The 288,358-nt window shown below is 48.0% G+C and overlaps 2 protein-coding genes across 4 annotated transcripts; one reads left to right on the top strand and one right to left on the bottom strand.

Annotated features, from left to right (window-relative positions):
• Positions 1-46,329: 46,329 nt before the first annotated feature.
• STS (steroid sulfatase) lies at positions 46,330-209,644 on the bottom strand. Of its 3 annotated transcripts, none has more exons than XM_024987847.2 (11): positions 209,354-209,644; positions 193,219-193,391; positions 133,720-133,860; positions 130,597-130,718; positions 130,370-130,492; positions 123,849-124,272; positions 114,408-114,544; positions 85,523-85,660; positions 72,648-72,807; positions 58,194-58,315; positions 46,330-46,934 (listed from the first exon to the last, which is right to left on the bottom strand). In XM_024987847.2, the coding sequence occupies exons 2-11, from the start codon at positions 193,233-193,235 to the stop codon at positions 46,561-46,563; spliced, it is 1,758 nt and encodes a 585-aa protein (XP_024843615.2). In that variant the 5' UTR covers positions 193,236-193,391; positions 209,354-209,644; the 3' UTR covers positions 46,330-46,560.
• On the top strand, positions 208,891-275,947 carry PUDP (pseudouridine 5'-phosphatase). The gene is given in 4 exon segments (NM_001046595.2): positions 208,891-208,981; positions 240,455-240,673; positions 256,928-257,157; positions 274,479-275,947. Coding segments are annotated over 4 exon segments (696 nt in total). The 5' UTR covers positions 208,891-208,911; the 3' UTR covers positions 274,656-275,947.
• The last annotated feature ends 12,411 nt before the right edge of the window (positions 275,948-288,358 follow it).

The raw sequence follows: 288,358 nt of genomic DNA, 5'->3' as shown, positions 1-288,358 counted from the left end.
ACATCAACAAACAGCATGCAAACCCCCAGCTGGCTTGAAGCATGGTTATTGCATTTGTAAAGGGTGTTGGTTTGTTCCAGAGTCTTCCAAGAGGGCCTGGAGAAAGACTGCCTCTCAATTTTAAACCGAGAAAAAGAATTTTGCATTGATTAGAACATACACCTTTAATAAGTACCTAAAATGGATTTCATTGACTCTGTGCATGCCCAAGATAACAGAATGATTAAATGCAAATAAATCACAGGAGAAATACAGAAAATATACAAAAAATGAATTCCTTGATCTACTCTTCCAACTACTATTTCTTTTATTTCACTTTTTTATTCTTTCTCTTTGTATTACCTCCATCAGTTCAGTTCAGTTGCTCAGTCCGGTCTGACTCTTTGCGACCCCATGGACTGCAGCACACCAGGCCTCCCTATCCATCACCATCTCCCGGAGCTTGCTCAAATTCATGTCCATCGAGTCGATGATGCCATCCAACCATCTCATCCTCTATCGCCCCCTTCTCCTCCCGCCTTCAGTCTTTCCCAGCATCAGGGTCTTTTCCAATGAGTTGGCTCTTTGCATCAGGAGGTCACAGTACTGGAGCTTCAGCTTCAGCATCAGACCTTCCAATGAATATTACCTTCTTATTTCTTATTAATGAAAGACAGAGCCCCCGTTCAAGAAACAAGTAATTCCTCTCTTTCTTGGTCTTGTCTGCCATTTCCAGCAACGTGGATGGACCTAGAGCTTGTCATATTGAGTGAAGGAAGAGAGAGAAGGACAAATACCATATGATATTGCTTAAATGTGGAACATTAAAAAATGGCAGAAATGAACCTATTGACCTAACAGAAACTGTGTTACAGGCGTAGAAAACAAACTTATGGGTACTGGGGAATAAGAGGGGAGAGGGAAAAATTGGAAGATGGGGATTGACATACACACATTTGTGGCTGAATGTGCTCAGTCACGTCTGACTCTTTGTGACCCCATGGACTATACAGTCCATGGAATTCTCCAGGCCAGAATACTGGAGTGGGTAGCTGTTCCCTTCTCCAGGGGATCTTCCCAACCCAGGGATCGAACTCAGGGCTCCCGCACTGCGGGCGGATTCTTTACCAGCTGAGCCGCCAGGGAAGCCCTATCTCAGATTGTCATACTGAGTGACGTAAGACAAATGTCATAAGACACAGCTTACATGTTGAATCTAAAAAAAATCCTACAAATGAACTTATTTACAAAACAGAAATAGACCGATAGACATAGAAAACAAACTTGTGTGTACTGGGGGGGTAAAGAGGGGAGGGATAAATTGGGAGCTTGGGATTGACACACACACACTACTACATATAAACCAGGTAACTAATGGGGACCTACTGCACAGCACAGGGAACTCGACTCCATACCGTGTAACGGCGTAAATGGGAAAACATCCAGAAAAGAGTGGATAGATGTCTACGTGTCACTGATGCACATTGCTGTACCCCTGAAACTAACAACATTATAAATCAACTATACTCCCCAGTGGAAAAAAGCTTTACAAAAATGCTTTCAGAGTGCCAGTCACTGGCCTCTGAGTTGGTTCAGACTCCTCTGTGTTTTCACTGTGAGGGGATACAGCCTGAAGAATGAAGTACCACCTGGAGGCATACAGCCCAATTCAGAGCATCCACGGGGTTCTGCATGGATTCTGAAGACTGCAGTCCAGTTTTCTGCTAGAGCTACATCCTGGCTCTGCTCGTGAGGACTTCAAAGATTAGGGGTACATGAAGCAACCAAAAATGTCCCAGGCACGTGTGGACTGGTAAGTGTCCAAGAGGAAGAACCATGCAACATTCTCAGCTAGAGCATCTGTGCTTCGGTATAAACCTTGGAATAAAAATGGAGAATGTGAGCAAATGCCCTCACAGTCCACATCTGACCTATATACCACACCGGCTGCTGTAGCAGATGGCTTTAGGAAGTCTATCAAGTGGTGTCTCGGATGGTAAAGAATCTGCCTGCAATCTAGAGACCTGGGTTCGATCCCTGGGTCATGAAGATCCCCTGGAGGAGGGCATGGCAACTCACTCCAGTATTCTTGCCTGGAGAATCCCACGGACAGAGGAGTCTGGTGGGCTACAGTCCATGGGGGTCGCAAAGCCCACTATTAAGGATACTCACATTGAAAGGCTAAATGTTCCAGAATGAAAAGATTTTGCATGTTGCCCTCTGGATCGAAGGATCCATTCTACAAAAAGATGCACACCCATGGCTGATTCATGTGTATGGCAAAAACCACCACAATATTGTAAAGTAATTGGGCTTCCCTGGTGGCTCAGAGGTTAAAGCGTCTGCCTCCAATGTGGGAGACCCGGGTTTGATCCCTGGGTCAGGAAGATCCCCTGGAGAAGGAAATGGTAGCCCACTGTAGTATTCTTGCCTGGAGAATCCCATGGACGGAGAAGCCTGGTAGACTACAGTCCATGGGGTCGCAAAGAGTCGTAAAGTAATTAGCCTCCAATTAAAATTTTTTTAAAAAGATACTGAGAAGGTACACGTGGAGTGGATACTGGGAGAAACACGACACGGAGTAGACAGCTGAGAAGAGATTATTGTACGTCTCCAGAAGAAAAGGATAATCATGACTGACTGAGGGTGTCACCTGCCTCAGACCCTGTGTCCTGCAGGTGGAAGTTCTGATGTTGGCAGGTGTCAATTACTGTGACCTTGCCGGGGAGGTCAAGGTCATCAGAAGATTCTTCAGATCTTGCGAGAAAGATTTGAAGAGATGAAGCCACGTGCCCAGGGTCACACAGGCAGCGTAGGAACAACCAAGAATTTGAACCAAAGACTGTGAACGGAGCTCGGGTCTCGGTCATGCCAACTTTGGGGGCCACGTGTCTTAGATCACGTGGTGCTGCTGGGCAGTGGGGGTGGTGGTGAGAGACGGAAGACCACGTGGTGTGACACTGTCTACCTTCCCCCCAGAAAACTCCACGTACCCTGCTTCCTAGTTCCTATTTTCTCAGGAAGGCGGAGAGGCAACACGGGCCTGTTCTAGCCAAGCAGAAATGGAGGGATGAGGAGGAAAAATGAAACTCTTGGCAATACCAGCCTCCGAGCAGAAGGGATGGCTAGCACCCTGTGAGGGACAGCGTGAGGTCGTGAGGAATCGGGGTGCCTTTTACCTCTCCAAGGCTGACATACCTGGATGGATGAATAAGCTAACCTAAAGAGCAAAGCTTCCCCCACAGCTCAAGCGGTAAAGAATCCCGCCTGCAATGCAGGAGACCCGGGTTCGATCCCTGGGTGAGGAAGATCCCCTGGAGAAGGAAATGGTAACCCACTTAAGACATCTTGCCTGGAGAAACCCATGGACCGAGGAGCCTGGCGGGCTACAGTCCATGGGGTCGCAAGAGTTGGGCTTAGCAACTAAACCACTACCATCAAAGAACACAGAGGTGCAAGCGCATCGAGGAAGCTCTGAAGCTGAGGTGAGGACTTGAGCGCACCGCAAGCTACAAGGACACTCTACCAGGATACTAAATATCATAATTTTTTTGGAGGGCAAAAATCTCCTAATTGACCCCTGTTGCTGCTGGTGTTCAGTCGCTCAGTCGAGTCTGATGTTGTAGTGATTTCGGATCCCAAGGTGAATCTGACCCCATGGACTACAGCACATTAGGCTTCCCTGTCCTTTACCAGCTCCTGGAGTTTGATCAAGCTCATGTCCATCGAGTCGGTGATGCCATCCAACCAACTCATCCTCTGTCATCCCCTTCTCCTCCTGCCTTCAATCTTTCCCAGCATCAGGGTCTTTTCTAATGAGTGAGCTCTTTGCATCAAGTGGCCAGAGTATTGCAGCTCCAGCATCGGTCCTTCCAATGAGTAATCAGGGTTTATTTTCTTTAGGATTTACTGGTTGCATCTCCTTGTTGTCCAAGGGACCCTCAGGAGTCTTCTCCAGAAGCACAATTCAAAAGTATCAATTCTTCAGCGTTCAGCCCTATTTATGGCCCAACTCTGACATCCATCCATGACTACTGGGAAAAACACAGCTTTGATTAGACGGACCTTTGTCAGCAAAGTTGTGTCTCTGCTTTTTAATACACTATCCAGGTTTGTCATAGCTTTCTTTCCAAGGAGTAACCATCTTTTAATTTCATGGCTGTAGTCACTGTCTGCAGTGACTTTGGAGCCCATGAAAATCAAGTCTGTCATTGTTTCCACTTTTTCCCCTTTTATTTGCCATGAAGTGATGGGACTGGATGCCATGATCTTAGTTGTTTGAATGTTGAATTTTAAGCCAGATTTTTCTCTGTCTTAAAATTCCCTCCCCATATTATCTCATGAACAAGCTTTTGCCCTGGATGTTTACTTCCATAACTTCCTGGGATATGACTTTGACATATCATCAATTACATAAATTTATGCTGGAAAAAATAGACACTCTACCCATTGTCTCCAAAGAAAAGACCGACAACTTCGGATCTTCGTGTCTTACGCACCTTTTCAAATCATTTTCTCCTCTGGAAGATTAGAGTTGAAAACTGACACTTATGCTAACTATAAATATGTAAAACAGGCTTATTTTAATACTGGCTACAGAGTAGGGTTCAGAGATTGGATAGGAAATACACATATCTTCAAATACAAGCCTAACAGTCTACTGGAAATATTAAAGCAAGCTATTTTTTCTATCCCCCCTTAGTTCACGAGGGTGAACTGTCCAGTAAGAACAGTGGATTCGATGACTTTGGAAGAAGGCATACACCCCCAGGGCAAAGATCTCAGCACTTGATTTGGGTTGCAAAGTGGACGTGTTTCAGTCTTCAGAGACACTCTTGTTTTGCACGCTAGGCGCTGAGAGCGAAGGAGAAGCCTTTCTAAGTTCAAAACATTTTTCACAAAGGATGAAATAGAGCTGTAGGTGTCAGGAGCAGGAACTACAGAAGAAAGGAGAGAGAGGTCGGTGCGTGTGGTGTGGAAGTCAGAGAGTCGAGATGTGGGTGTGTTGACTCCTCTAAGACCTTTGTTTAAAGATTTTTTTTTTTAATGTGGACCATTTTTTAAATTGTTGTTGAATTTGTTATGAGGCTGCTTCTATCATACAGTTTGGGTTTTTATGACCCTGCAGCTTGTGGGACCTTAGTTCCCCGACCAGGGATCAAACCCTCATCCCCGACATGGGACGGTGGAGTCTTAACCACTGGAACACCAGGGAAGAATCTCTAAGGCCTTGAGGAGCAGAGAAGAGACTGCTGAAGCTGGGACAGACGTCCAAGGCAGAGGCAGTCACAGTGGAGGGCGACGGCGGGCTGGCTAGGGCTCACAAAGTGAACACCACCCGAGAAATTGGTCCAGAGAAATCCCCCAGACCTCCAAGGGCTCTGAGTGCCCATATATATCACACTTTGCTCCAGTGAGTCAGCGATTCCTTCTTGGAAGGAAGCTCAATGTGGCTTGTTGCTATGATCAGCTATTCCTTTGCCCTTGGCGGGGGTCAGGGGGAGTTATTCCATGCTGGAGGACGGCAGAACAGAACACCCCAAACAAGCAAGAGAAGTGAAACAGGTGGCAACGAGGCAACAAGAGTGTTGGCCAAGGTGGGGGCTCCATGAGCAGCTCCATGGGGTGGGTGCATCCCAGAAGCCTTTTCTTTTTCCTCCCAGCATCACTGGATGTGGGACTCTGGACAATAAGACAAGGCCACACAGAAAATAATGAAGGGGACTCCCCCTCACTCACCCAGACACCTTAAATGTAGTGTGAATTTTTGGGGGGCCAGATTTCGTGGCATGTAGGACTTAGTCCCCTGACCAGGGCTTGAACCTGCACCTCTTGCATTGGAAGCGGGGAGTCTTAATTGCCGGACCACCAGGGAAGTCCCTAGTGTGAAGTGTGTTGACACAGTTCTGCGGTTGGCCCGAAAGTCTGCGGTTCTTGCAAGACGCTCTCCTTCAACTTTCAGGGGTTGTTTTGTGACTCACCCAACAGGTTGAATCCCGAACCAAAGAGACTCAGAGAACCATAGCACCTACCCAGATGACTGACAAGGTGGCCACGACTCTCTCCTCTGTTTGACTGTTTCTGTGAACTTCTCACAAGACAGCCTTGATGCCAATTCATCTGCCAACCTTACACAAATGCTTAGCCCTGATTTCCTTAAGTCTAATCCCTACGTTGACTACAAGGAGATCAAAGCAATCCATCCTAAAGGAAATCAACCCTGAATATTCACTAGAAGGACTGATGCTGAAGCTGAAACTCCAATCCTTTGGCCATCTGATTCGAAGAGCTGACTCACTGGAAAAGACCCTGATGCTGGGAAAGATTGAGGGCAGGAGGAGAAGGGGACGACAGAGGATGAGATGGTGGGATGGCATCACTGACTCGATGGACATGAGTTTGAGTAAACTCCAGGAGTTGGTGATGGACAGGGAGGCCTGGTGTGCTGCAGTCCATGGGGTCGCAAAGAGTCAGACATGACTTACAGACTGAAGGCACAGTCATATATGTTTGATGATTTTGTAAGTGAGAAAAAGATGGATATGTTGCTGACAGCTGAGCACAAAGAAATTTGAAGTATCCAGTTAGATTCCAGCTTTCTGAGGACATCAGGCTGTATTTTCAGAGCTGGCAGTTGGTGACACTGAATGCGAGCATGTCAACAGTCACCAGGAGTGCCTGCAAAAGTTACAGTCTTTCTATGTATCAACCATGCGTCCATCCACAGGATACAAGAAACATGTTAATAAGCTCATGGATATACGTATGATAGACTCAATAGTGAAGTGAAAGTCACTCAGTCATGTCAGACTCTTTGTGACCCATAGACTATACAGTCCATGGGATTCTCCAGGCCAGAATACTGGAGTGGGTAGCCTTTCCCTTCTCCAGGGGATCTTCCCAACTCAGGGATTGAACCCAGGTCTTCCTCATTGCAGGCGGATTCTTTCTCAGCCGCGCCACCAGGGAAGCCCAAGAATACTGGAGTGGGTAGCCTTTCCCTTCTCCAGATGATCTTCGCAACCCAAGGATCGAACCAGGGTCTCCTGCCCTGCAGGCGGATTCTCTACCAACTGAGCCATCAGGGACAGACTTAATAAGAGAACAATAATAACAATGAATGGTATTCACATATGATTATCCACATGCTGATGACATTTCTGGAATCAGTCAACATGAGTGCTTTTTCTGGCCCTCCCCTAAGGCTTGTGCGATCTTAGTTCACTGACTAGGGATTTAACCCGTGTCCCTTGCAGCGGACGCACGGAGTCTTAACCCCCTGGACCACTGGGGAAGTCCCTTAGCATGGGTCCTTAATGTACCAAGAATGTTAGCTGCACGATGAATCTCCCAGTGCCTATCTTTGCCCTCAATCTCCTTGCTCATCAACAATTTGAACCTCAGGCAAAACAGACTGGTTTGGTTTATATGACAGCACAAGAGCACAGAGGAGGACTCTGACAGTGTGACACATAATATATCCCAGATTCTGCAAGGACAATATCTGGATGACCATGGAGGATATCCTGCCTGATAGTAGTATTTAGAAAATGCATATAGGAATATGGGCTTCCCAGGTGGCTCAGTGGTAAAGAATCTGCTTGCCACTGTAGGAGACCTGGGTTCAATCCCTGGGTCAGGAAGATCCCCTGGAGGAGGAAATGGCAACCCACTCCAATATTCTTGCCTGGAGAATCCCACAGACAGAGGAGCCTGGCGAGCTATATAGTTCATGGGGCCGCGAAGAGCTGGACATGACTGAGCAACTGAATCATACATAGGAATATAGGAATCATATGCACTCTTTCCAAGGTCACTGCCAAGTCTGGATTTTGTACTAACACAGTAATACATGCCGTGCCTATGCATAAATCTTTCATGAGCAATAAGTTCTCAGAATATACTGAACTTACCTGGCAGTTGTCTGCAGCTGTGTTCATAGGAATGCAGAATGCCAAGGTCAAGACTCTCATTACCACTTTTATTCACTTCAGACATATTTATTCAGCATCTATGCAATAATGCCTTCACATAACAGCTGCCTGTTAGTGTGAAGGATCGATTCCTCTTTGCCTTCACTATTTTTTTGACATGATCTAATGGACACAGGTCTTCTGAGGTGGCTCAGATGGTGAAGAATCTGTTTGCAATGTAGGAGACCCACGTTTGATCCCTGGGTCGGGGAGATCCCCGGGAGGAGGAAATGGCAACCCACTCCAGTATTCCTGCCTGGAAAATTCCATGCACAGAGCAGCCTGGAGGGCTCCCATCCCTGGGGTCCCAAAGAGTCGGACATGACTGAGCACCAGTACCATCACCACCACCAATGGACACAGTCTTTTCCTATTTGCAAAGAAATCCCGGACCTTACCTTCTGAAAAATCTGAGAGCCCTGGCATAGGAAAAACACCCTGTCATGAAAAGACATGGTTAAAAGACCCACTTATAAAGAAGGAAAAAGCCACCAGGCAGATTGTACATAAGTGGCACCTCCATCATTCCATGAAAACTAGGTTACCGAGTCTAACTATTTGACACATATTTATTCCAATTAATTTCAATTAGGCAAAACAAGTGTCAATGGGTATGCAGACATTCGCTTCCCAGGCAGCTTGTCTGAGATCATTGGACATGATATTTACGCATCATTATTAGTACAACTGGTAGACCATGAATCAGTCCTTCCAGCAATTGGTGCCATTGGGTAGAAGTTATGTGGTGACAACCCTTAAATTGAATCTCCATTAAGGATTCCAATCAATCTTGACGAGCACATGAGTTCTTCCACTCCCCCCCTCCCTTTTTTTTTGGTTAAGTAAATTAATAATGCATAAGAATTACGGAAACCAACTGAAGCAGCCTCTTTTTCATCTCTTTTTTTTTGGAGGGGGGGGCATGCTGTACAGAGGCCGGGCAAGGAGGGGCCAGGACTTTTGCAGAAGATGTTAAGTCATGAATATTCAAGGCAGAGTCCCTGAAGAATCACCCAAACGTGGCACATCTATCTCGCAACCTGAGATCTACACAGTTGCCCATGAAGGAATGACAACTCTTCTTCTGAGGTCTGCAGACCCTGCAAGCCGTGGAGAGTTATACAAGAGGAGATCAGACCCATAGGGTCTTTTTCCAGGAAGAGGCTATTAAGAAGAAAAGTTCGTCAAGACCTTCCATATGTCTAGGCCTGGATGGAAGCCCGTGACAGGGTGAGCAGATGGGGTCAGATTAGACTTGTGCAGGGGACTGAGGAGAAGTCCCTGAGGGCACGCTTGGTCAATGAAATTCCCCTAGGAATGTTTTTTTGCGGGAAAGAGGTAAGTCATGGGGACAACTGCATTTCTAAGAAATGTCATTTCTCAGCAGTGACAGAGGAAAATGCTTGTGTGAGAATACAGCATATGTCTCAGGCCACACAACAGGTACACTTACAGAGAACTTTGTATGCACAAAACATCATACATAGATTTATTTTTTTTTCTAACAACACTCCTGAGTGGTACATTCTTTTTCACACTCATAGGTCTTCTCTAGGGGCTCAGACAGTCAAGAATGCCTGCAGTGTGGGAAACCCTGGGTCGATCCCTGGGTGGGGAAGATCCCCTGGAGAAAGGAATGGTAACCCCAGCATTCTTGACTGGAGAATCCCCATGGACAGAGGAGCTGGGTGGGCTACAGTCCATGGGGTCGCAGAGTCAGACACGACTGAGCAACTAAAACACACACACACACACACACACATACACACACACACAAACCCATTGCTTTTCAGATTCTTTTTCCATACAGGTTATCGCAGAATACATGAGTACGATTCCCTGTGGAGGACTGTAGGTCCTCGCTGGTTACCTATTTTATGCATAGTGCTGTGTGCATGTAGACCCCAAACTTGTCGTTAATCCCTCCCCACCACATTTCCTCATTGGTAACTGTAAGTTTGTTGTTTTGCAATCTTGAGTCTGTTTCTGTTTTGTAAATAAGTTTATTTACATCGTTTTAAAAATTAGATTCCAGAACAGCTGAGCCAGCAGCCCTATGTAAAAAAAAAGACAAACAACCTGATCAAAAAAATGAGCAATCTCAATAGACATTTGTCCACAGAAGACGTACAGATGGCCAACAGGCACATGAACGGATGCTCCACATCGCTGGTTACCAGAGAAAGGCAAGTGGAAACCACAATGAGGGACCCCTAACCTCACGTCGGTTAGAATGGCCATCATCAAAAAGTCTACAAAGACACTGGCTACAGAAGGTGTGGAGAAAAGGGAACCTTCCTACACGGTTAGAAAAGAAAGAAAGTGAAGTCGCTCAGTCGTGTGTGACTCTTTGAGACCCCATGGACTGTAGTCCACCAGGCTCCTTCGTCCATGGAATTTTCCAGGCAACACTACTGGAGTGGGTTGCCATTTCCTTCTCCAGAGGATCTTCCCGACCCAGGGATCGAACCTGTGTTTCTTGTGTCTCCTGCACTGGCAAGTGGATTTGTTACCACTGTGCCACCTTGGAATCCCTCCAAATAACCCAGCTGTAAATGTTTTATCCCCATTTCCCAGAAGAAGTAACTGAGGCTTGGAAAGCTGGCAGGGGGTGTCTCCCTTCATCACCATCACAGCTTCGTTACCAGAACCCCGAAACTCTTCCATCTCTGCTAGGATGTCAAGTCAGGTCTTCATCACAGAAAAGGAGCACAGGGAGCATGCGACAAATTAGGTCTTAGACAGATGTGGAGTTAATAGCACCCGGGATAGAAAATGGTCCCTAATAAGGAATTCACACAAATCTCCAACCCACATTATGCAAAACAAGCTTTAAGACGGGAATGTGGCATGGCCATGAACATTTAGGAAGAGAACTACATTTTAAGAGCGCATCCCAATGCAAACTGGATTGATGAAAGGGCAATTATAAAACACTTGCTTTTAGAGGTACACTGTTATTCAATCTTCATTTTAACATCTATTTCTCTCTCTCTAGTACTGCTTTTATTTACAATTGCTAGTGTTGCCTGTGACATTTATCTCTATGAGCTTTTCGAGGTGCGTTTCAGGAGAAGGGAATTAAAAGATTGTTTCCATTTGTTTCCCTTTCCAATCCACTCTTTTCTTATTACAAACACAAGGACAGCTGTATCCTCCATGGGGTTTATACGCTTAACAGCATCTTTATTTTCTTTACAGTTTCTTTAGGTGGTACATATTTCTTGATCTTTATTTAACAAAGATCTTTGCAGTATTTACTCTTGCAAAGTCTCCCATGGACAGAGGAGGCTGGCAGGTTACAGTCCATGCGGTAAAAAAAAAAGAGTCGGACACAACCGAGCGACTAACACTTTCACTTTCAAATGAGTAAAAGCTACAAGCAAATAAATAAACTATTTATTACTAATTAAATTAAAAACAATAAGAACACCACCACCCAAAACTCAGAAGGCGCTGAAGACCTAAGTTTGGCTGATACAGAAATAGCCAGGAACAAGTTTCGTAGCTAAGAAGTTTTGCTTTGTTTTGGCGTTCAGAGAAGTGACTGGAGACCAAGGCAATGATGAATCTAGAGTTTTAGCTGCAGAGCTGATGGGAGAGAACGCAGGTTCCGAGCCAAGTCCATGCTAACTTTCGTGATCTTGCCAAGCATCACTCAAGGATGCTGTCTCCTGCATTCCCATGTAGGGGTTTGCAGCATGGACCTCACACCCCTTGGAGTCTGGGAAACATTTCACAAGGTCCCTGAGAACACATCCACCTTCATCGTAATAGGGAACTGTCATGCACCATTTCCACCTTGTTTGCAGTTGTACCGAAGGTGCCAAAAGTTGGGAAAACTGTTGGCAACTTAGCAGGCATCAAGGCACTGAATGCAAAGTGTAGTAATATTCATCACCACCATGCTCTGGGATATAAGAATGTCAGTTTCATTTCAGAATGTTGTGTATTTTTGTGATGTTTATTTATTTGATTGCACTGGGTCTTAGAGGCAGCAAGCAGAATCTTCTATCTTCATTGCAGCTAGCAGACCTTTAGTGGAGGCATGTGGGAGCTAGTTCCCTGACCAGGGATTGAACCTGAGGCCCCCTGCATTGGAAGCTCGGAATCTCACCCAGTGGACTGACAGGGAATTCATTCCCTACAATACTTCAGATGAAGTGGTAACATAGCTGATTTTCTTAAATATCTAGAGCCAACCAGTCCATTGTAAAGGAGATCAGCCCTGGGATTTCTTTGGAAGGAATGATGCTAAAGCTGAAACTCCAGGACTTTGGCCACCTCACACGAAGAGTTGACTCATTGGAAAAGACTCTGATGCTGGGAGGGATTGGGGGCAAGAGGAGAAAGGGACGACAGAGGATGAGATGGCTAGATGGCATCACCGACTCGATGGACAGAGTCTGAGTGAACTCTGGGAGATGATGATGGACAGGGAGGCCTGGTGTGCTGTGATTCATAGGGTGGCAAAGAGTCGGACACGACTGAGTGACTGAACTGAACTGAACTGAGGTGTCTTTGGGCTATCCTGCATGAAGAAATGGGATGTATATGTAAAGCTCTTCCCTTTCCCAATGAAGTTCAATGTTTGTCTCTGGGGCGGGGAGTGGGGGGAAGTGGGCCACTGTTTGAGAAACAAGGAAAAACAGTAGCTCCCATTTTTACTTGATACAGTGACTGAGAGACCATTTATGGCCATTCAGACCTGGGTATGTGGCAGATACTTCCTCGAAATTGAACAAAGTGAATCTGTCACTTCATGGAAAACAATTGGGAGTATTTGTTGCCAGTGACAAATTCAAGATTGCAGGAAAAACAAAATTAGAATTTCAGACGTCTTACATCTGCCCCTACGAACTCGATGGGCTCCCAACACTTAAATAATTCATTCCTGAGTTGGAGATGGACAGGGAGGCCTGGCGTGCTGCAGTCCATGGGGTCGCAAAGACTTGGACACGACTGAGCAACTGAACTGCACTGAACTGAATAACGTCGGCGGTGATGTTAATAAGTGTGAGGTTTCTGTCAGTGCTGTTATTGTCTTTGTTCTTATTTTGCCTTCCCCGTTCATACACTGGGAAGAAGAAAACCTCCAGGCTGCAGCTTCGTCCTTGGGAAGGAACAAACAAAAAGTTGGGGAGGAACTCAGTTTTCCAACACACATATCAGCGGAATGCTTTCCCAGTCAAACCTCGAGATGACATCTCAGCCCTGGTTGGCACGTGAATCGTAGCTTCATGAGAAATCACGCTTGGATCGCGTAAATGACCCGATGCCTGGGTTCCTGACCCATGGTGACTGTGAGATGATGAGTGTGTCTCATTCCAAGCCCTTTGGGTTGTGGTTTGTTGTCATTCAACAAGTACACAATGGATACAATGAGTGTGCGGGCATTTCTGCTTCGACGTAAGTCACAGTCAGTATCAACGTGAGTAGCTCTTAGGAAGATTTACCCGTCGTCACGTGGTTTGCTTGCTTCAGTCACGTCCTACCCCATGGACTGTAGCCCCCCAGGCCCCTCTGTCCATGGGATTCTCCAGGCAAGAACACTGGAGTGGGTTGCCATGCCCTCCTCCAGGGCATCTTCCCGACCCAGGGATCAAACAAACCCAGGTCTCCTGAACTGGCAAACGGACTGTTTACCACTGAGCCAGCTGGGAAGCCTTACCTGTCATGGTTTGTATTAACTGATGCCTTTATTATTTTAATTTTTAAAAAGCAGCTCTTTATTTTTTTTTTTTAACATTTATTTTATCTCCCCATGCTGGGGCTCAGTTTTTCCACATAGCAACTTTATTGGCACGATGCGAACTCTTGGGTGTGTCCTATGAGATCTATTACCTAACCAGGGATTGAACCCAGGGGCCCCGCATTGGCAGCTCAGAGTCTGAGCCACTGAACCACCTGGAGGTTCCCTAACTGATGATATATTATAATTGCTCATGATCTGGACCTCAAAGCGTCTCAGACACAGCAAGGATTTAACAAAACTTGCAGCAAATTGTTGGGACAACATCCTCATTTTAATTCACCAACATGCATAAGGCGTTCCGTTAGATTCCACAAATGAATATCAAGGGGATCGGGGTGTGGTCTCAGAGCTCCTCTAATTCATCACCGGTGGCGGGAGGCAGACTTGTAAATAAGCTTCTATAATTAAATATTCCACAGAGTACAGTGCTGCACAAAAAGGACATTTGCAAACACTACATCGCAGTTATACCTTGAAGGAAGCCACAAAGCTAATGCCACTTTGCAGGGACAGGCTCTGCATTCTGAAAAATGACTAGGGCTTTTTGTCATAAGTCAAATGCCACCCGCCCCTCCTCCTCCGAGAAGTCCACACCCTGATCCCTTGTACTGATAAATATGTCAAGTTACGGCTTCCTTGGTGGCTCAGCTGGTAAGGAATCCACCTGCAATGCAGGAGACCTGGGTTCCATCCCTGGGTCAGGAAGATCCTCCCCTGGAGAAGGGAAGGGCTACCCACTCCAGTATTCTGGCCTGGAGAATTCCATCGAATGTATAGCCCGTGGGGTCGCAAAGAGTCAGACACTACTGAGTGACTCTCACTCACACGATGGTTACGTAACTAACATTACGGACCTTCAGATATGGAGATACTCCTGCATTACATAGGCTGACCCAATCCCACCTTTTTCTAGCTCAAAAGTGGGAGAGACATGGCAGAAGCCAGAGAGATGAGAAGCGTGGGAAGGACTCAGGGTCTGGCTGTTGGTTTGAAAACAGAGGGGGCTACATGGCAAGGCACACGCAGAGGGCTATGAGAAGCTCAGAAGGGCGCGGCTGCTGGCCCACAGTCAGCAAGGAAATGGGGAACTCAGTCCTACAGCCAGAAGGAGCCAAATTCTGCCAGTCACCAGGAAGGGGTTTCTTCCTCTGAGTCTCCAGATCAGATCTCTGGCCATCCATAACCGTGAGTTTAGTCTTACGGAACGCAGAGCAAAAAAATCAAAGACACATCATAAACTTCTGACATACATTCCTGGGAGAAAAGAAACATGTGATGTTTGAAGCTGCTACATTTGTCTTCATTGTTTTATGACAGGATCAGAAAACTGATCAAACTGGTTAATCCTAAAGGAAGTCAACCCTGAATATCCATTGGAAGGACTGATGCTGATGCTGAAGCTGAAGCTCCAATCCTTTGGCCACTTGATGTGAAGAACAGACTCATTGGAAAAGACCCTGATGCTGGGAAACACTGAAGGTGGGAGGAGAAGGGGAAGACAGAGGATGAGATGGTTGCATGGCATCACCCACTCGATGGGCGTGAATTTGAGTAAACTCTGGGCGTTGGTGATGGACAGGGAGGCCTGGCGTGCTGCAGTCCATGGGGTCGCAAGGAGTCGGATACGACTTACTGATTGAACAGCTACAACGAAAAACGGATAGACTTCAGTGGCGGGGGTGCAGGGGTGGGGCGGAGAAAATGCCCTCAAAACAGCGGTATCTGTTAGCATGAGCCAAGATGTGTGCCTGTGACCAAGGAGAGGAAATGGCAACTTATCTGATGTGGCCAGATCATAAATATAGAGAGAAGAGGAAACACAGACAGGAAGATAAGGGTCAGGAATGCATATCAAGAAAGCAAGTCCCGGGATTTGTCTGCAGGATAGATGAGAGAAGAGAATATGTAGGAAGGATGATCAATCAGAAATAACCTAGATAAGCCACAACAAGACCCGAAACGAAGAGAATGGCATCTGGAATCAATAAAAGTGTACCCATGCAAGGTCAGTTCTGTTCAGTTCAGTTGCTTAGTTGTGACTCTGCACACCAGGCTTCCCTGTCCATCAGCAACTTCTGGAGCTTGCTCAAACTCATGTCCATCATGTTGGTGATGCCATCCAACCATCTCATCTCAACAGTATGAAACAGTATGAAAAGACAAAAATGTATGACCCATGCAACAGACACTTCCACAGTGGAGTCAACACAAGTTGATACAGTTTAAACAAGTTGTTCAAGTTAATACAAATTAAATGTAGAGAAAACAACTTGTATATTTTGAGATGAAAGTAATCAGAAGATGGTCATGCAGTTACCCATGAGTAAGAGGTGGTCTGGGGCTTCCCAGGTGGCTTTGTGGTCACGCAGGAGATGTGGGTTTGATCACTGGCTCAGGAAGATCCCCTGGAGGAGGAAACAGGAACTTCCACTGCAGTCTTGTCTGGGAAATCCTGTGGACAGAGAAGCTTGGAGGGCTACACTCCACAGCAGGTCACAGAAGAGTCGGACACAACTTAGCCAGTAAACAAGAGAAGACTTGGGTGGATGTAATTTTTTTCTTTCCCCTCAGGGAATGGGGAGGTTAATTCATTCTGTTTGGGATGTGTCCGGTTGAAGCTGTGTAGCAATTTACAACACCGATTGCAACTTTGGGTCAGAGTAAGAGCTCCTGGCTGTGGTGGAGGCTGGGGGTAGGGGGGAGGTTGGGAATTATTTCTAAGAGGAAGTAGATAACAGCCAGGAGTGCACATAAGAGACGAGAAAGCTCAAGGGGAAAATCTCCACACTTATCAGATAGGAAGGAGGGTGGTAGGGGACTTCTAAGTGACTCAGTGGTAAAGAATCCGCCTGCAATGCAAGAGACCCAGGTTCTATCCCTGGGTCGGAAAGATCTCCTGCAGAAGGGAACGGCTACCCACTCCAGTATGCTTGTCTGGAGAATCCCATGGACAGAGTAGCCTGGCAGGCTTTATTTTTTGCAGAGAGTCAGACACAACTGAGCGACGGAGGCTATTACTTTCATCAAGACAGAAGAAGGTGCAAGGGCACAGAGAAGATTCGAGATGAGCAATGCCAAGCTAAAGGGGCATCAGTCATAGAAGCTCCGAGTGCTCAGTTCGGTAAGAGTCAGAGGGAATGGGGCCAAGGGCTGGAGACGTCAACACAGAGGCCACGTTGTGAACGTGGGGGATGGAAGAGATTGTTGTGCAGAAGAGACGCAAGGTCTTCTGGAGGGCGGGCCAAAGGTGCGGGGGTATTCATAGATTCTAAAGAGTGCAGGGCATGCGATCCAGAGGCTGCAACCACTTTTCTGTACTCCTGTGTGTGTGTCTTAATCACAGCAGGTCACAACCGTCTGAGGGGACCTGGGTACAGGGCCACATGACCGGGAGCCGTGGACTTGTAAAAGCAGGTGTGCTACCCGGCCTTTGGGGCGAGACTTTGTTCTCTGCAACAGTGCAAGACGAGGGAGGGATGGGGAGAGACAGAGAGTGAGAGGGAGGTTGCCACGGAAGGATGCAGCCGTATGGAGTAAGAAAATGAGTTAAGGACTTCCCTGGGGGCTCAGTGGTAAAGACCACCAATTCAGGAGGCACCGGTTCAACCCCTGATCTGAGAAGATCCCACGACTAAACCCGTGAAAGTGAAAGTCCCTCAGTCAGGACTCTTTGCAACCCCATGGACTATACAGTCCATGGAATTCTCCAGGCCAGAACACTGGAGTGGGTAGCCTTTCCCTTCTCCAGGGGATCTTGCCAACCCAGGGATTGAACCCAGGTCTCCTGCATTGCAGGCAGATTCTTTACCAGCTGAGCCACCATGGAAGCCCAAGAATACCGGAGTGGGTAGCCTATCCCTCCTCCAGGGGATCTTCCCGACCCAGAGATCGAACCCATGTATGCCACAAGTAATGAGCCTGCACCCTGGAGACTGGGAACCTCAACTAGTGAGCTCACGCAACACAAATACTGAAGCCCGAGTGGACTAGAACCTCTGCTCGGCAACAAAGGGAGGCCGCCACAATGAGAAGCCCACCCACTGCAACTAGAGAGCAGCCCCCACCCACTGCTGGCAAAGATCCATCTAGGCAAAGCTATGGTTTTTCCAGCAGTCCTGTATGGAAGTCAGAGTTGGACCATAAAGAACACTGAGCACTGAAGAATTGATGCTTTTGAACTGTGGTGTTGGAGAAGACTCCTGAGAGTCCCTTGGACTGCAAGGAGATCCAACCAGTCCATCCTAAAGGACATCAGTCCTGAATATTCATTGGAAGGACTGATGCTGAAGCTGAAGCTCCAATACTTTGGCCACCTGATGAGAAGAGCTGATTCATGGGGAAGGACCCCAATGCTGGGAAAGATTGATGAGGGAGGAGAAGGGGACAGACAGAGGATGAGTCGGTTGGATGGCATCACTGACTCGATGGAATGAGTTTGAGTAAACTCCAGGAGTCGGTGATGAACAGGGAGGCCTGGTGTGCTGCAGTCCATGGGGTTGCAGAGTCGGACGTGACTGAGCAGCTGGACTAAAGTGTCTGTAATTTCATAGCTGCAGTCACTGTCTGTGGTGATTTTGGAGCTCAAGAAACTAAAGTCTGCCGCTGTTTCCATTTTTTCAGCATTTCTTCGCCATGAACTGATGGGACTGGATGCCATGATCTTAGTTTTCTGAATGCTGAGTTTTATGCCAGCTGGTTCCTATGAAACCCATCGTGCACAACGCCATCAGGCATGGGACTGAAAATCATTTCCACTCCCCACTGTCTCATCCTTTATTTGATCATGGAGTGTTTGATACACTGCCTCAGAGGCAATAAGAAGAAGCAAAGAACAGTTGTCTTTCTTCCAAGATACATGGGTCGGGACAGATGTCGTATCTCAAGAAAGAAACCTGTTTGCTGCATCTGCTACAGCCTGCATTCATTTACAATCCTGACGTGATTGAAGTCTGCCTGGTTACACGACACTCAAGCCTCTCACAAAGATGCTCAGCGCAGAGGGGAGTTGGGGAAGGGCAGGGAACACACAGGCGCCTCCAGCTTTGCAGAAGAGTCATGTTAGCTCCTTTCTTCAAACCTCCCAAGGCTCCTGTCACCTTAAAAAAAATGCAGAACATGAGAAGTGCGAGTTAAGTTTTCTTTGGGGCAAATGAGAAGTGCAGCCCGTGAGACAGCTCCTCAGATAACTCTGCAAGACTGCTCCATAGAGGCAGGGGGAGGGTCAGTATGGATGTGATTTTGGTGGAGAGGGTATACATGCCAATCAAACACCTAATTTTTTGTAGAAAAATGTTTGCTAGTCATGAGGAGCAGTCATCACCACGAAGGACTTGAGCGCTTTTCTAGATATAAGGAGATGCAAGAATTTGGCTCATCAAGTCTGCTCCTGAAAATATCTAGCTCTCTGAAGACCTGTCCCGCCAGTCTTTCCCAGAGCACAGGTGCCTCCTGTGTGCGGTCCACCCTGAGCTCCTTTTAGGGGTGTTAAAGGTCAGCAGCTGCAGCTGCACCTGTTGTAAGCCTTGTAGAGGTCCATGGCAAGTGCCCATGGCGAGCGCCAGTGTGTAGAGGACACGAGCTTCCTCAGCCATAGCACTGAATTTCAGCCCTCGTAATTCACACACACAAAAGCATCCTCAAACACATACAGACACACATATGTACATGAAGGCATGAATTCAGACACACACAGGTATACACACACATCAGCCCACAGTCATGAAAACATTAAAGGGCTTCCAGTGGCTAGAAATAAAAGAATACTTCACCCTCCCTTCCCTGACGCTCTTTCAACCTTCTGCCTACAATTTTGTCACTGCGTCGTTCTCCGCTGAAAACAGCCGCCCTCAGATGAAGTACTTTCCCCCTCATCTGTAAGTAGACACGATAATTACTCTTCCACGGATACCATACGAGACTGAAATGGCAATGGAAATGAGATTGGTGACAAGTTGGAAGGCAGGTCATTAGGGAGGGTAGCAGAGGCCGCCGATGGCACCAATATCTATTCTGCACTCCATTCATAATTACAGACTTATGACCTGAGCACAGACCTACTCTGCTAAAGACTACATTTCCCAAAATCCTCTCTAAAGACTACATTTCCCAGAATCTTTCCTAAAGACTACATTTCCCAGAATCCTTGGTGGCTTAGTTTGCTCATGTGACTGTGTCCCAGCCAATAAGAAATGAAAGGGAAACATACAAATTGCAAAAGGAGCTCTTGAGTCATCTTGGAAAACAGCATTGAGGGATGATTTAAAAAACAACAATAACAACAAAGGGAACTTCCCTGGTGATCAAATGGCTAAGAGTCCTCGCTCTGCATTCAGGGGGCTTAGGTTTGACCCCTTGTAAGGCAAAACTAGATCCCACATGCTAGAATTAAATTATAAAAAGGAACAAACAAACAAACAAAAAAAACAGGATGGAAGGAGTTTGAACCCCCGAAAAAAATCTTAACAGAAAGCCACCCCCAAACCAGTGACATTCAATAGTGTGGAAATTCACATTTAATTTGAGTCTCTGTTGCTAAAGAAATCAGTCCTGAATGTTCACCGGGAGGAGTGATGCTGAAGCTGAAAGTCCAATCCTTTGGCCACGTGATGCAAAGAAGTGTCTCACTGGAAAAGACGCTGATGCTGGGAAAGATTGAAGGCGGGAGGAGAAGGGGACAACAGAGGATGAGATGGTTGGATGGCATCCCCGACTCAATGGACATGAGTCTGAGCAAGCTCCGGGAGTTGGTGATGGACAGGGAAGCCTGGCGTGTTGCGGTCCATGGGGTCGCAAAGAGGTGGACGCGACTGAGCAACTGAACTGAACTATTAGTGCAAAAGCCTTTATTCCAACGGATAACTGCAGCAGTCAGAGCTCAGACAAATGGTGAAGCAGCCAGTTCACTGTGAGCTTTGCCTCCCTTCTCAGGATTCATCTCTTTTCTCCTGGTTCTTCTCTCCTCCCAGCCCCTAGCCCCACACCGCAGCGTCTCAGGCTGTCTGTCCTGGCGTTGATGGCTATCCCTGGCTCGTCTAGGGCAGGTGAGGAAAGTCATGGGGGGCAGGTGAGGAAAGTCATGGGGGGCAGGTGAGGAAAGTCATGGGGGGCAGGTGAGGAAAGTCATGGAGGGGCTTGAGCCCCATCAAAAGATCAGCCGGTCTAAGAGAGAGGTCTGTCTTGGCCCTGGGGTGTTTCTGGATAGTTCCTCTTCATCTTCATCTCCTCTCGTGAAGCCTCCAAGTGTCACCTTCAGTGGAGTTCCATCTACTGTCACTCGCCTAAGTGTTAAACACCTCTGGGCTAATCTCTGAGAAAAGAGACCCCGTCAAGTGATGGTTCTGACTCCTGGGTGAGATGAGGAAGCAGGGTTGGCATCAGTCAGTTTGACCTCAGAGCCACTCAGATGCAATCCTTCCACGCTGCTCTGTCTCAGAAAAATCCGTCCTTTAGACCCTGGAGAGGGCTGTGGTGGTCCCAGTCACCCACTCCACACATTCCTACTCCAGGTCTCCCTCTGCAGTTTCATTAATTCATGGGATGATTTTATTTTACCACATTATTTACCAGAGACCTCTTAATACAACTTTTGTTAGCGGAATGTTATTGACAGGGGATGTATCAATACATTTTCAGGGAGTGATACAATTAACATCACCGTGCGAAGTTGTTGAAGGTTAAAATTGACCAAGGTTCCATTATACAATGTATGACTGTCATTATCATTCACGCTTTGCTCAGTTAGGTTTTTGTTTCAACCTTCTGTATATTATAAATGCAAAATTTTCTAAAGCGACGCACTGTGAAATTTTGAATAAAGAAGAATTTTTTTCTGGTGAATTTTAATGCAGATGAACTTTCTCACTGAGTGGCATACATACTAGTGTCTCAGAAGATGATAGGTCTTAGGAATATGGCTCTGGTTCAGACAATGTAGATATTAGACCAACAAAAAGACAAAAGACCTTAGTGATTGATTCTGATAAAGACAGTGAATGTGAAACTCACACTGCTGGAGAATGCTCCTTTGCTTCTACAGAAGCATGGCTTGAAGACAACATTTCATGAAAATTAGACTTTACAGGTGCGTCAGGTGTAACTACTGAAGGTAATAACCCGCAAAATGTTAGTGAAATAACAATTTGTTTTGGGCTGGTCAAAACAAAGATCACCGGCCACAGGCAACAGTTTCTGCAAAAAATCCTCTGGTCAGTAATGAGTGGAGTCGGGGCAGGTGACACAGGAATAGAAATCTGAAGATACTGCACCAGTGACCTGGTTCCACCAACCACAGACACACGTCGGGTTCAGGGAACACTCAGGCAGACATAACTTACAAGTAGTATGTGGATACACTGGGCATAGCAAATGGATCTGGTTTCGGGACTCAGCCCCTTCTCTCATATTGACAGATAGCAAGCAGTAGGTAGCAACACTTTCTTTGCAGGACTTAAGTATATCCACTGGCCTAGATGGTAAAGAATCTGCCTGCAGTGTGGCAGACGTGGGTTTTGATCCCTGGGTTGTGAAGATCCCCTGGAGAAGGAAACGGCAATCTACTCCAGTATTCCTGCCTGGAGAATCCCAAGGACAGAGGAGCCTGGTGAGCTACAGTCATGGGGTTGTGAAGAGTTGGACACGACTGAGCAACTAACACTGCATGGATCCTTCTTGGCTGCCCTGCGCCTTGCTGTGTACCCTCCAAGCCTTATTCCGTGGCCATCTGAGATGTTTCTGGAAATTATATCTTTTAATACGGACATTGTATGTATTATTGTGAACTAAGTATCCTCCTTACTACTGACATTGGTTTCTGAAATACAGATTTTCTGAATTTGCGATCACCTTGGAGCAGGTGACGACTCCTTTCTCTCAAAACTTTTCCGGCTAAAATACGTACTATCAAACGTTTGTTCACACAGCTTATTGGAATGTGACATGGCCCCCAGAGGCCACTAACACGATTGTTGATGCAAACTGAAATGGAGTCTCTGAAATAAGATGACAGAAACTCAGTCATGCAGTGTTTGGCCAGATCACCCAGAATGTTCCGGTTGTTTCTTAAAAAATTAAAAATTTCCCTTGTACTCTCAATAAAATAAGAATTCGGGAGCTCCCTGATGGTCCTGGGCTTTCCAGCTGGTGCAAGTGGTAAAGAATCCACCTGCCAATACAGGGGACCAAGGAGATATGTGTTTGATCCCTGGGTCGGGAAGATCCCCTGGAGGAGGGCATAGCTACCCACTCCAGGATTCTTGCCTGGAGAAGCCCATGGACAGAGGAGACTGGTGGGCTACAGTCCATGGGGTCGCACAGAGTTGGACACGACTGAGCATCTGAGAGCACAGTAGTGGTCAGAACTCTGTGATTTCACTGCCGAGGGTGTAGGTTCGATTCCTGGGTGGGGAACTAAGATCCCGCAAGCCACACGGCACAGTCAAAAATAAATAAAAACGCACAGCTGATAGCAAGTTTATTTTGAAAATGAGAACATAATGTAAAAAGTTCTATAGTGAACTCACAGACACCCTGACAATCTGTAGATTACAATCCAGAAGTAGTTCTGCAGTGTATATGCAAAATGTTTACAACTGTCCTGGATTCCACGGTCAGAAGCATCTTTTCTTCTCCCTTGTCTTCTACACCTTGTCAAGCACTAAGTGCTATCCACTTCATCTCCTAAAGAACTCTTGAATCTGTCTAGTTCTCACATTCTCCAGGACTACACAAGACTCTGATCTCTGCATTGCACTAAGAATGATCTATTAAGTGAGATCAGCCCTGTCCTCTGATTTAATGAAATTAAGATGCTTGCTCCTTAGAAGAAAAGCTATAAGCAACCTAGACAGCATATTAAAAAGAAGAGACATTACTTTGCCAACAAAGGTCTGTCTAGTCAAGGCTATGGTTTTTCCAGTAATCACATATGGATGTGAGAGAGTTGGTCTATAAAGAAAGCTGAGTGCTGAAGAATGGATGCTTTTGAACTGTGGTGTTGGAGAAGACTATTTAGAGTCTCCTGGACTGCAAGGAGATCCAACTAGTCCATCCCAAAGGAAATCAGTCCTGAATATTCATTGGAAGGACTGATGTTGAAGCTGAAACTCCAATACTTTGGCCAATACTGATGCGAAGAGCTGACTCATTTGAAAAGACTCTGATGCTGGGAAAGATTGAGGGCAGGAGGAGAAGGGGACAACAGGGGATGAGATGGTTGGATGGCATCACCGACTCGATGGACATGAGTTTGAGTAAGCTCCGGGAGTTGGTGATGGACAGGCAGGCCTGGCGTGCTGTAGTCCACGGGGTCACAAAGAGTCGGACACGACGGAGTGACTGAACTGAACTGAACTGATGGCTTCCCAGTGACTTTAGACCACAGGACACCCTTTCAGTGAGACTGCCCACACAGTTATCCCTGCCTGTCATCTGCCTCCAGCCCCATTTCCCCCTTCTTTTTTCAACTATTCTCATGAACTTGACATGCTCTGTGATGGTGAATTTTATGAATCAGTTTGCCTGAGCATTGAGGTGCCCAGATACTTAGCTAAACACTGTTTTCAGGGTGTTGGTGAGGTGTTTTCCAGATGAGGTCCATATTTGATTCCCCTCAGAGTAAAGCAGATTGCTCTCCCAGTCCGGCTGGGTCTCATCCAATCAGTTAAAGGACAGAACAGAACAAAAAGCAGAGAAGAACTTGACCTGCAACGGCTGGTTTAAAGACAGAGGAGCCCATGCAACAGTAAGGGCATTAATTCTGCAAATAACCACTGAACGTGGAAGATGAGCTCAAAGCCCAGGTGAGAATGGTCAGTCCCAGATGGTACACTGGTTCCAGGCTGTGAGACACATAGCAGAGAACCCAGCTGTGCTGGACATTGGCTTGTGGAACTGTGACTCAACACATGGGTTTTGGTGTCGGCTGCTAAGCTGGTGGCGATTCATTGCCCGGCCACGGAAAATTATCTGGGGAACAAGTAGACTTTCTTGCCACCTGCTTCAGCCAACGAAATGTGAACAGAAATGGCCGTTACAGGCAAAGATGCGAAGAATAGCACGTGTTTCCTCTTGTCCTTCTGGGTTCTTCTGTTCTCTGCCCTGCTAGCCTGGGTCCTGTTGCATGGCATGGAGCAGAACCATGTCAGATGACCCACAGACCAATGAACAGGAGAACAAATGAGTATTCAAATGAGTATTCCTATGCCATTGCATACGACTGGCTTGTTACATGGCAGTATCATAGACATAGCTGACCAATACATGGTCCCTGCCGAGACAAAGTCCATGAGAATTGGGACAGAGTTGACCTATTTCTCTGAAGCTCTACTCCTGTGGTTCTCCGATATATGGTATTAAACAGAACTCGCATCAAAGAGCTGAGGTCCAAAACTTCCAACAACAGCTTCAAAACTGTCTGAAGAAACGGTTCAAACGAGAAATTGATGAGTGTATGAAAATAAACCCATTCAAGTAAAGGTCTGTCCTGAATCAGAGCCACTGAATGCCACACACTGAAAGTATGTAGGTTATCAATGCAAATAAAGCGCATCATACGTGTCTAAGAAATGTTACTTTTCTAAGTTGCCAAAGTTATGAAGTTTGTTCATTAACCATCTATATTAAGTCTAGTCCTGTGGTATTTCAGGCAGTTCGAGAAGGCAGTAAAACCAGGCATTCAATTCTAGATGCTAGAATCAGCACGTTAGCTCAGACGAATGCTTCTTAGAAAATCTACATCTTCTTCAAAACAACAAGCCTTAGGAAATCTGTTTCATGTCTTCTCTCCCTCAAGTGCAGAAACTGCTCAGACCAAAAAGGAATAATTAAACAATCAATTTGATTGAAGGGTAGAAGAAACATACAAATTGTTTTGCCAGTTTTTAAGGCTTTAATTCTATGACTAAAGTTTAATTATCATTCACAAATCCCCAAGTCTCTGAGATTTTAGATAACTGAAAGTTGAATGCATGATATACAGCTTTTGGAATGACTTTAATTAGGCCAAGGCCTTCTTCCTATTATTATCTTCAGATATGACTTTAGCTATTTTAAGCCTATTTTAAGCAAAAAAAACCCACAAACAAACATTTTTTGTTCTGTGGCTCCAGCATTTTTATTTCCAGAGTTAGCTAGGTTTGCATTTTTATTTTTTATTGCTAAAAATATAAATTCCCAAATACACCAATGTATCATTTGGAGTCTAGAACCCAGGATAAGTTTAGAAACTGCTATTATAGGATATTCCATGAGATATTTATTTCAAAGTAACACAAAGAAAAATTTATTTTAAAAAACTGTCCACTAAGGGAAGAAGTGGATAAAAGTGTATATGACACAATCATTTCACTGAGATTTCTAGGTTAATGAAAAATTGCATATGCTGATATAAAAATTCAGTTCACTATGATTCTTATGGGACAATTCATTATTTTCAATTGCACTCATCTCACACGCTAGTAAAGTAATGCTCAAAATTCTCCAAGCCAGGCTTCAGCAATATGTGAACTTTGAACTTCTGGTTTTAGAAAAGGCAGAGGAACCAGAGATCAAATTGCCAACATCCTCTGGATCATGGAAAAAGCAAGAGAGTTCCAGAAAAACATCTATTTCTGCTTTATTGACTATGCCAAAGCCTTTGACTCTGTGGATCACAACAAACTGTGGAAAATTCTGAAAGAGATGGGAATACCAGACCACCTGACCTGCCTCTTGATAAATCTGTATGCAGGTCAGGAAGCAACAGTTGGAACTGGACATGGAACAACAGACTGGTTCCAAATAGGAAAAGGAGTACATCAAGGCTGTGTATTGTCACCTTGCTTATTTAACTTATATGCAGAGAACACCATGAGAAATGCTGGGCTGGAAGAAGCACAAGCTGGAATTAAGATTGCCGGGAGAAATATCAATAACCTCAGATATGCAGATGACACCACCCTTATGGCAGAAAGTGAAGAGGAACTAAAAAGCCTCTTGATGAAGGTGAAAGAGGAGAGTGAAAAAGTTGGCTTAAAACTCAACATTCAGAAAACAAAGATCATGGCATCTGGTCCCATCACTTCATGGGAAATAGATGGGGAAACAGTGGAAACAGTGTCAGACCTTATTTTTTGGGGGCTCCAAAATCACTGCAGATGGTGACTGCAGCCATGAAATTAAGATGCTTACTCCTTGGAAGCAAAGTTATGACAAACCTAGATAGCATATTGAAAAGCAGAGCCATTACTTTGCCGACAAGGGTCCATCTAGTCAAGGCTGTGGTTTTTCCTGTGGTCATGTATGGATGTGAGAGTTGGACTGTGAAGAAGGCTGAGTGCCAAAGAATTGATGCTTTTGAACTGTGGTTTTGGAGAAGACTCTTGAGAGTCCCTTGGACTGCAAGGAGATCCAACCAGTCCATTCTGAAGATCAGCCCTGGGATTTCTTTGGAAGGAGTGATGCTAAAGCTGAAACTCCAGTACTTTGGCCACCTCACGCGAAGAGTTGACTCATTGGAAAAGACTCTGATGCTGGGAGGGATTGGGGGCAAGAGGAGAAGGGGACGACAGAGGATGAGATGGCTGGATGGCATCACTGACTTGATGGACATGAGTCTGAGTGAACTCCGGGAGTTGGTGATGGACAGGGAAGCCTGGCGTGCTGTGATTCATGGGGTCGCAAAGAGTCAGACACGACTGAGTGACTGAACTGAACTGAATTTATTTTTTAAAGATTTTTTTTTTTTAACGTGGGCCATTTTTAACGTCTCTATCAATTTGTTAGAGTATTTCTCCTGCTTTACGTTTTGGCCAAGAGGCGTGTGGGCTCTGAGTTCCCTGACCAGGGATCGAACCTGCACCTGCTGGGTTGGAAGGCAAAGTCCCAAACACTGGACCATCAGGGAAGTCTTAAGACAGCCATTTTTACACAGGTAGTTTGAAACCACTCTAAATGGTAACCGAGCTGAAGGGGAATCTCTCAATAGTTTATTCACTTTGTGGATGCCTCCGATGACAAGAGGGTATGATAAGGTGTCCTGCTTGGAAAAATAATGCTTTCACCTTGACTCTTTAAGAATTTTTCCAGATTGCTCTGCAAAAACCATTGCGTCGCATGAAGGAGGCATAAAGAGGTTCTGACAAAGACTCACATCGGGTGGGGAAGGGACAAAGAGTCACAGAATGCAGTGAACATGACTGAAGGGGGCAAATTTTCTTTCAAAGGGAACAGATGTAACCATGAGCTGGGCTGGGCGGTAAAGAATTCATCTGCAATGCAGGAGATGTAGGTTTCGCCCCCTGGGTCGGGAAGATTCCCTGGAGGAGAGCATAGCAACCCACTCCAGTATTCTTGCATGGGAAATCCCACGGACAGAGGAGCCTAGCGGGCTACAGCCCATGGGGTCGGGAAGAGACCTCCTGCACGCTTCAGTGACTGAACAAGAACAACACACATTTAAGGTTCCTGCATGTGTCTTTCCTTGACTTGACAGTTCATTTCTTTTTAGCACTTTTTAGCACCAGTGTCTGGACGGACCACAGTTTATTTATCCACTGACCTACTGAAGGACACCTTGGTGGCTTCCATGTTTGGGCAGTTAGGAATACTGCAGCTGTAAACATCGGTGTGCAGGCCTTGGTGTGCATGCAAGTTTCCAACTCCTTTGGGACCACTGTGTTTTAATCGCCTGTACATCATGAGCAGAGGAGGAAGAATGGACAGGGAGGACTGGTCTTGGATGAAATGGTCCAGAGACCTTGGAAGGCATAAACTTGCCAGGGTCCAGAGTCAATGAAACATTCCTGCGAAGGTTTTAGACATCATTCTGTTCACGTGACATGCAAATTCTAGATGTCCATCCTAAATAAGATCAGTCCTGAATATTCATTGGAAGGACTGATGCTGAAGCTGAAACTCCAATACTTTGGCCACCTGATGGAAAGAGCTGACTCACTGAAAAGACCCTGATGCTGGGAAAGATTGAAGGCAGGAGGAGAAGGAGATGACAGAGGATGAGATGGTTGGATGGCATCACCGACTCGATGGACATGAGTCTCAGTAAGCTCCACAAGATGCTGAAGGACAGGGAAACCTGGCGTGCTGCAGTCCACGGGGTCACAAAGAGTCGAACACGACTGAGCGACTGAACAACAAAGAGACGTAGATGTGAATAAAAAGTGGTCCTTCCCCCAAGGAGCTGACGGTCTAAAACACATCTCAGATCCACCTATACACACAAGATACCAGAGCAGTGGTTATGAGGTAAAATAGGGAAGCGCTATGCTTCCTAAAAAGGAGATGATTCTAAGATCAATAGTGGCTCATGGATTTGCGGATAACAGTCAGTGGATGGAGAAGGGGGAATGCAAGGCATGAAGAGTAGCTGGAACATAGCTGGTTTGTTCATTGCTGCTGCTGCTGCTAAGTCGCTTCAGTCGTGTCCGACTCTGTGCGACCCCATAGACGGCAGCCCACCAGGCTCCCCCGTCCCTGGGATTCTCCAGGCAAGAATCCTGGAGTGGCTGTGACATAAATCACAGCAAGATCCTCTATGACCCACCTCCCAGAGTAATGTATTTCCATTACTTCCATTAAAGCAAAATAAACAAATGGGACCTAGTTACACTTAAAAGCTTTTGCACGATGAAGGAAACTATAAGCAAGGTGAAAAGACAGCCTTCAGAATGAGAGAAAATAATAGCAAATGAAGCAACTGACAGAGAATTCATCTCCAAAATATACAAGCAACTCCTGCAGCTCAATTCCAGAAAAATAAGCAACCCAATCAAAAAATGGGCCAAAGATCTAAACAGATATTTCTCCAAAGAAGACATAGAGACGGCTAACAAACACACAAGAAGTTGCTCAACATCTCTCATTATCAGAGAAATGCAAATCAAAACCACAGTGAGGTATCGTCTCATGCCGGTCAGAATGGCTGCTATCCAAAAATCTACAAGCAATAAATGCTGGAGAGGGTGTGGAGAAAAGGGCACCCTCTTACACTGTTGGTGGGAATGCAAACTAGTACAGCCACTATGGAGAACTGTGCGGAGATTCCTTAAAAACCTGGAAATAGAACTGCCGTATGACCCAGCAATCCCACTGCTGGGCATACACACCGAGGAAACCAGAATTGAAAGAGACATGTGTACCCCAATGTTCATTGCAGCAGTGTTTACAATAGCTAGGACATGGAAGCAATCTAGATGTCCACCAGCAAATGAATGGATAAGAAAGCCGTGTTACATATACACAATGAAATATTACTCAGCCGTTAAAAAGAATGCATTTGAGTCAGTTCTAATGAGGTGGATGAAACTAGAGCCTATTATACAGAGTGAAGTAAGTCAGAAAGAAAAACAGCAATACAGTATATTAACACATATATATGGAATGTAGAAAGATGGTAACAATGACCCTATATGCAAGACAGCAGAAGAGACACAGATGTAAAGAACAGATTTTTGGACTCTGTGGGAGAGGGAGAGGGTGGGATGATTTGAGAGAATAGCATTGAAACATGTGTATTACCATATGTGAAACAGATCGCCAGTCCAGGTTCAATGCCTGAGACAGGGTGCTCAGGGCCGGTGCACTGGGATGACCCTGAGGGATGGGATGGGGAGAGAGGTGGGAGGGGGGTGCAGGATGGGGGACACATGTACACCCATGGCTGACTCATGTCAATGTATGGCAACAACCACCACAATATTGTAAAGTAATTGGACTCCAATTATAATAAATAAATTAATTTTTAAAATACGTAATTGGATCACACACACACACACAAATAATGGAGTGGGTTGCCACTTCCTCCTCCGGGGATCTTCCCAACCCAGGGATTGAACCTGTGATGCCTCTTCTATCTCCTGCATTGGGAAACGGATTCTTCCCCACCTGGGAAGCCCCATCTTTGTAACAATAGTTGGTTCCATGTCATATCCTTTAATAGACATGAAACCACTTTGATCTTCGCCTTTTTTTTTTTTATGACTGTCACTTTTTTCTCTTACCAAAAGGTTTCCAATGCTCACCCACGATGTCGCATGTTTCAGCTCTTTATTCCCTCCTGGAGAAGGCTTTCTGCACTGAGCAGGCTCCAAGTCAGGTCAAAAACAGACAAATAAACCGTCCTTTAGGAATGAGGATTTGCTCAAGGCCGGGCTGATCTTTCCTTCTGCTCCCTGCTAGGGAAGCTGGGGACTGCTATTTTTCCAGATTGCAGAATGATGGATTGTCCTCGCCAAGTTACAATGCTCCTGAGTCCAGTGTTTTTACTGAGATCCAACCATTTTGCTTGAACAAATGCTCCTGGATTGCGGCAAGCCTTTGGTTAATTTCCAGATCCACGCTGAAGTTATTTCTGACGACTTTTTCCAGCTGTCTCACTGATTTTACGGCGAAGCGAAATTATGCTGGTCCTTACTTTGCCATTTTCACCGCTGTCAACTTGATTTCTTTCATTGAGAAAACTTTATGAAATAGATGGTAACACTGGCCACAGGCGTTCCCTCCATTGTACACATGTCCTGTTCTGATGTCAATCTGTCATTACTCCCTGTGACCGCTGAAATCAACCTTCTGCCTCCGGGTTTGGCCATGGAACTTGTTTTCAGTGGAAAGTAGTATACACACACCCACACAGACTTGAAACATATCTGTACCTGGGGTTGCCCTCGCCTCAGCTCAGTTCAGTTCAGTTCAGTCGCTCAGTTGTGTCCGACTCTTTGTGACCCTAAGAACTGCAGCACACCAGGCCTCCCTGTCCATCACCAACTCCCGGAGTCTACCCAAACCCATGTCCATCGAGTCAGTGATGCCATCCAACCATCTCATCCTCTGTCATCCCCTTCTCCTCCTGCCCTCAATCTTTCCCAGCATCAAAGTCTTTTCAAATGAGTCAGCTCTTCACATCAGGTGGCCAAAGTATTGGAGTTTCAGCTTCAGCATCAGTCCTTCCAATGAACACCCAGGACTGATCTCCTTTAGGATGGACTGGTTGGATCTCCTTGCAGTCCAAGGGACTCTCAAGAGTCTTCTCCAACACCACAGTTGAAAAGCATCAATTATTCAGTGCTCAGCCTTCTTTATGGTCCAACTCTCACATCCATACATGACCACTGGAAAAACCATAGCCTTGACTAGACGGACCTTTGTTAGCAAAGTAATGTCTTTGCTTTTTAATATGCTATCTAGGTTGGTCATAACTTTCCTTCCAAGGACTAAGCGTCTTTTAATTTCATGACTGCAATCACCATCTGTAGTGATTTTGTAGCCCAGAAAAATAAAGTCTGACACTGTTTCCACTGTTCCCCCATCTATTTCCCATGAAGTGATGGGACTGGATGCCACGATCTTAGTTTTCTGAATGTGGAGCTTTAAGCCAACTTTTTCATTCTCTTCTTTCACTTTCATCATGTTGAAACCACTGGGTTGGACAAGGCTTGAGGACAAGCTTGGACCAGCCTCCTCCCTGGAGAATGAGGGGGCCACATGGAGAGGGGAACCCCGAGGTTCCCACCGTCACAGGTGAAGTCATAGTAAGCCAGTCACCTCATACAGATGCCAGAGCCAAGATCCGCATAGACAGCTCCTCACAGGAAATAGCCACCCAGGACAGCCTGAACGTCAAGGTCAGGGGCTAAATAAATGGGTACTGCGTGAAGCCAGTAAGTTCTGTGATGCTGTGACACACACAGAGAACCTTGATACTTTATGTCTATGCATCATCTTCCCTCTTTACCCCTGTGAAAATAAACACCTACACACCAGAGGAAAAAAATGTAACCATTCAGGCAGATGATCTTGCAACATTAAAAGTTACGTTCTGATCCAGGCATGACCATGGGAACTTCTAAAAAATCCTAACTACAACTGTATCTGAAGATGGTGACGATGCCTGAAGCTTGGTGGTAAGGTCACGGAGGGGTCAGTATTACAGTCCTTCTATCTCCGTGTTTGTTTGCAATTTTCCACCCTACAATGCTTTAAAAAAAAAAAAATGTTAGCAACTGCCTTGCACTCTTTGCATCCTGTGTTTCCACTTGGAATAACATCGATGAGACTGAATTTTAAAATGTCAGTGTTCACCTAGTTCCTCTCTCAAGAAACATGTTACACTATTTCATTCTAAGCTTTCCTTTCACATTTCTGCAGTTTCAAAGGCCAGATTGAAAGCATTTTCCTGTCAACATGAACCCCCTGCAATCCCATGCAAATTATAAATAAATGATCCTTAGTAATATCACATGTAAAAAAAAATTAAAAGGCACAGTCTGCTCTAAGTTCGTGTCACATTTTGTGCTTGATGGCAATGTCTTGCTTTTCTAACACCTAAGATACTGGCTGGAAAGATTGAGGGCAGGAGGAGAAGGGGATCACAGAGAATGAGATGGTTGGATGGCATCACCGACTCAACAGATATGAATTTGAGCAAGCTCCGGGAGTTGGTGATGGACAGGGAAGCCTGGCGTGCTGCTGCGGTCCATGGGGTCGCAAAGACTCAGACACGACTGAGCCAGTGAACAACAAGATATTGGCAACTAAAGTGGACCACATGGTAATCAGAGGGTTGAGTTCTACTTGGAAAGAACCCTCTATTTCTCTGCCAAGATAAGAGAAAATGTAGGGCAATGTGATTAACTCCCCACATTGGCAAATCCATATTTTATGGTTCAGGAAAATATTCTTCTACCAACCAGGAAATGGTTTGGGGTACTATTTCAGTTTGCATTTGTCCTTATAAACTACAATTAAAACAGCAGGAAAGATACATCAGAATGGGTTTTAATGTGGTCCTGCCGAAAACACTTTCTAATTAGGTAATTTTCTCTTATTAGAAGAATTAAAATGCATTCTCCGAAATTGTGTTTGATCATAATGGTGCCTTAAAATTCAGCAACCACGGTCACAATCTTCCATTCTCAGGCACTGGAGTGACTTACATCATGAAAATTGAATTATTTTATGTTGGAATTCAGTCTTCAAAATTAGTGATTTAGAGTCCCATTCGTTCACTTGGTCAAAAGCTTTTTCTTCCATGAAAATGAAAGTCACTCAGTCAAGTCTGACTCTTTGCAACCCCATGGGCTGTATAGACTGTATCGTCCATGGGATTCTCCAGGCCAGAATACTGGGGTGGGTAGACTTTCCCTTCTCCAAGGGATCTTCCCAGCCCAGGGATCAAACCCAGGTCTCCCACATTGCAGGCAGATTCTTTACCAGCTGAGCCACCAGGGAAGCCCAAGACTACTGGAGCAGGTTGCTATTCCCTTCTCCAGGGGATCTTCCCGACACAGGGATTGAACCCGCCTCTCCCCCATTGTAGGCAGATTCTTTACCACCTGAGCCATCAGGGAAGGCCAACACAGCCTCCAGGGCTGCTACCAAGCCCAGTTTTGTCACGGCCATCAATTTCTAGGAAGGGCAGCTTGCCATCCAGCTGTTAGGACTCCTGCTTGCGGTGGCCAGATTCTCAAAAGAGAATCCAAGGGCCCTGTCACTTCCTAGAACAAATCACCACATCTTCAGAAGGGATTTCTGGCATTTCTAGGAAACTTCCAGGCCGTGGGGAAGCATAGAGGCCATCTTCTGCAGAGACGTATGTATTTTTAGAGCATGGTAAATGATGATCTGACGCTGGATCCCTTAGATGTATGAGACACTGAGGGGTGAAGGTCAGAGATTCAGGCTCCTCTGTCTGCCCCGGCGTGATATAGTTGTGTGGGTAGGAGCATTCATCAAGCGCTTTCTCATGCATCCTCTAGGGTCAGCGAAGACAGACGACTACGGGGTAATTGCCATGCTGCGACCCGTGGCAACTTTGGTTCTCCGACCTCTAGTTTATCATCTTTTAAGAGAAACGCGCCATAAACAGAAGTGGGGACGATTAAGCTTTGCTTCAACGTCCAACATTGATCTTCCTCTCCCTCTCCCACCGGAAGACATTAAATCGAGGTCTCGTTTCTGCTTGGCCGTTCTCTTCCAATTGTCATCCTTGCCGAATTTAAGCAAATATACACAGGCAGGACCATTTTTAGTCCCAGAATACCTCTAACATTGCTGTGATGGAAACTGCACAATACGGCTTTAAATATTTTTTTTTCCTAACACGAGTTGCCCTTTAAAACATCACCATGGGAAAACGATACCACTAGATTTTTTTTTTTTTTTGCACCAGAATTCACTGAACAGTCTTGGGCTGAAAGTAAAAAGGACAGATAATACAAAGGATAAAAGGTCAGAAGGGGGTTTACTGGCATTTAAGCTCATAATGGTAGGATGCAAATAAATATCACTGTTTTGACTGTGTGTTCTTTTTACTTTCAACACAGTGTCAAAAAAATTTAACATACAATTAAAGAAGGTTAAACATTGTGAACACATTGAAAAGGGCACGCAATGTAGGGTTTGTTGTTATCATTAAAGCAGAGACACTGAACTTGTACAACCCTTGCTAAGTTTCCATGTGATGTAACATGTTACCCAGTGATTTATTCATTTTTTTTTACCTCCAAGATGTGCATGCAGGAAAGGTTAGGACATGTGTACATTTCTGAAGATACAGTCAACCTAAATGTTAATTTTTGTGTTTTTTAAAAATGTGTTTGTTTGGTCCTCCTGGCACAAAGCCATTATTGTTTTTCTTCTCCTCTGACAACCTAAAATATCTTTCTAAGTGTGCATCAGTTCAGTCAGTTCAGTCACTCAGTCGTGCCCAACTCTTTGTGACCCCATGAGTTGCAGCACGCCAGGCCTCCCTGTCCATCACCAACTCCCAGAGTTCACTCAAACTCATCCATCGAGTCAGTGATGCCATCCAGCCATCTCATCCTCTGTCGTCCCCTTCTCTTCCTGCCCCCAATCCCTCCCAGCATCAGTCTTTTCCAATGAGTCAACTCTTCGCATGAGGTGGCCAAAGTACTGGAGTTTCAGCTTTAGCATCATTCCTTCCAAAGAACACCAAGGGCTGATCTCCTTTAGAATGGACTGGTTGGATCTCCTTGCAGTCCAAGGGACTCTCAAGAGTCTTCTCCAACACCACAGTTCAAAAGCATCAATTCTTCGGCGCTCAGCCTTCTTCACAGTCCAACTCTCACATCCATACATGACTACTGGAAAAACCATAGCCTTGACTAGACAGACCTTTGTTGGCAAAGTAATGTCTCTGCCTTTGAATATGCTATCTAGGTTGGTCATAACTTTCCTTCCAAGGAGTAAGCATCTTTTAATTTCATGGCTGCAGTCACCATCTGCAGTGATTTTGGAGCCCCAAAATATAAAGTCTGACACTGTTTCCACTGTTTCCCCATCTATTTGCCATGACATGATGGGACCAGATGCCACGATCTTCGTTTTCTGAATGCTAAGCATGCATAAGCCTCAACTATTCCAGTGTCCAAAGTGTCCCAAGATTCCTTAGGACATAATCTCTAAGGGGGAAAAAATGAGAGATGAAATGTTTGGCAAAATTTAATCATTATTCCTTTGCAGAAAAAGAGAGGTGACATAAGTCAGTCAAAAGAACATGCTTAAAGAGGCAGTGATGACATTTAAATCCTGGGCAACTCAAGGAACAAAAGGATTATTCCTGGCTCACCCTAGGCGGGCTTCCCTGGTAGCTCAGATGGTAGGAAACACTCCTGCCAATGCAGGAGACCTCGGTTAGAGCCCTGGGTCAGGAAGATCCCCTGGAGAAGGAAACAGCAACCCACAGCAGCATTCTTGCCTGGAGAATCCCATGTGGACAGAGGAGCCTGGAGGGCTACAGTCTACAGGGTTGCAAAGAGTCGGACACAAGTGAGCGACTAACACTTTCACCCAGAGGCCCAACCTCTATCTGAGATGCTGGAAATTTCTCTCCTAGCAACAGGCCCTGCAGCTCCCAACTAACAAGGGACATTTCTCCCAACACACAAGGTCACTATATCTGAGGACCACGGATCAAGCCACAGGTCTTTAGAAATCAACACACTGCTGGCTGTATCACAATCAATGCACACACACAAAACCACGTGCCTATTTCCTTGGAGGCAATAAACCAGCTCCACCAATCTGATCTCCGTTTTAATGAGCAGGACTGTCACGCCATTATCTTCACTCCAGAAGTGCCCCAGGTCCATATGCTAGCTCATGGATTCGATGCTTCGGTTGAGTTCACACAGTGCTCTCCTGTCCTCATTGTCAGGCCAATCAAAATAACAAGTTCCATCAATGACTTACATATCTTGCCCTCTCTACATCACAATCTATCCAAGGCTGCCATGTATGGTGGATCAGGTTGCGCACTGAACAAACAGAGGATCCAACGCTTCCTATGGTGGAGTGTGCATATCATCCCCGGAGTTGTGCAGTAGGCAGCAGACAGAGTCACACATGGAGACTGAAAATCCATCCATTTACTTTTTTAAACGAAAACATCATGGTGTAAATCTGAGCATGAAGCATATTTACATCCTGTTTTTTGTATGTTTCCTCATCTGTAACAAGAGAATCATAACATCTGATAGAGATGTGCATGTGTGCATGCTAAGTCTTCAGTCGTGTCCGACTCTTTGTGATCCCATGGACTGTAGCCCACCAGGCTCCTCTGTCCATGGGATTCTCCAGGCAAGAATACTGGAGTGGGTTGCCATGCCCTTCTCCAGGGGATGTTCTTGAACCCGGGATCAAACTCGTGTCTCCTGAATTGCATTCTTTACCACCAGCACCAGCTGGGAAGCCCCTGATAGAGAGGTAGTGAAGATTCCAAGTCCATGAACCCACAGAAGCACTCGGAGTCAGGCCTGGGATGAAGGAGTCAAACCAAACATTATTCCACAGGCCAGCCTATCAGAGCAACGTGTAGGCCCTGGGACCTTTTCCCACTTCACCTTCAGGGCGACGAAATATGCTGCAGAAACTCACTTATCTCTGCTTCTGATGGTACAGCTGGGAACACGTCTCCCTGATACAAGCTCTAACGGATGAGCTGTCTGATGACTCTCTCTCAGCAGTCTCCGACCCGACGCTTTTGATGCAACGCCCCGAGTGCCCTTTTCGGAATTATCTGAAACTCTTAACTTCTCCCAACCTTTTCATATGGCACTTGTCACGTTTGCTGAGAGGCACTACAGGAAGCTGCTTTCCAGTCTGGCTGCAAAAAACGCTCCTCAGATTTTAACACGGAACTGATGCTCTGCGTAAACGGAATGTTTTCGATGCTGACTTTTAAAGGGACGCTCAGGAAACAGGCATCTCGTGGTTTAATTGGATATATTAAACACAAGCTACACTATTTCAAAGGTTGCTGAAAGGAGTTGTAAAAACATTACATTATCTTTTGATCTTTTTTTCCTAAGGACAAAATCTGATCAACAAAAACTAAAAATATGACAGTCACTGGACTCTTTCACATAGGCACGGGACATATTTCTGAAGGTATTTCAAAAGTGATAAGGTTTGCAGGGCATTAAAAAAACAATATTCCCCGCAGGATACCTGGTCCTGCCCAAAACTTGCATCGGACATCTGGTCCAGAAGACATCTGGTCCACACCAAAAAGTTCTTGAAATTCGGTCCTATCGAAAATGACCACAAGCAGGTGTGGCCCACGCCAAACGATTTTGGACGGGATGAAGTATCAAGGACCTTTTGCTGTGGACTGAGAAGTCTCCATGGGCATTTTGAAAAGGGCTGAATATAACCAAACATCTAGAACCTTTTTGAGGGCTGCCCTGGTGGTCCAGCGGTTAAGAATTCACCTGCCAGTTTGCAGGGGACACAGGTTCAATCCTTGGTCCAGGAAGATCCCACATCCCGGGTAGCAGCTAAGCCCGTGGGCCGCAACGGCTGAAGTCCGTGTGCACCTACAGCTTGTGTTCCACAATGAGAGAAGTCACTGCAATGAGAAGCTTCCGCGCCACAACGAGGGAGTACCTCCCCCAACCTTTGCAACCAGAGCAAGGCTGCAGGCAGCCATGAGGACCCTGCACAGCCAAAAACAAAAGAAGAAAATTTAAAAAGAGACTTCGGATACGAATCAAATGTCTTAAGAACACTTTGGAGAGGGCCAAATCTGAATATTTTGCTAACTAGAATATTTTATTAAAAAAATGACTGAGTCCCTTTGGTTCACCCGAAACTATCACAGCATTGTCAATTGGCTACACCTCAATGCTGCTGCTGCTGCTGCTACGTCGCTTCAGTCGTGTCCGACTCTGTGCGACCCCATAGACGGCAGCCCACCAGGCTCCCCCGTCCCTGGGATTCTCCAGGCAAGAACACTGGAGTGGGTTGCCATGTCCCTCTCCAATGCATTAAAGTGAAGAGTGAAAGTGAAGTCGCTCAGCTGTGTCCGACTCTTAGCGACCTCATGGACTGCAGCCTACCAGGCTCCTCCATCTATGGGATTTTCCAGGCAAGAGTACTGGAGTGGGGTGCCATTGGCTTCTCCGATATGATCCTATGCATTCTCCCAAACCCACTGCTGCTGCTCCTGCTAAGTCCCTTCAGTCGTGTCCGACTCTATGTAACCCCATAGACGGCAGCCCACCAGGTTCCCCCGTCCCTGGGATTCTCCAGGCAAGAACACTGGAGTGGGTTGCCATGTCCTTCTCCAATGTATGAAAGTGAAGAGTGAAAGTGAAGTAGCTCAGTCATGTCCGACTCTTCGTGACCGCATGACACCTCAATATAAAGTTTTTTAAAAAAGCTTTTTAAAAATGCATTCATTACGGAGTAGGAAATGGCAAACCCACTCCAGTATTCTGCCTGGAAAATTCCATGGACATAGGAGCTTGGCAGGCTAGGGTCCATGGGGTCACAAAAAATTGGACACACCTGAGCAACTGAGACACACACCCAAGGGGAATTAAAGGATATTTGACAAGAGATGGGACACCACTCTGAAGTAAAATGAATCTTTAAAAATATATATACTCATTAGAAGATTTGGTATTAGAAATAACATCTCTCCTAGGCATAGATAATATCTTTTGAAATCTGCTATCTTCCTGTAATCAATGAAGCAAAATGTCATATTCCACCATGAGAAAGACTCTCAATGTTTAATTAATCATCAACTTGTCAGTTGTGTCAAGAATCCATCTGTGTTTCTCACTCACTGAGACGGCAGTTGCAGAATCAGTTCTCCATTCTGGGCCATAGGCAGGTGGTGGTAACGCATAGTACATTTTAACGTTTCTCTTTCCCACCTTCTTTGGGGTCGCAAAGAGTGAGACACGACTGAGCGACTGAACTGAACTCCCACCTTCTAAGGGTTGAAGGCCTTTAAAGAATTAAGCCATATTCCATATATCCTTGTCTGTTCATCTGTCAGTGACATTAAAGATCCTGTCTACATCAGCTCATACTGTGACTAATGTTGCAATGAGCATGCTTGTGCAGGTATCTCTTTGAGATCCTGATTTCAATTTTGGGGCAAAATACCCCAGGAGGGAGAAGGCTGGATCATATGGTAGTATGATTTTTAATGTCTTGAGGAGCCTCCATAATGTTTTCGGGGCGGGGGTCTTACCTGGTGGCTCAGCGGTAAAGAATCCACCTACAATTCAGGAGATGCAGGAGACTCGAGTTCCATCCCTGGGTCAGGATCAGGAGATCCAGGAGACTCAGATTCAATCCCAGGGTTGGAAAGATCCCCTGGAGGAGGGCACAGCAACCCACTCCAGTATGCTCACCTGGAGAATCCCACGGACAGAGGAGCCTGGCGGGCTACAGTCCATGGGGTTGCAGAGTTGGACAGGACTGAGCGACTGAACTGAAGGGGTTGGAGGGGTGAGGAGAAGGGGGATTTTTTATCAACAAAGTTTCAGTTATGCAGAAGGAATAGATCTCCTGTACAACTCTGTGCCTGCGGTTAAGAAGATTGTATCCTCTCCTGCAAAATCTAGGAGGGCAGGTCTCATGTTGAGCGCTGTTCCCATCATAAAGTCAAAATTAAAAATAAAAATTCGTGCATAGGCTTCTATTCAAAGCAACACCAGTAAATTGGGAAAAAACACCTTTTTGCAATCCAAGACACTCTCATAAGAGTGTCAGGTTTTTGTAATATGGCTGTGCAGGCAAGCTTAGTCGCTCAGTCGTGACCAAGTCTCTGTGACCCCATGGACGGTAGCCCGCCGGGCTCCTCCGGCCATGGGATTCTCCAGGCAAGAATGCTGGAGCGGGTTGCCATGCCCTCCTCCAGGATGTCTTCCCAACCCAGGGATCAAACCCAGATCTGCTGCATTGCAGGCAGATTCTTTACCAGCTGTGCCACCAGGGAAGCCAAGCTAGTGTATTAGTTGAGATAAGTAACTCCAGCTGCTGTTACACTGACAACCTCCAAATCTCAGTGTCTTCAAAATAAAAAGACTAGGTCTTTAAAAATATATCTACTTGTTTATTTGGCTGCATTGGGTCCTAGTGACAGCATGCCGGGTCTTCTGTCTTCATTGTGGCGATTCTTGATTGTTTATCTGTGGCATGCGGGATTCTAGTTCCCAGACCAGGGATCAAACCCAGGACCTCTGCCCTGGGAACTCGAAGACTTGGCCATTGGCCCACCCGGGAAGTCCCCAGAAAAGAGTAGATCTTGTTCTGGTCTCAGTCTTCTGTCTCTCAGGGAAACCGTGGTTTCTCTGGAGCTGCCCCAGGTGGTGACTCAGGAGATCCAGGCTATTTTACCACCATCATCGAATCACCTCCCGCTTAGGACCATCTCAGAGTCCTTACCTGGATGCTCTGCATTGAGTAGCTATAAATAGAGCACACTGTGGGAAACGTGCTGGCTGGGCCTGAGTGCCTCAGTGGCCCTGAAGATAAAAGAAAGTGGAGAAAATCTACCGCGATGACACCGTACATGAGACAGTTTCTGCTTCACATGCAGTTACAGAGGGGTCCTGCCCACCCAAGCAAATGCCATATCTTGGTGTGAGACTGAGTCTTGCACCTGTGTTACATTTAGACGACATCAATCTCAATAGGCAACTCAAAGTTCATATTCATAAAAATGTATTCATTGGAAATTTTTTTTATTATGAAATCAATCAAAACCATGGACTGAATATATCCTTGGTATCATGGAGATGGCTACAAAGGAGTTACGTGGAAAAAAAAACAATTATAATACAACTGGTTATAATTTATTTCTGTAACATACAACTGTGTGCATGTGTGATTGTCTGTGAAAGTGAAAGAAAGTGAAAGTTAAGTTGCTCAGTCGTGTCCAACTCTCTGTGCGACCCCATGGACTGTCGCCCACCAGACTCCTCCATCCATCCGTGGGATTTTCCAGGCAAGAGTACTGGAGTGGGTTGCCATTTCCTTCTCCAGGGGGATCTTCCCAACCCAGGGATCGAACCCAGGTCTCCCGCATTGTAGGCAGACGCTCTTACCGTCTGAGCCACCATGGAAGCCCAGTGATTGTGTGTATAAAGTCTTAAAGATATACTCAAAAATAGCTCTGGTATTTTCTGCTTGATGATCAGGTTAAAAGTGATTCTTTCTCTTTTCTTGTGTGTATGCTGTATTTTTCTACCATTATATTTTTTGGTAATAAAAAAACACTTGCAGATAAATATAAGCAAGGGTGTAAAGATAGCTAACACTTTTTCAGGACTTATAACACGCCAGTCACTTTCTAACTATGATCCCATTGAATTTACTACAAGCCTTTCATTGGAAATTGACCAACAGCTGTAGCAACACACAAGCGTGACATGGCCTTGGAACCCAAGAGATGGCCAGGGCGTCTAATCACGAAAGTCAGGGGCTACCTTATTTATTATTTCTCATCCATCTGTGTACTCCCCACCCCTCCCTGGAGCCTCTGACACTCTGTAAAGATTTACCAAACTGATACCCCATTCCGCATTACTTAACATCATACCCCAAACATAGTAAACACCCCTCCAGGCTCCTCTGTCCACGGGATTCTCCAGGCAAGAACACTGGAGTGGGTTGCCGTCCCCTTTTCCAGCGGATCTTCCCAACCCCAGGAGGAACGCATGTCTCCCACACTGTAGGCAGACTCTTGACTGACTAAACACTCCACACACTTGCTGAATTAAGCCCCATGAAAAACGAAGCAGGAGAGAATTTTTAATTGCCAGGGAAAGGTTTATTTTCATTTCAAGTTGACATGACAGTGAGGTTCTGGGAAACCTTCATAGATGCGATCACGTCACAGATCCCATTGTTCAGACATGTGACAAATACGTTGCCTGTTTCTTCCATGGATGCCCTTCAGGGCCACCTGCCATCTGCTCCCCTTCCTGAAACCTTCATCACCTCTGATACATAGGTCGCAATTGGGCTTTTCAGGAAATGTTAACGATGTTGTCAAATCGTGCCTGTCACTAGGTCACTGTTAGCTTAAGCTTTTAACGTCTGTGAAATGCTAGAAATATAACAATTTTTTTTCCCCGAAAGAATGTGTTTAAAGCTTCAAAACCCACAAAGAATAGGACATACAAGAGACCACACCAGTGGGAATTCAAATTTCCTGTTGTGCATTCCAAGCCAAACTTTCAGGTGGTAAGTGGTAATTACGATTATTACAAAGAAACCTGATTTTCAAATACACTGAAACATAATGGAGATCTAAGTTATTTTGAAGCAAACACTTAAAAGCTCATTGTGAGTCTAGAGGTAAATGTATCCTTTGTTGGCTGTTAACCTGTGTACAGATTAAACAATCAATGCTATACAAAGCTGTGCATTAACAACATCTGCAACAGTCCTTCCACTGATTTCAACCTCAAACACAATGTTCTGACATCATAAAATGTCTTATAAAATCCATGTGCATTGAGTGTGTCCAACTCTGAGCAAATATGGTCATCTTTTAACACATTAGTTGGTAACAGCAGCTTTAGATAGGTTTTGCATGATAACAGCAATAATTTGAACACACTAGTAACATGCTCGGAGAAGGCAATGGCACCCCACTCCAGTACTCTTGCCTGGAAAATCCCATGGATGGAGGAGCCTGGTAGGCTGCAGTCCATGGAGTCGAGAAGAGTCGGACACGACTGAGCGACTTCACTTTCACTTTCTACGTTCATGCATTGGAGAAGGAAATGGCAACCCACTCCAGTGTTCTTGCCTGGAGAATCCCAGGGACGGGGGAGCCTGGTTGGCTGCCGTCTATGGGGTCGCACAGAGTCGAACACGACTGAAGCAACTTAGCCAGCAGCAGCAGCAGTAACATGCTCATGCGTTCTTTCATGAGAGTATTTCTTAAAACAACACGACATGCTTTTGGCAAATTTCTGGAATGAGAAATCCGAATTAAGAAAAAGAATCCTGCTTGCTTTCCAACTCTGAACCATTCCCAGGGAGGTGGAAGGAATTGTCTTTTTTTTTAAGACAAAGAAAGATTTGCAATCTGAAATAACAGACTCCTCGTTATCCCCCTCATTAGAACTCACTGAAATGCATTCCTTTTTTACAGGTGAGTAATATTCCACTGTCCATATGTACCAAGTGAAGTAAGTCAGAAAGAGAAAGACAAATGTTGTATATTAACACATTTATACGGAACTTAGAAAGATGGTATCGACGATCCTACATGCAGGGCAGCGAAGGAGACACGGATGTAAAGAACAGACTTTTGGGCTCTGTGGGAGGAGGGGAGGGTGGGATGATTTGAGAGCACAGCATTGAAACATGTACATTACCATATGTGAAATAGGTGACCAGGGCAAGTTCGATGCATGAAGCTGGGTACTCAAAGCCAGTGCCCTGGGACAACCCCGAGAGATGGAGTGGGGAGGGAGGTGGGGGGGCGGTTCAGGATGGGGGGACACACGGTCACCCGTGGCCGATTCATGTGGATGTATGGCAAAGACGACCACAGTATGGTGACGTCATTATGCTCCAAATGAAATAAATTAATAAATTAAAAAAAATTCTGAAATAGCAGACCGTAAGGAGGAGCTTGGAGAAGGCAATGGCACCCCACTCCAGTACTCCTGCCTGGAAAATCCCAAGGATGGAGGAGCCTGGTAGGCTGCAGTCCATGGGGTCGCACAGAGTCGGACACGACTGAAGCGACTTAGCAGCAGCAGCAGCAGCAAGGAGGAGCTCGGGAGATGCTGTCAGAGCTTAGACGTTGTTCAGCGGGGACAAAGACCAGAAGGCAGAGACCACTGTCAGAGAGCCCAAGACACGCTTACCCACATTTTTCTCCAAAGTGTCTGGACGGCAGGGTCCATGCACCTGGGGGTGGGGGGGGTGGGGGGCGGGGCAGAGTAGACCACTGACCTCCACTCCCGTCGGATCAAGAAAACTCCTGAGCCAAGAGCAGATAGATGCTCAGACATGTTTGCTACAGAGATGAAAGAGAGGCAGCGGGACCACAGCTCCCGTGTACAGATGAGTGAATGAATCCTCACCATGTTGCTGGAGAACGTATAGTGTCTGAAGGTCACCTAGGTATTCTCCACTCAGGGGAACTCTTTGCCCAGAAGGGGCTGGTGGTCTGGACTTGGGAACTCTATCCAGCTGTGCCCTGTCTCCCAGTCTCCTCCGTGACCCCGTTAGGCCTCATCCCTGCATTCCTGAGGTCGCAGGAAATGGGATTCAAACGAAAGTGTGCATGTCACGACCAACACGAGGCACAGATACTGCTTACCCGCAGGGTCAGGCCAACAAAATACAAGGACGGGCATGAACCACCATTCTCTCGTCATGAAATTCGGCATCGAGATGTAATGGGTATGGGTCGTGGACTGCTTATGTCTGATTGCTCGTGTCTTTGTGGGTATGGGTCGTTGATTGGTTATGTCTGATGGCTCATGTCTTCATGGCTATGGGTCATGGACTGCTTATGCCTGATTGCTAGTGTCTTCTTGGATATGGGTCTCGGACTGGTTATGTCTGATGGCTTGTGTCTTTGTGGGTATGGGTCGTGAACTGCTCTGATGGCCTGTGTTTCCCCCACCCCATACCCCCCTGCTCCTGTGAAATAGCATACATTTCACATGCCAGTAATTCTGAATCTGTTAGAGGGGATTTCTTGGACTGCAGAATCTATGAAGTTGGATTTTTAGTTCAGAAACACCGTTCACCCAAGGGACAGCAGAAGCCAAAACAGCGTGCTACAAATGACGGGCTGGAAACACACAGACCGGAGAGGTGTGTCTCAGCTTCGACATTCGCTGAGAGAGCTCACCAAAAGGCGGTCGCACAAAACACATCTGCGAGCCTCTGTTGCTTCTTTTTGAACAGTGATGAGCTTCTAAATATTGCAAGCTTCTCAAAGAAAGACACATATCCATGTACAAACACGGATAGCGTGAAGAGTGATTCATACGTATTTGCAAATAATACTGACAGTAATCGCCTTTTAGAAACCAGAAGATGGCAACTTAACCATCATCCGTGATTGGGCAAGATGCTCTTTTACGCAGGGTAAAAAAAGTGGCATGTGTTAGATTTCAGTAAACACTTAACATTTGATTCACTCTCGTGCGATGCTCTCTAGGGGAAATCCTGGTGGCTGGTGCATCAAGTCAGCGACGCCTTCAGCCGTGGATCACGCTGTCTGAGAGGTCAGCAGCTCACCTGTGCCCCTTCCTGCCCTCCACCACACAGATGTTGGACACTCATTGCCCAGTCATCCATCCACGTGAACAATTGGCCTCGGAAGACGATGTAAGTAACGTCTGTGTCTCTGTTTATTTCAAAGTTGATTCCCGCCCCGGGGGGGAAAGGTGTGTGTGTGTGTGTGTGTGTGGAAGGGGGTCTTGGCAGAGTCTCCAGGTGCGTGGGGAGGAGGGAGGAGGCCAGGGCTGCCTTCCCCCAGGGTCGATCCTGGGCGTTCACCCTAATGCTGCCAGCTGGGCGCTCCTCCTACCCCCATGCACCCCCAGACGCTGCCCATAACGGCTAAGGGCTGTGTCTCCCATCCTGGTCCTCCCGGTCACACTGGCAGGAAAGCCCCAGTGATGAGCAGCACAGCTGCAGCCACGGCTTCCACATCAGGTTCCCCAGGGACAGCTGGTTGGGGACGTCCTGAAGGGTCCGGGCGTGGCGGGCTGCCGCCTCCTGCATGGCCTCCAGGATCTCCCAGAACCGCGGCTCCGATGTCGGGGTTAACGGGTTTCTCTCCCGGGGGTCTCTGGAAATCTCAAACAGCAGGGGCGGGTCGTGGTAGGTGACATACTGCCCGTAACAGAAACACACGTGCGTGTCAAAGCATCCGTTGGCGCCCTCCGGGGAGAACTTGGGGGTGAAGAAAAAGGCTTTCCAGATGGACGTGCCTGTGGTGGGACAAGCAGAGAAGCGGGTGTGGTGGGAACAGGGTCGTCATAGTCACCCCCAAAGAGAGCGTGCATGGAAAACCACCCTCTGGGTGCTTCAAGAAGGCAGAGACTCAGTTATGGATGGACTGGATTTATCACACTTAAGGCTCAAAAAAGAGTAAGCATCATAGCTAAAAAGAAAAAGCAAGAAAACATGAGTTGTTATCTAACTGCCAAGGAGGAAAAGACAAAGCTGATTATGCAATAGCTGTTATAATGCAAAAACTGGAAAAAAAAAAAACTGATTTATTTTTTTGGACCTCGCCTCTAGGGGGAGCCCGAAAGCTGAAACTGCTGAAGCTGTGGGCCCAGGAGCCCACAATGAGAGAGGCCCCCGCGATGACAAGCCACAACTACAGAAAGGAGCCACACACACACACACACACACAGCAACAAAGACCCAGGGCATCCAGAAATAAATAAAATAAAAAAAGCTTAAAAAATGCAAGTGTTGTGTTCCATTTGTTGCTGTTGTTCAGTCGCTTGGGTGTGTCTGACTCTTTGCAACCCCATGGACTGCAGCACGCCAGGCCTCCCTGTCCATCACCAACTCCTAGAGCTTGCTCAAACTCATGTCCCTTGAGTCAGTGATGCCATCCAACCATCTCATCCTCTGGCACCCCTTCTCCTCCTGCCCTCAATCTTTCCCAGCATCAGGGTCTCTTCCAATGACTAAATAGCCAATATTAAAATTTTAGAAAAAAAAAAAATTGATTTACAAACAAATGTGAAAGATTGTTTTACTGTTTATCTTACGATGCTATGACTTTCTGAGAGCTGGCTCTGATAGAGGTCTAGAGACTGCATCCTGGGTAGAAAAAGGTGGCAGATGAAAACAGAGTTGACGTGTATAAACCAAGTGAAATTAGGTTCAGGCTGAAAATGTCCTTTTCCGCTTTATACTTCCAGCTTTTCTATAGAAAACCATAGAGACCGTCCCCCTAGAAAGCATCGCACACCTACTTAATTCACTCTGATCATCTGTTTGTGTCATGGAAACGCTGGTTTTGTAATTGCACATACCGAGTGCTCACCCACGATCTAAATGCAAAATGAATTAATTGACAACACAAGACAATTACCACGGGTGTCCACATTCTCCCCAAAAAGCCCCTGACCCCAAACAAGTATATTCGAGTGCGAGTAAGGGTAAATATTCCCTGGAGGAGGGCATGGCAACCCACTCCAGTATTCTCACCTGGAGAATCCCATGGACAGACGAGCCTGGTGGACTACGGTCCATGGGGTCACACAAAATTGGACATGACTGAGCGACTGAGCGTGCACACACGCAGGTTTAAGGACCAGTCAGTAAATAAACCTTAAGCATTCTTACAGGGAGCAGACACGCAGCTCAGACAAGTGTAGAACTAAGAATTAATTTTTCTGAAGATTTGTTTGGTATGCCATCGAGGTGTCTGCCTTTATAGCACCCAATCTGGATTTTTAAAACCTTTTTATAAAACGATACATTGTGTATTCTCTGCATAATTTGTTTACACCACTTTGGGTTTGCTCAAATGCATTTTATTGCATGTGCCAGGCTCCTCTGTCCTCGGAATTTTCCAGGCAAGAATATAGTGGAGCAGGTTGCCATGCCCTCCTCCAGGGGATCTTCCTGACCCAGTGACTGAACCTGCATCCCTTGAGTCTCCTGCATTGGCAGGAAGGTTCTTTACCACTGTGCCACCTGGGAAGGCCTAGGTTTATAGGATATGAAGCCTTAGCTCAGGGTCTGTTCTGTTGTTCACCAGGAAACCAAGAATCGACACTGTCAAAGGTGTCATTTCAATGAAAGGAGGTACCCTGCATTTCTACTATGTCTGTTTAATCCTATGTTTCAAATTTATTTTGAGGACGTATTTCACCTGGGATTTCTCCATATACTACTAAAAATCTTTTGAGTTAAAAAACTTTTTTGTTTATTGTTAAAATTCCAGTGCACTCTGAAAAAGGTTGTTTTCTGTCTCTGTCACAGATAAATATTTTGACCACCACGGAATCTTAAACTCAGCTACAATTGAGATTCAATGACCAGAGGAAGGAATTATTAAACTTTACAGTGAGAATGCAGGGAAACTACAGGCAGCATTTTTTTCAAAAACAAAACTACATAGTGATGGGAACAATAATTTGACTTCAGTTTAAATGATGCTTTAAAGTTTAAGAGAAAGTGAAAGTCACTCAGTCGTGTCTGACTCTTTGCGACCCCATGGATCATATACAGTCTATGGAATTCTCCAGGCCAGAACACTGGAGTGGGTCGCCTTTCCCTTCTCCAGGGGATCTTCCCAACCCAGGGGTCAAAGCCAGGTCTCCCGCATTGCAGGCGGATTCCTTACCAGCTGAGCCACCAGGGAAGCTCAAAATTTAAGAGAGTTACAGCTAAACCGAAAAGATGTCAGTGACTTATTACAGTTGCAGGAGGGCTTTGTCACTGTCATATGAAGTGCTACGGAGTTCACTATTTACCTCTGAAACATTTTTATGTAGAATCACAGCTTAACAGGGGGCTTCCCTGGAAGCTCAGATGGTAAAGAATCTGCTTGCAGTGAGGGAGACCTGGGTTCGATCCCTGGGTGGGGAAGATCCCTTGGAGAAGGAAATGGCAACCCACTCCAGTATTCTTGGCTGGAGAATCCCATGGACAGAGGAGCCTGGCGGGCTACAGTCTGCAGGGTCGCAAAGCGTCAGACACGACAGGAGTGACTAACACTTTCACAGGTTAAAAAAAAAAGTGACTCACTTTCTTTTCATTCACAAGAAAAGAAAGCTTCCAGTCCTTTGACAAAGTGGCAAATAGAATTTAATCGAGAACAGCCTGACTCCTGAGCTGGACCCCGAATTCAACCCTTTCCAAGCTTCAGATAAGCGACGGTGCCCTGAGATTCGCTGGGGCTCTGAGGGGCGTGTGAAGCCCAGGACAGGTACCACTGTTGTGATCTTGATAGCTTTCAGGGACTTGGCCACAAGAAAGGGTTCTGAGGTCCCCTGGCAGACAAGCCTCGAGAATGAGCACTCGGGGGCCCCAAGAACAAACAGGGGGACGATGCAAAGCCCACTGGGCTGTCCACAGAGGCATCAGAAGAACATTCTGCAGATAAAAGATGCTTAATCCCTCCCAACACATGCCAGTCTGCTTTGCAAATCACATCCCCCTTTATGCAAGGATTCTTGTGGGTCTAGACCCATGACAAGCCTCCTAGGGATACATCCCTTATTCTGAGCTTGAAATGGTGTCTTGTCTTGGTGGCTCATTGAGTACAATCTGCTTGAACTCTCCCGCCCCCTCTATTGGCTCTGACAGGGTGGGTTCCAACCCTAGCTATGCTATCTCCTAGCTGTGGGATGCTGGGCATGGCTGTTAACCTCTCAGGCTCTCGTCTCCTTTTCTGATTTGCTGTTGTGTAGCTGCTCAGTTGTGTCCAACTCTTTTGCGACCCCACTGACTGTAGACCGCCAGGCTCCTCTGTCCATGGAATTCTCCAGCCAAGGATACGGGAGTGGGTTGCCATTCCCTTCTCTAGTGGATCTTCCCCGACCCAGGGATCGAACCCAGGTCTCCTGCATTGCAGGCAGACTCTTTACCTTCTGAGCCACCAGGGGAGCCCGCCTTTGAATGTAAAGCTGCCAGCAGTCTAAGACGAGGCCACTGCTTTCCAGCTGTTCTTCAACCTGTTGCCACTGCAATACAAGTCTTAAGACACTTTTCCTCATCCCCGCCATCTTCAGGATTCTTCAAGAACATGAACAACAAAATTTAAAGGGCTTCCACACACCGACTCTTAATTTATCACTCAGATTTTGATGGCCCTTGATGAATGTGGTTTAACTGCTTGTCTTGGCAAGATTAATTCTGTATGCATGGGGGACTCCGTGTATATATCATAACAACCAAATATAGTCATTTGGGGGTTTTTGGTCTTAGCAGCATTTCCCACCACAAACTGCCACCTTGGGGTGCTTCGAGAGGTATTGCAGGGACTTCCCTGGTGGCTCAGTGGTAAAGAGTGCACCTGCCAAGGCCGGGGACACAGGTTGGATCCCTGATTTGTGAAGATTCCCTCGTGCCTTGGGGCAACCAAGGCTGGTAGCCTCAACTTCTGAGGCCACGTGCTGTAGCTAGTGACGCTCACACACCCAAGAGCCTGTGCTCCACGAGATAAAAGCAGGCACCAAAACAAGACAGTAGCCCGCACAGCAACGAAGACCCAGCACGGACAAAAATAAAGAAAATAAAATTATCTTTTTTAAAAAGAAAAACAAGAAGCATTTCAAAGACTGCTCTGTTTCCCCCTGCTCTGAGCCACCCATACCGTCCCCTGGGACCCTCAGCTGACCCCCCTCAGTAATCTTGATGTCATCTACCGAACGTGTTACAGGGAAGGGCGGATTTCGGTTCCTCCTTGGATCTGTTTCTTTGCCTTTAACCATTGCTCTTCATCGCTTTGATTATTCTAATCATTCATTGGAAGGACTGTTGCTGAAGTTGAAGCTCCAACACCTAAAGTGAAGAGCCAACTCATTGGAAAAGACTCTGATGCTGAGAAAAACTGAGGGCAAAGGAGAAGGGGGCGACAGAGGATGAGATGGTTGGATGGCATCACCGACTCGATGGACATGAGTCTGAGCAAACTCCGGGAGCTGGTGGTGGACAGGGAGACCTGGCGTGATGCAGTCCATGGGGTCGCAAAGAGTCAGACACAACTCAGCTGCAGCAGTTACTTTATAGACTTATGTTTATCTTCTCAAAACTCTGTACCAAAATACCACAGCCAAAAACATCTACCAGTCTTTCAAGACACATTTGACCATAAAATCCAGTTGCCATTACATTGACTTTATACTAACATGGATACCTAAGTCAAAACTCAAAGCCACACTTTTTGAATACATGCTGAACAGGAAATTTAAGCTCAAAATTCCCATCATCACGTAACCAAAGTTATCCGTGTTCTAATAATGCTTTTGTGAGTTCTCCTAAAATGTAATGGCAATAATGATCTCAGATGATGATAAACTTAAGCCGCTCAATGTGCTGAGACAACTAAATTACAGAATCATTAGAATTATAGAATTATTTAATTATAGAGAAGACACTGTACATAAAAGCTGAAAGGGATTCATGTTTTAAGAGAGTAGACAGCGTTCTGGCTCTAATGTTTTGGAAAAAATGAGTTTTTAACAAGTCTGGAATTGTAAGTTAGTGAAAGTGTCAGTAGCTCAGTCGTGTCCGACTCTTTGCGACCCCGTGGACTGTAGCCCGCCAGGTTCCTCTGACCGTGGGATTTTCCAGGCAAGAATACTAGAGCCGGTTGCTATTTCCTTCTCCAGGGGGATCTTTCTGACCCAGGGGTCGAACCCGGGTCTCCCGCATCACAGGCAGGTTCTTTACTGTCTGAGCCACCAGGGAAGCCTATGTACGTGATCATTTTTAAAACCAGTGCTCACTCTTAGGGAAAAAAATAAATGAAGACTTCTCATCACCTCAATGTGCTGAGACAACCAAGTTACAGAATCATTAAAATTACAGAATTGTTCAATTATTATAGAGAAGACACTGTATATAAAAGCCAAAAGGGATTCATATTTTAAGAGTAGAAACAGCATTCTGGCCCCAATACTCAATGATTATGGAGAATACATTGTATATAAAAGCTGAAAGGGATTCATGTTTTAAAAGAGTAGAAACAGCATTCTGGCTGTAATATTTTGGAAAAAATGAGTATTTAACAAGTCTGGAATTGTAATAGGTAGTAAAAGCATCAATTGCTCAGTCATGTCCAATTCTTTGTGACCCCATGGACTGTATGCAGCCCACCAGGCTCCTCTGTCCATGGGATTCTCCAGGCAAGAACACTGGAGTGGGTTGCCATTCCCTTCTCCAGGGGGGTCTTCCCGACCCAGGAATAGAACCTGGGTCTCCTGCTTTATAGGTGGATTCTTCACTGTCTGAGCCACCAGGGAAATCTACGCATCTAACCTCATCAAGACAAACACGAGTTGGATCTCCCCAATGCTGCCACTCCATTCTAGTAGACAGGTACCAGTGTCCTGCTGGAAAGCTCTAGCTTCTCTGAGCGAGGAACACGGTCGACATCTGCTGTGTCTGCCAGTTGCCATGGTATAGACGCTCCCCACAAGGCTGACTTCCAGGTAGGAATGTGTTCCCCACAAGCTGCTGAGATTCCTCAGCTGTCAGGAGCTGGCTCTGACTCACTGCTGCCCTGGCGCTACATTTACAAACCCTGAGCCTAAATGTCTCTCTTCTTTTCTAACCAAGTATCTGGAGTTCAAGATACTTTGGCGCTCAAGGTGGCAATACCATTGCCTTTAAGAATTATGGAAAGCGTCCCCCAGGTGGTGATGACCACAGTCTCCTATGAGCATAGATCTCAGATGATCCAAGCCCATCTCTTCTAAACAGTAGTAGTTCAACGTCTGTGAATTGTCCACAGTCTCCTACCAACTTAGATCTGAGATGATCCAAGTGATGTCCTCCAACTAGACTGCTTTAAGTTCTATGCTGACCCACAGTCTCCTGCCGATATAGATCCAGAAGCGAAAACAGAGCGGGACCTTAAGGTCCTCAGCTCGCCTTTTGTCTGTGAAAAGCCTTGAGCCAAAGAATACGTTTAGTCAGAGTTCAAGCAAATTCAAGGAAAGCTCAAAGGCTTTGTGGAGAAGGGAATGGCAACCCACTCTAGGATTCTTGCTTGGAGAATCTCATGCACAGAGGAGCTTGGAGGGCTGCAGTCCATGGAGTTTCAAAGAGTCGGACATGACTGAGTGACTTCACTGTCACTTTTCACTTTCATGCATTGGAGAAGGAAATGACAATCCACTCCAGTGTTCTTGCCTGGAGAATCCCAGCGATGAGGGAGCCTGGTGGGCTACAGTCCATGGGGTTGCAAAGAGTCGGACACGACTGCAGTGACTTAGCACCAAAGGTATATAGATAATTCTCTGAGCCAGGTCTCACGAGCCGCTTTATAAATAGTGAAACCCCCACCAGGGGGAAGACGTTAACTCCATGACAGCCAGACCGTAGCCATGATCTAAGCTGCCCTAATTCCCAGAACTGGCCTCAAAGAAATGGAAACCAATCAACCCTGGGACTGAAGAGACCGCTCTGCTCCGCTAAGTCATCTCAGTCCTATCTGACCCTTGGCGACGCCATGGACTGCAGCCCTCCAAACTTCTCTGTCGCTGGAATTCTCCAGGCAAGAATCCTGGAGTGGGTTGCCATACCCTCCTCCAGGGGATTGTCCCCGTCTAAGGATCGTGTCCTGCATCGGCAGGTGGGTTCCTTACCGCTAGCACCACTGGCGGTAGTGAGACTGAAAGTTGAACTGTACCTAAAAGAATCAAGATGATCCTGATCAGACCACTGACAATCAGTTCAAGATGACCGTCAGGGCTGACTGTGCTGTTTCTGCAAGGAACCTCTCTCCCTCTGTCTATAAAAGCTTTCACATTCTGACTGTCAGGGAGTCAGCCTTTGGACAGATGTCCTCCCGCCAACTGCCCCCGGCTGAGAGCATCCCAAATAAAGCAAACTCTTCCTTCCCACCACCCTGCCCTCTCCAGCAGCCAGACTCCACTTTCGATTACGAGAAGATCTAAGCCATCTCTTCCAGCTAGTACTCATGCAGTACTAGTAATCCATTCATGTAGTGCTAGTAATCTAAATGCAGGGCCGCCTCTTCCAACTAGGACTCATGCAGGAGTAGTAATCCTCACGGGCAAGGGACACCTCCTGAAACAACTCTGCATTCCCAGGGGTGTGCCCAGCCTGCAGCTCCCCCGTGACCTAAGAGGCAAGCAACTCCCGGGCAGAGAACTCAGTATGTTTTGCTCACCGACAGGTGTCCAGTCCAGCAGGTGCCACACAGTAGATGCTCAATAAATACGTGTAGAACAAATGAGCAGACAAAGATACTGAGCAAACAGCTGCAGGGAGCCACGAGGGACAGCCACAGTGGCCACCACTGTGCCTGAGTTTCAGGGCACGATCTCCAAAGGAGACAAGATGACTAATTAAGAAAGAGAAACCCATGGTTTCCTCAGACCCGTTGACTAGATGGATGATTCCGGCATTGAAAGACTGTCATTTTCCCTCCTCTGTCGCTCGCTCGAGGCAGAAGATGGCAATGAGCTGCTTAAGAGGAAATGTCCTTGTGTCTGTCTCAGCAGCAAATTTGATCCCTGGGCCTGCTGCCTCTCAGCATCTGGGTCTGCTTTTTCTCACTCACCCCTATTTTCTGCCCCTTCCTGTTTATTTCTCCACATAACTGTTTCCCCAGCCCCTGATCCAATATGTTCCTTCCGGCCCCTGTAAGTGGAGGCGGCTGGCTTTACTTAAATGCTATTCGGCAAGTTTCAGGACGTCTTTAAACAGCCAAGAGCCCCAGAAACTTGGTTCTTTCAGGCTCAGGATAAAAGGAAGCGGGAACGTGGACACACTGCTACGTTTAAGACGCATAACCGACAAGGACCTACTGTATAGCACGGACAACTCTGCTCAGTATTACGCAGCAAGCTACACGGGAAAAGCACGTGAAAAGGAACAGATGCGTGTATGTGTATCACTAAATCACGGCGCTGTATACAGGAAACTGAGGTAACACTGTTCCTCAAGTATATGTCAATATAAAATAAAAAGCTAAAAAAATACAGATGGGGAGGACCACATGTCTCCTTTATGAGACGGCTCAGATTTAAAAGAGATGGTTGGATGGCATCACCGACTCAATGGACATGAGTTTGAGGAAACTCCAAGAGATGGTGATGGACAGGGAGGCCTGGCGTGCTGCAGTCCATGGGGTCGCAAAGAGCTGGACACAAGTGAGTGACTGAACTGAAATGACTCAGATTTAAATGCTGCCAGCTGTTTACTCACCAAGTCACATCCGACTCTTTGCGACCACATGGACTGCAGCTCACCAGGCTCCTCTGTCCGTGGGATTTCCCAGGCAAGAATATTGGAGTGGGTTGCCATTTTTCCTCCCCCCAAAATGCTGCCAATTAACCTGAAAAAACAGACAGCATGCTACGGATGTTAGGAGTGATGGACACGTGGATGAGATAGGTAAATAGGGTCCTTCCAAGCCTAGAATTGTGAGCGCGTGATTTTGCTACATTCATCTTCCGGAAGTTATCAGAAGGAAGTCATACAGATTTAAAATGTAAAATCTTCCAGAAGTTATCTCAGGGCACTCTTCCAGATTTAAAGTATAAAATTTCCAAGGGTAAACCTGGTCTGATTTCTGTGGACAAAGGAAGGATCACAATCTTCCACTTGAAAAATAACGGAGCAGCTGCTCTTTAAATGCTGTCTTGGGTAACTCGGCTGGGTGACGAGGATGGGGCCAGGAATGCACTGAAATCCATTATGAGCATCCCCTGAATTTAAGAATGAGCCACCAGCTGGTGGCGTGGTGACCAGATGCTCTGGGAGAATCTCACCTCTGGGAGCAGAACCCAGAACATGCTACAGAAAAGGAGAGCTTCATTCCCTCTCTCAAGAGGTAACTGAGAGTCTAACATCAGCGTCGATCTCTAAGATATACAGTAGGGGTATAATAGGTGCTGGGTTCCCACAGACGCCTAGGCATCTCAGTGATGTGATGGTGTTGGTTCAGTCGCTCAGTCGTGTCCGACTCTTTGTGACCCCATGGACTGCAGCACGCCAGGCCTCCCTGTCCATCACCAATTCCTGGAGTCTACCCAAATTCATGTCCATTGAGTCAGTGATGCCATACAACCATTTCATCCTCTGTCGTCCCCTTCTCCTCCCGCCTTCAATCTTTCCCAGCATCAGGGTCTTTTCTAAAGAGTCAGTTCTTTGCATCACATGTCCAAAGTATTGGAGCTTCAGCTTCAGCATCAGTCCTTCCAATGACTCTTCAGGACCGATTCCGTTTAGGATGGACTGGTTGGATCTCCTTGTACTGTAATTTAACATTTACATTATGAAAACCAGATGTGGGACTATCGCTACACGTATGATAATCACTTGATTCCACTTGGTCCTTTAGGCTCGTTAGACATGCAGCCGTTGGGCTGTCTGTGGTGGTTCGGTGGTTAAGAATCTGCCTGTCCATGCAGGAGATGCAGGTTTCATCCCTGGTCCAGGAAGATCCCACTTGCCGTGGAACAACTGAACCTGTGTGCCTCAACTACTGAACCTGTGCTCAAGAGCCAAGGAGCCACAATTATTGAGCCCAGGGGCCGCAACCACTGAAGCCTGAGTGCCCTACAGCTGGTGCCCTGCAACAAGAGAACCCAGGGCAATCAGAAGCCTGCGAACTGTGAGCAGAGAGCGGCCCCTGCTCGCCGAAACTACAGAAAGCCTCCGCAAAGCCACAGAGACCCAGTGCAACCAAAAACACATACCTGAATAAAGAAAAATTTTCAATAAAAGGAAATGCACTTTTATATCTGCTGTCGGCAGACCCAGAGTATGAGTACATCTTGTCACTGACACAGACGTAAAATACACTGGGTCTGCGAACCACGATGACATCAACACATCAGAGCATTGTCTTAAACATCTACGGCCAGCAGACACACACAGAGAATCTGTGACCAACCAGACGGACAGATCGCTGGGTGACGACCCGCCACCTTTGAGGCTCAGGGTACAAGGTCAGGTAGACATCTGAAAGCCACCCAGTACCAATGCAAAGCTAGAAGACCGCAGGCAGGGGAGATGGCATTTGAGGGGCATCGCGGGAGGTGGGTAAGCATTAACCAGGAAGGAAAAGAAAGTCGTTCGAAGCAGAGGGAACCGCAAACAGAGACCAACCACGCCAGAGCAGAGGGACTCTTGGGCAGAAACTCAGATGGAAGGTGGGACCAGGAGATGCAGCTGGGTGGCTGGTGGAGCGGGAAGGAAGTAGCTTCAGAACCTGCCGACCACCTGGCACGTCCTCTGCCTCCCCAGGAGGAAGGAGCCAGCAAGCACTGGCATAGAGCTGGGCGACTGCCCTGGTCTGCCGAGACAACTGGGGTAACCAGCAGGCTCAAGAGAAGAGAGTAGGAACAGGAGGAAGGAGAAATCAAACCCAGCTTCTTTGAGGGGGGGAAGGAGGCATCTCGCGAGAGCAATGCCCGCTTGCGGTTTTATTCTCTTCTCCTGCCCCTCCCTGATGGCACGCAGCCCTCAAAGCGAGGTGGGGAAAGATACACAAGAGGAGAGACGCGTCTACTCACTGTTGGGTGGGTGCCAGCGCACGGCGTTCAGGTAGGAGTTGCAGTAGTGGAAGAGAAACTCGTGCTCCGATCGCTGGGTCCGCATCTGAAGCAAGGGCATCAGGTCCCGACCGTCGATGACCCTGGGGGATGAAGCAGGTGGGACGTCAGGTGGCCATGTCTGCCAGGGGGCTCAGACACCCTGGCTTGTCTGAGTTATCCTTCAGTACACGAAGGCGTGATGGGGCTACAAGGTGGTCGTTCAGCAAGGAATGCTGACTGACCATCACCGGGCACTGTATGCCACGTAGGGAGGCAGGTCCACTCTGCTCACACATGAACTCATTTCATCCTCAAAGCGAGAGTGTGAGTTGGGACCGTGATACGGAGACATGGAGTGATTCGCCCAATGTCATCAGTGTCACACGTCCGTGGGGTGGACCCACTCATGGGCATATACCCCAGAAAAAAAAAAAAACCCTAATTCAAAAAGACACAGACACTCCAGTGTTCACCACAGCCCTATTTACAGCAGCCAGGACATGCAAGCAACCCAGATGTCCACCGACAGATGAACTGATAAAGACGATGTGCCGCATGTATACCGCAGAATACTACTCAGCCATGAAAAAGAACAAAGCTGCCTCATTTATAGAGATGTGGACGGACCCAGCGTCTGTCATACACAGTGAAGTAAGTCACAAAGAGGGAAACAAATACTGTCTATGAAGGCAGACATATGGAATCGAGAAGGATGGTGCTGATGAACCCATTTGCAAAGCAGAAACAGAGGTGCAGAACTAGAGAACCGACTTGGGGACACAGGAGGGGAAGAAGGGGGTGGGATGACCTTCTGCTGGTTCTGCACCCACTTTTCTGCTTATTGCCTTGGCAGCTTTATTCACAAACTCCAGATCTGTTGAAAACAAGAATCTCTGACAATCTGCCTTTAAGAAAAAGATAACATATATAGTAGCATGGGGCCACTTAGACTGGATACACTTCAATGAAAACAAAGTTCTAAGTCCCAACGAAGCGATTTGCAAATGATGATGATGATGATATCAAATGCCCCGAGGATAGAAATATACTTGGACACATTTACATACCACACACACATGTGGCAGGCATGTTTATGCTCTCAAAGGTAAGCATATCTCTTCAGTGGTTATACCAAAAGGCGGAAGTTTCCAGATGGCAAGGGATAACTGTAATACAACGAGTGATGAGCAAAATAAGACTGTTTGGAGGTTTGTCGTTTAGTCGCTAGGTCGTGTCCGACTCTTTGCGACCCCATGAAATGCAGCCCACCAGGCTCCTCTGTCCATGGGATCTCCCAGGCAACAATACCAGAGTGGGTTTCCACTTCCTACTCCAGGGGATCTTCCCGACCCAGGTCTCAAACCTATGTCTCCTGCACTGGCTGGCAGATTCTTTACCACTGAGCCATGTGGGAAGTCCCTTTTGGAGGTTAAGTAAAGGAAAAAAAAAAAAAAAAAAAGTCTAAACTTTTGTTTTGAGTGAAACATACATTAACACCCACTGGAGAAATTGAAGGCATTGACGCTCTGAGGCCACTGCCTCTGAGACCTGGGGCAGAAAGACACTGGCAAAGAGTGAGATTGTTGAATTTGAGGGTTTTCTTTCTCTGATTAAAAACACTCCCAAGACAAACATCATAATGATAATGCTTATATGTGGAATCTAAAAAAAAAAAAAAAAAAAAAAGGCGTAAATGAACTTACCTACAAAGCAGAAACAGAGTCACAAATGTAGAAAACAAATCTATAGCTACCAAAGAGGGGAAACGGGGGAGGGATCCATTGGAAGCCTAGTATTGACGATACACAGTACCATATACCAAAGTGAAAGAGAGTGAAAGTCGCTCAGTCGTCTTTGGCTCTTTGCGACTCTATAGTCCGTGGAATTCCCCAGGCCAGAATACTGGAGTCGGTAGCCTTTCCCTTCTCCGGGGGCTCTTCCTGACCCAGGGATCGAACCCAGGTCTCCCACATTGCAGACAGATTTTTTACCAGCTGAGCCACCAGTGAAGCCCAAGAACACTGGAGTGATTAGCCTATCCCTTCTCCAGCGGATCTTCCCCACTCAGGAATCGAACCGGGGTCTCCTGCATTGCAGGTAGATTCTTAACCAACTGAGCTACCAGGAAAGCCATATATTAAACAGATACTAATAAGGACCTACGGTATAGCACAGGGGACTCTACTCAGTACCCTGTAATAATCTATATGGGAAAAGAATCTGAAAAAGAATAGATCATACTGATGACTCCATGGTAATGAATCCGCCTGAAATGCAGGAGACATGGGAGACTCGGGTTTGATCCCTGGGTCCGAGGATCCCCTGGAGGAGGAAACGGCAACCCACTCCAACATTCCTGCCTTGGAAAATCCCATGGACAGAGGAGCTTGGCGGGCTGTAGTCCATGGGGTCGCAAAGAGTCGGACAGGACTGAAGCGACTGAGCACACAGCACATGTATAAACGAACCACTTTGCTGCACAGCAGAAAACTAACACCACACTGTAAATGAACTACATTCCAACTAAAGCTTAAAAAAAAAGAGAAAAACCCCAACACTCTATGTCCATCCTTTCCTACTATGAGAAACTGGAACTTAAAAAAAAATTTATTTATTTTAATTGGAGGCTAATTACTTTACCATATTGTGGTGGATTTTGCCATACGTTGACATGAATCAGCCACAGGTGGACACGTGTCCATCATCCTAAGCCCCCCTCCCACCTCCCTCCCCATCTCATTCCTCAGCGTTGTCCCAGAGCACCAGCTTTGAGTGCCCTGCTTCATGCATCGAAGTCATTGGGCATGCATGCCCAATCATGCATTGCCCTAGTCATCTATTTCACATATGGTAATATACATGTTTCAATGCTTTTCTCTCAGATCATCCCACCCTCGCCTTCTCCCACTGAATCCAAAAGTCTGTTCTTTACATCTGTGTCTCTCTAGCTGCCTTGCATAGCGGGTCATCCTTACTTGCTCATATAATTCGGGTGAGCACTCTTGAGAGGCCCGATGTCCCTCAGACTTTTCTTCCTTTCTTTCTTTTTTTGGTGGTGCCTTTTGGTGTCACTAAAACCCTCATAAAGTAATTACAGCCTTGCTGCTGAGTGCCTGTCTGGCACCCACCCTGCATGATCCGCCACGCTCTCTGCCAAAGTCCACAGAACTGAAAATACTCCATTACCGCTAAGTTAAAAATAAGAACAAAAGAGAATTGGCTCGCTTTCAAAGCCTGCTTGCTATTTGCCACGAGAGGAACAGGGTAGACGGACAATTCTATCGAAAAGCAGTGTGTGCTCTGAATACCCTTTCTATGCTGAAATGGCAGGTATTGTGAAATTTCCACAAAGATTCAGTCCTTAAGACCGAAAGCGAAAGTGGCTCAGTCGTGCCTGACTCTTTTCGACCCCGTGGACTGTATCCATGGGATTCTCCAGGCCAGAACCCTGGAGTGGGTGGCTGTTCCCTTCTCCAGGGGATCTTCCCAACCCAGGGATCGAACCCAGGTCTCCCGAGTTGCAGGCGGATTCTTTACCAGCTGAGTCATTGTGGAAGCCCATGCTTAAGACTATGAGATCCTAAAGAGGTGGAAATGAAGCAAGGGATGAGGAGAAAGGAGCAGAGAGGAGGATTGGAGCATGAAAAATACTGGGCTAAGAATTCTGAGGTTGAGATGGACCCCAGCTCCCTCTATCACGTTTTTGTCCACGTGGAGGTAAGGCCTTTCCATGAAGGTTCAAGACTGGCAACGGATCTCCTTTTCCCCCAATCAATCTCTCTTTTTCATTTTTCATTACCTCGCTTTTTCATTTTATTCTCTTACAAAAATTTTTTATTTTTATATTGCAGTATAGTCAGTGAACAATGCTGTGATAGTTTGCAGGTGAATACTGAAGGCACTCAGCCACACGTGTACATGTATCCCTTCTCCCCCAAACTCCCCTCCCATCCAGGCCGCCATGTGACATCAAGCAGAGTTCCCTGTGCTGTCCAGCAGGTCCTTGCTGGTTCTCCATGTTAAATACAGCAGTGTGTTCATGTCTGTCCCAAACTCCCTGACTATCCCTTCCCCCATCCTTCCCCCTGGTGACCATAAGGTTATTATAGAGTATTGAGCAGAGTTCCCTGTGCTGTCCAGCAGGTCCTTGCTGGTTCTCCATGTTAAATACAGCAGTGTGTTCATGTCCATCCCAGACTCCCTAACTGTCCCTTCCCCCATCCTTCCCCCTGGTGACCATAAGGTTATTACAGAGTATTGAGCAGAGTTCCCTGTGCTGTCCAGCAGGTCCTTGCTGGTTCTCCATGTTAAATACAGCAGTGTGTCCATGTCCATCCCAGACTCCCTAACTGTCCCTTCCCTCAGGCACCCATAAGCTATGTCTGTGAATCTGTTTCCGTTTTGTTAAAGAAATTCATTTGTGTCATTTCTTTCTATAATACATTCCACATATAAGGCATGCCATGCGATATTTCTCCTTCTCTGTCTGACTTGGCTCACTCAGTATGAGCATCTCTAGGTTCCACCCATGCGGACCTAGAGATAATAATAAAGAATAAACAGCATTATTCCACCTCTGTTTTTGGAAGCTTTGTTTCGTTGTATGCCCACAAAACTCAGCACTTAACAACACAGGAATCAGAACCATTTTCTTAAGATCAGTATCTCATGACTAAACTGGGCCTTGATCCTACAAAGGGGGACTTAATGATAAAAGAAATCTCCAAGTCTCAGAAACTTCCTTTCTTACTTCCAAGCAAAAGATTTAAGTCTTTTTTTTTTTAAGGAGAGAAGCAATGTCTGTTTTGCAACCTTCTTTTTCCTTGCAATGCAGAGAGAGGTCTCATTTTTAATATTTTTTTATATCCTGCATCTAACGTGCTCTTTCCTGGAAGCAGTAATAAATCACGCGGTGATGGAAACCACCGCTGAACAGTGCTGCAGAAATATGGCTTGTCAAAAAAAGGCTCATTTCTGCCATGAAAAATGGGAAGTGATTCTACTGAGCTAAACTTTTAAACAGTGTCTGAGGTATCAAAACAGTTGGGATGGCTGGAATGGAAATGTTCCTACAACATCACATTTTGTGGCAGAGTGGCCCGTACACTCTCAAAATCACACACAGCATCGCAACTCTATTCAGTTCAGTTCAGTCACTCAGTCATCTGACTCTTTGTGACCTCATGGACTGCAGCACGCCAGGCCTCACTGTCCATCAGCAACTCCCAGAGTTTACCCAAACTCAGGTCCATTGAATCGGTGAGGCCATTCAACCATCTCATCCTCTGTCATCCCCTTCTCCTCCTGCCTTTAATCTTTCCCAGCATCAGGGGGTCTTTTAAAATGAGTCAGTTCGTCGCATCAGGTGGCCAAAGTATTGGAGTCAGCTTCAGCATCAGTCCTTCCAATGAATATTCAGGATTGATTTCCTTTAGGATGGACTGGTTGGATCTCCTTGCAGTCCAAGAGTCTTCTCCAACACCACAGTTCAAAAGCATCAATTGGAGTAAGGCTTTGGTGTAGTCAATAAAGCAGAAATAGATGTTTTTCTGGAACTCTCTTGCTTTTATGGGGATCCAACGGATGTTGGCAATTTGATTTCTGGTTCCTCTGCCTTTTCTAAATCCAGCTTGAACATTTGGAAGTTCATGGTTCACATACTATTGAAGTCTTGCTTGGAGAATTTGAGCATCACTTTACTAGCGTGGGAGATGAGTGCAATTGTGCAGTGGTTTGAGCGTTCTTTGGCATTGTCTTTCTTTGGGATTGGAATGAAACTGACCTTTTCCAGTCCTGTGACCACTGCTGAGTTTTCCAAATTTGCTGGCATATTGAGTGCAGCACTTTCACAGCATCATCTTTCAGGATTTGAAATAGCTCAACTGGAATTCCATCATCTCCACTAGCCTTGTTCATAGTGATGCTTCCTAAGGCCCACTTGACTTCACATTCCAGAATGTCTGGCTCTAGATGAGTGATCACACCATTGTGGTTATCTGGGTCATGAAGATTTTTTTTGTATAGTTCTTCTGTGTATTGTTACCACCTCTTCTTAATATCTTCTGTTTCTGTTAGGTCCATACCATTTCTGTCCTTTATTGAGCCCATTTTTGCATGAAATGCTCCCTTGGTATCTCTAATTTTCTTAAAGAAATCTCTAGTCATTCCCATTCTATTGTTTTCCTCTATTTTTTTCTTCATTGATCATTGAAGAAGGCTTTCTTATCTCTTCTTGCTATTCTTTGGAACTCTGCATTCAGATGGATATATCTCTTCTTTTCTCCTTTGCCTTTAGCTTCTCTTCTTTTCTCAGTTATTTTTGTAAGGCGTCATCAGACTACCACTTTGTCTTTTTTGCATTTCCTTTTCTGGGGGATGGTCTTGATCCCCGCCTCCTGTACAATGTCACGAACGCCCGTCCATAGTTCTCTACAGGAATTGTCTGGACTTCTCTGTCAACGAACTCAAGCTTTCATAGCATGTTTGCAGGACAGCCGCGGCTACAAACTTGGATGTGTTCTTTCCTGGCATCTGCTCACTTTTATGAAAAATGTGCTCATCTGAGATTGTGTCCCGGGTGGCTCAGACGGTAAAGCATCTGCCTACAATGCGGGAGACCCGGGTTTGATCCCTGGGTCAGGAAGATCCCCTGGAGAAGGAAATGGCAACCCACTCCAGGACTCTTGCCTGGAAAATTCCACGAAGGAGCATGGTAGGCTAGAGTCCATGGGGTCGCAAAGAGTCAGACACAACTGAGCGATTTCACTTTCACTTTCACTAACTTGGAAAGTGAGTTGGTTCTCCCCCTGGGGTCCTGACCCCTGACAACCACGAGGATATTAACAGTTTAATATCAAGGAGTGTCACGGCCAAGTTTCAGGTCCAATTTAATAGCCTGGGGGGACTGTCTCTTTCTTTAACATTAAATTGATTAATTTTGGGGTGCTGTGCCGGATCTTCCTTGCTGCACGGGTTTTCCTGAGTTGGGGGCTCCTCTCTAGCTACAGTACGGGGGCTTCTCATCACGGGGGCTTCTCTTGCAGTGGAGCACGGTATCTAGGGCCTGGATGCTTCCCCAGTGGTCGTGCTCAGGCTGAGTTGCTCTGTGCCAGGCAGGATCTTCCCAAACCAGAGACTGAACCCATGTCCCCTGCATTTGCAGACAGATTCTTTTTTTTAAAAAAAAATGTATCTGTTTTAACTGGAGGATATTTACTTTGCAATATTGTAATGTACAATATTGTCACCTTACAATATTGTGACGGTTTTCCCCATACATCCACATGAATCAGCCACAGGTACACAGGCGTCACCCCCATCCTGAACGACCCCCCAACCACCTACCTCCCCACCATATTCCTCCAGGTTGTCCCAGGGCACCAGCTTTGAGTGCCCTGCTTCATGCATGAACTTGCACTGATGATCTGTTTCACATATAGTAATACACATGTTTCAATGCTGGTCTCTCAAATCATGCCACCCTCGCCTTCTCCCATGGAGTCTAGAAGTCTGTTCTTTACATCTGTGTCTCTTTTGCTGCTCTGTACATAGGATCGTTGGTACCATCTATCTGGACTCCATATTAATAGATAGTATTTGTCTTTCTTTTTCTGACTCACTTCACTCTGTGTCATAGGCTCCAGGTTCATCCACCTCATTAGAATGGACTCAAATGTACCCTTTTCCATAGTTGAGTAATATTCCATCATGTATACCTACCGCAACTTCCTTACCCGTTCATCTGCCTATGGACACCTAGGTTGGCAGATGGAGTCTTCACTACGGAGCCACCAGGGAAGCCTGGGTGACTTTCATGTAATTGAAAAGGGTAAGTTTGGGGAAATTTTCAGGGGGACAGTGATGTCATTCCCCATGAATGCTCTGTCTCTCTCTGCTCTGAAACCAGGGAATCATCTACCTGGGGATGTTCCCACGACCTGCCTTTGCATGGTTCAGCCTGAGAAGGATTTGGTTATCCTAACAGAAGGGGAAGCTTTGGGGGACTGACAAAGAGGTTAACTTGGGGGCACACTATGAGTTACCTGTTGCCAGATTGCAAACAAAGTGATTCTTTTTTTTCAGTGTAGAATAGGAAAGGAAACATTTGTAGGAGAAAGCACATAGATCTTTGACGAAGTAAAGCAACTCCTAAGTGCCCAGAAAGTCACTTGCATCATGAAAGCAACGTCTCTGCTCGTAAACATTCGACACTCTGATATATATGAACAGAAAGCAAGCTCATTCACAAGGAGTTTCATGCACATGAAGAACTGCAACTCTTATTCTGCAAAACGGAGCTGAACTAGGTACCGCTCATTCAACTGTTTCATTTGCAGGGCTCAAGGAGATCCAAGCAGTCCACTCTAAAGGAGATCAGTCCTGGGTGTTCTTTGGAAGGACTGATGCTAAAGCTGAAACTCCAGTACTTTGGCCACCTCATGCGAAGAGCTGACTCATTGGAAAAGACTCTGATGTTGTGAGGGATTGGGGGCAGGAGGAGAAGGGGATGACAGAGGATGAGATGGCTGGATGGCATCACCGACTCGATGGACGTGAGTTTGAGTGAACTCCGGGAGTTGGTGATGGATAGGGAGGCCTGGCGTGCTGCAATTCATGGGGTCGCAAAGAGTTGGACATGACTGAGCAACTGAACTGAACTGATGGAAGAAGTTTTGTGTGGTCACCCAGATACATATCAGCAAAAAAAAAATTTTTTTAATCTTGTTTTGCTGTTGCTGCTGGCCATAACTCATGGCTGGCAGGATCTCAGTTGCCTTATCAGGGACTGAACCTGGTCATGGCAGTGAAAACCGGGAGTCCTAACCACCAAGCCATCAGGGTCCTCCCCAACATCAGCCCAACTTACTGGGAGAACTAAGTCACCCCCCCTGCCTTCATGACACATAAGTGATGTCAAACATTTGGATTTCTTTCCCAAACTTGAAAAAAAAAAGAAAGAAATAGAATTCTAATTACAGAATGTGTGTGTCTGTGTTAGTCGCTCAGTTGTGTTCAACTCTGTAACCCTATGGACTGTAGCCTGCCAGGCTCCTCTGTTCATGGGATTCTCCAGGCAAGAACACTGGAGTGAGTTGTCATTTCCTTCTTCAGGGCATCTTCCCGACCCAGGGATTGAACTTGGGTCTCCTGCACTGTAGGGAAGAGGAGACCTAAATATTTCACGACTACAGAGTGACTCTGGAGAACTGTGAACCTGTCCTTCCGTCCTAGCACTGTGATCTGTGGCCAGAATTGAGGTGTCTTCCAAAGGTGCAGCCACCTATGGCATGCTGAACTCTGTATTACCACAAGGAAAGAACATACGCTCACGATGCTAATATTCTGTGTGCTTGCAAAGATGAGGCCAACAGAAAGGTTTTCACTTTATTGCTTTGCTATATTTAGGTAGTATATTTCTGTGGCTTATGCGTGTTTTCTTTTTTGGAAATTTTTATTGGAGTCTAGTTGTTTTACAGTGTGGTGTACACCACAGCAAAGGGAATCAGCTGCATGTATGAAAAAGTGAAACTTAGTCACTCATTCGTGTCTGACTCTTTACGGCCCCCCAGGGACTGTAGCCCACCAGGCTCCTCTGTCCATGGGATTCTCCAGGCAAGAATACTGGAGTGGGTTGCCATTTCCTTCGCCAGGGGATCTTCCCGACCCAGGGATCAAACCCGGGTCTCCTGAATTTCAGGCAGCCGCTAGGGAAGCCTAGCTTTATGTACATCCCCTCTTTTTTGGATTTCCTTCCCACTTAGGTCAGCAAAGAGCATCGAGTAGAGATCCCTGCAGTATACAGTGGGGCCCCCTTAGTTACCCATTTTATACATGGCATCAATAGTGTAGGGGTTGCCCAGGTGGTTCAGTGGTAAGGCATCCACCTGCCAATGCTGGTTGATCCCTGAGTCAGGAAGATCCCCTGGAGGAGGAAGTGGCAACCCACTCCAGTATTCTTGCCTGGAGACTCCCATGGACAGAGGAGCCTGGTGGGCTACACGACTGAGCAACTGAATACACATGCATGGATAAATAGAATATTATCCAGCTGTCATTACTGAAAAGTTGCAATAAGGTTTTCCTTATAATGACATTTTCCATGAAAGGGCAATAATAAGCCTCTGAGCAGAATTCTCAACCTCAGCATTACTGACATATTGGGTTGGATCACTCCTTCTCATGGGTGGGGAGGGGGGACTATCTCCCGGGGTCGTCCCCCAAACTGTGGGCTGTTGAGGGGTCATCTCTGGCCTCCACCCATGAGATCCCAGCAGCATCGTGAGTCCCGAAAATCAAAAATGTCTCCAGACATTGCTAAACCACCCCTGGGAGGAACAGTCACCCCAGGTGAAAACTATCCCTTTAAATGATCAAAGTCACCAGGGCAGACACACAAGGGTATTTTCCGGACCTGGTTGCTAACATTATCTAAATAGAACACTGAGAACTCATTTTATTCCCATGAGTGACATGGAAGCAGATTTTTTGTTTTCTTTGCGGCCTCTAGCATGACAATGACATCTAAGAGGGACCTCCACTCAGACACAGTATCACTGGGTTGAGTAAGACCATCAGCGATGGTGCATAGGAAGAACCTTCAATATTCAGAAAGGGCTCTACTGAAGATACCTGCTCACACAGAAAAGACTTGGGTCTGATTACCAGAGGTGGGGGCTGGCTTCCTCCATCAATGGACACATGTGAGAAAACCAGGTTGACCTGCATCACCCTCAGGCTGGGGTGGGAAGGAGGTGCCTGCAGTGAGATTTCCCTTTAAGAATCTCCCTCTTTGCCTCTGAACTTCTGCCTTCCCTGGCCTCTTCCCAGTGAGATGGAAAACCTTTTAAAGATGCTCTGAGAGCCCGAGGAATGTCCCTGGTGGTAAAATGGTTAAGAATCCACCTTGCAATGCAGGGGATACAGGTTCGATCCCCAGTTGGAAAACTAAGATCCCATATGCCTTTGAGCAAATAAGCCTGCATGCCACAATTAGAATCTGCAGGTCACAATTGGAGAGTCTGCATGCTGCACCAGAAGATTCCAGAAGACACAGTGGAGATCCTGAGGGCCCCAACTACAACCCAATGTGGCCAAAAAAAAAAACACTATGAGAGAAAAGAGCAGTGATGATATGATATCCTGAGCCAAGAATTGATGCTTTTGAACTGTGGTGCCAGAGAAGACTTGAGAGTCCCTTGAACTGCAAGGAGATCCAACCAGTCCATCCTAAAGGAAATCAATCCTGAATATTCACTGGAAGGACTGATGCTGAAGCTGAAACGCCAATCATTTGGCCACATGATGGAAAGAGCTGACTCACTGGAAAACACTCTGATGCTGGGAAAGATTGAAGGAAGGAGGAGAAGGGGAAGACAGAGGATGAGATGGTTGGATGGCATCACCGGCTCAATGGACATGAGTTTGAGTAAACTCCCGGAGTTGGTGATGGACAGGGAAGCCTGGCGTGCTGCAGTCCATGTGGTCGCAGAGTCAGACAGGACTTAGCGGCTGAACAATAACACCAATCTGAACTGTCTGTGTGCAGTCTTCCCAATACTATTCACATTTATACCAAGGGAAAGAACCAGGGCTAAAGAGCAGATAAAAGAAGCACGGAGACTTCTGATTGTCTACAAGAAAAAACGTTTGGGACTTTTCTGGTGGTACAGTGGTTAAGACTCCACGCTTCCACTGCAGGGGGCCACAGGTTCCATCCCTGGATGGGGAACTAAAAATCCCTCACGCTGCATAGAGTGAAGAAATACATAAAATAAAATCTCTTAAAAAAAAAAAGAAGAGACTTTTGATGAGTTCCCATTGCCGAGTTTTCCATCATTAGAGGAAAGGCAGATTAGTGTGACTGGAGGGTAAGATCTTTGAAGCCCCCCTTCAGCCTTCAAAGTGATGCCCCTCTAACCCCCGATGGAGATTGAATGCGGGAGTTGCAATAACTCTTTTTCCCTATGGTGGATGAAGCACAAGAGACAAGTATTCACGCCTCTCCACTCTGCACTTGCCAGCCTCTGATGCTTTCCATCTTCACATCAACCCATTCAAGGGCGTACAAGGCTGAACCCATCTGCAGGAGAAGAAACCAAGGCCCAGGAAGTTCGGGGCTTTGGCAGCTGTTAAAACAGCCAAGATGCGAAGCCCTGCATGCAGTTCGGCTCCAGGATCTCTGTTCTTCTCCGGAGCACCAGCTGCTCTCCAGGTGTGGTTCAGAGACCCACAGGGATTCCCTGAGATCTATCAGGAGGTCTATGAGCTGAAACGATCTCCATGGTGATTCAAAACGCTCTTTGATCTCTCGCATCACCTGTCCTTCACAAGTTCATTGCGCGGGCCTCTCCCCAGCTGCTCCTTCATCCCTCTGCCAGCCGACTCAATGCTTGCTTGGGCGCTCTTGCGTTTAAAGACTCTGATTTGAAGATCTGATCACTAATATGGCAAACACAGATGGATCCCACCCACAGAAGCAGAGCACCTTTGGATTCCCCGATCAGTGAAGTGTTTGTGAGGGTCTTGAGACCGGAACTCCATGAAAACAATTAATCAGCATGTCTCACTTAGAACTCTGCAGATGGGTCATAACACATAAGAAGGGCTACACTCTATAATTTCACCTTTCTCATTTGTGTGTGGGTGTGTGTGTGTGTGTGTGGTGTGTGGGCACACTTCTGGCAGAAGGTATACCCAATGTAGAAATTTGGGGAAAAAAGGTAAGAATGAACCAAGCTTGCACGCGAAGGAGCTGAGCAAACCTCCACCTGGACTGAGCTCTGGCAGAGCTGTTGTTTTTGTCCCTGTTTTCCGGTCTCTGCTGGGTTCCTGCGGCAGCTGAATTTAAACCAGATTTGTGGCCCGTGTGCCTCCATCGCCTGCCACCTGACTAAGGAAAACAATTAATCAGCACGCCTCACTCAGAACTCTTTGGATGGGTCATAACACTTAAGCAGAAACTGTTGGCAATGTCATCGGAAGTTGTATTTAAATGCAAGAGAAAGAAGTTTCATTTAGAACCTGCTAGATGAAGACATGCTGGGGAAACAGGCCTGATGGAGCAGCCAGCTGTCTTTCTCGGCGCTCCTGCAGCAAAGAGCTGCTGGGTGGGGTTGGGAGGAGGTGTTTGTGATGAGAGGAGGGGGGTTACTCTGTTCAGCTGCCCTGCTGCAAGCCAATGAGACAGAGAGAGACAGAGGGGGAGAAAATCCACCGAATGCCAAAAGAGGGAGGCTCAGCTAAAGACTGCAATCCCATTCCTGGGCATGTACCATACAGTCCATGGGATTCTCCAGGCCAGAATACCGGTGTGGGTAGCTGTTCCCTTCTCCAGGGCAATCTTCCTAACTCAGGGATTGAACCCAGGTCTCCTGCATTGCAGGCAGATTCTTTACCAGCTGAGCCACCAGGGAAGCCCATCGCAATTGTAAAAGACACATGTACTCCAGTGTTCACTGCAGCATTATTTACAACAGCCAGGACATGGAAGCAACCCAGCTGTCCATCAACAGGTGAATGGATAAAGAAGTGGGACATGTATACGATGGAATATTACTCAGCCATGAAAAAGAACAAAATTGGATCTTTCCTAGAGACGTGGATGGACCCAGAGACCAGAAGAAATTAAGTCAGCTGATACGAATACCAGATATTGATGCATATACAGAATCCAGAAAAATGGTAGAGATGAACCCATTTGCAGGGAAGGGATACAGACGACGATGTAGAAAATAGACTTTGGACACAGAAGGGGGAGGAGATGATGAGATGACTCAAGAGAGCAGTGCTAACATATGTACACGACCCTGTGTAAAACAGACAGCAAGTGGGAAGCTGGTCTATAGCACCGGGAGCTCAGCTCGGGGCTCTTTGATGACCTAGAGGGGAGGGATATGGGGTGGGAGGGAAGCTCAAGAGGGAGGGGGTATATGTCCCCTTATACCCGATTCACACTGTGGTACCGCGGAAACCAACACAACATCATAAAGCAATTATTCCCCTATTAAAAAAATGCAGATCCAACACGATAGGGAAATACATTTTGAACTAAAGAACACAACACAAAACAAAGAAATGGAGCATCCATCCCCGTCAGGTCTCGGACTTTGTTTTCCCTGGGATTAGCGGATGGACAGAGCCCTGCTTGCCCACCAGAGCCATCAGGAAAGCCCAAGACGACTGGAGTGGGTAGCCTATCCCCTTCTCCAGGGGATCTTCCCGACCCAGGAATCAAACCGGGGTCTCCTGCATTGCAGGCAGATTCTTTACCAACTGAGCCATCAGGGAAGCCCCTTAACCCACCAGTTATCTTCCAGAACTGGGCATGGATGACCAATCCAGTTGCAGGCAGCCTGCCACGGAGCAGGTGAACCAGAGCTCCCTTGCCTGCACAACCTGAGTGAGAGCATCCCAGGGAGCTGGGAGTCACGGTACCTGTCTTGCGGCAGAGGAGACCCCGCGAGTTTGGCCACCGTGGGAAAGATGTCCATGTTGCTGGTGGGCTCATCAATCTCCAGGCCGGCCTGGATCACTCCCGGCCACCGGACGATGCCGGGAACCCGGATGCCTCCTTCCCAGTTGTTGGCTTTTCCCCCTGGAACGCAGAAGGAGAGGTGTCAAGGAGATGTGTCTTTCCAGCACTCGCCAGCAGTACCCTCTTCAACAGTCGACCTGGGGTGGCCAGTCTGCAAGAACTAAGTGCTTTGACGACAGGGATGGGACGAGAATCTCCTAGTACCTGTGGCTTCCCTGGGGCTCGAGTGGGAGAGAACCTGCCCCCCAAAGCAGGAGACACGGGTTCCATCGCTGGTCTGGGAAGATCCCACATGCCTCAGAGTAACTAAGGCTGTGAGCCACAAGTATTGAGCCTGTGCATAAAGCTCGGGGGCCGGAATGACTGAGGCCACGAGCTGCAGCTACTGATGTCCGAGTGTCCTAGAGCCCGTGCTCCATGAAGGGAGAAGCCACTGCAATGAAAAGTCTGAGCACGGCCACGAGAGAGCAGCCCGCAGTCTGCACAGCCAGAGAAACGCCCGGGTACCCATGAAGACCCAGCACAGCCAAAAATAAAGGGAATCATTAAAAAATGCATCATGCCTGTTGCGATGAAAAATACATACAATATATAGAGTTATATATGATGATAACAATATGCAATATATATAATATATAATTGTATACTGGAAACATATAAAGTTATCTATAATTATAATATATAAATTACATGTTCGATATATATTTATATATAAATTATAAAACGTATAGTTATATATAATTATAATATAGTTATATATATATTTATAATATAGTTATATATATAACATATAAAGCCATATATATTTATAATATATAACATTATATACAATTTATATGTAAATTATAAAGTATAAAAAGTTACCTATAATTATAATATATAAATTATGTATTTAATATATTCATATATATAAATTATAGCATATATAGTTATATAATTATAATATAGTTTTATATATAAAAATAGTCATATATAATTATAATATATAACATATACAATTTATATGTAAATTATAAATTATATAAAATTATCTATAATTATAATATATAAATTCTGTTCAATATATATTTATATATAAATTATAAAATATATAGTTATATAATTACAATATAGTTTTATATATAGTCATATATAATTATATAACATTATATATAATTTATATATAAATTATAAAGTATATAAAGTTATCTATAATTATAATATTAATTTATATATTTAATGTATATTCATATATATTATAACATATATAGTTATATATATTTTTAATTATTATATAATATATTATATATAAAGTCATATACAATTTTAACATTCAGTTCAGTTCAGTCGCTCAGTCATGTCCAACTCTTTGTGACCCCATGGACTGCAGCATGCCAGGCCTCCCTGTCCATCACCAACTCCTGGAGTGTACTCAAACTCATGGCCATAGAATCGGTGATGCCATCCAACCATCTCATCCTCTGTCGTCCCCTTCTCCCCTGGCCTTCAGTCTTTCCCAGCATCAGGGTCTTTTCCAATGAGTAGGCTCTTCACATCAGGTGGCCAAAGTATTGGAGTTTCAGCTTCAGCATCAGTCCTTCCAATGAATATTCAGGAGTGATCTCCTTTAGGATGGACTGGTTGGATCTCCTTGTAGTCCAAGGGACTCTCAAGAGTCTACTCCAACACCACAGTTCAAAAGCACCAATTTTTAGGCTCCTGCATTGCAGGCAGACGCTTTACCCTATGAGCCACCAGGGAGCATTCTTAGGCTAGTATACATAATACATATAAAATATAACATACTATATATAATATATATAATAATATATAATGCATGATAACATATGTTTTGAATATACACACACATACACACACACACACACACACACACACACACACATATATATAGGCCGAAAAGTTTGTTCAAGTTCTCCATATGATGTCATGGAAAACTCAAACTTCCAGTGAAGTTGCTCAGTGGTGTCCCACTCTTTGCGATCCCCTGGGCTGTAGCCTACTAGGCTCCTCCATCCATGGAATTTGCCAGGCAAGAGCTCTGGAGAGGGTGGCCATTTCCTTCTCCAGGGTATCTTCCCAGCCCAGGGATCGAATCCAGGTCTCCGGCAAACTTTTCAGCCAACCCAGTATATATGGCATGGTGACTACATGCATGACACGTGGCCAGCACTGCACGGTGGATATGAGTGATGACTGTAACCAGGGATGCTGAAATCTTGCAGCAACCAAGACTGACCAAAAAAAAAAAGACTGACAACAATGACTCTGAAGTCACGGGGTTCCAATTCCATTTCTTTTTTTTCCACTGGTGGAAGGCAGGATAATGTTGACCCTGTGTGCTGCATGTTTGGTCACCCAGTCGTGTCCAACTCTTTGCAACCCTATGGGCTGTAGCCCCCCAGGCTCCTCTGCCCATGGAATTCTCCAGGCAAGAATACTGGAGGGAGTTGCCATTTCCTCCTCCCGGGGATCTTGGAGGCCCAGGGATCGAACTTGTGTCTCCTGCATTGGCAGATGGATTCTTTAATATTAGCTCCTCCTGGGAAGCCCAGTGGAGCCCCCATATGTCCCCAAATGGAATCCGGGGAAATGGCGCCTTATACGACAAAAGGAGAGTTTATTCTGGGCTCTGTGAGTGGGCTGAATACAATCATGAGGGTCTTTCTAAGGGAAAGAGAGAGGCAGGGGCGTTGGTGTCAGAGCTGCAGTGAGACAGGTTTCAGGATGCTACGTCAGGAGAAAGCCAAGAGATGCAGCTGGTCTCTGGCCACTGGGAGAGGCAAGAAAGTAGGCATTTCCGAGAGACTTCATGAAGGAACGTGGCTCTGCCAACACCCTGATTTCAACCCTCGTGGGCTCATTCTGGACATCGGACCTGCAGAGCCATAAGATCATCCACTTGGGTTGCTCAGAGGCACCAAAGCAGTGGCGATTTGTCAAGGCAGACCCAGGGAATGAAAATACGGGTTCCGTGCCCGTGGGCGCACAGATCAACTGTGCCATGCTGTGTGTTACAAACAGGGAAGATGTGAGTATTCTATGGGACTGGGACCTCCGGCCTGGAAGGCAGGAGGGCAGCAACAGCGGCATTTTCATCACAGTTAGAGTTAGCCACTCAGTCCACTCTTTGTGACCCCATGGGCTGTAGCCCACCAGGCTCCTCTGTCCATGGGATTCTCCAGGCAAGGATACTGGAGTGGGTTGTCATTTCCTTCTCCAGGGGGATCTTCCCCACCCAGGGGTCGAACCTGGGTTGTCCTCATTGGAGGCAGATGCTTTAACACTAGTACTACCTGGGAAGTGATTCAAAAGTAACTAAGCAGAGCATGAAAGGGCTAACAGGAGGGGCTGCAGGGAGGAGGTAGGACAGGGTCAGAATGTCCACAAAAGATGCTCGGCAAGGCCTCCCGCTCACGGACCCTGGGGAAGGCAGACCGGAACACGGAAGCCTTGGGCTCAGAGAGGCCAGGGCTACTGGGTCCCTCTGGCAGAGAACACGGGGATGGATGGAAAAACAGACACGCTGCTCCCCCCGCCCAGAGCAGTGCCCCTTTTAAAACATGCTGTGCAGAACTGGAGGCCAAGAACAAGCCCAGACGATGCCTCTTGCCTGGAGGAGCACCGGCTCTAAATAAACAGCCTTTGAGTTGGCTAGGGAAGAAGAAAGATGGTTCGCAGGGCAAGGCGGGAGGGTTGTAAGGAAGATACATGAAACAAAAGAGGTGAAGGAGGCTGGATTCATTTTTTTCTGAAAACGCCTGAACAGAGAAAAGAGCACGGTCTGAATTTAAAACCCTGGTTGAGTCACTGTCAAATTTGCACGTTTAACATCCTGCTGGTACTCGGTCCTGATGGGGAATCACAAAGGGATGAGGACTGAGTCCATCTTCCTGCAAAATTCCTCCACCATTCACTCTGAGACTCTTGTTAGCAGCTGTCTTGTTAAGAGCTGTCTCCAAACCAGCCTTCCATTTCTGTCTCTGTCGAATCCTTCCACACGGCAGGTCAAATGCCTCTGAGTGGCAGGAGCATATGCTTGTCCGTCTTTTGCCTCATCTGGGCACAGACTTGTATGAAATTATCCATTTGTCATTTTGTTGCTCCTCTTAGGCATCTCCCTGCCTAGATAACACTGATTCCCGGGGTTGGTGTGAACCCGAAGGAAGCAGAGGCTTCCCTGGTGGCTCAGCGCTAAAGAACGCACCTGTCAATGCCTCTCAAGAGTGCTCACCCAAGCTGCAGCTCCAGGGTCTCCATTTCTCCCAGTAGGAGGGGACAGGCATAGAGCATTGGGTATTTAAAAAAAAAATTGTTATTGGAGGGTGGTTCATTTCTGATTCACAGCAAAGTGATTTGTTTATACACACGTATCTACTGTTTTTCAGATTCTTTGCCCACTTAGGGTATTACCGAGTACTGAGTCGAGTTCCTGTCCTATACAGGAAGTCCTTATTGGTATCTCTTTTATATATAGCAGTGTGTACGTGGGGTTTCCCAGGTGGCGCTAGTGGTCAGGAACACGCCTGCCAGTGCAGGAGACTTAAGAGCTTCAGGTTTGATCCCTGGGTCCAGAAGATCCCCAGGAGGAGGGTTCGATCCATGGGTCAGGAAGATCTCCTGGAGGAGGGCATGGCAACCCACTCCAGTGTTCTTGCCTGGAGAATCCCGTGGACAGAGGAGGCTGGTGGGCTACAGTCTACGGGGGTCACAACTTAACAACTAAAGAACAAGAAGGAAACCCGGGACAAATGTAACTAGCCCAAGCGTCATCTCAACCAAGAGACTCTAGCTTCCATTCTCCTCCTCGATGTGTTCATTCAAGAGATTAAAAGGCCGCCAGACAGAGATGGGACAGGGCGCAAAACTGCCCAGCTTCGATCGAAGTATGATCCACCGCCAAACAGGGCAAAAATAAACAACAGTTGTCTGCTCGCGCCCCTGAGGAAGAGGAGAGGTGAACAACTGCAGAACACCCTTAAAATAACTGACCTGGTTTGAAAAGTTGAAGGTGACGCTTGAAACAAGACATCAAACAGCAAAATTATCTGAGCCCAGGGCTGACACGTGTTCTCTCTCAAGACCCCGGTGGGGGGCGGGGGCGGGGCGGGGTTGAGGGGGGAAGGCACTATTTCACGAACTGTCAGTGCTTTGCCCAAGTTCTCAGAAGCTCAGAAACAGCAGGGCCAGACTCCAGCAAATGAGGATAGCTTTATTTCAGGAAATCCTGATCTAGCAAATCAGCCATCAGACCGCATCTGGCTCAACTGCCATAGTCTGCAGCTGCTGCTGCTAAGTCGCTCCAGTCGTGTCTGACTCTGTGCGACCCCATAGACGGCAGCCCACCAGGCTCCCCCGTCCCTGGGATTCTCCAGGCAAGAACACTGGAGTGGGTTGCCATGTCCTTCTCCAATGCATGAAAGTGAAAAGTGAAAGTGAAGTCACTCAGTTGTGTCCGACTCTTAGTGACCCCATGGACTGCAGCCCACCAGGCTCCTCCATCCATGGGATTTTCCTGGCAAGAGTACTGGAGTGGGGTGCCATTGCCTTCTCCCATAGTCTGCAGAGCACTGCTCTTTTTTTTTTTTTTTTTTAATAATTGGAATATAGTTGATTTACAATGTTATATTCATTTCAGGCATACGACAAAGTGATTCATCTATACATAATCCAGTATAAGCATTATACTTGCAATCTTTACAAAGATCAGCCCTGAATCTACATGTTAGATCTTATTTCCTATGATCTTCTTGGAAGCCTGACATGCTCGTTGACCCTGACTATCTTCACTGCTCCTGTGTGCTAAGTCACTGCAGTTGTGTCTGACTCCTTGCGACCCCAAGCACTGTAGCCCACAAGGCTCCTCTACCCATGGGATTCTCCAGGCAAGAATACTGGAGAGGACTGCCATTTAGGATCTTCCTGACCCAAGGACTGAACTCACGTTGATGTTCAGTCTCTAAGTTGGGTCCATCTCTGCGATCCCATGGACTGCAGCATGCCAGGCTCCCCTGTCCTTTACTATCTCCTGGGGCTTGCTCAAATTCATGTTCATTGAGTCAGTGATGGCATCCAACCATCTCACCCTCTGTCATGCCCTTTCTCCTCTTGCCCTCAATCTTTCCCAGCATCAGGGCGCTTCCCAATGAGTTGGCTCTTTGCATCAGGTGGCCAAAGTCTTGGCGCTTCAGCTTCAGCATCGGTCCTTCCAATGAGTACTCAGGATTGATTTCCTTTAGGACTGACTGGTTTGATCTCCTTGCAGTCCAAGTGGGCCTCGGGAAAGTCATATGAACAAAGCTAGCGGACGTGATGGAATTCCAGCAGAACTGGACTATTTCTCAGCATCCATTTCTACAGACCACGTTCTTCCCTGGACCGTCTTCTCTCCTGGTTATCTCTCATTTCCCTGTCACTCTCTTTGTTGGCCCTGTTGTTTTCTTTGTTGGATCATCTACCATCTCACCTTCTATATTTAACACATCTTCTTATTTCAAATGACCCCATACACCTCTTCAGACAGTAACCCAATATGGGTCTCTGCTCAGGAGTCCCAATTCCTCAAGGAAACCTCTACCTACCCAATCACACCAGCCACAAACCATAATGATGGTTTGATGGTTGATGATGCTTGATGTCTTCTTCTTCCTCAAACCCCATATCCAATCCGTTGCCACTACCAATGGATTTTTTCCAACACAATCACACTCTTCCATTGCTTTCTTCACTGAGTTAAACCATTGATCTTTTGGGTTCCCTGGTATCTCAGTTGGTAAAGAATCCGCCTGCAACACGGGAGACCTGGGTTCGATCCCTGGGTTGGGAAGATTCCCCTGGAGAAGGGAAAGGCTACCCACTCCAGTATTCTTGGGCTTCCCTGGTGGCTCAGCTGGTAGAGAATCTGCCTGCAATGTGGGAGACCTGGATTTGATCCCTGGGTTGGGAAGATCCCCTGGAGAAGGGAAAGGCTACCCACTCCAGTATTCTGGCCTGGAGAATTCCGTGGACATAGTTCACGGGGTCTCAAAGAGTCGGATGTGACGGAGCGACATTCACTTTCATTGATCCGTGAAACCCAGGCTCAAATGTTTTTTTCCATTTACATATTGACTCAAAAATCACTCCTTTTAAAATATTTATTTACTTATTTGTTTGACCACACCAGATCTTAGTTGCAGCATGTAACCTCTTTAGTTTTGACATGTGGGGTCTAGTTCTCTGACCAGGGATTGAACCCGAACCCCCTGCATTGGGAGCTCAGAGGCTTAGCCAGTAGACCAGCAGGGAAGTCCCTGAAAAACCATGTCCTACAACAGGTCAGGCACTGTTCTCGGTTCTGGGGATACAGGTGATGCGGGTACAATGAGTCTGCCGACAGCAGTCTTGCACTCGGGCGGTTACGTAACAGTCAACCCTGCCCTCACTAAGGGCACTTAGGAGACACTCTGCACGCACAGCCTTTTAAATCATTGTGACAATGCTCTACGACGTTCCTACAAGGACAATCCTATCATTCCGGTTCTAAAGACAGGGAACCAAGTCTCTGCCCAGGAGGCCTAATTCCTCAAGGACTTAAGCCTCTATCCACCCAATCAGACCAGCCAAAAGCATGAGATGTTTTGTATTATTCCTCAATTCATCCTTATCGTCACTCCTTCAGCGTTTCCTTATACCAGATTTGGGTGATATTCTTAACCTCCAATTTTAACTACTACCCAAATGGAAATAACTGCATACATACATATATATACGTATATACATGTGTGTGTATATATATACACATACACACATTTATTTTGTTTTTTTTTTCCATCCATTCATCTATCTATATCTATCCATCCATTTATATTTATCTACCCATTCATCGATCTATATCTACCTATCCATATGTATCTATCTATTATCTATCTATATCTACACATCCATCTATATCTGTCTATCCATCCATCCATCTATATCTGTCTATCCATCCATCCACCTATATATATGCATTCATCCATCCATCTCTATCCATCTATGCATCCATATGTATCTATTTATCTATCTACGCACCCATCCATCCCCATCTAATCATTCTATAGGATGCATTAATGGGGATGTAGGATACCTCTCCTCAGTTACATCACACAATAGCTCTTGTTCACAATTTCATCTCCAGCAACACTGAGCTGCCTTTTCGCTCCCCAGAAGCATCTCATTTCTGCCTGGAATGAACTTTCCACCTCTCCTCCCTGCCAGCCAACACTTTCACACATCAGCCTGCAAAAGGCCAACATCTCCTGGGAGGTTCTCTCAGTTCCCAGGTTGGGAGAGCAACCTCCGCTGGTCCCTTCTCAGAGGTTCCTGTCTAGTTTGTAATCTGACACCATGTCCTTTGAGCTCCATCTCAACAGAAGACTATGAGTTCCTAGCGGTCAGAGACCCTGTATTCATTGCCACGATGCCTTAGAAGCTGCCCCGTGCCTGCCATACAGTGTAGACTCAATAAATGCACGCTTGTCACTGGAACTGAACCAAAGGATTGAACTGCTAAGCGGGGATAACATATGACCTTCTTTCAAAGAGGAAAAGCCCAGTGAACTCCTAGTACACAAGTCCCGCCAGTAGAGGGACCGGCCAGCACTGCCCACTCTCAGGAAGCTGATGAAACTATTTGCCAAAATCTGAAGGGGGCTTCCCTGCTGGCTCAGGCAGTAAAGACTCCACCTGCAATGCAGGAAACCCAGGTTCGATTCCTGGGTGGGGAAGATCCCCTGGAGGAGGAAATAGCAACCCACTCCAGTATTCTTGCCTGGAGAATCCCACAGGCGGAGGAGCCTGGAGGGCTACAGTCCATGGACTGAATGATGAACCTAAATGTAACCACCTCCCAATAAACTACCAGAGCTTCTTGCTCTTATTTTTTTTTTTCCCCCAATGAAAGTATCCATTGCTCTGAAAGCTGTGGGACTCTATGAGGCAAGGAGAAGCCAGACTCAGAAGCAATCTGGACTCCAGCCCATCAGCTCCTTATGAAATGTGTACTTCAAGGACCAGCAACTGCAGGACCGTCCATCCAGGACTCAGGAAATTTGGCAAGCCTCCTTTCTTGCACATACAGGAAAAACATGATTTTCAGCCCCCACCCCTGCCAACCAATGCTTCTGCAGACGTTATCTACACACAAGGTTAATTTATCCACTCCACTGGCATTTATTACCTGCCTTTAAATTTATCCAATCCACTTGCATTTATTACCTGCCTTTAGGCAGAGTAGAAGGGAGGTGGGGATTGACAAGGGAGCCGCCTGCTGGGTGACCTTGACTTTGGAGAGGAACAAAACTGAAGCCAGAGCCAGGAATACAATGCTCTCAATCCAAGACCTTGGGGAATTTTCAACTATGAGGAAGAGAGTGGAAACACTCAACTCTAAAAGAATCTTAGGTTATTCTGGTCCCAGCTAAGGGAGGGTATTTTAAGGAAAAGGTGAAAATGACTTTACAAATACTATGTGTTGGGGAGGGTGGGAAGTAAAGGGAACCCTTCTGCACTGTTGGTTGGAATATAAGTTGGGGCAGCACTGTGGAAAACAGCATTCAGTTCAGATCAATTCAGTCACTCAGTTGTGTCTGACTGTTTGACACCCCACCGACTGCAGCACGCCAGGCCTCCCTGTCCATCACCAACTCCTGGAGCTTGCTCAAACTCATGCCCATTGACTCGGTGATGCCATCCAATGATCTGTCGACCCCTTCTCCTCCCGCCTTGGAGGTTCCTTAAATAACTAAAAATAGATCTATCCTAGCATCCAGCAAGCCAACTCCTGGGCAAACATCCAGAGAAAACTAAAGATATATGTAACGAGAGGTGAGTGGATAAACAAAATGAGGTACATATATACAATGGAATATCACTCAGCCATAAAAAAGAATGACATGATGCCATTTGCACCAACTTGGATCAACCTAGAGATGATCATATTAAGTGAAGTGAAAAAAATGCATTTGAGTCAGCCCTAATGAGGTAGATGAACCTAGAGCCTATTGGATGCAGAGAAGAAAGTCAGAAACAAAAAGACAAGTATATTAACATATATAAACAGAATCAATTGCACTCCTCTCACACGTTAGTAAAGGAATGCTCAAAATTCTCCAAGCCAGGCTTCAGCAACATGTGAACCGTGAAATTCCAGATGTTTAAGCTGGTTTAGAAAAGGCAGAGGAACCAGAGATCAAATTGCCAACATCTGCTGGATCATTGAAAAAGCAAGACAGTTCCAGAAAAACATCTATTTCTGCTTTATTGACTATGCCAAAGCCTTTGACTGTGTGGATCACAATAAACTGTGGAAAATTCTGAAAGAGATGGGAATACCAGACCACCTGACCTGCCTGTTGAGAAAGCTGTATGCAGGTCAGGAAGCAACAGTTAGAACTGGACATGGAACAACAGACTGGTTCCAAATAAGAAAAGGAGTATGTCAAGGCTGTATACTGTCACCTGCTTATTTAACTTTTATGCAGAGTACATCATGAGAAACGCTGGGCTGGAAGAAGCACAAGCTGGAATCAAGACTGCAGAGAGAAATATCAATAACCTCAGATATGCAGATGACACCACCCTTATGGCAGAAAGTGAAGAGGAACTCAAAAGCCTCTTGATGAAAGTGAAAGAGGAGAGTGAAAAAGTTGGCTTAAAGCTCCACATTCAGAAAAGTAAGATCATGGCATCTGGTCCCATCACTTCATGGAAAACAGATGAGGAAACAGTGGAAACGGTGTCAGACTTTATTTTTCTGGGCTCCAAAATCACTGCAGATGGTGACTGCAACCATGAAATTAAAAGACACTCACTCCTTGGAAGGAAAGTTATGACCAGCCTAGACAGCATATTAAAAAGCAGAGACATTACTTTGTCAACAAAGGTCCGTCTAGTCAAGGCTATGGTTTTTCCAGTGGTCATGTATGGATGTGAGAGTTGGACCATAAAGAACACCGAGCACCGAAGAATTGATGATTTGAACTGTGGTGTTGGAGAAGACTCTTGAGAGTACCTTGGATTGCCAGGAGATCCAACTAGTCCATCCTAAAGGAGATCAGTCCTGGGTGTTCATTGGAAGGACTGATGCTGAAGCTGAAACTCCAGTACTTTGGCCACCTCAGCAAAGAGCTGACTCATTTGAAAAGACCCTGATGCTGGGAAAGATTGAAGGCGGGAGGAGAAGGGGACGACAGAGGATGAGATGGCTGGATGGCATCACTGACTCGATGGACGTGAGTCTGAGTGAACTCCGGGAGTTGGTGATGGACAGGGAGGCGTGGCGTGCTGCGGTTCCTGGGGTGGCAGAGAGTCGGACACGACTGAGCGAGTGAACGGAACTGGATGGAATCTAGCAAGATGGGACTGATGAACCCATGTGCAGAGCCGCAATGGGGGACAGACGTGGACACAGCGGGCTAAGGAGAGGGTGGGACGATTTGCGAGAACAGCATAGAAACATGTACACTACCGTGTTTAAAATAGTTGGGAACTTGCTGTATGACTTACGGAGCTCAACCCAGGGGTCCGTGACAACCGAGAGGGGTGGGATGGGGTCGGGGGGAGGTTCAAGAGGGAGGGGACGTCTGTATACCTGTGGCCGACTCACGCTGATGCAGGGCAGAAACCGACACTGTATGGTAAAGCAATTATCCTCCAGATAAAAACAAAACAGGGAGCAGCTGTGAGCATGCTTTGCAGATTGGATGAAAACTGCAAGCCCGCAGGCATCTCTCAGACCTTTGACCCTCTCTTTCTGACCCAGCCTCACCATACTCTTGTGTTTCTGAAGACTCAGCTATCATCACGAAATCCCACTACAGCCTCCTCCTTCTCTGCTCCATCCGGCTTTCTCAGAGTCCTCAGCTGGGGGTCCTCTGTCCCCAAACTGGGGCTCCATCCCAACGTGTATGTGAGTTTCGTAAATAATGTATCACCTGCTCGCCCCTTCTATTACTGTGATTTATGTCCACATCGCAGCAACAGCCGCTAAGCCGCTTTGGAACCTAAAGGACCCTCTTCGGGGGAACGAATGGATGGTGGGGATGTGCTGTGGGGTGGGGCGGCTAGCACATGACATTCAGTCTGTGAATGCATCTCAAGAGACGCTACCATCTATCAAATAACAAAACCAACTTTCTGAACACAGCCCATAACCTCATGGAAATAGGGAAAAAGCACCTCATCTTCTTATATAGGAATACAAGCTTCCAGCTTCTCGCCACTTGAAAATAAGAGTAAATACAGGAGGGCTGGCTGAATCATTTTACTAAAGAGTTCCTGGAGGGCTTTGCTGGTGGTCCAGGGACTAAGAAAGTGTGATGCCAAAGCAAGGGGCCCAGGTTTGATTCCTGGTCAGAGCAATAGACCCCACATGCCACATCTAAGAGATCACGTGAAAAAGTGAAAGCGTTGGTCACTCAGTCGTGTCCAACTCTTTGCGACCCCTTGGACTGTAGCCCGCCAAGCTCCTCTGCCCGTGGGATTTCTCCAGGCAAGAATACAGGGGTGGGTTGCCATTTCCACCTCCAGGGGATCTTCCCCACCCAAGAATCGAATCCGCATCTCCTGTGCCTCCAGTTTGGCAGATGGATTCTTTACCACTGAGCCACCTGGGGAGCCCAAATACATAAATAAATATGCATATGAAAAAAAAAGAACATGACTAAGGTCCTCCGAGGTCCGGAAGAAGGGAGCGAGGGCTGAGCCGGGGGGCCCAGCGCTGATGCCACAGGCACTGCCCACCGAACACATTTCTTACCTTTGTAGATACCGTTACTGCCTCCTTGAACTTCCCCTTTGACGGTCACCTCCTCTACGTGAGCTCCTTGGTCGGAGGAGAAGTACACCAGGGTGTTATTAGCCAGTTTCAGCTCGTCGAGGACATCCAAGATCTGCCCTGAAGGGGAGGAAACACTCAAGGTTAAAAAAGCACAATCTTTACAACAGAAACAGAGGTGATTTGCCCTTGTGCACTCGTCTGGGAATTGGTGATGCTGAGGAGACAGTCTTATACCCTGAGCCCTCTCGCCCACGCAGATTCTAATCCGTGATGCTCCATAATCAGAAGGACCCACAGTGGCTGGGCACTCGGCAGAGACAAGGAGAAAGGTTAGTCATGGAATTAAGTCTCATCTGTAAGTATCATTTGAACCTCTAGGCATCGTGGGGCAATCCTCCAGGGAGGCTCGATAAACATTCTAGAAGAACCAGGCTCACACACTATGAGCCCTTTGGAGGAAGATGCTAGCAGAGGGAAGATTGTTGCAACCATCAGCTGGCCTTGGTCTTGAGGTCATAAAAACGTCTACTAGATGCCATCAATATGTGTTAATATACGATCTTTGTTTTTCTCCTTTGAACTTACTTCACTCTGTATGAAAGACTCTAGGTGGATCCACATCACTACGAATGACCCAATCTTGTTCCCTTTTATGGCTGAGTAATATTCCACTGTGTATATGTAGCACGACTTCTTAATCCATTTGCCTAGAGGAGTCAGATGAGGGGGTAGGGAGGAGGTTCAAGAGGCAGGGGATATATACATATATACCTACAGCTCACATGTTGTACAGCATAAACTAACTCATCATTGTAAAGCAATTATTCTCCAGCTAAAGAAAAGGAAGTCTACTAGCTTTCCTCACTGTCTGGTAAAAAACTAAACCATCAGGTCTCCTCTTATATGACGAAACATCTCTATAAATACTTTTTGATGAAGGCCCTTTCTAATAGTTACCATAGATACCCAGGTCTAAAACTGCCCGTCATGAAAAATCTATTTTCCTCACATTTTCCTTTTCTTTGTCCTCATCTTTTTTCCCCCAAACTGCATGTTCTAGACTAACCCTAACATATTGTTGTTTAGTCGCTAAGCGGTGTCTGACTCTTTGTGATCCTGTGGACTGTAGCCCACCAGGCTCCTCTGTCCATGGGATTCTCCAGGCAAGAATACTGGAGTGGGTTGCCCTTCCCTTCTGCACAGGATCTTCCCCACCTGGGGATCATACCCGGGTCTCCTGCATTACAGGCAGATCCTCTACTGTCTGAGCCACCAGGGAAGCCTAGGAAGTGGCAGACAACAAATAAAGAGTGAAGTCTGATAACAAAACCCAGACTCTCAAAGCCAGCACAGCTTAGCAGATGAACAGACCCATGGATGGCATGGTATGACAGCTTATCTCTTCATCACATTCGTCCAGGAAGATGGGAAGCGAGTACAAAGCATGATGACCCTACATCAGACCTGACTTCATCAATTGGTAAAGGTGGGCCCAGGACATGTGGCGCTTGACTGCACTTTTCTCCCTTTATAGCTCAAATTTTTCATAAGGAAAAAAAAATTACAGAAGCAAGCTGAAGATGGAAGAATGGGCTGAAATACAGCCTCTCTGATTAGGAAGCTCTCATCTGGGCTTCCCTCATAAGTCAGTTGGTAAAGAATCCACCTGCAGTGTGGGAGACGTGGGTTCCATCTGCCTGTAGTGTGGGAGACGTGGGTTCCATCCCTGCATTGGGAAGATCCTCTGGAGAAGGGAAAGGCTACCCATTCAGGTATTCTGGCCTAGAGAATCCCATGGACTGTATAGTCCATGGGGTCACAGAGTCGGACACAACTGAGCAACGTTCACTCAACTCACTCATCTGCTCTCAAATCAGAAGAAAATGATGGTCAGACTAGAGGCATCTAATTTATAATTCCCACAGAGATCCCTTATAGTCCCATGGTGCTGGCTTCATTTGGCCAGTGCAGGCAGTTAGTTATACTGTGAGGTATTAAAGGGCCTGAGCTGGTTTTCTGAGGTCTGCTAAGAGCTTTAAATGCTTCTCAAGTGGCTCAGCCGAAAAGAATCTGCCTGCCTATGTAGGAGATGCAGGTTTGATCCTTGAGTTGGGAATATTCTCTGGAGAAGGAAACTTCAACCCACTCCAGTGTTCTGGCCTGGGAGAATCCCACAGAGGAGCCTGGCTGACTGCAGTCCATGGGGTCGCAAAGAGTTGGACAGGACTTAGGAACTAAACAGCAGGCACAAAGAGTATTTAGACCTCATCTCTGCCTCTTCCATTTGCACCCAACAAGCTTACAAGAAAGCCTACGGGCTCCTTCCCTCAGTGCCCACGTGGGGTTCAAACTGTACCAGCTCCTACCTACACGCAGGAACCCACATCTAGGAGTCAGCTTCTATCTCCCACAACGGCTTATTTGTCTCCTTTTCCCCATCTCCTGAAAGCCATCTTCACAGCGGCCCAGCAGCTACCCTGCTCTGTCCAGAAAGTCTCATCACCTGGGAGTTACAACCCTTTCTGTATCGTCTTGGTGTGGCTCAAGGATCGCTCATCTCGACGGGGGACCCACGTTTTGGGGTGAGGTCAGTGTAGGATAATCACAACGGGAACTCTACAAGCACACCGGGCATCCTTGGCAGCAGAAGTAACAACTGAGGAGGCTGCCCTGGTGGTCCAGGGGCTAAGGGCCGCAGTGGTGAAGAATCCGCCTGCAAGGCAGGAGATGCAGGTTCCATCCCTGCGTCGGGAAGATCCCCTGGAGGAAGGGAATGGCAACCCACTGCAGGATTCTGGCCTGGAGAGTCCCCACGGACAGAGGAGCCTGGCGGGCTGCAGTCCATGGGGTCTCAAAGCAGTCGGACACGACTGAGCGACTAAACCACCACAACCCAGGGGCCGACACTCCACGCTCCCAATGCAGGGGGCCCGGGTTCCATCCCTGATGAGGGAACTGGAGCCCACCGGCTGCAACCCAGAGTTCAGAGGTCACAACTGGAGACCCCCACATGCCACGGTGAACATCAGCCATCCTGTGTGATCTCACATGCGACAACTAAGATCCTACTCAGCCAAATAAATAAATATTAAATTAAAAAAAGGCAATAACCAAATATGGGTAATTGGTCAAATAAATAAATGTTTAAAAAAAGACAAAATAAAAAAATTAAAAATAAAATAAAGATTAAAAAATAAAATAAAAAAGGCAATAACTGAATATTGGTAATCAGCCAAATAAATAAATATTTTTAAAAGACAATAACTGAATATGGGTAATCGGCCAAATAAATATTTTTAAAAAAAGACAAAATAAAAAAAAATTAAAAATAAAATAAAGATTAAAAAATATAAAAAAGACAATAAACTGAATATTGGTAATTGGCCAAATAAATATGTGTAAGCCTATCCAGCAGACAGATCACATACCCCATGGAGTCAGGCCCTCCACCCCGGGGGCTGCACCCTGACTGATTTTGTCCAAAAAGAGGGCATAAAAAGCTACAGGGTCCACCCTCTGTGGAGGTGGCAGACATGATTTCCAATGCAAAAGCAACATCCGCTTCATCTGTCACCAGACATATTCTTGCTATCTGATTGCAACGCCACAGGCTAGAGGACGCTCAGTCTCTCTCAGCGCTTCATTCCGTACGATAAACATTCCTGGAAGCCTCGCCGTGGAGATGAACGTCGTCCTCAGGATCAGGGGATAAGACGCGCAGGACTGTTTCAGCGAGTTGTCTCCCGTGATCAATCATCACCAGCCAGACATTTATTGGGCTGTGCTTTGATTCAGCTCCACAAACCACCTGTGCACGCAGGATTGGGGTAATTGGACTCTGACACTAATTTAAGGCTTATCACTTTGCGAATGGTAATTAGTTTAATGAGTTGGCACAGGAAGGAGCAACAAGGCAGAGATACAACCCCCACGTACACTCTGACGGAGAAGGAAATGGCAACACGCTCCAGTACTCTTGCCTGGAGAATCCCGTGGACAGAGGAGCCTGGAGGGCTGCTGTCCATAGGGGTCGCACAGAGTCGGAAGCGACTTAGTATGCATGCACTGGAGAAGGAAATGGCAACCCACTCCAGTGTTCTTGCCTGGAGAATCCTAGGGACAGGGGAGCCTGCTGGGCTGCCGTCCATGGGGCGCACAGAGTCGGACACGGCTGAAGCGACGGAGCCGCAACAGCATACACTCTGAAGGAAGAAGGCCCCTTTGGGGGCCTTCCCTGGTGGCTCGTTGGGAAAGAACCTGCTGGTCAAGGCCTTTGATCCCTGGTCTGGGATCAAACTTGGGTTTGATCCCTGGTCCGGGAAGATCCCGCATGCCGAGGGGCAACGACGACCATGTGCCACAATACTGAGCCCGCGCCCTAAAGCCCTGGAGCTGAACTCTTGGAGCCCATGCAACCTACAGCCCATACTCCAAAACGAGAGAAGCCCCCGCAATGAGAGCCCATGCAACCTACAGCCCATACTCCAAAACGAGAGAAGCCCCCGCAATGAGAGCCCATGCAACCTACAGCCCATATTCCAAAACGAGAGAAGCCCCTGCAATGAGAGCCCATGCAACCTACAGCCCATACTCCAAAACGAGAGAAGCCCCTGCAATGAGAAGCCCACACCCCACAACTCGAGAGCAGCCCCCTCTCCCTGCGACTAGAGAAAAGCCCGTGCAGCGACGAAGACCCAGCCCAGTCAAAAATAAAAGGAAAGAACTGCAAAGAGAACATGTGAAAAAAATCTACAAAAAACCCCCACGAACGTCCCTTGCATGCACATAAAAATTTCTAAGTATTAACCAAACAACACAGATCAGGGCTTCACTTCCCTGTGCTGTAATTGGTATTTGCAAAAGGCCATACAACCATGCACCTCTGTTTCAAACGAAAGTATTTTTGAATATACATATATAGAAGTAGCTTAGTATAAAGAAAAATGCTATGAAGAAATATCTTTTTGAAAAATGCGGCTTCTGTGGCAACTTCTACGAAAACAACACAAATATTTAGAGCTTGTTTATTTATAGTTGCCAAAACCTTGGAAGTAACCAAGGTGTCTTTCAGCACCTTGGTAGATGAATGGATAAACTAACTGGGGTCTAGCCACTCAATGTGATGTTATTCACCGATACAAGGAAATGAGTTATCAAGCCATGAAGAGGCATGGAAGAAACTTAAATGCATATGACTATCACAGGAGACCTGGGTTCCATCCCTGGGTCGGAAAGATCTCCTGGAGAAGGAAATAGCAACCCACTGCAGTATTCCTGCCTGGAGAATCCCATGGACAGAGGAGCCTGGTGGGCTACAGTCCGTGGAGTCACAAAGAGTCAGAAACACCTGAGTGGCTAAACAACACACACACACACACAGACGTGAAACAAGCCAATCTGAAAAGGCTGCATACAGCATGATTCAACTCTGTGACACGCCGGAAGACGCAAAACCATGCAGACAGTAAAAAGATCAGTGCTCCTGAGGGGCTGGGGATCAGGGAGGGACGAACAGGGAGGGCAAGTATTGTATTCAGTTGAGTTCAGTCGCTCAGTCGTGTCTGACTCTTTGCCATCCCATGAACTGCAGCACACCAGGGCTCCCTGTCCATCAGCAACTCCCGGAGTCCACCCAAACCCATATCCATCGAGTCAATGATGCCATCCAACCATCTCATCCTCTGTCATCCCCTTCTCCTCCAGCCCTCAAACTTTCCCAGCATCAGGTCTTTTCCAATGAGTCAGCTCTTCGCATCAGGTGGCCAAAGGATTGGAGTCTCAGCTTCAACATCAGTCCTTCCAATGAACACCCAGGACTGATCTCCTTTAGGATAGACTGGTTGGATCTCCTTGCAGTCCAAGGGACTCTCAAGAGTCTTCTCCAACACCACAGTTCAAAAGCATCAATTCTTCAGCAGTAAGCTTTCTTTATGGTCCAACTCTCGCTTCCATACATGACTACTGGGAAAACCATAGCCTTGACTAGATGGACCTTTGCTGGCAAAGTGATGTCTCTGCTTTTGAATATGCTATCTAGGTTGGTCATAACTTTCCTTCCAAGGAGTAAGCGTCTTTTAATTTCATGGCTGCAAGTATTGTGAATGATACTGTAATGATTACACATTTGCCCCAACCCATGCAAAGAGTTGACTCATTGGAAAAGACCGTGATGCCGGGAAAGATCAAAGGCAGGAGGAGAAGGGGACGACAGAGGATGAGATGGCTGGATGGCATCACCGACTCAATGGACATGAGTTTGAGCAAACTCCAGGAGTTGGTGATGGACAGGGAGGCCTGGAGTGCTACAGTCCATGGGGTCAAAAAGAGCTGGACACGACTGAAGTGACTGAACAACAACAAAAATAAAAGGCACAAATTCAGTAGTGAACTGTAATGACAACTATGCATTTTAACTGATGTTAATGGGGTCACAAAGAGTCGGACAGGACTGAGCGACTAAACTAAACCGAATGTATCAATATTGGTTCATCAAAAGCAACACACATACTGTGCTGCTGCTGTTGCTGCTGCTGCTAAGTCGCTTCAGTCGTGTCCGACTCTGTGCGACCCCACAGACGGCAGCCCACCAGGCTCCTCCGTCCCTGGGATTCTCCAGGCAAGAACACTGGAGTGGGTTGCCATTCCCTTCTCCAATGCATGAAAGTGAAAAGTGAGAGTCAAGTCGCAAGGTCATCTGATGTTTGGACTTTTGCCTTCCAAGGCCAGGGGGTGTGGGTTCAATCCCTTGTCGGGGAGCTGAGATTCTACAAAAAGACAAATGAACAAAAAAAAAGGCAGAAGCAATAGCATAAGAAATTCAATAAGGACTTTAGAAATGGTCCACATAAAAAAAAAAAAGACAGAGAGAGAGAGAATACAGCAAATCGTGTGCAGAAGAAATGAATATAGAAAAATTCTCTGTACTTTCTGCTCTGTTTTCCTGTAAACTTAAAACTGCTATACAAAGAAAAATAGTCTACTGCAAACTGCAGTCCAGGGGTTAGGACTTTATGTTTTCACTGCTGAGGGACCAGGTTTGATCGCTTCCTGGAGAAAGAAATGGCAACCCACTCCAGAATTTCATGGACAGGGGAGCCTGGCAGGCTACAGCCCGTGGGGTCGCAAAGAGTCGGGCACGACTGAGTGAGTAACACTCGGGGAACTGGGATCTTGCAAGCTGCTTGGCTTGTTTTTTAAAAAAAAAAGACACAATATTACAACGAGCAAACATTTCTTTAAATCGTCTGCTAATTTTTAAAAGATGCCTTTCAAATGCCCTGTCGGTTCCCACACATCGTCATACTGCATTCAACTCGTGTTGACAAAAAGCCACTGAAAAAGGGATAAAAACCAGAGCGTGCAGAGTGCTGGGGATGGCGGATGTTTGATCCCAGATCCCCCTGGTTGATCACTGCCTTTCCTCAAGGCAGCTACATGCCCCCGTGACAGTTTTCCCTGCAGGCTGTTTTCAAACCCAGACGACCCAGCAGCCACACTCACTACACAGAATCCTTCTACTAAAATATATGTCACATCTTCCCTCATCTTCACACTCCTCCCTAGATATCTCCTCCAAATTCCAATATTTTCAAACGACCATGATAAGATACTTCCTTTGCCCCCATCCATTCCTTCGATCCATCGCCTAGAGTGATAAGTTGATCATTTTCATTAAAAGGACATTATACCACTGGGCTGGGATTAAGAATCCCAGAGAATCTAGCTGATGCTCCCACGCATGGATACCTGAAAAAGCATCATATTTCTGATTCTCTTTCAGTTCTTTTTCTCCCTGAGAGAGGCACCCTCGTATCTCATCCTATTTGGGTCTTAAACGCCAGAATCTCATCCGAAAAGCCCATTAGCCGTTAGATGTTTCATGACACTGATCCTATAAAGGTCTAACATATTTCTTGTCTAAAAAAATTCTGCAGCGAAATCTCCTGTGGGAACAAACACCGCTGTATTATTCTTGCTTTCAGACCCACATGCTGCAAGTCAGAGGTCCGCAAATATTATCTTTCAGAGGTTCTCAAGGTATAATGACGCCCATTTATATCGGATGATAGTTCTGAATTACCGGTGGAGGGCTGCAGGATAGTGTATAAATGAAATGTTTTATTTCCAAAGCTTCCCCACATTCTTCCCGAAAATGAAACAAATACAGAAAACAAGCCATTTTCGAGAGCACTTTGTTATCTAACCGGAGACAGCAAAGATTGAGTGTATCGGAGGTGGGGGAGGGAGGGAAATGAGGGCTCGCTGACGAGGGTTCGGTCATTTTAAAGCAGAAATCTGGGAGGTGTGAAAATGACGGTCCCTTCCTCCCACAAGTGTGGACGCAGGTTGAAAGAAGCCCGCGTTCTGGAGAATTTGTCCCTTCCACTGATTCCTGCCACAGGCAACAGTGATAACACGTGCCACTGTGATGGACAAAGTGAGAGAGAAGGTTTTCCAGCCCTCAGCCGGAATCCTAGGTCTTGCCTGAGACGGAGTTGCCGTCATGGAGAAATTGACTGTCCAGGGTCTGGCTCCCAGGTCCCAAGTCCTGGGTCCCTGGTTCGCTCACTGCGGTTCTTGACCTCCGAGTGGGTGCACGCGTCCTAAGTCGCTTCAGTCGTGTCCGACTCTGTGACCCTATGGGCTGCAGCCCTCCAGACTCCTCTGTCCATGGGATTCTCCAGGCAGGAACACTGGAGTGGGTGGCCGTGGCCTCCTCCGGGGATCTTCCCGACCCAGGGACTGAACCCAGGGTCTTCCTGCATTGGCAGGTGGGTTCTTTACCCCTAGCGCCCCCCGGGAAGCCCGTCTAAGTTGGAGGTCATAACATATAACGGTAGAGGGTTACCATGACTGATGACAGAGATCTGCATCGCAAACTCTTAGCCCTGGATCATGAGTACTAACGCAGCTTAGCTCTTCTTAAAGCGGAGTTAAAACTCAGAGTTAAACTATCAGCTTGCCTGACAGCAAAACTACCACGAGGCACTACCTCCCACAGGTCACAATGGCCATCATTAAAACGTCTACAAATGTTAGAGGGGTTGTGGAGAAACGGGAACCCGCCAACACTGCTGGCGTGAATGTACGTTGGTCCAGAACAGTATGGAGGTTCCTTTAAAAACTAAAAATAGAGCTTCCGTATGATCCTGCAATCACACGCCTGGGCACATATCCAGAGAAAACCATAATTCAAAAAACATACATGCACCGCAATGCTCACAGCAGCAATATTTACAATAACCAAGACTTGGAAGTAACCTACACATCCAGGGAGAGAGGAATGGACAAAGAAGACGAGCCACATATACAAAGTGGAATATTACTCAGCCATAAAAAAAGAACGGAATAATGCCACCTGCAGCAACATGAAAGGACCTCGAGCTTGTGATACTGAGTGAAGTTAAAGAGAGAAAGACAGACATCCTATGATATCGCTTTACATGGAATCCAAAAAATGATACAAATGAATTCATTCGTAAAACAGACACAGACACAGAAAACCCACTTGTAGCTAGCAAAGGGTTGGGAGAAGGGATAAATCATGGATTTGAAATTCAAAGATACACACTACTTTACATAGAGCAGATAAACCACAAGGACCCACTGTATAGCACAGGGAGCTATATTCAATACCTTGTAACAATCTGTAACAGAAAAGAATCTGAAGAAGTTGTGTGTGTCTATATAAAACTGAATCACTTTGCTGTATACCCGAAACATTGTAAATCAACAATACTTCAATAACAAAAATTTTTTAATCAAGTTGTCTAAGGGAGGACTTGCTATTTCAGCAAATCTGGCTTTTCTCTTGTTTCCTATAAGGTAGGTTGCTGCTGCTGCTGCTGCTAAGTCGCTTCAGTCGTGTCCAACTCTGTGTGACCCCATAGACGGCAGCCCATAGGCTCCCCCATCCCTGGGATTCTGCAGGCAAGAACACTGGAGTGGGTTGCCGTTTCCTTCTCCAATGCATGAAAGTGAAAAGTGAAAGGGAAGTCGCTCAGTCGTGTCCGACTCTTAGCGACCCCATGGACTGCAGCCTACCAGGCTCCTCGGTCCATGGGATTTTCCAGGCAAGAGTTACTGGAGTGGGGTGCCATTGCCTTCTCCAATAAGGTAGGTGGATTCAGGCAAAATATGGAAACAAAAACGCTGTGATGTCGCTATTCAGCTGTCTGGAAACACTGAGCTCATAAGGAAAGGGAATATCTCCTGAAGCAGACACACACCATGCATGAATAATTAAGAAAGAATTTCCACCTACTCAGTGTAATTCAGGGAACACAGGAAATGCTGAAAGATTCGCCTAAAAGCATTTCAGTAAGTCCTTCCTGTGATCAACAGGTCAACGATGGAACGCAAATGTTCCCAAAGAGGGTAGGATCTGAAGATAAACGAGAGAGCGTGTATTAATAAGTGTAGCAACCGGTGGTGGCCACGACTGTCTGAGGGGCTTGGGGAAACAGTAGGTGGTATTTCAGGGAGCAAGCTTCAGCCTGTGTTCTGATGCGCCCCTGCATCAGCTACCGGGAGAGACAAATTATGCTGTCGTTGAGCCTACAAAGGCAATTCTTTGTTAGCTTACGTGGGGTTAGGAGCATAGCCAACATGGTCATATTTGTCAACGTACTGACATTGTGCGCCTGCTTAGCTGCACCCAATGCTTTGCAGCTAGCCTTGTAGGCCACCAGGCTCCTCTGTCCATCGTCCAGGCAAGAAGACTGGAGTTTGGGTTGCCAATTTCTCCCCCAGGGGATCTTCCTGACCCAGGGATCCAACCATTGTCTTCTGCATTGGCCAGGCAGACTTTTTACCCCTGGGCTACCTGGGAAGATCTTTATGCTGTCGTTGTTCAGTCGCTCAGTCGTGTCCAACTCTTTGCGACCCTGTGGACTGCAGCACGCCAGGCCTCCCTGTCCATCACCAACTCCAGGAGCTTGCTCAAACTCATGTCCATCGAGTCAGTGATACCATCCAACCATGTCATCCTCTGTCATCCCCTTCTCCTGCCTTCAATCTTTCCCAGCACCAGGGTCTTTTCAAATGGGTCAGTTCTTCACATCAGGTGGCCAAAGGATCAGAGTTTCACCTTCAGCATCTATCCTTCAGGGTCGGTTGCCTTTATGATTGACTGGTCTCATCTCCTTGCAGTCCAAGGCACTGGCAATAGTCTTCTCCAGCAGCACAATTTGAAGGCATCAATTCTTTGGCACTCAGCCTTTTTTACGGTCCAGCTCTCACATCCGTACACGACTACTGGAAAGACCATAGCTGTGACTAGACGGACCTTTGTTGGCAACATAATGTCTCTACTTTTTAACACGCTTCCTAGGTTGGTCATAGCTTTGACTAAATACAATAAATAATTAGGATGATCAGGGTAACTAAGAAGCATGAAGCTGCGAGATGGAAATGTTGTTTTCTCCGAACGATCCTTTCCTGACGTGGCTTCACTTCACGTCACTTCTCGGGTTCCTTCCTGTCTGAGTCCACACTGTCTCCAGGAAATCCATCCTTATTCTGCGTTGCCCCGGTTGCTATGATTACACGGTGATTTCCAATCTTAAGCCCATCTCTGCCCTCATCGCAGCTCTACTGTGAGATGGATTCCCTCCGCCAGCATGTGTTCCCCACCACTTGGGATGCTTCCGAGGCTCTGATAACCATCTTCTCCAATTAACAAGAAATTCTGTTTTTCCACCCCCCTCACCTCCCCAGGGTGTTGCATGGGATGGAAATGATTTCAATAACTCCAACCAGTCCTCATTCTCAGCGAGCACAGCTGTGCTTTCGCGCGTGTGCACAACAGCAGTGTCACTGAGTGTGGTCAGTGGCATCGCACGTGTGCGTCTGCAGGGGGAAATCAGAGTCAATACGCCCGCGGGTCAGAGGAAGGCTCTGCGGTCAGTGTCTGTGGTCGTTGCCTCCCCAGGAGGATAAGCATCACAGAGGACTGGCTCACCTGGGCAGCGGTCGCTCAGACAGCAGCAGTCGTTTTAAAGGGCAGCTCTCGCAGGAAACACAGGTCTCCCCGCTCTTGATGCAGCTATACCTCTGTATCTGCTGGTCTTCACTGGGTTGCAGAGAAGAAAGCCTGCATCTCGTTTGCTCTGTGCAAACGGCCACCAGTTGAACTTGCCAGGGGGGTTTGTCCAGGGTTTGTGATGGAGACTGACATTGCCCACTGGTCCAGGGGGCACTTTCTATGGTCCAAGCCAGTGCAGAGCTCTAGAAAGGGGTCGGCCAGAACTTCTCCAGCGATGGAAGAGATGACCGTTACACTTCCCACCTGAGCTGGGCTGTGAGCAGTGCATGTCCATAGGCGATGGACAGTGAATGACCAAGGAAACCAAGCTCTTCAGAAGGCTCTTTTTTTATGATGTCCTTCACACCATCCCTATTCATCTTCTTTTCAATCTTTAAACTGTTCTATTTTGCATTGTTGTTCAGTCGCTAAGTTGTGTCCAACTCTTTGAAACCCCCTGGACTGCAGCATGCCAGGCTTTCCTGTCCTTCACTATCTTCCAGAGTTTGCTCAAACTCATGTTTGCTAAGTCGGTGATGCCATCCAACCACCTCATCCTCAGCTGTCCCCTTCTCCTCCTGCCCTCAATCTTTCCCAGAATCAGGGTCTTTTCCAATGAGTCAGCTCTTCACATCAGGTGGCCAAAGTATTGGAGCATTTGGGGCATAGTCAGTTAACAATGTTGTGACAGATTCAGGTGGACAGCAAAGGGACTCAACAATATAATATATACATGTATCCATTCTCCCCTAAACCCTCCTTTCATCCAGGTTGCCACATAACATTGATCTACTCATTTTTTAATCTCAGGACTAGATTTTTTTTTTCCTTTGGCATTGGATTGGACCATATATAAAGCTGAGGATGTAAAATGGAAAGTGATGCTTCTGTTTGCAGACACCTTTACATTATTCACAGATTCAACTCCTCCTCACCATTCAAATTAAAACCTGGACATGCTGGGCCTTTCTTGGTGGTCCAGTGGCTAAGATACCACACTCCCAATGCAGGGGGTCTAGGTTCGATTCCTGGTCAGGGAACTAGATCGTACATGCCACAAATAAGACTTTGCACGCCACAACCAAAGACCCTGTGTGCTACCAAAGAGTTTGCATGCCACAACCAAAGACCCGGTATATTACAACTGACGTGGTGCTGCTGCTGCTGCTGCTAAGTCGCTTCAGTCGTGTCCAGCTCTGTGCAACCCCATAGACGGCAGCCCACCAGGCTCCCCCGTCCCTGGGATTCTCCAGGCAAGAATACTAGAGTGGATTGCCATCTCATTCTCCAATGCATGAAAGTGAAAAGTGAAAGTGAAGTCGCTCAGTCGTGTCCGACTCTTCGCTACCCCATGGACTGCAGCCTATCAGGCTCCTCCGTCCATGGGATTTTCCAGGCAAGAGTACTGGAGTGGGGTGCCATGGCCTTCTCCAAAGACGTGGTGCAGTCAAATAAATAAATACGTATTAAAAAAGAAAAGTGGATACATTGACTACCACCCCACCAAGCTCCTCTCTTATGTCCAAGTGACCTCCAGCTTGCTGCCTGCAGTTCCTGAAATGTCCATCTAACTCTGGGGTGACATGCTGACTTCATGGGGAGAGCTCAAACTCTTAGAAGCAATTCAGTTCCGTCCCTAAGATCCTGAACACCAAAGCCACAGGCAGAAGGGCTCTGTGGGGAATGTGAAGTCCAGAGTGAACACTTCAAATAGAAGATGAAAGAGCGACAGTGATGTCAAAACCCACAAGATGGTCCAAATACTTGTCTCCTTTTCCATCACGGACTTTTTTTTTTTTTCTCATCCATGACTTTTCTACTCAATATCATGTGGGTGTATGTACATTTTAAGCAAACATGCTTCACCCATCTGTGAAAGGGAGAGCAATAATAATAGCAATAGTAATAATAAAAATAATAATAGCAGCAGCATTTACTGAGCACTTGTTGCATAGCTGGCACTGTGCTGAGTGTTCTAAGTATGTGACTTCATTTCATCTGATTAATTCAACTCGTTCGAGCAGGTGTTAACACATCACATAGGAGGATTTTTTTTTACGTCTTTACTGAATTTGTTACACTGTTGCTTCTGTCTGACAGATTGGTTTTTTGGCCTGTGTGATCCTAGCTCTCTGACCAGGGATTGAACCCAACCTGGGGCATTGGAAGGCAAAAATCTTAACCACTGAAACCCCCCCAGGGGAAGTCCACATGCATGGGAATTATTGCTTTTGACTTTTTGACCGGCGCTAATTGACTCATTGGAAAAGACTCTGATGCTGGGAGGGATTGGGGGCAGGAGGAGAAGGGGACAACAGAGGATGAGATGGCTGGATGGCATCACTGACTCGATGGACATGAGTCTGAGTGAACTCCGGGAGTTGGTGATGGACAGTGAGGCCTGGTGTGCTGCGGTTCATGGGGTCACAAAGAGTCGGATACGACTGAGAGACTGAACTGAACTGAACTGAACTGAATTGGGTGTCACGACTTGAAAGCAACAAGTATCCAAATCTGCTCCTCACCCCTAATTTTGAGCTCACCTTTCAAATATAGACACTGGTCCTCCGTGGAATACCGTTTAAACATTGCTTTAACTCCATCTCTCAAATCCTAACTTATCTTTTCTTGCTATGCCTAGATATATTTAATTAGCAAATTAAATGTGCTAATCGGAAGAGGCTGAGGGAGAAGCCAGTGTTGTACAAAACACCCCTGAGATACCCAACATGCACACCCTATTGTTTTCTGCATCTGTTTAATTTTTTCTTTTTCTTTTTTTAGTTGGAGGATAAGTGCTTTACAGTATTGTTGTATAGGTTTCCACTACACAACAAAGTGAATGAGCCATATGTAAACATATCCCCCCTCCCTTGTTAGGCTCCCCTGGACGCCCCCAGCCCAACTCTCCAGGTCATCACAGAGCGGCGAGTGGAGCTCCCGGCGCCATACGGCTGCTTCCAACCAGCTCCCTGTCTTACGCAGGGTCGTGTACAGATGTGAGGGCTACTCTCTCGATCGTCCCACCCTCTCCTTCCCCCGCCACATCCGCATGTATGTTTCCTTCACCTCTTGTCTCTGTTCCTGCCCTGGAAAGAGGTTCATCAGTATCATTTTCCTAAATTCCACACACGTGTGTGTCAGTTAACATACACCATTTGCTCTTCTCTTGCTGACTTCTTTCACTCTGTACGACGGACTCTAGGTCCATCCACAGCCCTACAATGGACTCAAATCCTTTCCTTTCCACGCCTGAGTAATATTCCACTCTCTACACGTACCACAACTTTTTTATCCATTCATCTGTCCATGGACATTGAGGTCACCTCCATGTCCTGGATACTGCAAAGAATACATCTCTAGAGGGTGTGAGACAAAGTCAAGAATGCAGGGATGGATGAACTCCTAGGATACAGGAGCTGGAGGGAAATTGTTGGAGGCCATTGGTCCAAAGCATCTTGTCTTATAGATAAGCCGCAGCTGGGGAGGAGACACGTCTACTTTCTCAATTAACTCAACAAACTAGAAACCTTTTCTGGCTACAGAGAAGCAGTTCAGCCTAGTGGCACCTGGGCAGTCTCACACAAGTCACTGAGCCTCTCCAAACTTCACTTCCTCACCCACAAGGATGATAAAAATCTCTTACAACACCATTGTGAGGCCACCACTAAACTATCCATGTGAGACGTTAGATAACTGACTGCTGCTGCTGCTACTAAGTCGCTTCAGTCATGTCCGACTCTGTTCGACCCCATAGACGGCAACCCACCAGGCTCCCCCGTCCCTTGGATTCTCCAGGCAAGAACACTGGAGTGGGTTGCCCTTTCCTTCTCCAATACATGAAAGTGAAAAGTGAAAGTGAAGTCACTCAGTTGTGTCTGACTCTCAGCGACCCCATGGACTACAGCCTACCAGGCTCCTCCGTCCATGGGATTTGCAAGGCAAGAGTACTGGAGTGGGCTGCCATTGCAAGTGACTAGCATATACCAATTTTAGATTTTAGCCATTGTGAGTCAATAAACATTTACTATTCTTGTTGTGATAGCTGTTGTGGTTCTGGAGCCAGAAATTTTATTAATCCTGTTTGACTCAATTGGGCAGCTTGATTCCTCAATAATTTATGGTGTTATCTTCTTTAGGGAAATGATTTTGTGGAAGAGTGTGAAAACATACTCATTTTAATTTGAGATGTAAACTCAAGGTAAAATAATATCCATCCTGGGCTCAAGAACATAAAAATTAAGCTTTGGGCTTTGAAAAAAAAATGGTAATACAATTACAGAGTTTATGAAACCCAGAGGTTAACGATTTATAGGATAAATTAATTTGGAGAATGAAAATCAATATTCTACATAGTGAATTTCTAACTACACCTTATGGCCAAAAGTCTGGATTAACAGACTTCAACTGCTCCTGTCCCAGGGCTCTCTTCCCATCCTAACTGCCTGACTCTTCACTGTCTGCATGTCTAATCTGAGGCTGCAAAAACGGAATCTTTCTGCAGAAGATTACTATTTTGTCACAAATACTGGAAACTCACACAGGAAGCAAAGATAACTTGAAAACATATATAAATTTTGTATATAAAACTTATGTTTTAGATATATATATATTATGTAATATGTATATGTGCTTGCTTGCATGCATGCTAAGTCGCTTCATTGGATGCTTTTGAACTGTGGTGCTAGAGAAGACTCTTGAGAGTCCCTCGGACTGCAAGGAGATCCAACCAGTCCATTCTAAACGAGATCAGTCCTGAATATTCATTGGAAGGACTGATGCTGAAGCCGAAACTCCAATACTTTGGCCACCTGATGGGAAGAGCTGACTCATTTGAAAAGACCCTGATGCTGGGAAAGATTGACGGCAGGAGGAGAAGGGGACAACAGAGGGTGAGATGGTTGGATGACATCACCAACTCGATGGACATGAGTTTGGGTGGATTCCGGGAGTTGGTGATGGACAGGGAGGCCTGGTGTGGGGTTGCAAAGAGTTGGACATGACTAAGCGACTGAACTGAACTAATATGTGCTATATATATACACACACACACATACATATATATGTATATACATAAATGTAAGCAGATACATTTTGCTACCCTATCTTTTGATTTTCTGATATCCTAATTTATATGAAGCTTTCCAGATGTGCACACCTCACAGACATATAAAATCAAGAATAGATTAATAGACAAAAATTGCACTTTGGCAGACAAAGATTCATTTGCAAGAGCAAAGCACTGAAAATGAATGCCATTGATACACATGGCCAAGAGGCACATGAAAAGATGCTCAACATCACCAATTATTAGAGAAGCACAGATCAAAACTCTTAACGACGTATCACCTCACCTTGGTCGGAATGGCCACCATCAAGAAGTCCACAAATAATAAATGCTAGAGACAGTGTGGAGCAGAGAACGCTGCTACCCTGCTGGTGGGAGTGTAAATTGGTACAGTCACTATGGAGAACAATATGGTTGTTCCTTAAAGAACTTAAAGTACAGCTACTGCTTGACCCAGCAATCCCACTCCTGGGGGGATATATCCAGAGAAAACCAGAATCTGAAAAGATACATACTCCCCAGTGGTCATTTCTGTTTGCTTGTTCAGTGGCTCCATCGTGTCCGACTCTTTGCGACCCCATGGACTGTAGCCCGCCAGGCTCCTCTGTCCCTGGAATTTTCTAGACAAGAAGCAGTGTTTACAATAGCTAGGACATGTGTGCTAAGTCACTTCAGTCATGTCCACTCTGTGCAACCCTATGGACTGTAGACCCGCCCAGGGCTCCTCTGTCCATAGGATTCTCCAGGCAAGAATACTGGAGCGGGTTGTCACACCCTCCTCCAGGGGATCTTCCCGACCCAGGAATCAAACCCACGTCTCCCGTGTCTCTTGCATTGGCAGGCAGGTTCTTTACCACTAGCTGGGACATGGAAGCTACCCAAATGTCCATCGACAGCTGAGCGGACAAAGAAGAGGTGCTGCATATATACACAGCAGGATGTCACTCGGCCATAAAAAAAAAAAAAAAAGACTGAAACAATGCCATTTGCAGCAACATGGATGGCCCTAGAGATTCTCACACTAAGTCAGACAGAGAATGACAAATATCATATGATATCACTTATATGTGAGGTCAAACAAAGACAAATATCGTATGATATCACTTCTACATGAAGTCTACAAAAAAGGACACAAATGAACATATCTAGGACACAGCAACAGACTCACTGAAACAGAGAACAGACTTCTGGTTGCCAAGGGGGAGGAGGGTCAGCGGGAGGAATGGGCTGGGAGTTTGGGGTTGGAAGAGGCCAACTATTTTATATAAGACAGATAAACAAGAAGGCCCTAGTGTACAACATAGGGAATTGTACTCAGTATCCTGTGACAAACCATAATGGGAAAAGACACGAAAAAGAATATACATACGCAACTATCAGCGCATCAATTTGCTGTATAGCAGAAATAACCCAACACTGTAAATCAACCACACTTCAATAAAAAAATAAATCAGAAAAGAGACAAATAAAATGTACGGAGAAGGACTTTATGGAAATAGGTTCCCAGATGACCCAGCTTGGCCCATTCTTCTACTGCTTGGGAGCAAAGAAAATGTCTTAGAGAGTCAGTCCCCTGTAAAGAGACTTTCCTTCCCAAACGCATGATTTGTAGTTCTGTGCGTGCACGCTCAGGCACACACACACACACAGGTGAGTGTGCATTCTACCCTGGAGTCACCACCACCCACAATACCTCTGTTGGTCACAACTGCATATATACGGCCCTGCTCACAGGTTCCCTTTCCTTCAACCCAATCGAGGGGACCACCCCCTCCTTGATCAGCGATGCCTGACGCAGCCTCACTCCTGAGTGCACTCCTGAGTGCAAACTCCTGTTTTGTTTTGTTTTTTTGCACACAAGCATTCCCGTGTGGGGTGAGGCATCAAAGAGCAGAAGCATCTACTCTATTGGCACCCAGAGGCACTCCCTCTATTCCAAAGTTGACAGCAATGCCCTTTCTAGAACTCTCCTCTCTACCCACTGCCTCCCCCCAACCCCCTGCACCCGGCCCCTGCCTTAATTACAAAGCAACACCAAGCAAAACCCAAAGGCCACGTTCTTGAGACGAGGCATAATGACTTTTCTCAAAGTCAGCGCTCGAAGCTTACGAGATCGTCAGAGACGCTTATTTCTTGTAGCTTTCTCTCTTCCAAGCACCCGGCTTATTTACTTGCTGAAAATCAGATGCATAAATGCATAAATAAGGTGGTTGTTACCAATGAGATTTGGCAGGCTGGCAACAGGGTGTCGACAGAGGTCGGTGACGGGCAATTCTGCTTTCAAATGATCAAATTTAAAAGGCGTAAAATGCCGTAATGCTGTCATTTTCGCTCTCTTCTGGCTATTGTCTTACTTCCGAGTGGGGAAAAAAAAAATATTATGACAGCAGTGTTCCTTCTCTAACGGTTTTGCGTGAACTGGAAACGTGAATGTGCTGCCCAAATCACAGTCAGTCATGGCCGACTCCAGAAGAGCGTGCAGTTGAATGCCACTGACCGTTCGTTTTAAAATTGAAGTAACCGATAAAATCGGCAAACGTCTCCTTAGAGTCGACGGGTGGGTCTGATGTTAGTGACCTTAATGAATGGAATTTTGTGTAAAGTGCAGCAAGTACTCGACGAACTCCAGAAACAACAGAGTTTTATTTCGTTTGAGTTTTCTGCTCCACTCGTATCTGGGGTACCTGATGGACAAGATCCATTTTGGATGGAGAAGGGGTTTGTTTATGGGAGTAAGCTACTTGAAGACCTCACCTCTCTTTTCTTCTACTGCTTGGGAGCAAATAAAGTGACTTACACAGTCTTCTGTAAAGAGACTTTGCTCCCAAATGCTTCCATGCTAACTGAAGGGTATAAAGTCAGGGGCTCCTCTGGCGGTCCAGTGGTCAAGACTCTCTGCACTTCCAGTGCCAGGGGTACGGGTTCACAGTCTGGTTGGAGAACTAAGATCCCACATGCCGTGAGGTGTGATCAGAAATGGTTGTTGTTCAGTAACTCAGTCGTCTCCGACTCTTTTCTACCCCATGGACTGCATCACGCCAGGCTTCCCTGTCCTTGTCTATCTGAGCGGGCACATATATGCGTGTGGGTATGTGTGTCTGGGTGTGCATGTACAACTGAGTCACTTTGCTTTATAGCAGAAATTAACACAACATTGTAAATCGGCTATGTGGTGGTTTAGTGACTAAGTTGTGTCCGACTCTTGCAACTTCATAGACTGTATGTAGCCTGCCAGGTTCCTCTGTCCATGGGATTCTCCGGGCAAGTACACTGGAGTGGGCTGCCATTTCCTTCCACTTCAATAAAATTAAAATAAATAAAGGTATCCTCCAGTAACAATATCCCATTTATTATTTTTCAGAAGCCTTGCATTTCGAAATCTCGCAATAAGCTCTCCCAAATGTCCTAACGGCACATTTTCTTAAGTTTCTTTTGGCACACGTCCTGAAGCTTAGTCTCTGTGTTTGGAAACGGGGCAGGTGATCTTTCTTTAATCCCGTCTTTTTATTCGATATATTTGACAGCCGTGGAAAGAAAATTGGACGTAGGTGGGTCTGTATTACTCATTTTGTTACAGGGCACAGGTTGTCATCGCTTCCTAAATGTTTTCTTAAAATTCTGAAACCTCATTATGTTATCTCGCAATTCGAGTAAACAGTGGTCTGTAATGGAAAACAGGTCCATCTCTCTCCTGTCTAGATCTGCTTGAATAAAAAGCCTGCTCATTAGGGCAGAGGTTTCTGTAATGCTAGACCCTGTCAAAAGTGCCCGCGAGGATGCTTTCTGCAGCCTCCGTTTCTTGATTATCTGGGTAACCAGAGATTTCGGCGATTGCACCAGAGGTCATGTTCTATCTGTCGTAGAGCTAAGCTGCCATCCCGAGCATATATCCAAGATTGGATACTTTGGAATCAATTGGTGCATTTTCTTAAAAAAAAAAAAAAAAAATCAGTTTCCACTTTGGGTATTTAGAATCCCAGGGAACTTATTGAATTAAAAGCAAATTTTTACAAACTCAGGCTTTTAAAAGCTGTGTTACTAAGGATACCCTGGAAGAGAAACATCGCAAAAGGACAAGTGTAAACACGTACCTCTCTCTCTTCCCCCCAGAGCACTTAAAAGTCTTTCGAAAATTCCAAAAGGGAATTTTTCAATAAAGGAAACCGCCAGTGAGAAAATGAGGTCCAATTTGTTGCTTGAGTTGAGTTTTAATGACCGTGTCGTTGATGGCTCGAGAGTCGGAACAGTGTTTGCTGAATCTTTAAAATACATTTTGTAAGCTAATCTTAGAGGTATGATTAGCAGAGGAGAACTCGTGAAAAATTCAGCAGCCGCTGTAGTCCCTTACTACAGGAGGATGGGGCTTGTGAAATGCTCTGACCCCACTTGATAAATAATAGATTTTTTTTTTTTGGTTGTTTAATTTTTTATTTTTTTATTTTTTTATTTTTCCTTTAACTAATGGACTTATATTTTGTAGATCATGTAATGATATGGCTGGAAGCATCTGTGATGGGTAGAAAAATTTCTCTCAGTATTTTTTTTTTTTCATTCAATAACTGGGTATTTTATTTTTATTTTTATTTTTATTTTTTTTTTGACAGCTTTAATTTTTCAGCACTTTATTTATTTTTTTTTTGATAAATTTAACGCCTTTTATTGCCATACCTCATTTTACTGTGCTTTGCTTTAGTGAGCTTTATAGATACATGTTTTTTTTTTTTTTTTTCCTTGTTAATTTTCTGTTTAGTTGATCTATCCATAAGTGTGAGTGGGGTATTAAAGTCTCCCACTATTATTGTGTTATTGTTAATTTCTCCTTTCATACTTGTTAGGATTTGTCTTACATACTGCGGTGCTCCCATGTTGGGTGGATATATATTTATAATTGTTATATCTTCTTCTTGGATTGATCCTTTGATCATTATGTAGTGACCTTCTTTGTCTCTTTTCACAGCCTTTGTTTTAAAGTCTAATTTATCTGATACGAGTATTGTGACTCCTGCTTTCTTTTGGTCCCAATTTGCATGGAAAATCTTTTTCCAGCCCTTCACTTTCAATCTGTATGTGTCCCCTGTTTTGAGGTGGGTCTCATGTAGACAACATATGTAGGGGTCTTGTTTTTGTATCCATTCAGCCAGTCTTTGTCTTTTGGTTGGGGCATTCAACCCATTTACGTTTAAGGTAATTACTGATAAGTATGATCCCGTTGCCATTTACTTTATTGTTTTGGGTTCGAGTTTATACACCACTTTTGTGTTTCCTGTCTAGAGAATATCCTTTAGTATTTGTTGGAGAGCTGGTTTGGTGGTGCAGAATTCTCTCAGCTTTTGCTTGTCTGAAAAGCTTTTGATTTCTCCTTCATACTTGAATGAGATCCTTGCTGGGTACAATAATCTGGGCTGTAGGTTATTTTCTTTCATCATTTTAAGTGTGTCTTGCCATTCCCTCCTGGCTTGAAGAGTTTCTATTGAAAGATCAGCTGTTATCCTTATGGGAATTCCCTTGTGTGTTATTTGTTGTTTTTCCCTTGCTGCTTTTAATATTTGTTCTTTGTGTTTGATCTTTGTTAATTTGATTAATATGTGTCTTGGGGTGTTTCTCCTTGGGTTTATCCTGTTTGGGACTCTCTGGGTTTCTTGGACTTGGGTGATTATTTCCTTCCCCATTTTAGGGAAGTTTTCAACTATTATCTCCTCAAGTATTTTCTCATGGTCTTTCTTTTTGTCTTCTTCTGGAACCCCTATGATTCGAATGTTGTAGCGTTTAATATTGTCCTGGAGGTCTCTGAGATTGTCCTCATTTCTTTTAATTCATTTTTCTTTTATCCTCTCTGATTCATTTATTTCTACCATTCTATCTTCTAATTCACTAATCCTATCTTCTGCCTCTGTTATTCTACTATTTGTTGGCTCCAGAGTGTTTTTAACTTCATTTATTGCATTATTCATTATATATTGACTCTTTTTTATTTCTTCTAGGTCCTTGTTAAACCTTTCTTGCATCTTCTCAATCCTTGTCTCCAGGCTATTTATCTGTGATTCCATTTTAGTTTCAAGATTTTGGATCAATTTCACTATCATTATTTGGAATTCTTTATCAGGTAGATTCCCTATCTCTTCCTCTTTTGTTTGGTTTGGTGGGCATTTATCCTGTTCCTTTATCTGCTGGGTATTCCTCTGTCTCTTCATCTTGTTTAAATTGCTGAGTTTGGGAGTCCTTTCTGTATTCTGGCAGTTTGTGGAGTTCTCTTTATTGTGGCGTTTCCTCGCTGTGTGTAGGTATGTAGAGGTGGCTTGTCAAGGTTTCCTGGTTAGGGAAGCTTGTGTCAGTGTTCTGGTGGGTGGAGCTGTATTTAATTTTTTAAAAATGAAAGAAAACTGACCTCTTTAGAAATCAACCTGTGCGTGCATGCTAAGTCACTTCAGTCGTGTCCAACTCTTTGCGACCCCATGGACTGTAGCCCGCCGGGCTCCCCTGTCCATGTGATTCTGTATGCAAGAGTACTGGAGTGGGTTTCCATGCCCTTCTCCAGGGTACCTTCCCAACCCAGGGATCCAATCCGTGTCTCTTACGTCTCCTGCATTGTCAGGCGGGTTCTTTACCAGTAGTGCCACCTGGGAAGCCCTCGGAATCAACACCATAACTTTCAAAAAAAAGATGCCTTCTTTCAGTATAAACTATCATGCACAAAGTAAGTTATAAAGATGTATATCGTACATCATGGGGAATGTATGAAATAGTTTATAATAACTATAAGTGGAATATAAGCTTTCAAACTGTGAATGATGATTACCTGGTACACTTGTAACTGATATTGTATATCAACTACATTTCAATACAAAATTAAATTAAAAATTTAAAAAAAAATAATAGAGTTACCCTCTTTCACCCATCTCAGCAACATTTTATCCACTTGTTCCTCCCCCAAGACTTTGCTGCTGGGGAGTTCATTGAGGTTGAAAATCAGACTTGGTTGAAAATCAGACCACAACGGCCCAAAGGCTTCCTCAGAAAGAGCGTGTCCTGCTGAAACACTGAGGCAGGCCACTGGCCACATATGGGGACTCATCCCTTTCTAAAAGCTCTCCAAACTCATCTGCGCCTCCTTCCAGACATTCATTCATTCCTCCTTCCTCTGCATTATTTTGAAATCACTTGGAGGAATCTTAACTCCCTTGCTGCTGTTTCCTAGTGGCTCAGTCATGTCTAGCTCTTTGCGGCCCCATGGACTGCACTATACCAGGCCTCCCTGTCCATCACCAACTCCCGGAATCCACCCAAACTCATGTCTATTGAGTCGGTGATGCCATCCAACCATTTCATCCTCTGTCATCCCCTTCTCCTCCCACCTTCAATCTTTCCCAGCATCAGGGTCTTTTCAGGTGAGTCAGCTCTTCACATCAGGTGGCCAAAGTATTAGAGTTTCAGCTTCAGCATCAGTCCTTCCAATGAATATTCAGGACTGATTTCCTTTAGGATGGACTGGTTGGATCTCCTTGAAGTCCAAGGGACCCTCAAGAGTCTTCACCTCATTTCGAAAGCATCGAATCTTCCATGCTCAGCCTTCTTTATGGTCCAACTCTCACATCTGTATGTGACTATTGGAAAAACCACAGCTTAAGACTGTACAGACCTTAACTCCCTTAGGAACCCTTACATTCCCTTAAGCCAAGGTCTTATATATTCGGCACACAATGGCATGTATTAAAGGTGATGACCCTTTCCCTGTGACTTGCTGTGGACTGCACACTATTCTGATGGAAAGGGAACACCACCCTGACCGTTGACATCACAAAGGGAGGGGACATATGTGAAGGCAAGACCAGGTGCAGGGCACGCCCTTTGCAGGCAGTGAGTGTGATCAGTACAACACTGCCCACCTCTCAAACTGCACAGCGGTGTTAGGGTTTCAGGATTTCGGCCACCCCTGTGGACTTTTACTGCCAGCTGTCTCACGTGTGGGCTTCCCCAGGGGCTTAGCGGTACAGGATCCACCTGCTTTAAGAGATGTGGGTTCCATCTCTGGGTCAGGAAGATCCGCTGGAGGAGGGCATGGCAGTCCACTCCAGGATTCTTGCCTGGAGAACCCCATGGACAGAGGAGCCTGGCGGGGCTACAGTCCATGGGGTCGCAAAGAGTCCGACAAAGACTTAGCAACTACACAGCAACACCAACCCGTGGCGTAGACTTACACCATATCTCTGCGGTCCGTCCTTTCTCGGTCATAACAAGAATACAAGCAACAGTGAGCACACAGCTGCGAATCAAGCCGTCCAAGCTCCACAACGCGGGGTGAGATTGGCCATGGCGGACAGTTAAATAAGAAAGGATCTTTTATGAATATGCTTTTACGGGTATGGAGAAACCCGCAGTGGGCAAAGCTGTGCTGTACAGTTATGCTGTCTCCATACATTTAGAAAGAAGACGCCCTAAACCTTAGAGCATTTTAGAGTCTAAAAGACAGAGCTACGGCCTGTCTGCCTGACGGATTCTAGCTCAGTCTCCCATGGTGCTTGAGGTATTTCTTTTGAGCTAATACCTCCGTGTCATTTTATTACACTTTTACCCAGAGTCCCCTTCTCGGTGACACAGAAAGGGTCTTCCTGGAAAGAAGCCATATTCTTCAAAATGCTCATAGGTATTGAGTTAGTAAAACAACAGAAACATCCTAAGCCATGAATGTAATGGCTTAAAGGGAGAATTTTATTTTGGGCAAAAAAAAAAAAAAGGAAAAACACAACCACCTATTAATATGATGCCGGGGTCTACTGAGATCACAAAGATTCCAAAAAATGCTCCGTTTTACTCATGAGGGGTGAGTAGCAGAAACACATTGGAAGTTAGATTTGTTTTTAATCAGTGAGGGTAGGAAGCTGTGCTGATCTAATTAAATAAAATGTAATCAATACGTGTGATGATACTGGCAAAAGCCTGCTTGCCAGCCAAGACACGTCAGAGAGCTGGATACAAAACTGGTTACATTAATATACAACCCTCATTAGAACATTCTACGGATTCACACTGTGGAGGACTATTCTATTGATTTACACTACTAAGGTGTGGAAAATGTAAGCTAATTTACACGCAACATTTTAAGAAGCAGAAATGAAAGACGGCGGGCTTGTACGAGCTGTATGCCAAAGCCCTGAGTATAATGAATCCCTCTTACTGATCTCATTAGGCGGAATGTTCTGGCCGCCTTTGTTTTTCCTATAGTACGTGTTCATCATTTGACTGACTTGTGTGGCATTATAGAGAAGGTTAGAAGGAAACTCAGAGGTTGCTTCACCTGAACTCATCAGTCACAGAGATTTAAGACATCTGTCGAGTTCACGCAGATAGGGAAACAGCTAGCAGCTAGAACAGGGCCGCAGTCACCTTGTCCAAAAGACGATGCTCCTCCCAAGGTTTAAATGAAATGAAACAAAAGTTGTTCTTATCATTGCCACGGTCGGTGACCCTCGTCACGTTCAATGTGCTCTTAACACAAACCGGCAAAGAAAACTCTACGGCCACGTTCAAGGATCTCCTAAACACCTTGCTGAGAAAAATGCTGAATTCGGGGAACCGCAAGGAAAGGAAGTACGAGAGAAGGGGCAAAAGGGGAAAAAAAAAAAAAAAAGGAAACATGACAAAAATCTTGAGCAACCTGTTGACAGTGCCGTTGACTCACTTTTGTCCAATTTTGTGCGGAAGGAGCCAACAACCTTAGCACCAGAGACATCACTGGAGCACACAGGAACTGAATGGGAAGTTCAGATTTTTCAATCCCTCTGTTTTACCCACACACTCTGGCTTCCCCTGCACTCTGCAGAAAAAAACCCTGAGGCTGAGAAGCCGTGTAAGAGACAGCGCAGGTGTGCACACTCACTTGTGTCCCTGGTTGTCTCCAACTCTGCAACCCTTTGGACTGCAGCCCACCAGGCTCCTCTGCCCGTGGGATTTCCCAGGCAAGAATACTGGGTGGGTTGCCATTTCCCCCTTCAGGAGATCTTCCCACTCCAGGGGGATCAAACACGTCTCCCATGTCTCCCTGCACTGCAGGCAGATGCTTCACCCGCTGAGCCATCAGGAAAGTCCTAAGAGAAAGCGCAGTCACCATGATTTCACGTCGATGTGCAATGCACAGCTTACAAAGTAACACCTCAGGGACTTCCCTGGTGGTGCAGTGGTAGAGAATCTGCCTTCCGATGCAGGGGACGCGCAGGTCTCAGTCCCCGCTTGGGGAATTAAGATCGCACACGCCGAGGAGCATCTGAGGCCGCCCACCGCAACTACTGAGTCCCCACATCCACAACTAGAAAATCCACGCATTCCAACAACAAGAAAAAATCCCGGATGACACACAGAAAAAAATCCCAGATGGTAGAGCTGAGATCGCAATTGTCACAAGCGAGACCCGCCGCCGCCAAGTGAAATACACATTAAAAAATATCTTCTAGAAAGGAAAAAAATTCACCAAGAAGTCTTTGGGTTCCTCCAAAAAACATGCCACGTCTCTCAGGAAATAGGGTAACCCGCTTAGGGAGGAGGGACGCAGAGAGCAAGGGAACCCCCGCCATCCTCGCAGACGCAGCAAGAAGCACAGAAGCTGGAGGAGAAGGAGACAGTGGGCGTTAACAGGATGCACAAAGGAAGAAGACCTCAAGGTTACTGCAGCGAGACTGTCCCCAGCTGTACCCGCCTTGCAAGTCTTCTGTCTCCCAAACCTGCCCTGTACCCAACTGCGCTAGAGACAAGGGGCTGCTCAGATTCAGCTGCTAAAACAGTCAGTGGTGGGAATCCCCTGGCGGTCCAGGGATTAAGAATCCACCTTCCTGTGCAGGGGACTCGGGTTCAATCCCTGGCCGGGAATTAAGATGCCGCCTGCCACGGGGCAACGAAGCGGGCATGCAGCAGCTGCTGACCCCAAGGTTACTGAAGGCACCCCAATGAGAAGCCCGAGACCCTCAGTTAGGGAGTAGCCCTCATTCGCCCCAACTAGAGAAAGCCCACGCACAGCAGTGAGAACCCAGAGCAGCCAAAAATTAAAATAAATACATAAAGAGAGCATAACGGGAGGAAAGAATAAAGGCTTGACTCTTTTTCCTTCATTCATCTCTTTGATCACCAGCCCACAGACCCAGACTCCCATCAGTAACCTCAACCGCACCTGCGGTTCCGATGCTTCTTATATGCTGCTTACCTGTTGTTTGATCCCTGAGTTGGGAAGATCGCCTGTAGGAGGAAATGGCAACCCACTCCAGTATTCTTGCCTGGGGAATCCCATGGGCAGAGGAGCCTGGCGGGCTACAGTCCACGGGGTCACAAAGAGTCAGACACGACTGAGCGACTAACCCTTTCACTTTTACCCACCACGCTCAGCGTTTGTCTGGTGACTTTTCCTTGGAACACAAACAAAAACAAACACACACACAAAAAAAACAAGCACGTGCTGCCTCTGATGGTGTCAGACACACAGGCAGAAACTCAGAAGAAATAAGCTAGGAGTCAGGAAAAGTCACAGCCACTTCTGAAGTTCAGACTGAACACTGTTGTTGCTTAGTCACTAAGTCATGCCTGACTCTTTGTGACTCCATGGACTGTAGCCCGCCAGGCTTCTGTCCGTGCGATTCTCTAGGCAAGAACTCTGGAGCGGCTTGCCGTTCCCTTCTCCAGGGGATCTTCCCCACCCAGCGATCAAACCTGCGCCTCTTGCATTGGCAGGCAGATTCTTAACCACAGAGCCACCTGGGAAGCCCACAGACCGAAGATACAGGGATACGTACCGACGCTCCAATCCATCTCCTCAGCGGCATCCCCGTAGGAGCCGTGTTGACTTTTGCCGGCAAAGTCCTTCGAAGAGAAGAGAGCCGTGTGCATGTGCAGGAAAGACAGGACAAGCAGGAAAGGGGTCTCGGCATTCCTAAAAAAAAAAAGAAAAAGCCAAGGGCAAAATAAGCATGTTGGATGCCGTTGTTGTTGCTGTTTAATTCTGAGAGTGAAAACACTTATTCCCTTGGTTAAAAAAAAAAAAGAAGAAGAAGAGAAATATCCATCTTGCAAAAATATCAAACTGTGAGGATTTCCCCAATTGGTTAAAAAAAAAAAAGAAGGGGAATATCCAACCTGCAGAAATAAAATCAAACTGAGGATTTCCCCCCTTGGTTAAAAAAAGAAGAAAAAGAGAAATATCTAGCTTGCAAAAATAAAATCAAACCGTGAAGATTTCCCCCCTGGGAATAGAGATGTCATCAGTGGAGCCCTGGGAATGTAGGCTGGACAGATTGGTCATTCTGCCCTGCTCACATCCTTGGGTGTGACAGACAGCTTGCTCTTTTGGAGGAAAGAAGATCCCCTGGACAAGCGAAACGGCAACCCGCTCCAGTATTTTTGCCTGGAGAATCCCATGGACAGTGAAGCCTGGCGGGCTACAGTCCATTGGGTTGCAAGAGTCGGACACCACTGAGCGACTAAATCACCCACTCCAGTATTCTGGCCTGGAGAATTCCATGGACTGTAGAGTCCATGGGGCTACAAAGAGTCGGACATGACTGACCAACCTGCACTTTCTCTTAGGAACCTAGGCTCAGCTGTCCTTCCAGAGAGATGGCAGGAAAAGACCCTCACAGTCCCATCTCTCTTCCTCTCTACGACCTTGAAAACTAAAGGAGCACTTGAGCGAGCCGGCAGGAGGGAGATCTCCCCATAACAGCTTCACTCCATTTTTTTTTTTTATTAGCTAAAGCACTTCAGTAAACAACTCTTTTGAAAATTTACTGCTGTCCAGCCTTGCAGGCTGTGTGAAGAGAGAGAACTTTTCGGCTGCTACACGCCTTCTCTCTATTTGTTACAAATACAGAAGGCGGCTCTCTGCACCTTGCCAGCAACCCATGATCATGCCAATCTCAGAATCACAAAGATTTACATCCTGTCCTCCCCTGGGAGTGAGATCCAGGCAGGAAGACAGCTACAGTGTAATTCTTCTCCTGCCTGTCAAGAAGGTCTTGCATAGTACATTCCTCTTCTAAGAAAGAAAGAGTCAATCACGTCCGACTCTTTGCAACCTCATGGACTATAGCCCACCAGGCTCCTCTGTCCATGGGATTCTCCAGGCAAGAATGATGGAGCAGGTTGCCATTTCCTCCTCCAGGGGATCTTCCCAACCCAGGGATCAAACTCATGTCTCCTGCACTGCAGGCAGATTCCTTACCCACTAAGTCATCCAGTTGAAATTTGTTGTGATAGTCACTAAGTCATGTCAGACTCTTTCAACCCCAAGGACTGTAACCCATCAGGCTCCTCTGTCCTTGGGATGCTCCAGGCAAGAATACTGGAGTGGGTTGCCATTCCCTTCTCCAGGGGATATTCCTGACCCGGGGATTGAACCTGGGTCTCCCTCATTGCAGGCAGTTTCTTTACCGTCTGAGCCACCAGGCAGAGCCTCTTCTTCTGAGAATCTGAGTTTTCCCTGAGCGTTCCCATTTGCATCAGCATCGGGAATAACTGGAATGCAAATATAGATGTCTATGGATGGCTTCCGAAGGCCCTTGGAAGCTGGCAATCAGACTAAGGTATAAACCAAGAGATGGTGAAGGACAGGGAAGCCTGGCGTGCTGCGGCCCATGGGGTTGCAAAGAGTCAGACACAACCGAGCGCCTGAACCACAACCATAAACCAGACAGCGGTAACAACATCCAGCCAGCCAAAGTGCAGGTGACCAACACTCTGCACTCGCAGATGGACACGTCCGGGTGTTCATTTCATCCACCGAAGCCTCTCGCAACTACTCTGCCCACATGGCACCAGGCACTCAGAATATAAAGCCAGGATGGACCAAGCCCTGCCATCCAGCCACCCAGAGTTCAGAGGAGACCATTCAGAGTTGCCTGGTCTGAGCTGCTTAAAGTGCTGTGACCGAATGTATCAGAGGATGGATACAGATGAGGAGCGTGAGCGGCGGTCAGAACCCTCTCCTGGAGACAGCGTGCAAAGTTCCTGCCGTACGTCAGTGTGTGTGACTGCTTTCCACAACTGTGTCAGAGTCTAAGCCACTATCCCTCCAGCCACACTGTTCAGACACCGAAGTGGACGACGGTGGAGACATAACCCGAGCTCTTAAAAGCATGACTTCTATGGCACATTGCCCCAGGCTCTTCATTCGAACACACTTCAGAATACACTTTAAATTTTTTAAAATATTTTTTTTTGATGTGGATAACTTTAAAGTCTTTATTGACTTTGCTACAAAATTGCTTCTGTTTTATGTTGTGTTTCTTTTTTTTTTTGGTCACGACGCATGTGGGATCTGACCTCCCTGACCAGGGATCAAACCCCACACCCCTTGGCTTGGAAGGCAAAGTCTTAACCACTGGACCACTGGAAAAGTGTTGAGTTTTTAAAACCAAAAAATTATCTATATAGATTTTTACACTGACTGAAAGATATCACTAATGGGGCTTCCCAGTGGCATAGTGGTAAAGAATCGGCCTGCAATGCAGGAGACCTGGGTTTGATCCCTGGGTCAGGAAGATGCCCTGGAGGAGGGCATGGTAACCCACTCCAGTATTCTTGCCTGGAGAATCCCACGGACACAGGAGCCTGGTGGGCTACAGTCCAGGGGGTCACAGAGTCAGACACAACTGAGCTTTCTGGGAGACCCTAAAAGGACACTTTTATGAAACACAAGACATATCTGGAAATGAGCTTCAGTGAAAATGGTTAGTATGCATTTTACTTCTCATTATATACTTTAAAGATATATATATAATCAATGAAAATGGTTAGTATGTATCTTACTTCTGATTATATATATATATATATATACACACATCTTTAAAGTATATAGCAAGAAGTAAAATATATACTAACCGTTTTCACTGAAGCTCATTTTTGGATATGTATTGTGTTTCATAAAACATATATATAAAGAGATGATATATAGATATTTCTGCTGCTGCTGCTAAGTCGCTTCAGTCGTGTCCGACTTTGTGCGACCCCACAGACGGCAGCCCACAGGCCGCCCCATCCCTGGGATTCTCCAGGCAAGAACACTGGAGTGGGCTGCCATTTCCTTCTCCAATGCATGAAAGTGGAAAGTGAAAGTGAAGTTGCTCAGTCGTGTCCAACTCTTCGCAACGCCATGGACTGCAGCCTACCAGGCTCCTCCATCCATGGGATTTTCCAGGCAAGAGTACTGGAGTGGGGTGCCATCGCCTTCATATATCTGAGATATTTATATGTCGGAGATTTTTGTCTCTCTGACAGATGATTTATGTGTTTCCATATATAGATATCGGAGAAGGCAATGGCAACCCACTCCAGTACTCTTGCCTGGAAAATCCCATGGACGGAGGGGCCTGGTGGGCTGCAGTCCATGGGGTCGCTAGGAGTGGGACACGACTGAGCGACTTCACTTAATTTTTTGACTTTCATGCATTGGAGAAGGAAATGGCAACCCACTCCAGTATTCTTGCCTGGAGAATCCCAGGGACGGGGGAGCCTGATGGACTGCCGTCTATGGGGTGGCACAGAGTCGGACACGACTGAAGCGACTTAGCAGCAGCAGCAGCATATATAGATATCTGTGCTATGCTGTGCTAGGTTGCTTCAGTCCAACTCTTTGCAACCCCATGGACTGTAGCCCACCGGGCTCCTCTGTCCATGGGATTCTCCAGGCAAGAATACTGGAGTGGGTTGCCATGCCCCCCTCCAGGGGATCTTCCCAACCCAGGGATCAAACCTGCAAACTCTTCCGTCTCTTGCACTGGTGGGCAGGTTCTTTACCACTAGCGCCCTCTGGGAAGCCCTAAGGACTGGACTATAGACATGAGCTTATCTAAGAATTCCCAGGCGTGTTCCCCTTTGGAGGAGTGGAACCTGCCCTCATACATTTGGAGCAAGGCTGTTGAACTCCCTAACCTTCTTCCAGATAATCCACACTCAGACCTGGTTGGAAAGTCTGCAGTCAGTGCAGAAGCAGAGAAGGCATCAAGCTTGTTACAGTCTACTCGGGAGGGCCCTCAGAGAGTTAGAGGTGGGCTTTCATCCACTATATACTGTGTGCTTGTGGGGCTTTGGAGATCGCTCTCAACTTCTGAGCCCCAGATTCCTCCACAAGAAGACACCTGAACCCTCATCTCCCAGGGTCCTTCTGTACCATGTAAGAGGTGAGGGTGGGGCAACTCCCCTGGTGGTGCAGTGACTAACACTGCATTTCCAATGCGGCGGGCCTGGGTTTGATCCCTGGCAGAGAACTATATCCTACACGCTGCAACTAAGAGTTTGCATGACTCCACTAAAGATCCAAATGCCCCAATACAGATCGAAGATGCTACATGCCTCAACTAAGACCTGGTTCAGCCAAAAGAAAAAAAGAGGTAATGGGTATGAAATGTGCCCAAGAATATGTGTATATGCATAGTAAGTGATGTGTAACTAACCCGTATCTGTTAAAACCTGAACATGCCCCTAGGTGGGCACCCAACCTGGATCTGTTTTATAAAGTGTGGGACAGAGTCATGACCAGGGAGAAGACTGAAGGACCCTTCTTCAGGGCACAAAAGGAGAGTTAAAGATCTCTAAGAAATCTACAAGTCATTCCTGCCTATCAAAGCAGCGAGGATTGCTTGTTAATTATAGTGTTCTGGGCTTCCCTGGTGGCTCAGTGGTAGAGAATCCACTTGCCAATGCAGGAGACAAAAGAGTTAGGAGGTTTGACTGAGTTTGATCCCTGGGTCAGGAAGAGCCCCCAGAGAAGGAAACGGCTAACCCACTCCAGTACTCCTCAGTACTTCCGCCCTGAATCTACATCCCATGAAGGTGGTGTTGTTCAGTTGCAAAGTCATATCCTATCATTTGCAACCTCAGGTACTGCAGCCCACCACACTCCTCTGCCCATAGGATTCTCCAGGCAAGAATACTGGAGTGGGTTCCCATTTCCTTCTCCAGGGGATCTTCCCCACCCAGGGATTGAACCCATGTCTCCTACATAGGCAGGCAGATTCTTTACCACTGAGCCAACAAAGAAGCCCCATAACGGTGTTAAGAGCTGCCTACATTTGTCAGGATATTCTGGTCAAAGAGATAACACATTTATGTGCCTTCAGACCCTTTAAAAAACTTTTTATAAATGTGGCGGTGTCCCCAGTCATTATGGTTCTCTGGTGCCATATTGAGGCGATTCTGTCAAGATCCTTAAGTACAGCAATTCAGCAACTCAGATATCTTCTCTAACAGAGAGAACTATGTTACCCAAAAAATGGTTTTACCTAGGTGCTTCTTTTTTAATGCAATAATAACTTTTATTGGCAAATATCTTTACTAGACTTATTATGGGCATTGTTTCGTAATGTATTTAAATGGCAAATCACCATGTTGTATACCTGAAATTTAGTGTAAGGTTGTACATCAACTATATTTCAAAATTAACTTTAAAAGTTTTTAATGAGTACAGCTCAGAGAGAAAAAATTAATTAAAAAAACACAGGAGAAAGCAGCTAATCTAGATGCTTTTTAAATCTTCCAGTCTTCAGATAACACATGTGAGAAGCTCCTTACGAAGGGCGCTGTGGCAAATAGGTGGTAGCATTTTCACTAATATTGACCACTAAGTATCGCTCCAACACGGGCAACAGGCATTTACTGGGTTGCCCAAAAGGTTCATTTGGGTTTTTTCCTTAAGACGTCACTTTACAGTCCATGGGATTCTCCCGGCCAGAATACTGGAGTGGGTAGCCTTTCCCTCCTCCAGGGGATCTTCCCAACCCAGGGATTGAACCCAGGTCTCCCGCGTTGCAGGCAGATTCTTTAACCAGCTGAGCCATGAAGGAAGCCCAAGAATACTGGAGTGGGTAGCCTCTCCCTTCTCCAGGGGATCTTCCTGACCCAGGAATCGAACCGGGGTCTCCTGCATTGCAGGTGGATTCTTTACCAACTGAGCTATCAGGGAAGCCTAAGATGTCACAGAAAACTCCAAATGAACTTTTTGGCCAACCTGATGCATTGGAATCATCCCTTTGAAGACAAACCCATTAAAAATAACTCAGCAACCACAACCACCAATTATGGTATTGCTGCTGCTGCTGCTGCTAAGTCGCTTCAGTTGTGTCCGACTCTGTGCAACCCCATAGATGGCAGCCCACCAGGCTCCCCCGTCCCTGGGATTCTCCAGGCTAGAATATCCTAAACATCTAGCTCTGAAAGAAAATTGCAGAAACCTCAGTAAAATCAAGATAAACTGGTTGGACAGACAAGTATTAGAGAAATGCAAATTCAATCTGCAATGAGGTACTAGCTGACGCCAGTCAGAACAGCCAGCATCAGAAAGTCTACAAATAGGGACTTCCCTGGTGGTCTAGTGGTTAAGACTCTGTGCTTCCAATGCAGGAGGTGTGGGTTCAATCCCCGGTCGGGAAAGTTACATCCCACGTGCCATGCAGCATGGCAAAAAAATTAGACAAACAAAAAGTCTACAAATAATAAATGCAGGAGAGGGTGTGGAGAAAGGCAACCCTCCTACACTGTTGGTGGGAATGTGAATTTGTGCAGCCACTATGGAGAACAATATGGAAATTCCTTTAAAAATATTAAAAATAAAACTATCACATGATCCAGAAATCCCACTCCTGGGCATGGTTTTCTGGACAAACCCATCATTAGAAAAGATATATACACCTTAATATTTATAGCAGTGCTATTTAAAAAAGCAAAGATATGGAAATGAGGTAAATGTTCACCAACAGAGGAATTGGTAAAGAATACGAAAGACTAAAATAATGCCATTTCTTTTAGTAGAAAAATGGATGGAGCTAGAGATGATCAAACTTAGTGAAGTTAAGTTAGACAGAGAAAGACAAATACCATATGATATCACTTGTGAAATCTAAAAAAAAACCAGTGCAAGCGAACTTATTTGCAGAACAGAAGTAGCCTGACGGACATAGAAAACAAATGTATGGTTGGTTACCAAAGGGGAAAGTGGAGGGGGAAAGAATTAGGAGTTTGGGATTAACAGATACACACACTACTATATATGAAACAGATAATCAACAAGGACCCACTGCCCACAGCACAGGGAATTATATCCAATTATAATAAACCTAGACAGAGGATGAGATGGGTGGATGGCATCACTGACTCGATGCACGTGAGTCTGAGTGAACTGCGGGAGTTGGTGATGGACAGGGAGGCCTGGCGTGCTGGGATTCATGGGGTTGCAGAGTCGGACACGACTGAGCGACTGCAGTGACTGACTGACTGATAAGGGAAAAGAATCTGGAAAGTATTATCTATCTATATGTTACAGACAAAACTGAATCACTCTGCCATACCCCTGAAACTAACACAACATTGTGAATCAATGCTACTTCAATTTAAAAATAAATAAAAATTTAAAAGTTTAAAAAGATAAACTGTCTGAGGTTGAATACCCTCAGGCTAATCAAATGTTTTTTGATTCCCCTCTCAAGATCAAACGCTGAGGAATCCATTAGAATTCCTTCTAATCGTATGAATATTCACATATCATAGAGTTTCAATCATCTGGGTCAAAATACCACCAGCTGCAACAGACCGACTTGCCCTGGAAGTTGAGTGTCATTCCTGAACCCTGTCATTTTATAAGGAGCAGGGTATCATTCATCTCCTCCCGGCAGGTTTCGGAGAGATTCTGGGGAGTGGAGACGGACATAAGAAGGTTTCTCTGTTTCAGTAATTTTTTGAGCACAAGTCTGCTGTATTTTGGCTGAAATGTGTAGGTCTGACATCCACAGAATACCACTCTACTTCAGAATGGACTTTCTCTTATTTATAAAACAGTGTAAGGTTAACCCAGGAGGTTAACCTCAATAGTGTAAGGTTATACTTAAACTACTACTACTTAAAACTGTACGGTTATACTTAGTGTAAGGTTACGCTTATTAAGTGTAACTAAATAGTGTGAGGTTAACTCCTTCCCAGGAGGTAATAAGAGCTTCGTCTGCCATGCAGACTGGCACTCCTTGCTGAGTCACGATGTCAACTGAGTGTCACGACCAGATCATTTTTTGAGAAAATGAAAACGGAATCAGGTAGAAAGCATCAGAAGCAATCCCTCTGAGAAGTAATTCCTTTCGGGAAAGGTTTGTTTCAGCTAAACATCTGTGTGTGACCTCTTACCGGATGATGGTGTAAAGCGCACGTCTTCCAAAGTTCAAAAGCTTTTGCTGCTTTCTAGAAAAACGTAGCAAGAGGGTCACAAAGAGTTCGACGTGTGTGTTAGTTACTCAGTCATGTCCAACTCTTTGAGACTCTGTGGACTGTAGCCTGCCAGGCTCCTCTGTCCATGGGCTTCTTCAGGCAGGAATACTGGAGTGGGTGGCCATGCCCTCCTCCAGGGGAATCTTCCCCCAAAGAGTTGGACACTACTGAGCAACTAACACTTCCACTTTCTTTTTCAAGCAGCCTAACAAGAGGAGAAACCCGCAGAGGGCCTTCCCTGGAGGTCCAGTGGTTAATAACTTGCCTGAAGTTACTTAGCACACACAGACAGGAGCATTGGGAACACATCCCAGGTGGCTCAACGGTAAAGAATCCACCCACCAATGCAGGAGACCCAGGTTAGACCCCTGGGTCGGGAAGATCTCCTGGAGACGGGAATGGCGATCCACTCCAGTATTCTTGTCTGGAGAATCCCATGGAGAGAGGAGCCTGGTGGGCTACAGTCTGTGGTGTTGCAGAGTCGAACACAACTGAGCACACACACACACTCATTTGCACAGGATGGGGGGCACCTGGCAAAGTAACTCTGGGAGGAGGGAGCCCACAGCATTGCAATTCCCAAGCCCCGCTTAGATCAGTTCAATTCAGTTGCGTCCGACTCTTTGCGACCCCATGGACTGCAGCATGCCAGGCCTCCCTGTCCACCACCAACTCCCCGGAATTTACTCAAACTCATGTCCATGGAGTCGATGATGCCATCTGAGCATCTCATCTTCTGTCATGCCCTTCTCCTCCCGCCTTCTATCTTGCCCAGCATCAGCGTCTCTTCCTCTTGCTTCCAACACACAGCTCTGCAAAGCACGCCATCTCATTTCCACGTGCATCCTTTGGAGACATGCCCCCAAGCACAGGAGTTTGGAAACGTGGCTTGCCGAGCACCCCGGTCCCCACTCCCCCCACCTCTGCCCAGATCCCCGAGATGGCACCGTCCGCGCATCCCAGGCACCGTCGGGCCGGGAGAGGTGACCCACCGACGTAAGAAGTGGGCGGCGTCCGCCGTGAGCCTCTGCGTGAGGTTGTCGTAGGACATGGGCTGCTGCGTGATGTCACGGTTCCGCATCAGGAAGCAGTTGAGCGGCCGAAAGTAGTGCAGAAAGCCGAGCAGGAGGCCGAGTAATAGGGTGGCCAGAAGGAAGAGGAAAAGGAAAGCGCAGGGGGGCGCCCGGAAGAGCCCCAGCCACTTGAGAACGACCAGGGTCAGCAGGGCCAGGGCGATGAGCTGCATGGGCAGCAACACCAGCAGCCGGAAGGCCGCGGTGAACACACTGCCCTCGCCCAGCTTGCAGTCCCGCATGTTGGTCAGGGGCAGCCCGTGGAAGTAGTCGAAGCCGTGGCTGGTCGGGTGGTGACAGAAGTCGCCGGGGTCGTGGCAGCTGATGCCCAGGTGCCACTTGCCTAAGGGGGCAGACCACAGGGGCAGTGAGTTTAGAGCCAGTGGAAACCGCCCCCCACCCCGCCCCGCCCCGGCCCTGGTGCCCAGCTCAGCTTTGGATGCCTGTGAGCTGACACCCCGTAGGGCCTGTCTGCTCGATCATCCAGATACATCTATTCGATCCCGTTCACCTCCTTTTCCCTAAACGATCTAGGGTAGGAACTACTCATGCCACCAGGAAACAATAGGCGATTTGAGGACTGGAAAAAAAAAAAAAGCCCCAAGACCAGCACTTTGCATCCTTCATGTTGCTGAGTCGTTAAGCCGTGTCCGACTCTTTGCGACCCCGTGGACCGTAGCCCACCAGGCTCCTCTGTCCATGGGATTCTCCAGGCAAGGATACTGGAGCGGGATGTCATTTCCTTCTCCAGGGGATCTTCCCAACCCAGGGACGGAACCTGCGTGTCTTAAATCTCCTGCACTGGCAGGCGGATTATTTTACCACTGATTATTTTATCCTACACTTTATAGGCAGGAGAAAAAAACTACAGAAGAAAACAGCAGTGTTTTTCTGGGACAGGTGTTTTTTTTTTTTTTTTTAATATTCTCTTTTCTTTTTTTTTGACATGCTGTTTACTCCCTAAGTCATGTCCAGCTCTTTGCAACCCCAGGGACTGTAGCCCACCAGGCTCCTCTATCCATGGGATTCTCCAGGCAAGAATACCAGAGTGGGTTGCCGTGCCTTCTTCCAGGGGATCTTCCTGACCCAGGGATCAAACCCACATCTCTTATGTCTCCTGCTCTGGCAGGTGGGTTCTTCTCAGTGAGAAGCCTGTTTTGGACACGGACCACTTTCAAAGTCTTTACTGATTACAATACTGCTTCGGTTTTAGTATTTTGGCCATGAGGTCTATAGGATCTTGGCTCCCCAACCAGGGTTTGAAGCCACACCCTCTGCATTGGAAGGAGAAATTTTAACCACGGGACAACCAGGGACATCCCACAGGTGCTTTTTTTAAAGACATTTCCTTAAAAGGAAAGTCTTAGAACCAACTTGATTTTCTCCCTTGAAAGTTAACAGTGGAAATGAATCCTTACATAAAAATGACCCCCGAGGCATGAGGAAATCGCACTCATACGTCAATAATTATTTTAAACACCTCTAAGATGGGACGGTCATGTTGGAGAGGTCTGACAGAATGTGGTCCACTGAAGAAGAGAATGGCAAACCACGTCAGTATTCTTGCCTTGAGAACCCCATGAACAGTATGAAAAGGCAAAATGATAGGATACTGAAAGGGGAACTCCCCGGGTCGGTAGGTGCCCAATATGCTACTGGAGATCAGTGGAGAAATAACTCCAGAAAGAATGAACAGATGGAGCCAAAGCAAAAAGAATACCCAGCTGTGGATGTGACTGGTGATAGAAGCAAGGTCCGATGCTGTAAAGAGCAGTATTGCATAGGAACCTGGAATGTCAGGTCCATGAATCAAGGCAAATTGGAAGTGGTCAAACAGGAGATGGCAAGAGTGAATGTCGACATTCTAGGAATCAGCGAACTGAAATGGACTGGAATGGGTGAATTTAACTCAGATGACCATTATATCTACTACTGCGGGCAGGAATCCCTTAGAAGAAACGGAGTAGCCATCATGGTCAACAAAAGAGTCTGAAATGCAGTACTTGGATGCAATCTCGAAAACGACAGAATGATCTCTGTTTATTTCCAAGGCAAACCATTCAATATCACGGTAATCCAAGCCTATGCCCCAACCGGTAATGCTGAAGAAGCTGAAGTTGAACGGTTCTATGAAGACCTACAAGACCTTTTAGAACTAACACCCAAAAAAGATGTTCTTTTCATTATAGGGGACTGGAATGCAAAAGTAGGAAGTCAAGAAACACCTGGAGTAACAGGCAAATTTGGCCTTGGAATACGAAATGAAGCAGCGTAAAGGCTAATAGAGTTTTGCCAAGAGAACACACTGGTCATAAGAAACACTCCTTTCCAATAACACAAGAGAAGACTCTACACATGGACATCACCAGATGGTCAACACTGAAATCAGATTGATTATATTCTTTGCAGCCAAAGATGGAGAAGCTCTATATAGTCAGCAAAAATAAGACCAGGAGCTGACCATGGTTCAGATCATGAACCCCTTATTGCCAAATTCAGACTTAAATTGAAGAAAGTAGGGAAAACCACTAGACCATTCAGGTATGACCTAAATCAAATCCCTTATGATTATACAGTGGAAGTAAGAAATAGATTTACGGGACTAGATCTGATAGACAGAGTGCCTGATGAACCATGGATGGAGGTTCGTGACATTGTACAGGAGACAGGGATCAAGACCATCCCCATGGAAAAGAAATGCCAAAAAAGCAAAACGGCTGTCTGCGGAGGCCTTCCAAATAGCTGTGAAAAGAAAAGAAATGAAAAGCAAAGGAGAAAAGGAAAGATATAAACATCTGAATGCAGAGTTCCAAAGAATAGCACGGAGAGATAAGAAAGCCTTCCTCAACGATCAATGCAAAGAAATAAGAGGAAAACAACAGAATGGGAAAGACTAGAGATCTCTTCAAGAAAATTAGAGATACCAAGGGAACATTTCATGCAAAGATGGCCTCGATAAAGGACAGAAATGGTATGGACCTAACAGAAGCAGAAGATATTAAGAAGAGATGGCAAAAATACACAGAAGAACTGTACAAAAAAGATCTTCACGACCAAGATAATCATGATGGTGTCATCAGTCACCTAAAGCCAGACATCCTGGAATGTGAAGTCAAGTGGGCCTTAGGAAGCATCACTACGAACAAAGCTAGTGGAGGTGATGGAATTCCAGTTGAGCTATTTCAAATCCTGAAAGATGATGCTGTGAAAGCACTGCACTCAATATGCCAGCAAATTTGGAGAACTCAGCAGTGGCCACAGGACTGGAAAAGGTCAGTTTTCATTCCAATCCCAAAGAAAGACAATGCCAAAGAATGCTCAAACTACCACACAATTGCACTCATCTCACACACCAGTAAAGTAATGCTCAAAATTCTCCAAGCCAGGCTTCAGCAATATGTGAACCGTGAACTTCCAGATGTTCAAGCTGGTTTTAGAAAAGGCAGAAGAACCAGAGATCAAACTGCCAGCATCTGCTGGATCATGGAAAAGGGAAGAAAGTTCCAGAAAAACATCTATTTCTGCTTTATTGATGATGCCAAAGCCTTTGACTGTGTGGATCACAATAAACTGTGGAAAATTCTGAAAGAGATGGGAATCCCAGACCACCTGACCTGCCTCTTGAGAAACCTATATGCAGGTCAGGAAGCAACAGTTAGAACTGGACATGGAACATCAGACTGGTTCCAAATAGGAAAAGGAGTCTGTCAAGGCTGTATATTGTCACCCTGCTTGTTTAACTTATATGCAGAGCACATCATGAGAAACGCTGGGCTGGAAGCAGCACAAGCTGGAATCAAGATTGCCGGGAAAAATATCAATAACCTCAGATATGCAGATGACACCACCCTTATGGCAGAAAGTGCAGAGGAACTAAAAAGTCTCTTGATGAAAATGAAAGAAGAGAATGAAAAAGTTGGCTTAAAGCTCAACATTCAGAAAACGAAGATCATGGCTTCTGGTCCCATCACTTCATGGGAAATAGATGGGGAAGTGGTGGAAACAGTGTCAGACTTTATTTTTGGGGGCTCCAAAATCACTGCAGATGGTGACTACAGCCATGAAATTAAAAGACGTTTACTCCTTGGAAGGAAAGTTATGACCAGCCTAGACAGCATATTGAAAAGCAAAGACATTACTTTGCCAACAAAGGCCTGTCTAGTCAAGGCTATGGTTTTTCCAGCAGTCATGTATGGATGTGAGAGTTGGACTATGAAGAAAGCTGAGTGCCGAAGAATTGATGCTTTTGAACTGTGGTGTTGGAGGAGACTCTTGAGAGTCCCTTGGACTGCAAGGAGATCCAACCAGTCCATCCTAAAGGAGATCAATCCCAGGTATTCATTGGAAGGACTGATGCTGAAGCTGAAACTCTAGTACTTTGGCCTCCGGATGTGAAGAGCTGACTCATTGGAAAAGACCCTAATGCTGGGAAGGATTGGGGGCAGGAGAAGAAGGGGATGACAGAGGATGAGATGGTTGGATGGCATCACCGACTCAATGGACATGAGTTTGAGTGAACTCCAGGAGTTGGTGATGGACAGGGAGGCCTGGTGTCCTGTGATTCATGGGGTTGCAAAGAGTCGGACACAACTGAGTGATTGAACTGAACTGAACTGAAACATTTCTTATAAAATGTGAAGTGCATTAGTGAATTAGTGAGCGCCTCACACAAGAGAAAAAGTGATGGTGGTTTTATGACCAGATGTGGGAAGGAAGAGAAGGGTTGTTTTGCTCCCATGAGATTTTCCATGATTCTTCTGATGACCTACATAGACCCAAGCTCATCAAGGGAAAGGGGAGAAGGGTTCATTTCCTATCAAGGGAATAAAATCAATGGGCATGTCAAATGAGAAACATTCAGATGCAATTTTATTACTGCCATGTAAGATGAAAATCTTTATCAATAGTATGGTGTGTGTGTGTGCGTGTGTGTGTGGTGGTGTTTGCTGTGTGTGTGCACAACTATGCATTTTTCTGTTATCTACCATATATTTCAACTTTCTGCCTCTGTGTCTCATCCATCCAACATCCACTCATTCAGCATCCTCCATTCATTCACGTATCCAATCACTCACCCACTGACCCACTCACCCCTTCATCCAGCCAGTCAGCATCCACTATTCATCCACCCACCCATCTATGGATTCATTGTTCATCCATCCATCTGATATCCATCATCCACCTACCATCCATCCATCATCCATCCACCCACCATCCATCCATCCAGCATCCACCACCCATCTACCATCCACCCACCATCCATTATCCACTATCCATCTACCATCCATCCATCATCCATCCATTATCCATCTGCCTTCTATCATCCATCATCCATCCACCCACCATCCATCCATCCGTCTATCCAATATCCACCATCCATCCATAATCCATCTACCATCCATCCATCCGTCCATCAATCTATCCAGTATCCACCATCTGTCTACCATCCATCCATCATCCATCTACCTTCTCCCATCCAGCATCCATTCATCCACCATCCATCCATCAGCAACTACCATTCATCCAGTAGCCATCATCCATGTACCATCCATCCACCATCCACCCACCCACCATCCACCCATCCAGTATCCACCATCCATCTACCATCTACCATCCACCCATCATCCATCCATCATCTATCATCCATCCACCTACCATCCATCCAGTATCCACCATCCATCTACCATCCACCCACCATCCATTATCCATCCATCCATCCACTATCCATTCATCAGCATCCACCATTCATCCATTTATCTAGTATCCATCATCCACCTAGAATCCATCCATTATGTATCCATCCACCATCCACCCAGCATCCATCCATCTCTCCAGTATCCACCATCTACCTACCATCCATCCACCATTCACCCATCCATCCAGTAGCCACCATCCACCCACCATCCATCCATCCAGTACCACCCATCCAGTATTCGCCAGTCACCTCCCATCCATCCATCGTCCATCCACCTCTCCATCCATCCAGTATCCACCATCCACCTGCCATCCATCTATCCACCATCCATCTACCATCTACCCAGCATCCATCCATCCATCCAGCATGCACAGTTCATCCATCAGCCATTCACCCATCATCCATCTCATCTACTGAGCTACCTCTCCCTGTCTCTATCACCTGACTCAACTATCTTTCCATCTATCCATTTGTCCGTCTGTCAGTCCATCTGTGTGTCTATCATTATCTACCTATCACCCATCCATCCATCCATCGACACACATACACACAGATACATAAATAAGGAGACCACCCACACATTCAAACACTGCATACAGATGCCTGCTGTTTTGATTTAGAGTTGGAATTGTTTCTTCCCTTTCTACAGCTGTGCAAGTTCTATCAGCCATGTCACCCTAAAGATGGCTGCGGTCACGCCCTCCCCACTCTCCCAACCACCCCGCCCAGATCCTCAGTCCCATACCTATCAGAGCTGTGGAATAGCCTTGATCCTTCAGAAGCTTGGCGAACGTAATCTCACTGGGGGGCAGTCCTCCAGAAGAGGCCGAGAAGAGGAAAACTCCCACTTGGGACTGAGATGCCATTCCTGAGCAATGTGAAATCCACCATGAAGACGGGGAGGACCATTATGGCTGGGAGGAGGACGAGGAGCGTGGTGCTGGAGCCAGCGGTGAGGGGGGAGGGCATTACCTGAGCGGACAGGGTACCGGCCGGTCATGAAGGCCGCCCTGCTGGGCGTGCAGAGGGGTGATGCTGCCAGGTGCTGCGTGAGCTTCACACCCCCTCTGGCCAGGCGGTCGATATTGGGAGTCCTGGAACAGAGACTCGTGGGTCATTCATCATGATCTTAAGAAAGCTTCTTTGTGGGCTTTGTACAGTGAGTCGCTTCTCAGTAACCCAGGGAAATAGAGCCATGTGTCTTGGTGGGAAGGGGACGACAGAGGATGAGATGGTTGGATGGCATCACCGACTGGATGGACATCAGTTTGAGCCAATTCTGGGATACGGTGATGGACAGGGAAGCCTGGCATGCTGCTGTTCGTGGGGTCACAGAGAGTCGGACATGGCTGAGTGACTGAACCACAAGACGTGGGGGGAAGGAGTGAAGGAAAGGGAGCGGACACAGCACCATGGCTCTGAGTAAGGACAAAACCACACTGAGGGCTCCACGATCGAGGTCAGCCCTCTCTGGGGGACCTCACTTGCCCAGGGCTCTGAGCTTCTGGTTTAGGAGGGAGAAGACGAGTCCTGAGAATGGGCTGCTGGGACCACGGGGATGGAGATGTTTCAAGGTCTCTCTCCTTCTCACCTGTCCCTGCCAGTCGCCTCCGTATGCCCCCAAACGGGAAAGCTCTGGGGGCAGCCTGACTCTCCTCTTCCCAACCACAGCCAAAGAGAGGCTCTGAAGGAGTTGTCATCAGGCTCTGCCTGGTGGCTCAGACGGGAAAGAATCTGCCTGCAAGGCGGGAGACCTGGGTTCGATCCCTGGGTCGGGAAGATCCCCTGGAGAAAAAGGACATGGCAACCCACTCCAGTCTTCTTGGCTGGAGAATCCCATGGACAGAGGATCCTGGCGGGCTACAGTCCAGGGGGTCACAAACAGCTGGACACGACCGAGCGACTGACACTTTCACTTTTCCAGGGACAAGGGGGTGACGGGACCCCCAGGAGCAAGGAAGCAAGGGCTCCAGGTGCATCTACCAGGGAACTACCCGGGGTTCACAGAGTCCAGGGCAAAGCTGGAAACAGGTCAGGCCGTGAGTCACTCACACCCTCTGTGGACTCCAGGGTTTTCCCACTGAAGCGATGCTCACGGAGGGGTTCACTGCGAGGATGGCGCTCTGTGCAGGACAAGCCATTCTGTGGCCTTTTCTCCAGGAAGGTCGTGGCCCCGTCACCTCGGAAAATCACGCCAGACGTCCCCGGCATGGGGAGGGGGAGTTCTCACAGGTCTGGGGCCACTCTGAGTGGTTATCTCCTATCCTTTTAAAGAAGCCCTGGTCCCTGCCACTCTGCCCATCTTTTAGACTTCGGTCCTGACCATACATGGGACCCCCTGCGGCCTTCCCGTCCTGTGGGAGGAGCCTGCTCCACCTCTGGATGTCTTTCTATCCCCCATCTCAGCAGCTTCCATCACAGCATAAAAGCACGATGTGATTAACTGCACTCCCTTCCTGGCCTGTGAGATGGGACATGTTATCTGGTTCACAGCGGCCCCACCGTCCGTGGTTCAGTGCCCAGAGGCCAATCAGGTAACAGTGAAAGTGAAAGTCGCTCAAGTCGTATCCAACTCTGTGACCTCCATAGACTGTACAGTCCATGCGATTGTCCAGGCCAGAATCCTGGAGTGGGCAGCCATTCCCTTCTCCAGGGGATCTTCCCAACCCAGGGATGGAACCCAGGTCTCCCGCATTGCAGGCGGATTCTTTACCAGCTGAGCACCCAGGGAAATCCAGCAATACTGGAGTGGATAGCCTATCCCTTCTCCATCGGATCTTCCCGACCCAGGAGTCGAACCGGGGTCTCCTGCATTGCAGGCAGATTCTTTCCCAGCTGAGTTATCAGGGCAGCCCATGGAATAGCGCATACCTCAGTGGGCAAGATGGTTGTACTGCCCTGTGGTCTCAAACTCCTCTCCCGTTTATTACCTTACTTTATCCATTTAATTGTCAACATTTCCACTTGGCTTTGGCCTTATGTTACAAGATGCTGAGAATACTGAAATTGTATGTGTGATTAGTGCCTACATTGGCTACTGAGAAATCTATTTGGGGGTGTGATATTATAAAATGAAGCATGTCGTTCAGAAAGAGCTGGGTTGGGGAGAGGGATAAATTAGGAATTTGGGATTAGCAGACATACACTCTAAAACAGATAAATAACAAGGAGGTCCTGTATAGTATCGGGAACTATATTCAATATCTTGTAACAAACAATAATGGAAAAGAATTAGAAAACAGAATATACACATATATACAGAAGATATGTATGTGTGTGTCTATATGAGCTTCTCAGGTGGTGCTAGTGGTAAAGAACCTGCCTGCAATACAGGACACGTTAAGAGATAAGGGTTCAGTTCCTGGGTCAAGAAGATCCCCTGGAGGAGGAAATGGCAACCCACTCCAGTAATCTTGCCTGGGAAATCCCATGGACAGAGGAGCCTGGCGGGTTACAGTCCATGGGGTCGTAAAGACTCTGACATGGTTGAAGCCAGTTAGCACACAGCACACGAATGTGTGTATATATACATGCTAAAACAATATTGTAGATCAACTGTACTTCAATGAAAAGAAAAAGAATTGGATGCTAATATGGGGATCAAGATAGATTTAGGGTATTACTATGAATTTATTATTATAAATTCTTACTGTATAGCCCTTTTCTTCCTTTTGATAATTAGCAGACAGTGAACTTTAAAGACTTGATTGCAATTTTTTAAATTAAGACTCCTTAGTGGAATCAGTGCCTATTACATTAATAAATTTTAGGAATATCACGTCTGGTAGCATATCTAATATGAACTGTTGTTGTTCAGTCGTTAAGCTGTGTCCGACTCTTCCGGACGGTAAGAGAATTCCCTACAAGGGTGAAGAAGATGAAGCTCCTGCTTTTCGTGACCTCAGAACACCGTGGTTCACGTGGCTCGAGGGCAGTCTTGGTTTTCAGTGTCTACACAGAGCCACACGTGGCGTGCAGCTGGAGGGGAGCATGGGCTTTGCACGTCTCCCGGTGGCCTGTGTTCCATGAACGCCCGCAGCCTGTCACAGGGCGGCCAGCCTGTGGAGGGGTCCCTGTGTTGACCCATCACCGCACCTGAGTGTCTTGTTGCCATAGCAACCGGGGTCCCCGATGCCAAGGTCGTCAGCCATCAGCAGGACGAAGTTGGGCTTTGATGCCGCCCAGCTCTGGGTCTCGCAGAGGAACAGCAACAGAAGCAGAAGGGTCATCATGTCCCTGCAAAGAGCGAGGGCAAGAGAGTCGTGAAGGATGCTGGCGGGAGGGACCGTTCTCCTTGTCTGGGATCCTCCCTTCTCCCCCTCCCCTTAGGAGAAAGGGTACTGTCCACCCACCCGCCCCGGGTGGGACGGGATCCAAATCAACTCAGACGACACGTGCGTGCTAAGTCGCTTCAGTCGTATCCGACTCTCTGCAACCCCATGGACTGCAGCCCACCAGCCTCCTCTGTCCGTGGGATTCCCCAGGGAAGAATACTGGAGCGGGTTGCCATGCCCTCCTCCAGGGGATTTTCTCCGACACACGGACTGAACCCCAGTTTCTTGCGTCTCCTGCTTTGGAGCCACCTGAGAAGCCTGAGACATAACGTAGAAAGAACCACATCCTCTCTGCCCTGTGTTTGTTTCTACAACAAACAAACATTTCTTTCTCCCTGCACAGCGCTGATCTCTCCTTTCTACTTCAAACCAAAACACAGGCTCTGTCTGGAAAAATGAAAACACAGTCATCTCTTCTTCAAAAATGAAAACAATCATCTCTTTAAGGCAGGCTCTGTCGTCAGCTAAACGTTCTCTACTCTGCCCTGGAAAAACTACAGAAAAACAGGCATTTCAGGATAATCCAGTTGTCGATGTCAACCCCTTTCTAAAATTAGCCGTGACTGTCACCTGTGCGGGCAGTAGCTTTTAAAAGGGAAACCTGTAGACATGGGAGTGTTGCAAACCTTTCCAAGCTCAAGGAAGACAAGGTTGCTCCAGCACTGGGTGCTAAGTTCAGTTCAGTTCATTCCAGTCGCTCAGTCGTGTCCGTGTCTTTGTGACCCCATGAACCGCAGCACACCAGGCCTCCCTGTCTATCACCAATTCCTGGAGTCCACCCAAACCCATGTCCATCACGTCGGTGATGCCATGCAACCATCTCATCCTCTGTCCTCCCCTTCTCCTCCTGCCTTCAACCTTTCCCAGCATCAGGGTCTTTTCCAATCAGTCAGTTCTTTGCATCAGGTGGCCAAAGGATTGGAGTTACAGCTTCAACATCAGTCCTTCCAATGAACACCCAAGACTGACCTCCTTTAGGATGGACTGGTTGGATCTCCTTGCAGTCCAAGGGACTCTCAAGAGTCTTCTCCAACACCACAGTTCAAAAGCATCCATTCTTTGGCGCTCAGCTTTCTCTATAGTCCAACTCTCATATCCATACATCACCACTGGAAAAACCATAGCCTTGACTAGACAGACCTTTGTTGGCAGAGTAATGTCTCTGCTTTTTAATATGATGCCTAGGTTGGTCATAACTTTCCTTCCAAGGAGTAAGTGTCTTTTAATTTCATGGCTGCAGTCACCATCTGCAGTGATTTTGGAGCCCAGAAAAATAAAGTCAGCTACTGTTTCCACGGTTTCCGCATCTATTTTCCAGGAAGTGATGGGACCAGATGCCATGATCTTCGTTTTCTGAATGTTGAGCTTTAACATTCGGAGCTAAGGGTACTAAGAGGTGGCAGCAAGCACAGCGGAGGGGTGAGTTCATCACACCCCACAGCAAAAGACCCCACATGCCACGGCTAAGACCCTGGCACCATCAAATAAATACATAAATATAAAAACTTTAAAGGAACTGTGTCTCTAACTTCTGTATACATATTTCATAAAATATACAAATGAGAGCTTGGAAGCAATTCTGTAAGCCTGCCCGCCTCACTTTGAGCATCTCTCACTCTATCTTTATGACTCGGTCACCTTAAAAACGACGAATGTTCTACCTAGATGGCCATCGAGAGATGAATGGATAAAGAAGTTGTGGTACATATATGTGGTGGAATACTACTCAGCCGTGAAAAGGGACTCATTTGAGTCAGTTCTCATGAGGTGGATGAACCTAGAGCCGGTTAGACAGAGTAAAGTGAGTCAGAGAGAGAAAGACAAACACCATATATTAAGGCATATATAAGGAACGTAGAAGATGGTGCTGATGAACCTATTTGCAGGATAGCAGTGGAGATGCGGACCCAGAGAACAGACTTGTAGACGCACTGAAGAGCAAGCAGAGGGTTGGAGGAACAGAGAGAACAGCGCTGACACATAGACATTATCACACGTAAAACAGACAGCCAGTGGGAATTTGCCGTGTGATGCAGGAAGCTCTCTGACAACCTAGAGGGGTGGCATGGGCTGGGAGGTTCAAAAGGGAGGGGATGTGTGCATCCCTATGGCTGATTCACGTGGATGTATTGTAGAAACCAACACAATATTGCAAAGCGATTATCCTCCAATTAAAACTAAATTAATAAAAAAAATAATGTCTGAAATTTTACCTTGGTAGTCACTTACAATCCCACTGCACGAAAATTATTATCATAATAACCAGAACTTACTTTTCACCCACAAACATGGAGTAGAACAGGTGTTCCTAAAGATGTTTCAAACTCTTAAAGGACTTAGTTGATAAAAGTACTTAAAATGAAATACAAGGGCTCTAAAATATTAAGAGTATATAGCACATTCATTTCTGAAAAAAATAGCAAACGCTCCTCCCTGAAAAAATTATTTTTCTGAACAACCTTCGTTTGGCAAAGAAGAAAAACAAAATTTTTTTTGAGAACGTTGCTATTTCTAAAACAGAATTATTCTGCAGCAGAGAGACAAAAGAACATTTTCATAACTAGCGGTGTAATTACATTGAATCTGTTCATTATAAGAAAATTAACACTGCTCTGATTTAATGGAAAACTTTACCACGGCAACCAACAAGTTTCAGATCTATTTGCCAGGTGCAGAAAAGGTTTCCTGGAAACAAAGAAAAACCTACATCGCAAACCATATTTTGTTTAGAAGTGATGCTGTTTTGTTCAATTTGAGCCATGTATCATCAATGATATTTCCTCAAGTGTCATCTACATAGATGAACTCTTTTAAAGTCAATAAGAAATACTGTCTGACATTGGAGCAGCAAAAATCCCATCTGAATACGTGGTCTTCTTAAAAGCTGTGGTTTTTCCAGTAGTCATGCGTGGATGTGAGAGTTGGACCATAAAGGAGGCTGAGCGCCAAAGAATTGATGCTTTTGAGCTGTGGTGTTGGAGAAGAGTCTTGAGAGCCTCTTGGACTGCAAGGAGATCCAACCAGTCCATCCTAAGGGTAATTGGTCCTGAATATTCACTGGAAGGACTGATGCTGAAACTGAAGCTCCAACACTTTAGCCACCCGATGTGAAGAGCTGACTCATCGGAGAAGACCCTGATGCTGGGAAAGATTGAGGGCGGGAGGAGAAGGGGACGACGGAGGATGAGATGGTTGGATGACATCACCAACTCAATGGACCTGAGTTTGAGCAAGCTCCAGGAGTTGGTGACGGACAGAGAAGCTTGGTGTGCTGCGGTCCATGGGGTCGCAAAGAGTCGGACACGACTGAGCAATCGAACAACAACAAATTGGTGGAATCTTAATTTAAAAAAAAAGATACAAATGGGCTTATTCGCTTAGATTTCTAACATTCAGTATGAAGGAATGGGCCAACATTTATAGGCTACTTGGAGAGAATGAAAATGCATGAGGAGAAAACAACAGAATATGAAGCATAAGCTTTGTAGCAGAAGAGAAAGGGAGGGATTTGGAAAAGGCTTGACATTCTTTTTTAAGGTTTTTTTTAAAAATTTGGACCACTGTTAAAGTCATGTGGGATAAATGCTCCCTGACCAGGAATCAAATCTGCACCCCTTGCAGTGGAAGGTGAAGTCTTAACCACTGGATCACCAGGAGAAGGCCGGTGATATTCTTCTTTCCATCCTGATATTATCATCTGTGCTGTAAATACCAGAAGGCCTCTGGGAACAACCTAAAGGCTTCACCACGAGGGTGAGAACTGTGTGGCGCAGGCCACGTTTGAGAAGAGAAAGAGGAACATCATTTGACCTATTAGCATTGGGGCTTCTCGGGCGGCTCATCGGTAAAGAACCTACCTGCCAATGCAGGAGACATGGGAGACCTGGGTTCGATCCCTGGGTCTGGAAGATCCCCTGGAGAGGGCATGGCAACCCACTCCAGGATTCTTGCCTGGAGAATCCCACGGATGGAGAAGCCCTGGCAGGCTACAGTCCATGGGGCTGCCAAGAGTCAGACATGACTGAGCACGCCCAGGATCGGGGCCAAGCTTAATGGCTGTAACAACCAGAGTAGGGTCACGAGCCAAAGACTGCTCCAAACAAGTAGGATGTGTGCTAAGTGCAGGGCCAGCTGCCACTCCCAACCCCACACTCCAGCAAAGCCAGCGAACCCCTCCACACTGGAGCCATTTCAAACAAATGATCCTGAGCCCGGCCATCCGTCCAGGCAGGATGGGGGTGCCCCCCTCCCCAGCCCTCACACAATCACTGATGTTCTTTTCGAGATTATAAGCAAGTGCAGAGAACACTTACTATAAGTAGATATAAGCAAGTGCAGAGAACACTTACTATAAGCAGAAGGCAAAGGCCTTTTTTAAAAAAAGACTTTGGTAGTTAAGATAGTGGTGCAGCTGAGAGGCACGGCCTAACCACAGTCAGGATATTCTCCCAGGTATAAAATCCAGCCAGAGAAAGTTGTTGTCATTTACTTGCTCAGTCGTGTCCAGCTCTATGCGACCCCATGGACTGTAGCCCGCCAGGCTCTTCTGTCCATGGGATTCTCCAGGCAAGAATCCTGGAGTGGGTTGCCATTTCCTCCTCCATGGGATCTTCCCGACCCAGGCATCAAACTCACATCTCGTCCACTGCAGGCAGGTTCTTTACCACTGAGGCCTCGGGAAAGCCCAGCCAAACTTAACTAGGTTGAACCTGTCCAAAGTGATGGAACAACCACATCCTTGATTGTAAGTCTGCACAGAATCCTCCTTGCGGCGTGTGGGAACTGTGAGCTGGCCTGACATCCACAACTACACACCTGGATCCTCAAGCAAACAAGCCTGTGTGTTCGGATGTCTGCACAGCCATCCCTGGCTCAGAAGGTAAAGAATCTGCCTGCAATGTGGGAGATCTGGGTTCACTCCCTGGGTGGGGAAGATCCCCTGGAGGAGGAAATGGCAACCCACTCCAGTATTCTTGCCTAAAGAATCCCATGGACAGAGGAGCCTGGTGGGCTACGGTCCAAGGGGCTGCAAAGAGTCAGACACGACTGCAGTGACTTAGCAGGCACTCAGTCTTCTCCAGTCCTCTGCTTGTCACTGCTAACTGAGTTTGCTCATGTCATGGAAATGTTTGAGGACCCCACCAAGAGAAACCGCACATGTCTGCAGAGGTGATTTGAGAGCAGGGTGGTAGCTGTCATTTTTCGGAATAAAAACACAACTCCTGAATAATGCAGAAAAATCAATCAGCAACTCTTAAAAATGTGCTTCCTTTTCGTGAGGGAACAGGTGTCATTTTTAATAAAAATGTTAAGCTATGAAAATGGATTACAGGAAAAGAAAATGAATTCGCTTGCCAAAGCCACGCGGATGAATTATCCTCTCTGATAACTCAATACGTCTGCGTCGTAGATCAGATAATAAGTACATTCACAACATTTTTCAGCCTAACTCTGGTTAGTTCTTCAACTTAGAATTGATATTCTACTCAACAGAGGGACATCCTTGCCTTTTCTTTAGTGCTCCTGGATTCTACCCGTCTGTATTTACTTGCAGTGGAAAATAAAAGCTTGAATAGCTGATAAATGGGACAAGATGCTTTAATCACCGTATTAGGGTAAAACATTTGCAATAGCCGTTTTTTATTAAAATGATAGACGAGGACTTCCTTGGTGCTCCAGCAGTTAAGAATCTGCCTTCCAGGGGCTTCCTGGGTGGCTAGGTGGTAAGGAATCTGACTGCCCAGGCAGGGGACACGGGCTCAATCCTTGGTCTGGGAGGATCCCACTTGGCTCGGGGCAACTAAGCCCGTGTGCCCCAGCTACTGTAGCCAACACGCCCTAGAGCCGATGCTGGGCCCCAAGAGACGCCACGACAGCGAGAAGCCCGATCAACACAAGGAAGAGTGGACCCTGCTCACCAGAGCTAGAGAAAGCCCACACACAGCAGTGACAACTCGGTGCGGCCAAATCCAAAATCAGTCCAGTTCAGCCGCTCAGTCGTGTCTGACTCTTTGGGACCCCATGGACTGCAGCACACCAGGCCTCCCTGTCCATCACCAGCTCCCAGAGCTTGCTCAAACTCATGTCCATTGAGCCGGTGATGGCATCCAACCATCTCATCCTCCGTCGTCCCCTTCTCCTCCCACCTTCAATCTTTCCCAGCATCAGGGTCTTTTCCAGTGAGTCAGCTCTTTGCATCAGGTGGCCAAAGTATTGGAGTTTCCGCTTCAGCATCAGTCCTTCCAGTGAACACCCAGGACCGATCTCCTTTAGGAGGGACTGGTTGGATCTCCTTGCAGTCCAAGGTCTCCCGAGTTGCAGTCAGATTCTTTACCATCTGAGCTGCCAGGGCGCTCACCAAGAATGCTGTAGTGGGTTGCCATTTCCTTCTCCAGCTTTCTTTATAGTTCAACTCTCGCATCCATACATGACTACTGGAAGAACAATAGCTTTGACTAGACGGACCTTTGTTGGCCTTCTCCAACACCACAGTCCCAAAGCATCAATTCTTCCCCACCCAGGGATCGAAGCAGGGATGAAGCTAGTGACTCCTTGCTGGGGTCCAGCCCCAGTGGACCCAGGGAAAGGCAAGTTAGAGAGCCCTTTCTCCCCTGTGATCAATCATCTGAGTCATTTGGCCTCTTGGATCTATTTCCTTTGAGATGCCCTCACCCCATCTTCCCACCACTCTGCTGACTTGTCTAACATAGGATGTGTTCCCACAGTTTCTGTTTTGTTCTCCAAATGTATGTTTTGTGAAGCATCCTTGATTTTGTAGCTGACTGGTTGTTTGATGGTTGGTTGGTTGACTATTTTTTTTTTAGTCTTTTTATTCCAGTTCTTTCTGCTGCAGATGCCCTTCAAAGGCATTCTGGTTCTTAGCTCTCCTCTTCCAGGGCATCTTTCCCCCCAGTCACTGGGTCTTAGCTGAAATATGCAGGATCATTACTTGCATCATGTGGGCTCTAGTTCCCAGACCAGGGATTGAACCAGGGTCCCCTGCATTGGGAGCAGAGTCTTAGCCATTGAACCACCAGGGAAGTTCCCGGTTACAAGTCTTGCTTCTAACTTTACATTTGCTGTTAGGCTATGACACCCGTTGGCTTATGTGACATTGCTGATGGCCCATCTTTTAAAAAATTTTTATTTATTTTGAAATTAAAAGACGCTTGCTCCTTGGAAGGAAAGCTATGATCCACCTAGACAGCATCTTAAAAAGCAGAAACATTACTTTGGGTTGGGAAGATCCCCTAGAGAAGGGCATGACCACCCATTCCAGTATTCTGGCCTGGAGAATTCCATAGACTGTATAGTCCATGGGGTCGCAAAGAGTCAGACACGACTTAGCGACTTTCACTTTCCCCAGTGTTCTTGCCTGGAGAATCCCACGGACAGAGGAGCATGGTGGGCTACAGTCCCTGGGGTCGCAGAGAGTCGGACACGACTGAGCGACTAAACGACAGCAGGAAACACGACATAGGTTCAGAAGTCGAGGGCACGTATCTCCATATGGAACAGACTACTGCAGGTCCAAAATGGTAAATGAGAACAGACCTTTCACGGAATCTTTGGACCCTTAATGTCAACTATACATCCCAAGCACATGGTGAATGGTGGGGACAATGGTAAACATATATATACTCAGTCGTGTCCAACTCAGAGACCTCGTGGACTGTAGTTCGCCCGGCTCCTCCGTCCATGGGATTCTCCAGGCAAGAATACTCGAGTGGGTTGCCATTTCCTTCTCCAGGGGACCTTCCCACCCAGGGATTGAGTCCACATCTCCTGAGTCCCCTGTGTTGCAGGCTGATTCTTTGCCCACTGAACCATCCGGGAAGCCAAAACGATAAATCAGTTCACTCAGTTCAGTCACTCAGTCGTGTCCGACTCTTTGTGACTCCATGGACTGCAGCACACCAGGCCTCCCTGTCCATCACCAACTCCCGGAGTCTACCCAAACTCTACGTCCATCGAGTCAGTGATGCCATCCAACCGTCTCATCCTCGTGATAGATAAGTATCTGCTATTCTAGACCAATGTGAAGTCAGAGGTATTAAACCCAAAGAGGGATCTTTAAAAAGAAGCTATTCCATAAATGGTAAACTGGGGGGCAAATTTGAAAGACAAAAGAAAGTCCAGCCTCTCCACATTTTATTTTATTTACAGTGCTATGTTAGTTTCTCTCTACAATGAAGTGAATCAGCCACATGTATACATATGTCCGTTCCCTCTTGCCCCTCTCCCATCCTCCCATCCAGCCCTCGAGGTCATCACAGAGCAGCCCGGTGCTATACAGAGGCTTCCCACTAGCTGTCTATTTTACACACGGTCATGTATATATGTCAGTGTTACTCTTTCAATTCATCCCACCCTCTCCACCCGCTGTGTCCACGAGTCCATTCGATGTCTGCATCTCTATTCTTTTCCTGCAAATAGGTTCAGCTGTAGCACTGTTTTCGACTCTACACATGCGTGTTAATATAAAAATGTTTGCTTTTCTCCTTCTTAGTTCTGAGGTCTATGCTATTTTTAAAATATTTATTTATTTTAATTGGAGACTAATTACAATATTGTAGTGGGTTTTGCCATACATTGACATGAAGCAAAACCCACAAGTAACTCATGAAACGGCATCTACTCGTGATTATAAATGTACGTTAGCTTATGCATTTGATCAACACCCCACCCCGAATATCAGACTTTAGCGATAAATAAACTTGAAAGATTACTAGAAGCAATGGGCTCTCCATTAATCTGATATGAAATATTACACAGTTAAATTCACTCAGCAAAAGCCGTCATGCTCTGGAAACAAACTAGCAGGAAAAAAAAAAAATCAAAGAACTAGAGACTTATGTATAGTTAATAAAAATTTCAAATTCTAAGAAACAACACATGTTTTAAGTTATGAAAGCTGGGGATTAGGAAAACATAAAATGAATTCATAAATTTCCATTATGCTTTCAAATCCAGAGGGGATTTTAATAAAAATAGAGAAACAAAGCACTGTAGCGAAAAGCAATATAGAGATGCTATTAAAGTTGATACATAGTAATACAATGGTATAGGTTAAAATAGTATTATACCAACTGCTCATTGGCAATAGATTATATAATTCTAAAACCTGAATACTGTACTCCTAAAATTATAAAAATCTAACTACAGACATTTTATTGCTACCAAGGCCTTCCAACCTTTTACAGAGAAAAGGAAAGAATTACAGGCTGTTGTATACATTATTTTCTGATTTCAAATAGGACATTTTAAACCTGAAATGGTATCGTAGACTATCTTACCATACAATTCACCTCTAAAATGCAGATTTTAACATGTACTTCATATGGGGAAAAAATAATAATAAGCAGAACCCCCGACATGCAGTATAAATATTGGAACTGCAAGAGCTGCACCTCAGTAACTGTCAGTGAAAAAACTAATGAAATAGATGCAGTGGAAATGGCACAAAATTCCAGTTACTTAGTTTAAAATTGTGCTTCATTCTTTACAGAAAAAAAAAGCACTTGCTTGTGCCAGGTGGCTCTGTTCCTCTCCAGAATCCCAGGTAGCCGAGTGGGAGGTAATGTTTAACAAGTATGGAGTTTCATCATATCTGGCCAACAGGAAGGTTGAGAAATCCCAGATCAGAGGTAAAGATCATTGCTTACAGTGTGTAAGTTAGAGATCAAATCAATCGGGAAGGAAACTTTTTTTTAAAAAACAGTCCTCTTAAGAAATCTGTATGCAGGTCAGTAAGCAACAGTTAGAACTGGACATGGAACAACAGACTGGTTCCAAATAGGAAAAGGAGTACATCAAGGCTGTATATTGTCACCCTGCTTATTTAACTTCTATGCAGAGTACATCATGAGAAACGCTGGACTGGAAGAAGCACAAGCTGGAATCAAGATTGCCGGGAGAAATATCAATAACCTGAGATATGCAGATGACACCACCCTTATGGCAGAAAGTGAAGAGGAACTAAAAAGCCTCTCAATGAAAGTGAAAGTGGAGAGTGAAAAAGTTGGCCTAAAGCTCAACATTCAGAAAACTAAGATCATGGCATCCAGTCCCAACACTTCATGGGAAATAGATGGGGAAACAGTGGAACAGTGTCAGACTTTATTTTTTTGGGCTCCAAAATCACTGCAGATGGTGACTGCAGCCATGAAATTAAAAGACGCTTACTCCTTGGAAGGAAAGTTATGTCCAACCTAGATAGCATATTCAAAAGCAGAGACATTACTTTGCTAACAAAGGTCCGTCTAGTCAAGGCTATGGTTTTTCCTGTGGTCATGTATGGATGTGAGAGTTGGACTGTGAAGAAGGCTGAGCGCCGAAGAATTGATGCTTTTGAACTGTGGTGTTGGAGAAGACTCTTGAGAGTCCCCTGGACTGCAAGGAGATCCAACCAGTCCATTCTGAAGATCAGCCCTGGCTGTTCTTTGGAAGGAATGATGCTAAAGCTGAAACTCCAGTACTTTGGCCACCTCATGTGAAGAGTTGACTCACTGGAAAAGATTCTGATGCTGGGAGGGATTGGGGGCAGGAAGAGAAGGGGACGACAGAGGATGAGATGGCTGGATGGCATCACTGACTCAATGGAGGTGAGTCTGAGTGAACTCCGGGAGTTGGTGATGGACAGGGAGGCCTGGCGTGCTGCGATTCATGGGGTCGCAAAGAGTCAGACACGACTGAGCGACTGAACTGAACTGAACTGAACCTTCTTAGTTAATTAAAACCCAAAGAATATCATTTAATGGCAGGATTGATATAGTGGAGAAGGAAATGGCAACACAATCCAGTATTCTTGCCTGGAAAAGTCTCATGGACGGATAAGCCTGGTAGGCTATAATCCATGGGGTCACAAAGAGTTGGACACACCTGAGCGATTTCACTGTCTCTCACTTAATACAGCAGAGAAACCTTTTTTTTCCCCCTCATCTATGTATTAAACAAACAAAAAAAAAACTTTATTTCTTTGACTGCACCAGATCTCCATCGCAGCATGCGTTATCTTTAGGTGTGGCAGGTAGGGTCTTAGTTCCTTGACTGGGGATTGAACCCAAGACCCCTGCATTGGAAGCACAGAGTCTTAGTCACCAGACCACCAGGGAAGTCCCAGGGTAAGATCTTGAAGCTGGGACTCAGGGCAAGGGTCTCAACAATAATTCAACACTTACTTACTCGTCTATAAGGCACCCTACATTGCTGGAACACCGTGAGTGAGAGTTGTATGTTTCCTATGCTTATGGTGGTGGTTTAGTCGCTCACTTGTGTCTGACTCTTTTGCGACTCCATAGACTATACAGTCTATGGGATTCTCCAGGCCAGAATACTGGAGTGAGTGGCAAGTTTCCTTCTCCAGGGGATCTTCCCAACCCAGGGATCAAACCCAGGTCTCCCCTATTGCAGGCGGATTCTTTATCAGCCGAGCCACCAGGGAAGCCCTCCTCTGCTTATAGAGCTTGCAAAATGAAAGCGAAAGTGTCAGTCACTCAGTCATGTCCGACTCTTTCTGACCCCATGGACTGTAGCCCGCCAGGCTCCTCTGTCCATGGGATTCTCCAGGCAAGAATACTGGAGTGAGTAGCCGTTCCCTTCTCCAGGGGATCCTCCCGACCCAGGGATCAAACCTGGGTCTCGCACTTTTTGAGTAGATGCTTTACCATCTGAGCCACCAAGGAAGCCCCATATAGAGCTTGCAAAGCATTTGCAAAAAACACACAGGATTTAAGTCAATGCTGGACAATGACTACATCGACGTTGATATGAAACTGTCAATGGGACCAGCATGCATGCACTGTGGTGTGGGCATTACTGGCCCGAGGCCCGGGGCAAGGAGAAGCTGGCTGGTGCTCACAGGAGGATGCTAACATGGCTGGTAGGGGGGATTTCGTAAGATAAGAAGAAAGCAAGGGTGAGCCACATGCTAGAAGGGCCTGACGGGGAACTCCAACTGGAGCTCTGTGACAGCCTGCGTGGGTGGGGTAAGTGTGGGCGGTTGGAGGGAGGTTCAAGAGGGAGCGACCCCATGGACTATACAGTCCATGGAATTCTCCAGGCCAGAATACTGGAGTGGGTAGCCTTTCCCTTCTCCAGGGGATCTGCCCAACCCAGGGATCAAACCCAAGTCTCCAGCACTGCAAGCGGATTCTTTACCAGCTGAACTACAAGGGAAGCCCAGGAATACTGGAGTGGGTAGCCTATCCCTTCTCCAGGGGATCTTCCCGACCCAGGAATCGAACCGGGGTCTCCTGCCTTGCAAGTGGATTCTTTATGAACTGAGCCACAAGGGAAGCCCAAGAATACTGGAGTGGGCAGCCTGTCTCTTCTCCAGGGAATCTTCCTGACCCTGGAATCGAACCAGGGTCTCATGCACGGCAAGCAGCTTCTTTACCAACTGAGCTATCAGGGAAGTCATGACATATGTACATTTATGGGTAATTCATGTTGATGTATGGCAGAAGTCAAACCAATACTGCAAAGCAATTATTCATCAATTCAAATAAACATTAAAAAAAATATATGGCGGGTGGGAATGGGCCTGAGGAACATGGAGGGTGCTGGGAGCTGGATCATAGAGACTGTTCCAGCCATGGTTCTGGAATTCCACCTGCCTTCCGAGGGAAAGGCATTTGGAGAGCTCTAACAGGGCCAGTTAAGGACAGGGAGCCCTGGCGTGCTGCAGTCCACGGGGTCGCAAAGAGTCGGACACTACTGAGAGACCGAATAACAAACAGGGCCGGGGTAGGATCAGAGCTGGGTCCGGAGAAAGTTCCCCTGCCAGGGTGCTGGGGAAGGTAACGATGGATGTAGACAGGTCACTGGAGGCCACACTCGTGAGATGAAGCCGGCTCAGCCCCGGGCGTGACCGGTCCAGATGGAGAGACAAGTGACAGTCAAGAAGGTGACCCAGGGGCTGTGGGAGTTTTTCTTTTTTTACATTAGAGTGTTGTTGCTGTTGTTGTTCAGCCATCAAGTCGTGTCCGACTCTTTGCGACCCCATGGACTGCAGCATTCGAGGCCTCCCTGTCCATCACCAACTCCTGAGAGCTTGCTCAAACTCATATGTCTATCGAGTCGGTGATGCCATCCAACCATCTCATCCTCTGTCGTCCCCTTCCGGAGTGATGCTGAAGGCGAAGCTCCAACGCTTGGGCCCCCTGTGCGAACAGCCGACACGAGAGAGCTTTGTGTCTAAACGCAATTTCTTCCGAGATAATCCCTGTGGCTTGACAGGCATGCCACTAAAGAAATCTCAGCTACGACGCAGGGGAGGTCACAGACAAGAGTTCACTTGTCTCTATGTAAATAACCGAGCGGGCGTCAGCCTCATGGCTTACACGACAAACAGGTGGAGAAATCAGGAGGCACTGTTTATGTTTTATTGTCTTCATCATCTTTAGAGCCACAGGGATCTGGTTTCGCCAAGGACCACCCACCACCATGCTGCAGACTGATGGCCTGAAAGAGGACCTGAACACCATGGCCAGCACAGGCTCCCCAGAGGCAGGGGAAGGAGGATATACAACATCGACTTCTTATGATTGGTCCTCGGTAAAATTTTAAAAACCAAAGAAATCGGTGGAGCAAAACCACCTGTTCAAACAGGAGCAATAAAATAAAACTTCATATGCATTTTCCCCCAAAAAAACCTTTAACACATTTTTTTTCAACTCTACAAAATAGTTGAAAACAAACATGGGTAGAGTCCTCCACGTAGGATGGCTAAGTTTAAGTGTTGCCACAGTTGGTTGCTTGCTTTCTGTGTCCATGTGTACACGTGCATGTATGCATACATCATACACATCGGGAAATGGCAACCCACTCCTGTATTCTTGCCTGCAAAACCCCATGGACAGAGAAGCCTGGCGGGCTACAGTCCATGGGGTCCCAGAGTCGGACGTGACTGAGTGACTGACCACATGCATACATCATATAGTTTTTCCGCATCACAAGATGTTAAAAGGATAGGGCTTCCCTGGTGGCTCAGTTGGTAAAGAATCTGCCTGCAATGCAGGAGACCTGGGTTCGATCTCCTGGTTGGGAAGATTCCCTGGAGAAGGGAACTGCTACAGGGCTTCCCTGGTGGCTCAGTTGGTAAAGGATCCGCCTGCAACGCAGGAGCCCATGGTTCAATTCCTGGGTTGGGAGATCCCCTGGAGAAGGGATAGGCTACCCACTCCAGTATTCTTGAGCTTCCCTTGTGGTTCAGCTGGTAAAGAATCCACCTGAAGTGAGGGAGACCTGGCTTTGATCCCTGGGTTGGGAAGATCTCCAGGAGAAGGGAAAGGCTACCCACTCCAGTATTCTGCCTGAAGAATCCCATGGACTGTATAGTCCATGGGGTCGCAGAGTTGGACACAACTGAGCGACTTTCACTTTCAAGGCGTGCATTTGTATTTGTGTGCCATCATGTTTCAGAGTGAGCTGCGTACAAAGCAGCACTTTGCCCCCTAAGTATTTTGGTCTGGGTCTCCTAGAGCAGGAGTCCCCAACGCCAGGCCATGGAGCTATCGCGCTCTGCAACCAGTTAGGAAGCAGGCCTCAGAGCAGGAGGTGAACGGCAGGTGAGTGTGCCAAGCTTCATCTGTATTCACAGCCGCTCCCCACTGTTCACTGAGGCCAGAGTTCCACCTCAGGACAGATCACCAGTAAACTTAGGTTCTCAAAGGAGCACAACGCATTTTGGGTGTGACCGTCTTCCATCACCCCCGACGGGACCGCCTAGCTGCAGGAAAACAGGCTCAGGGTTCCCACGGATTCTCCATTATGCTGAGTTGGATCATTATTGCATTATGTATCACGATGTAATAATAATGGAAATAAAGGGTACAATAAACGTAATGGCCTTGAATCGTCCCCAAACCATCCCTTACGCTGTGCCCGTGGGAAAAATCTGTCTTCCATGAAACCAGTTCCCAGTGTCAAAAAGCTTGGGGACCGTTGTCTTATTAAAATAAGGATAGCTTCTCCCCTACCACAATACGATAAAAACTGTTCAGAGTAGCACTGATTCCATCAACAAACCTACACAATCCCCAAATATGTGTACCACTTGGATCTTCTTTTACCAATCCAGGAGCCGTCCGAGACTCGGATATCATTATGCTTCTGGATCCTTTTGAGATCTGGAATGGTCCTCCAAGTCCTGACCTTTCTTGGGTTTTTTTGTGACATTGACTTTCAGGGGGAAGAATTCACATCAGCTGTCTTAGACGATGCAGTACATTCTGAGTTACCTGCTTAGTTCTTCTGAGCAGATTCAGGTTGAACCTTTTTGGCAGAGATATTATACCATTTTTTTTAACTAATTTTTAAAAAATGATTTCTTTATTTTATTGGCCGTGCAGGGTCTTCGTTGCAGGGTTTTGTCTACTTGTGGCAAGCGGGGCCTACTCTCTAGTTTCGAGGTGCAGGCTTCTCATCGGGCTTCCCTGGTGGCTCAGTTGGTGAAGAATCTGTTTGCAATGTAGGAGATCTGGGTTCGATCCCTGGGTTGGGAAGATCTCCTGGAGGAGGGCCTGGCAGCCCACTGCAGTATTCTTGCCTGGAGAATCCCCATGGACAGAGGAGCCTGGCAGGCTACAGTCCGCGAGGTTGCAGAGAGTTGGGCACAACTCTCGGAGCACAACTCTGCGGCTGAGCACAGCTCGGCACAGCCTGTTCATTGCACCAGCTTCTCTTGTTATGGACCTCGGGCTCTAGGGCATCCCGGCTTCAGCAGTCACGGCACGTGGGCTCCAGAGCAGACTCTCAGTAGCTGTGGAGCACAGGGCTGTGCTGCTCTGAGCCATGTGGGATCTTCTTGGACCAGGATCCAACCCTTGTCTCTGGAATGGGCACGTGGATCGTTTACCACTGAGCCACCAGGGAAGCCCTACACCAGTTGCTCAGGCCCGGGATATGGAGACAGGTTATGGAAGCAACCTAGATGTCCATCAGCAGACGAATGGATAAGAAAGCTGTGGTACATATACACAATGGAATATTACTCAGCTATTAAAAAGGACACATTTGAGTAAGTTCTAATGAGGTGGATGAAACCGGAGGCTATTACACAGAGTGACGTAAGCCAGAAAGAAAAACACCAATACAGTATACTAATGCATATATATGGAATTTACAAAGATGGTAACGATAACCCTGTATGCGAGACAGCAAAAGAGACAGAGTCTTTTGGACTCTGTGGGAGAAGGCAAGGGTGGGATTATTTGAGAGAATAGCATTGAAACATGTATATTATCATATGTGAAACAGATCACTAGTCCAGGTTCGATGCATGAGACAGGGTGCTCAGGGCTGGTGCCCCGAGATGACCCAGAGTGATGGGATGGGGAGGGAGGTGGGAGGGGGTGTTCAGGATGGGGAACACATGTACACCCATGTCAATGTATGGCAAAACCCACTACAATATTGAAAAGTCATTAGCCTCCAACTAAAATAAATAAGTTTAAAAAAAAAAGAGGGCTGTGATAACAAAGTGTCCCACTCTTGGGGGTCTCTTGGTTAGGAGGACAGCCTCCAGATTGCTCTATTTTATGTTGCACTGTCCCTCTTAATGGATCTTCTCCATCATTTTTTCTGAGACGCACAATACAGTCACCATACTTTTTTTTTTTTGGTTGGGATTATCTTGACACCCAAATGTGCCTATGATCATGGGTATTTGCTGCCATCTCAAATATCCTCATTAAGGATTTACAGTCCACTTGAGGAACCTTTTCATCATCTTCAAAGGATTAAAGAGAAGAAAGGGAAAAACGACTTGACTATCCCACCAGATAGTTAGGCAGAGTAAGCAACAGACAGGTCGGGTCAAATAAAATGACATCGCATTAAAAGAAAATGTTTTTCCTTTTTTTTTAGTTCATAAGAAAACTTTAATGTCTCCAATAAATCTTTTTTTTGGGGGGGGATGGAAATAAATTAGAAAGAGGAGAGACAAGATCAAAGTATTTCCTTGATTATTATCAAAGTCTTCATCCACTTAAAGGAAAGGGATGTTTTTATATATAAGAACCACAAACTCTGGATTTTGAAGTACATTGAAACACCTGGTAAGGGGACTTCCCCGGAGGTGGGGGAGTCCAATTTTTAAGACCCTTTGCTTCCCTTGTAGGGCATGCGGGTTCGATCTCTGGTCAAGGAACTAAGATCCCACGTACTCTGCGGCATGGCCAAAGAAAATCCCCCTCAACGATGCCTTTATGTTGTTAAGTTATAATGGATATTGTTATTAGGTATTTAGGAAGAGGTATTTTAATCCCCACTGAAAGATTCTCACTTTGCATCAGAACATTCAAAAAGGATAATGCATTGTCATATTAATTTATCATGAATTAATCATGAGTCTTTTTTCAGCTGCACATTTTTAATTAGCTACCAACTCTGTGAAATTTTTTTCCCCAAGCTCTGCTAGCTGCGTCCAAAGAATGTCAATCTCCTTCTAGACTAAAACAATAAAAAAAAACAAAGCAAAAAATTTCTCAGAGCATTTCCTTGCAAAATGTACTGCTGTTTTCCAGAGGAATAAAAATAAAACTCTTACTTAGCAGGTGCTTAAGGCTTTGAAAGCTGGGTCAGAAATCAAAGCCGGCTCCCACATTAACAAAACATTGAGAAAATAAAGTATCCCTTAAAAAAATCCCCCAAAAGTTGGTTTCTCAAAGGGGAAAGGAACCCAAGATCCTTTTAAAGAACAAATTACAGAAATCACAATAGAAAATGAATCTGTTAAGCCGCTCAGCGTTAAGAAGAAACGCAAGCCCAGACTTGAAGCCTCTGGGGATGTTTCCTCTACGACCAGAAAACCTCTGCTTCGGGGCTTTAGATTTAATACAAAAAAAAAAAAAATTCCTAAAAGATCATTGTCTTTTTCTACTCTTTAATTTGGATTCTAACTCTAATCCTCAAAGTAAAATACCAGTGACTATTTTAGGAAGAAAAAAGATTTAGTCTCCTGTTGCATGGATAAGTTTCTCCACTTGGTGGTCCTGACATTGGAGGCTGGGGGAACAAGTGCCTGTGGGCTGTCTGTGCATTTCCAGAAGGGTGACCAGCATTTCTGCTTCCACCACACTGACTCCAGGAGCCGAGCTCCTCCACACTTAGGAAACCCAAAATACCCCCCAGTTCAGTTCAGTTCGGTCACTCAGTTGTGTCAGACTCCGCGACCTTATGGACCGCAGCATGCCAGGCCTCCCTGTCCATCACCATCTCCCGGAGTTTACCCAAACTCATGTCCATCGAGTCTGTGATGCCATCCAACCATTTCATCCTCTGCTGTCCCCTTCTCCTCCTGCCCTCAATCTTTCCCAGCATCAGGGTCTTTTCCAATGAGTCAGCTCTTCACATCAGGTGGCCAAAGCATTGGAGTCTTAGCTTCAACATCAGTCCTTCCAATGAACACTCAAGACTGATCTCCTTTAGGATGGACTGGTTGGACCTCCGTGCTATCCAAGGGACTCTCAAGAGTCTTTTCCAGCACCATAGTTCAAAAGCATTAATTCTTCAAATATATCCCCCAGACGTTGCCAAATTCCCTCTGGAAGACAGAATTGCCTTCCAGGGAGAAGGGCTTGCCATCAGTAACCTCAGAGTCCCAAGCTGCATTCGGAGGACAGTTACATCTGTCTGTGGGCTTCCCAGATGGCCCTAGTGGGAAAGAACCCGGCTGCCAATACAGGAGACATAAGAGACACGGGTTTGATCCCTGAGTCGGGGAGATCCCCTGGAGGAGGAGAACATGGCAACCCACTCCAGTATTCTTGCCTGGAGGCTCCCATGCACAGAGGAGCCTGGCAGGCTACAGTCCACGGGGTCGAATAGAGTCAGACACGACTAAAGAGACTTAACATGCACGCACCTCCATCTGTCTGCAACCCACCATCTCGGCTGGCAGGACCATCCAGGTATGGACCCTACTTCTCCCAAACAAAGCGCATCCTTTACACTTCATAACTGCCCTGTGCACTTCCACTGTATAGAGGAAACCCCGGGCACAGGAAGGTAAATCCACTCTCTGAGACCAGGAGGTCAGCGGGGGGCAGGGGTGGGGCTGGCATTCAAAGCCTTGACTCTGCATTGTACCACCTCTGGAAGCCTTCGGGGACCACTGTGAACCGTATCTTCTCTGACAGCATGTCCTTGCCCGTTGCCGGGATCTGTTGTTAATGGAGGTCAGTGAACGCTCCCTAGCACCACCCTGATATCACAATATCAGAGCATCACGAAGATGCAGCCTTTAAAACTTTCCTGGAGGTCGAGTGGTCAAGAACCCACCTGCCAAGGCAGGGTATGCGGGTTCGATTCCTCACCCGGGAAGAGTCCACATGCCTCGGAGCAACTAAGCCAACGGTTCAGGCGCTAAGCCAGGTCTGACTCTTTGTGACCCCGTGGACTGTAACCCACCAGGCTCCTCCGTCTCATGGGATTCTCCAGGCAAGAATACTGGAGTGGGTTGTCATTTCCTCCTCCAGGGGATCCTCCCGGATGCAAGGATCCAACCCATGTTGCCTGCAGTGGCAGGCAGATTCTTTGCCATTATCGCCAGCTGGGAAGACCAGTGTTATTTTTTTTATTTTAATTTTAAAAATTTGGGAGCTGGGGTATCGCACGTGCCATGCACGATCCTAGTTCCCGGACCAGGGATCGAACCTGTGTCCCGGGCATCGGAAGTGTGGATCCTTAACCAGGGAACCACCAGGGAAGTCCCACGAAACACCACTACCCACGTGACTCAGACAACAGAGCCGGAGCATGGTGTGAAAAGGCGGTGACATTTTCAGAGTGAAAACATCCCTACACGCACGTCTCGTGCTCACACTGACAACAGTTTCAGACGGTCTTGGGTGCTTGTCCTCAGGATGTTACGTCACCGAGACGAGCATGCGCAAGGAGGGAGAACGTGGAGTGCCTGTCTCAGCAGACAGAAACGGGGTGTGCCGCGCTTATCCCGTGCAGCCATCCAAAAGGAGAAGAATCAGATACCGAGTGAGCACATTCTGAGACAGTTTCGCGAAACGCGCTCTTTCTGGCCTCGGGGTAGCCTCCTGCTGCCTGTTGCTTCTTTTCACGCTCTGCCCAACTCCTACTCATCCGCAGGAGTCAGCTGAGGGGCCACCTCCTCAGGGAAGCCCCCCGTGATTTACACAGTCTAAAGCAGTTGCCCGGCGGTTGATGAATCCTGGCACTGCTCCCTGTCCTCCCCAGAGCAACTGTCACTGTTTGCCATTGTCTGTTTGGTTTTGTTTTATGTGGTTATCCTGTCCTTTGCATAGCCTCAAAGGGTCAAGAGGGTAGGAACATTTGTTTCTCATAGCAAGTTCTCTACAAATATTTTCCCAGTAGAGCTGGGCTCACAGACCAAGGCAAATGGGACTATGTCCCTGTCTGGGTTTGGAGCCAACTAAGGTTTTCATATTTTTAAACGGTTGAAAAAAGAACATTTTGGGGGACACATGAAAAGAATGTGAAATTCATATTTCCAGGTCAATAAGCAAAGTCAAAAAATACTGCAACACTGATTCACTTATCATCTGTCTGCCCCATGCTATGAAGTCCAAGCTGAGCACTTGTGACAAAGATTGCTTGGCATGAAAAGCTGAAAATATTTCACTATCTGGCTGTCTATACGAAAAGTTTTCCAGTCTCTGGTCTAGAAGCCCCACATGAAATGAACTCAAAGAAAGTCAAATGAATGGTTTTGAACATACTATAGAATATACATGTGTGTGTGTGTGCGTGCGTGTGTACGGTAAGTTCCTTTAGTCGTGTCCAACTCTTTGAGACCCCGTGGACTGTAGCCCACCAGGCTCCTCTGTCCATGGGATTCTCCAGGCAAGAATAGTGGAGTGGGCTGCCATTTACTTCCCCAGGGGATCTTTCCCACCCAGGGATGGAACCCATGTCTCCTGTGTCTCCTGCACTGCAGAAGAATTCTTTACCCACTGAACTACCTGGGAATCCCACATACACACACACACACAGAGACACACACACTACACACACTTGTATACACACACACACACATATATGCATATATACACATATTCCAATCTATATACATATACATTTGGCTTCCCTGGTGGCTCAGTGGGTAATGAATCTGCCTGCAATGCAGGACACTTGGGTTCGATCCCAGGGTTGGGAAGCTCCTCTGGAGAAGGAAATGGCTACCCACTCCAGAATTCTTGCCTGGAAAATCCCATGGACAGAGGAGTCTGGCAGGCTATAGTCCATGGGGTCGTAAGAGTTGTACACAACTTAGCAACTAAAGTACCACCATACATATGCACATACATGTGATATACATGCACACACACACATATATATATATATACACATGCTGCTGCTAAGTCACTTCAGTCGTGTCCGACTCTGTGCGACCCCATAGACGGCAGCCCACCAGGCTCTGCCGTCCCTGGGATTCTCCAGGCAAGAACACTGGAGTGGGTTGACATTTCCTTCTCCAATGCAGGAAAGTGAAAAGTGAAAGGGAAGTCGCTCAGTCGTGTCCGACTCTTAGCAACCCCATGGACTGCAGCCCACCAGGCTCCTCCGCCCATGGGATTTTCCAGGCAAGAGTACTGGAGTGGGTTGCCATTGCCTTCTCCATATATACACATATCATATATATATATATATGATATATTTGTTGTACACCTGAAACTAAAGTGAAAATCGCTACGTTGTGTCCAGCTCTTTGTGATCCTATGGACTATACAGTCCATGGAATTCTCCAGGCCAGAATCCTAGAGTGGATAACCTTTCCCTTCTCCAGGGGATCTCCCCAACCCAGGGATCGAGCACAGGTCTCCCGCTTTGCAGGCGGCTTCTTTATCAGCCGAGCCATTGTAAATCAATCATACTGCATTATAAAAAGTAAAACTTTAAAAATATTTAAAATAAAATGATTTTCTTCTTTCATTTAAAAAGCAAAGCATGGGAGTAGTGTGATGTCAGCGTTGACCCTTCACCTCCGCCAGGCAAGGTCACCTCTCCTGACCCTTCACCCTCACACTATCTCCCCAGATTAAGATCATAAGGACGTGAATTGGAACAACTGGGTGACTCCCCTTGGGAGCCAGCAAAGATCCACTTCATCACAATCCTGTCTCATGGCCACACCTGTTATTTACAGAAAACAGATTTAGGAGATGGGCATGGAAGCCCTCTGACCAGTTTATCTGCCACTTTATGAAGAGGAACAAAAAAGAACAAACACGTCTAAAGGGAGTAGGTCACCACACCTTTATGAAGAGGAATGAACACATCTAAAGGGATTACGTCACAATGCCTTCCAGGGCCACCAGGAACCAGACCAGGAGAGGGAAAAGACAAAACGGAAGCCAAACAGCCCACACTCAGAGGGCACTTTGCAGAATAACAGCGGGATATTCTGAGCCACAGTGATTTTGCCCCACGTGGGTCAGTAGACAATGCCTAGAGGCATTTCTGAAACTCAGACATGGAGCGGGAGGCTACTGTTGGCCCCCAGAGGGGAGAGGGCACAGATGTTGCTAAATATCTCATGAAGCACAGGACAATTGACGCCATGACCATCCCCATCCCCTGCCACAACGAACGAGGTGTTCTCACTCATCGGCAGTCCCAAGGTTGAAAAACTGCATCAGACGATTGGTCTGGTAATCGTTTAACCGGCTCTGATGCTAGAGACTGGCAGACAAAAAAAAAAAAAAAAGGATTGGAAGAGGGTCATACCTAGTTTGTTCAAACAATGACGCACAGCCAGTGATAACTGAGACTTCACCTGTGTGTACACACTCAGTCACGTCCGACTCTTTTGACCCCGTGAACTGCAGCTCGCAGGTTCCTCTGTCCATGGGATTCTCCAGGCAAGCATACTGAAGTGGGTTGCTGTTTCCTCCTCCAGGGGATTCTTCCCCACCCAGGGATCAAACTCAGGTCTCCTGCATTGGCAGGTGGCTTCTTTACCACTGAGCCGCCCGGGAAGCTCCTACAGGTATGTGTACTGGTGTTTTACTTATTCTGAATTGCTACATTTCACGTTTTCCTTAGAGACAGGAAGTACCCAGGGTGCTGACATCCTCACACAATTTAATTCACTAGTATACAAATCCACTATAACTATTACAGCACTTGCCTTCATGTAACCCACAGGGAGAGATATTCATACATTTTTCTGCAGGAATATTAACACCTTTGACTACTGACTGCTGCCCGCACCTGCTGGTGGGGGGTGGGGTTTGTCCTAGGAGATCTCGAAAACACACGTGTTGGCTTTGTAAAATATGCATAACTCAATTCCAGAGTACCACTGATTCCGAGCACTTCAGGTAAGAAACTCTGTATCAATCAATAGTCAGTGTGTGTGGAGAGCTTGTGTTACCCAGGACTATGAAAATCCTGGGCGTTTAATCAGAGCCAGGGCCAAGTTGTCATTATGTATCAACATCCAGAATTGACAAATTAGATAGCTGTCCCTTCCAAAGCAAAAACCACTGGTGTTTCCCCGGTTTTCCACAGCAGAGACTCAGTTATGTGGCTGAGAGGTTGGGTCAATTTTCAAATCCACAATCGAAAATACTATGATTTCAGTTCATGCATGAGTGTTCAGTTGCTCAGTAGTGTCTGCCTCTTTGCGATCCCATGGACTGGAGCACTAGCCAGGCTCCTCTGTCCATGGGATTCTCCAGGCAACAATACTGGAGTGGGTTGCCATTCCCTTCTCCAGAGGATCTTCCCAACCCAGGGATTGAGCCCGCATCTCCTGCATTAGCAGGCGGATTCTTTATCAATGTGCCATCTGGGAGGCCCTATCAATGTCCAATATAATCATCTATAAATCCTTCAACTATTGAATCTATGATCATCATCTGTAAAGTCTTCAATTATTGAATGTATCATCATCTGCATACCCTTCAATTACTGAGTTTATGCATATCTGTAAGCCTTCAATGATTGAGTCTATGACCATTTGTAACGCTTCAGTTATTGACATCATCATCGTCTTATAAATCCTGAAATTATTAGCTGTATCATCACCTAAACCCTTCAAGTATTGAATCTATCGTCATCTGTAAACCCATCTCATCAGAGGATGAGATGGTTGGATGGCATCACCGACTCAGTGGACATGAGTTTGAGTAAATCCCTGGAGTTGGTGACTGACAGGGAGGCCTGTAACTGTGCTGCAGTCCACGAGGTTACAAAGAATCAGACAGGACTGAGTCATGAACTGAACTGAACTGAACTGTAAACCCTTCAATTATTTAATCTTTGCTCATTTGTTCAGCTCAGTTCAGTTTCTCAGTTGTGTCTGACTCTTTGCAACCCCAAAGACTGCAGCACCCCAGGCCTCCCTGTCCATCACCAACTCCTAGAGCTTGCTCAAACTCATGTCCATTGATTTGGAGATGCCATCCAACCATCTCATCCTCTGAGGTCCCCTTCTCCTCCTGTCCTCAATCCTTCCCAGCATCAGGATCTTTTCCAAAGAGTTGGCTCTTCATATCAGGTGGCCAAAGTATTGGAGCTTCAGCTTCAGCATCAGTCCTTCCAATGAATATTTAGGACTGATTTCCTTTAGGATTGACTGGCTGGATCTCCTTGCAGTCCAAGGGACTCTCAAGAGTCTTCTCCAACACCACAGTTCAAAAGCATCAATTCTTCAGTGCTCAGTCTTATTTACGGTCCAACTCTCACATCCATTTATGACTACTGGAAAAAACTAAAGCTTTGACTGGACGGACCTTTGTCGGCAAAGTAATGTCTCTGCTTTTTAATATGCTATGTAGGTTGGTCATAGCTTTTCTTCCAAGGAGCAAGTGTCTTTTAATTTCATGACTGCAATCAACATCTGCAATGATTTTGGAGCCCAAGAAAATAAAGTCTCTCACTGTTTCCATTGTTTCCCCATCTATTTGCCATAAGGTTATAGGACGGGATGCCATGATCTTTGTTTTTTGAATGTTGAGTTTTAAGCCAGATTTTTCACTCTCCTCTTTCACTTTCATCAAGAGGTCCTTCAATTACTGAATCTATGATCAATTATGCAGGGTGTACAGATGATCATTCTTTCATATCAAATTTAAGTGGGGGGAAAATTATGACAAAAAGTTGGGTACATCCATAGGAAACAAAATCAAAGTATAAACTATAACCTTTGGTTCAAAAGTGATTCCTGCAACACCAAGTCATAGGACAAAAGTACTTCATCTCAGCCATGACGACATTTCTGAAACTTCCTTGGACTTGCAAGCCCAGCAGTAACTCACTAAACAGCCTGTATCTTCCATGATGCTGGAGTGTGCTCGCGTTTTGCTGGGTGTCTGATGGTGATAGTCAGGTGGCAGGCTGGGGACTCCACCATGGCCGATGGCCAGTGGTCAGAGACCTGCATCCTTGCACAGCGGTGGAGTCTACAGACTCCCTTCCTTGTTCAAGGCACACCCTCGGGGTGTTTGCATCCACAGCTCACGGAAGGTCACCTTCCCAGATGGCTCCACAAAATAGCACCTCTTACATCCGTCCCCCCTCAACCGTCCTTGGCCTGACCTCACCTACTCACTGGTGTTTTCACCACCAGTGATGGAGCTCAGCTGCCTCTTGGGACCTGGCAGTTGGCCAACCAGTCTTCAGAGTCACTATTTTATGCTAAACAGGAAAACTTATTGAGTTCCTGAATATGGACAGAATCTTCCAAGCTGTATCAGACAAACACCACTTCTGTTTCCATCTAGTCAGAGCTGTGGTTTTTCCAGCAGTCATGTATGGATGTGAGAATTGGACTGTAAAGAAAGCTGAGTGCTGAAGAATGGATGCTTTTGAACTGTGGTGTTGGAGGAGACTCTTGAGAGCCCCTTGGACTGCAAGGAGATCCAACCAGTCCATCCTAAAGGAAATCAGTCCTGAATGTTCATTGGAAGGACTGATGCTGAAGCTGAAACTCCAGTACTTTGGCTACGTGATGCAAAGAGCTGACTCATGGAAAAGACCCTGATGCTGGGAAAGACTGAAGGAGGGAGAAGGGGACGACAGAGGATGAGATGGCTGGATGGCATCACCGACTCAATGGACATGAGTTAGAGTAAACTCTGGGAGTTGGTGATGGACGGGGAGGCCTGGAGTGCTGCAGTCCATGGGGTTGCAGAGAGTCGGATACAACTGAGTGACTGAACTGACTGACAGTGCCAGATGTCACTAGGAGTAAAGAACCCGCCTGTCAATGAAGGAGATGTAGAGATACCCGGTTGGATCCCTGGGTTGGGAAGATCCCCTGGAGAAGGGAATGGCAATCAATTCAGTATTCTTGCCTGGAGAATCCCATGCACAGAGGAGCCTGGCGGGCTACAGTCCATGGGGGTCACAAAGAGTTGGACGTGACTGACTTGACGAAGCACACACATCACATCAGGCTCCATCAGTTACCAGGGAAACCAGGTTCCTCAGCTGAACAACCATTGCCCTTTTATAAAGTAGCAGGTGGAGACATTCTGGCCAAAGGGGGGAGGGGTGGGGCACATCCAATCATGTGAGTAGCATGGACACAAAGCATGTCCAGCAGGGAACATGCAGACAGCAAGAGAACAGCCATGCTGAGTGGCCTGGTGGTGCATGCAGGTAAGTGGCACCCAACTCTTGAGAATAATCTGTCAACCTTGGAATGTCGATTTAAAAATGTGATTTAGAGGCAGACTAATAATTACTTGGTTTCACTGTAAAGGTATTAATCTAGGATAGTGGGGGAATTTATGGAGTGTGCCAGCTACCCTAGATTAATAATTTTACATTGAAAGCAACTGAAAAATGACCTAACACTCAATCAGGAAAGACCGAGGGCAGGAGGAGACGGGGACGACAGAGGATGAGATGGTTGGATGGCATCACCGACTCGATGGACATGAGTTTGAGCAAACTCTGGGAGATGGTGAAGCACAGGGAGGCCTGGTGCACTGCAGTCCATGGAGTCGTAAAGGGTTGGACATGAGCAAGCGACTGAAGTGAACTGATGACTTAAAATCCAAAGAGCTCAGTTTATAGGTGAGAGCACGGATGCCCGTGAAGGGTGAGTGCCTGACCCAGCGTCACCCAGGAAGCCAGCTGACACCATGTAAAATCTGAGGTCTCCAGACCCTAGTTCTGGGTCATCCATATGGCATTATTTGCCTCTATACAGGGTGAACATTGTTACCTGTTGACAAGCAGTCAACCTCAGCCGCCAAGGGCAACTTATGTCAGGGGCCTGTGTTTGCCAGGAGGTGACTTTAACAAGACTGCAAGATAACCTTTCTGGGTGTTTCATCTAGGGCACGTCTAAGCATTAAAGGGAGTGAGTTGAGTCAAGTCTGTCAACATCCATTGGTTAGCCAATTGGTTTGCTTGTTTGGGTAGAGTTTTCACAGGCCAAGTTTCCTGCTAGAATCCCATGAACAGAGGAGCCTGGCAGGCTACAGTCCATGGGGTCCCAAAGAGGTGGACTGAAGTGATTTAGCTAGCACGCACGCATGCACGCACTCATGAGATGAGCAGCTGTGAATCTACAGATTTGATGGGGGTGGGTGGTGGTGGGTGGATCTGAAATAGTGGGAACCACAAAGGAGTCTTAGTTTGTGTTAGTAAATCTCTTGCAACCCCATGGACCCATCAGGCTCCAGTCAGTGTCCATGGGATTTCCCCAAGCAAGAATACTGGAGTGGGTTGCCCTTTCCTCCTCCAGGGGATCTTCCTCACCCCAGGATCGAACCCAAGTCTCTTGTGTCTCCTGCATGGGCAGGTGGATTCTATACCCCTATCGCCACCTGGGGTTCCCTTGTTAGTAAATCAAACAGCACGCACTGCCAAAGACAGCTCAGGCTGTAAGGAAATCCTTTGCCATGGATCAAGCGAGCATTTCCACGTGATGGTCTCAAAGAAAGTCATCACCACCATTCGGTGCATAAAGTGCACAGATGCATAAATCCAGGTGGGGCAGCCAAAGCATCCGCTGTGATAAGCTTTGGAACTTTGAAAAGACAGATGCTGTTTTAGTGGGTTTTTACCTTCCTAGGTATTAGGTCTGAGGCAGTGGGTCTGCTATCCTCTCAAAGTGCACAGAAAATGCCTGGGTAGACTTGGAAACTAGAGCCCCATGCTTTTTTTTTTTTGGCTGTACCAAATGGCATCCACTTGCAATGCGGGAGACCCGGGTTCTATCCCTGGGTCAGGACGATCCCCTGGAGAATGCAGTGGCAACCCACTCCGGTACCCTTGCCTAGAAAACCCCATGGATGGAGGAGCCTGGTGGGCTACAGTCCACGGGGTGCCAAAGAGTCGGACACGACTGAGCGACCTCACTTTCACCTGAAGTCTTTGGATGAGTTTGTTTGGGCTTTTTGGTCTTCCTGACACGACGTTTCTCTGCCACTTGCCCAGCCTCCCAAACATTCCCTTTCAAACTTTGGCGTCATTTTTTTTTTTTTTTTTCCCTACACTGACTTTCTACTCTCTCCCTTCCCCACTGGGATCTTTAAGGATTTGTGATTGTCAGGGCAGACATTCATGTCTGAGTCCATTCTAACGCTTGAGTCATTTCTTTCTCACAGTCCCTGGCCAGGAGATAAAATCTATCTTTATCTGAACAACTCTAAACCTCAGGGCACATGTTGATCACTATTTCACATGTTTAAAAGAGTCAGGTCACTTCCTCCCGAGAATGTCTATCACTTCGCTTCACCAACCAATTCTTCCTAGTTTATCACGGTCAATTTCCAGAGTAATATTTTTATCTGCTCGATGAAGTCTCCAGAAAGAAGAGATGTTTATCAGATACTAAGCTTTCAGCTGGGCAAGACCTCCAGCAGATGTCCATGAGCTAAATTTTCAGATCACCAAAGTTCACTATTCATAGTCTGGACCCAGCCTGGGTACCTACTGTATATTTCCAAATTACATCACTTCACCTTTTCTCTCTTTCGAAAATCCTTACCAAATAATGACTTCCCTGGAGACTTGGGTTCAATCCCTGGGCTGGGAAGATCCCCTGGAGAAGGAAACGGCAACCCACTCCAGTATTCTTGCCTGGAGAATCCCACGGACAGAGGAGCCTGGCGGGCTATAGTTCCTTGGGGTCGCAAAGAGTTGGATACGACTGAGCGACTAACACTTCCACTTTGATCAAATAATACCCAAGCATGCTTCTATGTGCAGATTTAAAGTTTCAGTCTTTATTAAGAACCACACAAAGTGAGTGTGAGGTCACTCAGTCATGTCCAACTCTTTGCAACCGCATGGACTGTAGCCTACCAGGCTCTTCTGTCCGTGGGATTCTCCAGGCAAGAATACTGGAGTGGGTTACCATTTCCTTCTCCAGGGGATCTTCCTGACCCAGGGATCAAATCTGGATCTCCTGCATTGGAGGCAGACGCTTTAACCTCCGAGCCACCAGGGAAGCCCAAGAACCACACAAGCTGCCCATATTAAAGCAGCTCCCTTAATCCTATTATTAGCTGTGTCTGTTGAAATAATCATACAGGTATTCAAACAGACAGTGAAAGTGAAAGTCACTCAGTCGTGTACAACTCTTTGCGAACCCATGGACTGTAGCCCGCCAGGCTCCTCTGTCCATGGGGTTCTCCAGGCAAGAATACTGGAGTCGGTAGATGTTCCCTTCTCCAGGGGATCTTCCCAACTCTGGGGTCCAACCCAGGTCTACTCCACTGCAGGCAGATTCTTTCCCATCAGAGCCACCAGGGAAATTCTGATGACAACAGTCTGAGAACACCAGCAACGATCATCTGGTTGACAAATAACGGTTTCCCTGGTGGCTCAGATGGCTTGCATACCTCTCACTTTTTTAATAAGGGAAATGGGTCTTGAGGACTTAAGTCCAGGAAAGCGTTCTATAAACCTTTCCTTTGGAAATGAGCATGATTCAGTTCAGTTCAATCGCTCAGTTGTGTCAGACTCTTTGCCACCCTATGAACTGCAGCACTCACATCCATGGAGTCGGTGATGCCATCCAACCATCTCATCCTCTGTCGTCCCCTGTTCCTCCTGCCCCCAATCCCTCCCAGCATCACAGTCTTTTCCAATGAGTCAACTCTTCGAATGAGGTGGCCAAAGTATTGGAGCTTCAGCTTTAACATCAGTCCTTCCAAAGACCACCCAGGACTGATCCCCTTTAGAATGGACTGGTTGGATCACCTTGCAGTCCAAGGGACTCTCAGGAGTCTTCTCCAATACCACAGTTCAAAAGCATCATTTCTTCGGTGCTTAATGAGCATAATTAGAACTAGCAATTTGGAGAAGACGTTGAAAATGGCAGAAGAGGGGTCAGGTGATTTAGTGTGAAGGCAAGCATTCCAAACAGTGAGGGGGCAGGAGGGTTGACAGGACTCAAAGGTTTTATTTCCTCACGCCCGAGCGATTAGTTCTGGGACCTCATAACACAAGAATTATAAGGTCATGTTGTAGAGTGATATAATCTGATGACTGTCAGCATGGGATGACTCTCATCACGGAGGATGACAAGAAATACGACGAAACGGAGGAAAATACGACTTTTTAAAAACAAACTCAGGCAAAGGGTGGCAGCGGGGATTTAAAGAAATGGGCGTTAAAGGATCTCGCTGGGGTGATGAAAAGCTTCTAAAACTGACTGATGTGATAAATAGAATGTGATCATAGCATGACTTGGTAATTTAATAAAACCCACTGAATGGTAGAAGTGGTTGAATTTCACAATATGTAACGTGAAAAGTGAGTCATTCAGTCATGGCTGACTCTTTGCGACCCCATGGACTGTAGCCTGCCAGACTCCTCTGTCCATGGGAGTCTCCAGGCAAGAATACTGGAATGGGTCGCCATGCCCTGCCCCAGGGGATCTTCGTTGACCCACGGATCGAAGACCCCTGGGTCTCTCGAATTGCAAGCAGATTCTTTACCATCTGAGCCATTGAGGAAGCCCTCATAATATGTTAAATATCCCTTGAAAAAGTTGTAAACACATATTACATCATTTAAAGAAAAATGATACAGATTGAATTAAAATATATATAAATATATATATATATATATGTAAACTTTGAACAGAGTGTCCTCGTGTGCCAGTGTAAATTGAATAAGGTGGTTGCACTTTCACACACTTCATCATTTTTCTCTTTTTCGTGCGTGTGTGCTAAGTCGCTTCTGTTGTGTCCAACTCTGGGTGATCACATGGACTGTAGCCCGCCAGACTCCTCTGTCCATGGGAGTCCCCAGGCAAGAATCCTGGAGTGGGTTGCCATTTCCTCCTGTAAGGGATCTTCCGAACCCAGGGACTGAACCTCCATCTCTTATGGCTCCTGCATTGGCAGGTGGGTTCTTTACCTCTAGTGCCACCTGGGAATCACTTCTCTCTTTCTGCTAAACATGTGGGTGTGAGTCAGGTGTGTCCTGATGCTCCCCGTGGGGACACGGCCACTCGGGCGGACCTTCCGCAGTGTCTGCCCCATCAGGATGGGGAATGAACATGCTTGAGAGAAGCCAAGGTCTCCGGAAAGGTCAGTAATGCATGGGCAGAAACGTCAGAGAGTAAAGCAAACGGGCTTTGACTCAAGGAGTAAACTAACAGGATTCAGTGCGGGGGAATGTCCCAGCTCAGGGGCTCAGGGCCACCTTCCCCGATGACTGGGCTCGTGGAGGCCTTGGAGAGTTTGCACATGGTGTGGGCACAGTGGCTCAATGGCACATGGATTTCCAGAGTGCAAGCACAGGGCTTTTCACTGCCCCTGTCTTAAACGAGTACCCGATACTCTCTTTATGGATAGTCCAAAGTCATGATTTTTAGTAAGCTCTCCAAAGACAGCAGTATCTTCAAGATTGAAAGTGAAAGTGAAAGTGGCTCATTCCTGTCTGACTCTGTTCGACCCTACAGACAATATAGTCCATGGGATTGTCCAGGCCAGAATCCTGGAGTGGGTAGCCTTTCCCTTCTCCAGGGCATCTTCCCAACCCAGGGGCTGAACCCAGGTCTCCTGCGTTGCAGGCGGATTCTTTACCATCTGAGCCACCAGGGAAGCCCATCTTCAAGAGTATTTCCATGGACTCACGCAAGTCTTTAAATCAAAGCAGGTTTTTATTACTGAAACCCTGCCAAGCGTAGATGCTAATTCTTTCCACTCGAATTTACTTAAATTCAATGATTAGGAAAGCTCCAGGACTGCAAGGAGATCCAACCAGTCCATTCTGAAGGAGATCAGCCCTGGGATTTCTTTGGAAGGACTGATGCTGAAGCTGAAACTCCAATACTTTGGCCTCCTCATGCAAAGAGTTGACTCATTGGAAAAGACCCTGATGCTGGGGAGGGATTGGGGGCAGGAGGAGAAGGGGATGACAGAGGATGAGATGGCTGGATGGCATCACCGACTCAATGGACGTGAGTCTGAGTGAACTCTGGGAGTTGGTGATGGACAGGGAGGCCTGGCGTGCTGCGATTCATGGGGTCACAAAGAGTCAGACAGGACTGAGTGACTGAACTAAACTGAACTGAATGACTCAATAGGTAAAGAATCCACGTGCAATGCAGGAGATGTGGGTTCGTTCCCTGGGGTGGGAAGATCCCCAGGACAAGGAAATGGCAACCCACTCCCAGTATTGTGGCCTGGAGAATCCTATGGACAGAGGAGCCTGGCGGGCTATACTTCATGCAGTCAAAAAGAGTTGGACATGACTGAGCACACACACACACATATACACACATCATATGGTTTGTGGAAGGTGGATGCAGAGTCGTACTGGTAAACATGTTTTTATGAATGCAGCAATGGCATGTCTGCTTTGGTTTTCAACTGCATGGAAAGAAATTCATTTCCAGAATGTTTATTCTTCCAACAGCCTAGGAAGAAGCCACAGTGTGCATCTTCTGCAAGAAAAGCAGAAGTGCTTTCTACAAGAGCTGCTGATGAAGCTGAGAATGCAATGAATTTTGTGCTTCAGGCAAGATTCTCCTGGGACGGCACTGATGCCTTAGGGGACTACAGGTTTGGTGAAGAGGGAAATCGTAATTCTTATTGAGAAATATAGGCAAGTCTGTGAATACACGTAACTGTGGGCAGCATCCTGAGCAAACTGATAAATAACCAACTGTCATGTTCGTGCATGCGTGTGTGCTCAGTCACTCAAGTCGTGTCCAAGTCTTTCCGACCCCATGGACTGTAGCCCAGCAGGCTCCTCTCTCCATGGGATTCTCCAGGCAAGAATACTGGAGTGGGTTGCCATGCCTTCCTCCACGGGATCTTCCAACTCAGGGATTGAACCTGCATCTCCTGTGTCCCCTGCATTGCAAGAGGATTCTTTTCCACTGAGCCACCTCGGAAGCCCTGTTGCATTCAAAGGAAAATGTAAAAGGACCACAGATATGTTTCAGAATATCTCTGACACATAGTTATCACAGATTTAAATGGACTTGCCCCTCCAATTTAGCTCACCAACTGAACCAAGAAAAAATAATCGAAGTATAATGTCATGTTTTGAACTGTGGTGTTGGAGAAGACTCTTGAGAGTCCCTTGGACTGCAAGGAGATCCAACTAGTCCACTCTGAAGGAGATCAGCCCTGGGATTTCTTTGGAGGGAATGATGCTAAAGCTGAAACTCCAGTACTTTGGCCACTTCATGCAAAGAGTGGACTCATTGGAAAAGACTCTGATGCTGGGAGGGATTGAGGGCAGGAGGAGAAGGGGATGACAGAGGATGAGATGGCTGGATGCATCACCGACTCGATGGACCGTGAGTCTGAGTGAACTCCGGGAGTTGGTGATGGACAGGGAGGCCTGGCGTGCTGTGATTCATGGGGTCGCAAAGAGTCGGACACGACTGAGCAACTGACCTGAACTGAACTGATAATGTTATGCATAAGGTTCGTTCAGCTTAAAAGATGCAAAAGCAAAGAAATCATAGGAACAGCTGTCCCATTTGAAAACTCTGGTGGCAGCGTGGCTGGGAATGTTTGCAATTTCTTTAACTCTTATGTTTACTTATTTTTTAAATTGGAGTAAAGTTGCTGTACAGTGCTGTGTTAGTTTCTGCTGCTTAACACCATGGATCACCTACATGAATACATATATGCCTCCCTCTTGAGCCTCAGTCACCAGCTCCCACTGAAATTCCTGAATTTTTAAAAGGCCGCCCAAAGTCCCCATATGGATTCCTCCAATGGCTCTAATGCGATATGGAATGAGGTACGGCGTATATTCCACACACATTGTACCCGGGAGGCTTCGTTTCCTTAGCTAGAAGCCCTCTTTTCACTGAAAATTATATGTAAGTAGTCACCCAGCCTCTTTCCGCATATTATGTTTGATAAAATCCGTAACCTTGTAATTTGTCCACTGGATGCAAGTGTATTTATTGAGGGTAGAAATAAGAGTTGGAAGAGAGATGGAAATTACTGCAGTCAACCCAAAGATAAAGGGTCCTGATGTAACTGGAATTTGAATTATTTGAATAATTTGAATATTCATAAGGTGATAGGGCTTTGCTGACAAAGGTCCCTGTAGTCAAAGCTATGGTTTTTTCAGGAGTCATGTACGGATGGGAGAGTTGGACCATAAAGAAGACTGACCACCGAAGAACTGATGCTTTTGAACCCTGGTGTTGGAGAAGACTCTTGAGAGTCTCTTGGACTGCAAGGAGATCCAACCAGTCCATCCTAAAGGAGATCAAGACTGAATGCTCATTGGAAGGACTGATACTGAACCTCCAATACTTTGGCCACGTGATACAAAGAGCCGACTCATTGGAAAAGACCCTGATGCTGGGCAAGATTGGAGGTGGGAGGAGAAAGGGATGACAGAGGATGAGATGGTTGGATGGCAACACCAACTCGATGGACATGAGTTTGAGTGAACTCCAGGAGTTGGTGATGGACAGGGAGGCCTGGGGTGCTGCGATTCATGGGGTCGCAAAGAGTCAGACACGACTGAGCAACTGAACTGAACTGAACTGGAGAAGGGAGGTGACAGAGGATGAGATGGTTGGATGGCATCACCAACTCAATGGACATGAGTTTGAGTAAATTCCGGGAGATGGTGATGGACACAGCAGCCTGGCATGCTTTGGTCCATGTGGTTGCAAAGAGTTGCACACGACTGAGCGACTGAACTATGACAACAAAAGTTCCACCTTCTGGACTTCAAAACCTTCAACTGTGTCCCTAGACCAAGGCCAGCTGGGATGGGAGCGACACAGTGTGGGGTGGAGGGCAGTGAGAGGCCTGTGACCTGTGCTGGAGATCAGGCAGGTGGCCGGAGGGTCCCAGGAGACCTGTTTGCTCCTGGCTCCATGGTGCATTTCAAGGTCAGAAGCAGACTCTGCTCTAGGACTCACTCCCGGGATCGCCACCCCCATCCAGAACATCGGCAGCTCTGCTCAACAACGACTCCCAATCAGGAGTCACCCCAAGGGATTTTTTTTCAGGCCTGTCTGCAGCTGGCAGGACAGGTCTGATGGCCTGTCTGGACCCATGGGCCTGCCCAAGATTGACTGATTTCTGGGGTCCTTACACCCGAGCCTTGGCGGTTCCGCCTTTCCCAACAGGCTGCAGGGCAGACAGAAACCAGTCTTCCAGAGGCTCCTGATCCAAACAGAGGCTTGGCCAAGCCCCCTCTCCTGGGGACAAGGCATTTCCCTGAATCCAAGTTCTGACCGGAGATGCTGTCATTTTGCGTCTCAGGGATGCTCAGCCTAATCAGCGAGAACCCTTCAACAGGAAAACCTCAACAACGAACAGAGATTGAAAACCTGAAACTTGGACTGGAGGGGCCTCCCTGGCAGTCCAGGGGTGAAGATTTTGCCTTCCCGTATGACTCAGGGTCTCTGGGACAACCTAGAGGGGTGGGATGGGGAGGGGGGTGGGAGGGGCGTTCAAGAGGGAGGGGACATTGTGTATAGGTCTCACTGATTCATGCTGATGTTTGGCAGAAAGCAACAAAAGTCTCTAAAGCAATTATCCTTCAATTAAAAACATACATACATTTACAATTAAAAAAAATAAAGTAAAAAGATGTTGCCTTTCAATGGGAGTGGGTGATTCAGTCCCAGGATGGAGAGCTAAGATCCCACCTGTTTCACAGACCAAAAAAAAATAAATAAATAAAGCAGAAAGAGTGTTGTAACAAACCCCATAAAGACTTAAAGACAACAACAGCAACTTGAGATGGGAAACGGCACAGCTGCTGCTGATGCTTCGTCGCTTCAGTCGTGTCCGACTCTGTGCGACCCCATGGAAGGCAGCCCACCAGGCTACCCCGTCCCTGGGATTCTCCTGGCAAGAACACTGGAGCAGGTTGCCATTTCGTTCGGGAAGACCTTAAAAAGCAAGGAATTCGGGGAGAGAAGGCAGACGCAACAGGCCACCTATCGCGTGTGATTCCTCGTACAGAAAATGTCCAAAATGAGGATGTGGCACACGTGTACACCCGTGGCTGATTCAAGTCAATGTATGGCAAAAAAACAACTACAGTACTGTAAAGTCACTAGCCTCCAATTAAAATAAATTAAATAAAAAAAGAAAAAAGAAAACATGTCCAAAATGAGTGAATCCCTGGACCCAGAAAGGAGACAAGGGGTACAGGATAAAAAAAGGGTAACTCAAACCAGGGTTCTGTGACCACCTAGAGGCGTGGGAAAGGCTTGGAGGTGGGCGAGAGGGGATGCGTGTATATCGATGACGGATTCGGGTTGATGTATGGCAGAGACCAGCACAACATTGTCAAGCAGTTATCCTTCAATTAAAAAATAATACATTTAGAACAAAGGGAAAGCAGACTGAGTGGGGGATGACTCCTAGAGGGCATGGGGTTTCGGGAGGGGATATTGAAAACATTCTAGAACTAGACAGAGGTGAGAATGGCACCCCACTCCAGTACTCTTGCCTGGAAAATTCCATGGACGGAGGAGCCTGGTGGGCCGCAGTTCATGGGGTCGCTAGAGTCGGACACGACTGAGCGACTTCACTTTCACTTTTCACTTTCATGCATTGGAGAAGGAAATGGCAACCCACTCCAGTGTTCTTGTCTGGAGAATCCCAGGGACAGGGAAGCCCGGTGGGCTGCCATCTATGGGGTCCCACAGAGTCAGACAGGACTGAATTGACTTAGCAGCAGCAGCAGCAGCAGCAATGTAACAAACTGGTTCAGAATTAAGATGCTCTAGAATGGCTCTCTGCTTTAGTCCCTGGTTGAGGAACTGAAATCCCTCAAACTGCGCCTTGTGCTCAAAAAAATATTTTTTTTAATCAGTTTATTTATTTTAATTGGAGGCTACTTACTTTACAATATTGTAGCAGTTTTTGCTATACATTGACATGAATCAGCCATGGGTGTACATGTGTTCCCTATCCTGAACCCCTTTTCCACCTCCCTCCCCATCCCATATTTTTTTTTTAATAAAAAGGTTCATTGTATGTTAGGTGAATTTCACCCCAGGCTTTTGATACAAATAATTTAACAAAGAAACACATGGGGCTTCCCCGGTGGCTCCATGGTAAAGAATCTGCCTGCCAATGCAGGAGACACGGGTTCGATCCCTGGTCCGGGAGCATCCCACATGAGTCCACACGCCACAGCTATTGAAGATCACACACCCTCAAGCCTGCACTCCACAACAAGATAAGCCACTGCACTGAGAAGCCTGAGCTCCAAAACCCGAGAGGAGCCCTGGGTCTCTGCAACAAAGAAAAGCCTGTGAAACAGCCAAGTGCAGCACAGCCGGAAATTATAATTAAGTAGATGAAGAAATATAAGAAACATCAAACTGAAGTTTAAAGAAAAAAAAAATACCACCAAGCTTTCTAATACCACGAGTATGATGTTACATCCTCGAATGGAGATTTGTGCCAATGGCAAACCCCCACTGGGAGTGCTCACAGGACAGGAGGAGGTCACAGCTGGTGATGATCTGAACCCACCAGCTTAGCCTAGGGATCACAGATTCGGGTGCAGGGAATCTTCTGATAAGCACAGAAGGATCGGACCACTCAGGGGACAGTGCAGTGAGAATTTCTGATCAATAAGAGAACAGTTTCGGCTGTAAGACCTGGCTGGACTGAACTTGATGTGGGGAGGGGGGTGGGGTGTGCCCAAGGCTGACCAGGTAGCCAGGCTCATGGTGGAAGGAGACTGCTGGGGTCTCCTGGGTTTTGGGAGACATGGTCATTTTGTCCACAGAGACCTCATTAAGCCTGCCTGTTGTTCACTCGCTAGGTCATGTCTGGCTCTTTGCGACCCCATGGACTGCAGCGTGCCAGGCCTCCCTCTCTATCACCAACTCCCGAAGTTTACTCAAACTCATGTCCATTGAGTCGGTGATGCCATCCAACCGTCCCATTCTCTGTCATCCCCTTCTCTTCCCACCTTCAATCTTTCCCAGCATCAGCGTCTTTTCAAATGAGTCAGTTCTTCACATCAGGTGACCAAAGTATTGGAGTTTCAGCTTCAGCATCAGTCCTTCCAATGAACACCCAGGACTGATCTCCTTTAGGATGGACTGGTGGGATCTCCTTGCAGTCCAAGGGACTCTCAAGAGTCTCCTCGAACACCACACTTTGAAAGCATCTGGTCTTTCCTGCTTATCTCCTCTCTCTTCAGAGTGGCCACCCCAGCACCACACATGTTTATGAATAAGATGAAGACAGAGCTTCACTGAGTAAGAGGAGACTCTGGTGTAACACAATGGAATCTTCAATTATTTATTGGATTTCTCATTCCTTTATCAACATCAAATGTAAGTAAACAATGCTAAAATGAGCTAGTCGACTCTGAAGCTGAAGCTCCAATACTTCCGCCACCTGATGCAAAGAACTGAGTCATTGGAGAAGACCCCAATGCTGTCAAAGATTGAAGGCGGGAGGAGAAGGGGACAACAGAGGATGAGATGGTTGGATGGCATCACCAACTCAATGCACATGAGTTTGAGTAAACTCTGGGAGATGGTGAAGGACAGGGAGGCCTGGCGTGCTGCAGTCCATGGGGTCGCAAAGAGTCGGACATGACCAAACAACTGAACAATGACATCATTCATTTTTGCTATACATCCCTTTCTCCAAAAGACCGTGTGTAAGTAGGCTCTTGGGTTCTCAGCACGCATCTTGTAAATCCTACTGAGGTTTCCCAGGTCCTCCCAGAAAAAGGAAGTCCTTTGTAGGCAGGATTCTAAGATGACCTCTCTGGCTTCCACCTCCTGGTACCCAAACCTTTGTATGATTCTCTCCTCTTGAGTATGTGCACATGAGCGGGGGTACCTTAGATGTGCTTCTAACCAGTAGGGCATGGAAAAAGTGAAGGGATGTGACTGAGGTCCCCTAGTCAATTGTCTTTGTATGACTCAAAGAGGAGATTGCTGGGGGTGGGCCTGGCCTCATCAGTGGAGCCCGTGGAAACAGACTCCAAGCCTCAGAAGAGGTGCTGGTCTGCTGGCTTTCATGGGATAGTCATGGTGTGGAACCCCTGCAGGGATGGTTGATCCTTAGGAGTGAGGAGCCCATAGCCACAGGTAACTGGATTCTGCCAACATGCTGAGCGAACTCGGAAGGGAATCCCAAGCTTCAGATGGACACAAATCCCAGCCACCGTTTTGCAAACTTGTAAAGGACTGTGAGCAGAGAAGCCAGCTAAGTCGTGTACCAATGCCTGAACTGCAGACTTGTAGATAGCCAGTGGATATTGTTCTAAGCCATTAAATTTAATGTGGTCACTGGATGGATAACTATTAAAACACACACCCACTCGCAAATGTACGTAAAATGGTAATAACACGATTCCATTTAACCGGGATGCAAAGCCAGCAATTCACAGACATAGTGGCCGCCTCCATCAGCAATCACACATAGCTGCTGTTTTAGTCGCTGAGTTATGTCCGACTCTTTGTGACCCCATGGGCTGTAACCTGCCAGGGTCCTCCATCCATGGGATTCTCCAGGCAAGAGTACTGGAGTGGGTTGCCATTCCCTCCTCCGAGGGGTCTTCCCTACCCAGGGATCGAACCTTCATCTCCTGCATTTCAGGCAGTAGCGATGAGTCAAGTCAAGTGGACTTACGATGAATTCTCTGCTTATATTTCAAACAAGCATGCCTGCCTCCCCCCAACCCCAGGACTCCTCCTTTGACTCTGTAACCCTCCCTCTCACCCCCTGGAAATAAAAAAAAATCCCTTTCTGGCTGTGAGCGAGGGAGACCACAGAGTTTTGGTCACTTGCAACCAAAAACCGTCTGTGTGTGTGGCCACAGCAGCTCTCGACACGCGTGACTTCCACCTCCTTGATCGCTGAACTCATCACCTGCACTCACTGGCAGTCAGAAGTTGCTGGAATCCCGTGCGTGTTGCCGAGCATACTGAGTCTGCCTTAGGATATGTACATTACATGATGTGACCCGGAACGCCCAAGAAGACGAATGGTTTTCAACACCCCTTTGGATGAGTCAACCATGGGACATGTGTCAAGACAGTGGAGTGGAAAAACTCTTGGCCCCAACACTCTCTACAGAATATACTTTTGGGTTTTTTCTTATTGTTCTCAGCGCTAAAACAGGATCCTGGGCTTCCCTGGTGGCTCAGTGGTAAAGAATCCAACTGCCAGTGCAGGAGGATTCAGTCCTTGGGTGGGGATGATCCCCTGGAGGAGGAAATGGCAACCCACTCCAGTCTTCTTGCCTGGAGAATCCCATGGACAGAGCAGCCTGGCGGGCTGCAGTCCATGGGGTGGCAAAGAGTCAGACTCAACTGAGTGACTGAAAACAACACCAGGTATAGGGTTGAACACACAGGACAACCTCCCACCTAGAACAAGGACTGTCAAGTCCCAGTGACTTTGTTTTCCAGAGGACACAGGGTGCGGTGTGGACATGTTTCTGGTTGTCACAGCTGTGGGCGTTGCTCCTGGCATCCAGTGGGTAGATGCCAGGGATGCAAATGAATATCCCACAATGCACTGTGTGCCAAGAATGATACGGGCCCAGGCGTCATCCATGCCAAGGTTGGAGAATCCTACTCTCGGGCCAACCCTTTGTCTTACTAATTCTTAAAGGCTTTTTCTTGACCAGCAGTCGTCAACAAGGGGTGACTCCGCAGCCCTTTCCCAACGCCCCACCCACGGAGACAGTGGTGATATCCAGAGTCATTGTGGTTGTCACAAGAGGGCTTATGCCCTTAGCACCTCCTGGAAGGTGTCCAAGGATGAGACGAAACATCCGACAATGCGCAAGACCCATTCCACGACAAAGAACTCCCCAGCCCCACAGGTCAACTGCACTCAGGCTGGACAGAGGCAGACAAGCTCACCAAAGGACAACTGTTCTTTCTTTTTAATGATCCAAAAAACGGCACTTTTCCTGATGGAATCACATAACTGGCCTTTCTAAGGTCGGGACAGGCCTTTCGGTTTGAATATCAGCTTGGGCCCTTATGACCCCTCAGTCTATTTGAGTAAAGAATGCTCTGCCTTTAAGGAGTACACTTTGGGGGCAGGGGTCAGAAGCTGTTCACGTCTGGGCACAGGGTTCAAGGGCGACAGCTGTTCTCCCCAGTTTTTCTGGCCACATTTAGTTTTCTGAGCATTTTCACCTTATCACAAAGCTTAGGGACTACAGAAAAGTCACGAGGTTGTACGCAGTAAAAGCGGCTTCTAAGTGTATATAGGAGCATAGGAGGGCACAGTAAGTGAGAAAAAGCCCACCTAGCACAAACACCATCTGATGTTCATAGTCACCACGGGCTAAAAGGGACCTGCCGGCACTTGCAATTCCTGGTCCACAGTCCCGAAATGCCCAGGTGGGTTTCAGAACTCAGAACTGTTTGGATTTGACAAGGTCACGGCTCTTATTAAAAAAAAAGTAAAAACTAATTTGTTAAAATGATTCAAAGAATCCCGCCCCCCTTCAGAGCCGAACTGTCTTCAGGACAGTTTATGGCAATCATAACACTGAGAGTAGTTTTCCACAATGAAGCATTCATCTTCACACCATTAACACCATTTAACAACAAGGAAAGGCTGTAACTGGGTGAGAAGATCCTGACCGAACATTATGGTGATCATTTCAGAATAGATACAGTATATCAAATCCTTATGCTGTACATCAGAACCGTATACAATGTTAGAGGTCAATGATACGTGAGTCAAACTGAAATTATCTATCTAAATTGTCATTTCATAAAGACAGCATATATATGTAAATATAGACATATATTTATTCACCATTGCCTTCATATAACCTGGAGAAGGAGATGGCAACCCACTCCAGCAATCTTGCCTGGGGAATTCCACGGACAGAGGAACCTGGCAGGCTACAGTTCATGGGGTTGCCAAGAGTCAGGCATGACTGAGCATCTATGACTCACTCACCTTCATATATAGAGATATATTAAATCTATATATGTATATATTGACCATTACCTTCACATAGAGAAATGCAACGTATCTATAGATGTATACTTTCCTGGTGGCTCAGATGGTAAAGAATGTGTCTGCAATGCAAGAGACCCAGGTTCAGTCGCTGGGTCGGGAAGATCCCCTGGAGAAGGGAATGGCAACCCACTCCAGTATTCTTGCCTGGAGAATCCCATGGACAGAGGACCTGGCAGGCTACAGTCTGTGGGGTAGCAAAGAGTTGGACACAACTGAGCGACTAATGCTACTTATTATTTAGAATTGTATATTCACCATTACCTTCCTATACACAGATTATCTATATATATATATATATATTCACCATTATCTTCATATATAAATAGATATAATGTATCCATATACGTATATATTCACCACTACCTTCATATATATAGATATATCTATATATATTCACCATTACCTTCACATATATAGAGATGTAATGCATCTATATATATATATATATTCACCAGTACCTTTATATACATGCTATGCTATGCTAAGTCACTTCAGTCATGTCCGACTCTGTGCGACCCCATAGACGGCAGCCCACCAGGCTCCCCCGTCCCTGGGATTCTCCAGGCAAGAACACTGGAGTGGGTTGCCATTTCCTTCTCCAATGCAGGAAAGTGAAAAGCGAAAGGGAAGTCGCTCAGTCGTGTCCGACTCTTAGTGACCCCATGGACTGCAGCCCACCAGGCTCCTCCATCCATGGGATTTTCCAGGCAAGAGTACTGGAGTGGGGTGCCATTGCCTTCTCTGTTTATATACATAAATATATCTATATACTATATATAGTCACCATTACCATCACATATATAGATATAATGTATCTATATATGTATATATTCACCATTACCATCAAATATAGATACAATATATCTATATACTATATATATTCACAATTACCATTACATATATAGATGTAATGTATCTATATATGTATATATTCACCATTACCATGACATATATAGATAAAATATATCTATTTATTCACTATTAACTTTAGATATACAGATACAATATATCTTCAAATATATCACGTAATCCACATACTTTTTTATTTTTGGCCATACCACACAGCTTGTGGGATCTCTGATCCCCAACCAGGGAACTGGGGGAACACTTGCCCCCCTACAGTGCAAGTGGGCAGTCTTAACCACCGGCCTACCAGGGAAGTCTCAGCGTATAACTTCAGTGAAGTTTTGGACTACACCCCGCCATCACACATATTAATAGTTCTGCAGTCATAAACACAAGGGCTCTTGGCACTCTCTCAGGTAAAGAAAGAGTACTCAGCGCGACATCAGTTTCACATTCCTGGATTCAGATCTAGCGTTGCTGCCAAAGAAGCTGTCAAAACACTGGGCTTCCTAGTCTTTGCCTTTTCTGCCTGATTACAGACAAAGGGCTGGAAATGGGAGAGCAGGGCTTGGAGAGAAGAAGGTGAAGAAGGCAGGTGCTGGCCAGGCCCGCCTATGCTGAAGAGCATCCTGGCCAGTCCCGAGAACTGATGCAAATCCAGGCTTTCCTTCTCTGTGACGGAGGTGGCAGGCAGGGGCCCAAGAAACCCTGGCCCAGTGACTCAGCTAGGGCAAGCCGGGACAGCCTCCAGCACAAACAATGAGCTTCCAGGGAACCTGGAGAAGTCCTGCGAACAACACGCCAGGGCCGTCTTCCCGCTTGTATCATATACCCTGGGTGCTACTTCCTGTCTCCAGTTCAGAAGGTCTAAAGAGGGGATGCCGTGCCTCCCCGAGAAGGCTTCAGCAGTGTCTGGAGATAATTATCGGACCGGGGCGGAGGTATTCAATGCTGTCTCTAAGTGGGAGGTTCTAAATATCTAACAGGGCACAGGACACCCCCATATCAAAGGGACATGTGGCCCCAAACATCATCAGTGCTCACGCTGACGACCCCTGCTCTCCCCCGAAGCTCTGCCTGACGCATTTCAGTGTTTTATGAAGAAGAGTTGATGTACAATGCTGTGTTGATTTCAGGAGTATTGCATAGTGATCCAGGGTTCTTGCAGATTACTTTCTGCTATAGGTTATTACAATGGCCCATTTAATAACCTATAATAGGTTATTATAATGGCCATAATTCCCTGTGCTATACAGTAAATCCTTGTTGTTTATCTATTTCATATATAGTAGTGTGTCTCCACAAATTCTATATCCCTAATTTGAAATTCTATACCCCTAATTTGTCCCTGCCTATGTCTCTCTCCCCTTTATTTGCTAACTCACCTCAGTCATGTCCAACTCTTTTCTACCCTATGGATAGTAGGCTGCCGGTCTCCCCTGTCCACAGGGATTCTCCAGTCAAGAATCCTGGAGTAGGTTGCCGTGCCCTGCTCCAGGGGGTTTTCCCAACCCATGTCTTTTATGTCTCCTGCATTGGCAGGCGGGTCCTTTACCACTAGCTTCCTTGGTGGCTCAGCTGGTGAAGAAGCTGCCCGCAATGCGGGAGACCCAGGTTCCATCCCTGGGTTGGGAAGATCCTCTGGAGAAGGAAACGGCCACCCGCTCCAGTCTTCTTCCTTGGAGAATTCCATGAACAGGGGAGCCTGGCGGGCTACAGTCCACGGGGTCACAAAGAGTCGGACACGACTGAGCGACTCACACAACAACACGTCTCTCTCCCCTTGAGTAACAGTTTGTGATGTGTCTATTTCTGTTTTGTATACATGTTCATTTGTATTATTTTCAAGATGCCACATACAAGCGATATACAGTATTTGTCTTTCTCTGACTTATCACTAAAGAGTAAGACCCTCTAGGTCCATCCATGCTTTTGCAAATGGCAACATTTTACTCTCTATTTATGCCTGAGTAATATTCTGTTGGGTATATGGACCTCATATTCTTAATCTAATTGTCTGTTGGTGGGCACTGGGGGTTGCTTCCACGTTTTGGGTATTGCAAATAGTGCCTGATGAAGCTGAACCTCCAATCCTTTGGCCACCTGATGTAAAGAACTGACTCATTGGAAAAGACCCTGATGCTGGGAAAGATTGAAGGCGGGAGGAGAAGGGGATGACAGAGGATGAGATGGCTGGATGGCATCACCGATTCAATACACACGAGTCTGAGTTACTGTAAAGGAGAGCCCCCAGCCCCCGGCCAAACTCTCCATCCTTCTGTAGGCAAGAAAACCCCTCTCCTGGAAACACAAAGAGGAACACTGACTCTGGGAACCATCTGGTGTGACCTGGGGGCTTTCAACCAGAGTTGAGAGTCAATGGGACTTCCCTGGTGGTCTGGTGGCTAAGACTCCATGCTCCCAAAGCAGGGGACCCAGGTTCCTCCCTGGTCAAGGGAACTAGATTCCACGTGCCACGACTAAAGATCCTGCATGCTGCAACTGAGCCCCAACGAAGCCAAATACGTAAATAAGAATGTTCAATAAAAAAAAAAAAAAAAAAAGGAAAACAGCAAATCCAGCTGCTGCTCTAGCTGAGCCCAGCGCTGCGTCCTTCCCGGTCCTTCCTGTTCTCGACGAGTGTTGAATGACCACTGACCTCAGCTCTTGCAGTCTTTTACCAGGTTTTTTGTTTTCTGTCTTGGACAATCTCAGAGGTGAGGCTGCACCTGTGTTTCATCATCACTCCCTCTTTTATTACCTGGATCCCGGGGTGCCAGGTGAGAGCTTGCTGAGTCAGTGACCGAGTTTTTCAGGGCTAACACCCAAACAAGGCAGGCAGTTTAAGCAGAAGACAGGAGCCCGACAAAACGGCGGAGGTGGTGACGGGGTCTTGAGAACACGGCTTGCAGTTTTTACCCGCAAGCTTTTTTTTATTTATTATTTTATTTTTAAGATCTTTTTTTTGGATGTGGACCATTTTAAAGTCTTTACTGAATTTGTTTTTTTTTTTTTTTTTTTTTTTTGCCGAGAGGCCTATGGGAACTTAGTTCCCTGACCAGGGATCTAACCTTCAGCCCCCTGAACTGGAAGGTGAACTCTTAACCATCGGATCACCAGGGAAGTCCCTACTCACCATCTTTAAAATTTTTTTAAATTTATTTTTTATTAAAAAAAAATTCTACCAGTTTATTGCTTCCAACCCATCTCCCTCCACCCTCGTGCATTCATGCTCGGGCATGTAACCCCATGGACTGCAGCCCTCCAGGCTCCTCTGTTCATGGACTTTTCCAGGCAGGAATACTGGAGTGGGGTTGCCATTTCCTTCTCCGATTTATTTTTCATTGGAAGATAACTGGTTTACGATGTTGTGTTGGTTTCTGCCACATATCAACATGAATCAGTCACAGGTATACATGTGTCCCCTCCCTCTTGAACCTCCCTCCCACCTCCCACCCCATCCCATCCCTCGAGGTCAGCCCAGACCACCAGGCTTGAGTTCCCAGCACCATACACCAATTCCCACTGGGTACCTATTTTCCACTTGGTAGTGTATGAGTTTCAGCACACCTCTCTCCATCTGTCCATCCTATTCCTTTCCAGAGACCACAGTCTATTCTCCATTGGTGCTATGCAAATAGGGTCATCAGTACCATCTTTCTAGGTTCCATATATGTGTGCTATTATTTGCTTTTTCTCCTTCTGACTTACTTCACTCTGTATAACAGGCTCTAGGTTCATCTACCTCATCACAATTGACTCAAATGTGCTCCTTTTCATGGCTGAGTAATATTCTGCTGTGCATGTGTACCACGATTTGTTTACCCACCCATCTGTCGATGGGCATCTAGGTTGCTTCTATGTCCTAGCTACTGTGAATTCCCTGGTGGCTCAGACGGTAAAGCGTCCGCCTAGACCCAGGTTTGATCCCTGGGTGGGGAAGATCCCCTGGAGAAGGAAATAGCAACCCACCCCAGTACTCTTGCCTGGAAAATCCCATGGATGGAGGAGCCTGGTGGGATACAGTCCATGGGGTCGCAAAGAGTCAGACACGACTGAGCAACTTCACTTCTTCTTCCTAGCTACTGTAAACAGTGTTTTCAGAAACACTGCCTACCCATAATCTTTTAAAGACAGTTTCTGGAGAAGGAAATGGCAACCCAAAGTCCACGGGGTGGGAAAGAATAGGACACGACTGACAAAAAAATAAGAAAAGAAAGAGGAAAAAAACAGAGAGAGAAAAACAATAAAGACAGTTTCATTCAACCTTTTAAGGGATACCTGACAGATACTGTTTACCCTTTAAATACAAATAGAGGGACACATTTTTCTCTCTCTCTTCTTTTATGTCTGGAAGCTTTTACACTTCTGAGTCCTGATAGCATCAGTTGTTACACTTACAATCTCATTATAAATGAATATGGGGCAATATCTCAGTTGGCAAATAGGAATGTCCCTGCAAACACCAATTCACAGGAATAATCTCTCGGGTATCCTCATGTGGTTAGTGAACACACACAGTGCCGATGGCAAATAACCATGACACAGAGGAATCTTTCCAGAAAACAGCCTCACCATTTTTAGTGACATCATCTTAGATGACAATCATTTCTATCAGTGCCTCCAATTCAGTGTGCAAGGGACAGCAGAAAGGAAAAAAACTGGGGTAGACAGAAAATATGTGACCCTCAGATAAGAAGAAGAGCAAGCAAGAAGTGGACATCTTAATTCATTCTGATTATTTGCTGATAAGAGAAACATGAAGCCTCAGGTTGAATGGGGTTTACATGCATTTCTTAGCCTCTATCGCTGGGAGAAAAAAATCACATATTTTGTTGGTTCATAATAAGTAGGTTAGGTGTGGCATTCACTGCAAAGGATACATTGTCCCAAATGCTGATTTTCTGTACTTGATAGACATGCACAGAATAAAATGGTTGATTTCTGAACTGCAAATGCATTCCCGGTTTAACCCAGCTCCTTTATAAAGACAGACGACACAGCCAAACCCTGGAATAATAAACAGCACAGCCAAAAACACACCCATTGCAGCCACAAAGAACCCAAGACACAACTGTCCTGAGGACGCATTGATCGATGTGCAAGCCTCTCAGTTAGGAAACGTGGTTCTTTGCCATTTTTCAGGACACAGATTCAAGTGGTTCATGACAGACTTATCCATATATTTAAGAAAGAAAACACAGATGCAAAGTGGAAAAAAAAACGGCGGGGGTGGGGAGGAGAAAATAGTGGACCTGCTATTCATTCTGCCTCCAAATTGTTTTGGAAAAAGCAAGCAGTTGCTTTTCCAAAGCAAGCTGAGAATGACATCAGTCTTTCACAGAAGCCGTTTCAGGGCACATGCGTCTTATTCATATTCCTTGTATCGAACTCAGAAGCAATGGTTCTGATATTATGGTTGGCAAGGCTAATTGCTTACATTTCTGTCTTGAGACAAGCTATAGCAGAAAATGCACCTCTCTGCTCACTTCCTCTTAAGAGTTCCTCCTCTCCACTACTCTTTTTTTTTTTAAACTTTAAAAAATTATTTATTTGTCCATGCCAAAAGATACGTGGACTATTAGTTCCCTGACCAGGGATTGAACTCACTCCCCTTGCCTTGGAAGCACGGAATCTCAACCACTGAACCACCAGGACGTCCCATCACTATTCCTTTTACCAAACTCGTGTTTTGGGCTTTCATCCAGAAAGACCAAAAGACTATCTGGCAATTGATTCCCTCTCGTACGAGACCTCCTTGTTTCAGAGCAAACGAACAAATGACTACATATCAGATAAACGGCTGTGTGTGGCTTTGCAGGTTTGGCCAAAAGCTAACAGTCTTTTCTTTGCACGGTAACGCTTTCTTTTTCTGCATGGTTCAGAAATCTCTGTCTCAGCCTTCGGCCACCTGATGCAAAGAGCCGACTCACTGAAAAAGACCCTGATGCTGGGAAAGATTGAGGGCAAAAGGAGAAGGGGGCGGCAGAGGACGAGATGGTTAGCATCACCGACTCGGCGGACAAGAGCTTGAGCAAACTCCGGGAGTCAGTAGAAGACAGAGGAGCCTGGTGTGCTGCCGTCCACGGGTCACAAAGAGTCAGAGACAATTTAGCAACCGAACAACAACACCGAGCCCTTCAACTTAATCAAGTCGTGACTTGTAGGCTATCTCACTATCCTATAAAAGGAACAAAACAGGAACCTGTAGACGCCGCCCTTTGAAGCTCTGTGCTAAAGTTCCTATTGCCAGGAGCCGTTTACTATCATTTATCTGAATCCCTTGGCAGTAGAAGGGGAAAAAAAAAAAAAATGAATGCAACTCACCAAGCCATTCACGGTGAAACAGACAAGGTGCCCGGACTTGATCGCAGGACCTCACACAGCTTCTCCGACTGACCACACAGGATGACACCCTGGGCCCTCTGCCTGCCTGGCTTCTGAAGAGTCACTGCACGGCCCCGGGGCAGTTATAGGGAACCATCACCCGGTTGTAAAGTCATCCCTGGACAACCGGTGAATCTCTCATAAAAAAGTTACCTAGGGCCCACGCCTGCATCTCTCCACATGTCTGTCCCTGACTGCTGAGTGCCTCATGCATAAATCAGAAGGGGAGCTGGGCTTGCTGACCTCAATTGTTATGCCACGGGGGAGGAAGGAATCAAAGGGACATGACGGTCATCTCGGAGGACGTTTAGGCAGAGCACTTCGGAGGTGCGCTAGGGCTGGCCCATGGCCGACAGGCACACCGGGGTGTGAGTGGGGAAGGGGCGTGTGGAAAGGCAGGGGGGTGGGGGCACGTGCGGGGACCACTGATCACACGGTGGTCCCCAGTGGGGGGGCGGTGACGGGTGAGGGCGGGCACACCGCATGCTCTGAGCACAGTGTGCAGGAAACCATTCCCGCCTCCCTGCCCATCGCCCCCACAAGCTGCACACAGAGCCCCGAGGAATGCATTTCTCACCGCCACTCTGGGCGAGGACGCTGAGCCAGGTCACCCACCCGCCCACCCCCCCAGTCTCGTGGGCAGGGTGCAAAACAGCAGAGAGGAAGTGAGCCGGGGATGCCCCTGCCCACACGTCTGGGGGACGTCTCTACCCATCAAAGGATAACTCGCCCCTGTGACTCTCTGAGGGCTTCCCTGGTGGCTCAGGGGTAAAGAACCTGCCTGCCAGTGCTGGAGATGCCAGAGACTCAGGTTGCCTCCCTGGGTGGGGAAGATCCCCTGGAGGAGGGCATGGCAACCCACTCCAGTATTCCTGCCTGGAGAGTCCCACGGACAGAGAAGCCTGGCGGGCTGCAGCCCATGGGGTCGCAAAGAGTCAGACACGACTGAAGCAACTTAGCACTCCTGTCTCTTTTATTTATTTGGCTGTGCCAAGTCTTCCTTGAGACACACGGGAGCATCCACCTTAGTCACTGTCTAGTGGGATGTAGTTCCCTGACCAGGGATTGAAGCCAGGCCTCCCGCATTGGGAGCATGGAGTCTTAGCCACAGGACCCCCAGGGAAGTTCACACCCTGTCTCTCTGACCAAGTCCCCTCCTGTCATCATTTTCTTTTGTTTAGGTTTAAAAAAAAAAAAAGACTCACTCCGTCTTTGTTTTCATGATTCCCCAGTTTTAATTGTTTTGCATGCCCCGGGCATTTGGCAGGTTCTCCTATAATTAATACATAATGCAGCGGCTGTTGACACATTTCCCATTCTTTATGGAAACCCAGGGATGATAGTAAGGTGAAACCTGAACAAAAAGACTTGAGCCTGAGTAAGCATGACCTGGGGGGAGCTTCTCCAGGGGCTCAGTGGGCAAGAATCCGCTTGCAATGCAGGAGATGTGGGTTCCATCCCTGGGTGGGGAAGATCCCCTGGAGGAGGGCATGGCAACCCACTCCAGTATCTCTTGCCTGGAGAATCCCATGGATAGAGGAGCCTGGTGGGCTACCGTCTACGGAGTCGCAGAGTCAGACAGGACTGAATGGACTTAGCATGCACGCAGGCGTGACCCAGACATGATCCAAAGGTGACCTCTGGTCTTGGGGTTGGGTGGGGGTGGGGATATCTACAAAACTTACTCGTCGGAGAGATGGTTCAAAGCTTGGCGTGGAGGTCACGATTCCAGCACACCCTGGGATGCTTGTGGTCGCAGACTGCTGTACCAGTGGCTTTAGATTCTAAAACTCCTGGCTTAATTCCGGGGTAAGTCAGTTAGCTGTCCATTAAGGCGTGGTCTTAGTGGTCCGGAGACTTGGAGACAATGAAGAAGGAGCCTCTGGTGTCCTTATGGATCATTCCCTACCCTTCTAGCTGCTCTTGGGTCTCTTCCAGGAAGGAATACAAAGGGACAAGGTCAAAGGACAGACTACACCCCTACGACCCCTACTGCCCAGAGATGGCTCCGGGCCTCTGGAAGCTGACCCGCCCTCAGCAGCGCCTTGGGACAAGTTCCTGGGACCTGTCCCAGCAGATTTCCTTCCCAGGGGCAACTCCAGAGCCTGAGGGGTGGTTCCCTCTCAGCTGGAGTCTCTCCCACCCCCAGGAGCAGAAATCCCAATGGCTGCAAGACCTTGGCTCTGCCCGTCACCACGAGTCACCCAAGGTCAGCATCTCCAAGCACCCAGGCCAATCCAGGTTTTACGGGCATACCACCCTGCCTGGTCCCTCAGGCAGGGATCAGCTCCTCAGGGTCCCAGATCTTCAGCCTGAGGTCTCACCCTCTCTAAGGGGCCTCTCTGAGTCCTCACAGGGCAGGAGTGAAGCAAGAAGACTCACTCCCATTCTCATACACACTAGGAGAGTCAGTTCAGTTCAGTCACTTGGTCACGTCTGACTCTTTGTGACCCCATGGACTTCAGGATGCCAGGCCTCCCTGTCGATCACCAACTACCGGAGCTTGCTCAAACTCATGTTCATTGAGTTGGTGATGCCATCCAACCATCTCATCCTCTGTCATCCCCTTCTCCTGCCTTCAATCTTTCTCGGCATCAGGGTCTTTTCCAGTGAGTCAGTTCTTCACATTTGGTGACCAAAATATTGGAGTTTCAGCTTCAACATCAATCCTTCCAATGTATATTCAGGACTGATTTCCTTTAGGATGGACTAGTTGGATCTCTTTGCAGTCCAACAGACTCTAAAGAGTCGTCTCCAACACAGCTCAAAAGCATCAATTCTTTGGTGCTCAGCTTTCTTTACAGTCCAACTCTCACATTCAGACATGACTACTGGAAAAACACTCCAGGAGAGGCAGGATTCTAATCCCAAAGAAAGCTGTTGTCTTGCCTTTTAAAAAAAAAATTTATTTATTTATTTTCAGATCATATCAGATCAGATCAGTCGCTCAGTCGTGTCTGACTCTTTGCGACCCCATGAATCGCAGCACGCCAGGCCTCCCTGTCCATCACCAACTCCTGGAGTTCACTCAGACTCATGTCCATCGAGTCAGTGATGCCATCCAACCATCTCATCCTCTGCGTCCCCTTCTCCTCTTGCCCACAGTCCCTCCCAGCATCAGACTCTTTTCCAATGAGTCAACTCTTCGCATGAGGTGGCCAAAGTACTGGAGTTTCAGCTTTAGCATCATTCCTTCCAAAGAAATCCTAGGGCTGATCTCCTTCAGAATGGACTGGTTGGATCTCCTTGCAGTCCAAGGGACTCTCAAGAGTCTTCTCCAATACCACAGTTCAAAAGCATCAATTCTTCGGCACTCAGCCTTCTTCACAGTCCAACTCTCACATCCATACATGACCACAGGAAAAACCATAACCTTGACTAGACGAACCTTTGTTGGCAAAGTACTGTCTCTGCTTTTGAATATGCTATCTAGGTTGGTCATAACTTTCCTTCCAAGGAGTACGCGTCTTTTAATTTCATGGCTGCAGTCACCATCTGCAGTGATTTTGGAGCCCAGAAAAATAAAGTCTGACACTGTTCCACTGTTTCCCCATCTACTTCCCATGAAGTGATGGGACCAGATGCCATGATCTTCATTTTCTGAATGTTGAGCTTTAAGCCAACTTTTTCACTCTCCTCTTTCACTTTCATCAAGAGGCTTTTGAGTTCCTCTTCATTTTCTGCCATAAGGGTGGTGTCATCTTCATATCTGAGGTTATTGATATTTCTCCCGGCAATCTTGATTCCAGTTTGTGTTTCTTCCAGTCCAGTGTTTCTCATGATGTACTCTGCACAGAAGTTAAATAAGCAGGGTGACGGTATACAGCCTTGACGAATTCCTTTTCCTATTTGGAACCAGTCTGTTGTTCCATGTCCAGTTCTAACTGTTGCTTCCTGACCTGCTTACAGGTTTCTCAAGAGGCAGATCAGGTGGTCTGGTATTCCCATCTCTTTCAGAATTTTCCACAGTTTATTGTGATCCACACAGTCAAAGGCTTTGGCATAGTCAATAAAGCAGAAATAGATGTTTTTCTGGAACTCTCTTGCTTTTTCCATGATCCAGCAGATGTTAGCAATTTGATCTCTGGTTGCTCTGCCTTTTCTAAAACCAGCTTGAACATCAAGAAGTTCACGGTTCACATATTGCTGAAGCCTGGCTTGGAGAATTTTGAGCATGACTTTACTAGCGTGTGAGATGAGTACAATTGTGTGGTAGTTTGAGCATTCTTTGGCATTGCCTTTCTTTGGGATTGGAATGCAAACTGTCCTTTTCCAGTCCTGTGACTACTGCTGAGTTGTCCAAATTTGCTGGCATATTGAGTGCAGCACTTTCACAGCATCATCTTTCAGGATTTGGAATAGCTCAACTGGAATTCCATCACCTCCACTAGCTTTGTTCATAGTGATGCTTTCTAAGGCCCACTTGACTTCACATTCCAGGATGTCTGGCTCTAGGTGAGTGATCACACCAACGTGATTATCTTGGTCATGAAGATCTTTTTTGTACAGTTCTTCTGTGTATTTTTGCCATCTCTTCTTAATATCTTCTGCTTCTGTTAGGTCCATACCATTTCTGTCCTTTATCAAGCCCATCTTTGCATGAAATGTTCCTTTGGTATCTCTGATTTTCTTGAAGAGATCTCTAGTCTTTCCCATTCTGTTGTTTTCCTCTATTTCTTTGCATTGATCACTGAAGAAGGTTTTCTTATCTCTCCTTGCTATTCTTTGGAACTCTGCATTCAGATGTTTATATCTTTCCTTTTCTCCTTTGCTTTTCGCTTCTCTTCTTTTCACAGCTATTTGGAAGGCCTCCTCAGACAGCCATTTTGCTTTTTTGCATTTCTTTTCCATGGGGACGGTCTTGATCCCTGTCTCCTGTACACTGTCACGAACCTCATTCCATAGTTCATCAGGCACTCTATCTATCAGATCTAGGCCCTTAAATCTATTTCTCACTTCCACTGTATAATCATAAGGGATTTGATTTAGGTCATACCTGAATGGTCTAGTGGTTTTCCCTACTTTCTTCAATTTAAGTCTGAATTTGGCAATAAGGAGTTCATGGTCTGAACCATGGTCAGCTCCCAGTCTTGTTTTTGTTGACTGTATAGAGCTTCTCCATCTTTGGCTGCAAAGAATATAATCAATCTGATTTCGGTGTTGACCACCTGGTGATGTCCATGTGTAGAGTCTTCTCTTGTGTTGTTGGAAGAGGGTGTTTGTTATGACCAATGCATTTTCTTGGCAAAACTCTATCAGTCTTTGCCCTGCTTCATTCCGTATTCCAAGGCCAAATTTGCCTGTTACTCCAGGTGTTTCTTAACTTCCTACTTTTGCATTCCAGTCCCCTATAATGAAAAGGACATCTTTTTTGGGTGTTAGTTCTAAAAGGTCTTGTAGGTCTTCATAGAACCATTCAACTTCAGCTTCTTCACCATTACTGGTTGGGGCATAGACTTGGATTACTGTGATATTGAATGGTTTGCCTTGGAAACGAACAGAGATCATTCTGTCGTTTTTGAGATTGCATCCAAGTACTGCATTTCGGACTCTTTTGTTGACCATGATGGCTACTCCATTTCTTCTGAGGGATTCCTGCCCGCAGTAGTAGATATAATGGTCATCTGAGTTAAATTCACCCATTCCAGTCCATTTCAGTTCGCTGATTCCTAGAATGTCGACATTCACTCTTGCCATCTCTTTATTTTCAGTGGAGGCTAATTAGTTTACAACATTGTGGTGGTTTCTGCCCTACATTGACATGAATCAGCTATGGGTGTACAACCCAGCAGTCCCACTGCTGGGCATACACAGTGAGGAGAGCAGAACTGAAAGAGACACGCGTACCCCAGTGTTCATCGCAGCCCTGTTTACAATAGCTATGCTCTTCTTTTCTGTTCCTGCTGCCAGAACACAGAGCCCATGGAGGTTTCGGCTGCCTGCATTAACTATTCCTCCAGGACTTAATTTTTTTTTTTTTTTTGCCCCTCAGCCAGCCCTTGTGAGTGAAGTCGCTCAGTCGTGTCTGACTCTTTGCGACCCGATGTACTGTAGCCCGCCAGGCTCCTCTGTCCATGGGATTCTCCAGGCAAGAATACTGGAGTAGGTTGCCATTTCCTTCTCCAGGGGATTTTCCCGACCCAGGGATCAAACCCAGGTCTCCCGCATTGCAGGCAGACACTTTACCCTCTGAGCCCTTACTACCCTGCTATCATAAACATTCCCTCCGCGTCCCAAGGATTTATGTTACTGAAGGGAAGGCAGACTTGAAGTCAGGCCCCAGGCTAATCATGTGACGAGCCTGGAGCAGTGGTTGGCTTTTGTCCTGCATTCAAGGCAAGGTTCCTCACCAGATAGAGAAGCAGGGTGCAGTGCATGGAACGTAAATCGAGGCTCCTTTGGGGCCAGTTTTTTTGGGGGGAGGGGCTTCCCTGCTAGCTCAGACAATAAAGAATCTGCCTGCTAATGGAGGAGACCTGGGTATAATTCCGGGGTCCGGAAGATCCACTCTTCCCACTCCAGGATTCTTGCCTGGAGAATTCCCATGGACAGAGGAGCCTGGTGGGCTATGGTCCATGGGGTCACAGAGAGTCAGACACGACTGAGCAACTGACCCTTGGGCCAGTTTTAGAGACTCAAGTGAAAAGACTGCACCTGAGCTATGTAAGCCACTGCACTCTGAGGTCAGGAAGAGCAGAGGCTTTGTGTTCTTCACCCTTGCAGGGAATGCCCTGGTGGTCCAGGAGTCCGCTCCATGTCCCAAAGGTAAGGGATGCGAGTTCGATCCCCAGTCGGGGAACTAAGATCCCACATGCCAGGCACCCTCCAACCGCCGCCCCCTCACCCCCTGACCCCTGCAGAACGGAAACCCTTGGAGAGTTTTCGACACCTGTCTCACTACACTGGTCACCAAGGGAACCCTCAAGCTAAAACCGGACATGCCTTCCCGCTTGGGACTCTGCAGAAGAGTCCAGCGGACAAACAGCTGGTGGAGAATCCCAGCGGAGGGCAGTCAGTCCAAGACTGGCAAGTGGAGACTCATTCTCCAAGACCGAACTGAGGCTTGGCCCTGAGGGTGTTGAGTGGGGGGACTGACATCCCAGGGCAAATCAGGCAGCTGGGACGAGGGCGACCGGACACTTGTGGGAGGCTCCTCTCTTGAGCCGGACGGGGGCCTGGAAGCTCAGGATCCACTGGGCGGCTGCCTTATGATCATCTGCAATCAGCATCTATTCTCTCTGTATGCATGGGACCAAGTGGGCACATTCCCGGGGTACGGGTCCTGCTGTGAATTTCAGGATGGGCTCAGCTACTCTCCGGCAAGCCACCGCCACCTCCAAAAGCCCAGGAATGTTCACTAGTACATATACAAGGAATAAACAACAAGGCCCTGTGATATGAGAGAGTGGGAGAAGAATACACTGGTCTAACTGAGTCACCTTGCTGTACAGCAGAGATTAACACAACACTGCAAGTCAAGGATACTTCACTGACATGTATAAAAGTAAAGTCCAGAAACCTGAACGAGTATACATATAGAAGGGATAAACAACAAGCTCCTTCTACAGTTGGACCTCTACAGAGCACAGGGAACTCTTTTCAATACCCTGTGATAAAAGAGAAAGGAGAATTACAGGGCAGCAATAGAGAAACCAAGACCCTGATGCTGGGAAAGACTGAGGGTGGGAGGAGAAGGGGACGACAGAGGATGAGATGGTTGGATGGCATCCCCGACTCAATGGACATGAGTTTGAGTAAACTCCGGGAGTTGGTGATGGACAGGGAGGCCTGGCGTGCTGTGGTCCATAGGGTTGCAAAGAGTCGGACACGACTGAACAACTGAACTGAATTGAATGGAGAAATGGATATAGACAACAGACTTGTGGACACGGGGAGAAGGGAGGAGAGGGTGAGATGTATGGAGAGAGTAACATGGAAACTTACGTTACCATATTTAAAACAGATAGCCAACGGGAAGTTGCTAAATGTCTCAGGAAACTCAAACAGGTACTCTGTATCAACCTGGGGGTGAGGAGGGAGATGGGAAAGTGAAGTCGCTCAGTTGGGTCCAACTCTTCACGACCCCATGGACTGCAGCCTACCAGGCTCCTCCGTCCATGGGATTTTTCAGGCAAGAATACTGGAGTGGGGTGCCATTGCCTTCTCTGGAGGTAGATGGGAGGGAGGTTCAAAAGGGAGGGGACATATGTATACCTATGGCTGATTCATGTTGAGGTTTGACAGAAAACAGCAAAATTCTGTAAAGCAATTATCCTTCAATAAAAAAATAAATTAAATTAATAAAAAAGAGAGGATGGAAAAGTATATATATATATATATATATGTCTAACTGAGTCACTTTGCTGTACAGCAGAGATTAACACCACACTGTAAATCAAGTAAACTTCAGTAAAAGGTATAAAAATAAAGCCCGGAAATGCTAACTATTATATACAGGAGGAATAAACAGCAAGATGCTACTGTATAGACCAGGGAACGCTGTTCAGTATCCTGTGATAAGGCATAGTGGAAAAAGAATACGAAAAAGAATATATACGTATAACTGCATCATTTTGTTGTACAGCAGAAGTTAACACAACACTGGAAATCAGCTCTACTTTGTTAAAAAAATATAATAAAAAAAATGAAGCCCAGAAATGCTTACAATTATACACAGGTTGAGTACACAACAAGATCCCACTGTATTGCACATGGAACTCTATTTGATATCCTGGGATGAATCATAACGGAGAAGAATATTAAAAAAAAAAAAACAATGGACGGCCGCCTTGGTGGCTCAGACAGCATAGAATCCACCTGCAATGCAGGAGATGCGAGTTCGATCCCTGGGTCGGGAAGATCCACTGGAGAAGGAAATGGCAACCCACTCCAGTATTCGTGTCTGGAGAATGCCACAGACAGAGGAGTCTGGGTCCATCGGGGCTTCAAAGAGTAGGACATGACTAACACTTTCACTTTTTCTTTTCATACATATGTGTAACTGAATTGCCGTGCCGTAGGGCAGAAATTGACACCACCCTGTAAATCGACTCTAATACAGTAAAAAATAAGAAAATAAACATGAAGCCCAGAAATGCTAGAATATGACAACGGCTGTTACATCTCTAAGTCATGTCTAACTCTTTGCAGCCCCATGGACCGTAGCCTGCCAGGCTCCTCTATCCATGGGATTCTCCAGGCAAGAATACTGGAGTGGGTTGCCATTTCCTTCTCCAGGGGATCTTCCTGATCCACGGATTGAACCCGGGTCTTCTGCATTGCAGGCAGTTTCTTTACCAACTGAGCTACGTGTTGAGACCCTCCATGGAGGCTAAAGGGAGGTTCTCTGGCAGCAAAGAGCAGAACACACGTGGACCCCATTCACTGACTCAGTCCTCTGGGGCCACACATAACATGAACCAGAGCTGAACAACAGAGGGAGATGAAAAAATCTGAGTCATTTCAAGGTTGCTGTTTTCGGTTATTTACGGTTTTTAATTATCAAGCACAACCCGTTTCTTCACGAGCTGGGCTAATCACAGTCTTGTCTTTGATATACTGCTTTCGGGGACTTGAAGGTATTATGGCTTTATTATCAAACCCCAAATAGAGTCCCAGTAAATTACCTTCCTTTTTGTGGCATTCCGGTGACTCCAAGAGGGGAGAGGGTCACCGGGATTGATCGCCACGGAGGTTCTTTCAGGGGAGACAGGGCTGGAATAGATGCTTCTTTAAACGTTCTTCTTTATCCATTCATATACTGGCTGGGTGCCCACAAACATATTTGATTGAAATGTGTCTGCAAAGGAACAAAATACATGTAGTGTAACTGTTTGATCCATCCCGTCCACTGAACCTATTACACAACTCTGAAGCTTGAACAATTCTCTTTACCCTTTGTATTACACATACACCAAATTTTACAGAAGGAGTTTTCATCTACATTTCTTTTTCTTTTCTTTTTTTGGCTGTGCTGGGTCTTCATTGCTACTCTGGCTTTTCTCTGGTTGTGTCGAGCGGGGTCTGCTCTCTATTTGCGGGGTGTGGGCTGCTCATTGAGGTGGCTTCCCTTATTGTAAAGCCTAGACTCTAGCATTCACGAGCTTCAGGAGTTGTGTCTCCCGGGGTCTAGAACACAGGTTCAGTGGCACATGGGCTGAGTTACCCAGGGGCACGTGGGATCTTTCTGAACCAGGGCTGGAACCCATGTCTCTTGCATTGGCCCTTGGATTCTTTACCACGGAGCCCCTGGGGAAGCCCACAACCTAAGTTTCTTAAGGCAACACACACGTCTATTTATCAATAATATGATGTTTGCAAATATACAAATTCAGTATGTGTATGTGATATGCCTATCTTTCCTCTTGCTTTTCTTATACTCACATCCATGCATAATTATTCATTGGAAGGACTGATGCTGAAGCTAAAGCTCCAATACTTTGGCCACCTGATGTGAAGAACTGACTCGCTGGAAAAGACCCTGATGCTGGGAAAGACTGAGGGCAGGAGGAGAAGTGGACGACAGAGGATGAGATGGTTGGATGGCATCACCGACTCAATGGACATGAGTTTGAGTAAACTCTAGGAGTTGGTGATGGACAGGGAAGCCTGGCGTGCATGGGGCTGCAAAGAGTCAGACATGACTGAGCGACTGAACTGAACTGATAACACAGAAGAATGTGTGTCTCTGTAAGTTTAAATTTTATGTAAACACAATGCCTCAAGTTTCTTAAAGTCACACACACAACTTGATTCCTTACATATATCACATAAATGTGTGTGCATGTCTATATATACACACACATCCCATTTTCATGATTGTTAAACTCTTTACCCTTTGAGCTACTTCAGGTTCTCTGTCTGTACAATTTACTATGCAAATTTATGCTTACTTTAATGCTCTGGGTACCACAGTGACTTGCCGGGATGCTAAGTTCATTCTCAATGATTGCTTTAGGACAATCTGGTCAAGAGAGCTGGAAGGTCTCAGTGGACCCCAAGCACACCAGTAGTCTGGCGCTTCTAAAAGCATATTCTTGGTGCAGGGTTGGGGAGGCAACAGAGATGCAACTCAACGGGAAGTTAACAGAGGTTACTTTCTTGTTAAAGGGAGTGTGTGATGTGTTTGGGAAATGCTACGTTTGAAGAAAAAAAAAATGAGAGAAGTGTATCCTGGACCTGAATCATTGTGAGTGGACAAGGGGTTTGTGGATTTCAGAGGGACCATACAAGCTGCCCTACTTTTTCCAGGCTTGTGTTATCTTAGGGAATGAGAGGAGGCGACCAGCAGCCTACTTTCCGCTGCTGTCTTTCTGCTGTCTGCTTCACTGTGGTTTGCTTGGTTAGGCTAAACAGGACAAAACCTGCTTCTCTGGGCAAGGCTGGGCTAAGAGTTGCTTAGTCAGACACTGTGCTGCTGCTATTATGGGTTAACATTCAAATGGCAGGTGGAAAAAAACCAAATGTTTCTTCATTTGGTTTATTTTGGGGACTTTCGTTTTCCTTTTTTTCAAATAGTATTTATTTTTTTTTGCTGGTGGTCTCCAGGATAGATAGAGGGAGGGAGGGAGGGAGGGATGGATGGACGGATAGACAGACATAGATGGATGGATGAACAGACAGACATGGATGGATGGATGGATAGATAGATAAGACAGAACAATAGACAGATGGATAGATAGATTGGACAGATAGATACAAGGATAGAGGGATGGGTGGATACAGAGTTAGACAGATACAGGTGGATGGATTCATGGATGACAGACAGACAGATAGATATGATAGAATTGACAGATGGATAGATACGCAGACAGACATAGATGGATGGATGGATAGATAGATCAATGGATGTGGAGAAAGACATGGACAGGATGGATAGATGGGATTGATGGATGGATAGATGGATGGACATATGGATGGATGGATGATGTATGTATGTATGTATGTATGGATGGATAGATGGATGGACATATGGATGGATGGATGGATGGATGATGTATGTATGTATGTATGGATGGATAGATGGATGGACATACGGATGGATGGATGGATGATGGATGGACATATGGATGGATAGATGGATGGATAGATGGATGGACAGATGGATGGATAGATGGATGGATGGATGGATGGATGGATGATGGATGGATAGATGGATGGACATATGGATGGATGGATGAATGGATGGATGGATGGATGGATGGACATATGGATGGATGGATGAATGGATGAATGGATGGATGGATGGATGGATGGATGGATGATGGATGGATAGATGGATGGACATATGGATGGATGGATGAATGGATGGATGGATGGATGGATGATGGATGGTTGGATGGATGGATGGATGGATGGGTGATGGATGCACATATGGATGGATGGATAGATGGATTTATGAATGAATGGATGGATGGATAGATAGACAGATGGATGGATGGATAGATGGACGTATGGATGGAGAATAGATGGATGAAGGATAGATAGACGTATGGATGTATGGATGGATGGATAGAGAGATGGATGGATGGATGCATAGATAGATGGATGGATGGATGGATGAATGGATGGATGGATAGATGGATGGACAAATGGATAGGTAGATGGATAGATGTATGGATGGATGGATAGAGAGATGGATGGATGGATGGATGGATGATAGATGTGATAGAGGGATAGACAGATGGATAGATAGGTAGATAGAGAGATATGTAGAGGGATAGATGGATGGATAGAGAGATGGAGAGATGGACACACACATAGACAGAATCATGAATGCATTTGATTTTCTCATCAGTCATCTATGAGGGATGTGGTTTTGACGATCCACAGCAGAAGAAACCTCAAAAACACAGACAATATAAAAATAGATAGTTCTGCCTGTCGGTTCCTTGAGAAGAAGCAAGACACCACTCTCCCTGGACTCAACTGATTTCCTGTTTTCTTCATAAAATCATCACAAGCCAAGATTCTCATGCATCTGCTCACCACACGCACCATGGGATTTGAGGGGATCAGTGGCCAAGACCCCCTGGGAAGCCTGGGTGAAATGCAGATATTGGTTCAGGTGGGTTTGGTGGGGCCTGGGGGGTCTGCATTTTTGGCAAGGCCCCAGATGGTGCTGACGCTGCTGGTCTGTGGACCACTTCTGCTGTCTACCACTGCGAGGAGTATACAGAGCCCTCTCTGGCAGGTAGGTCATCTGGGTGGTAGTCTGATAGCAAAGACGGTCAAGAAAAATGACCTTCCTGCAAAAATACCAACTGCACCCAGGAGGAAAATACCACAAGCAGAACATGCAGCCATCCACATCAGGCATCCCTCCCAGAGCTCCCTGGGCTGGACACAAACGGATGGGTGGAGGGGAGCAGAACCATGGTCCCTACTGCCACACCAGCTATGTACGGAAGCCAGAGCTTGCTTCTTTTTTCTTTGTAGTAAAGGACTGTATTTACTAACATAGCATATTTAGTTGAGTGGGGGCTTCCAAGAAGGCTCAGTGGTCAAGAATCCGCCTGCCAATGCCAGAGATGCAAGAGATGTGGGTTCAATCCCTGGGTCGGGAAGATCCCCTGGAGGAGGAAATGGCAATCCACTCCAGTATTCTTGCCTGGACAGAGGAGCCTGGTGGGGCTACAGTCCACGGGGTCACCTAGAGTCAGACATGACTGAGCATGCATGCATGTTTACTTGAGCACCTACTATCTACCAGGCCTCACTAGGATGTGGTGGCAGAGGGGGTCTTTCTCCTGAGCTTGCTGATGGTAGGTATGGGGCTCAGACATAGCCATAGCAAACTGCCCATGTAAACAATGGAGAATCACAGCTCTGAAGTGTTAGGGTAGAGCTCAGAGATCACATGGAATATGTAAATAAGGAGATCTCGCCTTCGGGTAGATGAGAAAGGCATTCCTTTTTGTTAAAAATTTTCTCTTTATTTATTTGGCTGCTCTGAGTCTTAGTTGCAGCATGCAGGATCCTCACTACGGCATTCGAACTCTTAGCTGCTGCCTGTGGGATCTAGTTCCCTGACCAGAGATGGAACTTGGGTCCACCTACATTGCGAGCATGGACTCTTAGCCACCGGACCACCAGGGAAGTCCTGAAACCAGAGCTCTTAGTTTCCCCGCCTTGTCACAGGAGAATCCCTGCGTGGGTCCATCCTGACGCTGAACGTGATGTGGAAGCCCTTCTCCTTGGGCTGGAGGAAGCGGGGGGCAAGGCTCGTGAGCCCCCCATGGCTGGAGCAGAGCAGACTCTACAGGTGCCCACCCGCCAGGAGCCGCAGGGACCACCGGGCTCCGGTCTGCCCTGCCACCAATCTCAGCTGAGTGGTACCCACGCCTCACAGACACACGAAGACAAGGATGGGGCAGAGGGAGGTGACGGATGGCGAGACAGACGGCTCCAGCAAGCCGGCAACCAGACAGACAGACCTTAGCTCTCCAGGAGCTGTGCGACCTCGCCCAGTTCCCGTCAGCTTGCTTATCTGGCATCTCGAAGGAAAGGGTTAATTAGCAGGACACTTAACTGGGTTTTACAAGCGTGGAAGGACACGTTGTCTAAGTTGCAAAATGAGCGTGTTGTTGTCAGGAGGTGTTGTAAAAAGGAATCAGCGAAATGTTTCAGGTCTACGGGGAGCACATTCTTATTTTTTTTCTCTAATGCCTCTTGAGTCCCAGACTGAGAGCTCTTTGAATCAGGTCAAGGATTCTTGGAGTCAAGGGACATGAAGATGCTGACTGCATATGCAGGGCAGAACCTCTGAGCTGCAGCTCCGCCTTCTTGTTTCAGTAGGCTCCTGGGATCCCGTGCACATAGGACTCCTTATACGTGTGTGCATGTGTGTATGCGTAGACAGAAATACAGATAGGTGGATAGAGAGATAAATGGATAGATGGATAGTTAGAATATAGATGGATAGACAGATAGATGGATGTATGGATATAGGTGGATGATAGATAGAAGGATGGATGGACAGATTAGATGGCAGGAGGAGACCCGAGTTCAATCCCTGGGTCGGGAAGATCCCCTGGAGGAAGAAATGGCAGCCCACTCCAGTCTTCTTGCCTGGAGGATCCCCTGCACAGAGGAGCCTGGTGGGCTACTGTCCATGGGGTCCCAAGGAGTCGGACACGACTGAGCAACTGATACACCCACAGATGGTTGGATGGACAGATAAACGGATAAACAGAAGATGGATTGATGAGTAGATGGATGAAGGATGGACAGAGAGATAGGATGGATAGATGGATCGATAAATGCATAGATGGATACATAGATAGGAGATGGATGGATCGATACATGGATGGGTACATAGAGGGATCGATACATATATAGAAGGATAGGTGGATAGATAGAAGGATGGATGGATGGATAGATGGGTGGACAAACAGAAGTGTGGATGGACAGATGGATGGATGGGTGGACAGATAGTGGCTGGATCTATAGGATTGATAGATGCATGGACTGATAACCAGACATACAGGAGGTGTTTGCTACTGGCATTTAGCAGGTGGAGACAAGGAAGGCTGCTACATACCCTACAGCGCCCAGAAACAATCCTCCTGCTGCTAAAAATTATCCTATTATTTTGCCAGGGCGGCCATAACAAAGTACCATAGGCTGGACGGCTTCTAAGTAACACACTTGAGTGTGTTCTCGCCTCGTCCTGGAGGCTGGAAGTTACCGATCCAGGTGCGGGCAGGCTGGGTTCCTCCCGAGGCCTCTCTCCTGGGCGTGTCGACGGCCGTCTGCTCCCTGTGCCCCGACGTGGCCGTCCCCCTACCCCCGTGTGTGTCTGTGTGCTGACCTCCTCTTCTTATAAGGACCCCGGTCCTGCAGGATCAGGGCCCACCCTAGTGACTTCCTTTTATCTTCATCGCCCCCTCTTTAAAGATCTCCAAACACAGCCACATTCAGAGGTCCCGGACGTTCAGCCAGGACATCCACATTGAATTTGGGGGCACACAATTCAGTGCGTAATGACCTTCCTGCCCCAAATATGTACAGTGCTGAGGTGGTGGTGGTGGTGGTGGGGAACCCTGAACTCGGGGCACACAGGCAAGTGGTCTCTGCACGGTTCCCAAACCTCAACTCACCACTTCTTTCTCTGCTTCCCTTATCTGCGTGCTCCAGGCCTTGGGGCCACCTGCCCCAAGGGCCACCCCTGGTGTCATATCAGCCCACGCAGCCCCTGAGGCCAGAGGTCTGCAGCAAAACCTGCATTTCCAGTCATCAGGGTCAGCGACCTTAGCTTCAGGCACCTGCCCCTAATGACACACTCACTGCTTGAAAGGCCTGAAGGAGCGGGCTCACGCCTGTCACGTTTTCCCTGCCTTGTTCACTCTCCTGGGCTGGATGGTCTCCTAACTCTGCATGATTGGGTGGTAGCTCAAGATAGGCTGGTGGTAGGTCCCCGTAAAAACCTGCGGGGGAAACGCTCCCTGCCTGCAGGGCTGTCAGTGTGAAACCGGGTAACCAACCTGCAGTCACTCTACATAGGACAGAAGTAAGCAGACAACCTGGGTTACCGATTTTTTTAAAGAACAGAAGACGATATTCTCTGATGGACAGAACGTTTGAGTCCCCCTAAAACTCCTAGCTGGAAGCCGTAACCCCCAGTGACTAGGATTTGGAGGTGGGATCTTTGAGCGTTTACTTGTAATTTTCTATATTTTTTAAAGCTCATTTAGAGCCCTTTTTTTTTTTTTTTTTACTTTTTATTTTGCATTGGGGTATAGTGGATTAAGAAATGCTGTGACAGTTTAATTGAAGTATGTATGTCTGTCCAGTTGCTCAGACACCCATGGACTGTAGCCCGCCAGGCTCCTCTGCCCATGGAATTTTCCAGGCAAGAATACTGGGGTGGGTTAGGGTTAGCACTGTTGAATTAAAATGCTGTGTTAATTTCTGCTGTACAGCAAACTGACTCACTTATACACATGTATGAATACATTCTTTTTTCATATTCTCTTCCATGACGGTTTATCACAGGATATCGAATATAGGTCATTGGGCTATACATTTGGGCCTTGCTGTTTATCCATAGGAGTTTAGTTCTGATATCAGCTCTGACTGCAGGGTTTTCAAGGGGAAAACCAGTCCCCACAATTAGCTGCTTTGCAAAAGTCACCTTATCAACACAACAAAAGACACCTTGGAGAAGCAGTTCCCCAACACCTCTGGGGTGTCTGTCTGTTGTATCCACATCTCAACTCAATTCTGATCTGTCTACTGCGAGACAGCATTGGATCCCACAGTGTAAGGGCTCCGTCCCACCAAACTGCCCCCCACCCAACCCCACCTCTTTCAGACATCAATCAAAAGTCCACATAGTCACCTGTCCTTCCGACTGACCAGCTTGAGGCCCCAAGTTCCTCCAACCACCTCCTTGAGTTTCATTTCCTACAGTGGCTCACAGAACTCAGGAAACAAGTTACTTTCGGGTTCACTGGTTTATTATAAATGGATACAACTGTGGAACAGCCAGAGACGCACCGGGGAAGGATATGGAGGTACGTGGAAAGGACACGGAGCTCCCACACCCTCGCCAGGGAACCACTGTCCCATCACCTCCATGGGTTCACTGCGTGTTTTTATGGAGGCTTTACTATGTGGGCGTACTGATTACACCATTGGCCATGGGTGGTTGGTTCAACCTCCAGCCCCTCACCCTTCCTTGGATGCTGTGGGTGATTCTGAACCTTCTGAGGCTCTCATGAGAAAATCTATCAGGCGCTTCCCTGGTGGCTCAGTGGTAAAGAATCTGCCTGACAATGCAGGCCACACGGATTAGATCTCTGGTTTGGAAAGATCCCACATGCTGAGAAGCAACTGAGCCCGTGTGCCACAACTCCTGAGCCTGTGTTCCAGTGACCCGGAGCTGCAATTACTGAAACCCAGGTACCCTAGGGCCTGTGCTCTGCAGCAAAAGAAGCCACTGCATTGAGAAGCCTGGGCCCCACAATTAGAGAGTAGCTCCTCCTTGTCTCAACTAGAGAAAAGCTCACACAGCAACAAAGACCCAGCACAGCCAAAACTAATTAATTAAATAAAATTAAAAAAAGAAAGCAAATTGGTTCCCCTGGCAACCAGTCCCCACAATTAGCTGCTTTGCAAGAGTCACCTTATTAACACAACAAAAGACACCTTTATCTCTTTCTTCACTTAAGAAATTGCGAGGGCTCCAGGAGCTGCCTGAAATGGAATGAAGACCAAACAGGTATTTCTTATAACTCCCAGGGAAGTAATTAGATTTAGACGAGGTCACGAGGGTGGTTCAGTTCAGTTCAGTCGCTCAGTTGTGTCCGACTCTTTGCGACCCCATGGACTGCAGCACGCCAGGCCTCCCTGTCCATCACCAACTCCCGGAGTTTGCTCAAATTCACGTGCATCGAGTCAGTGATGCCATCCCACCATCTCATCCTCTGTCGTCCCCTTCTCCTCCTGCCCTCAATCTTTCCCAGCATCAGGGTTTTTCCCAAATAATGTATGTTTATGTAGATCCACACTTTACATGCATGTATGTACATAGCTTATGTACACATGGATATACTTTATGTATATTTCTATCCATCCATACATAAGGACTTTCCCTGATGGCTCAGAGACTGCTATGCAGGAAACGCAGGACCTGCTGGTTGGATACCTGGGTAGGGAAGATTCCCAGGAGTGGGGAAATTGCTCTAGTATTCTCGCCTGAAAAGTCCCATGGATAGCGGAGCCTGGCAGGCTACAGTCCAAAGGGTCACAAAAGGTTAGACACGACTGAGCGACTGAGCACGGAGCACATATAAAATACGTATTTTATGTATATAACAGATATGCTATTATATACATAAAGACATCAAAGTTCCACTCAAGACATTGGTACTTTGGGACTTCCCTGGCCGTCCCCTGGTTGAGACTTTGCCTTCCAAAGCAGGGGGCGGAGGGGGGCGGGGGCGGGTCTGATCCCTGGTCAGGAAGCTAAGATCTCACAAGCCTTGGGGCCAAAAAACCACAACATAAACAACAGAAGTGATATTGTAAGAAATTCAATAGACTTAAAAAAAATGGCCCACATAAAAAAATGGGGTTCGGGATGGGGGACACATGTACACCCGTGGCTGATTTATGTCGATGCATGGCAAAAACCATATCAATTACCCTCCAGTTAAATAAATTTTATTCTCAAAAAAAAAAAAAAAATATCAGTACTCTGATGCCTGTCTTCCATCTCCTATACTTTAAACTTTCAAGCTGCTCCCCTGTGAGTTCTCCAGCTAAAGGACTGTCAAGCATGGAACCCTTGCACCTGGAGGGGACATGCTGGCATCTCCCAAACTCACCACAAAGTCCGTCTGCTCCTGCCAGTAGCAGCCCCAGATGTTTCCTGTGTCTTGAGTCAGCAAAGCCCTTTTGGACTCGGCTCAGCCGCTGTGATGGAGGCACTGTGGTGCTCTGTATGTGTAACCTGCAGGTCGGGCCTCACCCATCAGCCTCACACTTGCTAGGAGCAGGGCAGACAGAGCTACGGAAGGAAACTGGAAGCCGCTGAGGGTCATCTGCAGGGCTGGAACTGCTTCCAAAGAAAACCTGGCTTCTACATGGCTCTCCAAATACACTCAAAGGAAACATACAGCCGGAAGAACCAAGGCAGCAAAATAAGGAAGCTGATGTAAGCTGGGGCTGTGGGCTTCCCTGATGGTCCACAGGTGAAGAGCCTGCCTTGCAACGCAAGGGACACCCGTTTGATCTCCGGTCTGGGAAGATCCCACATGTGGCGAGGCAACTAAGCTCGTGGGCCACAACTCCTGAGCCCTTGTGGTGCAACGACTGAAGCCGCCATGCCTAGAGCCCTCACTGTGCGACAAGAGAAGCCATCGCAAGCACAGCCCGTGCATTGCCACGAGAAAGTAGCTCTCCTGAAGCGATGAAGCCCCGGCACAGCCAGTAAACAAATAAATTTTTTTTAAAAAGAAACAAGGTGATACTGTATATAGAGTGGACTTCCCTGGTGGCTCAGACGGTAAAGCGTCTGCCTACAATGAGGGAAACCCGGGTTCAGTCCCTGGGGTGGGAAGATCTCCTGGAGAAGGAAATGGCAACCCACTCCAGTCTTCTTGCTTGGAAAATTCCATGGACGGAGGAGCCTGGTGGGCTACAGTCCATGGGGTCACACAGAGTTGGACACGACTGAACGACTTCACTCACATACATATATGTATATATATTCTGGGGCGATTCCAGGTGGCGCAGTGGTAAAGAATCCACCTGCCAATGCAGGAGATGCGGGTTTGATCCCTGGGTGGGAAAGATTGCCGTGCAGGAGGAAAATGGCGACCCACTCTAGAATTCTTGCCTGGAGAATTCCAAGGACAGAGGAGCCTGGCGGTCCTTGCAGTCACAAAGAGTCGGACACAGATCAGTGACTAAACAACAAGAACAAACAATACCTAATGACATGCGTAGTAACCACTTGAATAGAACACATTTTCCTGTTTTTTTTTCTAGTCGAGCTTGTGACAAAGACACATGACTCAGTTTTCTCATGGTTGTTGATATTTTGAGGTGTCTTCCATTGTGGGCAAGAGACGTTTCTGAAGGGTGTGGAAAAGAAGACTTTAAAAAAAAAAATGACCTGAGCCATGTTTTCAAGCCTTGTGGGAAAAGTTTCCTAATGTAATTCATCTGCAACTGCACTACCCTGAGATTTTGCCCGCTTAGCCTCCGTGAAAGGGGAACTCCCCTCTGCCAGCGCATCCATTTCCTGTAAGTGAACAAACTGGATTGTGTGCCGAGACGTGCCCAGGGTTGCAGTGGCTGAAACGGGGCAAGGGGGACCCTCCAAGTATCTCTGTGCCAGGGTATTGAGAGGGTAACAGGCAGGAAAGCCAGGGGTCTCCAAATGGAGGAAATAGCCTGCAAGTGTCAGACATTTTTATCTCTCTTAAGCAGCAGGAGGAAACAAACTAGCAATATTTTTTCCTTCTCTATACACATTTAAGGGAGGTTTCTCTTAAAACACTGTGTTGCCATAATGACACCTGGTTTCGCCTGAAGTTAGCTATTCTTGAGCCTAGAGATAACCAATGCCTTTTTCTTATGGAAATGTTTGTCTTAAGCTATGCTAATGTGCTATGCCTTTACCCCAAACTCTGTCTCCAAGTCGGTTCCGCCTCTTGGCCCAGAACCTACTCTACAAACCAGTATGTTATACTCAGATATTGTTCCCCTAATCTATGTAAATGAAACTATTTGTATGGTGGTCTGCCCTTCTTCAAGATTCAAGTTAATCATTTTATGGCCCAGGATAAACCATTTGGTGCCAAAATTATCCCAAAATGCATCTTATGGGTGAGGGGCCTGGTGCCATTCTGAATTTTCAGACATTCCTTTCTTTCATTAACAGACTGCTAGTGACTATATAACATCCAGCTGAAGACTAGCAGGGGGGTACTCTTTCTGCCCCCTCCTGATGCCTATGTCAGAAGCTTTCTCTATCTCCTTTATACTTTAATAAAACTTTATTACACAAAAGCTCTGAGCGATCAAGCCTCGTCTTTGGCCCCGGATTGAATTCTCCTCCGGGGGCCAAGAATCCTGGTGTATTCGCGTGATTCAACAACAACCTTTCAGTATCTCACGCCTTCATCACCTGCATCTGTGTCTGCTTATTTTTGCAGCGAATCGTCACAAAGCGTCCAAACCCAGGCAACTCTGTCAGCACCTTCTAAGGAGCCCCCTTTCCCTAACACAGAGCTTTCCTCTAGCTCCCGCCTTACCCTTGCTGTTTCCAATTCTTAACCCTGGCACTGGAGCTTTTTTCTTTTTTCCTTTCCCTTTTGAAAACACTCCTTTTGTCTAAGGAATCAACAAAGTTGTTACAACCAGAGAAGTGTCCATTTACATTTCTAAAAATGGAAAGAAGCTGAGCAAGAATTCTAAAGGGTCCAACAGCTGAGCCTGGGCAGACAGGAGGCCCCCAATATTTATGGAATAACTGTGTTCCAGGTTGAATTGTGTGCCCCTCAAAAAAAAAACAAAACAAAAAAAAAACAAAACATAAAAACCCTGCATAGGAGGGACTTCTCTGGTGGTCCACTGGCTAAGACTCCCTGCCTCAATGCATGGGACCTGGGTTTGATCCCTAGGTGAGAAGGATCCCCTGAAAGAAGGAAACGGCAACCCGCTCCAGTGTTCTTGCCTGGAGAATCCCACGGACAGAGGTCGAGCCTGTCGGGCTACAGTCCTCGGGATCACAGAGTCAGACACGACTGAAGGGACTGAGCATGCGTGCACACAGGAAACTAGATTCTGTCCGCTGGAAACTCACATGCTGCAACTAAAAAAAACAAGATGCCACAACGAAGACTGAAGATCCCACAGGCTGCAACGGAGACCCAGAAGAGCCAAATAAATAAATATAATACATATAAAAAAAATAATAGTGTAGGAGTCCTGACCACCAGTACCTCAGTGTGACCTTACCCGAAGAGAAGGTCTTAAAAAAAAAAAGGTCTTGACATAGGTAATTAAATGAGAACGTGGTCATGAGTCTGGGTGGCAATCCTGGATGACTGGTGTCCTTATAAAAAGGGGAATGTGGACATGGAAACAGATGCACGGACAGAAGGTAAGATGACGAGATAAAGAGATAAGACGGCTGTGTAGGAGCCAAGGAGAGAGGCCTGGCACCAACTCTTTCCTCAGAAGGCGTTAACCCTGTCCAGCCTCTGATCCCGGACTTTTGGCCTTCAGAACTGGGAGGCACTGACTTCATGTGGTGGCATCTACCCACTCTGTGGTCCTTCCATACGGCAGCCTAGCACATTTGGAGGAGGAGGAAACGGCAACCCACTCCAGTATTCTTGCCTAGAGAATCCTGTGGACAGAGGAGCCTGGTGGGCTGCTGTCTATGGAGTTGCACAGAGTCGGACACAACTGAATCGACTGAGCAGCAGCAGCGCATTTGGGGCAGAGTCTGCTCACTAACTGGCTGATGAACTGCCCTCTCTGAGGTCCAGCGTCCTCAACAGGAAATCATGATTGGATGAAACCAGGGAACGTTTTGTCACAGCCACAGCTTGACAAAAAGACATAAGTTAACTGAGCATATTCTATTTGCCACTTCCAACTGCCTGCCCAGTCCATGGGGTCGCAAAGAGTCGGACATGACAGTGACTAAACTGAACAGCTTGCCCTGGCTTGCATCATGTAACGCTTTTGTTTCATGCACACAGAAAGGCAGGCACAGAGGTTTAATGCTGATATGTGCTAAACTAAGCTGTCTGAGTGCCCAGTTGACACACTTCACCAGAAATACAACACTCACATTTTAAAGTCTCTGCAGCTTTCTTATTTCTGCCTCTTTAAAGATCCTATCTTTATGTTTAAACATGCATTTGAAAATGCAGTCAGTCCTCTCCTGACTCCTTGCAACTCCATGCACTGTAGCCTGCCAGGCTCCTCTGTCTGTGAACTTCTCCAGACCTGAATACTGGAGTGGGTAGCCATTCCCTTCTCCAGGGGAATCTTCCCAACCTAGGGATCGAACCCAGGTCTCCCCCATTGCAGGCGGATTCTTAACCATCTGAGCCACCCTGGAAGCCCATTTGCCAACATCCATTTACAACACCAGCTAACAATAATAGAAATGGGTTGGGGGAAGGTATTTCTGAGAGTGGGAAGGAAAAAAAAAAAGAAATGCTGCTTTTCAGCTTGCCTTCAGACAGTTTGGGGCGGGGAGGGGAATAAAACTCAGTAATCAAAGCAGATGAGATACACAAGGCAAAAACGGGCAAGGCATTTAACATGTCTTATTCTGGCTCTTTACCAACTGAGCTACCAGGGAAGCCTCAGAGTCCCTTGGACAGCAAGGAGCTCCAACCAGTCCATCCTAAAGGAAATAAGTCCTGAATATTCATCGTAAGGGCAGATGCTGAAGCTGAAGCTACAATCTTTTGGCCACCTGATTCGAAAAACTGACTCACTGGAAAAGACCATGATGCTAGGAAAGATTGAAGGTGGGAGAAGGGGACGACAGAGGATAAGGTGGTTGGATGGCATCACCCACTCCGTGGACATGTTTGAGTAAGGGCTTCCCTCGGAGCTCAGTCGGTAAAGAATCTGCCTGCGGTGCAAGAGACTGGGGTTCAATCCCTGGCTTGGGACGATCCCCTGGAGAAGGAAATGGTAACCCACTCCAGTACCCTTGCCTGGAAAATCCCATGGACCAAGGAGCCTGGTGGGCTGCAGTCCATGGGGTCGCCAAGAGTCGGGCACGACTGAGAAACTAACAACTTTGACAACACACTTTTGGAGTAAGCTTCGGGAGTTGGTGATGGACAGGGAAGCCTGGCTGTCCTGCAGTCCATGAGGGTCGCAGTGAGTCGGGACACGACTGAGCGACTGAACTGAACCGAACCGATGCCGGCTCTCTGCTATCAGACTTCGGCTGCGGAATCGCTCCGGGAGATGCACCAGCCAGGGTTGCTCGGCGATACAGGCGCTCAAGGAGGGGGACCCGCCGCGCCATTGCTCACGCTTCCTGCCAAAGCCGAGGTGGCGGGGTGGGGGCGGCTATAAACTGAAAGGGAAACTTGCCAAGAGTTTGGGGACAGGCGCTCCGGGGCCCGGGCCGAAGTCCCCGCGGGGGCGACACCATGACTAAGGCCACCCTGCTGCCCATGAACTTGCTGGCTCTGAAGAGAGAAGCACTTCAAGCGCGGTCGAACCTCTGTGCCCTCCCTCCCTGCCTCCCTCTTCAGGCGCGTTCCAAATTCGAGCTGTACGCGCTGACCCCTGGACTAGCGACGCGGCGGCCCGTTTTCACGGGTGAGAAGTGACCCGGGTGGGTGGACGCGGACAGGAGGCCCAGGGCGCGTCTCGGGAGCTTTGCGAGGAGGCCGGCCGCCGGCACACGCCGAGGAGCTGTGTGGCTCAGAGCGCGCGCTTTCCGAGTGGACCGCGCGAGGAGGCGAGAGGCGCGCGTGTGCAGAGCGGCTGCCGGCGCAAGGGGCTGGCCGCAGCGCGCGTGCGCGGGAGCAGCTTCGGGGGCGCGGGCGAGAGGAGGAGGAGGAGGAGGAGGAGGAGGAGGAGGCTCGGGACCGCGCGTGCGCAGAAGGGCTCGGGATGCGCGCGCGCCAGGCCAGAGCGCGCGTACGTGCGGGAGCAGCCCTTGGCGGGAGGATGGGGGCACCGGCGCGAGGAGGCTGCCCGGGGGCCGCGCGTGCGCAGAACGGCTCGGGACGCGCGGGGCAGGCCGGGAGCGCGCCTGCCGGCGCCTCCTCCCCGCCCTCCCTCTCCCCCCGCCCACCCCGCGAGTCGGCAGAGAAATGGCGGCGCCCGTACCCCTTCCGCGTCCCGTCACCCACCTGCTTTTTGACATGGACGGCCTCCTTCTGGGTGGGTAGCCTGCGGCCGCCTCCCGCCAGAGCTGTCTGGGGATTGGCGGGACGGGAAACGCAGGCCCTCAGCGCCGGGGTCGGGGGGCCACGACGGAGCGGTGTGAGGAGACCCCTCGGTCACCTCAGGCGGGTCGCCCGCCCGGGGCTGCAGCGTAGACGGCTCCCGGGCACTTCCGGCGGCCGCGCCGCGCTTGGGGGGCCGGCGCGCTCAGGGACCCCCGCGCTGGCTGTGGAGTTTCTTGGTGAGGTCCCCCACCCCGCACCCCAGAGGCCGCGAGCGCTGCGCGCAGCCACCCAGCCTCAGTTGCCCTGTCTGCGCCCCGAGCTCCCAGGGGCCCTGCCGGGGCTCTGCCCTCTGAGGTGCACGCACCTGGTTGGTAGCATCTTACAGGCAGGACATGGTCCTCCATCCGCCGATGTGGGGGTGTGGGGGGCGGGCGCGGGGGCCTCTGCCGACGTCTGCAAGCGTTTGGGGGTGACCTAGCCGGAAGGCGGGAGTGCCATGCAAGCGGGGTTGCTGCTGAAACGCTCTCCGCAGTGCAAGGGACCGCGCCACGGCCACTGCAAACGCTCCTGACCCCCAGTGTCTTGTGCTGAGGAGGAGGTGATGGTAGTGATGGAGCCCTGCTCAGAGGTCCGGCTGGGCCGAGGGACTCCCAGCACGGACATCCGAGCGGGCAGCCTCTTTGCAGTGCGGTGCCCGGGTCCCCACCCCGCCGCTGCCCAATCAGAATCTGCACTTATTTAACCCAAGTGTCGGAAAGTTGGAGATGCATACAGCGCCCAGGGTTTGGAGTGGTTTAGCAATCCCGCGCACCCCCTCCGAACTTGTCCTGCAGTGGCTTGGTGGTAGGTGTGACCTCCACCAACCGAAACGGAATTCAAGCAGGATTCATAGAAAGCACTCACTTTTTATAACTCAAGAGCCCGCTAACTGCCCTGAGTGCAGCCTACGGCTTGGGCCATTTTTTCCATAACGGTGCCAAGTGTTACACGACGTTAGGGCCTGCGTGTTCCTGACCTCAGTCTCCAGAATGTTTCACAGAACTGTAAAAATGTGTGCATACTTTATGTAGACTACTGATTTGGTGGAGGTGTGTGTACTTTTAATGTGTGTGTGGTAGTCATTCAGCCGTCTCCGACTCTGCAACTCCATGGACTGTAGCCTGCCAGGCTCCCTGTGTCTATGGAGCTTCTCCAGGCAAGAACACTGGAGTGGGTTGCCATTTCCTTCTCCAGGGGAATCTTCCCTGTCCAGGGGTCGCACCCCAGTCTCCTGCATTGCAAGCAGATTCTTTAGCGTCTGAACCACCAGGTAAGACTTTCATGTACTTTAATGCTTCCTCTCGTAAAATCCTGCAATGTGGGAGAAAATATTTATGTTGACTAACTGAAAGGAAAAGCTTGCACAGCTCAGAGAGATAAAGTGACTTGCCCAAGGTCACACAGCTAATAAGGAACAGAGCTGAGAAATGGTTACAGATCAATCTAGTTCTAAATAAAAGTGCTGCGCTCAGCTTAATGAGAGTGAGTGTGACCTTGCCCCTCTGATCATGTAACTCGGTTCAATAATGGGGCTGTTTTTTTAAAGGCACACAAAAACCAGTCTCTTATTTCTTTTCACGGACCCAGGGCTTCCCAGGTGGCTCAGCAATAAAGAATCCGCCTGCAGTGCAGGAGACTCATGAGATGTGGGTTGGATCCCTGGGTGGGGAAGATCCCCTGGAGGAACGTATGGCATACCCACCCTGAGCAATCCCATGGAGAGAGGAGCCTGGCGGACTACAGCCCGTGGGGTTGCAAACAGTCAGATGTGACTAAGCAACTTAGCACATAGCATAGCACAGAACTGTAAACCAGTGAATTCCTAAGGGAGAAAAATAAGTTCCTGTCGAGGTCACTGACTGGATGGAATAGTGTATGTGGCCACTAAACCTGATGTGACTCAATTTCAAAAAGGCCTCTGGGATTCATAAGTATAGTTTGTGGACATGGGTTTTCCTGCCCAGGTGGTCAAGGTAAATTGTCAAATAAATGCTTTACCCTCTAATGAAAGGTCTAGAGAACATGTTTTGGGAGTCTCATGAATTTTAATGCAGACTGAGGTGTCTCATTAAAGTTAAATTTATTAAACTTGTAAATGAGCTTGGTGCTTCATCCCCAGTCAAGACACACATACGTGTTCCCTGGAGCCATGAATGTGACTTCTGTGGTGGTAATTGCAGGGGTTATCAACCAGGGGCTTCCCTGGTGGCTCAGCTGGTAAAGAATCTGCCTGCAGTGTGGGGGACCTGGGTTCAATCCCTGGATTGGGAAGATCCCCTGGAGAAGGGAAAGGCTATCCACTCCAGTATTCTGGCCTGGAGAATCCCGTGGACTGTATAGTCCCTGGGTTCGCAAAGACTCAGACACGACTGAGCAACTTTCAGTTATCAGTCAGTCTCCACTTCACTAGTTAAGGCAAGTTGAGTGGTTTGTCAAGCATTGGACTGGCAGTTGTGTTACCCAATCCTCTGAACAAGTCAGAGAAGCAAAGATTAGTGGCCTTTGGGAACATAAGACCCAACTCTTTCCCTCCCTTTTACGTCATCCTGCCCTGACTCTTCCTGGAGGTGGTAAGGCCTTGCAGAACTTTCTCAGAAATGCGCCTTTGGTTATTCTGTTACTTTTTACAAAACGTCTGGAATAAAACACCAGTTTCCAGAATGCAATATTTTACTTCCTTTAATCTGCTTGATTATACCTGTTCTAGGGCACCCCATTTCAGTACTCTTGCCTGGAAAATCCCATGGATGGAGGAGCCTGGAAAGCTGCAGTCCATGGGTTCGATGAGGGTCGGACACGACTGAGTGACTTCACTTTCACGCATTGGAGAAGGAAATGGCAACCCACTCCAGTGTTCTTGCCTGGAGAATCCCAGGGACGGGGGAGCCTGGTGGGCTGCCGTCTGTGGGGTCCCACAGAATCGGACAGGACTGAAGTGACTTAGCAGCAGCAGCAGGGCTTCCCTAGTGGCCCAATCAGTAAAGAATCTGTTTGCAATGTGGGGGACCTGTGTTCGATCCCTGAGTTGGGAAGGTCCCTTAGAAGAGGGCATAGCAACCCACTCCAGTATTCTTGTCTGGAGAATCCCCATGGACAGAGGAGCCTGGTGGGCTGCAGTCCATGGGGTTGCAGAGTCGGACACGACTGACCAACGAAGCACATACCTGTTCTAATTTTCAAGGGCCTGACTTCAGTTTGTCTGTTGTTTGCATAACAGTGCGTCATCAGTTAATAATAAGTTCTTTTTTGGTCTGCCCGCTTTTCAGAATTCCAAATGCATTTTCCCAGGAAGTTCTGTTTGTTTGTGTTAGCCCCAGTACTTGAATTTTCCAAGAAGTGGATCAGAAAACAGTGAGTTGGGTGAGGAATTCTTAGAGAAGGGCGAAGCTTGTGGACAATGAGGAAGTCTGGAGATTGTTACAGGAATGCTGACAAGAACACCAGGGTTACTTTCTAGTGCTTTTGAAGTGTTTGCTGCTGTTGTCTTTTCAATCTTTGGAATTTGATTTTTGTTGACACAGGTAACAATTATCTGTGAGCTAGGTAGTAATTTTGGCCCTCAGATGCTATTTAGACCCAGAGACAGAGGGGACTGAGATTATTTATGATCAAGGATAAGATTTTGAAGGAAGAAGATACAAGTATTAAACACTCAGCTCCTGAACAGGAAGGATTTTCTTGTTGCTTAAATAACTGAAGTTGTTTAATGACTTGAGGAGCACAAGAGGCTCTCTTTAAGAGAGGGGAAAGTTGGTGGTCCAGAGTCCTGCAATCTCATAGGCGTCAGATCAGATCAGATCAGTCGTTCAGTCGTGTCCGACTCTTTGCGACCCCATGAATCGCAGCACTCCAGGCCTCCCTGTCCATCACCAACTCCCGGAGATCACTCAGACTCACGTCCATCGAGTCAGTGATGCCATCCAGCCATCTCATCCTCTGTCGTCCCCTTCTCCTCTTGCCCACAGTCCCTCCCAGCATCAGAGTCTTTTCCAATGAGTCAACTCTTTGCACAAGGTGGCCAAAGTACTGGAGTTTCAGCTTTACCATCATTCCTTGCAAAGAAATCCCAGGGCTGATGTCCTTCAGAATGGACTGGTTGGATCTCCTTGCAGTCCAAGGGACTCTCAAGAGTCTTCTCCAACACCACAGTTCAAAAGCATCAATTCTTCGGCACTCAGCCTTCTTCACAGTCCAACTCTCACATCCATACATGACCACAGGAAAAACCATAGCCTTGACTAGACGGACCTTTGTTGGCAAAGTAATGTCTCTGCTTTTGAATATGCTATCTAGGTTGGTCATAACTTTCCTTCCAAGGAGTAAGCGTCTTTTAATTTCGTGGCTGCAGTCACCATCTGCAGTGATTTTGGAGCCCAGAAAAATAAAGTCTGACACTGTTCCACTGTTTCCCCATCTATTTCTCATGAAGTGATGGGACCGGATGCCATGATCTTCGTTTTCTGAATGTTGAGCTTTAAGCCAACTTTTTCACTCTCCACTTTCACCTTCATCAAGAGGCTTTTGAGTTCCTCTTCATTTTCTGCCATAAGGGTGGTGTCATCTTCATATCTGAGGTTATTGATATTTCTCCCGGCAATCTTGATTCCAGTTTGTGTTTCTTCCAGTCCAGCGTTTCTCACGATGTACTCTGCATATAAGTTAAATAAACAGGGTGTAGGACTATGTAAGAGAGCAAAGTTAAAAAAGGAAACAGACACAGAGGAAATGAGCTTGAATGGAAACTTTTTCTGTCCTAACACATCCAAAATATTGTTACTCAACACATAATCAATTAAAAAAAATCATTGAGATGGTTCACCTTCATTTTTTTACCTAGCCTTTGAAGTCTGTGTGTATTGGACACTCAGAATGCATCTCCACACAAATTAGCCAGGTTTCCAGGCTTCACTGGCCACGTTTGGCCAGGGCCTCCCTTGTTGGATGACCCAGGTGCAGGGTTTTAGGAAGCAATTCATTGATGATTGCCCTTGATAACAGGTCCAGGTGGAGGGTGGATGTTAAACATATTGAGAATTAGGAATTCTGCGGATGTGTAAGATGTGATATACATATAATGTGCTTTCTAGGAGTCTGATGCAGTAATTATAATCCTTAAAAAGTCAGCCTTAGGAAAATAACTTATTTTCAAATTCTTAAAAAAAAATCAGAAAAATAATATTGTGATAGATGGGTCAGGGAAAGTATGATTATTTGCAGTGTTGATTATAACTGACCATGTCTCCATAAACATGCAGATATTGCAGGATTTTTTATTTGTTTATTTTTAATCCCACAACATGTGAGATCCTTGGCTCAGTGGTAAAGAACCTGCCTGCCAGTAGAGGAGATGTAGAAGACGCTGGAAGAGGAAATGGCAACCCGCTCCAATATCTGGGGAATCCCTTGGACAGAGGAGCCTGGCGGGCTATGGTCCATGGGGGCACAAAGAGCTGGTCAAAACTGAGCACCACATGTGGGATCCTAGATTCCCAAGCAGGGACTGAACCTGCACACCCCCATGGGAAATACCGCTCTTAACCACTGGGCCACCAGTAGAGTCCCAAGATGGCCGGATTTTAAGGGGTGACACCTGGCTTCTAATTCACCGTCACGGAGAGGAGCGGATGGCCTGTTGTGTACCTGTTTGCTCTCCCATAGCTTTGTCCCAGGAGAAGGCAATGGCACTCCACTCCAGTACTCTTGCCTGGAAAATCCCATGGACGGAAGAGCCTGGTGGGCTGCAGTCCATGGGGTCGCTAGGAGTCGGGCACGACTGAGCGACTTCACTTTCACTTTTCACTTTCATGCCTTGGAGCAGGAAATGGCAACCCACTCCAGTATTCTTGCCTGGAGAATCCCGGGGACAGAGGAGCCTAGTGGGCTGTCGTCTATGGGGTCGCACAGAGTCGGACGCGACTGAAGTGACTTAGCAGTAGCATCAGCAGCTTTGTCCCTGCCCAGTAATGGCCCTTGAGATGGTGTGGGAGGGCCCGGTTCTCCTTCTGGGTGCCTCTGGGTGAAGGCAGGGCCTCTCTGGAGCTCAGCAGCTCACAGCTGTGCCCACACGGGGTCAGAGTCCCCTGTCACCCGTCGTCCTTTTGTTCACTCCCCTATGCCAGATTGTCTAGACCCCAGAACCTCCACACAGCTGATGACAAACAGAGTCTCCTTAGATGGCTTTAGCACTTTCGTAGGTTACTTCCCTGAGGGCTCCGAAGGTCAAGAATATGCCTGCAATGCAGGAGACGTGGGTTCGATCCCTGGGTCTGGAAGATCCCTCGGAGAAGGGCATGGCAACCCATTCCAGTATTTTTCCCTGGATAATCCCAGGGACAGAGGAGCCTGGTGGCTACAGTCCATGGGGTCACCAAGAGTCCGACACGACTGAGCAACCAAGGGGCAGGTGAAGGTACCAACAGACCGTGTTGCTTGTCCGAGAAAATCCATCAGGAATAAGAAAGGACTCTAGAGGGGACCAAGGTGGGGAAACTCAGGCCTGTTAAGCTGTGCTTCCTAACAGTCCCAAACCTCGTCAGCCTTCAGTGTGTGCCTGCCATTAGCAGTTCGTATCCACCACAGCGGCTCCTGTTTCTAGAATAACTGGGGAGAGGGTGAGATCAAAATTGCAGAATTCTGCAGGTCGACGGGAGTTTGGTCCAGCTGGCAAGACAGCTAAAATTCTCAGTGGGTTTCTGCCAGCGCAGGGGCAGAGCATCCTTGCCTTGCTTTCTGCTAGCTTCCTTATCCTCCCCGTGGTGTGCTTTCCTCTGGAATCTCAGCAGCGAAAACAAGCTACGATCTCAGGAGAGGAGTCATCGTTTTTTCTCTCAATCTGTTTTTTCCTCCTTCTCCTTGGAAAAAGCTGTGTGTTGGGGATTCTTTGGTCCCTTTTGTCTTTATGATGATTCTCTTTTCTCTGTTTCAGCTTCTTTTTTTTTCTTCCTTTCATTTTGTAAGCTGCTATAATTTATCATTTACGCCATGTCATTTTTCAGGGGTAGACCGAGATTTAATGTAACGGAAAAGAGCAAGGGAAATAATGCCCCCAAGAAACGTCTGCCAAGAGCTGTCATTACACAGAGTTGCCCAAGTGACTTTTTAAACCTGTGTTTGCAGTGTTTGAAAAGTGACGGATACATAGCCTGAGGTCAGAAGGTGCCATGGTGTTTGCATTACATTCAAAAATAAAGATCTCACCATCAGCTGTACATGAATACTGGCTTCCCAGGTGGCGCTAATGGTAGAGAACACGCCTGCCAGTGCAGGAGACAGAAGAGACACAAGTTCGATCCCTGGGTCAGGAAGATCCCCTGGAGGAGGGCATGGCAACCCACTCCTGTATTCTCTCCTGGAGAATCCCATGGACAGAGGAGCCTGGAGGGCTGTCGTAGACTTGTAAAGACTTGGACACAGCTGAAGCGATGTAGCACGCACAGGGTATTAGAAGCTTCCTAGAATTGTGTTGAAATGGGGGGCGAGGGCAGTGCTGGTGTTACAGAACACATTTCTGTGGTTTAAAATGGCCTTCTGGGTGTCTGAGGAGAATCTTCTTGAACACGTAATGATCGTGACAGACTCACATTTCTGTTTCTTGAGCAGAAATGCTTAAGAAGTGTTCTCCCGCTTTTGGTCTTTGCAGAGGTGGACGACCATCCCAGCAGCCCTCAGGTTACCTTCTGAGTGTTGGTCAGATCCATCCCCATTTTCCTTTAGGGTCTGGCTCTCTCACGCCCTTTGCTGTGATGCCTGCGGTCAGTAGCTTAGCTTCTGTGCACAGAGTACCTGTGCAGACGGGGGCCTGTGCCTGCGCTGAGGGCGGTCTGCTCCATGCCCTGGCCTGGCAGGCAACTCCGTAGGCCTGCCTCCTGCCCCTGGGCCGGGCAGTCGATGGCCCTTAACTCACCTCCTGAGGCCTAGAGGCCAGGAACGGATCTAGAGGTGAACTAGAGTCTGCTCGACGCCCGCTAGCCTGTCCAGGCTACGTGAGATGCGGACCCGTGATCACAGCTTGCATGTGTGTGTGTGCTCAGTTGGTTCAGTCGTGCCCGACTCTTCTACCCCATGGACTGTAGCACCCCAGGCTCCTCTGTCAATGGGATTCTACGGGCAAAAATACTGGAGTGGGTTGCCATTTCCTCCTCCAGGGGATCTTCCGGACCCAGGGATCAAACCCATGTCTCTCAGGTCTCCTGCTTTGGCAGGTGGCTTAAAAATCCATAAAGGACTGTTTGGGAGGATGGGCTCTGGGTAGGTTGGTTTGCATATGAAAGGCACCCTCGTTTACATACAAAAGACAGCTTCTGACCATCTCTGGGAATTAACTAGCCTTGGGAGGGGCAGTCTCTTCCCCTGGGTCAGCTTGTCAGAGTATCAGAAGTACTTCCCTGTCCTCCTCCTCCATCCCCTTCCTTGTCTTTTTTCCCACTTGGAGCTGGGCCCAGGGATCTCTGAAGACATTTGGGCACCAAATTTTCTTTGGGGGGAATCTTTTTTTAAATTTATGTTTATTTGGAGGATAATCGCTTTACAATGTTGTGTTCGTTTCTGCCGTACATCAGTATGAATCAGCCATCAGTTCAGTTCAGTCGCTCAGTCGTGTCCGACTCTTTGTGAACCCATGGACCGCAGTGTGCCAGGCCTCCCTGTCCAGCACCAACTCCCAGAGTTCACCGAAACTCATGTCCATGGAGTCGGTGACACCATCCAACCATCTCATCGTCTGTCGTCCCCTTCTCCTCCCGCCCCCAATCCCTCCCAGCATCAGGGTCTTTTCCAAGGAGTCAGCTCTTTACATCAGGTGGCCAAAGGATTGGAGCCTCAGCTTGAGTGATATGTATACATACATCCCCTCCCTCTTGAGCCTCCCTTGCACCCCATCCTGCCCACCCCATCCTGCCCTCCGGGTCATCACAGAGGGCTGAGCTGAGCTCCCTGCGCTGTAGAGCTGCTTGCCACTATTTTACGCCTGATAGTGTATATATGTCCGTGCTGCTCTCTTCATTCGCCCCGCTTCCTCCCTCTCACGCTGCTCCACAGGTCTGTTCTCTGCTGCGCATCTCTATTCCTGCCCTGCAAATAGGCTTGTCAGTACAGTTTTTCTAGATTCCCTAGTTAAACGTTAATATAGAATATTTGTTTTTCTCACTTACTTCACCCTGTATGACAGGCTCTCGGTTCACCCATATCACCACAAATGACTCAGCTTTGTTTCTTTTTATGGCTAAGTAGTATTTGATTGTTGGAGAAGGCGATGGCACCCCACTCCAGTGCTCCTGCCTGGAAAATCCCATGGACGGAGGAGCCTGGTGGGCTGCAGTCCATGGGGTCGCTACGAGTCAGACACAACTGAGCAACTTCACTTTCACTTTTCACTTTCATGCATTGGAGAAGGAAATGGCAACCCACTCCAGTGTTCTTGCCTGGAGAATCCCAGGGACGGGGGAGCCTGGTGGGCTGCCGTCTATGGGGTCGCAAAGTCGGATACGACTGAAGCGACTTAGCAGCAGCAGCAGCAGTATTTGATTGTATATGTCTGTGTGTGTGTGTGTGTGAGACGTCTTCTTTATCCATTCACGTGTCAGTGGACATGTAGGTGGCTTTCATGTCCTAGCTGCTGTAAATAGTGCTGCAGTGAACACTCAGGTACCACGCATCTTTGAATTACGGTTTTCTCAGAGGTATATGCTCAGTACTGGGCTTGCTGGGTCATACGGTAGTTTTTATTCCTAGCTGTTTAAGGAGTCTCTGTACTGTTTTCCATACTGGTTGTATCAATCTTTATTCCCATCTTTTGGTAGAATCTTGAACAGCAGCTGGTATTTAGTTAAGAGATCACATTCAAAAAAAAGAGAGAAGCTTCCTACATGTCCTCCTGAAGTAGCCACTCACCGATACCTGCAGCTCACAAGGTGTGCCCGTCAGACCTTGTGACAGCCGTGTCCCTCGGGAACCCGGCAGCCCTGGGCCGACGCCTCTCTGCAGACGTCTGCCACTGCAGGCCTGGCGTTTTCTCATCCATCACTCCTGAGGCTGGAGCTCGAGCTGGAGTGAAGAATGACATGGATTTAACAGCAGTTCTGGCAGTGCTGGGCCAGCGCTGTCCTTGGCGTGAGGGCCCTGTGGCTGCATTTTCACAGGTCCACAGGGTTCTCTGTCCAGGTTCACCACGGTTTCATTGCTTGGAAACCTTTCTGCTCCTGCTTTAAGAAAAGGGGATCACTTGGTTATCGAAGAAACGTTTTGTGCCAGCAAGGTGTTACTTGGTGTTTTCTTCCGGCTGCAGACAGTTGATTTCAGTTGGTCCCTGGTACATTCCAATTTCTTCTCTGCGTCTGTTATTTCCCTTTTTTATCTTAGAAGCATTTCCTTTGGTTACACTGACAGCGTGTGTTTTTTGCCTGATAACTGTATAATCAAGGCCGACTCTGAGTCCAGCTGAGATAACTGTCTTTTGCCACCATGTACTTTGAGTTTGGCACTGACAGCTGGATGACCATGCGTTAGCTTTGAAAGTGGTATGCGGAGGTGACTGGCTTTGCAGAGGGGGAGTTCTGGTCGAATTTGAGATGTGTTTGGAGAAACCATCGAGCTGCCTGGAGAACCCAGAGAAAACCGAGCCCGCTGTTTCCTACTGGGTCGTTTCAGCAAGCATCTCAGTGGGTGGCCTTGGGCCAACTTGGAATGCCTGCCAGGCAACCGTCACTGGTTCAGGCACAATGGGACATCCTTACTGGGCTTCCCAGGGGGCGCTGGTGGTAGAGAACCCACTTACCAATGCAGGAGATGTGATAGATGCAGGTTCCATCCCTGGGTTGGGAAGATCCGCTGGAGAAGGAAGTGGCAACTCACTCCAGTATCCATGCCTGGAGTATGCCATGGACACAGGAGCGTGGCAGGCTACAGTCCATGGGGTCACAGAGAGTCGGACACGACTGAGTGACTGAGCACGCACGCATCCACCACAGAGACCACATAGCTGACCCCTCGTGTTCTAGCCTTTGTCTCACTCCGAGGGTCGATGGAGGGTCCCACTCAGGCCCACCTGTGCTCACTGAACATGTTAGCTATCACCTGGAGAAAGCCTGCTTCCTCACTTCACCCTGGTACCCGCTCTCCCTGCCAACTTGGTGCCATTCCCCGTCCTCAGGCGTTCTTCCGCAGCAGAGCCCGCCCCCACCTTTGGGGTCTCGGGCATGTCTCAGACAGGGCGGGACCCTCCTGGGCCTTCAGAGGCTTGTCAAGATACAAGAAAGTCAGGTCCAAGACAGCCTGCTAGCCGACACAAGGCCTTCAGTGTACTGTTTTTTGTTGTTATTGCTGCTGTTGTTTTTTAAATTAATTAATTTTATTTTTGGCTGTGCTGGGTCTTCATTGCTGTGAGGGCTGTTCTCTATCTGTGACAGGCAGGGGATATTATCTAGTTGTGACAGTGTGACAAGCGGGGCTGTTCTCTAGCTGTGACAGGCAGGGCTGTTCTCTAGCTGTGGCAGTGTGACAGGTGGGGCTGTTCTCTAGCTGTGACAGGTGGGGCTGTTCTCTAGTTGTGACAGGCGGAGGCTATTCTCTGGTTGTGACAGGTGGAGGCTATTCTCTGGTTGTGACAGGCAGGGCTGTTCTCTAGCTGTGACAGTGTGACAGGTGGGGCTGTTCTCTGGCTGTGACAGGCGAAGCTGTTCTCTAGCTGTGACAGGCGGGGCTATTCTCTAGCTGTGACAGGTGGGGCTGTTCTCTAGTTGTGACAGGCGGAGGCTATTCTCTGGTTGTGACAGGCAGGGCTGTTCTCTAGTTGTGACAGGTGGAGGCTATTCTCTGGTTGTGACAGGCAGGGCTGTTCTCTAGCTGTGACAGTGTGACAGGCAGGGCTGTTCTCTAACTGTGACAGGCAGGGCTGTTCTCTAGCTGTGACAAGCAGACCTGTTCTCTATTTTGACAGGCAGGGGCTGTTCTCTGGCTGTGACGGGCAGAGGCTGTACTTTATTGTGACAGGTGGGGCTCTGCTCTAGCTGTGACAGGTGGGGGTCTCCTCTAGCTGTGACATGCAGGGGCTGTTCTCTAACTGTGTCAGGCGGGGCTGTTCTCTATCTGTGACAGGCGGGGGCTGTTCTCTAGTTGTGATAGGCGGGGGCTGTTCTCTAGCTGTGACAGGCAGGGCTGTTCTCTAGCTGTGACAGTGTGACAGGCGGGGCTGTTCTCTAGCTGTGACAGTGTGACAGGCGGAGCTGTTCTCTAGCTGTGACAGGCGGGGGCTGTTCTCTAGTTGTGATAGGCGGGGACTGTTCTCTAGCTGTGACAGGCGGGGCTCTTCTCTGTGACAAGTGGGACTTTCTCTGGTTGTGACAAGCATGGTATATTCTCTAGCTGTGACAGGCGGGGGCTGTTCTCTAGTTGTGACAGGCGGAGGCTATTCTCTAGCTGTGACAAGCAGACCTGTTCTCTATTTTGACAGGCAGGGGCTGTTCTCTGGCTGTGACGGGCAGAGGCTGTACTTTATTGTGACAGGTGGGGCTCTGCTCTAGCTGTGACAGGTGGGGCTCTCCTCTAGCTGTGACAGGCAGGGGCTGTTCTCTAACTGTGTCAGGTGGGGCTGTTCTCTATCTGTGACAGGCGGGGGCTGTTCTCTAGTTGTGATAGGCGGGGGCTGTTCTCTAGCTGTGACAGGCGGGGCTCTTCTCTGACTGTGACAAGTGGGACTTTCTCTGGTTGTGACAAGCATGGTATATTCTCTAGTTGTGACAGGCGGAGGCTATTCTCTAGTTGTGACAAGCAGACCTGTTCTCTATTTTGACAGGCAGGGGCTGTTCTCTGGCTGTGACGGGCAGGAGCTGTACTTTATTGTGACAGGTGGGGCTCTCCTCTAGCTGTGACAGGCAGGGGCTGTTCTCTAACTATGTCAGGCGGGGCTGTTCTCTAGCTGTGACAGGCGGGGGCTGTTCTCTAGTTGTGATAGGCAGGGGCTGTTCTCTAGCTGTGACAGGCAGGGCTGTTCTCTAGCTGTGACAGGTGGGGCTCTTCTCTGACAGTGACAAGTGGGACTTTCTCTAGTTGTGACAAGCGCAGTATATTCTCTGGCTGTGACAGGCGGGGCTCTTCTCTGACTGTGACAAGTGGGACTTTCTGGTTGTGCCAAGCATGGTACATTCTCTAGCTGTGACAGGTGGGGGCTGTTCTCTAGCTGTGACAGGTGGGGGCTGTTCTCTAGCTGTGACAGGCGGGGCTGTTCTCTAGCTGTGAGAGGCAGGGCTCTTCTCTGACTGTGACAAGTGGGACTTTCTCTAGCTGTGACAGGCAGACTGTTCTCTAGCTGTGACAGGCGGGGGCTGTTCTCTAGCTGTGACAGGCGGGGCTGTTCTCTAGCTGTGACGGGGGGGCTGTTCTCTAGCTGTGACAGGTGGGGATTGTGACAAGTGGGACTTTCTCTGGTTGTGACAAGCGCGGTATGTTCTCTAGCTATGACAGGCGGGGCTGTTCTCTAGTTGCGGTGTTTGTGCTTCTCTTCACATTGCTTTCTCTTGTTGCAGAGCATGGGATCTGGGACAGGTGGGCTCAGTAGTTGTGGCTCCCAGGCTCAGCTATTACACAGCATGTGGGAATCCGGGGCCAGGGATCAAACCCATGTGCCCTGCATTGCATGCTGGCCTGTCTTCCACTGGACCACCTGGGAAGCCCTTGTGCAGTGTTAAATGTGACTTTGCAAAAGAGATGTAGTTGTCTGAATACGATACAGCCCTTCTTCATAGCATTTGTGTTTGTTATTAGATCAGGTAAAGGCACGTCCGCCCTTGGTGAGCAGATGGCACACATGTGAACTTAACAGCTTCGTGTAACCGCACCTGTGATACTGAATAACCAGTGCAGGGTACCTGTCTTGGCGTTTATAATATCATATTGAGCGTTGGGCTGGAGAGAGAGTCAGGCCCTGAACTGGAGGGGTCCTTTTCACACTGGCGTCTTCCTTGGTGCCCGGGCTTGGGGTGAGTGTGCAGGACTCTGCAGGCATCAGCTGTCCTTCCCATCCGGGAGGGAGGTGGTCTTCCTGTTCAGACTGATGCCCCCACATGGGCTGGCCCTGGCCCTTCCTTCCTCAAGGGACGGAAGGGTTGCCTTTTCTTCGGAATGTCACCAGCTCCTCTTCTCCTGCTGCTTCTAATTCTTCTGTTGTTTAGTCGCTCAGTCGTGTCTGACTCTGCCACCCCATGGACTGCAGCCTGCCAGGCTCCTCTGTCCATGGGATTCTCCAGGCAAGAGTCCTGCAGTGGGTTGCCATTCCCTTCTCCCGGGGATCTTCGCACCCCAGGGATTGAACCCGAGTCTCCCGCACTGGCAGGCGGATTCTTTCCCACGGAACCACCAGGGAAGCCCAGTGCTTTAGTACCAGAGCACAGCTTGTTCTAGATTATCACTGAAACACAATTTCCCTGCTGTCCAGGCTCCATCCTGCCTGCACGCTTTCCACCCACAACCCAGGAACTTTGTCAGGATGAAGGGTGCAGTGACTTTCGAGCGGCTGGCTTGCTGTTGTTCAGTCGCTCAGCTGTGCCCGACTCTGCGAGCCCACGGACTGCAGCACAGGCTTCCCTGTCCATCACAATGTCCCAGAGTTTGCTCAGACTCACATCCATTGAGTCCATGTGTGGCCGGCATCTCTTGTGTTTCCAGAACTTTGGGCTTCATGAGCCTCTATTACCCTGCTCTGTCCTGCGCGTCTCATCTGTCTGTCCTCCTCTGTCCGTGTTCAGGGCCCTGGCCTTGGCCGTGGACCCCTTCCCTGCGATCTCTCATGGACACGTGGCTTCGAGGAGCCTTCTGCTCTATCGTCTCTGGGTCCCTGTGCGCACCCTCACCTCCCATTTAGCTCCCTCCACACTTCCCAGTGCCCATGGGCACTCCACCCAGAGGCCACCCCCAAGACCCAGGTTTCAAGCCGAGGCCAGACCAGTCTGCCACGCTCTCCATGAGCCACTTGTGGCCTTTCTGTCTTCTGACCCTCCACTGTCTCTTCCCAACATCAAGTCCTTCCTGCTGGCTGAAGATTCACGGTCATGCTGGTGTCTTCGGGCCCCCCGTCTCCCTCCTTGGGTGACAGTGTTTCCCGGGAGTCTTCCCCGCGGACACTGCCCGCCTCAGCTGGTCCCCTGGCAGGGAGCCAGGCACCCTGTTCCTGCCCATCTTCCTGCATTTCCCGGCTCCACGGACCTCACCTCGGGGACAGAGCCTGACCGGCGTTGCCTCTGCAAGAGAAGAGATGCAGCTATTTAGACTCTCGGGTGCCCGGGGCAGGTGTGTCCCTCCCAGACACGCTGGTGACAGCAGGTGAGTGTTGGTGCTCACGTGGGGGAGACGGCATACAGTGCCCGGTGCCCGGCACATACAGGTGAAGCAGGCTTTGCCAAGAGGACCCACCCCAGCAAGAGTTTTCCCCCCAAGTGCCCCTGCTTTGCCTGCTCAGAGGAGTCTGCACAGAAGTGGGCCCCTGAATACTCTGCAGGAGGAAGGCATCCGGGCCTGTAAAAATAGCCCTTGACTCTACCTGTTGCGGTACATCTGACTTGCCCTCCCGTGTGCTGGCTTTGTGCGTGCGTGCGTGTGCATGTGTGGTTATGACACAAACACGTAAGTGATCTCCGAGTCGGCCAGGTGCAGCCGGACGAGCATGTTCTTCCCCAGAAGCCCGAGCTGTATTGCAGCCCTCATCTCATTCAGCCAGGCTGAGAGCAGCCTGATGCAAAGTCTGACACTGAGTGATTTCGGGCCAGTCCCCCCCAAGAAGGAAGTGTGATCTGAGGCTGACCCGCCCAGTTGGGGAGCCTGCTTGAGGACAGGGTTTTTGGTTCAGAGGGCATTCAAGATCAGCGTGACAGCAGGGATTCGCCAGGGCGGTCGAGGGGAGAGACGGTCAAGGCCTCGCCTCGCTTCTTGAGCCTCACGGTTTTCCAGAGGTCCTGAGGCCAGTTCAGGGAAGGACAATCTGCTCAGCTAACCCAGTTTTCCTGGGAGCCGGGGGCAGGAAGCGAGTCATGCCTCTCAGGACACTGGATTCGTCCTGAGCAGGCCCACGGGAGGGCCTCCGTGGTGGCTCAGTTGGTAAGGAATCTGCCTGCAAAGCAGGAGACTCGGGTTCCATCCCTGGGTTGGGAAGATCCCCTACAGAAGGGAAAGGCTACCCACGCCAGCATCCTTGCCTCGAGAATCCCTTGGATGGAGGAGCCTGACGGGCGACAGTCCATGGGGTCACAAAGAGTCAGACACGACTTGAGCGACTGAGCACACCGCCCAGGGCTGTGGGAGCCGGCTGGGTGGCAGGAGGGGGGCCCCCTGTGCGAATCTGCACGCGCCGAGGGTGGGGAACAGCCGTGGCCCCAGTGCAAGGTGAACGCAGAGGCCTCAGGAAGGGCACCCAGGGTGCTCTCTGCCTCGCACCAGCCCCAGGAACGTAGACCTCACCTCCCGCCTGTCGCCCGGCCCCACAGTCTCGGGGTGCCACACAGGGCAGTGACCTCAGTGGGGGTGACCGAGCCCGCGAGGCTAGGACCTGCCTAGGGGCTGTCGCAACCGTCCAGGAGAATGAGGCAACGCACACGCACGCTTGTTATTCCCCAGGGATCCCTGCGGGCCCTGCTGTCTCATCCAGCGGGTTCCTGACCTCTGCTCGCATCATCCTGCCTTGGCGTGCACACTGGCGTGTTCAGGAAGGGCCTCGAATAATCCAGGCACCCAGCTCTTGGATAACCCGAGCTTGTTTTCCTCAGGTGTGAGCGTCACAGGCAGAAGCTAGATGCCCAGCCTCTTGTTCAGCAAACCCGCCCCGCACCTGCCCAGCTGTTGTCTGTCCACCCCCGACTGCCTGCCTCCTCCTGATCACGGGGAGCTCGGTCCTGGGAGTGCCAGGGGCATTCCTCTGCCTTGGGCAGCAGCGCTCCACTCCAGTGCCCGCGGCTCATCTCACCCCCACATGCACACGGGCGGCATCTCACGGGGCTGTCTCGTTACTGAGGAGGCTTCTTGTGTGTCCAGTTGGCTCCTGGACACTGGGTTTTAACGTATTTCCTAGTAGCTCCGTTGGTAAAGAATCCGCCTGGAATGCATGAAAGCCCAGTTTGATTCCTGGGTCGGGAAGATCCCCTGGAGAAGGGATAGGCTACCCACTCCAGTATTCTTGGGCTTCCCTGGTAGCTCAGCTGGTAAAGAGTCCGCCTGGAATTGCGAGAGACCTGGGTTCGATTCCTGGGCTGGGAAGATCCCCTGGAGAAGGGAAAGGCTACCCACTCCCGTATTCTGGCCTGGAGACTTCCACAGACTATAGTCCACGGGTTCGGATAGGGAGGCTCTAGAGAGAGGGTTACACGTATGCACATGGGTGATTCACACTGTTGTAGGCAGAAACTAACACAATACCGTAAAGCAGTTACATTCCAATTAAAAGCATCAACTGTTAAAGTTTCAGAATCGTACTTGTCCCTTAAACACTTCTGCTTATTCTGTTAATAAATCTGGTAGACATTAACCATCACTATTAAGAGACAGGATGATATTTGACTCTGCTTACACGGGTTTTTTTTTTCATCAACATAAACACCCTGATGCTTGTGACCCTCTGTTTATCTGAGGTCTTCTTGAAAATTTGTTCTTTATCTGACATTTTTGCTCCGGTGGTTCTTCACTGCCGTGGGCTTTTCTCTAGTTGCGGTCAGAGGGCTTCTCCTCGCGGGGCTTCTCTCATTGCGGAGCAGAGCCTCTAGGTGAGCAGGCTTCAGTAGTTGCAGTGCACTCGGTCAGTTGCCCTCAGCATGTGGGGGTCTTCCCAGACCAGGGCTCGAACCCCGTCCCCTGCATTGGCAGGCAGATTCTTTACCTCCGTACCCCTCAGGGAGGCCCAAACACTTCACTTGAGCTAGTTCGGTTCACAGCTCTGATAGATGTTAACCATCACTGTTAAGAGGCCATGATAGAGTTTGACCGTTTGCACATTTTTTAATCCACTTAAACACCTTTCTGCTTGTGAAGCTCCCTTATAGCGCGTTTTATTTCCTGGTTCAGTACTTCCCTTTTCTGAATTAACACACAAAGCCTTTCTGAATAGACAGTGGTCACTTTAAGGCCTAATACATGAGATCTATAAAACAGATGAGCATCAGGTTCACTTGAATCTTCCAGTAGAGTTCCAATAATGTCGTCTCTGTGAAAATTATTTGACTGTGCGCGGTCTTAGTTGTGATGTGGTGGAGTCTTTAGTTGAAGCCCGTGGGATCTTAGTTCCCCAGCCAGGGATCAAACCTGGGTCCGCTGCTTTGGGAGCACAGAGTCTTAGCCACTGGACGACGAGGGAAGACCCTTGATAATATTGTCTTGAAAGGGCAGGTGAAAATTAGTAATCTCAGTGTGTACTTCAAAGTTTATTTATACCATTGTTGCCCCAATAGGCCAAATTCCATTAAAGAGTACATATAACAAAATGACAAATAACTTGCAAAAACTTATTCCCCTTTTACATGCCTGTGAATGTTTTGGGAGTCCAGAGGTGCCTGCCTGTTCATTATAGAAACCGTTTTTCCACCCAGCTGATTAGATTTTTGCATTTCTTGGCATATATGAATGTTTTCCACCTAAATCCCATAATCTTTGAACCTGACGAGAATTCTGCATTTGTTCAGTAGGTTTCCCAGGTCCGTGCAGGTCCCGGGGGCAGGGCCATGAAAACGATATGTGAATGGCTGAAGGATTTCTTGCATGTCCTGTGTCTGACTTGGAGTAACACGGGCGTAAGGCTGTATACCTGTGGGAGTCAGAAAATGAGCGTTAATTGTGCGTCTGAGGAGCCTCTGCCTGTCCCTAGAGGACACTTCTGGGTCCTCAGAGTTGCAGACTCAAAGGCCCTGGCGTTTGCGAACAGGGTGGGCACCTGTGTCTCCTCGTCTCTCAGAGCCCCTGAGATTGGGGGACTAGGACAGGAGAGTTTCTACTTGTGCCGACTGAGCTCCGCCTCCTGTGGCCACAAAAGGTGCGTTCTGCTTGGGAAGGGAAAGGACGCCTGACTGCTTGTTCGTCTTTGCAGAAATGCCGGGGTAGAAGTAAATGAAGTCTGAGATGTGCGAACCACTGTCCATTTTGTGAGCAGATGTTCTTTAAAAGAATATTGACTCGTATTTCCTGGGGTCCGTCTTTAGTCCCTTCCCATAAAAAAACAAGACACAGAAGGATATTTTTTAATCAGTTGCCCTTGCCTTTGATGAGGAGGGCATGGCAACCCTCTGCAGTATTCTTGCCTGGAGAATGCCGTGGAGAGAGGAGCTTGGCGGGCCACAGTCCATGGGGTCGCAAAGAGTCATACACAATGGAGGTGACTTAGCACGCACGCCTCATACACACGCACACCTTGCCTTTGACAGAAATGCTGCGTGGGTGAAGATCAATAACTCAGAGTTGTGGGCTGATGTGTGCACCACCAAAATTCATATTTTGAAGCCCTAACCCCCTGGGCCTCAGACTGGGGCTGTACTTGGAGTCAAGGTCTTTAAAGAGGTAAGTAGGTAAAATAAGGGCATTAGGCTGGATCCTGACCCCTTAGGTGGAGAAGGGACTGGCAGCCCTCTCCAGTACTCTTGCCTGGAGAATCACATGGACGGAGGAGCCTGGCGGGCCACAGTCCACGGGGTTGCAGGAGTCAGACATGACTGAGCGACTCACACACACACTTTGACCCCTTAGGACTGGTCCTTATAAGAAAAGAAGAGCAGCACAGAGGCACACACGGGGACTACCACGGGGGGACACGGGAGGAGACGGCTGTCTGCACACCCAGCGGAGAGGCCTCAGGAGGAGCCAGCTCTTTCCATGCCTGCATCTCCGGTTTCCAACCTCCAGGGCTGGGGGAGAGTAACTTCCTGTTGTTGAAGCCCCCCAGCGTTCGGTGCATTGTCATGGCAGCTGCAGCGAGCGAATCCCCCTCGGAAATGTAGGGTGTTTGATGCCGGGAAGGGGTCAGGGAGCTGCACTGGCGTCGGACAGATCTCCCAGGCAGACTGCGGCCAGGGAGGCACCCCCTGGACGCCCAGAACTGTGCTGTTGGTAGCTGAGACACCACGATTACCGTGTGATTTCCCCCAGTCTTCCTCCTGTCATCGCTTTCCAGTTGGGTTCTCTGACAGTCTTCTACCCCACCCACACCAAAAAAACAAGTAAACGGAAGCGCACAGAGCAGCTAAAGAAATAGCGCCAGTGACACAGTGGCTTGTGTATCTTCAAAGGAGAAGAACTGCATCCTTTTTTTACCTTTCTCCATCTCTTGCTAGATCCCACAGCGCTTTGCACTGTACTAAATTAAAAGTGCTTTTGGCGCTGCCTCCGTACCAGTGCATACACCACGCGTGATCCAGTCCATGGGGAATTCAATCCACTGTACCCACAGCAAGGATGAAAATGTTGGGATAACAGGAGCAGCCACTGAAGGAAGGTCTTGAAAAGAAGTGGAAGCTGTTGATCTGGGTGGGAAAGGAGGGCTTTAAAAAACTGCACGTCTCTGGGTTTCAAGGTGAAGTGTTGCATTCAAATGACTCCCGAGCTAGCAGGGATTGATGGATAGACCCCACTCAACACATGAATTCAGGGCAACACCTTGAAAGAACTCCTGTTCTCTGTCAGTCTTTTATGCAGCTTCTTCAGACCCACTTTGGTGACAGCCTGCACGTTCTTTTCTTTTTGGCTGCACCAGATCTTTGTTGTCGTGCACAGACTTTCTCCACTTGGAGTGACGGGGGGGCTACTCTGGTTGCGGTGTGCAGGCTTCTCATTGTGGTAGCTCCTCTTACCGCAGAGCGTATCGGCTCCAGGACATGCGGCCTTCGGTAGTTCACAGCTACATGCCCAGTAGTGGTGGGTCCCAGGCCCTAGAGTGCAGGCTCAGGAGTTGCGGCTCTTGCTGTGTTTCTGCTCATCTGTCCCTTATGAGGGCCCTGGCATTGGATTTAGGGTTTCCCTCATCCAGGAGGACCTCATCTCAGACCCTTCACATCATCACATCTGCAAAGACTGGGATGTTTCCAGAGAAAAACAAATCTTGTGAGTTTCCAGAATGGCGTTCAGTGCTCTTCACATGTCAGTTCATCTGGTGCTCATCAGAATCCTCCAGGTGAGGGCAGTGATGAAGGTGAGGTTGCCTAGGAAGAAACGGAGGGTCGAGGCGCGTGACTCAGGGCTGTGATCCCCGAGGAGACGTCAGTGACATGGCGAGTGATAGAGGTTTCCCCTTAAAACAGGGTGTCTTTCCCACTGTTACAGTTCATAACAGGCAGGAAACAGAAACCACCTAAGTGTCCATGGACGGGTGGCTGAATGGATCAGTGGGTGGATGCATGGATGGATTAGTGAATGGATGGGTGGGTGGATGCATGGATGGATGGATAATGGGTAGATGAATGGCTGAATGGATTAGTGGGTGGATGGGTGGACAAGTGGGTGCGTGGATGGATTAGTGGATGAGTGGGTGGGTGGGTGGATGGATGTATTGATGGATTGATAAGTGTGTGGTTGAATGGCTGAATGGATTAGTGGTTGGATGGGTGGATGGATGGATGGGTGGACAAGTGGGTGGATGGATGGATTAGTGGATTTTAGTGTGTGTTAGTTGCCTGGGTCTGCTGTAACAAAATGCCACAAACTCACTGGTTTAAAAAACAACCCAGATGCCCTTTCTTGTGGTTGTTGGAGTCACAAGTCCAAGACCAGTCTCCCTGGGCTGAAGTCGAGGGCTGGTTCCCTCTGTAGCAGGCTCCAGGGCAGAGTCTTGCTTTGCCAGCTTCTAGAGGCACCCTGCCTTCCTTCCTTGTCTTCAAGCCCTTCAGTGCTTCACCTCTAACCATCCTTTTTTTATTACAGGCGTTTACAGCCCTCCACTTCCCTCCAAGCACTGCTTTTGTTAAATGCCACAGCTGTTGGTGTGTTGCATTTGTATTTTACTTCCTCCCAGCCTATCTTATAAATCCCTTGTAATTTTACCTTTTCACAACTCACCATTTAGGTGTGTATTTGTTTAACTTCCACAGAGTTGTGAATTTCCCAGGCTCTCCCTCTGTGAGTGATTTCTCATTCTGTTCCATTGTTGATCAGGGAAATACTTGGCATGATTTTGATCCTTTGTGGATGTATTGAGCCTTGTTTAATGGCCTAGCTTATCATCTTTCCTTGTGAGTGTGAGAAGAATACATTGTTTTGTAATGTTTGGGTGGAGCATTTCCGTAGTGTCATAAAATTCAGTTGGTTTATGGTATTTAAGTAGTTAAGTCGTATGCAGCAGTAGTTATCTATAGTCTTCAGCTATAGAGTTTTACCTGTAGAGGTTTAAATCCAGTCTTGTGTTCCTTGTGAATTTTCAGTCCAGCTGTTCTGTCCGTCATTGAAACTGTGTCGTTAAACGTTTCCAGCTACTGTGGTCGACACCTGTTTCTTCCCTCAGTTTGGTCAGTTTTTGTTTTAGGTGTTGTGACTTTGTTGTAAGTTTCTTACATGATTATAGTTGTCGCATCTTCTTCATTAAATTACCCCTTTCTCCTTATACAGTGCTTCTATTGAGTTTTTGTTTGTTTCTAGTAGAAACGTTTGTCTTAAGTCTGCTTTGTTTAATGTGCTCAGTGTGGCTTTCTTTGGTTACCTTGTGCATTTAATATCTTCATCCTCTTACTTTCAAGCTTTTTGCACCTTTCCTGGTAAAGTGTGTCTTGTAGACAGTATATAATTGGGTCACGTGGTTTTTCATTTTTAATCTGTTCTGCCAGTCTTTACATTAATTTGTATGTAACCTTTTACATATAGTGCCATTATTGATAAAGGATTTACCTATATGGTTATCTTACTTGTTTTCTCTTTCTTTTTTGATCACACACCATCAATCTGTATTTATTAACTAGCATTCTGCTGTAGAGAAGACTTTGCTCTGTCCACATTTCTTATTGCAGGGTTAGTTCACTGGCAGTATTGTTTCAGGTGTACAGCATAGGGATTTGATAATTGTATAGACTGCACTCTATGTAAAGTTATAAAATGTCGTTATTTCCTGTGCTGCACTTCACATTCTTGTAACTTACTTTACTGCTAGTAGTGAACACCTCTCAGTCTCCTTCATCTGTCTTGTGTCTCCCCCAGCCCTCTGCCCTGGGGTAGAAATAGTCTCTGAACTGTGTCTGTTTCTGTTTATATTAGTTTGAAATGCGGCCCTTTGCAACATGGGTGGACGTAGAAGGTAAGTCGCAGAAGGACAGTCCTTATGTTTCCATGTGTCTGTGGGATCCAGAAAAGAAACACATCTGTGTCTTTTCCTTTCCTTCCCTTTCCTCCATTCCCCTTTCCTCCATCGCTGGCTTCTTTTATGGTAACTAGGTATTTTCTTGTGTACATTTTAACTGTTTTATTTCTCTGACCTTTTTTTGTTTTTTAGTTATTTCATTAGTGGTTGCTGTATGTATTACAGTTACCAACTTATACCATCTAGTTTGCATTAATACCCGCGTAGTTTAAATAGTATACAAAAACGTGGCTGCTGTGTATCTCCTTTCCTACCCTCCTTTGTGGTGTTATTGTCCTAAAGGTTCCCTCTTTATACATGTTGTGCATTGCATCTTTACATATGTTATGTGCCCATCAGCAGAGATTTCTAATTATAATTTTATGCAGTTGTCTTTTAAATCAGATTAAAAAAATGATCCACAAACAAACAACACATTTATCTTGTCTTTTAAGTCCCCCAAGGGCAAAATCACCCTGATTATAAACCATCACTTTAAGGATTGGGGGGGCGGGGGAAATTGTTATCACATCACCATCTATCAGCTCATTTTAAAGTAACTTTGCATAATTTAGAAAGATTGCCAAGGAAATAGTTGGATTGGTGATTGGGTAATGAATCAAGTGTGTAAAACACACTGCATACTCAACTGTTTGCAAATCTTGCTTGATGTTTTCCAAAACAAAAGATACAGTAAAAATTTACTATGATTCTTGGGTTAAATGCCACCTTCAGGTTAAAATTTGGGTCTGATAAGTTCTGTTCAAGTATAGAAAATACTGTTGACTGAGCTTCACCGACTTGATGGACCTGAGTTTGAGTAGACTCTGGGAGTTGGTGATGGACAGGGAGGCCTGGCATGCTGCAGTCTATGGGGATGTGAGGAGTCAGATACAACTGAGCGACTTGACTGAACGAGCAGAGAAATAGATACAAAAACCATAAGCTGACTCTAGTAGTGGTTTCTTGGCCTTCTGAGGAGCCTTTCTGGAGAATCACTGACTGTCAGTTCATTGCCTGTTGCTGTTTTTTGTGGGCTGCGTGGTTGGGGGGTCACGTACTCTGAACATGCTCTTCCGCTGTACCTTCTGAACACGCTTTGGTGTGTAAGTTGGTGACCACAGCCCACACGTGAGCCTGCCACGGGGCCCAGTCCTTTTCAGGAGCCCCAGGTGGAAGGACGGCACCGTTCCTGAGCCTGCCACGGGGGCCCAGTCCTTTTCAGGAGCCCCAGGTGGAAGGACGGCACCGTTCCTGACTCCTCCACCCTCGTGCCCAGCCTCTGTCCTTGGACCCGCTGTGCCCCCTACGAAATGACGTGCTGATGGATTTTCTTAAACTTTATTACGGATTATGTGAGAAAAAAAGAAAATAATTCTTGACTCATACCCACATCTGTTAGAGGTGGTTGATCGTTCCACTGAACCATACTAAATGCTAATCAAAACTTTCACTTGAGAAAAGATCACTCGGTTAAATCATGACCAATCTTCATTTAAAAGAGTTGCGTTTATTGTTACTCCTTCACAGTTGGAAACTGGCTAGCTTTCAGCCACAAGAAACAGTCCATCACACCCTGAAATACTTGTTCTCAAAACCTCTGAGAGCAAGCAAGCTCCTAATTTGAAGCAAACATTACCGGGACTCATCATTTCACGCTTGTTAACTACTCATTTAGGTCTCTTACATTCCTAAACACAAGGAAGCTGCTGGCTCTTGCAGGCAAGCGCGCCTGTAAAGGTTAAACTGCACGGACTAGACACGCTTCTCCCGTCTCTTCCGTGTGCGCAGATGACACGCGGAGCTGGCGGCCCCGGGAGGGAACACCAGAGTGTCCCGGGCGTGGCCGTGAGCGCTGTCTGGTGGAGGCAGCCTCCGTGACCTCCCCATCCTCTTTTCTCTCTCTGCTCCCCAGAACACCGGGCCCCTCTCTGCGGCGTCTGACACACCGTCTGCCACCACTCCAAGGTCTGAGAGGACTTTCCTGAACTCCCAGGGCCTTGGGGTCAGCAAAGGGCCACGTATCATTGGGTCTCAGTGGAGAAAAATACTCTGATGTACGTACTGCCTTTCAGTCACTCGTTCTGCAAAGCTTCCTCTACCTCCCCAGGTGACTGTTCCTTTTTTTTTTTTTTTTTTGACAACAAACATCAGGGAGCTTTCCAGTTGCAGTCACCGTTGCTGTTCAGTTAGTCGCTCAGTTGTGTCCGACTCTCTGCGACCCCATGGACTGCAGCACGCCAGGCTCCCCTGTCCTTCAACATCTCCCAGAGTTTGCTTAGACTCATGTCCACTGCGTCAGTGAAGCCATTCAGATGTAGAAGCTGGATTTAGAAAAGGCAGAGGAACCAGAGATCAAATCGCCAACATCCATTGGATCATAGAGAAAGCAAGAGAATTCCAGAAACACATCTACTTCTTGCTTCATTGAGTACATGAAAGCCTTTGACTGCAATCTCTGAGTATGTATTTAAGCTCGCAAGGATGTTTGTGTCTCATATGTTGTTTCAGTGGGTCTCACGGAACAGGTGCCTGATAAAACCCTGTGTATTTATTACCTGGTGGGGAGAGGTGAACGGAGCTAGCTAGGGAGTGGGGTCCTACCAGCGAGTGGGAACATGCGAGGGTTGGCTTGTGGAGGGTCAGGTGGCTGCAAGGAGACATGGATTACGGGGTTGGGCAGACCGCGTTCTGTGTCGGTACTGGGTCGGGCAGTTTGTTAACACATATTTGTGGAGCTAGTCTGATGTGCTGGGAACATGTGATAGAAACTTTGGTGAATGGATTCCCAATGGGTACTGCCTTTTTTTTTTTTTTTTAATGGAACATTTGGAACAAGGAACTCTTAACTTCTCAGATCATACGGCCCTTGCCATTGCAGGAGCCGTGTGTGAGCTGTCGTGGACAGGGAGAAAGCAGAACTCATAACTGCCTCTTCACACACAGAGGATCCCTAACGGCCCTCCTCTTAACTCACAGAGGATCCCTAACCACCCTCCTGTTAACTCACAGAGGATCCCTAACTGCCTTCCTCTTAACTCACAGATGATCTCTAATTGCCTTCCACTTAATTCATAGATGATCCCTAATCTCCCCCCTGTTAACTCCCAGATGATCCGTAACTGCCTTCCTCTTAACTCACAGATGCTCCCTAACCTCCTCCTTTTAACTCACAGAGGATCCCTAACTGCCTTCCTGTTAACTCACAGTTCAGTTCAGTCTCTCAGTCGTGTCCCATTCTTTGTGACCCCATGGACCGCAGCACGCCAGGCCTCCCTGTCCATCTCCAACTCCCGGAGCTTGCTCAAACTCATGTCCACTGAGTCGGGGATGCCATCCAACCATCTCATCCTCTGTCGTCCCCTTCTCCTCCCGCCTTCAATCTTTCCCAGCATCAGGGTCTTTTCCAATGAGTCAGCTGTTCGCATCAGGTGGCCAAAGGATTGGAGTTTCAGCCTCAGTCCTTCCAATGAATATTCAGGACTGATTTCCTTTAGGATGGACTGGTGGGATCTCCTTGCTGTCGCCTTCCTGTTAACTCAGCAGATCCTTAACTGCCTTCCTGTTATCTCCCAGAGGATGCCTAACCTCCCTCTGGGAGCCCCTGCCTCCTGCCCTAGGGGCTCCAGCCGGTGACGCTGGTGCCGGCGCTTTGCTCAGGGCTCCGGGCTCGGCACAGATTCCCCGCTCAGGTGACACAGACGCCCAGTAGGCGTATCCTTGTTCTTGCACCCCCAGCGTACAGAGAGGTTAGCCAAGGCCCCACCTGGGCCCTGAGCACGGGTCCCCAGCTCCCAGCTGCTGGTCAGCCACAGAGCAGGCCTCCAACCCAGGCCGCTGGCCCCAGAGCACCCGCCGCCCCCAACCTGAGTCCTCGGGAGCACCCCGGCCTGCGGGCAGAGGCTGCTCCCTGTGGCCCCCACCCACCTGGAAGAAACCCCAGGTCGGGGAGGGAGGCTGAGGACATGTCTGCTTCCTTCCGGTGTGGTTCGGAGAGGAAGAGGTGTGCAGAGGAAGCAGTCGGGGTGTGCAGAGGAAGCAGGTCTTACCCTGCATGCTGGTCACTGAGCCTCTGCTTGGGGTGTTTCGCTCTAAAACAATGCAAGTCCCGGTCGTCCAGCTGAATTATAAGCGCGGACTGCCCTCCCTCCTTCCCATCTTCATAGGGCAAAACACATGCTGATGCCGTCCTCAGAGGCCGGGGTAAACACGTGTAAATACGTCCTCTGTGATCAGCTGGACTCAGTACCGCGCAGTGGAACCTCAGCCCCAGACAAAGTGGAGAGGAGATCAGGCGTGCTGAGGCCTTTTGTGGTAACAGCTCGGGGACCCTAAAGGTCAGTGCACACCCCAGCACCTGGGGGCCCAGCCTGCAGCTCGTGAGGAAAACCCGGGCCTCTGGGCTGGGTTCACACCCGCATCCAGTGCCCTCCTGTCTCTGCCCACCTGGCCTGTTCACCTGCTGCCTGAGTGTCGTCTCTCCTTACTGCCCCCAGGACTGAGGCCCAGGTGTACGTGCGGTACTTTTTTAGCACACCGGCGGAGGGGAGCACCCTGTGTGGCTGTGGCTCGTTGCAGACCACGCGCGAGCTTCCCGTGAAAAATAACCCAGGAGCAAGGTGCAGAGCCCGGAGCTTTGGAGGCCGTGCGTGCATGGGACGGTTGGGCACGGCTGCTGTGCGCTCCTTCCTTTGAATTATTCTTTTATTTTTAAATGATCTTGTTTAGTTCTGGCTATGCTGGGTCTTCCTTGCTCCGTGGGCTCTTCTTCTGTAGTCACGGTGAACACGGGCTGCTCTGTAGCTGTGGTGCTCAGGTTTCTCCTATCTCTTGTTGCAGAGCGCAGGCTCTGGGGACTTTGGGCTTCCGTGGTGGGGGCGCATGTGGGCTCAGTACTCACGGCTCACGGGCCCCAGAGCACAGGCTCAGTAGTTGTAGGGCACGGGCTGAGTCGGATCCTCTCAGACCGGGGATCCAACCCATTTCTCCGGCATTGGCAGGTGGACGCTTTACCTCTGAGCCACCAGGAAAAAGACTGACTTCATTGGAGAAGACCCTGGTGCTGGGAAAGATTGAAGGCAGGAAGAGAAGAGGGCGGCAGAGGATGAAATGCTTGCATGGCATCACCGACTCAATGGGCATGAGTTTGAGTAAACTCCAGGAGTTGGTGATGGCCAGGGAGGCCTGGCGTGCTGCAGTCCATGGGGTTGCAACGAGTCGGACACAACTGAGAGACTGAACACCACCACCACCAGAGAAGCGCACTGCTTCCTTTTTATTTTGGCTTCTGGGAGAACTTTCCCTTCAAAGCACTGTCCCTGTCATTGGTTGTACGCTGTCGTCTGCTGGTATACTCTTTGCCAGATTGGAGGAGTTTGACAGTGTGTTGAGATCCTTGATTATCTCACCGAAGGTTTGGCGTGATTTTCATCTACATTGTGAAGAAGAGTTACGTGACCGCAGAGTCTTCTGCAGATTTATAATCCCCCTGTTCTAGGCCTTGTAAGTGAAAAGCACCAGCTTTAGAGGAAGAGCGTGTAACGCCTTTTAAAAGAATACAGCTCTTTTCCATCTTTAGACTTTGTCGTTTCTCTTGCTCATTTCTTCCTCCTGCACTTGGCTCATGGCGAGTCCCGAGTGGTGCTCCTCGCCCAGCCTCTGCTGTTTTTCCTGGCACTCTGCGTGCTTTCCAAACCCAGCGGTAGTTTCTCACTCGCTCAGTGCCTGCACTGTCTTGTTAGTCTCTCTCTCCCAGCTGCTGGAAGAAAAGTGTTCACAGGAAGAAAGCAAAGTATACACAGGCTGCCTGCCAGGCCCTGCCTCTGCACACCTGCAGAGCCCTCCCGGTCTTGAGGGAAGCGGGATGTGAGCGAGCATTCGATACGGCCACCCCTCCTCATTGTCCCCCAGAGGCGTGGGCCAGCCCTTCCCTCTCCGCCGGGACTTTTTCAGAGAGATGACATGCAGGGGGGCTTCTGGAAGAAATCTGAGCCTCTCAGGTTACGATCCAAACACTGGCTTCCTCCACCAAGGAGCCCAGGAGGACTTGTCTTTAAGTCTCACCTTCCTTTGTACCAGAAAGGGAACCAAAACTGGGACGTGTCACCCAACCCCGGGGTCATGCCTGAGCGAGAGCAGTCAGGTGTGTACCAGAATGGAGATCTGAGAGCTGCTTCGTAAGTTAAGTGTGTTAGTCGCTTAGTCGTGTCTGACTCTTTGCGACCCCGTGGACTGCAGCCCACCAGTCTCCTCTGTCCATGAGATTTTCCAGGCAAAGATACTGGAGTGGGTTGCCATTTCCTTCTGGGGATCTTCCCAACCCAGGGATCAAACCCAGGTCTCCTGCACTGTAGGCGGATTCTTTACTGACTGAGCTACAAGGTATCTGCTCGTTATGTGTCTCTTACGGTGTCCCCTCCCACTGTCTCCCCATATCCAGCCCATGGTAGAAAAGCAAGGACCCAGATAGTTAAACGGAGAAGGCAATGGCACCCCACTCCAGCACTCTTGCCTGGAAAATCCCATGGATGGAGGAGCCTGGTAGGCCGCAGTCCATGGGGTCACTAAGAGTCGGACAAGACTCAGCAACTTCACTTTCACTTTTCACTTTGATGCATTGGAGAAGGAAATGGCACCCCACTCCAGTGTCCTTGCCTGGAGAATCCCAGGGACGGGGGAGCCTGGTGGGCTGCTGTCTATGGGGTTGCACAGAGTCGGACACGACTGAAGTGGCTTAGCAGCAGATAGTTAAAGCACTGAAGGTGAGTTTGTACTTGATACGCAGCTATACGTGGTTTTGCCTTGAAAATCGGAGAAAGCAAAGCCGTTCTGTGCTGCTGCTCCTTGTCCAAGGCTTGGTCCTGCCGCCACTGGCCAAGTGTCTAGGGCCCCTTCCTAGGAAGCGGGCTGCAGGCAGGAAGGACCAACCAGAGCAGAGCGGGCCGGGAAGGGCAGGTCAGCTGCCTGGAGATGCTGCCTCGGGCTGGGGTGGCTGGGGGTGGTCTCCGGGGCCCGTGCACTTCGCCGCAAAGTGTAGAATCAAGTTACCTTGCAGGGAACCCCTGCCGCTACTGCTGCACGACCGGACTGCTACGGGTGGGGGGCGGAAATGGAGAGCACCGGACTTGTGCCTTCCTCCTGGGAGGTGCAGGCGGGCATCTGTGCTCACGCAGGGGCTCCATTCAGAGCCGCACCCGCGTCCGCCCGCTCCCGCCGGAGTGATTGCAGGGGTCGCGGAGCACTCGGTCGGTCCCTCGCGGTGCAGGCCCTGCACACAGGCTGCAGTGTGCACGCTCGCGGGTGCTCCATCAGGACGCCAAGTCTCAGTAGTGGTCAGGCTCAGCAGAATGTGCCTGTCAACGGAAAAGACTCTTGAACCATAACGCAGACATTTCGGGGCTTCCCTGGTGGGTCAGCGGTTAAGAATCCGCCGGCAGTGTGGGAGACGAAGGTTCGATCCCTGGGTCTGGAGGATCCCCTGGAGGAGGAAATGGCAACCCACTCCAGTATTCTTTTTTTTAGTCTAAATAATGTATTTTTGTCTGTACTAGCTCTGTTACCGCGCAGGCTTTTCTCTAGTTGCGGAGAGCGGGGGGCCTCCGTGTAGATGCCGTGCGTGGGTTTCTCACTGCCGTGGGCTCTGTCTGCCGAGCACAGGCTCTAGAGCATGCGGGCTTCAGTAGTTGCGACACAGGGCTCAGGAAGTTACAGCTCCCGGGCTCTGGAGCCCAGTCTCGGTTAGTGGTGGCTCGGGCCTTTAGTGGCTCCAAGGTAGGTGGGATCTTCCCAGATGGGGGATTGAACCCATGTTCCCTACATTGACAGGCGGATTCTTTCACCACCGAGCCACCAGGGAGGGCCCCACTCCAGTATTCTTGCCTGGAGAATCCCACGGACAGAGGGGCCTGGCGGTCCACGGTCCACAGGAGCGCGGCATTGGACGCAGCTGCGCACAGACTTCCTTTCCCTCCCACCCTGTAAGGTTCCAGCGCAGCAGAGGGCAGGCCGCCGGGGCACCGTCTGAGTCTCCAAACCCGCCAGCGTTTCCCCTATGTCCACGGGCCCCCCTCCCGAGAGCTGTCTGCTCTGAACGCGGGCTCTGCGCGCCGTGAACACATCCCTCAACGCCGCTGTATCTCGGCCCCCTCGTCTCCGCAGATACCGAGCGGCTCTACTCAGCTGTGTTTGAGGACATCTGCGGGCGCTACGGGAAGAAGTACAGCTGGGACGTGAAGTCTCTGGTGATGGGCAAGAAGGCGCTGGAGGCGGCCCAGCTGATCAGAGACACGCTGCAGCTTCCGATGTCCGCGGAGGAGCTGGTGGAGGTGAGCCAGGCCAAGCTGAAGGAGGTCTTCCCCACGGCCGCGCTCATGCCAGGTGAGGTCCCCGGAGTGCGCTTGGGGCTCTGAGCGGCAGGTCTCAGCCTGCCAGGGGGCGCGCTAGCGTTCTCCTCTTCCCTGAGAACTCGGAAGATGCCCTTCCTGGTAAGGCTCCGAGGGACTCATTAGAGACGTTGGAGGATGCTGGCACGTGCTGTGGGTTTTCCGGGGTGGCCCCGTGGAAGAGAACCCTCCCGCCAGTGCAGCGGACTCAGGTTCGATCCCGGAGCGGCGAAGATCCCCTGGAGGAGGCATGGCCACCGACTCTGGTGTTCTTGCCTGGAAAATTCACGGACAGAGGAGCCTGGCGGGCTACAGTCCATGGGGTCACCAAAGAGTGGGGTGTGACTCAGCGACTACAGGACGGCAGCATCATGTGCTTGTCGTTTTTGAGCTTCCTTAATGTATGTTCTCACGGATTCCTGAGGCCCGAAAACATTTGCATTTTGTTCATGTCAGTGTGACCTAGAGATCACATTCCTGAGAGAATTGCTTCCGAGTTTCAAATAGGTGGCTTTTGCTTTTCACAATCAGAGAATTCATGTTACAGCAGCTATGCAAACTTGAACATGTTGATGATAGGCAAGCAGCGAAATCTCCCTAAAGAAGTTTAAAAAACACTTATTTTAAGAGTTAAAGGTGTAATTCAGTTCTAACATGTCTGTGTGGCCTTTACTTGTTTTCCTTTGAGAGCTAAGATGACTTTTCTCCCCTGGGGCTTGTTAGCTGAAGATGGAACAACAGAACTGCCTGCTATTTCTTACTATAAGTGAGGAGGTCAAGAGTGTTCTAGGTTACAGGGACCAAAATGGCTTAAAAATGGAGTGTTATTTTAAGATTCTTCTAGGAAGAAAGGTGAATTACTCAGTCTTTAGAATTCTTGGTGCTCAGGGAGAAAAAAGTTTACAGTCAGAGCAGTAATTTTGGATTCAAAATGGTATTAACATGAGTCATGGTCATTTTTTGAAACACATGTAATTATCTGCATTTATACATATATCCAGAGGGGCAGATTGAATATCCCCTGGAACTAGTGAGTTTCCTGGAAAGGACCTTGCTATTTCTGCTGCCTGGTATTACAAAGAAACCGTGTGGGCTGTTCTTGGATTACACACACACACACACACACACACGCCTGTACATCACACATACATACACGTGAATGTCACACACACGTTAGACACATGCAGACATATGTCACACACACAAACACGTCACACACACACACACTTATGTCACACATATACACGTTATGTCACGGAAATACATGTGAACACACACACGTACCTTGGCATATGAGCACAAGCACCATGACACACACTCCCTTCACCAGCTGCCTTTCTGGGCCGTTTGCACACGTGGGGATGCTGACAAGCTTCAGTGATGGAAGCACAGCTATTAATAAACGTCACAGAAGTTCTTGGCTAAAAGTTTATCATCTTACCATTGTTGAGTGTGCCAGCTGAGCGTTAAGAACGTTCAGACGGTTGTGTAACCAGCAACAGCATCCATCTCTCTCAACTTTTTACCTTGTGGAGTTGAAGCTGTGTACCCAATAGACCCTAACTTCCATCCCTTCCTCTGTCTCTCTCTCTCCAGCTCCAGGGACCTCCCCTTCTGCTTTCTGTCTCTGTGAATTTGAACTACTCTAGGTATCTCACATGGCGCTAGTGTTAAACAGCCCACCTAGCAGTGCAGGAGACACAGGTTCAGTCTGTGGGTCAGGACGATCTCCTGGAGAAGGAAACAGCAACCGCACTGCCGTGTCCTTGCCTGGAGACTCCCGTGGACAGAGGAGCCTGGCGGGCTGCAGTCCATGGGGTCCACAGTCAGAGCTGCCTGAGTGAGCGCACGTGCACAGATCCTCAGTGTTTGCCCTCCTGTGGCCAACCTCGAGGTTCGTCAGCGCTCTCATTCCACACGTGCAGCGTGCGACAGGCTTCTCTCCCTCTGAAGACAGAATCATACTCCATTGTGTGGATGGACCTCACGTTGCTTATCTGTTCATCCGTCGATAAACACTTGGGTTGCTTCTGCCTCTTGGCTACTGTGAAAACCACTGCTGTGAACATGTGCATAGAAATACCTCTTCAGGAACTTGGTTTTATTTATTTATTTTTGGGGGGGGGTACAGTCCCAGAAACACAATTATCGAATTATAAGGTGATCCTCTTTGTAGTGTTTCGAGGGTCCCCCGACTGTTTCGTAGACCGGCTGTGTCATTGTATGTTTCTTCCAACAGTCCACAAGGGTTCAAGATTCTCTACATTTTCACCAACTCTGGTTATTTTCTCTCTTTTTGATAGGAACCATCCTAATGTGTGTGAAGCCATTATCTCTTGGATTTGAATTTCTTGAATAATTAATGACATAGAGCGTTGTTTCTTGCTGTTAGCCATTTGTGTGTCTTCTTTGGAGAAATGTTTATTCAAGTCCTTTGCCCATTTTTTGATTTTTTTTTTTTCTTGTTGAGTTCTAGGAATTCTTCATATAATAAAGTCTGAATACAAACCCACTTATCAGCGACATGGTTTGCAGATATTTCCTCCCATTTCAGAGGTTGCTTCTTCACTCTGTTGAGTGTGTCCCTTGATACCCAGAACTTTTTACGTTTGATGTACTCCCATTGACTATTTCTGTTCTTGCTTGAGTTTTTAGTGTCATAGCCAAGAGTTTAAAAAAAAAAAAAAAGATCCTATGTCTTAATGCTTTCTTTCTGTTTGTTGTCTTTTAGGAATTTTGTAGTTTTAGCTCTTACCTTTCGGCCTTTAATCCACCTTATATTAATTTTTGCATATGGTATAAGAGTCCAGCTTTGTTCTTTCCAAGTGGATATCCATGTTCCCAAAACACACTTTGTTGAAGAGACTGTCGTTTTCCCCATTGAGTGGTCTTGGGAGCCTTGTTGAAAGATCACCTGGGTGTTGCATGTGTGAAGAGTTATTTCCAGACTCTCTATTCTATTCCATTGGTCTATATGTCTGTCTTTATGTCAGCACCAAACTGTTTCGATTACCATATCTTTGTAATATGTTTTGAAACCTGGAAGTGTGAGATTCTCCAAGTTTGTTCTTCTTTTCCAAGATGGTGTATGGCTATTCAGGTTCCACTGAGAGTCCATATAAATGTTGGCATTGACTTCTGTATTTCAACAAAAAGTGCCTTGGGATTTTGGTATGGATTCCTCTGAATCTGTAGACCACTTTGGGTACTGTGGGCACTGTAAAGATGATCAGATCTTGCGGCCCATGAGCCTGGGAAGTGTTTCCCTTTCTTTGTGTCTTCTTCAGTTTCTTCCAGCAGTATTTTGTAGTTTCAGCATTACAGGACTTTCACCTTCTTCTATTTCTCTATCACGCACTTGTCAGTGGGTTTATTTAAATGTTCTTTTCAGATTTTTCCTTGTTTAATGTGTGGAAATACAGCTGACTTTTGCATGTTGATTTTTGTCATCTGCAGTGTTGCTGAAGTTTGTTAATAGTGCTATGGTCTTATGTATATGTGCAGAATCTTTAGAGTTTTCTACGTTTAGGATCATTTCATGTGCAAACAGATGACTTCATCTCTTCCTTTCTGATGTGGATGTATTTTATTTCTCTTCCTTGCCTAGATGCTCTGGCTAGGACTTATAGTGCTGTGTGAGATAAAAGTGAGACGAGAAAGCGTTGTTTTCTTGTTCCTTATTGCAGAGAAAAAGCTTTCAGCCTTTTAACATTGGGTATGATGTTAGTTATGGAATTTTCATGTATGGCTTTTATTATGTTGAGGTACTTTTCTTTTATTCCTGGTTTGAGTGTTTATGTCATGAAAGGGTGTTGAGTTTTTTCCAAATGCTTTTTCTGCCTCAGTTGAGATTATCCTTTGGGTTTTGTTCATTTTGTTAACACGGTGTGTCACGTTGATTTTTGTATGTTGAACCGTCCTCGAGACTCCATAAATAAATCCCCCTTCTTCACGGTGTAGAAGAATCCTCTGAATGTGCTACTTAAATAAGTTTGCTAGTATCTTGTTGAGTGTGTTTGCCTCAGTTTCTTGTCATTTCTTTCTTTGGCTTTGGTGCCAGGGTAACGCTGGCCCGATGGGATGAGCTTGGGAGTATATCGTCCTCTTTTAATTGTGGGGAAGAGTTTGAGTACTGTTGGTGGTAATTCTTTACAGTCTGGTGGAATTTTCCGGTGAATCTGTTTGGTCCTGTTTTCCTTGTCGGACGGCTTCTGATTACTGAATTAATCTCCATAACACATAGAGGTTTGAACAGACTTTCTTTTGCTTTGATCTCGATAGCTTGTATATTTCTAGCAATTCATCTGTTTCTTCCAGGCTATTCAGTGTGTCTGCTTACAGGTTCTCACATTATTCTCTTTGAATCACTTTTATTTCTGTGCTGTTGGTTTTTAATGTACTTGCTTTCGTTTCTGATTGTATTTATAAGCCTGGTTTTTGTTTTTTTCCTTCAGTAATCCAGCTAAGTCTATATTGTTTGTATTTGACATGGAGTCTCTTGCATTGTTTAACATACAAAGCACCCTTGATGATTTAGGCACGCAAATCTCCTCTTTCTTCTTTATCCACCCAAGCCTTTCAAGTGGTTTTCCTTCCAGAATTTTTGTGTCCTTTTTTTTTTTTTAAGATATACTTGAGACATGATGGTCGTGGTTTAGGCACTAAGCTGTATCCGACTCTTGGATACCCGAATGGCTTATAACCCACCGGGCTTCTCTGTCAATGGGCCTGCCCAGGCAGGAACACTGGAGTGGGTTGCCATTTCCTTCTCCAGGGACCTTCCCAACCCAGGGATCCAATCCATGTCTTGGCAGGCAGATTCTTTCCCATTGAGCCACCAGGGAAGCCCATACTTGAGATATATTCTACTACAATTCCAAGAAAACGATGTCTTCTGCAGCTAGCATGGTAGTTTGGCTGGAATGCCATCAAGTCTATATTATGGAGTCTATTTGGTGATCCAGTCCATGTAGTATCCTCATCTTGGCTTTCCCAGTGACCAGATATTATGTAAATGATACCTCATCCTGGGTAATCACTGAAGAGAACGGAACCCTAAAACCAGCTCCAGTGTAGAAATGAGATGAGAACTTGTTCTTCCTAGACGGTTTAGTCCTGTTGAAGTCGCCTGGAAGACTCTTGTCTCTGCATACATCTCATGCCAGTCACAGACACGGTAAGGACAGAGATCTAGTTTCTACTCAGAGAGACGTGCTGCACCCCCGAGTTGCCACCTGTGCCGCCTCCCTCCCAGCACCTCTTTTATGTGAGCCAAAGCCAAGCCCCACCGGAAAGGCAGCCTCCCGGGTCTGGAGTCCAGGGAGCGGTGACGGTAGCCAGGAACAGACCACTGCCGTCTGTCCAGATCAGGTGTTCCTCTTGTCCCCTTGCCGCTTTGACTCCATCGTGCAGCTCAGGATGATCGAGGTGGAGCCCTTGACTTCCGTTTCTCTTCCCTCTGCAGGTGTTTTCTTGGGGGGCGGGGGCATTTCCAGCTGGGGAAGGCACCTTGAGCCCATGAGAGGAAGGAGCCTGTCTGTAGAGAGGGTGTTTTATGAATTCCACGTCCTTCATTTTGCACAAGGAAATGGCAGCCCACTCTAGCATCCTTGCTTGCAGAATCCCCACGGACAGGCGGGCTGTAGTCCATGGAGTCGCAGAGAGTCGGACACGACTGAGCGACTCACACAGACGTCCTTCATTCTGACGATGCAGCTCTGCCTTCAGGTGAGCGCTGTGGCCCGGCAGGTCCTTAGTGCGGAAGGGAGGGCAGGTTGCCTGGGAAACAGGCCCTGCCATAGTGATGCAGGAGGTCGGCCTGGGCCGTCACCAGGGTGACCAGCCCCTGATTATGAGGTGCGGGCGGCTCTGCCTGGGTCCCGCCTCACGGAGGGTCGGGCTGGCCTGTGCGGCTTGGAGGCCAGGCATGAGTGACTTGATTCCCTCCTCATGAGCTGTGGACACCTCTCTTTAAAATCGGCCGTGGATGTTCTAGGAGGCAAGTACTTTTTTTTTTTTTAACTTTTTATTTTCTATTGAGGTATAGCTGATTAACACTGTTGTGATGGTTTCAGGCGGACAGTGAAGGCACTCAGCCGTACATGTACATGTATCCATGCCCCCCCAAACTCCCCTCCCATCCAGGCTGCCACATGACATGGAGCAGAGTTCCCTGTGCTGTCCAGCAGGTCCTTGTTGGTTCTCCATGTGAAACACAGCAGTGTGTACACATCCATCCCAAATTCCCTGACTGTCCCTTCCTGCCATCAGGACAGAAGTACTTTTGTCCAGTATGTCCTGTAAGCATTTACCACATCCCTTAGTGATGAAACAGAATGTAAGTCAGCCAAGGGTCTAATTATTTTCTGAGAATAGACATCTTCTTAACAGTGGCAAAAATTTTTGACCCAAAAAAAAAATATATATATATATATATATATATATTGAAATGTATGTGGTTTTACATAGGAAAAATTTTGACATGGAATGTAAGGAAACCGTCAGAACAGTGTTCCCCATGAAGGGTGCTGATAACCTCCAGTGTATTTTTTTTTTTAATTACTGTTTTTTAATTTAAAAAATGATCTCTAGTTTTGGCTACACGAGGTCGTCGTTGCTGCGTGTGGGCTTTGTCTAGCGGAGGCGAGCAGAGGCTGCTGATGGTGGTGTGCGAGATTCTCACAGCGGTGTCGCTTCTCTTGTTGAGGATGAGCTCTACGGCTTAGGTGTCTCACGGGCTGTGGGGTCTTTCTTCCCCAGCCAGGGCTGGAACTCCTGAGCCCTGCGTGGGCAGTGGGTTTGTCACCCCTGAACCACGAGGAAAGTCCACCTGCACCGTATTGTGGAGAAGATTGCTTCAGTCGCGGGTTCTTGGAGGTGTATGACGGTAATGTGTTTTGGCATCGTTTAAGCAGGAGTAAGTTGGTTCGGAAGGCCAGTAAATAAAGTCTGTGGTTTTTAATGGTGTGAAACCCCTAAGAAGGTCTCCTGTTGCCGTGGCTCTTTGCTTTTCCTGCTCTTTTTCCCTGGGGGTGGGGGTTGGGGATTTCCCACGGAAAAGCCCAGGACGTGACTTCGGGCCCGTAGAGGGGACGGGGATAAGGCCCCGCCCAGGACTGCTGGCCCAGAGGCACTGCCCCGTGACATGGGCCCCTGAGGAATGCAGGTCCACCGCCACCGTGGAGTGTCGCCTGGGTGTTGCCCGTGGGGACAGGTCCCAGGTGGAGACAGGCCTGACCCGGACAGGTCCTCACCGGGGCTCCAAAGTCCCTCACGCCAGGACAGGCTCGGGATTCACTGACGCTGCTCTCGGGAGCGCCCTGAACACTACAGCGCAGCCACCCAGTGGGCAGCACTTTCCCTGGGGGGCGCCCCGGGCCCGGTCCACCTGGGCCTGTTTCTTCTAGGCCCGGTGCCTGAGCCTCTTGTCTGTTTCCACCTGTCTGCCTTTGGCTTTTCCGTTTTGTTCTTCATCTGCCTTCCGCCTTTAGTTCCCCATGGCTGTCAGCCAGCGTGACCATCTCCCGCCACCCCACTTGGTGAATACACCTTCCACCACCCTGGCAAGAAGGCACTCGCTTTCTCAGGGTCCCTCTGTAACTTCCTCTTCCTTTACTTAACCCTTACGTGCAGCTGCTGCTGAGTGGGTGCTCAGGGAGACACAAAAGAAACGTCTCCTTCTCCATGCAGTCCGTAATCAGAGTAGGACGCATGCGTCTCAGTTCAGTTCAGTCGCTCAGTCCTGTCCAACTCCATGTGACCTCATGGACTGCAGCACACCAGGCCTCCCTGTCCGTCATCATCTCCCTGAGCTTGTTCAAACTCGTGTCCGTCCAGTCATAGAGTTGACTAAAATGTCTTCATCTTTTTTTCTTATATACAAATAAATTTCAGGTCTTACAAGATCAGTTCAGTTCAGTCGCTCAGTTGTGTCTGACTCTTTCGTAAACCACGCACTGTATAGTCCGTGGAATTCTCCAGGCCAGAATACTGGAGTGGGTAGCCTTTCCCTTCTCCAGGGAATCTTCCCAACCCAGGGATCGAACCCAGGTCTCCCGCATTGCAGGCGGACTCTTAACCAGCTGAGCCACCTGGGAAACCCCATTACTTACTGTTTAACAGGGATTCCCAGGTGGTGCTAGTGGTAAAGAACCTTCCTGCCAGGTTCGATCCCTGGGTCGGGAAGATCCCCTGGAGGAGGGCACGGCAACCCACTCCAGGATTCTTTCCTGGAGAATCCCACAGACAGAGGAGCCTGGCGGGCTGCAGTCCACGGGATCAGAATGAGTCAGACACGACTGGATTGGCTTAGCATGCGCACACTGCTGAGCCATTCAGGATGCCTCCTTCTAGGACATTTCTTAGGATACCTGTGTGATGTGTGTATACACACACACATCCCTTAAAGGAACTAAAAAAAAATTCACCAACATCCAAAGCAAGTAAACAGTTGATGCATAGAATGAAAATCCTGAAATATTTAAATTACATTGCTTGGCAACTTTTATAGGAAGAGACAGGTGTTAAGCAAGTGAGAACTCTTTTTTTTTTTTTTTGGCTTGTACATGAGGTGAGTCTCCTTTATGAGCCTGAGGCGTGTCAGGGACTAGCTGAGAAGTCAGGTCCTCTGTGTGTTCTTACGTGTGCCTGCGTGTCAGCCTCGGGTCATTTTAGCACCTGCACTTCCCAGGTGATGCTCTGCAGTCCTGCGAGGTTTAAGTAAGCTGCCCACAGATGCTCAGAGCTGGCCTCTGACTGGCAGGGGCTCCAGCGAGCAGAGCTGCACTGTTCGCAGGGCAGGATTTGGAGAACGCACCCCTCAAAGGCAATGCCGACTCACAGGAAGAGTCCTCTTCCAGGCTGTGCCATGCTCCTGAGCCACCCACCCCACTCTTGAGGCGGGCTTCCCTGGTGGCTCAGATGGTAAACGATCCTGCCTGCAATGCGGGATCCCTGAGTCAGAAAGATCCACCCTTGAGGTGGTGCCAGTGGTGAAGAATCCCCCCTGCCATTGTAGGAGATGAAAGAGACTCAGGTTTGCTCCCTGGATTACGAAGATCCCCAGGGAATGACTACCCGCTCCAGTATTCTTGCCTGGAGAATCCCAGGGACAGAGGAGCCTGGCAGGCTACAGCCCAGGGGGTCGCAAAGAGTCAGACACCACAGTTGAAAGGAGAGTGGCCCTCAGGGTGAGTCAGCAGGAGGTTATCCCCTTTATCTGCCCTGGAATGTGAGCTCATAGCCTGTGGTCATGCCATTCCAAAGCAACTGATGAGAAATCCACAATGATGTTGAAATCCAGGCATTGCTCAGGGTGCTCTTTGAAGGGGCAGAGGTGTCAGTGCAACGGTTGGGATGTTGTTTCGGGGCGGGGTGGGGGTGCTCTGAAGAGCTCCAGTACCATAGTCCTTTCTGTCTCAGCACAGAGAGGAGTTCAGAGAGAGCAGAGTGGTAGATACTCGTGGCTAATGAGAAGACGCCTGTGAGGCTCACAAGCAGGTGGACAAGACTTGTCACGCCCCGAGAACTTGGCCAGCCACAGTTTTATAATCAAAAGAAAAGTAGGGAGGAGGAGAAGACCACCTTTTTCCTCATTCTTGAGTAGATGTCACGCTTCCATCATCAGCTCCTCCTCCACGTTGGGCAGGGGAGTTTTCTTGTCTTGCATGGTCAAGCTATTTCACAGAGTTGTTTTTTCATGTGGGCAGAGCATGACTAAGTCACTGAGCTCACTGGGCGGGATGTGGGTCTCATGCCACCGCCCTTTTATTGTTTGGGGGCAAGTCTCCTGCTTCTGTTGCGTGGTTTTGCTGCTAAGCTCCAATCCTTTGGCCACCTAATGTGAAGAACTGACTTCTGGAAGAGACCCTGATGCTGGGAAAGATTGAAGGCGGGAGGAGAAGGGGACGGCAGAGGGTGAGATGGTTGGATGGCATCACCCACTCGATGGACATGGGTTTGAGTAAACTCTGGGAGTTGGTGATGGACAGGGAAGCTGGCGTGCTGCGGTCCAGGGGGTTGCAAACAGTCAGATACAACTGAGCGACTGAACTGAGCGAAGCCTGCTTGGTTGTGTGGTTAAGCAGCTCTCCTTTCCTGAGTGATCATTTAACTTACGGGGCTCTCCCATATTTTTTTGTGCTTCCAGTTGCCTCATAGGGCTAACTGTCTGATCGCCTGCTTTGTCCCTTCACTCTGTCCCCGTCATCTGGAGCCCTGCTCTGAGAACCTGCTCCTGTAAGTTGCCGCCCCCTTGCACCTCCTGGCCGTCATTCCAGCAGAGAGACCTGGTCTCGGGGTCCGAGGTGGCAGCTGGAGATTCCGGGGGCTTCTCCGTACTGCTGCCGAGAACCGGTGCTCCCCTGTTGTTCCTGTGTGTGTCTGTGTGTCTTCTCTTTCTTTCCCGAGCTCTATGCTTGAGGGCTAACCGTTTGTCAAAATTTTGCCAGCACACGTTTGTATTTGCAGTCATGAACTACGACTCCTTCTCATAATCACGGCCCCCTGTTTCTAGTCTCCACCTCAAGCTCCTACCTTGGGTCCGTTTCATCAGTTTCCTGTGGCTGATGTTCCAATGACCGACAGACGTGGTGTCCTGGGACAACAGAAATTTATGTAGGCACAGTCCTGGAGACTGGAAGGCTGAGGTCAGTGTGTAGGCAGGCCCACAGTCCCTCCAGGGGCTCCAGGGGAGGCTCCTCCCCGCCTCTTCCAGCCTCTGGGGGCTCCAGGCGTCCATCCCTGGGCTGGTGGTGGCTGCCTCCCTCCTGTCTCCGGCTCCATCTCCACGTGGCTTCTCCTCCGTGTCCATGTGTCTCTTCGGTGTCTTATGGGGAGCGTATCGTGGGATTTAGGGCCACCCTCATCCAAATGACCTCATTTCAGAATCCTTTACTTCTCATCTGCAAAGATCTTGTTTTCAAGTCAAGTCCTGTTCTGAGGTCAAGTTGTCCCAGGGCCAAGGATCCTCCAGAGGCTCCAGGGGAGGGTCTGCCCTGCCTCTTCCAGCCTCTGGTGGCTCCAGGTGTCCGTCCCTGGGCTGGTGGCCGCCTCCCTCTGTCTCCACGTGGCTTCTCTGTGCCTGTTGCCCTTTCTCTTGTGAGGACACCAGTTACTAAGGGCCCTAGTTGCTGTTACGAATGTCTGTGGGTCTCTCTGAGTTCATGTAGTTGAAGTCCTGACCCACAGTGTTAATGTATTTGGAGGTGACCTGATTGCGGGCTGGTGAGATCATCAAGGTGGCACCCCAGGAATGGGATTAGCGCCCTTCAGTGAGAGGCCCCTCAGAGCTCGCTCCCCCCACCCCCCACATCAGGACACGGGGTAGGTGGCCGTGAGTCAGGAAGAGGGCCCACCCAGGTGCCTTGGTCTCGGTTGCAGCCTGCAGACCTGTGAGAAACAGATTTCCGTGTTTACACAGCAGCCAGGCCGATGGGGCTGCACGACAACAGCTGGAGCAGAGGAAGGCAGACGTCACTGGGCTGAGTGCATGTGTGCGTTGCTCAGGCGCATACAGTCTCCTTTTTCAACCCGCATGGACCATAGGCCGCCAGGCTCCTCTGTCAATGGGATTCTCTAGGCAAGAATACTGCCGTGGGTTGGCATTTTCTTCTTCAGGGAAATCTTCCCAACCCAGGGATCCAACGTGAATCCCCTGTGTCTCCTGCGTTGGCAGGCACATTCTTTACCGCTGAGCCAACTGGGAACTCCCACTGGGTTTAGGGCTGATCTCATTCTGAATGTCCTTCATCACCTCTGCACAGACCCTCCTCATCCCAGGTCAGTTCATGGTCAGATACCCCAGGGGTGAGGACCTCACCTCTGCTCAGACCCTCATTGTCCCAGGTCAGCTCACGGTCAGAAACCCCAGGGGTGAGGACCTTCACCTCCACACAGACCCTCCTCATCCCAGGTCAGTTCACAGTCAGAAACCCCAGGGGTGAGGACCCTTATCTCTGCACAGACCCTCATTGTCTCAGGTCAGTTCATGGTCAGAAACCCCAGGGGTGAGGACCCTTATCTCTGCACAGACCCTCATTGTCCCAGGTCAGTTCACGGTCAGAAACCCCAGGGGTGAGGACCCTTATCTCTGCACAGACCCTCATTGTCCCAGGTCAGTTCACAGTCAGAAACCCCAGGGGTGAGGCCCTTCACCTCTGCACAGACCTTCCTCTTCCCAGGTCAGCTCACGGTCAGAAACCCCAGGGGTGAGGACCTCACTTCCGCATAGACGGTCTCCTCATTGTCCCAGGTCAGTTCACAGTCAGAAACCCCAGTGGGGAGGACCTCACCTCTGCTCAGACCCACGTCCCAGGTCAGTTCATGTTCAGAAACCCCAGGGGTGAGGACCTCACGTCTGCTCAGACCCTCATTATTCCAGGTCAGTTCATGGTCAGAAACCCCAGGGGTGAGGACCTTCACCTCTGCTCAGACCCAGGTCCCAGGTGAGTTCATGTTCAGAACACCCTGACGTCTCTTTCGGGGCCCACCACTGCACCCACCGCCCTTGAAGGCATCCCCTGTGGCCTGTGCCACGCTGGTGCCAGCCTGTCCCCTCCCAGGCAAGGGGCACTGTCACTGTCTAGGAGAAGGGTCTCCCTTCCACCCTGCGGGCTGCGAGGAGGAGGGACCGAGCCTCGTGTCCAGGAATGCTCGGATTGGAGGTCTGAGCGGGGCAGCCGGCTTGCGGCAAACCCTATGCCAGGATGGCGTGGTGTCTGCTCTCTCCCTGGGTGGTTCCATCAACCAAGCGCCGACTCTGCCGCCCCACCCCCGCGCCTCCCCGCAGGACTCTAGACTCCGCGGCTGCTCCGCGGTCCCCTTGTGCTGAGCCCGTCCCTGAATAGTGTCGTCTCCCCACCCTGGGTCCTTTCCGCTCCCAACCACAACGTGTCTGCGGGCTCAGGTGAAGTGTCACAGAGGACGCCTGAGCTAGATGGGGGGCTGCTGGATACAGCCACCCAGCACCTGAATTTCAGGGCAGCAGCTGAAAGAACCCGTGTCCTCTGTCGACCTTCTCTGCACGCATCCGTGTGCAGAACCACCTTCCTGGCTCTTCTGTGTGCAGACCCACTTTCCTGGCAGCCTCCACATCTCTCCTCACCAGCCCGAAGCCTCTTGGATGAAGTCAGGCAGAAACACTCAGCTCTCAGCATCGCTGATCTTCGACAGTTCTTTCCTTCCCTGTAGATCAGTCCTGGGAATGCTCATTCTGTGTAGCAAGAGCGATCTGTCTGTGTCCGGCCATGAAACCCACTTGAGCACCCCGAGGCTACCAGCTGTCTGCTGGCTGGGTTTCATTTACGTACCTAATTAATGAGCTTCTGTGCAGGACAGAAGTCCCATCATGTTTCTAGTCTTTTACTTCGCAGAGAGACTAAGAAAAAGTCAGCGTACGGTATTTAAAGGACACAAAAGTTTTTGAAGTAATCGGGCAGTAGCATGTTAATACCAGGAGATTTGAATGATTGACGAGTAACCTGAGTTTGATGGATTGGTGGCGACCATGGCTTCTACTATCTCGTGGGGCCTTGCCTTGCTGTGTGTGGTTTTATGGGTGGTGTGTTTTACAGGCGTTCCCTCACAGCGTCACCACCCGGAACGCAAATCATTGCTGTATCCCAGGACAGAACCGAGCCCCAGACACGGGGCTGCTTGCCACGGGCTGTGCTCAGCCTCCCTGACTCTGGGCTCATGTTTGTAACCATCTCGGACATCTTCACGGAGCTCATCTGATTTAAAAGGAGTCTTTCCCGGACTCCCTGGGGTTCCGGTGGTTAGGGATCCACCTTCCAGTACAGGGGCCACAGGTTTGCTCCCTGGTCTGGGAAGTAAGTTCCACATGCCATGGGCCAACTAAACCCGTGCTTCGCAGCTAGGGAGGAAGCCTGGACACTGCACCGGAGATCCTACGTGCCGTGACTAAGACCCGGTACAGCCAAAAATAAATACATAAATAAAAGCAACAGATCTTAAAAAAAAATTTAACAGTCATCCAAAAACTTATTCATTCCCCTATGGATAAAAATGTTGACTCTGTTTTCCAGTGTAGGCTTGCTGGTGTGTATTTATTTTGGTTAGTATTGCCCCGTTAAGTTAGTGCATTACAAAATAGTCACAGAACTAGAAATACTTAAAGTATAAGCTAAAGTGAGATCAACCATATTTAAATTTTTATAATCAATAGCATCAGAGGACTCTTCCAGCAAAATTTTCTTTTTCCAGTAGGTTTTAGAGGAAGCATGTATTTAAATATGCTCCAGTATTTTTTAGTATGCTGGTTTACTGTTGGGTCATACAACTTGAACCTTTTGTTTTAATGCCAGTCATGTTGATACTCAGCTTTAATCACCATATCCAGACCGAGGTGATTATTGGATGTATATTTGTCATAGGCATTCTTTCATCCTTTTAATTCACCAATTCCATGAAGGTTTTTTATGGAAATTTAGCTAATGTAATTCTACATATTGGTCATTAGTTGTTGCAAGCTAATTAAACAGTGTGGCTTTTTAATATTTTCAGATAACAGGTTTCAACCCCACAGCAGCTCTTCAAGTAGGGTACTTTCATAGTGGTTGTAGGTTGGCTTCAGTGTGAGGTTAAGTGTGTGTGTTCACAAGACATACGGGTCTGTAGTTTTTTGTATGTTTTTCTCTAGCTTCCGTATCAGAAAAGTGCCAGTCTCAAAAACACGAGTTGGGAAATAAGTGTTCCCCGTGATTTTCTGAGGTTTCCTGAGAATTGGTGTGGTTTCTTCCTGGGACGTTTGGTAAGTTCACCAGCGAGGGCGTGCGCTGCCAGGTCTGGGACGGTTCTTAGCTTAGATTCATCTTTTTCCCGTGGATGTAGGGCTAGTTACGTTATCGCTGTGTTCCCGAGTGAGCTGTCAAAGAGCTCTCTTCCAAAGAACGTTCCTCTTCAAGAAGAACTTGTCCATGTCCTCTACGTTGTCACAGTTCTTGGCAGCTGCCCGGCTTTGCTCTGATAGTGGTAGAGCTTTCGTTGCTCAGTCGTGTACCACTCTTTGAGACCTCATGGACTGTGGCCCACCAGGCGATTTCTCTGTCCATGGGATTTCCCAGGCAAGAATACCACAGTGGGTTGCTATTCTTCTCCTCCAGGGGATCTTCCCAACCCAGGGATGGAACCAGCATCTCCTGCGTCTCCTGCATTGCAGGTGGATTCTTTTATTTTTTTTTTAATTTATTATTTTTAATTGAAGGATAATTGCTCTACAGCATTGTTTTCATTCCCGCCTTACATCAACATGGATCAGTCACAGGTGTACCTGTGTCCCCTCCCTCTTGAACCCCCTCCCACCTCCACCCTGTCCTCCCCTCCAGGTTGTCACAGAGCCCCAGTTTGAGTTCTGTGAGTCGTACAGCGAATTCCCCTGGCTGTCTTGTTTTACATACGGTAATGTATGTGTCTCCATGCTCCTCTCTCCATTCATGCCACCCTCTCCTTCCCCCACTGTGTCCACAAGCCTGTTCTCTGTGTCTGCATCTGCTTTGCGGCCCTGCAAGTAGGCTCATCAGCACCGTCTTTCTAGAGTCCACATGTATGTGTTAATATACGGTAAGCACCATCTTTCTAGAGTCCACATATATGTGTTAATATACGGTAAGCACCATCTTTCTAGAGTCCACATATGTTTTAATATACAGTAAGCACGATCTTTCTAGAGTCCAAATATATGTGTTAGTATACCTAACGGTGTATCTGTTTCTGACTTAACTTCACTCTGTATAAAAGACTACAGGTTCATCCACCTCATCAGAACTGACTAAAATGTGTTCCTTTTATGTATGAGTAATATTCCACTGTATACTTGTACCACGGCCTCTTTATCCATTCATCAGTGCATGGACATCTAGGTTGCTTCCACGTCCTAGCTATTGTATGTAGATACTGTTCAGGTGGATTCTTTACCCGCTCAGCTGTCAGGGAGCCCTTGCTCTGACCGGCGTGGCAAGCAGAGCACCAGCCATCCCAGTAGTCGCCTCTGATCCTCTGGGAAAGGCCATCGCCGAGCCCTGAACTGCTTTTCCATGTCAGTGCTGAGTGCAGATGTCCCCGTGCTGACACCCCTGCCCTGTGAGGACAGCGGTGAGATCAGACGAGGCTGCAAGCTGGGGGGAACGGAGCTGGCCCAGCGTCGCCCCCACCCCCCTCCACCGCCGAGGCCTGCACACACCCCCCTCATCCCTGACGGTCCCCCTTCCTCCACCCCCCGCCCCCAACCCAGGCGTGGAGAAGCTGATCCGCCACCTGCGGAAGCACGATGTGCCCTGTGCCGTGGCCACCAGCTCGGGGACGGCGTCCTTCCAGCTGAAGACCAGCCGCCACCAGGACTTCTTCGGCCTCTTCCACCACGTGGTGCTGGGCGACGACCCTGAGGTGCGGAGCGGGAAGCCTGAGCCCGACATCTTCCTGACCTGCGCGCGCCGCTTTTCTCCGGCTCCTCCCGCAAACAAGGTACGCAGCGTGGCTGGGAATGGGGGAGATACCCGGTGCAGGTCGGGGGCTCTCCGTGTCCACGCGGACGGCTGCTGCGCGGCTCCTGAGACTCGAGGCGAGGGCACTGCAGGCAGTGGGAGCGCCATGCCTGGGGAGGGCCCTGCACGTCGTGGGGGGCAGCGCGGAGGCCCTGAGACTCGGCTGGAGAGACCCACCAGACTGAACCGCACGGGGCGCCCGGGGGGTCCCAGAGCGTCTAGAGCTGACCAAGCGTGGCCTATGGGCACCGAGCGGGGAAGAGGGGCCTTTGGAGACACGGGACTCCGGCATCCTCATTTGTGACGCGCAGACCCGGACGCGCATGTGCAGTTCAGTTCGGCGATTCTGACGTCGGTCAGCCACCCTCACCGCCGCTCTGCCTGCGCTCTTCTCGGTGATACTTCATCACAGCCGAGCTGGTGCGTGCGAGGGCGCTTGGTTTTCACTGAGCGGTCGACAGGCTTCTGTGTGTTTCTCCCTCTGGAAAGGGCCGCCGGAGGAGCTCCACCTGCATCACGCAGGGTCCCCCGTGGGGAGCGGAGGAGGTGTCTGAGTCTGGGACAGGCTGGCGGTGAGCAGTGGTGCCTCATGGCGCACTGGGGCTGCTGAGGTGCGGGGCGGAGCCTCGGCTGTCCGCAGGTGTGGATTCCGGAGCGTCTGGGGGCTTCTCCAGAGGCGTGGCTCCTGGTGACCCCGGGGTGTCTCCGCCAGGCAGGGCGTGTATCCACTGGGGTGTGGCGTTCCCAGCTGGTTCCAGGATCCTGGATCAGGTGCCTTGTGGGGAACCCGTGCAGGGAAGAGCGTTTCCCTGGAAGGTGTTCTCACCGTTGTGCCCTCCCACTAACCAGTGAGCCGGTGATGGGACCCAGCCTGGTGCCACAGAAATCAGAGCCTCAGGACTGTTACTGCAAAACCAGTCTCCAGAGGCAGGAGATGGGGGAGCGTTCTTGAATGACCTGCTTTTGGGTTTAGGACCTGACTTGTTGCATTCAGGTTATAAGGGCAATCGAAACACAGAACCAGCACCACCAGTCCCAGCCCCAGCCTGTACCTGATCTCAGACCCGCACTGGACCTCCCACGGTTCGGTATACCTAGGACAGGAGCTCCCCTGGAGTCAGTGCAGACCCCGGCTTAGCGGCTCAGCTCCCAGGGACGGCCCCCACTTCACACGCCAGCCACCAACGGAGGCATCGCAGCCACTCACACTTCTCCCCGGCCGACCACAAGCTTGGGGATCCCACAGAGCCCACTACCTCGGCAGTTGTAACTCACTAGAACGACTCAGAACTCAGGAAGACACTGTGCTTGCCTTCACTGGTTTACCCAGGCAGCCCAGTAGTAAGACTCTGGGCTCTCAATGCAGGGGCCCTGGGTTCTATCCCTGCTCAGGGAACTAGATCCCCCGTCACTGTAGTTAGGAGTCTGCACGCCATAGCTAAAGAGCGAAGCTTCTGCCTGCCACAGCCAAGACGTACTGCAGCCAGATACGTGATATAAATACAGCCCAGGAACCCTGCAGCGGACAGCTGTGTGGGGTGAGGGGCGGGTGGCTGGGCTGCTGGAGCGTGCAGGCCCACTGGGTGCACCAGCCTCCAGCACCCACCTGTCTTCAGTGCCATGCCTCCTTGGCACCTCCTTCCAGGGGTGTTTGTGGAGGCTCCATTGCCGGCAGTTAATTCACTGGCCGTTGGTAAATGCATCCTTTGCTGGCCGTGGAGATGAGGGGGTGGGCTATAAGTGGCCGCCCTCCAATCGCGCCTTGGGGTGGGACACAGCCAGGAGCCCATCAATCACGCCTTGGGGTGGGACACAGCCAGGAGCCCATCAATCACGCCTTGGGGTGGGACACAGCCAGGAGCCCTCCAATCGCGCCTTGGGGTGGGACACAGCCAGGAGCCCATCAACAGCCCCCCACCCCGCGCATCCTGCGTCCATCTAGGGACCAGATACTCAGGCATGCTTGAAAGGGGATTAGTATGAATGACGCGGAAAATGTGTTCACTGCCCAGGACATGTCAAGGGTTTTAGGAGCTCTGTGCAGGAAAGTTAAAGTAGGGCTTCCCTGGTGGCTCAGACGGTAAAGAATCTGCCTGCCATGCACGAGACCCAGGTTTCATCCCTGGGTCAGGGAGATTCCCCTGGAGAAGGGACTGGCTACCCACTGCCCACTCCAGTATTCTGGCCTGGAGAATCCCGTGAACAGAGAAGCCTGGCGGATACCAGGGGCAAAGACCAAAATTTTTTTTTTTTTTACATTGCAGCCATAAGCATCATTGAGGGTCAGTGAGGGACAATGATTCCCATACACGGCAAGTTCAGCTCAGTAGTGGATGCAGGCCAGCCGCTAAGCCGCAGAGTTGGAGCTGAAGCCGCAGGGCTGGCAGGGCAGGGGCTGGGGGCCGAGCGGCTCTGCTTCTTATGTCAGGACGTGTCCGTGTCCACGGGCTCAGCGTCCCGCTACAGGTTCCACACAGATGGGTTCTTTTCCCTAAGAACTGCCCCCCCCTCCCGCCCCACTTAATGTTGACCCCTTCAGGTGATGAAGCGGCTTCTAGAAGGGCCACCTCCTATATGCACTGCAGGTTGCTGTTGATCAGCCTGGCGAAGCGAGGCGCCACTCCCCTCCCCCCGGGCAGACTGGTACCTCCCGGGAGGCTCCCAGAAGGAGCACTGTTTATCCAGCCCATCCTGGCAGCTGAGAGGACAAGATGCTGGACCGTCACCTCCTGAATCGTGTGGCCGCGGGAGTTCAAAGAGGAGGCTGCTGCCTGCCTGCCTCCACCTCCAGGCAGCCCTTCCTTTGCCCGGCACCCTGTTCATGGAAACACGGTGTTTGCAGGTTGGCGAGTGTGTGTGCAAGCAGCGACAAGGAGACCATGTTGCTGGCTTTGCGTGAAGACATTTGCAGCAAAACCATGGACGGGGTTGGGGGGGTGGGCAGGGGTTGGGGCTCTAGCTTGCAGGGCAGGAGATTCCCTTGGTGAGGCGCCGGTCCGGAGCTCGAATGGCCCTGTTGCCCGCCCTGACGGTGTTCATTTCAGATGCGTCAAAGGAAGCTGAGCGAGTGCGTGGCCTGGGCGTAATCCAGCTCTTCCGGTGTCCTCCGCCAGTCACCCTCGTTCCACACCCACGTCTATTCATGCAGGTGTTTGTCTTGCAGAGATCAACCTCTCTTGTCCCATTTCGTACGCAAATAACAGCTCATGCATTTGGGTTTTCCCCTGGTGACGTGCTTCTGGTGGTAAGAAGGGCTGTGTTGACAGGCTCCTGGTTGTGCCCCACTCTGCAACCCGATCATCCTGTACTTGAGTTTGTCTCCCGAGTGCAGGGGCTTCCCAGGGGATTCAGTGGTAAGGACCCCGCCTGTCAGTGCAGGAGATGTAAGAGATGCAGGTTTGATCCCTGGGTCGGGAAGATCCCCTGGAGGAGGGCATGGCCACCCACTGCAGTATTCTTGCCTAGGAAATCCCATGGCCAGGGGAGCCTGGAAGACTGCAGTCCATGGGGTCGGAGAGTTGCACACGACTGAGTGACTTAGCACCTGAATCCAGGAAGCGGGTGCAGAGAGGCCTGTGCAGACACGACAGAGCTCTTAGGTCATGTCCTGTGCTCTGCCGATGACACAGTGCAGGCCCCAGCACGCGGGGGTGGCGAACCTCAGAGTGCAAGGGCGTGTCACACTATTAGTAAGTCCCTGCAGAGAGCCACGGTGCCGGCGCAAATTTGCGATGGTGTGCGTGTCACCGAATGAACTCAGCGCCACGGTACTAATAGGGAAGCGGGAAAGCACAGGCGGTGTGAAAGGGGGGTTTGCGTTCACACACTGGTTACGGTCTGCTAGGAGGAAACGCCTCACAGGGCTGGTGTTCATTGTTTTCACTGAAACTGTTTCCTCCCAACCTGTCCAGGTGTCATCCTTCTGTGCTTAAAATATGTAGTGATAACCAGGTCCCGGGGGCATGTTCTGGGACCTCTTCCTGTACGCTCTTAGGTTCTGTGTACGGGGTGTGTCAACTAAATGGACAGAAGACATTAGCAAGAGAAAATACAGATTTCTCTCTGCATAAGAAGGCACTGCACAGGAAATACGATTCAAGGAGGCATATAGAAGCTGGGGTTTATATACCATCTTAATAGGGCTTGGGGAGAGAAAGAGGGGCACTTCCGGGAGACCAGATATCTTTCAGGAACATAAATGGGCTCTCAGGAGAACAGAAGAGAGAGACGATCGTCGTATGGTGACGTCTGTTGGGGTGATTTCTTACACAGGTGTTGACCTCTGCAGACTTCCGTTTAGTCATAAAAGTCAACGTTCCTGGGTTGTGAAAATCTTAAGGAGAGGCTTTATGGCAGTAGAATTTCTTTTTCTTTATATATATTTTATTGAGGTATAGTTGACTTACAATGTTTCAGGGGCACAGTGAGGTGATTCAGTTATACATATATACATATATATTATTTTTGAGATTATTTTCCATTGCAGGTTATTATAAGATATGACTACAGTTCCCTGTGCTATACAACCTTTGCTGCCTGTTGCATGTGTATTTTTTAAAAAAATTAGAAATCTAGCACTCTATTCATACTAGGTCAAACGAGTGGAATCGAAATGTCAAATTTTTTAGTTAGGCCAAAATTCCCAAGTTTTCTACAATATATATTGTATTTATACACTAGTATATTGTCATTATTGTATTATAGTACACTATTTATATAGGTGTATATCAAAGCTTTTCTAGTGTGCTTGATAAAGACTTGAGAAAGAACATCAAAAAAAAAAAGGGAGATGGAGAAATTGGAAAACATAAACTAAATGAAATAGCAGTGAATGTGAAACAGAAAAAGTGAAACAAAGTGGGTAAAAGTATAAGATCATCATATAGTCCAGTTGTTTTCAAACGTGGCAGCTCACCAGAAACACATCTGGGGCTTTGGAGAAAAGCAAGCAATACCTGGGCATTTGTATGTTTCAAAAAATTCCAATTTACTTCTGACAGCCATATGGATTTTAAAAAGCGATTACAGGTTTTTCTATTACATGGTTTTTTATGGATACAGTTTTGTTGATACAGAATCGTATTATTTTCCTGTTGACCGATGATGAGACAGTGGTATTAAGTGAGTAATAGTTACATAATCACAATAGAGAAAGATGTTTATCAGTTTTCACAGTCAGTAGCCAAACAAAAAAATAAACAAAGATCATTACACTTGCAAGCCATAATGGGAACATGGTTAACATAACAATATAAAATAATTACATATGATCTGGGGGGTCAGGCAGAGTGATGTAGAAGGTGGGGGTGGGTGCCTGCACCCAAGAAGCCCCTCGAGTGCAGGCAGTCAGCACCTTTGATATTTCCAAGCGCCCCTTCACCTCCACGGAATGGAACAAGCACAACTGATATACCTGTTTTCATCTGCCGGGCAAGTCTGTCTTTTGGTTGGAATGTAGCTCAGTTTGTAAAGAATCTGCCTGCAATGGCGGAGACCCTGGATGGATTCCTGGGTCAGGAAAATCCGCTGGAGAAGGGACAGGCTACCCACTGCAGCTTCCCAGATGGCTCAGCTGGTAAAGAGTCCGCCTGCAATGCGAGAGACCTGGGTTCCATCTCTGGGTTGGGAAGACCCCCTGGAGAAGGGAAAGGCTGCCCACTCCAGGGTTCTGGCCTGGAGAATTCCATGGACTGTATAGTCCGTGAGGTTGCAGAGTCGGACATGACTGAGCGACTTTTCACATTTCACTTGGTGCATTTAACTCATTGACACTTAAGGTAATTATCGAAATACATGATCATGTTACATTTTCTTAATTGTGTAGGGTTTATTTTCTGTAGGTCTTCTCTATGCACAAAACACAAGAGAAGGAAGGGACGTACTGATTTTTTTAAATGTTTTGTGCTCGTGGCATGGGGTATGGGATCTTAGTTCCCCCACCAATGATGGAACCTATGCTCCTAGCATCAGTACCACTGCACCACTAGGGAAGTTTCTGTGCGATTGAATTTTTCAGGGAGGCTTTAAGGGCTTGGTAAAGCCCATTCAGATGGTAAAGGGTCTGCCTGCAATACAGGAGACCCAGATATGATCCCTCGGTTGGGAAGATCCCCTGGAGGAGGAAATGGCAGCCCACTCCAGTATTCCTGCCTGGAGAATCCCATGGATGGAGAAGCCTGGCGCGCTACAGTCTGGGTTGCACAGAGTCGGACACGACTCCACGAGTAACACTAACACAGGGAACCTTTGCTTTGAGGAATATAAAGAGGGGTTAGGAAAAAGCCTCTTCCCACTGCTGTTGATTCTCAATGTCTTCAGCTCAGAAGAATCCTTGGGCCCCTGTGGCATGTTCTGGGCCCCCTTTACCCCTGAGGGAGTTCCTTTTTTGTTTTTCTCCCGAACCCCTCCTTGTCACCTTCCTGATTCCTCTCCCCTGACATTCAGCATCTGGCTGGCCAGCAGGAAGGCCTCTGCTCAGTGAGCTCTGCATTTCTGGAGGCCCTCAAGTCCTCCTCCATCCCGAGAGGTCTCACTTTCCCCGTGCCTCCCTGGTCCTGGGCTGGCCCCGGGAGCCTCCCAGGCTCTGTGATGCCCGAGTTGGATCCCACCTGCACCTTCCCGCGGTCTGTGGCCACTGGCACGTCCCCGGCCCTCCCCAGCTGGGTGGCTCCAGTGACCTCCTGAATGGGAGGCCCTTGTGCCCTCGCATCTCCCCCAGACCCGCTGCACCACCTCGCCCTGCTGGCAGCCCTGCAGAGATCAAAGGCCATGGTCCGAGGTCCTCTGGATTGCAGGGTGACTTAGGCGGCCAGGCCTGGGCGCTCCCAGTTGTCATGAAAACACGGGCTCCCATGGGACTTCCCTGGTGGCCCACTGGTCCAGAACTTTGCCTTCCCGTGTGCGGGTTTGATGCCTGGTTGAGGAACTAAGATTCCCACCTGCCTGAAGGCCCAAAAATGAAAACATAGACATAAGCAATGTTTACCAGACCTTCAAAATGGTCCCATATGGAAAAAAAAATCTTAAAGAAATGGGCCATCTACAGCTCACAGGCCTAGAATGCATAGCGAACAATGCTGTGTAATTACATTATTTAGAGCCATAAGGACCCACTCTCAGCTGTCTGAGATGGAACGATGGGGGAGATATAACTCTTCCTGGACAGGAGATATGAAATATACCTCCTACACACACTTCTCCTCACGTCACCTGGATGGGTGTTCATCTCTGTTTTCACATCCAGTCTAGTTGTGTATGTGTGTGTGTTAGTCTGACTCTTGGGACCCCATGATGGACTACAGCCCGCCAGGCTCCTCTGTCCATGGGATTCTCCAAGGCAACAATACTAGAGTGGGTTACCATTCCTTTCTGCAGGGCGTCTTCCCAACCCAGGGATGGAATCCATGTTTCCTGCGTTGGCAGGTGGGTTCTTTAACCGCTGAGCCACCCGGGAAGCTCTCAAATGTCGCCAGTCGTCGCGTTTGATGTATTTCAAGCCTCTCGACCTCCACAGAATGGAACAAGGAAATCCAACGGCAGCCCCATCTCCCTTTGCAGGAATCATTAAGCAATCTCGCTTAAGTTCCAGCACTGAGAACCTCTTCCTACACCCCTGCCCCATCTCCCTTTGGCATCACAGGGAGCATCCACCTGACTGGAGCCCTTTGCTGTGTCTGTCTGTGATGTTTCTGTTTGGTTGTGTTTGGCGTGACTCCTGGTAAATAGATCTCAAAGCAATTAAGTTGCTTCTGGTTCTGTGGATTCATATGCACAGACACATACATCAAACAAGATGTAAGTTGGTGCAGGGGTGTGCCAGAAGCCAGCTTTTGTTACCGACTGGAAACATCACTTGAGGGGCTCCTGTATACTTTGCTCCTGTAGTGTGGTTGCACCAGCGTGACTGCTGAGCGGCTTTTTCGGTTCTCTACACGTGGCTGTGAAATTTCCCCGCGTGGGCCGTTTCAGAGGACGGTAGTTCTCATGAGGTCATCAGGACAGCGTGTTCATGTAACCCAGCCATCTCAAGCCGCCATCACAGAATGAAAATCTGACAGGACTTCAGACCTTTACAAGGATGGGTTGTATCTTGGATTTCTGATAAGTTAACTAAATAGCCATGCCTGCAAATACATGTATTAGACACACAGGACTCTGCTAGTCTGGGAGCATTCGGGCTTTCCAGATGGACCTAGTGGTGAACGACCTTCCTACCAATGCAGGAGACGCAGGTTCGATTCCCAGGATGGGAAGATCCTCTGGAGAAGGGAATGGCAACCCACTCCAATATTCTTGCCTGGAGAATCCCATGGACAGAGGACCTGGTGGGCTACAGTCCATGCAGGTTGCAGAGTGGGACACGACTGAAGTTACCTAGCATGCACGCATGGGAGCAATCTCACTTAAGTTCCAGCACTAAAAACCTTTTCCTACACCCCTGGTTTTGCCTGGGGAATGTGTGTACAGCACAGCTGTGGTCTTGTTTCCAGTTCAGTCTGCCTGGCTCCCCACAGGACCCCATCAAGTGTATACCCTTTCACCCAGCCACTTTCTCCCTTGCTGGTTCCTGCAGAATTCCATCTTAGCTGCTGCTCGTGTGAGTGTGAGTGAACATCGCTCAGTCGTGTCCGACTCTGCGACCCCATGGACTATACAGTGCATGGAATTCACCAGGCCAGAATACTGGAATGGGCAGCCTTTCCCTTCTCCAGGGGATCTTCCTGACCCAGGGGTGGAACCTAGGTCTCCCGCATTGCACGTGGATTCCTTACCAGCTAAGCTACCAGGGACTAGTGTATAATGGGCAGGGAAGGGGTGGGAGTCACCCTATAGGGTTAAAAAAAAAAAAAAAACAGCTGAATGCAAAGACTTCTTAGGGTGTGCCAATAAACAGAATGCCTAAGAAACACTGGATCAGTTGTACTCAAGGTTAAACAGATTCAATGGATCTGAACTTGGACAAACTCCGGGAGATGGTGGTAGACAGAGAGGCCTGGCGTGCTGCTGTCCATGGGGTGGGGAACAGTCAGACACGCCTTGGCGACTGAACCACAGCAACAGTGGTTCAGGTCATACCGAGTTCGTTATTGGTGTTCAGTCGCTCAGTGTGGTATGGGGGCTTGCCAGGTGGCTCAGTAGTAAAGAACCTGCCTGCCAGTGCAGGAGACTGATTTGATTCACCGGTCGGGAAGATCCCCTGGAGGAGGAGGGCATGGCAACCCACTCCAGTATTCTTCCCTGGAGAATCCCATGGACAGAGGAGCCTGGCGGGCTGCAGCCCATGGGGTTGCAAAGAATCGGACACGCCTGAGCGTGCACAAACACACGTTTCCTTGCGTGTGTATCACGTCCTGTGGTAACCGCCAGGCTCTCTGTACATGTCGTCTGCAGGTAGAGGGGGAAAATCCCCTCAGCGGGTCCGTCGGCAATAACCCTGTTTGCAGCCGGAGGAAGCGTGCGCTGTGTCACCCGGGAAGCTCCTGGTTCCTCCGCGCAGACCGCAGGCGGCTGCCGTCTGAGCCATCCCCAGGCGCTTCTTCCTCGGAGAAGGTGCTCCGTGGGGTTTGCCGCACAGCTCGCCCCGGGCGTGTCGTCACAGTGTGCTCGGGCGGCCGGAGAGCAGGAGCACAGACTGGGGGGAGCTGCAGTAGCAGGCACGTGTGCCTGCTGGTCCTGGGGCCGGGGTCCAGCCCAGGGGGCGCTCATCAGGGCGTCCTGCTCGCTCCTGTGTCCTCACGGGGGCGGTCCTCCGGGGGCGAGGAGGGCGGGGTGGGCAGAACGACTTCCCCGTCTACTTCGAGGGACCCCCACCCTCTCTGATGAGGCCCCCTTGGGACTCGGTCACCTAAAAGGCCTTCCAGGGACCCCGTCTCCAAGTCTGCTGGGTGACGGGCTTTAGCACTGGATGTATTCAGACACATTAGCCACCTGCGGGGTGACCATCAAGGCTGACAGCGCAGGCCAACTTTCAACACGGGAGACCAGTGGGGCCTTGGGCCGGTGCTGTGGTTCACCACAGTATCCGCAAAAGGCCGAGGGAGCCACCTCTGCTCACACCCAGCTCTCGCCTCTCACATTCAGCCCATCTCCTCTGATGCTCACATACCTCTGTTCACACCCAGCCATCTCTGATCACACGCAGCCATCACCTCTGACACTCACACACCTCTGCTCATACCCAGGCACCTCTGATCACACCCAGCCCACCTCCTCTGACACTCACACACCTCTGCTCACATGCAGCCATCTCTGATCACACCCAGCCTTCACCTCACACCCAGCCCACCTTCTTTGACGTTCACACACCTCTGCTCATACCCAGCCATCTCTGATCACACCCAGCCTTTGCCTCTTGACAATCACCCACCTCTGCTCACACACACTTCTGATGACACCCAGGCACCTCTGATCACATCTAGCCCACCTCTTCTGATGCTCACACACCTCTGCTCGCACGCAGTCATCTCTGATCACACCCAGCCCTCACCTCTCACACCCAGCCCACCTCCTCTGATGCTCACACACCTCTACTCACACCCAGCCCTCGCCTCTGACACTCAAACACCTGTGCTCACACCCAGGTATCTCTAATCACACCCAGCCCTCGCCTCTCAGACCAAGACCTCTTCTCTGACACTCACACACCTATGCTCACACCCAGACATCTGTGGTCACACCCAGCCCTCGCCTCTGACATTCACCCACCTCTGTTCACACTCACATACCTCTGTTCACACCCAGCCATCTCTAATCACACCCAGCCCACCTCCTCTGACACTCACCCACCTCTGGTCACACGCAGCCATCTCTGATCACACCCAGCCCATCTCCGCTCACAGCCAGCCCTCTCCTCTCATACTCAGCTGCCTCACCTCACACCCAGCCCGCCTGCTCACACCCAGCCCGGTCCTGCTCGCGCAGGACAGAGGCAGGCCCGTCTTGTCTCTACCTGGCCCTCCCCAGTGCCCTCAAACCTAGGCTGTCAGGAAGCAGGCTCTCCTTCCCTCCACCGTAACGGTGACCCCAGTGCCCTCCTCGTCAGAAAGCCTGGACTCCCCTTCACCTCAACAGGGGCTGTGTCGTCCATCAGCCTCCACGTCGCCTCTGAAGGATTTCCCTGATCCCATCCTCTGTCCCTTCCGTCCACCACCATCACATGGAGATTCTCTTTCGTGCATCTTCATTACTAGCAAGTGGACCATCTTAGTTCTGATGATGCTTGTCTTTCAGGGACCTCCTGACTCCCTGGTGGTTCAGACAAGCAGCCAGGTGAAGCTCGTGGACGTGGGTTACCCCACAGGGCCCCCCGCTGAGTCTGAGCATCTCTGGAGGAGCAGGGTCGCCACCTCTGGGTGCTGAGCCCCTGAAATGCTTCGCTTCACCTCCCCGGTTGTTCGTTGCAAATGTCATCCCTTCTAAATTAAACCCCTCCAGCTACAGTTTAATTAAGCTCATCTGTTCTCCTGGAGATGAAATCCAGATATATTTGAGCCCTCAGCTTGGTGAAGTGAAAAGAACACTGCATTCTGGAGACCTGGACGCCATCCCTAAATGCTGTGACCCTCCTGCCGCTGTGACCTTCAGCTCACCTCTGAGCCTTGGTCGGCGCAGGTCCCACACTGGGGACGGTGACAGGAGAGTGCTGGCCAGCCTCTGTGCTCCCGTGTAGCACTCTGCAGCCCCTGTGTGGCTCTGAGTCCTGAACGGGGCCCTTCGGCCACTGCCCCAGATGTAGCAGGCAGAGCTCAGGTGCCCGCTGTCTGCCTGGCACTGTAGCGGGTGGGCTGCGTCTCCCACAGACCTGCCCGGTTACACACACAGGCTGTCAGAGGAGTGTTCCTGACCAGCCACTGCCTAAGACTCTTGGAAGTGTGTCCTGGGGTGCCCGCTATGGGTGCCAAGCTCCTTAGAGTCCCGAAACTTTGTCCCGGGGTGCCTGCTAAGGGTGCCGAGCTCCAAACATCACCCTCGTAGGTTAAAGGTTCGTATATGTCGTGGTCCGTGTGCAGGTTGGAAAAGACATTCCAGACCTAGAACATTTCAGAGTCGAGTTTGTTAGAGTGGAAGACGCTGTCAGAACAGCGGCTCACGGGAGAGCCGATGCTTTTGTGGGTCGGTAGTGGGTGTTTGCAGCCTTGGGCCAAAGCCGATTGCTGCTGGAGGGGTGGTATTAGGTGACTGGTTATTAGGGCATTACAGGGTGAATGTTTTATCTAATACGGAGTCAGGGAACGACTGGTGTGGCTCAGGGGGCCTCATGTCAACAGTTTCTATGGAGCTTGGTCCGTTCCAGATGACCCAGTTACACACAGGGGTCCACAGCTGTGACCCTGGTACAGGGCTGCTCAGTACCCACAGGATGTCAGGGCGGGGGCTGAGGTGCAGGGGCGGGGAAGGGCGTTCTGTGCCCCCAGCCTCTCCACCTGCTGCAGCGCCTCACAGCCCTCACCTTAGTTACGGGGACTGTCTCTCTGCAGAGACCAATGTGCATGTCCGCTAAGGTCACATTTTCCAAGTAGGTGTGACTGAGTTTTAGGTCCAGTGCGATTTCCATCAAGGCAGAGTTGGCAGGGCTGGGTGAGTCACTGAGGGAGCAGTGAAGTGACGGAAAGGAAGGAAGGAAGTGAAGGTCAACACCCGCTGGCCGGCGTGGGGGCCCGAAACCACCGGCAGGCCTTAGGGGACCTGCCAGGAGAGCACGTGCGCGTGTGCTCAGTTCTCAGTTGTGCACATGTCCTCCCGCTGTTGGTGTAAGGTGTGAGCTGTACTGCTTTGGCTTGTGTCTTTCAGTGGTTTGGTGACCCTTAAGTCCTGTGATAGCTGGGCAGACTCTTTCCGGGTAACTTTCAGAGCTCTGTTCTTTGATTTCAACACCTAGGCAGGCTGTGCAGGAAACACACATGCAGCGTGCAGAGCTCTCGTCCCTGGGTGCTTCTCGCCCGTGAGTGCTCCTGGCAAGACCGTTCGGTCTTAGGCAGTGCTCCCTCGCCTTGTCGCCAGGGCTCCGTTTCATGGAAGACGGTTTTTCCTTACACCGGAGCAGGGGGCTGGTTTGGAGACGACTCAAGTGTATTTCCATTTACTGAGTATGCGATTTCTATGATCATGACATCAGCTCCACCTCAGAGTATCAGGCATGAGATCCCAGAGGCTGGGCGCCCCCGTTCTCAGGAAACAAAGACGCAGAGAATAGTGAGCACATAAAAGCCGTCTGAAGCATTTTGACTGGTGCTTCACAATCCAGTCGTCATGCTGGTTCGCAGTCTCGCCACTTCTAAGAAGGCGGGGAAAGCCTACGATTCCAGGTGCCGTCGAATGCCCAAGAAGCCGGTTCTGTCCCTGTGCAGCTGGCACTGGGGTTAGTGGGCGCTCGGACCAGCACCGCTGCTGCTGGCTCTCAGCAGGATTGGGGCTGTGTGTTTTCCATCCTGCGGCTGACTGCTCTGTTGGGCTTGTGTGAGGACTGGGCCTGGCCTGAGATGCCGGGGGGTCCTGTTCCCCCTAAACCACACACCCCACTACACACCCGAAGCTGTGTTTCCTGCCACAGTCTCCTCATACACGCTCCAGTGGACCGGCCAGTTCCGTGACCCAACACAAGCGCGTGTCCCTGGCACACAGTGAGGCCAGACAGGGCTGAAGCGTCGGGGTCTGGAGCTGAGAAAGGTTGACTGCAGGGCCAGTGAGGAGACGGTGCCTCACCCTCCCCCGCCACGAAACCCCCAACTCCCTGAAGGGGTTTCAGCAAAGCATTTTAAAGGCGAGAGAAGTGGGGCGTGGTTGGTTGTGACCAAGTTCTGGGTGCAGGAATCCTAGGTTCTAGGTTCTTACAACAGCATTTTAAGACAGCTTTTTACGTCTGTAAAAATGGGAAAGCGTCAGCCCTTTAAACGTCAGAGCCTTGAGGATGGCCTTCCTGTGTATTTCAGGCTAGGGGCTTCCCTGGTGGGGCTACTGGTAAAGACTCCACCCACTAGTGCAACAGACTGGGGGTTCAATCCCTGGGTGGGGAAGGTTCCCTGGAGGAGGGAATGGCAACCCACTCCAGTATGCTTGCCTGGAGAATCCCACAGACAGAGGAGCCTGGCGGGCTACAGTCCACAGGGTCACCAAGAGTCGTGCGCGACTGAACCAGTGAACAGCAACAATATTTCAGGCTCTCAGCAACGTTCTTAACTCAAGCAAAAGCAGTAGAAGAAAAGGTTAAAGGGAAAGAAACAAATCTAATGTGGAGTCAGATTTCTTCTTCCCTATTACAGTTCGCTTTTAAAAACTTCAAATTCTCTTTTGCCATCTCTGTACTTCTCAAATTCTTGTTGCGGATGTCAAGAGTCTGCCTGGCGCATGAGAAAAGTGTTTTCTCAGAGCCGTGAAGTGAGGAGGCTGGGTGAGAAGCCCGGAAGGGCGGGATTTGAGGAGCTCCCGGCACAGTGTCTGCAGTCACGGTTTCTGTTCTCATTTGGACTGGATTTACTGCACAGCTTGGTGCAGCGCTAAGGCATCCGCCTGCCAGCACAGGAGAGAGACATGGGCTCCAATCCTGGGTGAGGAAGATCCCCTGGAGGAGGGCATGGCAACCCTGTGCAGTGTTCTTGGCTGGAGAATCCAATGGACAGAGGAGCTTGGCGGGCTACAGACCATGGGGTCACAAAGAGATGGACACAATTGAGTACACAAACCCCACAGACTACGATTGCTTTTTACCTTTGAGGACAGTCAGCATCCTGAGTGAACGGGTGCACATGCCCCAGCTTGTCTGCTCGTCTTTTCCCTGAATCATTTCGAGGACCCGGCATACTCACTCTCAGGATGCCCTCCCACCGGCCCTCTTGCTACACCAGCCCCTTAGATCCCCTCCGCCCGTGGACACGGGGACTGGCCTCCCTGATCCCCACCACCCTTTCCTCTGCAGCCCGCATGCTAAGCATCCTGGTTCACGTCTCCTTGGTAATCGGGGCGGTTCCTTCCAGAATTAGGCGGGGACAAATGATGCGCTGAAAAGAGTCACTAATAAACACGCCTCTAGAAAGAGCGAAACTTGGGGAAGCGGGGTATGTCAGCCTCCTGGTTGGTGCCCTAAAGGGCCGCACAGCTTTTCCATGTCAGTCCGCCGTGTGCTGCTGGAGCGTCAAGGGCGTGTGGACACAGCTCTGCGTTTGCTGTGTCTGCATATGTGCTCTGCGTATCGCCTTTGTGGGCTTGTGAACGGGCCGTCGAGTGTGAAAGCACTGTCCCCTCTCCTCGGAGAAGGAGAGTGTCCTGGGCCCCTGCTTTGCTTTGTGCCCCCGTTTCCAAGCCTCCGCTCTCTCCTACTCCTGCCCACATGCTCCTCGGCAGGAGCCTCTCACAAATGGTCTAGCTGTTTTCGTAACTCCAGCCAGACACCGTGAGGCCAAGGAATCAGCTAAAATCTCTTCCTCGGCCCCTCCGAAAGGTCCCAGGGCGCCCACACCGCGCTTCAGAACCCTCGGGGGTCTCAGAAACAAAACGCCAGTTGACATTTCAGTGCCTGTGCAGGTCCCAAGTAAAACCCCAGGGAGGTTGGGAATCCAGGCCGGTTGTATCCTGAAAAGGCAGGGAGCGAAACAGCGGGGCCAGGAAGCGCCCGGCTCAGCTGGAGAGACCGCCCTGGGCGGCCCGAGTGCAGTCCCCCTGTCCGAGCGAGAAGGCGTCCCTTCCCGGCCGGGGCGAGAGCCGGAGTCCCTGCTGTCCAAGTGTGAAGGCGTCCCCTCCCGGCCACGGCAGATACATGGGGGAGTCCGGGGCTGTCCAGGCGGGATTGCGGCCCCTCCCTGCTGGGGCGAGAGCCGGCAGTGTCCGGGGCCGCCCGAGGCCTGCCGGGCGGGCGGCGAGCGGGCTGTTCCGGGCCCAGGACCCTGCTGTCGGCCACCGCGTGCCGGGCACCCGCCCACCCTGTGCGCTGCCTGGGGCTGACGGCTGGTCCTCGCCCTGTTGGCAGATCCACAGTTCAGCCCCAGAAGGAAGGGATGAAGGGAAGGGAAAGAGATCAAGTCGGCGAGCCTGCTGCAGACCAGAGTGTGTGGTGTGTGTATGTGTATGTGTGTTTTGTTCTGTGTGTATTGTGTTTGTGTGTTGTGTGAGTTTATTGTGTTGCTTGTGTGAGTCTATTGTGTGTTGTGTTGGGTGTTGTGTGAGTGAGTGTATTCTGTGTTGTGGGTGTGTCGTGTGGGTGTATTCTGTGTTGTATGTATTGTGGGTGTGTTGTGTGTACTGTGTGTATTGCGGATGTGTTGTGTGTATGGTGTGTGTTGTGTGTACTGCAGGTGTGTGTGTCGTGTGTGTGTTGTGTGTATCGTAGGTTGTGTGTACTGTTGTGTGTACTGTTGTGTGTACTGTGGGTGTGTGTGTTGCGGGTGTGTTATATTGTGTGTATCCTGTGTGTCGTGTGTGGTGTGTACAATGTGTGTTGTGTACTGTGGGTGTGTTTTGTGTATTGTGGGTGTGTTGTGTTGTGTGCATCCCGTGTGTCGTGTGTGTTGTGTGTATTGTGTGCTCTGAGTGCTGCGGGTGTCCACCCCCGGCGTGCTGGGGCAGCGGTGCATTGGGCGCCGAGGAGAACGTCTCGGTGGACCAGGGAGCAGCCCTGCTGACGGCCACGCGGCCCCCCGCAGACAGATGCTCAGTGCAGAGGGTGCCTCGGCCCCGCAGAAGGGCTCCCCGGGGCTCCAGGGGGAGAAGCCGCCTGCAGCGCGCAGACGCGCGCCCGTCCCTGGGCGGGGAGAGCCGTGGAGGAGGGCAGCCTGCTCCCGTGTTCTTGCCTGAGAGTCGCACGGACAGAGGAGCCTGGGGGGCTGCAGTCCACGGGGTCACAGAGAGTGGGATACGACTGAGTGAACACACAGGCATGCGTGCACGCTCCCACGGCCCGTGTGGAGTGCCAGGGGTGCAGGGAGACTGGGCAGGCGCGTGTGCTCCCGGGAGGGAAGGGGTGTGAGGCTGACGGCCCGCTCAGCCCCGGGCAGGCCTGTCTCCCACTCGGAGCACGGACTACCCTGAACCTGGCATGGGCTATGCCAGCTTTCGGGGCTCAGCGATGGGCCAGCCTGCTGTCAATGCCAGGGTGGGCCGTGCTTGGATGGGGAGCCTGCCAGCCCCCTCCGGGCCCCTCACGGGTGATGAACCGGGCAGCCCCCGTCCACACCTTCCTGGGTCCCGCAGAACTCCTGCCACGCCCACAGGCGGACTCAGCCGCCGGCCACGGTGGCCGTGCCCACCCAGGCGAGACGTGGGTACCGACTGGGACGACAACCCTCTTTTTTTTTTTCCTCCCTTGCCCCGCAGTGCCTGGTGTTTGAAGACGCGCCCAACGGGGTGGAGGCGGCTCTTGCCGCCGGGATGCAGGTGGTCATGGTCCCCGACGGAAACCTGAAACCAGACCTGACCTCCAAGGCCACCCTCGTGCTGGGTTCCCTGCAGGATTTCCAGCCCGAGCTGTTCGGCCTGCCGCCCTACGACTGAGACGGCGCCCACCCACCCCAACCCCGCGGGGGTCCCTGCCGGGAGAGGGCCGGGGGGACGCCCCGAGGAGCTGGAGGGAAGCCCCGCGCCCAGACCTTCCCCGGAACTGGCCTTCAGCCGCCAAGCCTTCTCACCCCGCAGAGGGCAGGGCCCACGCTCTCCACAGGGGCCGCAAACCCTCACTTGACACGCAGAAGACAGATCCGGCCTGGAACACAAGATGGAAAATTCTCACTCGAATAATCGAATTTAGTGTCCGAATAATTCAGCTTCACGTCCTGTATCTTCTTTGGTGTTCTCAACCCTGGCTGGCAACTGTAAAATATGTATGCATATATGTATGTGCTTGTATGTATATATATGTAGGTACATATTTATTTATATTTATAGACATCGAGTACTGTATCCTCTTCAGTGTTTTTTCATCTTCACAGGCAGTAGCCACTGATACAAGTGAGGTGCTCATTCTGTCTGTAATCTGAGTGGGAAATTCACATCACGGGTGAGCTTTTAATAAGTGACACTCTTTATCAGTAGACGATGGCATTCTTCCTGTGTCCTTCAAAGTGCTCTGGACCTGTGGTCAGAGCCTGTGACCGCGATCATCTGTCGTTTGCCGTCGATGTGAACATCATTGTAGCCTATATCTTATATCGAGGTGCATATATGCACGTTCGAGAATGTTTTCTACCTCAGAGAAATCGTTTCCTTTAAGATCATTTATTTTTCTAATACGCTCTTTGGTACAGATAGAATTGGACTGGAGAATGCAGTCTTGGTACCACCAAGAACCCATTTGGGGAACAGTTTATCGGACATTACGCTCTGGTGATTAACGCCTTCTAATAGATTTCCTTCAGAAACCTGGCACGCTGCAGTCCATGGGGTCGCAAGGAGTCAGACACGACGTAGCAACTGAACAACAGGCTTCCTCAGCCTTTGGCGATGGGAACATCATTAAAAATGATAATAATGTAATCACAGGGTGTTCCTACTGGGTGGCCCCCACCAAGTATTCTCTGTTACTGATTGTCTTGAGCTGATTTTCAGCTGTGTAAGGTCTTAGAAAAATGATAGAAATATGTGTTATGGTGATGATTGTTCGTGATTATTGCTGGCCTTTGACCAGTTTTGCACCGTTTCAGCTAATTGATCTCAAAATTTCTTGATGGCCCCGTATACGTGTCTGTTCTTTGAATTCTCCCTGAAATTGCTTGTAACATCTTACTGTTTCTTACCAGTTAATTTCTCATCTTACCAGTTAATTTCATTGAATAAAAGTTTTGACTCTTGTTTCTGTTTTATTTGTGAGTGTGATTTTATCTTTCTCTTTTAGAAACAATGTCATATCCCAGGGACTTCCCTGGTGGTGCCCTTCCCCATCCAGTGCTGGGCGTGTCAGTTCCATCCCTGGTTGGGGCGCTTAACATCCCATATGCCTTTGTGGCCAAAAATCCAAAACAGAAAGAAACAATATTGTAACAAACTCAGTAAAGACTTAAAAAAAAAAGTATCCTCTAACAAATGTAAAAGATAAATGTGACTGGTTGACTATTTTTTTTAAGCCACAAACAGTATTAATACTGTAAGATGATATTTGCATATGTATATTTTTTAATTTTTATTGAAACCTACTTGTTTTACAATGTCATGTAGCTTCAGGTGTTCAGCAAACTGATTTGCTGATATACATGTATGTATTCTTTTTCTGATTGTTTCCCATTATGGGTTATTCCAGAATATGGAGTAGATTCCCTGTGCGGTGCAAGTACGTCCTTGTTATCTATTTTATATACAGTAGGCATTTACATATGGTCAGTGAACCAAGCTTTCTTTGCACTCAGCAGATAAAGGTTCTCAGTGAAATGGTCACATACTTGATTTGTAAGGGATCACATTCTTCCCAAAAGCTTGTGTTTCGTGCATAAGGTCGTTTCTATCCCTTGTTTTACACTGCACATATAAATGATATCATACGGTATTTGTCTTTCTCTGACTTCCTTCGCTTAGTACGATCATCTCTGGGCCCACCCATGTTGCTGTAAATGGCATGTCTTTAGATCTCTTATTAAACGTGAGACCGTGGGAAACATGCCATTAAATACGTTTACTCATTGAGAACCTTGTCAAAGAGGTGGTGAGTTCATATATTATGCAGAGGCATTTAAAATGACTTGTTTACAAAATCTGCTTTGCAGAAGAATTGCCTTGCATTCCACATTCAGAGTCTCAGTCAGATAAGGATAGATATGTAATCCAAGTCAATACTCTTAATTGGTACTAACTATTCCGTTTAAAAGTCAAAAACAAAAGTATTCCTCCTTCAGTACGTTTTTATCACCATTCTAGAAGTTCTAGTCAATGAGTAATGCCACTTAATGTTTACATATGAGTCCCATGATATAAAAACTCTCCGAACGGTGTCTATTTCTGCACTTCCGAAGGATGTCTTCACTGGATCTTGAATTCTGAAGTGTTAGTTGCTCAGTTGTGTCTAACTCTTTGTGACTGCATGGACTGTAGCCCGCCCAGCTCCACTGTGCATGGGATTCTCCAGGCAAGAATACTGGAGTGGGTTGCCATTCCCTTCTCCAAGAGATCTTCCCGACCCAGAGATGAAACCCAGGTCTTCTGCATCGGCAGGCGGATTCCTTACTGCTGAGCCATCCAGGAAGCCCAAGAGTGCTCCTTGTTACCTGCCTCTAAGTCTGAACGTCTTGAGGAGACAGACTGAGGCACAGTCAAATGGTTTTGTATCTTATGAGGCCAGTGCTGGGGCTGACTCTTAAAGGTTAACCCTCAGGGCAACACTCCAGAAAACGTCATCATTCCCCACACTGTTAATCGTGAGCTGCAGGGAAATACATAGAAATTGTTGGTAATTTCAAGGATGTTTGGCATTTCAACACCATTGTCTGGGTGCAGAACTGACTCTTCTGGATCTTGCCTGGATGTGGCCAGCCCTGTATGTATTTCCTCGTGGGCCCACGCTGTTGAAAGCAGCCCCCAGAACACACTCTTGCTTTATTAGCTGCACCATCCTTTTTAAAATATATATATATATATATTATTTTTGATCTGGACCATTTTTTTAAGTCTATTGAAATTCGTCACAATATTGTTTCTGTTGTATGCTCTGCGTTTTTGACCACAAACCTTGTGGGATCCTACTTCCCCAGCCAAGAATCGAACCTACATCTCCTGCCTTGCAAGGCGGTGTCTTAACCGCTGGACCGCTGGGGAAGTCCCTGAGTCATCTATTTTTAATTAAGAAGAATATTTTCCTTACACAAGTTTGAGACGCCCACTAATGGAGAAAATACGAAGCCTCTGGAATGCCAGCTCTTATCTCTTGCCTTCAATGGCTCCCTCCTGACTGCGGTCCTCAGGATTCTCGAGTTAACCTCCGGGAAGCTGTGAAATGTCAGTCTCCAGAGCTCGCTCTTGGGAAACACCAGGCCCCCGGGTGATGAGCTGTTTGTTCTCTGCTGATCGCCTTACTAACACGCAGCCATGTTGGTGAGGCAAGCGGTTGGTCCGTCCAAGGCCGGATCTGACGCGAGAGCGATGCGCCTGTGTTTTCAGCATCCCTGCGGGGTTCCTGCAGGTCATCCATCGCTAGGCTCACGGTCCCCTGAGCAGAGCATCCGCTGGTGGTGGTTTAGTCGCAGTCACGTCCGACTCTTGCGACCGCCCCCACGGTACAGTCACTGTATCCCGCCAGGCTCCTCTGTCCGTGAGATTTCCCAGGCAAGAATACTGGGCGTGGTTGCCATTTCCTTCTCCACGGAGATCTTCCCAAGCCAAGGGTCAAACTTGCGTCTCCTGGTTACTCTTAGGGCAGGTTTTTAACCTCGTTCTCAAGGACTGGGATCTGAGGTTTTTTCATCCATCTCTCCTTTCTCTAACGGTATTTTTTTTTTTTTTGTCTTTTTATTTATTTTGTAAATGTATTTTTAATTGGAGACTAATGGCTTTACAAATGCTGTGTTGGTTTCTGCCGCGCAGCCAAGTGAATCAGCTACATGTATCCCTATATGTATATCCCCTCACTCTTAAGCTTCCCTCTCAGCCCCCATCCCACCCCTCCAGCTCATCACACAGCACCGAGCTGAGGTGCCTGTGCTATCCGGCGTCTTCCTACTAGCTAGCTATCTTACACACATGGGTAGTGTATATGCGTCACTGCTGTTCGACTTCTCTCATTTTGGTACCTCGATTCCTCCTCTGCAAACTGCAGGTTGTCCATAGGACTGTCCTGACGACCCCTCCCCACCACCGTCCCCACCCCCACACCATCCAGTGAGAACTTGGCTCCGGGGTTTGGGGATGAAGGGAACTCAGCCTTCAGCCTGTTGGCTTCAGGGTCCCCAGAGCGCTGCTGAAGGTGTGGGAGACGAGCTGCTCCGGTCAGGTGAGAGTCCCTGTGGGCCGCCCACTCTCCTGTTAGCTGCGGATGCACAGCTTCCTTTCTCTGCCCAGAACTCCTTGGAAGCAGCAGCTCAAAGTATATCCCAGAAGTTTGCAGGCTAGATATCTCGCAGCACCTGACGGGGTTTGTTTCCCAGCAGTGGTAGACCAGATGGTTGTGATCTGACCCCCATGCAATGTGGAATTTAATATAAGGGCTATAGTTAAGGACCCATAGAAATGTACAATTGCAAATTGTTATACATGCTGGGAGGCAGAAGAACAGTGTCTTAGGGGGAACAGTGGTGGGCACCTCCTTTAAATTGGGGCCTGTAGGGTCAATGAGACGGCCTCAGTATAGAAGCAATATATAAGGAGGCAGTGGAAGTTGGCCAGTTTCTTACGAACTTACTGATCAGAGACATGAATCTGCCTTTTGTTGCCTGACTGGAGTGTCTCAGTGTTCACTTAACAGATTGCCAGCCATAGGTGTTAGTTTCTGCCAGAATCCCCTGGTCAATAAATGTGTTAAAAAGCAAAACAGATATCGACTATACATTACCCAGCATTTCCACTCTTGGGTAAGTACTCAGGAGAGATGAAAAAGTTTGTCCACACAGAAACTTGCACGCAGATGTTCGCTGCAGCGCCATTCGTAATAGTCAAAAGGAAGAAACCCCAGGAGCCATCCAAAGAGGAGGGCTTGGAGGGAGTTGGCTGTGATAAGGTCCGAGATTCCAGTGTTATTCGTACCTTTTAACCAACACCCAAACACGTTCCTCTAATTAGCTCACATTAGAAGGAGCTTCCTGTATGTGGAGCAAGTTCCGTCATTTGGACAAGAGACGGCTAGAGATCTCAACCAGGGATTGAAGTCTGCAAGATGAATTGATGAACTCAGTCCATTTTCTGATGTTAAATGCATGTGTTTTTAAGTGTACATCACTGGGACTTCCCTGACGGTCTAGTGGCTGAGACCCCATGTTTCCAGTGCAGGGGGGCCTGGGTTCGATCCCTGATCTGGGAAGTAGAGCCCAGATGCCACGACTAAAGAACATTTGTTGCTGGATGCCACAACAAAGACCCTGCCTGCTGCACCTAACACCCAGTGCAGCCAAATAAATACACATTGAGTAAATAAGGAAATATCACTCAGCTGCATGGCAACAAGCTGTCGGTGAGAGGAACCAACGGAATGGACAAAGTAAAAGAGGAGGAATTCAAATCACTTCATGGTTTGTATTCAGTTTCTAGTGATCCAGTGGTCCTGTGATGGTGTGTCGAGGTAAGCCAAAGCCTGGCTTAGGAAATGCAGAGCTTCAGGAGAATCTGGGTCCTAACAGATGAGAAGGTGCCCGGTGAAGACTGGTCAGAAGGAAGTGATTGCAGCGTCATAATGCTGAAAGTCTCAGGACTTCCCTGGTGGTCCAGTGGTTAAGAATCCACCTTGCGGTTCAGGGGACATGGGTTCCATCCCTGTTTGGGGAGGGGTCCAGTGGTTCAGAATCTATATCTTGCAGTTCAGAGGACATGGGTTCAATCCCTGTTTGGGGAACTAAGACCCCACATGCCACGGGGCAAGCAAGCCCGTGCACCACAACCAGAGAGTCTGTGCATGGCAGAAACAAAAGCTCGCACATGAGCCAGTGAAGACGCTGCGCGCTGCAACTAAGACCCAACACAGCCAAAGAAAGAAATAGCGAAAAAGCGAAAGTCCACCTCGAAATACAGCCAGGAGAACAAGGACCATCTGGACAGACAGGTGGACACGCAGTCTGGGTACCTGTGCTTGGAGAAGAAGAGTTCTGGGGGCCAGTGACAGACTGGAGAAGATGAAGGGGAAAGGCTTGACACCATGAGAGGAGACTACACTTGAGAAACATGACCGATCAGGGGAGCAAAGACTTGGGCCTGTCCCTCCAGGGGAAAAGTGAGCCTGGGGAGAATCTGCTGTCTCTTGTAGTTTTCTGTGGACTGAATGGTCCAAAGTGAGTAGAAAGAGGAGGAGGTGCTTTGTCACCCCAGACGGTACAGAGTTGTGCAAAGGAATCTTACCTTGATCCTAAATGAAAGGAGGGCCCCTGGCCAGCGGGCAGGGTTGAAATGTCTCTTTCCAAAGTCGAGGCTGTGGACAGAAGGGGAGGACTTGAGAACAGGCTGACCCAAGGGAGGGCAAGCAGAGAGGAAAGGACTCCTGAAGTGGTTGGCATTTCCCCCCGAAAGTGCATCTAATCCCGCAAATCCAGCACGGCCCGGTCACTAAAGTTCTCTCAGCCTGCGTCTTCCCAGCTCACCACACCAGATGTCTGTTTTCAGCTTGCCAAGGACGCAGCCACCGGCTCGTATGAGTCAGGCCCCCGACAAACACTCCTGAATCCACATCTCTCTGCCTGCACTGAACCAGGTTGGGTCCTGCCTTTGTTCAAGCCCTGACAAACACTGCTGAGCCTGCATCTCTCTCCCTGCACTGAATCACGCTGGTTCCCGCCCTGTTCAAGCCCCCGACAAACACTCCTGAGCCTGCATCACTCTCCCTGAACTGACCCAGGCTGGATCCTGCCCTTGAGCCGGCACGTCACTCCGTGCACTGAACCAGGCTGGTTCCTGCCCTGTTCAAGCCCCCTACAAACACTCCTGAGCCTGCATTTAATTTCCTGAACTGAACCAGGCTGGGCCCTGCCCTTGTTCGAACCCCCAGTAAACACTCCTGAGCCACCAACTCGCCCCCTGCCCTTGAACTAAGGCGCATCCTGCTCTTGTTCAGTCCCCCAGCAAACACTCCTGAGAGCCCGCATCTCACTCCCTGCAGTGAATCAGGCTGGGTCCTGCCGTTGTTCAAGCCCCTGACAAACAGTCCTGAGCCTGCGTCTCACTCGCTGCACCGAACCAGACTGGATCCCGCCCTTGTTCAAGCCCCCGACAAACACTCCTGAGACCGCATCTGACTCTCAGGCTGGTTCCTGGCCTTATTCAAGCCCCCGGCAAAATATCCTGAGCCCCCGACTTTCTCCCTGCCCCTGAACTACTGTGTGTCCTGCGCTTGTTCAGTCCCACAGGAAACACTCCTGAGCCCGCATCTCACTCCCTGCACTGAGCCAGGCTGGGTCCTGCCCTTCTTCATGCCCCAACAAACAGGCCTGAGCCCACATCTTGGTCCTAGCATTGAACCAGACTGGGTCTTGCTCTTGATCCACTCCCCCAACAAATGCGCCTGAGGCCACATCTCGGTCACTGTACTGAACCAGTCTAAGTCCTGCCCCTGTTCAAGCCCCCGGCAAATACTCCTGAGACCACATCTCGGTCCCTGCACTGAACCAGGCTGGGTCCTGCACTTCTTCAAGGCCCCAACCAACACTCCTGAGCCTGCGTCTGACTCTCAGACTGGTTTCTGGCCTTATTCAAGCCCCCAGCAAACAATCCTGAGTGCACATCTCGGTCGCACATCTCTGTCCCCGCACTGAACCAGGCTGGGTCCTGCAGTTGTTCAACCTGTGACAAGTACTCCTGAGCCAACATCTCAGTCCGTGAACTGAACCAGGCTGGGTCCTACCCTTGTTCATGGCCCCGCCAAATACTCCTGAGACCACATCTCGCTCCATGCACTGAACCAGGCTGGGTCCTAGCCTCGTTGAGCCCCGACAAACACTCCTGAGCCCACATCTCGGTCCCTGCACTGAACCAGGCTGGATTCTGCCCTTGTTCAAGGACCGGAAAAACACTCCTGAGCCTGCATCTCGGTCCCTGCACTGAACCAGGCTGGTTCCTGCTTTTGTTCAATCCCCCGGCAAACAATCCTGAGCCCACAACTCGCTCCCTGCCCCTGATCTAAGGTGTGTCCTGCCCTTGTTCAATCCCCCAGGAAACACTCCTGAGCCCGCATCACTTGCTGCACTGAAGCAGGCTGGGTCCTGCCCTTGTTCAAGCCCCTGACAAATATTCCTTAACCCTCATCTCGGTGCCTGCACTGGACCAGGCTGGGTCCAACCCACGTTCATGCCCACTACAAACAGGTCTGAACCCACATCTTGGTCCTAGCACTGAACGACACAGTGTCGTGCCCTTGTTTCATCACTCAGGAAATACTCGTGAGCCCACATCTTGGTCCCTGCACTGAACCAGGCTGCTTCCTGCCCTGTTCAAACCCCTTACAAACACTCCTGAACCTGCATCTCACTCCCTGCACTGAAGCAGACTGGATCCTGCCCTTGTCTCTCCACGCAGAACTCCACAGTGACTCCCCACATAGCCTGTGAATCCACTTGTGACAATACAGAGGCCCCGGAGATCATAACTTCCCCACTCCATCCCTTCTATCAGAGTGCTCCCTCCTTGCTTTTGGCCGAGAACCGCTAATAAACAGGGAATGACATTTTGATGAGCTGCTAATAAGAGGGAATCACATTTTGATTTTTGATGAAAAATCACATTTAAAAAATTTTTTTAATTTTTTTATTGAAGCATAATTGCTTTACAGAATTTTACTCTTTTCTGTCAAATCTTAGCATGAATCAGCCATACGTATACATATATCCCCTCCCTTTGAACCTCCTTCCCATCTCCCTCCCAATCCCACCCCTCTAGGTTGATACAGAGCCCCTGTTCGACGTTCCTGAGACATACAGCAAATTCTTTTTGGCTCTCTATTTTATATATGGTAATGTAAATTTCGACTGGTGTGCTGCAATTCATGGAATCGCAGAGTCGGACACGCCTGAGTGACTGAACTGAACTGAACTGAACTGAATGTAAATTTCCAGGTTACTCTCTCCATACATCTCATCCTCTCCCCATATCTGTTAGTCTATTCTTGATATCTGTTATTCCATTGCTGCCCCGTAAATAAATTCCATTTTTCTAGACTGTATATATGGATTAGTATATGATATTTATGTTTCTCTTTCTGACTTACTTCACTCTGTATAATAGGTTCTAGGTTCATCCACCTCATTAGAACAGACTCAGAGGCTTTCCTTTTTATGGCTGAGTCATATTCCATTGTCTGTATGTACCACAACTTCTTTATCCATTCATCACATTTTGAAGATACAGACAGGCTTTTGAGTAGGAAGCAGTAGAGGAGAAAGGTCTGAGTGGCAACTTGCTGGGACCGTGGAGGAAATTTCCAAACTAACACCATTACACACTGTTTTAGTGACGTGAAAAGTCGCTCAGTCGTGTCCGACTCTTTTTGACCCCCATGGACTATACAGTCCATGGAATTCTCCAGGCCAGAATTCTGGAGTGGGTAGCCTTTTACTTCTCCAGGGGATCTTCCCAACCCAGGGATCGAACCCAGGTCTCCCTCACTGCAGGTGGATTCTTTATCAGCTGAGCCACAAGGGAAGACCACACACTATTTTAAGAGAGTTCCAAAATAAACTTACAAGTGTGAGACTAATTCTCAAATAAGCCATAGTGATGAGTGACTGAGTTAATGTCTCCTTAAAAAAAAAAAAAAAAGAATGTTTACTGAAGGCTGACCGTGGGCATCCATGGCCTCCCCGAATGCCAGCTCCTTTTATTGAATTACCGGGTGCAGGAGGCAAGCCCGCCTCCGTCCTGGGCAGCGAGAAGGCCGTGGGATCAGGTTGGGAAAGGACGTGCCCCTGGGCACTCGAGCAGCAGTGCAGGGCAGCACACAGTACTTATGTTCTTTAACTCTCTTGTGAGGGTCCTTGCCCAGGGCACCGCGTCTCTCCATTTCCACCCCTGTGGCAGCAGCATTCAGCTGACTTCTCAGGGCAGAGCCACGATGGGGCTCAGCCAGCTCCTAGAACATGCTCCAAGCTCTGGGGTGACACAGATGCCCGCATCTAAGGGGGTCTGAAGATGAAGGTGGTGCCCACTGGACCACTTTTCCTGGGCAGCTAGAGATGGGGCTAGTTTTACAGACCTGCTTCATGAAAGACTCTGTCTCCAGACTCATGTTCACAGTGGGGTTGCAACCCCAGAGGGCAGACAGTCAGTCTCCAGAACTTCCCTCCTTCCTGACTGCTCACCCTCTTTTGGACAAAAGATTGACACGGTAGATGTCTGTGTGAGGGTGTTGGCTGTACCCCAACCCCTGACCTTCCCTGTGAGGTTCAGAGGGTCTGAGCTCAGAGGAAGAAATTGACACATACCTTCCAGGATTGGAATGGCTGGTCTTCCTTATCATAACCCAAATCCCATGGTGGCCTGGAGAACATTGAGAAAATAAACAGCATTCTGGGCTGTTTTCTCCACTTATTAGACTCACAGCTTAACGAGAAGAATGCCGGTATCACGCCCCCAAAGTTAGTCACTCAGTTGGTCACGTCCGGTTGTTTCAACCCTACAGACTGTAGGCTGCCAGGCTCCTCTGTGCATGGGATTCTCCAGCCAAGAATACTGGAGTGGATTGCCATTTTCTCCTCCAGGGGATCTTCCCAACCCAAAGAACAAACCAGGGTCTCCCGCATTGCAGGTGGATTCTTTACTATCTGAGCCACCAGCCTACACTTAGCCACAACGGCACTCATAAAGGGAACTCACCACTGGAGAGTCATTTCCAAACCAACATTGTTACACATTCTCTCAAGAAAGTTCCAAAATAAACTTCCACCTTTCTCTATATTCTATTATCTCCCTGATATATATATATATATATCAGATTAATTCTCAGATAAGCTGTGGTAATGGCTGACTCAGATATGCACTTCTTAAAAAAAAATGTCTACTGCAAACATTCAGAAGGAAACTTCTTGCATGAAGAAGGAAAGGGCGGTCAGAAAAAAACGGAGAGCATCCCTCCTCACAGGATATGGAGCTCAGACTTAAATACAGGGTTCATTTCTCCTTTAAGACTATGATGTTTTTCTCCTAAAGTGGCCCTGTTTCAGTTGACTGCAAATTTATTATAATATGAAGTTACTGAGTCAGGTGTATTAATTCCCACACCACCAGAGTGGTATACATTTGGGGAATTCTGTTTGTTTTTCAGCGTTGAATGGTTTCCCTACCCACTGAGCAGGAGTAACCCCCTCTCCTTCTAAAACCTTTTATTTTGTTGAAATAAGTCAGCTGCTACAAGGAAGAGGTATCAAAACCAACATCTGTCTTTAATCTCTTTTCAAAAAATCCACACACTTCACCTCCCTCTTCAGTGTATCTAAAAGGTGATCTGAAACCCTGAAAATGTAAAATCGCTGCACGTGGCACTTGTGGGGATGCCCGAGGACGATTTCCACATCAAGTCTGAATCCTTCCCCTGTTGCCTCCGTAACCCACAGCCCCCAGGTGATCCTCCCCTGCGGTTTCCTGATAATATCTGCTGCGTTCATCGGGGCTGCAGACTTTTTACTCAGCAGGATGTTGAGCTCAGACAGAGAGTGCCTTCCACAGAGAAAACTGGAAGGGAAAGGAGAAAATAGAAATTATCATAGGAAGGGGAATAAATACGGTATACACACCTGCATGTCTATATAGCTCTTCTATCTATCTATCTGCCCACCTGCTTCTATCATCTGTCTGTCCACCTATCGATCTGCCATCTATCTACCAGTTTCTGTAAACTATCTACCTATTTATCATCAATATCTTCCTGCTTCTATCATCTATTATCTTCCTGTTTCTATCATCTATTATCTGCCTGTTTCTATCACCTATTATCTGACCGTTTCTATCACCTATTATCTGACCGTTTCTATCATCTATTATCTCCCTGTTTCTATCATTTATTATCTGCCTGTTTCTATCATCTATTATCCACCTGTTTCTATCATCCATTATCTGCCTGTTTCTATCATCTATTATCCACCTGTCTCTATCATCTATATGTACCTATCTCTATCATCTATTATCTGTTTCTATCCTCTATTATCTCCCTGTTTCTATCATCTATTATCTGCCTGTTTCTATCATCTATTATCTGTTTCTAGCCTCTTGAGAAATCTGTATGCAGGTCAGGAAGCAACAATTAGAACTGGACATGGAACAACAGACTGGTTCCAAATAGGAAAAGGAGTACGTCAAGGCTGTATATTGTCACCCTGCTTGTTTAACTTATATGCAGAGTACATCATGAGAAACACTGGACTGGAAGAAACACAAGCTGGAATCAAGATTGCCAGGAGAGATATCAATAACCTCAGATATGCAGATGACACCACCCTTATGGCAGAAAGTGAAGAGGAACTCAAAAGCCTCTTGATGAAAGTGAAAGAGGAGAGTGAAAAAGTTGGCTTAAAGCTCCACATTCAGAAAACGAAGATCATGGCATCTGGTCCCATCACTTCATGGGAAATAGATGGGGAAACAGTGGAAACAGTGTCAGACTTTATTTTGGGGGGCTCCAAAACCACTGCAGATGGTGACTGCAGCCATGAAATTAAAAACGCTTGCTCCTTGGAAGGAAAGTTATGACCAACCTAGATAGCGTATTGAAAAGCAGAGACATTACTTTGCCAACAAAGGTCCATCTAGTCAAGGCTATGGTTTTTCCTGTGGTCATGTATGGATGTGAGAGTTGGACTGTGAAGAAGGCTGAGCGCCGAAGAATTGATGCTTTTGAACTGTGGTGTTGGAGAAGATTCTTGAGAGTCCCTTGGACTGCAAGGAGATCCAACCAGTCCATTCTGAAGGAGATCAGCCCTGGGATTTCTTTGGAAGGAATGATGCTAAAGCTGAAACTCCAGTACTTTGGCCACCTCATGCAAAGAGTTGACTCATTGGAAAAGACTCTGATGCTGGGAGGGATTGAGGGCAGGAGAAGGGGACGACAGAAGATGAGATGGCTGGATGGCATCACTGACTTGATGGATGTGAGTCTGAGTGAACTCCGGGAGTTGGTGATGGACAGGGAGGCCTGGCGTGCTGTGATTCATGGGGTCGCAAAGAGTCCGACATGACTGAGCGACTGAACTGAACTGGTCATCTATTATCCACCTGTTTCTATCATCTATTATCCGCCTGTTTCTATCATCCATTATCCGCCTGTTTCTATCATCTATTATCTGCCTGTTTCTATCATCCATTATCCGCCTGTTTCTATCATCTATTATCTGCCTGTTTCTATCATCTATTATCTCCTGTTTCTATCATCTATTATCCAACTGTTTCTATCATCTATTATCTGCCTGTTTCTATCATCTATTATCTCCTGTTTCTATCATCTATTATCTGTCTGTTTCTGTCTTCTATTATCTCCCTGTTTCTATCATCTATATTTCCCTGTTTCTATCATCTGTATCTACCTGTTTCTACTATTTATCTTCCCGTTTCTGTGTTCTATCATCTATTTATCTATCCCCTCTCATTAACATCTGAGTTTAGTG

The sequence above is a fragment of the Bos taurus genome, chromosome Y (genome assembly GCF_002263795.3).
Source record: "Bos taurus isolate L1 Dominette 01449 registration number 42190680 breed Hereford chromosome Y, ARS-UCD2.0, whole genome shotgun sequence".
Lineage (NCBI taxonomy): Eukaryota > Metazoa > Chordata > Mammalia > Artiodactyla > Bovidae > Bos > Bos taurus.
The sequence above is the reverse complement of the archived record's forward strand: the minus strand, read 5'-3'. Positions and strand labels throughout refer to the sequence as shown.

Bases quoted from the DNA above. Each gene is read 5' to 3' on its own strand.
- STS (XM_024987847.2), bottom strand. The intron at 85,661-114,407 runs GTACGTATCCCT...CCTCCCCTTCAG, and splicing joins GGAGATGGATTGGAGCGTCG to GGCAGATCTTGGATGTCCTC. The intron at 58,316-72,647 runs GTACCGTGACTC...TTCATCCCCCAG, and splicing joins TCTCCTCTGCCGCAAGACAG to GGTCATCGACGGTCGGGACC.